The sequence below is a fragment of the Adiantum capillus-veneris genome, chromosome 22 (genome assembly GCF_014529385.1).
Source record: "Adiantum capillus-veneris isolate H3 chromosome 22, ASM1452938v2, whole genome shotgun sequence".
NCBI lineage: Eukaryota > Viridiplantae > Streptophyta > Polypodiopsida > Polypodiales > Pteridaceae > Adiantum > Adiantum capillus-veneris.
The window spans coordinates 110,782,667-111,071,024 of NC_140952.1; the positions used below are offsets into that span (position 1 = coordinate 110,782,667).

The window sequence follows — 288,358 nt, forward strand, 5'->3', positions numbered from 1 at the left end:
CTCACATTCCCGGTGGAAGACATACTTATTGGATGCCTGCAATACCAATAAACATAGCTCATATGCTATCTCTTCTTTCAAGTATTATTCAAACCAAACATTAGTGTTATAATAAATATCACACACAAGCGTAGTAGTGAAGCCTGAAGGGAATAAACCTCAATCTACTCAAACATGAGCAAGAAAATACAACGGTGAATCAAATATGTGATCAGTCCATCCCAAAAGTAGAGATATCGACCCAAAGATTCACCTTCCTACCGCTTTCATGAATCAGTCCAGTCCAAAAAAGAACTAATGACCCATGATTGGAGCTCTAATCGAAATAGCAAGCAAATACAGTGGTGAATCAAACATGTGATCAGTCCATCCCAAAAGTAGAGATATTGACCCAAAGATTCACCTTTCTACCTCCTTTCATGAATAAGTCCAGTCCAAAAAAGAACTAATGACCCATGATTGGAGCTCTAATCGAAATAGCAAGCAAATACAGCGGTGAATCAAACATGTGATCAGTCCATCCCAAAAGTAGAGATATTGACCCAAAGATTCACCTTCCTACCTCCTTTCATGAATCAGTCCAGTCCAAAAAAGAACTAATGACCCATGATTGGAGCTCTAATCGGAATAGCAAGCAAATACAACGGTGAATCAAACATGTGATCAGTCCATCCCAAAAGTAGAGATATCGACCCAAAGATTCACCTTTCTATCTCTTTTCAAGAATCAGTTCAGTCCAAAAAAGAACTAATGACCCATGATAGAAGTTCTAATCAATATAGCAATCAATTTAGCAAATATAACGGTGAACCAAACATGAGATTATTCCATCCCAAATGTAGAGATACCGACCCAAAGATTCACCTTTCTACCTCCTTTCAAGAATCAGTTCAGTCCAAAAAAAAAGTAATGATCCATGATCAGAGTTTCATTAAGTTTTAATTTTTTTTAAAGACAATTGATTTTTTTACCTTTAGTTTTTCTTCTAAATTTTAAAGGATGACCAAATTAGAGGAAGTGGTGATGTGATGTGATGTCTACTACAGGGTTATATAGAGCCGCCAAATATGGAGGGGGTACATGACGGGGCCGGCGGGATTCTTTCTTTGCTCGCCGGGCCCACCGAGTTTCATAATAAGCCCGTCGGGCCTACCGGGGTTTGTTGGTTGCCCCGCCGGTTCTATGTTTTCTACCGGTTTTCGTAGTTCATGACATTAGATATGTTATTAACATGAAAAAAATAGTGATAATAACAATAATAATTAACATTTAACAAAATGCGTCATCGTGTAATTAAAATCCCTGGTACTTGTAGGACCCCAAACATCAGAATGAACCAACTCAAGTTTTTTATTTTTTCTTTCATTTCCTGATTTTTGAAATTTTACCCTCTTTTGTTTACCATAAACACAATCTTCACAGAACTCTAAGTCCACTTCTTTCAAACCTGGTAGAAGCTTCTTTGTTTGAAGGATTTGCATTCCTTTGGCACTCATATGCCCAAGTCGGTAGTGCCACACCGCACTGTCAACTTCTGTAGTTGTTGCACAAGCTGAAGGTTGCGTGCTAACAGTACACAAGTAAAGTGTACCGACCTTTTCTCCCTTGGCAACCACCAAAGATCCCTTTGAGATCTTCCACCGTTTGTTTCCGAATGCAATGTTGTGACCTTCATCGTCCAATTGTCCTGTAGAGATCAAATTTTTGCGAAGAGAAGGAACATGCCTAACATCTTTAAGCTTCCATTCATTTCCGTTAGCAGTTTTGACAGAAACTATACCTTTGCCGACAATCTCACAAGCTTCATCATCTCCCAAGTATACATACCCAAAATTACCTTTGGTGTAGTCTTGGAAATGTTGCTTGTGTGGCGTCGCATGGAATGAAGCCCCGAAATCTACTATCCAAGAATTAGACACATTGTCAAATGAGAGAATTAGAGCATCTTGCTCTACTTTACCTGCCACATTGGCCTCCGATGTTGGCTTGTTGTCTTGAGACTCAGTCTCCTTCTTCTTCTTAGACCAGCAATCCTTCTTGACGTGTCCCTTCTTGCCGCAGTTCCAACATTCAAGAACTGACTTTATGCGTGACTTGCTCCACCTTGAGCGATCACGACCCTTTTGGTTTTTGAACCTCTCCTTAGGCATTCCTCTTGTTTCTACTGACAGTGCAGCACTTGATGATTCTCCTGTGCTTCTCCTTCGTATTTCCTCACTTAGGAGAATACCCACAACATCATCAAACTTAAGAGTATTTGTGCCAGAAATAGAATTACTTACAGCCATCACAAGGCTGTCCCAACTATCCGGTAGAGATGATAGTATAAGGAGAGCTTGCACTTCGTCATCGAAATTGATTTTCACCGATCAAAGTTGACTTATGTTTGTGTTAAAGTCAATTAGGTATTCTGCAACTGAACCATTCTCTGCCATCTTTAGATTGAACAAGCACTTCATAAGAAATACCTTATTGGATGCCGATGGTTTCTCGTAGAAGTCGTCAAGTGACTTCATCAAGTCCTCTGTGGTCTTCATCTCCAAAACATTGAAGGCCACCGTTGACGCCAAGCTTAACCAGATTGTTCCCACGACCTTTCGATCAAGGACAATCCATGCTTCATCTTCCATCATTGCGGGCTTCTTTGCAAGACCACCTAGTGGAAAATAGAGGTCCTTCTGGTAGAGATAGTCTTCGATCTGCATCTTCCAATGTTGGTAGTTTTTGCCGTTGAACTTCTCAATCTTGAGCTTCCCTTCCTCCGCCATAACTCCCACTCAATTCAAGGAATCCTTTCCTTGAGATAATTTAGCTATGAGTAAACCTTGCTCTGATACCAGTTGTTAGGAAATAAGACTTAGCTAAATAGATAATTGAGTAGATTACTTAATGGAGAGAGACAGATTTACATACACAAGATTATAGAGTAGAGAGAGAGAGAGAGTACACACGATATACGTGGTTCACCCAATGTGGGCTACGTCCACGGGAAAGCAGCCACTCAATGGCTTTAGTACTTCAAAACAAGAAGTAGTTTACACAGGGATTATACCCAAGTAATGGAGCTCCCACCTTGCTTCACTCTCACCACCTCAAACTCACCTTGTTGCATCAACTTCACACTATAAAATGTGTGTAGAAATGGCCTCCTTTTATAGGCCAAAAGGGCTGCCCTCTCTCATGAGTAGCAGCCATGTGTAGCCGCCCTTGTGTAGATAAGTCCAAATCGGACCCTCCAATCCGCCCATGTGTGGCCGCCCTTGAGAAGACAAGTCCGCTTTTGAATTCGGCCACCGGCCATTGACTACCGGCCACCGGCCAACCGACGGTTGTTTTCCGATCACTTTCCGGCTGCCGTCCGGCCATAATATTCCGGCAAAAAGGAATATTCCGGCGAGGGAAAAAAAAGTTGCCCCTGGTTTTTGACTATGAAAATTTTGGTTTCCGGTGAGTGATTTACCTTCACGCACGATGGCTTCTCCTCATAATGGGGGCCTTACAAATGTGCGCTTTTACCACAGAAAATTACAAGGGTAAATCAGGCTCCATACTTAACAATCTCCCACTTGGAGACTGGTCTCCAAACCAAACCTGTGAATGCTTTCCATTCTGGCTTCTTATCCTTGAATGCCGATTGAAGATGAGCAAAAGCTCAACTTCTCCTTGTTGACCACCTTTGTAAACATGTCTACAGGATTTTCACTTGTATGCACCTTTCCTAGCTTTTGCTGTCCCTCTTCCAAAAGAGTGCGTATGAAGTGATATCTCACCTCAATGTGCTTTGTCCTTGAATGAAAGGCTGAGTTCTTCGCAATATGGATATCCCTTTGGCTATCACTGTACAAGACACAATTGTCTTGTTTGAATCCAAGCTCTTCTAAGAATCTGTGAAGCCATAGAATTTCTTTGCTTGCCTCCATCATTGCTACGTACTCTGTTTTCGTGGTAGAAAGTGAAACCACTTTCTGCAGCTTTGAAGACCAGCTTACTGTTGTGCCTCCAACCGTGAACACATAGCCAGTAGTGCTCCTTCGAGTATCTTTGTCACGTGCCATATCTGCATCAGTATACCCTTCTAGAAAAATATAGTTCCTCCAAAATACAAAGCATTTGTTGTTGTCCCTTTTAGATACCTAAGTATCCACTTCACAGATTGCCAATGCTCTTTACCCGGGTTGTCCATGAACCTACTCACAACTCCCACTGCATGTGCAATGTCCGCCCCCGAGGCCCCTAAAGTTGCCCCTGGTTTTTGATTGTGAAAATTTTGGTTTCCGGTGAGTGATTTACCTTCATGCACGATGGCTTCTCCTCATAATGGGGGCCTTACAAATGTGCGCTTATACCACAGAAAATTACAAGGGTAAATCAGGCTCCATACTTAACACTAGGATTCTAGACACTCCTATCTAGAGATATGTACACAATTGTCTTTGAGAATCGATAAAGCATGTCCACTTGGCACACAAAGCCATGTCCACATGATAGGCACATAGAGAAAACAACAGTGTGTGGACAATGGGTCTCTAGCCTCTACTTATAGCAGAGGAGGGCTAGGTCGCGCAAAATCCAACATGAAAATCGATCAACCATAAATATGAAAATCCCATAACAATACATTAATTGGGTTCATGACTACAAATAAACTGACCAACCGAACCAAGGATGTCAGGCCAGGGATCACATGTAGCCTAGATGATATGCATGCAAATGGCCAACCCCAATAGCCACTACAATCATGTCATACCCTATTCTTATTGTGATCTTCTCTCTTTATTCTTAGTTTGGTTCAATTATTATTCTCTTCTTTCTTTATTCTCAATCTTATTCAATTATTTAAGCCTATTAACATCTATTAATATCCATGTGCATTCTCAAGAGTGATAGAGGGCATCCAAAGACAGTGTAGGGAATGGGTAGGGGATGCCCATTTCTCTTAGAGGAGCTTAGAGCCTTAGGTCTCTAAACAACTAAAAATGCTAGGGTTGCATCACAAAAGAAACGCAGCTAACTGAGGTAAAAACATACCCACCATATTTTATTATGGAGGAAGAGTAATGGTAGCCACGGAGATGTCCTCCTACACTCTGATATCGAGTCGAAGCAGAATAGCGGAAACAAAATGAGAGAGAGAGAGAGAGAGAACGCCATCAGAAATAACAATAAGAACTTGCATGCTCTACTTCTCTCTCTAGCCCTTATTCTTGTATATGCTCTCGTCACTGCCATTGTCACCAACTTTCCCTCGCCTAATAAGGTAAGAGTGCATTCGAACGGGGATTGGTTACCCCTGCCAAGCTAAAAAGCTTTGCTTTCTCACGATCTGCCAAGGTTGACAACGTAGAACCCTGCTTGGCTATCTCCACTCTGCTAATTTTGGCAAATTTGAGATTTCATTCTTCGTTCAAACGGCAACGCTTGGCAAAGCTGGCTGTTGCATGTAGACCAATGCAGGTTGGCGGGATAGTTTAAATATCAAGCATGGAATTTTTGGTGGTGTCACGCACACATGGAGGTGACCACACCCCACTCTGTTATCATGCAAACACTTATCCTCTAGAGTCGTCAGTGTTTGACAGTGTGAGGCAAGAGTGACAATGTAGGGGTAAAACTTAGCCGTGCGAAACATACCTAATGCATAAGTTACAGCCTACTATTCATTTTCTCTTAGCTATGATTTTGCCTTTATTGTTGAAAGGTGGGCCACTATATGTGGAGGCCCCTTTGGTAGGATGGATGCCCAAGTATTAGCTATGTTTTGGTAAATTGATAGCTAGGTTAGACCCCTGCTTGGTTTTGTATAGTATTCCACAAGTAAGCCCTAACTTTTGATTGCTCCCAAGAGGGCTACCACATGCATATAAGCCAATTTGTGAAACCCTTTCTATCCTACATAAGGCCTTGTTTGATGACTTGAATTTTCATAGAATATAATCTAACTAACCGAAATGATTTTCTCTTATTAAACTGATCATTTGATGTGGGAGAATAAATGGGAACAAGAGTTAGAATACAGACATGTGCTTATGGATCTATCTCAACACGGGGGCCAAAGTCAATGGGTCCAAATGAGAGATGGTCTATCAAAGAGCAATGCTAACTAATGGAGCTTGAAAGACCTTAGGGTAAGCTTCATTAAAAAACCCCAGAGGTTAGTGTTAAAAATTCCTTAGACCTAGGACCTTAGACAAGTTAGAGATATGCTTGAGGTGGAAACCCAACCCAAGCTTGAGGTGCTTGTCGTGCTTGCTGTGACTAAAGTGCTTGAGGTGCTTCATCACTAAGGCGATTAGGGTGCTTAAGGGCTTGCTGTGACTAAGGTTCTTGAGGGGCTTAAGGTGTTCCAAAAGTCAACAAGGATCCCTACATATGGGGGGGCGACCCAAGGGATTCACCATGGAAAACTTACCACACCACGTAAGTGCAGGGGAGGGGGGTTTTTTTACAAGTTACATAAGTGTATAAGTTAGGGGTAGGCCCCCAATAATTTAGAAGTGGCTCCTTAGTACGTTGCCAGTCACTATGCTACATGCTCTTTGACTAGTTTTACTCGTTTAGATCATGTAAGACCTAAATTTTGTATGTAAGATAGGGGTATGATAGTTTTTTGCATGGATTGTCGTATAAGCGTAGAAAGGGGGGTCATATTTCCTAATATGAGTCATATATAGGGGTTTTATCAAATTTTTCTGCTTGCAGGTGGCATCCCATTTTGTATATAGACTGAATCTCCCAGGGGGGGCGAGCCCTACAAGTAAGATTATGAGAGAGAGACACACACGCCCTCACACAAGGCAAGCCTAGTCTACAGAGGCAACAAGGACACATGTCAAATTCCTCTCCATGTTTCCCTCATAAGTTTCCTAGAGCCTATTGGTTGACCTTTAGAGAGGTCCAATGAGGATTTAGCTACTTAAATCAATTGTTTGGGTGTTGATTAAGCTCTCTCTCTCAAAGGGGAAAGGAGTACACTTGTCCAAAGGCTACCTCTATTACTTGAATTGACCTAGGCTTGTGATTGGCTAGGCTTGAGAGATCCAATGAGCACAAGGAATGAGCTAGAATGAGGGATCGACCCAAGAAACTAGGGGGCTTTCTTGCAAGATATACTCTCTCACACACATTCATACACATTCTCATTGTGTGAAGTACTAAGTGCAAGAACTCTATCTCCTTCTCCAAGCTTGTTGAGAAGTTGAGAGCCTACACCAATATCCTTGGCTATGGAATGCAAATCCAACCAAGAGCCATGATTCAATGCTAAAGCTTTCCATCTTCTCCATCTTCATTACTATGCTATTATGATGTGCTAAGCAACAAAAGTAATGATAAGTGAGGAACTATTTATTTCTCATAATAAGAATGTTTCTTCTTCCTCTTCCCTACCCTCATTCCCTGCTAGCTCTCTCCACCTTTGAAGGTGCTTGAGGTCTTGGGACTAAGGTCGGGGACAAGCTAATACTTTCATTTATCTAAGTGATGAGCATAATTGTGGTGCATGAAGCTTTCCATCTTCATTGCACCATCAAGGTCTCAAGGAACACAAAGCTTGCATTGTACCAAGTCTCTCTTAATGGGAGAAATTATAATACAAAAGACTTTTCGATGGGGGACCGTCTCCACATAAATCCGGTCATCAACTGTTGTCAAGTTCTCTAATTCTCTCTCTTACAAACTATTGTTCATGCCAAGTTAATTAAGTATAATTGTCATGTTGCTATCGCTAATTAAGTTCACCTTCTATCTTCTCCAAGTAGTCTCATAAAAATGCTCACTATAGTTCTCTTAATTCCGCTATTCTCAATGTTCCTAGACCATTTCCATTACATTGGTATCAAAGCTATTGGTTTCTCTTTCTTGCTTAAGTAGAAAGGTCCTTAAGTTGTCCATGAAAGGTTGGACATGTTCATTGAAATAGGGTAAGTGGGATAGGGATCTATTATCTTGGTTGAAAAGAACTTATTTCGAGGTACAGTGTTGGGAACTATAGACATAATAGTGGAATCTCTTGGGGTTGCCTTTGGCTTAACCATTATTGAGCTACTAGCAAGCTCAACAAGAACTATAATCAGTAGGGTAAGTGGGATAGGTATCTATTATCTTGGTTGAAATACAACTTTCAAGCATTGGTACTCATCTCACTACAGGGTGATTGTAGAAGAAAGCTTATTTTGGAAAAGAACAATATAATGGGCTGGGGAAGCTAGGTACACCAGTACAAAATTTGGTGCTTGTGATACTGACATTGGCAACTACCAAATTTGATATTGTAAAATACCAAATTGGGTGATGTTCATCTCACTACAAGGTGATTGTTTAAGATATCTTATTTTGGAGAAAAAATATATTATAGGATGTGGAAGTTAGGTATACCAATACAAAATTTGGTGCTTGTGATACTGGCATTGGCAACTACCACAGTTGGTAAATTGGGTAATGTTCATCTCACTATAGGGTGAGTGTTGAAAGCTTATTTTGGAAAAAAAAAAATATTATGGGCTGGGGAAGTTAGGTATACCAGTACAAAATTTGGTGCTTTTGATACTGGCATTGGCATCTACCAAATTTGGCTTGTAAAGTACCAAATTTGGTGGTGGTCATCTCACTATAGGGTGATTGTAGAAGAAAGCTTATTTTGGAGAAAAAAATATTATGGGTTGGGAAAGCTAGGTATATCAATACAAAATTCAGTGCTTTTGATACTGGCATTGGACACTTCTAAATTTGGTGGTGTAAAGTGCCAAATTTGGTGTTGAACATCTCACTATAGACTGATTGTAGAAGTAAGATTATTTTGGAGAAATCTTACTTTGGGAAAAAAATATTATGGGATTGGGAAGTTTTAATAACAATACCAAATTTGAATCTTTTGAGGCTTGAAGTACTGTTACTGTTAAGTACCAAATTTGGTACTAGTCTTGTCATTGTAGGGTGATTCTATGTCATGGAAGATCGATTATACAAAATTTATAGCAGTGTTAGGCTTGTTTTGGACAAAAAACAACATTGTGAGCTCGAGAAGTTCAATGACCAGTACTAGTAAGTTCCAAATTTAGCAGTGGTCTTCTCATTTTAAGACAATTGTAACTCATTGTTTTTAAAGTTCTTGTAAATTATATTATATTATAACCTCAACACTCTAGCATGTGATGTGCATACATAGTGGAGGTTGGGAGGGAAAGAACAATTACTCAAGTTTGAATGGCATACCTAGTACAAATTACTCAAATCTCCCGAATGGCAGAGGTGAGGATGGGTCAAATGTCCTCATCCTCTTTTGCATCATCATCATATGGCATACTATTGTATACATTTTCATAGACCTCACAAAGTAACATAAACATGTTTTGGTTTCCAGACATCGGCTCCATCGGAATTCGTATGGCTCTTACAAGGTAGCAGTAGATCATGACTGGTGGTGTATGATCAAGAAGGCTGTATGTATCACATTTCCCATCCACTTGGCCATAGTACAAGCCTTCAACCACAAGTCCACCTCTAAAAATCTACTTGTGCTACTTATCCCTTTGTGATTTCTGTGCCTGGTACATGGCTTTGGTGCATTTCAAAAGATAAAAGTCCTCATCACCTTCAACTACCTTCATTGCAAAGTTGTTTGCAACGGATAACTTCACACATTGTCTGTGGGTTTCTCTCATACATTGACAAGTTGATGCCCGATCTCATTGCTACAATTGTCATGTTGTTATCATCCTCTCTGGGTCCCTCCTCTTCCTCACTATCTTCATTTTCCACCTCTTGCACCGGTACAATGGAGACATATTTCCATTCTTCAATGTATTGCTTGCTCTTGCATCTCCTCCATTGCCCACTTAAACATGCATCACAAAAGCATGAGAGTGTATGAAGACGTAGAGTGCATGGGTCGTCAGGTGAATAACCATCTACACAATGGGTCACACGCGATCCTTGGATTTGTTGACATTCCCACTGGATATCCCATTGCACTTCATCCTTTGAAACTATCCATAACACTGTCTATGTGTTAGATCTATGTGACCCAGTCGTGTATCCAATTTTTTCCTTTAGAAAGTTAAAAACATCAGCCGCACCCTTCATCGGCACCTCGTCTAGTTTCAGCTCCTCATGCATTACTGTTCTCTTGATGACAACACCAACTCCATCGTGCTCCCTTTTCCGCTCCCCTTTTCCATTCCCCGATGCGGAGAAGTTCCACATCAAGTGTAAGCCTATCAATTGATGGTACCTGGCAACAAAGTAAAAAGGCCATCGTGCCTTGAATTGTGATGGTGAACCATCTAACCACACCCAATGATATCGCAAATGTTGACCTTGATCTCTCAGCCACCTATCATGAAGCATAAAACAATGCTACAAAAACAAAGTATCATGTTTTTTATCATAAGATATGTAGAAATGTAGTGTCTTCTATAAGGCACAACCTGCATTTCTAACATATAGTATGCACAAGGATTGTTACTTGTGTTGACCACCAATGCATCGATTGTACTTCATTCTGTAGTTTGAATGAATAATCCTCCACAAAGTCAATTATGGATACAACAACAATGTTAGGAAATCTAAGCATGATTTCTATAAACTGTTGTTCTTGCCACCAAAAGATGAAGTTGTGCTTGATGAAACATTTTAGATGCTTTGCAAAAAGGCCATGGAAAGAAGCACCTGACATTATTTTTGGAACCAAGTCCTTTCTTTTCTTTTTTCGTCAGCCACATGTCCCCACTACTGACGTCCATGAACACCTTGAAAGACACCTCCTTGCTATCTTTGGAAATCTCATCTGGGCAGAAGGGCAACATGGTCATTCCACATTGAGAACATTCCCCGACCAAGCATTTCTTTGTGTGGAGCTCATTGTCAACTGGATTTGAACAGAAAATGGATTTTCACAAACGTGGGTGTTGTCATACTACTTGGTTTGCAAAGCACTAATTTGCATCATTATTCCTGCAACCCACGGAACATCTGTAGGCATGAGATTTTCCATGATTCCCAAACTTATTTTTCAGCATGTGATTGAAATCCTCCTTCAATAATAAAAACTGCACATGATACACACATCAACAAGTAAATCATTCTTTCATATTTTGAACAACGAATGGCTTCAAGGCCTCAAAACACCTAAGAGAAAACTCAATCGTGGGATGCGTTTGTTTGAATCTCTTATATATTTCCACACGAGATACAAAAACAATTTAAATTAGAATCCTTGAAGATGACACCAAGAGATCAAAGCTTCAAAAGTTACAATAACCAGACCCAAAAGTTGATAGTAAAGTACCAAATTTGAAACTGAGAATTTAGCTAGCAAACAATTGAGCACAGTACGAGTCTCAGAGACTTAGTACTGTGAAAATAGTACCCAATCCATTGTAAAGTACCAAGTTGTCCTTTGGGTACTTATTAGCCTTAATTTTTGTAAGGTCATTGAATGAAGTACCAAAGTATTTGTTACCATATACATGTGGTAGTGATGTGTGTGAACACACTAGGACCTCCGGGCCATTTTTTCCCTCTCTAGGAGGTTTTTTCCCCCGTGCATTGTATATATGTATGCCCATCACTCTAGGGCTATCTATCTTTCCATTGCACACTAAGTAACACACTCTCTATTGTGCACCTTGAGCTTCCTTCGTCTTCTCCAAGCTGTGTGTGTTTCTCTGCAACCCTAATTCCAACAATTGGTATCAGAGTAGGTCACGTCCTCCCAGGCTTAGTCGCCAGCTGCTCCATCACACGCCTACTCACTTTCTCTGATTTCAGTGAGCTTTGGTGAGCGTTCGTAGGTCGATAAATATTTTGGGACAGCTCGAAGAGCTTGCTGCTTAGATTGGTGATTTGGGCTCATTTCGGCCTCCGTTTCCACTACAAACAGTACTGCACAGGCAATTTTGTCATTTTGTGCAGAATTTCTGTTAGTGCCATTTTCTGCATAACAAGTGCCTTATAGTCTTCTACGGTTTGTGCTATATAGCAGAGGTTGTTCCCGCTCTGTTTCTCCTATTTTCGGGCAGTTTTCACATCAAGTGCAGCATTTGCCATGGCTGACAACAACAACACAGATGTGTTCAAGATGTTTGCTATTGAGGACAGGTTGGATGGGGACAACTACCCTATGTTGGCTTATATGATGCAACATGTTCTTGTGTCAAAGGGTGTGTGGAACATTGTGCAGGGCATTGATGTACGTCCTGGTTCTGAGGATGTAGGCGATGTTGAGGATGTTGCAGGTCTTGCTGCAAGGATTGCAGCTGTTAGAGTTGTTTTTCCTATGGCAGAACAAGCTCGTTGGGATGTTAAGGATGCGCAGGCTCATGCATTGATTGCGTTGTCTGTGAAGCACACCATTTTTCCTCACATCCGTTTAGCAAAATCTACAAAACAGGCTTGGGATATTCTAGCAGGTCTTTATGCAAGCCGCAATGAGGCTAAAATTGCTTTGCTGCGTAAAGAGTTGGAGTCCAAGATTATGCATGAGGAAGATGATATGGACACTTTCCTTGCTAGTGTCAAGGATATCAATGAGCAACTTATTTCTGCAGGTGAAGTCATTTCAGACTGTTCTTGATGCCTTACCAGATTCCTACCAGAATTTTGCTAGTACTTGGAGACTGATGACCCAAGGAAATCCTGAAGTTGTCAAGTTTGATGCATTATACACATTGTTGTTGCAAGAGTCACTTTCCATAAAAAACAGAACTAGGCAACGTGCAATTGAACATGATTTTATTGCTTCTCAAAGAAAGGGTGGTAACAGTAATGCAGCCACTTCTTATGGTTCTACTGCGAGTGGCAAAAATTCTGTTCCTAATGCTTCTGCTAGCAGCACTTCGTCTGGAAATTCTGGTGATAAGGGCAAAAAGAAGATGCGTTGCCATTATTGTAAAGCCAATGATCACTTGATCAAGTCGTGTCCTAAGTTGAAGGCCAAAGAGGCTAAGAAGAAAGAGGGTGGTTCCACTGCAAATGCTGGTTCCACTACAAATGCAGCCATTCTTGAGTCTTCTGTGAAAGGAGACTGTAATGTTGATGTTGATGCAGAATGGGCGTTTAGCGCAGAGTGCACTTACAATCTTGTTGTCCATGATGCATGCTTGTCAGTTGCTGCAGATTCACATGTGTGGTATTTCGACAGTGGTGCTACAAAGCACATTACCTCACATCGTGAATTGTTTACCTCTCTCGAGTCTGTCCCTCATGGTAATTCAGTCACTTGTGCCAACAATGCCTCTTATCTAGTTCAGGGAGTTGGAAAGATTGTGCTTACCGCTGCTAATGGCAGTTCTTTCACACTTGTTGATGCACTTTACGTACCTGGGATCAAGAAGAATCTCTTGTCTGTATCCGCACTTGCTAGACTTGGACTTGTAGTCAAATTTGTGGATGACAGATGTACAGTTCATGATCTCAGCTTTGGTGATGAAATTGTGGCATCTGGGCATTTTTGCCATGGGCTGTATAAGCTCACTTTGTATGACAAGTGTGGAAAAAATTTTGCAAATGCTGTTGCAGATTCAAGGTCTATTTCAGATGCAAAACTTTGGCATGCACGTTTTGGTCATCTGAATTTTTCCAGTTTGTTGCGTTTGCAGAAATCTGATATGGTTGCTTCTTTGCCGCCTCTTGAAGCACCTATCAAACATGTTTGTGAAGGCTGTATTTTGGGTAAGATGCAGCGTTCTATGTTTCCAAAGGATGGTTCAGTTTGGGCCACATGCAGGTTGCAGCTTGTGCATAGTGATGTTTGTGGGCCCATGCAAACTCCGTCCTTGGGCAATTACCTGTACTTCGTGACTTTCATTGCTGATTACTCCAGGCATGCATGGGCAATTACCTGTACTTCGTGACTTTCATTGATGATTACTCCATGCATGCATGGGTATTTCCGCTTAAAGCGAAGTCCGAAGTTTTTATTTGCTTCAAACAATTTCTGGCTATGGCTGAAAATGTCTCGAAATGTACTATGGGCACCCTCCGTTCCGATCGAGGGGGGGAGTATATGTCTCATGAATTTAATGCATTTCTGGCTAGTCGTGGGATAAAACACCAATGTACAGTGCCTTATACACCTCTGCAAAATGGTGTTGCTGAGAGGAAAAACAGGTCACTGACAGAAATGGCACGATGTATGGTCAAAAGTCAAGCTTTGCCGCATTCTTTTTGGCTTGAGGCCATCATGTGTGCCACTTATATACTTAACAGGTGTCCTACGAAAGCTTTGCGGATGTATTCTGGTTTCTCGGGATGTAGTGTTTGTGGAAGATTCTGCTCAGCCCTTGCTGTCATGTACTAGAGACAGTAATGTAAGCTCACAGGACATTTATGACACTTTGTTGCCTCTTTTTAGTGGTGTAAATACGAATGTAAGCTCCAATGACCCAAATGTACAGCCTATGGGGGGTTTTGAAAATGTTTTAGATCAGCCTATTACTGATGCAGAAGTACATGATGTACTTGATGAGGAAAGGGCTGAAAATGAGCAGGCTAGAGGTATGCCAAAATGGCTGGTGCACACTTTGCGTGACAGTAAATTGGATGCACCTTTGTCTAGTCGTACTCGTTCAGGCTCTTGCCATGCATCTTATGCATCAGATTGTTATGCTTTGGCTGTGTCTAGCTTACATGATGTTGAGGAGCCTCTGACTTTTCATGAAGCACAAAATTCAAAAAATTGGATGGATGCCATGCAATCAGAATATGATGCACTTATAGAAAATGACACATGGACTTTATGTGATTTTGCCTCCTAGCAAAAAGGCCATTGGTACGAAGTGGGTTTACAAGTTGAAACGCAAGCCGGATGGTGAGATTGATCGCCATAAGGCTTGACTTGTTGCAAAAGTCTATGCACAGCAAAAAGGCATAGATTATGAAGAGACTTTTGCTCCCACCTGTCGTATAACTACTGTGCGTTTTCTATGTGCATTGGCAGCTCATTTTGGTTGGGATGTACATCAATCAGACATTGTTACTGCTTTCTTGAATGGTGACATATTTGAGGAAGTTTATGTAACGCAGCCGGTTTTGTCATAAAAGGACAAGAGGACAAAGTGTGCAAATGTAACAAGGCTTTGTATGGGTTGACGCAATCTCCTCGTGCTTGGTATGAGAAAGTTGACACTCATTTGGTCAAACAAGGCTTTCGTAACAGTCCAACAGAAAGCACATTGTATGTAAAGCGTGAGGTGATGTACTTCTCATTGTGGTTCTTTATGTTGATAATTTGATGATCACTGGACCAAATGAGAGACATATTGCTGAATTTAAGGCTGATTTGAATGCTACTTTCAAGATGAAAGATTTGGGGCTGTTGCATCATTACTTGGGTATACAGTTTAAGCAGTGTGATGGTGGTATTGCCTTGTGTTAGAAAAGTTACATAGAGACATTGCTATGTAAGTTTGGACTTGAGGATTGCAAACCTATTGCCACTCCCATGGAAACAGGTTTGAAGTTGAGTCTACATGATGCTCGCGATCCTGCTGATGTCACTCTTTACCGAACTGCTATTGGCTGCCTCATTTATGTATGCAACACGAGGCCAAATATTCAGTTTGCAGTCTCACAGGTCAGCAGATTTATGCATAGCCAACACGAGGCCAAATATTCAGTTTGCAGTCTCACAGGTCAGCAGATTTATGCATAGCCAACACGAGGCCAAATATTCAGTTTGCAGTCTCACAGGTCAGCAGATTTATGCATAGCCCAGGGTCTAAGCATTGGCAGGCTGTCAAGAGGATTTTCCACTACCTTAGTGGCACTTTACATCTTGGCTTGTTTTATCCCAAGGGGGGATCATTGCCGCCAGAATTTCATTCTTTTTCGGACTCAGATTGGGCTGGTTGTTTTGACACGCGAGTGTACACAAGTGGTTTTTGTTTCATGCTTGGCAGTTCATCTATATCATGGTTGAGAAAGAAGCAACCTACTGTGGCCACTTTGAGTTGTGAGGCTGAGTACAGGGCAGTCTTCACAGCTACGGTTGAGTGTGTATGGCTCATACGCCTTATGGCTGATTTGGGTGTTGGACATGACACTGCCAACACTATCTACACTAACAATCAGAGCGCATTGGCAGTTGCGAGGAACCCAAATTTTCATGCTCGCACAAAGCACATTGAGGTGCATTACCACTATGTCAGGGAGAGGCTCTCAGCAGGAGAGATCAGCTTGGCTTATGTGCCAACACAGGACAACCTTGTAGATCTTTTCACAAAGGCATTGTCTCGTGAGAAGCTTGAAGCTTTCCGCAAAGCTTTGGGCTTACTCCCCTTTGTGGACTGATCCTGTCCTCAGGGCATGGCCCTTCCCTTTACTCATGTGCCAGCTCTCGTTCACCGCATCACTCCAGGGGGGATTTGTTACCATATACATGTGGTAGTGATGTGTGTGAACACACTAGGACCGCCGGGGCATTTTTTCCGTCTTTAGGAGGTTTTTTCCCCCGTGCATTGTATATACGCCCATCACTCTAGGGCTATCTATCTTTCCATTGCACACTAAGTAACACACTCTCTATTGTGTGCCTTGAGCTTCCTTCGTCTTCTCCAAGCTGTGTGTGTTTCTTTGCAACCCTAATTCCAACAGTATTAATGACCTGCTAATGTCCAAATAATACCCACAATATTGTAAAGTGCTAGGTTTGGAACTCTGGGTACTAGTCCCAGGGACTTCGTACTACGCAGATAGCAAAGTACCAAGATTGGTGCTTTGGGTGTTGTATAGCCTTTGATGAACTACCAAAGTTCCAAAGCCTCAATGACTTGGTACTGTGCAAATACTACACACAGCATTGTGAAGTACCAGGTTGGGAACTTTGGGTACTCTAAATTTAAGATTACCAAACAAAGAATACTCTAAAGATACATGATAATATTAGTCCCATGGACTTGATACTGAGAGATAGTACCCAAGCCATCCTAAAGTACCAAGATTGGTGCTTTGGATGCCAGGTAGGTTTAAAGAATCATTTGATGAACTACCAAAGCAAGGAAGGATCCGGATATATGTAGGGATCCGTACCATATTGTATGAATCTGTACATCCGTATTGTACGGATCTGTAGTGTACGGAACTTCTTTTGGATTTCAAAAAAAACCCTGCGGGAGGAGCCTTATATTTTTGCCTGGCTGGGTTTAGTTTGGGGGCCTTATTTTTGTCACGTGACACATCCAACCCTATGTGTCGTTGGACAAGCTACAATGACTAGGGTTCAATTTAGTCAAGTTAGTCTAGAATAGGAAGTGATCTAGCACTTTTGTGAGTCTGTTCACAGGCTATCCATGACCAGACACTTAGAGTAGATGCATATCCTCTTGTTGCACACAACATGACCATCAGATTTCAGTCAAAACCCATCAGGAGTATTTTTACAGTTCATAAACTTATTTTCCCTATTTTTGACATTTTTCACTTGTTATTTTTAAGTGACTTTTGTTGGAAAGTAGATAGGGCAATTTTGCTAAGCTTGTATAAGTAGAAACCTAGCGCTAGCACTTTTAGGTAGAAGAGGCAGCAGGAGCACCTTGCTCAGCAGGCAACTTCTCAGCAAAACCCCACAGAGGCCTAGCGTTTTGCAAGAGACTACAACACCTAGACTTTTTGGACCAAATTAGCCAGCTTTTTTGATCTTACAGATTCTTGGCGACAGCAAGAAGCAGCAAACTCTCCAGCGTTAGCAGATTTCCACCGCAAGGACAAAGATTAGCCCTAGCATTTTTGCAGATCTTCGCGGTGAAAACCCCACAAGCATCAGTGTTTTCAGTTTTCAGCATTCAGTACCCACAATAGAACCCCCGAGCCTCATAGATCTCACCTTCCCACAGCAGATCCTCGCGGCACGATCAGATCCTCGTAGTTTGCAGATTCAGCCCAGAAAATGCAGATTTCAGCATCTATTTTTTCAGTGCATCGTCGTCACAGACATAGAGTCAAAATTCAGTAGATAAAGATTTTCATATTTCAGCCCGTAGCGGAATGGATACTTCGCTTGGAGGTGATGAGCATGAGAGATGTGAAGAAGAATTTTTCCCACCAAGAGGTTTTTGCAACCCTCCCCCTTCCCCATCTACGACAAGGATTGCACTAACTCCTATAGAGAAGTTGCCGCATTTGTTTTATGGACAGGAAGTTAGAACACGAAGAAAGAAGGGCAGCCATAGATCATGACTACGAAGAAAGAAAAGCAAAAATTGAGTGTAAATACGAAGACACAATGGCAGCCATAGTGCATGAGCGCGAAGAAAGAGAAGCCAAATTTGATCGCGAGAACAAAGAAAGACAAGCAGAAATGGATCGCAAGAACAAAGCAAGAAAAGCAATGAACGATCGACAAATGAAAGAGATGTTGCAACTCTTTTCTCAAGTGCAGGCACAGATGCAAGAGATTCGGATTCCTTGGGTTTGTTTTTCTTCATGCTTTTGTTGGTGGAGCCTTTCCCTCAATGCCTGAGCTTCTTCCATTGTCCTCCTTGCATGAGTAATGGGAATAGCTTCTGCCACGTGCACAGTTTTATTTCTTGATCGTGTATATCCTAGAGTGTATTGGTTGTCGGCCTCCTCCCATGAAGACTGGTACTCTGAAGGAGCGTCTCTCTGTTGGGACCCAGCTTCCTGGCTTCTCTGAGTATCTGACTCCATCTTTTCGTTGTCCGAATCTTTTAAAATTGAGCTTTGCCTCGTCTACTTTACTTCTGGTTTTGACCTGGTGGAAGGTCTTGCCACAGGTCTTACTGCTCATTTAGATCTGTGGATCAAATCTATCTGCGCTTCGGTTGGTGGTAGATCATCGATCATTCCAATGCCTGATAGGCAATACGCGTCAGCATTGGTCCCGCGTTCATGTAGGCTTTGCTTCTTTGGCTCCCCTTTAGGTTTGCTTCGACAATGTTGTCAAGAAGATAATTGTCGAAGTCGCAACTGACCACTCTTCCCTCTGCTAAGCCCATTTCCATTACCACTGCCATGTGCAACAATGGTTCTGTATATCTGAATGCTTTTTGCGCTTTGAAGTGTTGCAATATAAGGCGCAATGGCAATTCAATTTCTGAGTATATCAAATCCCGACACGTCAACTTGTGGCCTCGTTGCTTCACGAAGGCTTTATCATTATCTATTGTCTTTGTCTTTTGCAAGAGATTGTGTGTCCCTTGTTGTAGGTGGAGGACTTCATTGATAATTTCTGATGTGATCTTTACCTTACCTATTGTCCCATCCTTGTCGATTAGAGTTGCTTCCCCATTGTACTGAATTGAACTTATGAGCTCATGAGCTCCTCTGAAGTCCGTTCCCCAAGGAGGAAATCGTAAGAAGGTGTCTAACTGTAGGTACCTACCCCCTGCTTGCACTTCTAGTTTTTGGTGCAGTGTCCACATTTCCCATGGAAAGATAGTGGCCTTTACTATTTCTTCGTCTACGGATTGAAACCTTCCGATGAAGATGTTAACCGGAATTGCTTTAGTACCTATTCGGTGGTGTGAGATTTCTCATTTGAGAAGATATCTGATATCTGTTATCTCATAAGGTGCAGCATTCCACTCCCTTTTGCTTTCCTTTGAGGCATTGTGCGGTCAATTTTAACATTGAAAATAGGTTTTAGCCATTGATCAGAACTGTCAGAAAGTGTAAACTTGACCATAAAATGAAAAATGAGCATAACTTTGTCAAAACTACCCCAAATTTGACCAAATTTCACCAGAGCATCTAGGATTACTATAGGCACAAGCATGTAATGTAACAGATGAATTTTGGCAAAAAGGAACATGGATTGTGATTCATGTTGGGAAGAATTTTGAAATTCTAACTAGGGGAAGTTGTTCCTGGGCATATGGAGATGCTACTATGCAATTTTGGATGGATTTAGAGTTGAGGGTACATGGATCGCGATCCATCTTGGGCAACATTTTGGAAATCTGATGATACCATCTGGTAGAGTTCATCTAGATGATGCCTTGGTCCAAAAATTTTGGGATTTGGATCAATGGTTTGACACTTGGGCTAAATTTTGAAAATCTTTTGCAGACTTAGAGATTTTTGGCATTTTGAAGTGGATTTTGGGATTGAAATGGCTTGAAACTCCATGGCTTGGCTTTCTTGAACATAGTAGATCAGAAGGCATGGTTTTTTCTTTGATTGGGCAAAAAGGTACATGGATCGCGATCCATGTTGGGCAGAATGTGGATACAATTCCTTTGCACATATGTCCCCATAGGTCTTCCTTATACACTGGTGAAACATTTTCAAATTTGTACATGTTTTTCCTTAGTTTGCCCCATTTTCTAGTTGATGGCCATGTTTTTCCATTTTGACCATATCTGTTTCTTGCTATCATTATTGGGCACATGTTTTCCTTGATATCTATCATTGTTGTATTATTGTCCTTCTTTCAGTCTTTTAAACATCATCCTACTCTGACAAACAATCTGACAAACACTCTGACATTCACAAAATTCCGCCATTGCTACAAACTTCAGTACCGACTTACAAACAGACTCTGAGAAGACTCACTGCCTCCTTTATGCATTCAGAATAAGACATTTACGAGAATACAGAATGAGAGAAAAGACAACAGTGTCGACCAAACATTTGTCAATCCCTTAATCCCACAAGAATCCGCCATTACATCTTCTTCCACATCGTAACTGAAAAACTGCCTATTGACGAACACTTCTTGACATAAAATAAACCATCCCTACACTTAAGATCCCAAAAGACACACCCCATATTAAGGTTCATTACATAGTCACTTTCAAAGTCAAAATCCTACTCTACCGAGGTGTAGCCTTAACACTTGGCACAGCCCGGTGGCTTGAGCCATAGGCTGACCTCGGACCCATGATCCCTTGATCCATGTTCAGCCACTTTGATTTTATGCATCCAGTCCCTGCTTCTGCTCCACTGCAACAATTGCATCCTCTACTACAGGTAACTGTACTTCCATCGGTTTTGCATCCACACCACAAGAAGTGAACCTTCTGCTACTGTCTCCATGCTACCCTCAGGTTGTTCCTGCTCATTTGTAACTTGTGGTCCCTTTTGAACACTTATATGCTACTCCATCAGCTACTTGCAGATTGATTCCAATTGCAATTCCAACTCAACATTCCGCTCATGCAGCGCGACATTCTCCTCATGGACCTTATGCTCTCTAGCAGCTTCAAGCCATGACTTGTACCTATCAATCGGCTTCTCCATGTGCTCTTGAAAAAGCCCTGCTACTTGGTGCCACAATTCCTTGGTGTAATCAAACACCTCTTTCTTCAAAACATCCACATCTGCATCAGAGATCAAAACCCCTATGACACCCTGGCCATCCAAAGTGGCCCTCTCCAAATCCACCAATGGAGTTAACCTATTCATCAAGAAATTTTTATCTTCAATAAGATGTGCAATCTTATCCTCCACTTCATGAAACTTTGTGTAGTTTCTGCCATCTCAGAAATCCGATTACGCATACCCGCGCTGACCCGAGCTAACTCCTCCTGTAATAATGTCTTCTCCTTCAATACTTCATCCACCCGGCTCTACAATTGACCGACTTCACACTCCAAGCTATCAATGTGTTCCCCCTCTGCCTTTTGAATCTCGAGGGTGAGGATCATGCCCTCCTGATTGCAGATAAACCGATTCAAGTCCGACAGACTCTAAACAGCATCTTGAACTGAGAACACCCCATCTACTTTAACACTTGCAGGTTTAGCAAAAGGGGTTGTTTTAAAGGCCTGTGTCAGCGGGGTTTGTTCCCCTGAACCCTCGCGAGCTTTCCGCAAAAACAGAGCTATAGTACGGCTCTTGGTGTCAACCTTTTGCAATCCTATCCTAGAAGGGAAAAGAGTGACCTTCCCTAATGACTACACCTTCTCATCTGTGCCAACTGCTAACTTACTTCCTTGGGCCAATGCAGATTTAAGCCTGTCCCCACTAGGCATATCCCAATCCAACTTTCGACGCTTTGCTTCCCCCAAACTCTGCATATCTGGACTCTTAACGAAGCTCGGTGGTGTGGGTGTGAGAGGTACCTGCAGCACATAGGAGAAAATTGCCTGCTGCAAGTAAGGAGCTACCTTGGAAATAGACGGTGACCTCCTTTTATCCCTTGGCTCTGAAAGCTGCAGCCTGTCAAAAATGAAGGATGCCCAATCCACCTTCTACCCTCGCTCTGCATGATGAATTGGAGCAAACGCCTCTTTGGACATATATGTGACTTCTGCCAGCAAACAAACCCTATCCAAATACCAAAATAGGTGAGTATTGCGGAGTTTGCCACAATTCCGCACCATACAGTAAGCTCTACTGCCTTCGGGCTGCCCAAATTCAGACCTCATCACCGCATCCGTCACCTTCTATGCCTTGTAAAACGGGTTGTGAGCAACCTTGAAAACCTCGGTCACCAACTTTGGGGAAATATCCTTTCCCTCTATAATACAGCAAGCATTTTCCCTAAGATGGCAAAGCTACGACTCTGCAAATTCATTCTTCTTCCAAAGAGCCCATGGTAAGCATGCATACTCATAAAGACCAACCCGGCGCAGCCATACCTCAATATCACGATCATGAACATCAAACATCTCGTCGACCTCCATCTCCTCCACAGCATCATCTCCATCGGATTCTGCCCCCTCAATGTCCTCCACACTCTGAACACTTTCTTTGCGGGGACGTAACAACTCCTCCATGGCCATCTTCATTGATCGGATCTACGTCATCTCTTCCTCACCTAGCTCCTATTGTTTAGGCGCTGCTGATTTTCTGAAGCTTTCAAAATACATGGCGTCGCAGGCAATAGGAAACGCACGCACAGTGGTAAAGCTCCTTTTGACAATGAATGCGGGATACATGCATGCAAAAATGAGTGTGGCCTTTCACCTCAAATCGGGCGCTGACCACCCCATGATGGTCCTTATTCTGAAAGTGTGTGTTAATTCCCCGCACATGTGTGGTGATTGGACCACTCACTTCAAGGGAATCTCTCTTAAAAACTTTTCACGTTGCAAAGTGGTGACCTCCTCGATGACATAACCCCTGGACAATACCGTCCAAGGCAATTCCGTTGTGGATATTTTCCAATTCCGCACTTTTGCCAAAACAAAATCCAACAACCATCTGCAACCTGAACCCACTATTGGACACTGTATGGCGGTCTATACTCCCCAAAGAGTCTGCCTTTAACTCCAACACTCGTTGTACCCATTTCACTCCAATTTCCTCAGCCTTGTTTACCATCCATCTCGAAATCTCAAGGACCTTGCCATAAAATTTCTTCATCTGAAAACCATTAACCAGTTTCACAACAGGTGTACCAAAAACATCCCTCAATCTGAATGTTCCTTGGCCTAATTCTTCGACAATTTGATAAGGCCCAAAGTATCTTAACTTCAGTTTTCCTCGGTGTGGTCCCAACTTGGAATTGTACATCACCCAATCACCCTTCTCAAAAAAATTGAACTTAACCTGCCTTGTCATCCAAGCTTGTTGTCGCTTTTGTCCAATATCCGCTGCATATGCACTATGAATTTGATCCTCTTCCAACTTCAACAACTTCCTCTGTCTATGCAACACAGAATCCTCAGGACTCAGCCTATGTTGAACTACCAACCTCAGACTTGGAATCACATACTCTATGGGAACAACAGCCTCAATCCCATAAACCAATTTGAAAGGTGTCATCCCTGTGGCAATCTTATATGCTGTTCGAAACGACCATAAAGCTGAATCCAATTTGTCATCCCAATCCTTTCTATTTTCTAAGACAATATTTTTTAGAATTCTCACTAGCACCTTATTTGTACTCTCAGCTTGACCATTAGCCTGTGGATGATATGGGGTTGACTTCTTGTGCAAAATTATATGTGTAGCTGTCAACTCTACAATTACTGAATTCAAAAAATGCACACCCTGATTTGACACCAACTCAATGGGACATCCAAATCTCGTCATAATATTTGTATACAAAAATCTAGCAACACTTGCTGCTTTATTATCCCTCAAAGATACTGCTTCCACCCATTTGGTAGCATAGTCTGTTGCAACCAAAATGTATCTTGCTCTTGTTCTGCTAGCTTTTGGTGAGATTGGCCCAACAAAATCTAATCCCCACTTTTGAAATGGTTCAAGAGGTAAAACTGGGTGATCGTGCATCCTATCCATTGAAGTAGGTTGGACAATCTTTTGACATTGCAAACATCCCCTTGCAAACTGATGTGCATCCTTAACCAACAATGGCCACCACAAGCCAGCTTGCATGATCTTTCTCCCTGTTATTTCTCCAGAAAAATGCCCTCCTACTGTCCCATAATGGGCTTCCTATAAAAACGCTTTCTGCTCCTCATCAGGCACACATATCCTGATGATCTGATCTGCTCCCTTTTTATACAATGCTCCAGCAATAATAAGAAATGGCCTACTCCTCAATGCAAACTTCTTCCTTTGATCTAATGAAATATTAGAAGGCAACACTCCATCTGTCAAAAGCTACAACATCTGGTTATACCAATTGTCAAAATACTGCCCCTATCCAGAAAACAAATCCGCATCGGGCAACTGATCTGACACTCCTGGTGTCTCCTCAAATGCTCCAATCTGCTAAGATAATCCACCACTGCATGCTGATTTCTTGGTGTATGCAACACTGTATAATCAAACTCTTGCAACAACAGTATCCATCAGGCAAGTCTACCCTCCAACTTTGGCTTCTTAACCAAGAAGATAAGTGCTTGATGGTCCACATGGAAGACCACTTTATTCCCCAACAAGTAATGTCGAAATTTCTCCAAAGCAAACTGCATCCCTAAAGCCTCACGCTCTGTAACAGTATAGTTCTTCTCAGCCGGTTTCAACATCCGACTTGCATAATATACTGGTCTGAACCATCGGCTGATCTTCTCTTGCATCAGCACTGCTCCGACTGCAGTATCCAATGCATCAACAAACACATGGAAAGGCAACTGCCAATCTGGAGGTTGAATAATAGGTGATACCACCAACATCTTTTTCAAACACTGAAAAGCCTTTTCCTGAGCATCTCCCCAGATAAATCAACATCTTTCTTTGTCAAATGAGTCAAAGGTGCACTGACATCTGCCAAATACCTCAAATTCCGATTATGCCACTTAATCTGTCCCATCAACCTGGAAATCTCCTTCACATTAACAGGTGCTACTACCTTCTGAATTGCACTGAACTTGTCTGAATCTATGGAAATCCCTTCTAAAGAAATGATATTCCCTAACAATTTCCCTCTTTGGACTGCAATTGCACACTTATATGGATTCAAAGACATCCAAAACAAACGGCACCTTTCTAAACATTTCCTCAAATATTCCAAATGGTTAATCTTCTCACCAAATACCAAAAAATTATCCATAAAAATCCTCATGAAATTTGTCAAATAGGGTTCAAATGTTTTAAATGCTGCTTTGGAGTAAGAAGGGGGTCCATTCTTCAATCCAAAACTCATCACTTTGTATGCAAAAGCTCCCCACTCAGTAATAAATGTTGTCTTACCTACATCCTCATATGCCATCCGAATCTGGTTATACCCTGAAAATTCATCAAGAAAACTGTACATCTCATGTCCTGCTACATCATCTAAGATTGAATCCACAAATGGAAATGGGAATGGATCAGCAATGGTTGCTGCATTCAGCTTCCTGTAATCCACACAAACACGGATCTTCCCGGACTTCTTGGGAACCACCACTATAGGTGTCAACCATTCTGCTTGATCAATTGGAACTATAAATCCCACTTGGAGAAGCTTGTCCAACTCCTCTTTAACCTGCTTAGTATAATTTGGGTTCATTCTATATCTCTGCTGAACTGGAATTGCATCCTCCCTCAAATTGATTCTGTGCTTATACACGGCCGGATCCATGCCCTTCAAATCATAATAATCCCAAGCAAAAACATCAATAAACTCTATCAACAACTGCTTCAATTCTTCCTTAAATGCATCATCCAAATGAACACTTATTTTGACAATTTTTGGACTCCCTTGAGATCCCAAATCAAGATCCTGCAATTCATCCTCCTTGACTCTGGAAACCCTCTCCATCAATTTATCATAAATAAACTCTACTCTGAGGATTGCCTCCTTGGGTGCAATATCCCCTTCGGAATTATTATGGTCCTTTTTTGCACTATTGTGACCAATTTGTGACTCTTTCTCTGACTTCAGATCTGCATCTGCTGCTTCTAACTTATTAATTGACTTCTTCAACTCTCCATGCTTCACATACTTCTCTACAATCTTCACAACATCCACTTCAAACACTGGAACCACGATAGGATTAGCCTCTATAAAACATGCTTCCTCATCATCTTCAACTTCCTCAGCTAAATTTATAGTTTGAGCCAACATTGGTTTCACCGATGTCAACAACGGCTTCTTGGAACTCATCGGAATCCCCATTGACTTTTTGCCCTTTTTCAAAATGACCTCATTATTTTCCCAATCATGTTTAAGCTTTGCTGACTTAAACCATGGTCTACCCAACAACATAGAATAAGAATTACCAGCATCTTGCATCTTCAGCACCACAAAATTGGCAGTAAAAGACAATCCATGCACTTTAAGAGTTTGACGTCTCAACATTCCAATAGGTTGCACTCTACGTTGGTCCGCCATCCGCACTTGAAATGGTGCAGGCTCCAACTTCACATTTGTCATCTTCTGAAATTCAGTTTTCGACAGAATATTCACCCCGGATCCACCATCCAACATAACTTCTGGAAACACACCGCCATCAAACTCGAGCCGCACAGTTGGTAGAGTGAAATTCACATCATCTGGATTGATTTGATAACCCCCAATTAAATTCTCCAATGCTTTTGAAGTCATGGGGACTTTTGTCATCCTGGTTGCAGAATAAAACCGATCTTGGAAAATTCGTACCAACAAAAGCAATTGATCCAATGTAAAGTGCATAGGCATTAGGAAGGGAATGGGGTGTAGGAGGGCCTCTTTATTTTCCATGGGATTAAAAATGGGGTTAGGGGCTGGGCTAATGGGTGGATGCCATGTGGACAAAAATGGTGGGTGTGGCAGGTTTGGTCAAACTTGTACTCTTTCATAAAATATAAAGAGAGAAACTCTTATAAATGATAAAAATAGAGCCTTTTTCTAAAATATTGGGGTGAAAACCAATCTTTTCTCTCTCTAGAGGCTGTCAATTTGTTTTTCCCACTCTCTTAATATATGGTCTCTTCAAAAACGTGTTGAACATTCTCTCTCTCTCTCTCTCTCTCTCTCTCTCTCTCTCTCTCTCTCTCTCTCTCTACTGTACCATCTATCACTTCTCTCTATACTGTACTATCTCTCTCTACTGTACCATTTCTCACATCTCCTCTCTCTACTGTCCCATCTCTCACTTCTCCTCTCCATTCTTCTCTCTCTTCTCTATCAGTACCATCTCTCACTTCTCCTCTCACTTTTCCCTCCCAAAAACCTCTGCAGCAGAGTTTTGAACCTCTTTTCCCTCCTCAAGCTTGCAACATTCTTCTCAAGGTTGCTACATTCTTCTCAAGAGTGCAGCTTGCTCCTCAAGCTTGCAACTTACCCCTCAAGCTTGCACTTGCTCCTCAAGGTAAAGATTTCCATTGCTCTGTAAGTTTCTTACACATTGCTATCTATAACTGAGTTTGCAGCATATATTTTGTTTAAATCTACCATTTCTCTTTCTCTTTGAAGCTGGAGTATCCCACTCAAGCTTTTCCCAACTTGCAAGTTTTATATCATAGTAGTAAGTGATGTGTGTTAGTTGTGTCCATATTTTTCATTGGTGTTCATCGATTAACAATAAGTGTTGTGTGCAGGTTGTGCCATTATTTTCCATGTCATCATTAGGTTCTCGACAACCCAGGAGTGCTATTGACTCCATGTCATGCAACAATGTTCAAGATGACAGTGGGTGCTGGGTGACGGCAGAGTTCAAACGGTTGATGTGGGTGACAATGCAACCCAGCTCAAGAGGCGCACACAAGGTCTCCAGGAGACACATGGCTTCTCAGGCACACCATTGGAAGGGAAGAATAATGGAGTTTAAACAACTCCAAAGTGGTAAGCGGCTTGCAAAGGTTCAACATGTGTATGTGGCTTCACAACTGAAGTTAACGACAACGTTGACTCCACCAAGGTTTCCAGCAAATTGTAAGTTCACACCACTGTCAAAGTCTTAGATTTTCTTGATTATCGATTTTTGCTGCGTAATTTGCTTTGTTGTTTTAAGATTTCTTTGATTGTGTAATGTTTACAGATGTCTTTCCATCCGATTTGTAGAGTGGGAGCCAATAGAGTCCTTCACAGGAACTTTTGAGGCCATCCATGTTGAGCTTGGTAAGTTGCTCTATGCTGGTTGTTCCTCCTCTGAGTTTGCATCACAAAACATTTTTTTTTACGACCATACTTACATCACACCTACAAGAAATGGGTATGGCAATTTTTCTCCGGTTAACTTGCCAACTTTGCAGAGTTTCGAATGGCCTAAGCCAGATAATGCTTTAATAGCAACAACCAAAAGGAGAATCGAGATGGATGTGCATGCAGCAAGGAAGTGCACCTATGGTTCTCATAAAGAAACTTTGACATGGTTTATGTCACTTCATATGTTTGTACATATTTTCTGTTTGCAGAGTGTTCACAGGACACCAACAATGTGGACCTGCAAAGGGGGAGATGCAATATCTGCTTTTCTTGCAGCTGGATGGGAAATGAAAGTGTTCAACCATCAAGGAGATAGAATCAATTTGTCTATAATTGTGGAGAATGTGTTCTTCAGATACCATATCGCAAAGCAAAGCTTATCAATGGCTTTTCCATACAGAAGATGGAAGTTGACGAAGGGAGAATGGGAAGCACTAGACTCTGACGTTGCAGTTAGAGAATCCATTGACCTGCAAATATGTCTCCATGATGATACAGTGCATGACATCTTAGTGAATAACGATTGGCATCTCAGTCATCTTCGCGAGTATCTTAATCTTAGATATTCCTTGCTAGAGCCATATCTCTTTGTAATCAACCAGAAAGTTATACGTTCTAGAAAAGAGAAGAGCTTTTTATGTGAGAACATCACATTTCCACGATGTATTTCTGTAAAACCTTGTAATTGATAAAAGATTATGATTCTATTAATGATTTTGGCGTTTTGAATTTTATCTCTGTGTAAAATCTTATGTCCAACGTTATGAGTGAAATGCCATTTCAGTGATTTGGAATGCAAGTGCTTTCCAATCACGTTTATTAAGTAAAAGTATACTTTTAAGTTATTTTTATAATTTTTTTAAATTTTTAAAAAAGTGACTTTCAGTATATAAGTGACTTTATAAGTTTTTAAAAGCTTTTATAACATTCACAAAACTCAGACTCTTTGCTCTCAAGCTCTCTCTGTCTGCTCTCTATCTATTTTCTTCGCGAAAAAAACCATAGCCACAGCTAGTGACGCACTTCTCTCACAATTGGAAAAGATAGGACTTGCAGATCGAGCACACGATCTAATTAATGTCTTTGAAGGCTTCATCGACATACAAGCCACAACAAATCTTCATGGGGAAGCATTCCAGAGCTTCCTTGACTACATGGCACAACACATCGAAGAATATGCCATAGTCTTTGAGGGTGCTAGTGGAGTTCCTCAAGCACCTCTACGCCACCGACAAAAACTTTCGCTATCGATTGTTGCGATTCACTAAAGGGCTCACTGATCGGGATTACAGGATAGAGGATGAGGAAGACCTCATGGACCTGGGCATGGGAAACATCGGCACTCAATTCATCTCATGGGACATGGTTTTAGTTTTGCTTGTGCTTGAAGGTACTGACAAGGGAAAATCAAAAGAAAAAGCGAGTAAGAAACCAACGGTGACTCTTGTTGAGGAGTCAAATGAAGTTATCGAGGAGGTGGATGAGCAGGCGGAGGCATCAATGGCACTTGTCCTATTACAAGAGCCCAGTACAACTGAGAAGGATGATAGAATGATTGAGGGAGATGACGTGTTGGAAGAAGTGCCGGAGCTACAAATTCTTTCTCTCCATGCAGTGGTCGTCGATGGTCGTCACTTCCTATTTCTTGATGACATTGCCAAAACATTGGGACTTAGAGAAGACGAGTCCCTCTCTGTGCTAGCTATCTATGCAGAGATGAAGGATCCTAGTGGAAAGCAAGAGAAGACAGAATTTGAAATTGACTTTGAAGATCAAAGTATTTTAGACGGCCTCTCATTCTTTCCCACTGAGAATGAACAAACATTGGTGTAGACCGTCGCTTCAACACTTGTAGAGATCAAATCGTGTGCCTCTTTCTATGAAAGCGTTCCTGAGAGTGCTTTTCAACCGCACAAACCTTTGATCTCTACGGGAAAATATGATCGCTCTAGCATCGACCTTACCAAAAAATCACTTAAAGAGATGGATGAAGAGACAGAGGTAAACTTATTATAACTTGATTATTTGTGTACAATTCATTACAACAAGAGTTTAAATTTATAAATTGTTTTGCAAACTGCATATCATGTTGATAAATTTGCAATGCGAACTGGTGGTTCCCAGAGCAACCCTACAGGCAGAGATAGCTCTTTGTGGCACTACCTGAGCCACTTGGGCCCCTCAATTATTAGAGTTGTATACACGGGCTTCTCCAAGCATGGTACAGCGGAGCTCCTCAAGTGCAAAGCTTTGAGTGCCATCCTTGCTGAAGACTCTCTCACTTTAAACGCCCATAAATGTATATTGGTCGATAGAGAGGCTGCTTTGTATGCATTTACAGGCAAGCACTCTGGATCCATCCTTTCCCACTGTGCTTTAAGCTTAGGTCAAGGAATTACAAACCCAGACCAAATTGTAAAGACATTTGATGTCGATTCAGCCCCTCCTGCAATTCCTACCGATGTAATTTGTCAAGAAATGCATAAACCATGATGTAATATCTCTTGTAATAAAAAAAGTTTTGTTTTTTGAAGTGTTCTATCACGTCTGGTGTACTGGTATTATGCAGGCAATGTCTACATAGCATTTTCCATTTTTATTCATTTTTTAGTTTTTTTGAGCAGTAGGAGGGGTGTATACAGGTGTACTAGCATGAAAGTGAAAAAAAAAATTAAAAAAAAGCCATGTGCGCCACAGCGCGCACAGAACTGTTTTGACCTGGTCAAAACAGCTCTGTGCGCGCCGTGGCGCACAGGGCTTTTTTTTTTTTTTTAATCACTTTCATGCTAGTACACCTCCTTTCATGCCAAAACAGTGTTTTAGCACCATTCTGCATGGTTTGGAACACTGTTTTGGCAGCTTTCAAAAAAAAAATCCACTGTTGAGCATTTGTCGAAATGAACAGTTAACAAATAACAACTTAAAATTGTTGAAGTTCTCACGACATAGTTTAAAATTACTCAAGACACTGATACAAAATCTGATCATTGGTATTGATTCAAAAGATTACAAAATCTCAGTAGAGCCACAAATGTGATAAAAAGGTTACATGGGATAAACTAGTTCTTATATAAACAGGCCTCATCTCTCAATCTAATTGCTAATGCTAAGTCCGTCACTTTGAGGGTGACTCTCTTGGCATGCACCATACAGGACACGCCGTCATTGAAGAGTTGCACCAAAATGTCTTCCGCTTCGTCCTGTAGTGCCAAGAGTGCTCTGCCTTGGAGTCGAGTGACAGAGTCACTACACTCTTCCATAATTTCTCTAACAACACGCGAAAAAGCTGCTTTTGGTATGATTGGATCAGTAGATTTTTGATAATTTCTAATTTCCCTCAAGGCCACCGTTCCTGGCTTCCATCTTCTTTTCTTCTGTGCCACAGGTGGTGGAGGGGGAGCTGGTAGTCTGGCCCATTGAGGAGGGTCATTTCTAAACTTTTCTCTCCTCTTTGCTTGAGTTTGTTGCTCTTCAGCTATGAGATTGTCCTTCTTTCTCTTTGGACATTTCTTAGCTCTCTGAGGTCCTTTGAGTGGCCGAGAGCTGCCAGCCTATGCCTGCTGTGTTGTTGTGGCTCTCTCTTCAACTTCTCTTCTCTCTGATTCGGCCCGTGCTTGAAGGTTTGCCAAATGAGCTCTCTCAGCCTCGGCTCTCTCCCATTCTTCCACCTCTCGTCTTCTTGATTCGTCCTTTTCTTTGCTCTCAGCTTCTTTGGCAGCTCTTTCTTTTTCCTGGCGTGCCTCTTCCTTTCTTTTCTTGGCAGCCCGTATATCCTTCTCTGGTGTTTTTCTTTTTGCGCACTGTTTGAAACGCATCTTTATTGGTGGATTTCGCGAGGTTGCTTGAGCAACAGGTGTAGGAACAACAGGTGGAACCTGCTCATTTTGTAGTGGCTCACGGTTGATCTCACAGATTGGTGGAGGATCCGGCAAAGTTGTGCGGTGGGCTTGATGTAACGGTGGAAGATCCCCAAAAATTTGGCACATGGTAGTTTGATCATCTGGAATAGAAGGGTTTGGAGGTTGGATGGGCTCTGTGACTGGTTGTGGTGTTGGGTTATCGTCATGCGATTACGGCGCGGGATTCGATGTGGCAATGGTTTCCTCGTGTGAAGCAGATGGTTGGGGAGGTTGCATGTTATCTAGATGGGCTTCTGGCATTGGATTTGAAGATGTGGGCTGTGTATGCGATGCGGGTTGGGATTGGGATGTGGTAGTGGTTTCTTCTTGTGCATGAGATGGTTGAGGAGGTTGTGTGGCATTTGGAGATGGTTGTGATGTTGGATTTGAAGCTAGGGATTGTGTATCAAGTGAGGGCGCTGAATCTGTTGTGTTGTGAGTGGCGGTGGTGTCATCGACGTGCATACTGATTTTCTCTTGAGTAAGTTCCGTCGTGATCAAGATATGAGTGCGTGCTCGCTTTGGCTCGAGTGGATCTTCTAGAATGTGCGAATGAGAAATGAACTTTAAAAAGTGAGTTTTGACTTAAATAGGCCCAAAAATCTTTAAAAAATTAAAAACTTAAAAAATGATTAAAATTTTAAATAAACTCATAATTGAAAGAGAATTCACACACGGGTCAAAAACAAAGTGTCGACAATTGATTAACGTCAAAATCCGAGGTTACAACAAATGTTTTTGGTGATCAAAAATTTATTTATTTTGCACCCAACGTCTGCCATCTCTTCGCCTTGTTGCCAACCATCGACGGAAGCGATCTTTTGCTATTGAAGCATGGTATGAATTTGATCGCCTAATGTTAATAACTTTTTCTATTCTGCATTTCAAATTCCTTTGTACTCTTGGCTTTTTTCTCTGTCTCCCTACCAAAACTCTGTAAAACCAATTGAACATTTCATGTAACGCATTGCTTTTTTTTTCCACCTCCATGACGTGTATTCTTAAAATACACCGCTTTTGCCTGATAGTGTGAGTGCTCCATTCCTTGGCTACTCCAGATGCCCAAAGAACCAAAAGTGTCGAGAAAAAATGCACTATGTGCAAAAAGAATATGCTGAAAAATACAAGCTTTTTTTCAATGATATTGTAACGCTGATTGTAAAGACAAAATGAAACTTACCATGTAATGTGTTATGTGTGTTTCTCCCCAAGAATCAACCATTTGCGAAGTGAAGCTGTTGATCACAAACTTCAAAGTGGATATCTCATCAGAAGTCACCTTTGCTTTTTCAACTAGACGAAAAATATCATCGACAGATTGCCACACACGAGCACGCTTAATTCCAAGAGCAACATCGTTCCCTTTGTATGTGGTAATGTCACACACTTTTTTCCACAATTGAAACTCAGTTTGACTTTGATAAGCCGAATAATCTGATAGCAAATGCCGAGCTTTGCTACCACCCATACATATTTTATTGGGTCTATCTTGTGTACTACCAGATGTCTTTTTGTCTTTGGATAGCTCAACTGCACCACCATGTAGACCAACACTTGATAAAATAGACTCAAGTTCCTTTATGCACTCTTCTCTTCTTTCTGCAGGCTCCATGTTCCAAGCATAATTGATATGTAACATTAGTAACTTGTCAAGAATTCGCAGACGAGCATGAAGGGTGCAAACATGCACATTAATAAGTGTGCAAACATGCACATTAATGAGTGGAATTGGTAAAATAGGATCCCAATTGGGATCATCCATGTCTCGATTAGGGGGTACACTTTGATCACAACTAAGAATACCTTGGAACCACTGTTGTAGTGATTTACTTATTGTTTGTGTATTAGACACACCTTTCACAGAGTTGGCTGCAACTTTCCCACTCTTTCCCTTACTGCTCTTTGATTTGCTGACTTTGACAACCTTGCTCTCGGTTCCCATGGACACTTTACTATGGCAGCAATAAATGCATGGAAAGAGTGTCATTGCACCATGTTTGCAACCTAACATGCACTTAAGAGTTTTCAAATCTCCTGCCAAATGCCACTCAACTTGGAACGAACCCAAGTCTGAAACCTGCAATCTTTGTCCTTCTTGTTGTTGCCGAATGATGTCAACAATTGGCGTATGATTGAAATACCACTTCAAGGACTCATGTGTTTCTTTTGGGAGATGAAAAGCAGCCAACCACCAGATATTCTTCTCTGATTGAACACCTAAACACGTGTTTCCCTTCTCATTGTCATTTAACTCGACATCGACACCTACCAAGGCCATGTTCATCATTGTAACGCTTACCCTTTCGAGCCGCTGACCTTTAACAATCTGACACTCATCTAGTTTCATAACAAAAATTACTTTGCCACCATACTCTTCTTGTGTCAACCCGTAAAATCTGATCATTGACTCCTGGAGTTTCAACAAGTCGACATACACATTGTTGAATTCGTTGTAGTGAAAGGATTTCCCATCTTCTAATGTCATGACATCCTTGACACATTGAAATCCACCTAACAAACTTGCAACATCATTGTTGGCGCATCGTTTGGCAATGCTAACACTGTAAGGTGTTGGTAGCAATCTGAAAAGACCTTTTTCTCTGTGTCCTATTGTTACAATTTTATACAAAGCTTCATAAGCTTTGAAACTTATTCTTGCACTGTCACACACCTCCATCATTTCCTGAGGTGACACGATACTTTTTAACTCACTGAAATATTTTTGACGCAGAATTTTGGCAATGCTAACATTGGATGGATCGTCCAATAACTCCACCAACTCCTTTGGTTTGATGATATGTTGCAATAATGTACGTCTGGTTGTATCGATATCAGAATCGATTCCCATCATTTGTCGAGCCAAATTTCTGCATATGGAAACATAATTATAACAACCTGCAAAAAAAGTGTAAAAGCAAAAGATGGAGTTCAAATCCTTACCTAGTTTGTCGTATTCGTTTTTTTCGAGCTCCACCATTTGAAGATAGCGTAGACATTGCTTGTCTCTTTCGCTTACGAATGTAGTAGCCGAGGGGAATGTGTGTGAGATGATCTATTCTCCGACGCATATTACGTGCAGTGTGTTGAAGTTGAACGTAGTTATCCAATCGACGCTCTTGCTCTGTTTTTTGTTGCTGTAGCTTTTTATTAAGTTGGATTATCTCAGCGTTCAGCTGCTTCATTTTGTCATTGGGTTCTCCCCTGATTCGTTGAATGTCCATCATGTGCTTTTCTTGCACTGTTGATGAGGCAACAAAGAGCTGCTTTCTTGCTTCTCTTTCATTGAATAAAGCCGAATGTAACCTCCAGCAGTATCCCCACAGCCCATCTCTTCCATCTCCAATAAAATGCAAAACGTCAGTGACATTGCGAAAGGGTGGTGCTGCATTGGTTATAGGATCAAACGGGTAAATGTGACCATCAACCCATAAGTTGATTGCTTTGCATCCACTACTTCGTAGCTGATCTGCAGCAGTGGGGTTAGAAGTTCCAAGGCGTACAGTAGCATATTCCTGCTCTAAATCGGCGTTTAAGCGATATCGTTTTGGCTTATTGGTAATATCTTGCAGTGGAGGGAGATTACTTGCCATTGGTGCTAAATAAACAAGTAAGCAAGAGGGATAATGTGTAATGGTGAAGGTTACAAGCAGTACAAGCACAGAGAGCTGGCTATGGAGGGATAGGAGATAGGAAAAAGCTCTCAGAGTTGACATAAAGGGATTTTGTTTTGGAGGGAAGAGAGAGGGGGAGTACAACTCAATATTTTTCAAATTCAAATAGTTGAAGAATAAAATGCAGCTGCACACAAAGGTAATGGAGTTCTCCATTGCTCTCACAGAGAGTAGGAGGGTGAAAAGCATGAGGGGGAAAGAGAGAGAGAGAGAGAGAGAGAGAGAGAGAGAGAGAGAGTAGAGAGGTAGAGAAAGAAAAAGAAAGTGAGAGGAAGTGGGAGAGAGGGAAAGCAATAAATGAAGAGAGTGTGGAAGAGAGAGAAAATCTACAGCTTTGGAGAATCTGCACTTTTTGTCAGATGTACAGCAAAGAATGTTCTTTCATTGATTTGAAGAAGGAAGAGAGAAAGGAAAAGAGGAAGAGAGAGAGAGAGAGAGAGAGAGAGAGAGAGGGCTGCACGTTTTAGAGAGAGAATGTAGTGAGAGAATGTGTAAAATCTCTTTTTTTGACTATGAAAAGGTTGAAAAGTACTTCTCTTTATGATATCTAAGTGAGAGAGAGAGAGTGATTTATATGCTAGAGAGAGAGAGAGAAGTGTGGGAAAAGACATTTTAAAATTCAGTTACCCACCTCTTTTTTTAGTGAAAATATATAGAAATGTCATTTTTAAAAATCTCAGCACCCTTTATTTTAAGCTTGGTCAAACTTGGTTTAAGCTTTAAGCATTTTCTTAAACTGCCAAATAAAGAGGCCCTCCTATACCCCATTCACTTCCTAATGAGTATTTAGCAGTTCTTCAAACAATGCTACTGACGGTAATTCAAAATTGACCACTTTTTGCATCGGCTTTTGCACCTTTTTAGAAATTGTCTCATTAGGACCCAACTTCTGAACTTCCTCTTCTGCTTCATCTCTTACATCTCTTTGCTCCTCCCAATCCAAAGGTGGTTTAAGACATACTTTGGAATGTGTAATTGCCAAGCTATCTAAATCTTCCCACATATCATTTGAAGGACTACATTCAAAAGGAAAATCTACCGAAACTGTATTTGCTTCGTGATCCGGAAGAACCTCAACACCAACTAAATTGCTCTGAGCCTCTTCCTTTGTTGCTACCTGTTGTGCGGGTGGTGCAGGCAACTATGGTACCTGCACATTCCCTATTTGCGGATTCCACCCTAGTGGATTCCAATTTTGTAGTTGTTGCCACCCCTGTGGCTTCTGCCACTTTTGTTGCTGATTCCAATTTCCTCCCCATGGCCTAAATTTCTGATATCCTCCAAACCTTGGTCAAAATCCTTGATTGAAATTTCCCTGAAATGGTCGATTTTGATTAAAAGGTGGTCTCCATCCCGAGAATGGTTGCTAATTTCTCTGCCATCCCATATTATTAAATACCTCCTGTTTTCCACCTGTATCCGGAAAGACTCCACTGGCTTGTGCCAAATTTTGCTGAATCTACTGCTAAATCCTCTCTGGGATTGGACTTCCCTGTTTAATACCCTTCACTTTATTAAGCACATCGTTTGGTGTCTTCTCCTTTTGGAATCTGTTCAAAAATGTATTTCTCAATGCATCATAATCCACAAAATGTCCCACATCGAAATTACTCAACCACTGCATGGCTTTCCCCTCCAACGTCGGTTGGAATTGTCACATTTTGGCTACTGCATCATATACTCTGTCAAATCCTCTGGCCTGTCGCAAATTGAGCTACGTGGCAATCAGGGTCCTGTTTGGATTTCCCTGAGAAGGTCCCGAATTTGACGCGTAAATCTGCTATAGCCACTGCCGCCATATTCCTTTGCAGATTTGGACATAACTGCCCTGCTGAGGATGATGATGATGATCCCAGTATTAATGGTTGTCGTGGAATATTTCCGCCAATTCCCAGAGGGTCATATTCTAATCTTCTTCGTGTTAGAAACAATTGCTGCAACACTTCACCTCCAACATACCCTGGGTCTAATGGCCTATTCTCCCCAGCTTCATTGAAAACTCCCCCATACTGCTCAATGACCTCTAAATCCTCTGTACTCGGCTCTGATGCTTCCTCCCAATTGTCAACTTGGACACCTCTGTCTTCACGATTCTCCTGACCCGCTTCATGATGTTCCTCCTGTTGCTGCAACTCCCGCTGCCTAACAGCCAACCTTGTTAAATAAGAATGTGATGGCTGGGGTAAATTATTCAGAACTGATTACCCAATGGAACTTGACCTCCTCAAACCAAACTGTCACAATAACTGCCAATACCTTTTCAATTCCACTTCATCCTGGCACTCCACCTTCTCACAGAAGAGAGTAACTTCGTCCATGAACACACGTCACCAACACCGTGATCACCAGTGTATTATTGTCCTTCTCTCACTCTTTTAAACATCATCCTAATCTGAAAACAAACACTCTGACATTCACAAAATTCTTCCATTGCTACAAACTTCAGTACCGACTTACAAACAGACTCTAAGAAGACTCACTGCCTCCTTTATGCATTCTGAATAAGACATTTACAAGAATACAGAACAAGAGAAAAGACAACAGTGTCGACCAAACATTTGTCATTCCCTTAATCCCACATGAATCCGCCATTAGATCTTCGTCCACATCGTAACTGAAAAACTGCCTATTGCCGAACACTTCTTGACATAAAATAAAACATCCCTACACTTAAGATCCCAAAATACACACCCCATATTAAGGTTCATTACATAGTCACTTTTAAAGTCAAAATCCTACTCCGCCGAGGTGTAGCCTTAACAATTGTCTTGATTCTCGATGATTTAGGTTTGTAGTTCACAGCATTGCCTAGCTCCCTGTCAAATTCCACCAAAATTTGAATCCTTTTGAGGAGACACATTGATTCCGGAAATTTTCACCATTTTGCAAGTAATCCTTTGCTTGGTTTTGATCCTACAACCATCCTTAAGTTACATTTCCTTGTTGATAAGCTCCAAGGAGAGTGAAGTCTCCCATTTGGCTTAAGCAGCTATTTGAAAACTTGTCAAAAACTTTGTTTTTAGCCCTTCTTCATAAGTTCTGCTAGCATCCCATCACTTGTCCTCTCCCTGAGTTTTTATTGGAATCCTACCCTTTGCTCCTTGAAAAAATAGCCAAAAGACCATTTGCAGACTGAAGGAAGAAAACCAGGAGGATTTGATGATCTTAAGAGTAATTTTTTTGATTATTTTTACAGCACCAGTACTATTTTTGCATTCTCCAGCTAGTGAGCCACTCCTGCCCTGATTTTGGCAACAAGAAACATGGATCGCGATCCATGTTGGGATGCATTTTGAAAATCCAGTTATAGGAGTTTGTTCCTGGCCATCTATGGGAGCTCCTATACAATTTTCTCTGATTTTAGGATTTGAGGAACATGGATCGCAATCCATGTTCCACCACCTTTTGCTGCTGTTTTTGTCCTGCCTGATTTTGTGAGCTATTTGGGGTCTACTGGTGAAAGATTTTTGGTTTTTGATGAGTTTTGGGATTCCCCATTGGCCCTGTTAGTTTGCCGATTTTGTGACTTTGTACTGCTCTGATTTGTTGTTTTGGCAATGTTGATGCAATATGGGACATAGACACATGCTCTTGCAAGGTTAATGATCATACCTATCAAATTTGATGTAGTAAGATCCATCGAGGTGGTCGCAGCCGGCAAAAACAAATCCGGAAACTCTATGCTCCTGTGGCTCTCTCTCTCTTTGAATGCAAATGAGCTTATGTTGCCCCATTTGACTATATGTTCCTAGTCTACCCAAAATGCCCCGTTTATACTTACGTCCATTGGTCATATCTTGTTTTTTATATCACCTGTGGTTCAAACTGCTCATCATTATGACACTCGGTTGACAAATTGCATTCGATCTACAATTTTGATCCTTTAGAAATTGGCTCAAAGTCCATCTTCTGTCGAATCTTTCCATATTTTCCATGTTCAAAGTCCTTGCTTTGACATTTCGGTGTTTTCTTTCAAAAGTCAATTCCGACTTTCCTGGCTCGACTTATCAATTTTTATTGATTATCTGTCGTTTTTTTGCTTTTTTGTAAAAGAAATTTATTTACAATTATTATTAGTTGTCCAAACATTAGTGTAAACTCCCTTACATACATATTCTTATCCGAGTAATAGATGGTGACGGTATGGCTCATGAATATGCTGGCTAAGGGTTTATAAGGCTCTGAAAAACTTGTTTCAAAGAAAAAGAAAGGAAAGGAAAGGAAAAGAAAAGAAATAATATGATAACAATACTATATACAAATGATAATCTTGCCGCATTTCCCCCCCTTCCTAGAGCGGGTCTTCCCAGACGAACATGTGTTAGAGTGCATGGGAACAAAGCACGTGTCTATGCATAGCCGTATAGTGTGGCTCTATGATGCGGATGGAGGATATACATGGGAAACAAAATGCTGTGTAAGAGAGAGGTGATGAACAATATGTTCAGTGGCTGCTAGTAGTGAGGTCACATTGAAGCTGCGCAGTCCGAATAATTGCAAGCCATGATTTCTTAATTGCACCTATGGTAGTCATTCAAATCATAAAACAATGCAATAAAATCCACATTTATTAGGAAAAAGTGACCAATTTAGAAAACAACCTTGAAAAAAGCTTCAAATCCATCTGGCAATTTGAACTCTTCAACCTCCAACCTTCTTATTATCAACAAAGCTTCATCATGCATGTGAGCCCAATAAACTTCTTTTCTAATGTAAGCCCTAAAGTGCTTCACATCACCAAAGTGGGAAAGGACTGGATCTTTGGACTTTGTAAGACTCATCATCTCCAATATATATTTTTTCCTTCATTATAGACCAAAATATATCAAAACCTTAAACACCATCTTATATAAGTATATTCATATACCATTCATGTAGAAATTTTTTGCTCAAGTAGAAATTTAACTCTCTTTTAATGTCACTATTTTCATTAGAATTGAAAAACATAAACAAAAAACTAGTAAAAAAGTAATGAAAATTGTGATACCTTTCAGAAGGTAGTTTTGAGGAGCACAATGCATTTAACTTGTCTCGTGTGATTTTTACCATGGATGGATCATCCCACTTCACATCAAAGAGCAACTCAAAAAATTCCTCTCCATGAACTGGATTGGCAATTGTCAAAAACTTATAACCTCTATCCTTCAATCGAGCTTCTTCTTGTTTAGTTGCCTTTTGCAATCGCCTTTCAAACTCCACCTTATCTAATCCAAGAGCTTTCAATTTTTTAGTTTCCTTTGAAATAAATGCATTAAAATCATCCTACATAACCACAACTACATTCAATGAATGAATCATAAACAATCTTAAAAATATATATATAGTTAATACTCAATTCAACAATTCACCTTCCAAACTAGTTAAGAAATCAACACACGAGGAGAATTATACCAAGGAGAAACTCCTTGATATAATCTACTCTCAACTACCATCTCTATCTCAGCCCACTTTCTGTCCTCTTGAGTGAGACGTGCAAGAATGCTCTCTTTATTGGCGATACCAGATTTTTGGAACATGTATATCTCATGCCCAAGATTTGGTTTCACTATTGATTGTGAAATGCTACAATAAATATATAAACAAATGAAAAATAATATTTTAAAGCGAAATTAATTTAGAAATACAAAAAGACCACAAATTTACAACTTACACATTAGTGGTGTCAAGAGCAAGCAATAGTTCGGCCTCTTCTTTTTTTTCTACTTCCAAAAATTGGCATCTCACACTCACATGATATTCCTCATTATCATGCCATACTTGACAAAAGAACACCAAATTAGCCAAAAAGAAGGTACAACTAAATCTAGCAAACAATTAGTGCATCGATGTTAATTCTTACCTTCTTTTATGCGTCGCATCCATGTTTTCAGCCGATGGTTTCCATCCCATACCAAAAACAGACGCCCTCGAAGCTCTTGCCACTCCTTATTGAGCTGATTATCAAATGAAACACTCTTAGCTTGCCAAATAGGATCCCAACTACCTTCCACAAGAGGAGTGACAGGCATGTAAGAGCCGAAGGAATCTTTCACCGACACCAAAAAAGATCCCATTGTATCCAAGTAAGCAACATTGTCAAAACTAGGAATCAACCAAGATGCAGAATCTGTAGCCACTCGTACAGCTTCATGACCAACCCAACGACATAAAGGTATAAGTGGAGGGTTGCTTCTTCGTTTTAAGTAAAATTGACTTAACACATCCTTCATAATCCCCAACGGGATTTTTTTCCCCAAGTGTCGAGAATGTTGGGCCACATCATCCTCACCTATCCCATTAGACTCTGTTAAATCTTCATCTTCAACATCCTCACCTGTTTCAACCTCCACTGTCAGCTCTCGAGACTCATCTCCTTTTACATCATCCCCACTCTCCAAATGGTTAGAACCTTCCTCCACGGCAGCTTCATCATCAACAAAGATGCATTTCCTATGTCTCTTTCCCCCTCGTTTAAAATGAGGACTACGAGTAGCAATTGCATGAGAAGATGCCTCTTCATCGATTGGATGCCTTCTCTTGGAAGGACCAGATCTCAAGGTCATGCATGGAGAATCAAACGTTCTCTTGATTGACTTGCTGCCTCGTCTTTTGGGAGCCATAAATGTCTACATCAATAAAGATTTGAAAAAGCATTATACATCATCATCATCATTCAAACAATAGCTTTAATCTGCACCACTTGTTAATAACACATTTAAGTGAACTTCCATTGCATCTGAAAAGCTACGGCCTAAAGTTGTTTGAACTTGATAGAGTGTACCAAATTTGCTCCAGATGCCGATCTCCAAATTTGTTGCCCGCTCTTCAGATTTGTCCGCTGCAGTGCTAAAATAAAACCTAAGTTTAGTGTAATCCCACATACAAATTTTGAAATTTACCTCTAAAGTTTATATCTGAAGATGAGAAAACCTACAAAATGCTGAAAAAATTAGTGTAATTTGATGTAAAAACCTTCAAATTTTTGTCAATGTACCTCTATTGTTTCTAGTTTGCCAAGTTTTTGAAAAAAAAAATCGAGCACTAGTCCGCTGTCCAAATATGTATGTTGTCTCTCTCTCTCTCTCTCTCTCTCTCTCTCTCACACACACACACACACACGTAATCTAGCTCTTGTAGGCAAGTAGATTGCGTCATTTGTGCTACTCTGCTGGGATGATAGACTGGATGAGACCGCAAACAGCGTGGCACGTATTTAAGCTAATGCTGGAACATGGCATTGCTCCATGTGATTGGACCTTTTAGATCATGATCCAAGCTTGCTACACCCTTATGGAGCAGGAAGAGCCTAGTTTCAATTATGGAATTCCTCAAGAACGTTGTCCACACAAGTGTCCACACAAGTTTTAATCATGGAATATCCACACAAGTGTCTATGTGAGTAGTGCCCTCGTGACCGTGTATGCTATGTTCGGGGATCTTGCTGAAGCGGCGTCTTTTGTAAGATGTACCATCGGGATGTTGTCTCATGGAATGCCATGCTTTCTGCAAATGTTGAGCAGGAAGAAGCAGAGAAGGCCCTGTTGTTATATAGCAAGATGCACGAGGAAGCAACAGTGAGGCCCAATAACATAACATTTGTTTATGCATGTCAAGTATGTTCCATACTTGCAGAGAAGCAATAGGCCACATTTGTTGACGGCTTTGTAGTCAAAGAGACTCCTCTCAAAGTTGGGAGAGCATTACATGTTGATGAAAACTCCATGGTGTGCACTGTGATCCCTTTGTGGGTAGTGTCCTTGTGGATATGTACAGTAAATGTGGGAGCATCTTGGAGGCGGAGACTATATTTGATGGGTTGTTCTATAAGAATACAGCACAGAACTTGTCATGTGTGTGCAGGTGAAAAATGCTGATTTTGAGCATGACCTTGACCTCTTTGTCAAGGTTACTCACAAGATGCTAATCTCTGTTTATGGCACTTAGAAGAGCAAATAAAACTGAGCAGTATACTTTCATTGCATTAAATGTCTACCAATATGCTCTTAACATGAATCCCAAGCCCTTCTATAACTCAAAATTCAGTCAAATAATTGCCAAAATACCTCCACTTTGCAGGTATGTTGTCCGTTTGCAGGTCTGTCCGCGCAGTTGAACTTCGAAGGTCTGTTGTTCGCCGGTGGCTAAATACTGCGCACTGGTCCGCTTGTGTTGAATACTGCCTATGTTGAATACTGCGCACTGGTCCGCCTGTCAAATGTTAAATGCTTGTTAAATGCTGTTAAATGCTGGTTAAATGCTGGTGCGCTTGTTAAATGTTGTCGCTGCAGGGATTAAGCATCAACCAAGTGAAGCTCCTCAACCGTCAGCGCGCGCGCTTACGATTGGGGAGCTCACGCATGAGTAGCTCACAATAAATTAATTTTCCCCTCCTCCTCCCCCGCACCCATGATCCCATAGCTCGGTAACCGTTAGCGCGCACGTTGACGGTTACCGAGTTGTGGGAGCATGGGTGCGGGGGAGGAGGAGGGGATTGTACCTTGTTTCACGGCTTCACTTCACGCAGGAGATGCAACAAGTCCACCAAGCAGGAGCTCCAAGCAAAGCACAACACACAAAAGTTGCCCTAGTATTAAAAATTACTTCAATTATGTGAGCTAAAAAAATACATTACACCTAATCAGTGTTCGGAAAAAATCATTTTCACAAACATACAAAAATCTCTCCAAGACAAATCTGCCAATGAAATTTTACATCACGAGCGAAATTTTCTCCTTCTTGCACTCCCCTCAACCGGCTACTTTGATAAGGCTAATCGGTGAAAAATAAGGGCAAACTTGATATTCTCACAGCTTTCAGGTCAAAATTTGAAGCTTCTGTCGGTGATCACACTAAAATATTGTGTAAACTTTTCGATGATTAAAGACATTTTAAAATCTAAAATTTTCGGTTTTCACAAACATACAAAAATCCCTCCAAGACAAATCTGAACCGGTGATCACACTAAAATATTGTGTAAATTTTTCGATGATTAACGACATTTTAAAATATAAAATTTGAAGCTTTTGTCGGGTGATCACACTAAAATATTGTGTAAATTTTTCGATGATTAACGACATTTTAAAATCTAAAATTTTCATGTTCACAAACATATAAAAATCCCTCCAAGACAAATATGAACCAGAAATTTTACATTACTAGCAAGTGTTTTTGCAAAATTACACTATTTTCCATGTATTTTAAGCGGCTACTTTCCCCTCAACCGGCTACTTTGATAAGGCACACTTTTTCCGAACACTGCACCTAATCTTGATATTCTCCCGACTTTCAGGTCAAAATTTGAAGCTTTTGTCGGTGATCACACTAAAATATTGTGTAAATTTTTCGATGATTAACGACATTTTAAAATCTAAAATTTTTGGTGTTCAAAATCCAAGGGGTATTTTTACAATTTCATACGCTTAAAATACACTGTCTTTTCACCTACTCATAAGAAGATGAACTCATTAACTAAAAAACTTGAGATTTGTGCCAAATATTATCGAAAATTGTGGTTTCTTTATACACCACTCATAAGGAGGTGAGCTCTGTAACCACTCTGTGAGCCCACTTTTTTTTTTTACACATAAAAAAACATAATAATGAACAATTATGCCACTTGCATAAAAACTTACTTAAAAACCATTTGTCCACGTCCGTCCCCAGATATTGACCTCTTTACTAACTGCTTATTTCTCTCTGTCTTCTCCACCTTGTTAGCATGGATGAAAGAGCATCCATCATCACCTGGACAATAGGTGATCAAGAACTTGAACGAGAGGTTCAACTTAGAGATGGAAAGCTCCTCCTTAGTGCATATTTCTTGCAAAGTCTACTACCACCTCACAGACAATTTCAAACATTGAATGCACTAATACAGTTTGGATCTGAAGTCAACCTTGTTGAAACACCATCTCACTTTGATATGGAGGGCCATCAGCATTTCATTCTTGATGCCTCTTTATCAAAAAGATATGCTATGGTGCATACAGAGAAAGAAACCAATGATGTGGAAGACTCAGAGGATACAAACTTACTGAATGCAAGCGCTTTCTATGCTGAAGCTATCAAGATACCAACCCAAGGAGACTTTCACACAAATTTGCAAAAACAGCAGGAGAATTATATTGTCCTCGATAGCAGCAGCGGTGATGAGAAACTGTCAAAAAAGGTTAAGAGTGTGGTGGACTGGATATTATCCTTTTCAACATCTCACAGATTGAAAGACCTAATGAAACAATCTCATGGGCCTGTGAAAGTGGAAGAACTACCTAGAGAATACAACGGGAAACTTGTGTTTGAACTTCCATCAACTTTTGGCAAATGTAAGTCAATGAGTGGCATGGAGCAGAAATTTGATGGACATACATGGACGCGCTCCCAAACAACCAACATGTCAATTGGGTGTCCAGTTCGGATGAGTTATTGTTTGGGCTCCTTGGAATGTCATAGAAATGTTTGTCAGTACCATTTAAACAATAAAGAATTCAATAATGCATATTTTCATGGATATTTAGATAAACCAATAGGAAAAGGTTACCTTGCTCAGGAAGACAGTACAAAGATTACATGTCATTATTGCGGCAAGGTTGTCACTTGTCAAGCTATATGTCCATGCATAATTTACTACGTTCTGCCAGGGGATTGCAACATGTCAAGATTGGTAATGCATGTAGGCCACCATGAGCATGATGTGCAGAAAGGTACATCTCGTGCTGCCATAGAAAAAATACGAGGATTAGTCCAAACAGTGTTGAAGATTGATAGGTCTAGTAGTTCTCAAAAAATTCAAATGCTTGTGGCTCGTCAAGTTCTGATGGATTCACTCATTCTTGACAAGGGACATTCTATGGGAGATGCAGAACTTCAAAACTTTCTAGAAGAGATGATGCCACTTGTGCAAAACCAAAGGTAAGGATACATTATTTTTGTTAAAATTTATCAGTATAGTACTTAAAATTCTTTTTTCTAATGCATAACAGATTAAAGAGTATCATTGCTTCAAAAAAACAACAAAGGTCAGTTGTAGTGGGAGATGGATTTGACAATATTCTGTTACTGAAGAAAAAATGCTTGTTTCCATTTTTTCATGGGAGTCGTTTTCCTGGCCAAGGAGGACTTCATGATAAATGTTTTGTTTTTAAGATGTCCACCAAAGGTCCTAGTTCAGGAGTTGATTTAATAAGACGCATGGATCGTTCTGGTCAAGGAGATCTACATAATGCTTGGGTCCATTTTGACTATACGCATCGTGTTGAAGGATGGTCAACCATGTCATGCTCACTTTATGACCCAAGGTGATAAATTTCTAGATGTATATAAAAGTGATAATTTAATCATTGACTAATACGTCTTACCATGCATACTTTTTGCCTCAGCATGAAGAGCTTGATGGTTATTGCAATATGTGAGATCAAGGAGGAAGATACAGAGTCACAAATATTATTTTGGAAAAGTCTCAATTCTGTTATGGTTGAGAATGGATATTCAATTGCAAATTTCACTGGGTTTATGGCAGATGAGGCAGGTGCCAACTGGATTGCTATTCGAGCAGTCTACAATGGAGGAGCAGACAATGTAATGGAAGGTCGTGAAAGATCATGCTTGTTCCATTGGGAGCAAAGTCTCCAAAAGAAAACAAGAGCACTCATTCTAAATGAAAAACAAATGGAGCATATTTCTTTGTGTGAAAAATGGCGAACAAGTAACACTTTGTTGGAAGCACAAATGCAAGCTAGGTCAATAAAGAGATGGTGGTATAAGAATGGTGTTTCAATAGAGAATCTGGTGCCTTTGAAAAATTGGTTCTCCTGGTGGGAAGATAGAATCTCACATTGGGGGGGCATTGCCATAAATGTGAGTTTTTTTTTTGTATAAATCTCGCAATTATGTAGTAAATATTGTGACCTAATGTTGTGAACTAATGTTTCTAATCTTTCAGGATGACATGAGCCCATGGGATCGTGCTGCTATCCCTACTACAAACTTATCAGAGAGTATACATGCAAGTTGGCTTTCTGGAGAGGGAGGAAAAAAAAAGATCACATTGTATGATGCTTGTGTTACAGATGTCATCAACTCCTATCTTCAATGTGCAAAGCAGTTGGGATACTTGACTGGACGATACATAGGTACTGGACCAGACATACACTCTCTCTTGAATAGAGCACAATCAAGGTTGACTCCAACCCCGGCTACGGTGACTCGTGTGCTGCATGGGATGAATGATAATGAAACTAACTTCCAAGATCCAATTTTACATGGTGACAAAGAATCGGTGCAAAGAAAGAAGAGGTCAAACCTTGGCAATAGCTCACACCGACCAGTGTATATCATGGAGTCACGAGATCGCTGCCAACGCGGACGACCACAAAAAATTAACTTCACAAATATGAACATGTGACTGTGGATAACTCAGCTAGATTGCAAGAAACTTTTGTCGAAGAAGAAGGACCAACTTACAATGAAAGTACAAAATATCATAGCATTGGTAATAAAGATGGTCATGGTGGCGGTGTGGACAGTGCAGCTCAAATTTTGGAAGAGGATATACACAGGTCAATGTGGCCCTTAGGCTCATGCCAATTCATTGTCGTAGAAAATGCTTTGGAAGAGAAAAAGGAAAAAAATGTATGAATGTAATTGAGAGTCGAAGTCCTGGGTTGGTCGCACCATCATTTTGGTCAGAGCGCACATACGATGGAAAAACATTTGCTCAATGGATATGGTTTTGTAACCACAATGTTGAACACACTTGGAATGTTGACAAACAAGTCAATCACAAGCCAGATACACCTACAACATGGCCAATTCAACTTGGTACCATGATTTCAAAGGAGGAGTATGTAGGCCTTTCAAAGGCAGGTTTTCAACTACGGTGTGTAATAGTGCCAAGAGAGGGTGAATGTATAACCACTCCTCCATCATGTAAGAGGAGTAAAAAATGGAGGCATGGAATCTCAAAAGAAGCTGAAAAGCGGTTGGCTGCAGCTGATAGTCTAAGCGCAACATTGATAGAGGAAAAAGAAATGGTGGCACACAATCATGTGGTTTTTCGTCTTCTTACTAGTGAATGCTATGATGTCCATATACGAGAAGATCCTACATGCACTTGTTTAGATTTTCAAAAGAGGGAGAAAGATAAGAAGGCATTTCTAGCATGTAAGCATATTTACTATGTTTATATATACGTCCTAGGTTTAGAGCGCAATCAACACATGGCAATGCATCAACCACTGCTCTCTAAGCAAGATTTAGCCTTCATACTTGCTCAACCTCGTCTTCTAACTCCAGTTTCAAGATAGTGAATAGCTATGCGATCTCAAACAGATGCTCAAAGTTATCCCATCGAAAAGTATTTTGGCAACTTGGATTCCCCTACTAATTACCAAACTGCATTGTAAATTCTATTTTGTTGTAACTTTTTTGTGAAACCCATTATGGCATCCGGTGAAATTTTAACAAGAAAGATTATTTTGAGCTCTATCTTTCTAGGAGAAATGAAGTATTAAATTAAGGTACCGTGTCCACATTGGCAGGTCCATGTGTTGGGCACATGGTTTAGTGGTGTTTTATTTCACTACAAGTTTTGGCATTTTAGTTGTCTCTACTAATTTTCGGATCACATTTTCTAAGGTTCTTGAATTTCTGATGAAGTCACACGTGCTATTTTAGCCTATGTATATAAGAAAATCTCTCTCCTACATACATGGTGGACAATGGCACATAGTGCACTTGAACATCAGAACCTAGGTTACAATACTTATTCCATAGATATCTAGTTTACCTAGATATCCTTGGATGGGGAGATGCCACACAACCATTATGACTCTATTTAGGTTGGTTTAAGGATGAGTTCCCATCCAAAATTACTTACCCTGTTAAGTTTTTGGGTTCTAAAATTAACCTTGAATGTACGTGCTCTGAACTCATGAAATTTTGTAAAGATTTTGATAATCTTGGATGGCATGTATGCACTAAAAATTTGAATATTGTCTCTGACTGGGAGGTGAAAGAATTGCTCAGCTGCGGGTTGAAACATATCCCCACCCAACCACTGAATCAACACTTGGCTTTTGCCACACTACTTGATTGCTTGGCTGAGATAGCAATTGTGCTAACATTAGACAGTCTAATCCCTAACAAATTGAGCTATGGCAAACATTAACATGTCATTCATATGTTGCACCTCTAACAACTTGGTGTAGGGATGGTCACCACTTGGTGGTGGCTCCCCCTCACCAGGTGGTTAACCCTCCTTTGAACATGATGGGTCTCTCTCTCTCTCTCTCTCTCTCTCTCTCTCTCTCCACAAAGTAATACTTTCATCAGTTCTTTTTCCCAACTTCTCGATGTGGTTGTATGGCGTGATGGTGTAACTATGTATGCCTCTAAGACCTTTCCATGTGCCATTCAAAGAATTGGTAATTATTCACAATGTATTTAGGAAGTTGTTGCATGGCACGATGGCGTATTTGTGCTTTTATGGAAAACCGTCCCGCGCACCATTAGACAAACTAGCCATTATGTACTTTACCTCCCTCTCTCTCTCTCTCTCTCTCTCTCTACACTTTCACTAAGATAGACACCACAACCTAGTAATACTTGATCTGATGACACGTAGGGAAATATGGAATGAACACATGACCCCAAAATTGGAGTGGGAACTAAATATGAGCTTAATCAGTTCTGCCAGTTGGACTGACTTAGGTGTTTGAATATATAAGTGGACTAACTACCTAGGTATGACCTTATAGACTAACTAGATTACAAAAGAAATCTAACTAGGGTTTGTTAAGGCTGTACCCTAAACTAAGCCTTAACATCTCTCTTGACTTAGGGACTTGGGATACAATAAACCCAAGGGCCTATACCCTGGGCCTTTTTAAAGATAGGATCCCTTGTGCAGGGGCGAATACCTAGGCTGCTAAATGCAGAGTGTAACGATGAAACTACAACGCCTTTTCTGCAACTGAACTCAAGGGCAAACGCCTCGAATTTATGAGGCAGTCGACCTTTATAGCTTGATGCGTAGACCTGAGCAATAGCACCTTTGATGGAAAGGAATAGTATTTAAAGGGGAACGCTTTACCTTGAGCTCACTTAGGTTCCTTCTTAGAACATCTAATGCTTATTATGTGAATTGCTAAGTAAATAAATTAGTAGATTTATATATCCTTCTTCTCTTAGTTAGAGGGTGAATGAAATTTACCAACACTAAATGCCCAACTAAATGACTTCAAACAAAACTTACATTCCTTTGGATCATTTGAGGTACCATAACATTTAACTTAAATTTAACTTCTTTACTAATGTATGGAGGAATGACTAAATTGGCATGGATGGTCTTTACATGTTAAAAGATACCATGCTGAGTGCATGGTTTAGCTAGATCGATATAAACTCATGAGACTAACCTATTTTCAGGAATACCAATAGGCTCATCCGTGATCGATATGTTTTATTTTTACAGCATTTTTCTCTCTTAGTTTAAGTTAGGGTGACATGGATAACAGCTAGAGTCACCCCAGTTACTTGTTATACTGTTTGAAAATTAATCCATTGATTGTTTTCTTATTGTGGATGAAGGTAAGGGTGCTCTCTCCATGGCTTTGCTAAAGGAAGGACATGCTATCATTTTTCCCTTTTCTCTAGCAAGACCCTAGAGGAACTAAGATCTGGCGTGCACATTAGAAAGATGTATTCTTTAGTGTTAATGACTAAATTAATATGTCTAATGAAATAAATGGATCTTGAATTTTTTATGAAGTCTCATGTGCTACTCTAGCCTTTATAAGTAACTTTTAGGATGTGGTTATATGGTGCAATGGTGCATCTTTGAGTTTTCTCTCTCTTCCCCACGCGCCATTCAGACAATTGGCAATGATACAACTAATGTGGTTGTATGGCGGTGGTGTATTTATGAGTTGCTTTAAGGCTTCCCCGTGCACCGTTCGGACAATTGGAAATGATGTAAATATACTTCTCTCTCTCTCTCTCTCTCTCTCTCTCTCTCTCTCTCTCTCTCTCTCTCTCTCTCTCTCTCTCACACACACACACACACACATTTTTTCCTTTTTTCTAGCAGCAAGACCCCAGAGAAACTAAGGTATGGCCTGCACATGTTTTATTCCTTGTGGTTCTCAACCGGCTAAAAAGTGTTTTGGCATTTAAGTTGTCTCTACTAATTTTCGGATCACATTTATAAAGCATGTTTTATTCTTATTACTAATTAAAATAATTTTAATAAATGTATTGAAGGATTCTTTGTATTTGTGGGCTTACTAGCAACAACGGTTCTATCTTGAACCATTAATGTTGGGTATTATATCCATATTTTGTGGTTAGTGTTTTTTTAATACCTTACACTAAGTGGTGAAAAGCTCATTATATATGATGAAATATGCAAAAGCTCTAACTAGGAATTGTAAGGCTCGAAATCACAAGCTCGCAAGTTTATAACTCCCCCAAAATAACTGCTTCATTAAGATCTTGATCATCGATGACATGAAACTGATGCGCATAATCCGTTTCATCAATAGTGATTGGTAAATTTATGTGGCCCAGACTGTCCATAGTGCTTTTGTTTTCTACTTTGAACCCCATCGTGTTTGGCATTAGAGGTTGCCACGTGATTTTTTTGAAAGTGGAATAGTTAACAACATTAGCTTTGGCCCAGTGTCCACTAATGCTTGCTCGGTGGCGCCATCGTCAAGTTGTAAATTAATGTGTAGATCTATTCCTCCTAACCATGTAGCTGTCGTTTGTATGGATGCTATTGGAGCTGTATCGATAGCATCGTTCTATTGTGCTTTTCTCTGAAAGTTTTCTTGCTCCTTGCGCTTTAATATTCTAATTTTGGCTTCCTATTGTGCCTGTTTCCGAATGTCATGTGCTTGACTTGCATCGAGTTGCTGCATGTATTGTTGCAAGTTCTTCTTGTGTCAGCGGAAGAAGATATTTCTTTAATCTGTAGCCACTCGTCCAATTAGGCATCTCTTCACATGCTAATGTTGTAAGCTTGATGGCGCCACTTTGTGATATATCACGTATTACAAAAGACCCCATCCCTTGCTTTTTGAGTTTTTTGGAGTGTTGTTTGAGGGTATACATTAAAACATAATCCCCTTTTTGGAACTCGTTACCGATGATGTATTGATCATGGAAAGCCTTCATTTGTTTTTTCTGAGCATATATCCCAGCTGTCGCTCTAAGTCGGGTTTCATCTAATTGTTCTAGGGTGTCTAGTCTCTCCGATAGCTCATGGCCCATCCATCCCGAATGTGTTGCTACTCTTAGGGTTTTGATTAGGAGTTCCAATGGTAGGATTGCATTAATCCCAAATACCAGGTTAAAGGGAGTGGTGCCGATGGAAGTTTTAAAATCTACTCTGTAATCCCATAAGGCTATGTGTAGCTTTTCATCCCAATCATTTCTTGAGTCGTTTGTAGACTGAGATGACAACTTTCGTGAGTACCGTGCATAAGGGGTGGTTTTGTGCCCTGACATTTATCACATCGTTTGATATATGCCTTTGGATCCATAAATAGGGTTGGCCACCATATGTCTGAGTGTAGCACGAGTTTTGCAGTTTTATCAGCAAAGAAATGTCTCCCGGGATGTCCTGAGTGTGCTTGATCTAAGATAACGTAATATTCTGTTACTGTAGCACACATCCGTAGTTGGTTGTCCTTTCTCCACCTATACAGCTGGTTGGCAGTGACCATATAGTATTTGGCCTCTTCTTGTATAGTTTTCATTCTTGCTTTGCCCCATTCCTCTAGGAAGGTCTTGTTTTTTAAGTATTCAACTATGTGAGTACTCCATTTGGGTGCTTGTACTACTCGAAATAGGATGGCATGTTCCACTAGAGGTTGTTTTGTATAGCTATCACAGGATTTCACATATGTATGGACATTGTGTTCCATGTTTGGCCAGTAGACTCCCAGTCTATTTACCCTTTGGCCTGTCTGTGTTTCTCCATTGTGAAATCCTGTATTTTGTATATGAGTCTGTTTGAGGTAGTAGATGGATTCTTTGGGCTGTACACATAGTCTCAATATCCCATCCTTATTGTGCTTGTACAGTCGTCCTGCTAAAAGCTGGAGATTTTGTGTTTAATGTATAATTGATGGTTGTCTTTCTATCTGTAATGACCCGATTGTGAGTAGAGGAATGACCTCTTCACTTCATCTCGATACCATTTTGATGTTAAACAAATACGAATCGGGAAGATCATCATCGACATCCTCAGGTGCTTCTCCATGAAATAGTCATGAAAGATGATCTTCTCGTGTGTGTGTGTGTGGTCCCCTTTTTTACGACAACTATCGTGAAGTCAAACTCAAGCAATAGTATAAACTAGCCACCAATTCTTCCAGTGTTGCAAGGTTTGTTTACTAGATATAGCAGTGCCTCATGATCCACGAAGATAACAAACTTGTTTGCAAGGTAGTGTCTTGTTAGCGGGTCACCGCAACGGACGTCTGCAGCATAGCTTTATGGCACTAACATAATGTCAATACTCAGGGAAAGTGACTCGGATGGGGCACGAAGACTCTATGAGATCGTCAATCTCACGAAGTGAACCTTAACAAGCAAACACACACAATCAAACCAACACTCAATGATCAGGGAAATCTGCCTATGTCCTTTCTCACAGCTCTAGGTCATCACGCCATTTCGGCACTCAAACGGACTCGAAATGCAACGAAACTTTAGGAGGAGGTTTAGGACACCTAGTATCCTAGCAAGTCTGGTCGCAATCCAACAAGGTACCAAAAAAACACGATCCATCATAAAAAAGGTCCTAAAAACTACAATATAACTATCCAAAACTATCGTCCTATGGTCTAAGAACACTCTCCTATGGTCAAAATGACTAAAAATAGTGATTTAAGCACTCAAATCTGCAATTATAGCTCATAGACACGTAGTCGTGAACCACAACAAAATTGACAATGCTTACACTTAATTTAAAGAGCAAAGAGAGAGAAATACAATGCAAGTTTCTGAATCAAAAACGGATTACCAAATCATTAGCTGCGATGATTGCAAGTTTGAAGCAGCTCGTAGCTTGAGCGTACATTTTTTGAGCTCCCTTCTTCTTCTCAAGATAAGCCTCCCTTTTCACATTACAATTATTGACCTTTATACCTAGGGCATTCTAAATGGCCAGTGCCAGGTTCACATGGACCTTTACAATTGGCATGACAGTATAACAACTCAAGGAATTGACTACTACTCTGGAATCAGGATTTACACAGAGTATTACTACACTAGCTCGGTAAAATAATAGACTACAAATGTGGTGTTCGGCTACGTGTCCGACCAGTTGGGCGACCGTTTGATTTATCCTCAAACATTCCCCCTTCCTAATTCGTGTCGTCCCTTGACACGACCTTGTGCAGCCTTGTCATAGGGTTGTCTTCAGCTTTGTTTTCAAGGTTGGTCTTCAGCTTGGAAAGTGCTTTGTCGTTGATGATCGACACTCCCCCCTTCCTTGAGTGCTTCATATCTTTCGTGTTGTTGATACGTGATTTGAGCGTGATTGTTGAGGCAACTTTTGTTCTTGTTGCACATTCTCCTCTTTGTTGCCAGTCTTGGCCGCTGGGAAGATGGATGTTGATGTGTCTGAGCTTACAGAACTGAACCTCTTTGGGGCGTGGACTTTATGATGGATTCTCTTCAAAGTCCATTGTAATTGAGTTGTCTGCAATAGGTTTCCAATGTTGAAGCACTGTGCGAGCTACTTTTGATTGTTGTGGATAGCTTGCTTGCTAAATTTCTCATTGCTTGTCGTTGTAGGCCATTCTTTGACTTGCCATATTTTGATGGATCTTTGTTGTCACCCTTTTAGATAAAATATGCTCTTGATAAGCATTTGGAGACCTGCAGTGTTCGCTCCAAGTCGTTGTCGATTGATTTGGATAGACATTTCCTTATTGTTGATGTAGAAGAAATGTATACAAGAAGTCGATGATGAGGGTTTCTAAATTAGGGTCTTAAAACCTGGATGACCAAAGGAAAAAAACCCAGTGGGAAAAAAGTTCCTTTGGTATATGCTCTTATTGGAGTTGAGCATTTGGACTTGAAGTACGTGTCATGCAAGGTGAGTGCCTGGGAGAAACAAAGGAAGAGTGCCTAATGCAAGTGCCAATTATGGGACACTCTATATGCTTGTGAGAAATTTTCAAACAAAAGCGTGCAGTGTAAGAGATGGAGTTGATGGGTGCTTCAAGGAACAAATGTAGCACATGTGACATCAAACAGACGTCTCAATAGCTTCCATGTTTCCAAGAAGGGTTTTCGATGTAGAAGCTTCTCCACTCATTCCTCGCTGTGTTGAGTGCGTGAGTGTCTTTTGGACTTCCTCCTTCACTTACCACTATACTACAACGACTTCGACTCTTTGCTCACCTATACCAGCATGAGCGACACAACGTAATTATACTCAACTCTTCCAGCTTGAGCAGTACCTAAAATAACTAAGACGCTTAGACCACAGAGAATATTACATGAAGGTTTGGGACTAACACCTCACTCATTTAGTGGCTTAGCTGTCCGTCTATGGCTTTTTTGCCATGTATTTTTAATGGCGACTTAGGCTTACATGTTCAAGGCCAGAAACCCAATTACATAAGTTCTTGAAATTTAGGCCTCTTCCATTGTGTTGGTCTTTGGATGCCACCATTTTGTCGAGTAGGTTAGCATATTTTGGCTCCTCTTGACTTACTTGTTGTATGTTCACACTGCTTTGTAAAACCAGTTCTTCAGCTGTTGTAGAGACTGATGTAGTTTTTGCTTTATCTTGCATGAGAAGCGGTTGTCGAGATTTGTGGGTTCTTTGTAATTGCGTTTCCACGAGCAATTTTGGAACCCACCTTGTCTTTGGTCCTTGTGTGATCATCTTTTGTATTCGCTCTTTTTGCGCGATGACTTGATGGACGCTAGGCTTCGGTAGCCAGATTTGATGATTTCCTTTGTAGAAGCCTTGCTTTTGTAATTGATGACAAGGTATCCATCTGTAGATTGCAGTAGCCTTGGTTGTAATTGTCTTCTGTTGGCTTTTGGTTATCATTGCTTGCTTTGGGGTAGAAGCTTGTGCTGCTTAATTTCTCTTCGATGTTCCAGATTGAGCTACAATTTGTGGTAACCATATTTGTGTGTTACCTTCATAAAATCCTTGTGCTTCGAGTAGCTTAACTGGAATCATCCACTGCTGCATCTGTTTGTGTTGGGTAGCTTTGTTGAAGTTTGACTTTGGTATCCATACTTGTTGTGTTGCTTTCTTGGAAGGCCTTTTCTTCTTTCCTTTTTTGTTGTTCTTCTTTCTTCTATTTGAGTTGTTTGTCTTGTGTTTATAGTGCATCCTGTTCTTTGTAGAACACGTTGGTTGAGGTGGGTAGGTCCAGGCTGTTACTTTAGGCTTTTTGGCCCAAACATTAGTGTTTCCTTGGAAGTAGCGTTGAGCAATGATTGACTCACTTGATGCTACCCACCCTATCACTTTTTGTTGTTGAGGCTGAACTTGTGCTTCATGTATCAAAACTGGGTCCTTGACTTTGATGTGCTCTTTGGATACTAGCACTTGGTTGACATTCTTCGGTTTCTTCTGTATTCTTTTTGTGATGGAAACTTTGGCTGATAGACTTTTTGTTTTGGTTTCCATTGCATTGTTGATGGTTTGGCTCTTGATGTAGAGGCTTCGCGGAAAGTTTGATGGAAGCTCGTTGAAGGTAAAGTCGTCTTGTGAGGTTGATATACTTTAGTGTTTACCTTTGCTTTACCTTTTTTTGTGATGGTTGGTTGCTCCTTTTTTGAATTGAACTGAGGTGCTTTTGGGGCTTTTGATGGTGTTGTTGTTGCGGCTTTTGATTTTTGTCAAAAGAAAACATTCCTCCAGCTTTCTGTCAGGACCAAAGTCCCTTTGATGTGATGGGAGTCGATTATGTGGAACGTATCCTTATACTCCCTGGTACTCAATTTGAGTACAGCTTCTGCCACTCCGAAGCTAGGAATTGGCATTTTTGAACTTATGTAAATTGTTTCTTCTAGCTCATTGATTGGTGTCTTTTCCATCATGATCCATGTTCCATAAGTCATTAGATTCTTTATCGCTTTTGGATCCATCACAGCTGAACATATGATTTTGAGTCCTGTTTCTCCGCATATGCTAAATTCGATCATTGTAGGAGACAGTCGATCTTCTTCCTTGTCCTTGTTCTTCGTTTGATACTACGTTTGTTGAAGATTTGCTGTTGAACTTGGAAGTTTTTCTCCTTCATCTACTTTCATTTGCACTTTTTTTGGAGTGGACTTCTTTGAAACAGCTTTTGTTGATTCTTCAGGTATGTCAATGATGACATATTCTCGTGGTTGCTCTACTTCCTTCGTTTGCACTTTGGCATCATGCTCCATGACGTAGCTCTTTGTTTCACCTTTTCTGCTTTCACACTCACAAACTTCGTTAGCTTCCTTCAACACCTTTATCGTAAACTAGGGAGTTACATCATACCCATCTTCATCGCAAAACTTAGTAAGGGTCACCTCATTCACGCAGACATCAAGAGTGGCCAGTATTTGTCCCATCCAAAGGGTTCAAATAACTCCTTTGGAAATGGCTCTGGTACATATGCCTCATCTTCTACTGAACGCTCTAGGATGCAATCCTGCTTTCTAAGACTTCCACTCTCAAGAGCTTCGTACATCCAAATATGCACTTCATACATCCTATGAAAGATGGCAAAGACTTTAGAGAGCGTGGTTTACTCTCTTCAGATGCGACAAACCCAAAATCCCCGTATAGAGATCGTATATCCCCTGGGAAGAATTCGTGATCCGTGTTTATCTCAGGGATAGTGTTGTCTATAAGGTAGCAATACCATCCTTTCGGTTTCTGATTGATTCCCACAAGGATTGTGGCCACGGTTCTTCCACTTCAGGAATTGGCATCACTGCTTGTGAGCCCACCCCATCTGTGGTATTGGCTACCTCCCTTGTATCTAAAGGTGCCTCAACTCCCAGCTCTTCCTGGTCTCTGTTTACAATACCCTGGCTCTCCAATTCTTAGACTTTATCACGGATTAGCACCTCTATTTTTCGAGCATCTGGAACATGTGGTTCCATAAGATCTTGGGCCTTCTGGATGAGCTCCTTGCACATTTGCAACCTCTCTTTTTCATACCTTGGATGAGGATACGTTAGCCATCTATCCTCTTGGGTTTGGTTGGTTTTAGCCTAAAGCTTCATAAGCTTTCAAGATCACATCCAAAGGTTCAACCACTTTGTCGACCAAAACTGAACCTCCCGAGTTAGTCTTTGACTCTTTAGGTCCCTTTGTGCTTTTGTTCCTTTCTTACTCTTGTCTAAGTTGCTCTTGTTGGAATTAGGGTTGCAAAGAAACACACACAGCTTGGAGAAGATGAAGGAAGCTCAAGGCACACAATAGAGAGTGTATAACTTAGTGTGCAATGGAAAGATAGGTAGCCCTAGAGTGATGGGCGTATATACAATGCTCAGGGGAAAAAACCTCCTAAAGAGGGGAAAAATGCCCCGGAGGTCCTAGTGTGTTCACACATATCAATACCACATGTATATAGTAACAAATCCCCCCTGGAGTGATGCGGTGAACGAGAGCTGCCACATGAGTAAAGGGAAGTGCCATGCCCTAAGGACATGATCGGTCCACAAAGGGGAGTAAGCCCAAAGCTTTGCGGAAAGCTTCAAGCTTCTCACGAGACAATGCCTTTGTGAAAATATCTGCAAGGTTGTCCTGTGTTCGCACATAAGCCAAGCTGATCTCTCCTGCTGAAAGCCTCTCCCTGACATAGTGGTAATGCACCTCAATGTGCTTTGTGCGAGCATGAAAAATTGGGTTTCTCGCAACTGCCAATGCGCTCTGACTGTCAGTGTAGATAGTGTTGGCAGTATCCTGTCCAACACCCAAATCATCCATAAGGTGTTTGAGCCATACACACTCAACCGTAGCTGTGAAGACTGCCATGTACTCAGCCTCACAACTCGAAGTGGCCACAGTAGGTTGCTTCTTGCTTAACCATGATATACATGAACAGCCAAGCATGAAACAAAAACCACTTGTGGACACACTCGTGTCAAAACAACCAGCCCAATCTGAGTCCAAAAAAGCATGTAAGTCTGGCAGCATCCCCCCTTGGGATAAAACAAGCCAAGATGTAAAGTGCCACTAAGGTAGCAGAAAATCCTCTTGACAGCCTGCCAATGCTTAGACCCTGGGCTATGCATAAATCTGCTGACCTGTGAGACTGCAAACTGAATATCCGGCCTCGTGTTGCATACATAAATGAGACAACCACCAACAGCAGTTTGGTAAAGAGTGACATCAGTAGGATCGCCAGCATCATGTAGACTCAACTTCAAACCTGTTTCCATGGGAGTGGCAATAGGTTTGCAATCCTCAAGTCCAAACTTACATAGCAATGTCTCTATGTAACTTTTCTGACACAAGGCAATACCACCATCACTTTGCTTAAACTCTATACCCAAGTAATGATGCAATAGCCCCAAATCTTTCATCTTGAAAGTAGCATTCAAATCAGCCTTAAATTCAGCAATATGTCTCTCATTTGGTCCATTGATCATCAAATCATCAACATAAAGAACCACAATGAGAAGTACGTCAGCTCACGCTTTACATACAATGTGCTTTCTGTTGGACTGTTACGAAAGCCTTGTTTGACCAAATGAGTGTCAACTTTCTCATACCAAGCACGAGGAGATTGCTTCAACCCATACAAAGCCTTGTTACATTTGCACACTTTGTCCTCTTGTCCTTTTATGACAAAACCGGCTGCGTTACATAAACTTCCTCAAATATGTCACCATTCAAGAAAGCAGTAACAATGTCTGATTGATGTACATCCCAACCAAAATGAGCTGCCAATGCACATACAAAACGCACAGTAGTTATACGACAGGTGGGAGCAAAAGTCTCTTCATAATCTATGCCTTTTTGCTGTGCATAACCTTTTGCAACAAGTCAAGCCTTATGGCGATCAATCTCACCATCCGGCTTGCGTTTCAACTTGTAAACCCACTTCGTACCAATGGCCTTTTTGCCAGGAGGCAAATCACATAATGTCCATGTGTCATTTTCTATGAGTGCATCATATGCTAATTGCATGGCAGCCATCCAATTTTCTGAATTCTGTGCTTCATCAAAAGACAGAGGCTCCTCAACATCGTGTAAGCTAGACACAGCCAAAGCATAACAATCTGATGCATAAGATGCATGGCGAGAGCCTGAACGAGTACGACTAGACAAAGGTGCATCCAATTTATTGTCACGCAAAGTGTGCACCATCCATTTTGGCATACCTCTAGCCTGCTCATTTTTAGTCCTTTCCTCATCAAGTACATCATGTACATCTGCATCAGTAATAGGCTGATCTAGAACATTTTTAGAAACCCCCATAGGCTGTACATTTGCCTCATTGGAACTTACATTCGTATTTCCACCACTGAAAAGAGGCAACAAAGTGTCATAAATGTCCTGTGAGCTTACATTACTGTCTCTAGTACATGACAGCAAGGGTTGAACAGAATCTTCTACAAACACTACATCCCGAGAAACTAGAATACGTTTTGTTTGCGGATGATACAACCTGTAACCTTTTCTTTCAGCACTATAACCAACAAAACTACATTTGACAGCCTTATCATCCAATTTTTTGCGCTACACTTGTGGAACCAAAGCATATGCCAAACAGCCAAAAACACGCATGTGCTCAATAGAAGGCTTTCTATTATGCCATACTTCATATGCAGTAATAGACTGCAAAGCTTTCGTAGGAAACATGTTAAGTACATAAGTGGCACACATGATGGCCTCAAGCCAAAAAGAATGCGGCAAAGCTTGACTTTTGACCATACATCGTGCCATTTCTGTCAGTGACCTATTTTTCCTCTCAGCATCACCATTTTGCTGAGGTATATAAGGCACTGTACATTGGTGTTTTATCCCACGACTAGCCAAAAATGCATTAAATTTATGAGACATATACTCCCCCCCTCGATCGGAACGAAGGGTGTGCATCGTACATTTTGAGACATTTTCAGCCATAGCCAGAAATTGTTTGAAGCACATAAAAACTTTAGACTTCGCTTTAAGAGGAAATACCCATGCACGCTTGGAGTAATCATCAATGAAACTCACGAAGTATAGGTAATTGCCTAAGGACCGAGTTTGCATGGGCCCACAAACATCACTATGCACAAGCTGTAACCTGCATGTGGCCTGAACTGAACCATCCTTTGGAAACTTAGAATGCTGCATCTTACCCAAAATACGGCCTTCACAAACATGTTTGATAGGTGCTTCAAGAGGCGGCAAAGAAGCAACCATATCAGATTTCTTCAAACGCAACAAACTGGCAAAATTCAGATGACCAAAACTTGCATGCCAAAGTTTTGCATCTGAAATAGCCCTTGAATCTTCAACATTTACAAAATTTTGTCCACACTTGTCATACAAAGTGAGCTTATACAGCCCATGGCACAAAAGGCCAGATGCAACAATTTCATCACACCAAAACTGAGATCATGAACTGTACATCTGTCATCCACAAATTTGACTACAAATCCAAGTCTAGCAAGTGCAGATACAGACAAGAGATTCTTCTTGATCCCAAGTACATAAAGTGCATCAACAAGTGTGAAAGAACTGCCATTAGTAGCACCAAGCACAATCTTTCCAACTCCTTGAACTGGATAAGAGGCATTGTTGGCACAAGTGACTGAATTCCCATAAGGGATAGACTCGAGAGGTAAACAATTCATGATGTGAGGTAATGTGCTTTGTAGCACCACTGTCGAAATACCACACATGTGAATCTGCAGCAACTGACAAGCATGCATTATGGACAGCAGGATTGTAAGTGCACTCTGCACTAAAAGCCCATTCTACATCAACATCAGCATTGCAATCTCCTTTTACAGAAGACTCAACAATGGCTGCATTTGTAGTGGAACCAACATTTGCAATGGAACCACCTTCTTTCTTCGTAGCCTCTTTTGCCTTCAACTTAGGACACTACTTGATCAAGTGATCATTAGCTTTACAATAATGGCAACGCATCTTCTTTTTGCCCTTATCACCACAATTGCCAGACGAAGTGCTGCCAGTAGAAGCAGCAGAACCATAAAAAGTGGCTGCATTGTTGTTACCACCATTTCTTTGAGAAGCAATAAAAGCTTGTTCAACTGCACGCTGCCCAGTCTTGTTTTTTTTGGAAAGTGACTCTTGCAACAGCAATGTGCATAATGCATCAAACTTGACAACTTCAGGATTTCCTTGAGTCATAAGTCTCCAAGTACTAACAAAAGTTTGGTAAGAATCTGGTAAGGCATCAAGAACAGTCTGCACAAGGGAACTGTCTGAAATGACTTCACTTGCAGAAATAAGTTGCTTATTGATATCCTTGACACTAGCAAGGAAAGTGTCCATATCATCTTCCTCATGCATAATCTTCGACTCCAGCTCTTTACGCAACAAAGCAATTTTAGCCTCATTGCGACTTGCATAAAGACCAGCCAAAATATCCCAAGCCTATTTTGCAGATTTTGCTGAATGTATGTGAGGAACAATGGTGCGCTTCACACATAACGCAATCAATGCATGAGCCTACGCATCCTTAACATCCCAACGAGCTTGTTCTGTCATAGGCAAAACAACTCTAACAGCAGCAAGACCTGCAACATCCTCTACATCGCCTACATCCTCAGAACCAGGACGTACATCAATGCCTTGCACAATATTCCAGATGCCCTTTGACACAAGAACGTGTTGCATCATATAAGCCCACATAGGGTAATTGTCCCCATCCAACCTGTTCTCAACAGCAAACATCTTGAACACATCTGTGTTGTTGTTGTCAGCCATGATAAATGTTGCACCTGATGTGAAAACTACCCGAAAATAGGAGAAACGGAGCGAGAACAACACGTGCTATAGAGCACAAACCGCAGAAGACTATAAGGCACCTATTATGCAGAAAACGGCACTGACAAAAATTCTGCACAAAATGACAAAATTGCCTGTGCAGACTTGCTTGTAGTGAAAACGGAGGCCAAAATGAGCCCAAATCGAAAATCTACGAGCTCTCTCGAAGTATTTGTCGACCTGCAAACGCTCGCCAAAGCTCATGGAAATCGGAGAAAGTGAGCAGGCGTGTACGAGAGCAGCCGGCGAGACTAAGCCCGGGAGGATGCAACCTGCTCTGATACCAATTGTTGGAATTAGGGTTGCAGAGAAACACACAAAGCTTGGAGAAGACGAAGGAAGCTTAAGGCACACAATAGAGAGTATATAACTTAGTGTGCAATGGAAAGATAGATAGCCCTAGAGTGATGGGCGTATATACAATGCTCGGGGGGAAAAACCTTCTAAAGAGGGAAAAAATTCCCTGGCGGTCCTAGTGTGTTCACACACATCACTACCACATGTATATGGTAACAGCTCTCTTGTTTGATTCAGTTCAGTTTCCAAAGCCGCTTTCTCCTTCAGCCTCTTCAATATCATTTTGTCCCGTCTGCCTTTCCATGATCTTATTCCGAAGCTTTTCACCAGTTTGTTCTCAAATTCTGTTTGAACACGCAATGTGGCTTTTTCAACTGGTTTGTTTTTGGCAACTTCTTGATCTTGAGGTCGAGTCATCACCTTTAAAGGAATGGCGGGTTCTACCTCGGATCCGCTTGAAGAAGGCATCACGCCTACAACATTCATTGTTGCTTTCCCTTTGTAGTCTGGATTTTTAGCACAGTGTTGGCATAGATGGTCTATCCCACAACGTTCACAAAATATGAATAGTTCGATTTGTGGACCCTTGTTTGGACAACTTCGTGCCCAATGATCACCTCCACACTCATAGCATGGACCTTCTTGTTTCACAGCTGGTGATCCAGCTAATGGTTGTTCTTGCCTTGTGAGAATGTTCTTTGAACCATACTCCTGATGATTGGCTATGAACATGAGCGTATTCACATCGGAGTACTGGTTTCTCACGAGTTGCGGCATATACATTGGCTGAGTGTAGTTGACTACTACTCTACCATTGTTCAAAACAGGTGGTTGTTGCCCTAGTACACGTTGTGGCTTTGGTTGAGTGTTACACCATGGAGTGGGATGATCCCCTCCACAAGTACTACATATCCTCAATTGAGGCTGTCGTACATCTAGGTTTTGTTGGTAGTAAACCACTTCTAATCACCCCCTTGACCACTTGGTCCATGATTGGTTCCCAAGGAGTTTGAACATCTGTCTTTGTTGTTGATTTGCTCTTCGGAGATGAGGCACTACTAGTCGTGTTGTCTGTATCTTCAGTCACCTCTCCGTAGGCCTTGCAATTGTCAACTAGATATAGAGCTTCTCTAGTGACTTGCTCAAACATTGTGCATCTTTTTAGATGTAGGTCCTTTTTGCGAGTTTCATTTCTCAATCCCTCTATGAAAATAACTAATAATCTCTCATCTTGCGGGAGCTCTCTCATAGGACATCTGTCTATGTACTGCTTGAAGCGAAGCAAAGCCTCCTTCACTCTCTCGTTCACTTTTTGTTTGAAAGCGTAGATTTGGGACACTGTGTTATGTTTGATCCCCCTTTTCGAGAACTCCTCTAAAAACTCTTGTAAGAGTTGTGCTATGTTTACAAAATCATCTCTATTTAGTGGTTGGAACCAAGTCAAGGCTGTTCCTTCCAATGTTAACCCAAATCCCTCATACTGAGTATGAAATCCGCAATTTGTTCAACTCTCAAAACTTGTTTGAAGAGTGAGACATGAGCATATGGGTCCTTAGACCCATCGTATTTTGTCTTGACACGTTGAGCCACTTGATATGGTCTTAATCGTTGGGGTTTAGTCACTCGTGGTCGCTTGGAAAGATGTTTCTCACCCTCTCATCTCGTCTTGGAGAGAATCCCGGTGGAATCCTCTCTGAAGTGTACTTTGGCATCGTTTCTCGTTGAAAGTAAGTAGAGATCAGAGTACCCTTGTATGTGTATCGCTCTAAGTCAATTGGATCGACAAGTTTGTACTCACGTCCATACTTATCTACCATTAAAACTTGCACTCCATTGGCATATATATACGTGAATGCATAGAGGTTCTTATGGGTGGTCAACTCCCTGGCATTGGGCTCTACACACCTCTAGAAGATGTATGAATCCCCATTTGTAAATCTATACAAGCCCTCATAAGTGTAATCTGTAAGCACTCTCATGGATTCATTGGCTTTGATAAATCTCACGTTTGGTTTGTCAATCAAAGGATGCCTCTTCTCTAGGTATTCTCCCAATCCCCCTATTGAAGGCATTGCAGCGTTTTTAATGTCTTTGAGTGGAGTAGAAAACCCTGGTAGTGAATGATTTATCATGATTAAGGATCACTCATATCTCTCAAGATAGTCCTTGACAATCCCACTTTCTCTTAGTGCAACTTATCCCTTTTTGCCCTTGATCAGGTCTCTCAAAAGTCAAGAATTTCTGACTTTTTGGTCTCTAGAAACTGGTCTTGGGGAAACCTAGGAAACCTAGTAAGCTATTGCCCGCAAGCTTTCTTCCTAACTATACTTGACTCAATTTGAAGTTGTCTATCAAAAGTTAGAGCAATTTTGGTGAACTGCACTTGAAAACAGCACTCAAAACAGTCTTAGGAGCAAAAAACAAGAACTTTGGCTTGTATCTTGGTCTCCCGAAGGTATTTTTAGCTCAAACTTGAGATTTGAGATGTACTCAAGTATATCTACAAGATCACCAAGTCAGATACCCCCACTATGCTGAGAGGTACATGGATCGCGATCCATGTTTCCTGTCAGATTTTTTCTCCAAATTTTTATTGTGTGTAGACAAGGTCATGAGCAGGCTCTGTGCCAATTTTTAGTAAATTTTGAGGTTGAGGTACATGGATCGCGATCCATGTTCAACCACATCTGGACGTGTCATCTCAGGAGTTTGTTCCTGACTATGTCCACAAGCTAAATCTCAAATATTTTTGGATTTGGACTTGGTTTGCTAGGTCAAATGGCCAATACTAGGTCTACACAGCGGTTTTCAGTTTGTCACCTACTTTGCTCCCTTTTGACCCAAATTTGCTCAATTTTTTTCAAAATTGAACTTGGGGACATGTTTTCTTGTGTATGCACTACTGATCTAGAAAGTTTCAGGTCAAGCTGTCACTATGGGTACATGGATCGCGATCCATGTTTGGTGCCCAAATTGACTTCTCTTGGTACCATTAGAATCAACATGACTAGTAGGTCCTATGGTATCATTTTTTTTTGAAAATGAACATCTGGATTGAGAATTAGGTCAACTCTGGCACTTGCTTAGAGTACCTTGTAGTTCTGGGCTTTTGGACAGGTTTTTGATATCCAAATTCACTTTTGAAAAGACCACTAGACTCCTGGTGATGTCCTCTAGCAATGGTGCAAGTTTGGTATCAATCTGTGACAAAGGAACATGGATCGCGATCCATGTACCTATGTGTCAGATGGTAGTAAAACTTAGCACACAGCTTCCCTTTGGTCTCCTAATCCTTGCTATATGGTTTTTGTATGATTTGGATCACTTTCGGTCAGGCAAAAGTCAATTCACAGGTTTGTTTTAGGGTTTTCCTCTTTGCACTGTTTTTGGCACTTTTGACCCAATTTTTGAACTTTTTTGACAAAATTTCTTTGGGGACTTTTGTTCACAATGTTCTTTGCTACAGGCTTGAAACGTTTCTGTCCAAAAATTTCTCGGAGGTACATGGATCGTGATGCATGTTCCACCACTTTTGGATCTGAATTTTTGGTGTACTGATAGCTTATGATGTTTGTAGACTGCCCCACAAGAATTTCTGAATTTGGATTAGTTTTTCCCTACCAAATCTGACTTCTACAGTCTGCTGTGGTAGTTTTGAGAATGTTCTGTTTTTAGCTCTTTTGACCACTTTTTACAACTTTTTTACAAATGGTTCTTTTGGGAAAGTTGTTCCAAATGGTACCAGCTACCTACTGCTCGAATCTCAGCCAAAAAATTTTCAAAACTTTTTCATGAGGTACATGGATCGCGATCCATGTTTGACTACATTTTGACATGAAACATGGTCAGCTTGTAGTCCATGTTATGATGATACTCTTCCCCAAATCTTTTTGAGTTTGGACAAATTTTGCCTAGTCAAAAGTGAGTTTTTATGTCTGCCCTGCGGTTTTTGACTAGTTTCTGTATCTGGCTATTTTGATCAACTTTTTTCAATTTTTTGACATGGTCCCTTGTGGCAAAGTTGTTTCACTAGTTATCAGGGATGTACTTGTCAAATATCAGCCCCAAATGCCAGAAAGGTACATGGATCGCGATCCATGTTTGGCAGCATTTTTTCATGAATTTTGTTCTGTAGGTTCTTTATGCCCTGTAGAAGCCAAATCTCACCTTTTTGGATTTGGATCCCAAAATCTCAAGCTTTACCCAATTTTGTGTCTCAAATGCTTGTTTTGCTATTTTTGTCCTAACAGCAAATTTTGATGTGATTTTTGAGTTTTTCTTTCAAGCAAACTTAATCAAAGAAGTTTCCCAATGATGTACATTGTAAATGGTCACTTTTCACAAAAATGGTTTTTAGGGTACATGGATCGCGATCCATGTTCTTTCACAAATTTTGATCAAACTTCTCAGATTGCTTCTGGAGAGTCTACTGCCCTTGATCCACAAATTTTTGAATTTGGATCACGTTTGAGATCTCTACCATCAAAATTTTCATAATTTCAGAGTTATGGTCATTTCGGCCAAAGTATGGTTTTCACCCTTTTTTCCCTCAATCTTTTAGCCCAAATTTGATGGTAGTAGTTTCTACTTACCCTACTCCTAAGTACTAAAATGACACATGAAACAAAAACAAACACAACGGTACAAAATAAAGTCGAAACCGAAAATGGTACAGCACTCTGAAAGCATAGAGAAAATTGAAGAATGAAATGCTTTTGGCTATCTCACTCACAACCCTCTTTACTTCTCAAGAATAGATCTAGCACGTCCTTGACTTTTAGACTCTATCAAGCACTAAACCCAAGTGTAAATGGAATGGAGAGACAAATCTTAGAAAAAGAACGCTCTAAAAATACACTAGGTCACTCACCATCTAAGGATCATATCCCCGACAACGACGCCAATGTTAGCGGATCGCCGCGACGGACGTCTGCAACATAGCTTTCTGGCACTAACATAATGTCAATACTCAGGGAGAGTGACTCGGATGGGACACGGAGACTCTATGAGATCGTCAATCTCACGAAGTGAACCTTAATAAGCAAACACACTAGCTCAATAAGCAAACCAACACTCAATGATCAGGGACATCTGTATATGTCCTTTCTCACATCTCTAGGTCATCACGCCATTTCGGCACTCGAACGGACTCAAAATGCAACGAAACGTTAAGAGGAGGTCTAGGACACCTAGGGACACTATCTTAGCCAGTCTAGTCGCAATCCAACAAGGTACCAAAATCACGATCCATCATGAAAAAGGTCCTGAAAACTACAATAGAACTATCCAAAACTGTCGTCCTATGGTCTAAGAGCACTCTCCTATAGTCAAAACCACTAAAAACAGTGACTTAAGCACTAAACTCTGCAATTACAGCTCACAGACATGTAGTCGAGAACCACAGCAAAACTGACAATGCTTACACTTAATTTAAAGAAAAAAGAGAGAGGAACACAATGCAAGTTTCTAAATCAAAAACTGATTACCAAATCAGTAGCTGCGATGATTGCAAGTTTGGAGCAGCTCGTAGCTTGAGCATACGTTTTTTGAGCTCCCTTCTTCTTCTCAAGATAAGCCTCCCTTTTCACATTACAATTATTGATCTTTATACCTAGGGAATTCTAAATAGCCAGTGCCCGGTTCACATGGACCTTTACAATTGTCATGACAGTATTACAACTCAGGGAATTGACTACTACTCTGGAATCAGGATTTACACAGAGTATTACTACACTAGCTCGGGAAAATAATAGACTACAAATGTGGTGTCTGGCTACGTGTCCGACCAATTGGGCGCCCATTTGATTTATCCTCAAACATGTCTGAATTTTTTGATAGCATATATCATCCCAAGACCTTCTCTTTCCATAGTGGTATAATTTTTCTCTACGTTGTTTAGCTGCTGACTAGATAGAAAATGGGAAAATCCATTTTCTTCTCTCCTGGCTAGGCTAATATGCATCCGATGGCATAGGCTGATGCATCAACATGAACATGAAAGATTTTGCTCTAGTCAAGGGCTTGCAAAATTGAAGCAAAATTAATTGTTGCTTCAATTTTTGGAGAGCCTGATCACATTCTTCCGTCCATTCGAACTTAGCAATGAGGGCGTACAACGGCTTAGCTATTACAGCATACATGCATATGAAACACCTGTATTATCCGCAATGCCCATAAATGCTTGCACTTCTTTCATCTTCGTTGGTCTCGGTAGTGCAATAATTATTTGTATCTTCTCTTGATCAGTTGAAATTCCGTTTTTGGACACAATGTGGCCCAAAATTCTACCTTGTCTTACCATGAAGATGCATTTTTTCGGGTTTAAGCAAATACGATACGTTTTGCACCTTTCAAAGACTTTTCCTAGATAAGTGATGTGGTCACTTATTCGATGAGAGTGAACACAAAGATCATCTATGTAAATCTCCAAAAATTGTCTGAGATATTCTTTGAATGTGTGGCTCATTATTCTTTGAAATGTAGCAGGGGCATTGGTCAGGCCGAAAGGCATTACCCTGTAAGAAAATACACCCCACTCCATCGCAAAAGTTGTCTTATGCTAATCTTCCACTTTAATCTGTCAACTGGTTGTAGCCTGAGAACCCATCTAGAAAACTATAGGCATCTTTCCCTGCTACCCTCTCAATAACATGATCCGTTATTGGTAGTGGATAGTTATCCCTGATGGTGGCTGCATTTACCTATTTGAGGTTTACACAGACACACGGTTTTCCATTCTTTTTGGGTACTACCATAATAGGGGACACCCAATCTGTGTGTTTAATCTCGTAGATAAACTCGGCATCCTTCAGTTTGTCTATCTCATCCTTAATTTTCTTGGCAAAAGTCTCATTGTACATGTAAGGACATTGTCTGCGTGGTCTGGCATCACTCTTAAGGGGTATCATGTGCTTACAGATCTCAAGATCTATCCCCTTTAGATCTTTGTATTGTCTAAGCGTATTGACTAGAATTTTGTCTTCTTTGTCAGTAAGATTCATTGCGATGTATGTTGGTTTAGGCTCCTCACGCGGTTCTGCTAAGTTGATGCATTTGGCTTTTTCAGCCCCATCGTATGAAGTTCCTGGTTCTTTGGGATCTCGTTTGGGTTTCTGTACCACAAATTTCCTATCCTGAATGGTATACTTCTTATAGTGGGAGGGTGCATCGAATTTATCATCATTCGATTCCTTGTCAGTTTCCATTTCTGTTGCTCTCTTTTTTTGGTTTTTGTGTATTCGCCTTTTTTTATTTTGTTTTGGTTGAGTCAGGTTTCATGTATCTCTTTGATATCCCGTCTTTGAGGTAGTCCATTGCTTCTACAAGCCTGAAGTTCCTGGTTCTTTGGGATCTCGTTTGAGTTTCTGCACCACGAATTTCCTATCCTGAATGGTATACTTCTTATAGTGGGAAGGTGCATCGAATTTATCATCATTCGATTCCTTGTCAGTTTTCATTTCTGTTGCTCTCTTTTTTTGGTTTTTGTGTATTCGCCTTTTTTTATTTTGTTTTGGTTGAGTCAGGTTTCATGTATCTCTTTGATATCCCGTCTTTGAGGTAGTCCATTGCTTCTACAAACCTTAAGTACTGCGTTTTGTCAGTTAGCAGAGGTACTGAGTCCTCGTTGTGCTTGTTTCAGTTGTTTCTGCGTTTATCTCAATATCTGGGTTGTCTTTGAGGATTTTGGTTCGAGAAATCATAGTAGATCACCCATCAATCCTTCCATTTGATGATGTTCTGACTTGAGCTACTAGACAGCTCGTCATCTGCGTTATCCTCTAACATCTTATCAGTCAAGTCTTGGAAATCTTCTTCATCCTTTTGGTCAAGGTCTCTTAGTGACATTTCATCCACTATGCGTCGGCACTCGGCAACCCCCTCGTTGTCAGGAACTTCCCACTCTAACTTCGGATTTAGGCTGACACCCTACATCTAGAATGGAATGATATCATATCCTTCCTCATCACAAAATTTGGTGAGGGTCACCTCGTTTACACAAACATCAACAGTGGCTAGTATCTGTTGCCATCCAAAAGGTTCGAATATCTCTTCTAGAAAAGGCTCTAGTATATATGCCTCGTCTTGTGCAGTCCTATCAAGAAAAGGCTCTAGTATATATACTAGAAAAGGCTCTAGTATATATGCCTCGTCTTGTGCAGTCCTATCAAGAATTCAATTTTCTCTTTTTAAACTTCCACCTTCGTAAGCTTCTCCTGTCCACCACTGGTGAGCTTTGTTCTGCAGCCAAGCTAGTATTCCCCCCTCTTGGTCAGTTGTGGAGTTCAAATCTTCTCCTGGGGTTTGTTGTACATCTCTATAGCTATGATCTGTGACACTAATTTTCGTAGTGACATCCTTGTTTCTTAGATATATATAGTCCTAACCCCAATCTTGCAGCATTTGGAGCTGATGCATGAATGGTTTGCCAATATGATATCAAAATTACTGCTCTCATCGACATTCATAATAGCAAAAGTGTGTTCATATGCAATTCCACAAGAAGTTACCACAATCTGCTCCAAAATGCCAATGGGTCTTTCCAGATATCCATCTCCTAATTGAAGTTTCATTCTAGTCTTTTGGAGAGTAGGTTTTTCCCATTTTTCCCACATTGTTTTGGTAGCTATGGCTATTCTAGCCCCACTATCCAATATTGCTATTGACTTAATCTCTTTGTACTCCACCGACAGGGTAGTATTTTTTTCTTCTCCTTCACAATAATCCCCTACCTTGTTCACTAGTACTGGCCCATGTTTAGTTTGTTTCGAGTGTTGTGTCTTCAGTGTTCTTGGAGAAGAATTGGGTGGTTGAATTATCAGCCCTATTTTTTTCAAATTTTCCTCGACCTCCTTCCAAAGTACACTAACTCTGTCAGTAACTCTGACAGAGTTAGTGTACAATGGATAGGGGATGACATCAGCTCGTGAAGAGTTTTAGTATCCATCATCTTAGGATTGGCTTTCCATTGAGATGGTACTTTCTTCACCTCCGATCGAGTTTCATGGTTACCAAAATAAATGAAGGTAAAGTCTTCAACGACCGCGGTTAACTGTCTTCCAATATAGCTGTACATGCATCACCATACAGTGATCTGATGTCATTTGGGCAGAGCTCATGCTCCAAGTGGATCTCTGTGATGGGAGCTAACAGAAGTGTAGCACTTTTATCTTTTGTATTCCTGATATGTTCCCATAGCTCCTGAGGCCATTGTTCTTCTACTTCCGGAATTGGCAGTGGTGCTTGAGAATACGTTCCATCGGTCATATTGGTTGCCACCCCCGTATCCAATGGTGTTCCGTCTATAGAATATGGTCGGTATTCCTTTTCAATTCCCTGCCCCTCTAGCTCTTGAATCTTTTCTCGGATTGATACCTTAGTTTTTGGAGTAGTAGGAACTTATGGTTCCATAAGAGCTTGAGCGGCTTGGATGAGCTCCTTGCACATCTTTAGCCTTTCTTTCTCATAGCCCGGATGAGGGTACATTAACCACCTATCCTCTTGGGTTTGGTTAGACTTTAGCCTTGCCTCGTTAGCTTTTAAAATTGCATCCAAAGGTTCGAACACCTTGTCTACCAAGACATATCCTATCGATAGTATAACCGACGGAAATTTTTATCTCGTTGTTTCCCTTAAGGTCTCTTTCCCTTTGCAGTTGTTCCTCCATTTTCAGTAATTTGGTTTCCAATGTCTCTTTTTCTTTTTCTCTTTTAGCTTTCATCTTGTCTCGTTTTGAATTCCAGGATTTTCTAGGGGTTCGGACATACAAATTTTTTATCTCTGTTTGGTCGGCTGGGACGTTCCTTGCTGCCTCATGTGCTTGTGCTCTAGTTATCACATTTATCAAAATGTTCAATTCTATTTTTGTTCCACTTGAGCTTGGCACAATCCCCATCATGTTCATGATTGCTTTTCCTTTGTTGTCAGGGTTTTTTGGACAGTGTGAAATGAGATGATCAGTGGTACATCCATCACAAAAACCAAAAAAATTTACCCGTTCTCCTTTGTTTGGACAAACTCTTGCCTAATGATCACCGCCACATTCATAGCATGGTCCTACAAATACCCCCTAGGTTTAATGCCCTGGCTTGCATAAGCATAAGCATATTTTCATCGACAAGTAATGGTTTTCTGTTGGCCATGCTATGTATGAGGACTTAGGTATCTCTTCAGGAGTTATCCATAGATTGTGTCCCTCTGGAGCATTTGCATTCCCATAAAATCCCCTCTTGTAGGTATTGTCTGAATCTTCCCGATATGAGACTACTTGGACCATACCTTGATCAGAAGGTGGTTCTATGGGTTGAGAAATCCTTACCATCCCCCTTTCCTTAATAGAAGAATGGAAAAATCCTCTAATGACTGAGAAAAGGACAACTTTTTCCTTGGCATGTCAACTACCTGCTATAGAGCTAGGCATAGCAATCCATGAAGTAGGCTTGCTTATCCATAAATTTTAGAGCTCCTAATTAGAACTTTTGTTGGGGCATTTAATATCCTACCCTCTGATGGGGACCAAGGGCTATAGGGTGGAGCGATGGCAAAGCTCGCTCGCTCTCGCTCTCTCTCTCTCTCTCTCTCTCTCACTCTCACATCAGCTTGACTTCATACATTTCCCTGCGTTCAGCAAGCTCTCAACATACTTTAACCCAACATCCAATGGTCAGAGGATCATCTCTCTCTCTCTCTCTCTCTCTCTCTCTCTCTCTCTCTCAGCAAGCGTTCAAGATCTGAAAACGTGGGTGAGGGGGAGAGAGAAAGAGAGACCTCTTGAGTCTTCCGGACAGCAACCTCGCAGAAGACCAACGGGCTCTTCATGGCAGTTTTTGGTGGAAACTTGAAAGCTCATAGGACTCGTATCATGAAACCAGAGTGTCCTGCCAGAGAAAATTACCATCCCAAGCGATTGCCAGCTTTTGAAGCAAAACTGGCGTCTTGACTCACGTGGGAAATTCAAGGATTTTTGTTTTTTTTTCAAGCAAAAGAGGTAAGATCACCCAAAGGCTTGGCAGCGGGTTGCTGCTAGAGGCTTTCGCGGCAGCACAATGGGGCAAAGCCAGTGGCACTTTGAGCTATGTAGGAGGATACCAACAGGAGTTTATGGCTAGCATCGCTAATGGAATCTCAAAACAAACTAATGGTTTTTAATTTTTTAGAGCCATTTATTATGTGATACATATATGTAGGGCTTACCAATTCAATTTAAATCAAAAAATCGAGCATGAGGAGAGTATATGCGCTCTGATTTCACTACAAGAGGTTCTTCACACTTGTGACGGTTGTAGAGACGAAAATATTTTTTCCTCCAGCGTAGATATATGAGATGCAAAGAAAACATTGCTATATAGGCTTGGCAACGGGCTAGTCACTATGAGGCTTTCACTGCAGCACAATGGCGACAAACGCTAGGCAGGGAGACAAAGCCAGTGGCACTTTGAGCTATTTAGGAGGATGGAGAGTAGGATACTAACAAGAGTTTATGGCTCACAACTCCTTGTTGTCGTCAAGGCATCGCTAATGGAATCTCAAAACAAACTAATGGTTTTTGATGTTTTAGAGCCATTATGAGATATATATATGCATGGCGTACCAGCTCAATTAAAATAAAAAATCGAGCATGAGGAGAGTATATTTTGTAGGAGTGGAGAGAAGCCGTACGATCGAGGTCGTGCAAGCAGGAGGCGGAGGGGGGAAGCAGAGGTCGCAAGCAGAAGATGGAAGATGGGAGACAGAGGCGCGGGGTGGGGCGGACGTCATGCAAGCAAGAAGTGAAGGAGGAGATAGAGGCACACATGACGTGCAAGACCAGGTGAGCTAAAAGGATTATTTTTCAAAATTTGATGTGCGGGACAGTCGTTAGATCAATGCACCTTCTCTTGTGGTGTAGGGCAATGCACGTAAGGTGGATCTTTGTTGCACACGGGTTCGAATCTGGCAAGTAATTTTGTCGAAAGCAAGGGAGCTATAGATTGGAGACATTGTTGAGGAGGAATCTTGAGATGATCTTCCCAATAAGTAGGGGTACCAATTAAAATTAATTCAAAAAATAGCGAAATAATTGAGAGATGCTCTCAAATATTATAGAGTGCAAGGTTCACAAGGCGTAAATGCATTGGAGGGAAGGTGATGCTCTATTAGTCTGTTTCATTATTCCTCCCAATGTGACATGTATTCCGATTCCAAAATGGGGGAGTTGATTTGAGAGGGCATGAATAACTTTCTTGTCTAAAGGATACTGCTAAAAGGAGGTGCGAGAAGGCGACATGGAGAGGAGGCAAGCTATGCAAGAAACGGTCATGGACTGACTACCCATAGAAAGTCGTCAGAATGAAATGTGGCAAGGGAGAAGAAGCACCACAACGGTAGGAGGAAACGCACAGATTTGTACATACGCAAGGGGAAATACATTAAATTTACCCTTCAAAGGGATGATAAGGGACTCCCTTCAAAAATGAACCTTGCCTGTCAAATTCCCTAAACAGAGGTAGAAAAAGAACTCGATGTTGAGAGTCGAGAAGACTATTCGGGAGCGTAAAAGGGCGTGAAGATCCTCATAACATCTCTCAAGAACTTAATTACGATACTCAAAATGGAAGAATACGGATAATGATGGGTAGGAATTGGAGTCAAAATGGGTAGAAGGGCATGTGGATGGGTAGAAGGGCTACAAAAATTCATAAGACTCCTCAACTTTTCCCAAAAGAGTCTAAACCTCAATGTGTCATACTCACATGCGTTGGAGTCTTCCACCCCCTTCTAAAAACTCAAGGTTTTCAAAAGTGTTTGTGTTATACTTCTATGCTTCGGACTTTCCCATCTCTTCCTCAAAACTCAAAAGTTTTCAAAAGCGTAAACCTCCACCATGTTTCATCTTCCCAACTCCTAAATGCAAAACTTTTTTAATCAAAAGTAACCAAGAGCTTATTCTAAGATAACACAGGTCATCTTCCGATGGATCTTCGAGGACTGTCTGAAATTTCAAGAGCCTCTACTATTATTCTATATACTACTATGTAATGGAGCTTCTTCTTTTGAAGCTCATGATCCTTTGAAAGCCCTATGAATCCACTTGTTTTCTGTGCTATATACTTGTATTGAGTATGCATTGATTCATTGAAGAGAAGGAAAACAACAACTGATGAGATTAGGAAAGCCACTAAGTTGCTTAAGGAAATCTTAGCCTCCACGATCCTATGTATACTCAGTTTGTCTTTGTTGTAAAGAGATCCAAGAGCATAATGAAAAGCCTTTTGAAGCCCTAGTCTTATGTCATCTCATGTAAATAATCTTCTCCTTAATTTTGGTTATGTCGACACATATTTTTGAATATGTATGTGGAAATGGTTCTTGGTTATGCTCTTAAAAATGTAAACTATACTAAGGTGAGTTTATGCATCAAACAAGTTCAAGCTAATCAAAGTCTCATCAATATCAGAGCCTAAGGTTTTTCTCTCTTGCACAAGGTAGAGAACTCTCATAGAATATTCTCTTTGGGAGTAGTATTCTTTTCTTTAGCTTCTAAGCTACTTGGTTTTTAAAAAGAGGAGAGAGAAATGAAAAAACATAAGGTGCTTAAAGATCCCATGGAGAATAATCCATCTCATGAGATTAATTGACATGAAATCAGTTTTAAGGAAGATGAAGCATCAACATAGGAGCTCATGCAATAAGGTATTTAGTACAAAGGCTACATAAAGCACAACATAATCCCAATTTAAGATCCATGGTACAAGGGTTGATGTTTTCACAGACATGGTTCTTACCACAATGAATCCTCTCTACTATTAAGAATAAAGGTGTAGCTAAATAGAGGTTAGAGTGGTTTACTTAATGGAGAGAAATGATAGAGAGAGAAAGAGAGCACATACGATATACATGGTTCACCCAATGTGGGTTACATCCACGTAAAAGAATCCACTTAATGGCTTTTGCACTTCAAACTAAAAGTAAGTTACAAAGGGATTTGCAACGCTTTATGAAACTCCCGCTTTTCTTCACTCTCGCCACCTCACACACCTTCACCTTCCCTTACAGTCTTCACCACTTCAATCCCTTTTGTGTGTAGAAGAGGCCTCTTTTTATAGGCCAAAAGTGTTGCCCTCTCTCACGAGAGACACTTGTGTGTATCTGCCCTTGTGTAGATGAGTTCGAGTATAACTCTCCCATGCACCCACGGGTGGCCGTCCTTAGGTAGACAAGTCTGACTGAAATTTGTCCACGCACACATGTATAGAAGTAGACAAGTCCGCCTGAAACTCATCCACTGACCATTGAATTCGGCCATCGGTGAAAGACTACCAACCACCGCCTAGCTGACCATTTTTCTATCACTTTTTGGCCATCGTTTGACCATAATATTTTGACAAAAAGGAATATGCTGATGATCAGGCTTGAAATTTTTGCTTTTTGGCGAGTGGTTTTTCTCATGCACGATGGCTTCTCCTCATATGGAGGCCTCACAAATGTGGATTTTTGAGTTTAAAAAATCTACAAGGGGTGACTTACACAAGATGATGAGCAAGTATTTCCAAGCAACAAAATAAACGAGCAAGTCTCTTTTGGGATTGTCACTACTAGTTTAACAAATTTGGAATTGCAATAGTTATTTAGACACAGTATATCGGGTGCCCCAAAAAAAAAATGCTCAAGAAGGGAACTTCTCTTGTAGTAGAAACTACCTTGTACACGAGGGAGACATAAAGGTAGACCTTTGTACTCTCTTTTTATATCTTTCCATAGATTAGGGTTCCATGTATCAATGTTGTCATCTATGCTCAATAATAAACGACACCAAAGAAATAGTTCACAGAGGGAGTTTAAAATGATAATGATTGTTGATCACTTATGTTAGCTGCTTTTGACAAGTTTGCATAGAGACTTTAAAGGCCCCTTTTCCCTTTATGTAACCCTCTATAGCAAATGCAACCTCCTGACTTGAATCATTTGATTTAAGACTATGAACTCGTGCATATGGAATGAGTCTTCACAAAGGCACTAACGGGCACTCAAAACAACTAAACACCCTTTTGATCTCCCCTAGATCCATATGAAAGTGATTGTCATCCATGTCGTCTAAAATAGACTCCACCTGAGATGGAACTAGCTCCATGGAAGCTTTCTACCTAGCTAAGTGAGGAGCTACATCATTCACTGACTCTAAACCAAGACCTATACTCTAGCTCCATGGAAGATTTCTACCTAGCTAAGTAAGGAGCTACATCATTCATTGACCCTAAACCAAGACCTATACTCAAGCTCCATGGGAGCTTTCTACCTAGCTAAGTGAGAAGATAGTTAAATCATTCATTGACCCTAACCCAAGAGCTATACTCAAGCTCTCATTACCTGTCATTTGAAATAGCCCCCACCTCAGATGCAATATGAAAGGGAATTAACTCCATGCCGGCTGTTTACCTACTAAGTCAGGAGTTACATCATTCACTGACCCTAACGCAAGACATGTACTCTTGCTCTCATCATCAGTTATCTGAAATAGACCCCACCTGTATGAAATGGAACTAACTCCATGGTGGATTACTTCCTACTAAGTGAGGAGCTACATCATTCACATCAATCCCTGACCCTAACCCAAGACCTGTACTCTATCTCTTATTACCATGAAGATCATTGGCATCATAGTCCTCTTTGATTGGAGCATTGAACTCATTTAATCGCTACAAAGTGGATCATGAGAAACAATAGATGATCTCCATCTTCTTTGAGTGCCTTTTCCCATTGCAAGACTACAATTAATTTTCAACAAACTGAAAACATTTTATTAAACATAGTTCAATTATTGGTTCTTTTTGAATTTTCACAATCTAAAATTAATTTTAAGAAATGAATCGAATGACTTTATAATACGTGGATGACAAAGACAAAATCTCTTTATAATCAAATTAATAATACCATACACTCTAATCATGTAATTGTGCATCTGCAAAATGAAGTGATAGAGATGAAAAAAAAGCAACAATCTAATCATGTAATTGTTGTTTTGGCTGTCGGTGCCAAAACAACAATCAAAACTGTTCTACGATGCCATGGAATGGTTATGGCCACCTAACACGTCGGGAGGGTTTTTTCACCCTTTTTAACTAGTACTATGCAAAAAAAAATGACCACTTAATAATGAAAAAATATATATATAATTTATTAAAAAATTGTGCTTCTTGTCGTTGCCGGTGCCAACACCACGGTAGCCTATTGGTATGTTGTTATCGGCACAGACTAGTTGCAGGAGCATACCAGTAGCGTCTTATGGTGCGTCGCACACTTGGAGGGCATTTGATGTCGGGGTTCCATGCTTGTGTGTAGGCAAAGGTATTGTGGCTTTCAATGCACCTGGAGGGTGTTCATGGTGGAGTGTATCTGGAGGGCGTTCATGGTGGGGTGCCATGCCTACCTGTAGGCAACAGTGATAGCATGATATCAGAGAGCAAGGCTTTAGATTGAAGCGAGGACTACCAAAGACAAATGTGGTGAGAACTTATGGACATATCTGGTGACAACTTGTGGATGATATTATTATTTTTTAAGATCACTAGTTTGCAGGGATGATTTGCCAAGGACGATTATGGCGAGAGCTTATGGATCATCACTTGTTTTCCATTTTGCTGTCAGCATTGGCTCCATAGTAGCCTACTGGTCTGCTCAACCAGTCCTCACCAGTGCGAACTGCTTGCGACAGCACACTAGTAGGGTGCTTTGGCTGGTGACATACCTAGAGGAGGGTGTTTGATGGCAAGGCATCATGGTTGTGTGTAGGAAATGGTGATAGCAGAGTTTACCTAGAGGATGGCATTCAACATCAAGGCGCCATGCCTATGTGTACAAACGGGGACAACAGAGTGCATGGCTATCGATGGGGATGATGACTATTAAGATACAATATGGTGTCATCAAAGGTAGTGTTAGGGCGGCAAATATATGATCGAGGGAGTAGGGCTGATGATACCCAAGCATGCTTATGGAAGCAATTGATTGAGGTAGTTAGGGTACGTAGGATGCTGATGAGTACAACACATGCGAGCCACTCCAAGGACTATAGGGGGATGTAGAAGAAGGAGCACATGCACACACGAGAGAGAGAGAGAGAGAGAGAGAGAGAGAGAGAGAGAGAGAGAGACTCTACAACAATATGTAGCTTGTCCATAAGCAATGCATGCGAGACAGAGAGATCACCAAAGATAGCTAGATTCAAGTGCAGCTTGCGAGCCTTGCAACTATTGTGTGTGTGTGTGTGTGTGTGTGTGTGTGTGTGTGTGTGTGAGAGAGAGAGAGAGAGAGAGAGAGAGAGAGGGGGGGGAAAGGGGGGGGGGGGGGGGGGGGGGGGGGGGGGGGGGGGGGGTATAAGGAACTCAGACTCCTTAGACAACATTTTTGCTTATAATTATAGGTCAAGCCCGTGGGATGCCCTCAAGTGTAAGATTATAGAGGATGTAGCTGCTATTGGCACGACAAACAATCCTGTGTATGCCAAGATCTTAGACCAATGAGAGACCAATTGTAAGCCCTAGAGAGACGTAGTTATGGGCTCCACAACAGCTGAATTGTGAAATAAAATCATTCAATGCCTCTGGTGTTATGCTTTGATTGATTAACTCTTTTTGGATTTCTTAGAGTGCGGTTTATACCTTATAAACTAGTTTTTGTTTCAATGAGGTTATAGTTTCCACAACAAATACATTTTCACATCATTTTTCAACCCTCTGCTCGCTTGGTCTTTTTTTTCTTGTGATGAAATCCCACATTACTATCTAAAGTCCTCATTGTGGTCCACATTACTATCTAAAAAAGAATGCTTGAAAAAAACCAAAAGAGAATGAGACATAATGCCTAAAACGGCAAGGAAAAAGGAGACATAAAAAATAAAAGGAGTCCTCAAAATAGAGATATGTAAACAACATGGCATTTAAAGAGTCCTCAAAATGGAGATATGTGAAACTCAAGATTTGTGGCCGCACTATGCACTATATAACACTATTTTTTTTAAATAAAAAGTGATGCTTAAAATAAAAAGTGACGATGGACACTTCACAAAGATGAAACCTGCACCAAAATCAATTGCATTAAACATTGCATAACTTACAGCTACAAACTCCGGTTTTCTGCAACCCAAAACTCTAAACAAAGAGTGTGAGCAGATGAGCAAGTTTTGGCTAGAAGACCCTTAAAAATTGATCTAAGTTGAGGGTGTAACAGACTTGGACACTCCAAGTCAAAAATCAATCGCGACAGCACCAAATAACCACTTCAAGACAATTCACAGATCACAATAGATTTGCACTGGCCCGGCGGAGTTCCGTGCCTAGAGATATTGGCCCCAAAGACTGGCGCCCCTTTCGGTATTTCTTTTTGTATTAATCTATCATCAAAGTACAGGAGAGTGGCTAGGGTTTCACTCTCAGACTCTGCATCCAGATGCTCTGAGAAGTGAGGCCCTCACCACTAATTTAAAGGTTACAAGGGATGCCCAAAAGTAGAGCCCCAAAAGCTTTTAAAATAAAAAGCATCAGTTCTCTCTCTCTCTCTTAGAGAGTCTTTTCTCTTTTCTTTTTAATAAAAAAAAACAAAATTCATGTTGCTCATCATTTTTTTTTCCTTCGCGATTTTTGGAAATTAGGGTTTCTGGTAAAAATTAGGGTTTGCAAGAATTTTAGGGTTTCTTGCAGAAATTAGGGTTTTTGTTGTCCGCCACATCATCACTTTGTGACATACCCCCCTCTTGAAAGCATTGTAATCGACCGCGATTATGCCTGCAAAACCGACAAAATCCATAAACTGTCTTAGTAGACACTGACTGTTAGTACCTACGTACTAGGAACACACATCTAGCACATGTACAAAAATTGACAGTCACATCACACGACATCACAGGACATCACCAGACATCACAGGACATCACATGACATTCAACATTCATTCGGATCTTAGACCATGATTTATCGGCAATGTAGCTAGCAATCACATCTAGGTCCAATCGGGACCTCATCGATGTCCGATTGACTAACCCCTATTGCAACCATGTCTATTCGAGATCAATCAGACCAAAATGCTGCAGTCATTTCGTCTATCAGTTCCTGCACTCAAAAGAAGCCAAGAACAAATCAGTATCATTATCAGGAATTCCATTTCATAAAGTCATCCAGCAGAATACTATCAGCTCTCAGTATCCCTAAAGCTCAAAGAGACATCAGTGACTTTAGTATCAAAATCAAGGCATCTGTTGACAAGGGAACGGAGTGACTCCCCTCTTGTGCATCCCACTACACCAGATCTCCGGCCAAGCTGAATTCTGGGTTCCGTTTGGAGTAGACTATGCTAAACCAAAACATCGAGGTAAAGTTTCACAATCTGAGGAGTATCTACTAGGTCCTCCTCCTCCATCCACTTCGCATCAAATGCAGGAAAGTTCTTGAACTTAACCAAGAACCGCCTTCGGACTTTACCTTTCTTCGTATCGTTATGTGCCAAAATCTGTTCAGGAACAAGGATCTCCTCGTTATCTTCCACTTCGGGTTGCTCATCAGGCACATCACCCTTAACAGGTTTCAAGAGACTCACATGCAATGTATTGTGAATCCTCTAAGTATCTGGCAGTTTCAATCGGAAGGAGACATCATTTATCTTGTCAGTGATCTGGAAAGGTCCGTAGTATCGCATACTAAGCTTTGGAAAAAGCCTCTCCTTTCCCTTTTTCTTTCATAGGCGTGCCTTCTCAAAAGTAAGTGCACACCCAATCATCCTCCTTCAATTTCAAGTCGCGACGATGGCGATCCGCTGCCTTTTTCTGTCGTTCTTGAGACTCCTGATAAGTCTCGGGAACCTTGGCAAAAGCCGTATCCAAATCTCGCGAATATTCATCCGCTTCAAATATCTAATCTTTCGTGCTCAGGAAGGATGGAACCTTCGCAGCACTTTCAACAATCTCACATGGTGTCTTCCCGTCAAAGAGTGTATCGTGTTATTGTAGGCAAATTCCACCAAAGGTAAGTTCTTTTCCCATTGAGTCTTCTGATTCGAGATACAAGATGCAAGTGGAACGATGACGAGAACTGCAACTCCGTGCCAATGTTCTCCCAAATTGCCTTCCAAAACAAACTCATAAATCTGGGGTCTCTGTCGGAGACAATCGTCTCAGACGTGCCATGTAATCGGAAAATCATCGTGATCATTCTCTGTTCTTGGGAGATCAAAAATGAAATCCATTGCAATACTTTCCCAGGGGTGGGTGGCTATCGGTAAAGGCTGTAACAATCCCTATGCCTTATGCCTGTCAAACTTGACCTTCAGGCATACCAAGCAACTGTGCACAAACTCTTCCACATCCTTTTTGAGTCTCGGCCCAAAGAAGTATCTCTCTACCCCTTTCATGGTGGTAGCAATGCCGCGGTGATCCGTAAAAGGTGGACAGTGGCATTCAGTCGTAACCTTATCCCTCAACGGCTGTGTAACGCACAATATAGTCTTTTTCATCAAGTAGCCTTCCCAAAGGGAGTATCCAGCTACTGTCTCCCCATCCCGTATCCGAGTGAAATTATCTGCAAAATCTGTATCTGTGGCATACTGATCGACCATATCCTCGAAGCTCCTATGATGTATCGCGGAAATAGCCAGAACCAACGGTTTCCGAGACAAAGCATCTGCCACCACATTCGTCTATCCCTGCACATGGACAATATGGAAGTGCAACTGTGACAAGATGTTCGCCCACCGCATGTGCTTTTTCCGAAAGCTTCTTTTGTGACAAGAAGTAGCACAAACTCTGATGGTCTGTAAACACAGTAAAATCCGCTCCGAGTAGGTAATTCCGCCACTGAGTAAGAGCATGGATAACCACCAAAATCTCTTTCCCATAGATCTGTGTTGTCATCTCCGGCCTAGAGAACAAACGGCTCTCCTAAGCTATGACATGGCCTTCTTGCATCAAGACCGCACCCAGACTACGACCACAAGCATCACAATATACTTCAAATGACTTCTGCAAGTCTGGCAAAGTCAAAATAGGTCCCGTAGTCAATTTCTCTTTCAATGTCCGAAAGGCAGTCACCTCTGTGGGTCCCCACGAAAAAGGTACTCTTTATGTGTCAAGGTATGCAAAGGGGAATCAACCTCTGCAAACTTTCGTATGAACCGCCTGTAGTACGAACACAGTCCCAAGAAGCTTCTAACTTCATGGACATTCCTCAAATCGGGCCAATCACGGATAGTCTTTATCTTGGCCGGGTCCATTTGCACTCCTGCTGCTGACACAATGTGTCCCAAAATGTGTATCTCTGGTAGGAAAAATTCACTTTTCTTTGCATTAATCACTAACGTGTGATCTTGTAATGCCTGAAAGACTTGAAGCAGATGATCTCTGTGTTCTGCCTCATTCTTGGAGAAAAACAATGACGTCGTCAAAGAAAGTGCCAACAAATAGCATGTACTCTCGAAAAATCCTGTCCATCATCCGGTTAAATGTCGCAGGAGCATTGGTTAAGCCAAAAGGCATCACCAAAAACTCAAATAACCCAAAAGTCGTCCGAAAAGCTGTCTTGTAGACATCTCCTGGCGCTATCCTGATCTGATGATATCCACTCTTGAAGTCAATCCTGCTAAAGCACGAGGATCCCTGTAACCTGTCAAGTATATCATCGACCCTAGGAATCGGAAATCTGTTCTTGATGGTGATTTTGTTGAGAGCGCTATAATCGATGCACATTCTCCAAGATCCGTCTTTCTTCAAAACCAACAACACTGGAGAGAAATACGGTGACGTACTAGGCTGGACAAGACCCTTTTCCAAGAGGTCTTTCATTGGGTTCATAATCTTTTCATTATGTACTCGTCTCACACGATAAGGTGGCCAATTCGGTGGCGTGCTTCCAGGTATCAGATCAATGGTTTGATCTTTAGGCCCTCTGAAAAGAAATCGGCATGAGTGTCGAGAAAAATCTTGGTGTTCTTTTGATCAGGTCAAAACATATTCAACCTTTATCGAGCGTTCAATTCTCTTCCAAAAGAATGAGTAAGAAACTGAAGTTCATCAAGTACAATCTCTAAGCCCTTCATTTATCAAAGTCGCTTTCTCAACCCAGTAGTCAACCACGGCGTAGTTCTTGTGGTACCAAGGGATCCTGAGTAGAACATCACTCGCGTGCCCTGAACACCCCTGTCATTGCAAACAAAGTTTGCCAATGCTCGGTGTAATGGAAACATCCCATCCGGGTGCCAGTCAAACTACCTCTGTGGCGTCAGTCTGTCAGGCGTAATTCCAAATCGAGCCACCAATTCCAAGTGAAAGAAGTTGGCCTTGACTCCTTCAAAAGAGCTTCCTGATCCTTCACTTTGCCCCAAAAGCGGTTTGTACTTTCATTCATTAGATTCGGTGCAGGTCCCACGCCATGTGGTACCAGTTTTGCTTTTCTATCTGCCTTTTCTGCCACATTCCTCAGCTGCTCTCGAACTCTCAAACCTGTCGTCATCTTTATCATTCTGTTCTTTCTGTGCCTTATTAGGGCACTTCGCAGAGATATGTCCCTGTTCCCCGCATCCAAAGCACTTCCACTTTCTGATGAAGCGATCTCTCTCCTCAGGAGTAAGCTTGGGTCGTGCATCATTTTTCTCTGGGTTGCTCTTTTTCTTTCTACTTTCATTCCCAGAAGACTGTTCGGCTCATTGTGTCATGGCCTCATCTGTGGGGTAGGTCAAACTGCAAGAGTGAATGGCAAAGCCCCGCTTCGCATGACTCATCAAGTCCTAAATAAAAGCTGACTCCTATTCCAAGCAATGATCTCGGTCTCTGTAGGTAGACCCAAGGTAAACCGCTCAATTTGTTCTCTGAACGAGATCTTCTTGAATGAAGAGGCGGGTAGAAAAGAGCTCCAGAATCTTTCACAATAAGCATTGATTGTATCTTTCTTGGTCATCTGAAGATGGTTCCAAGCAGCTCGTATATCTCGTTCATATTCTTGCGTCAACCAAGAAGAAATAAAAAGCTTCTTAAAGTTCAGCCATTTAACTGGCGCAGTCTTGTTTAAAACAAGCGTGGACCACCAAGTACAAGCATTCCCCTTAAGGTAAGAGGTAGCTCTCCGAATCTTGGAGTGCTCTGAATAGCATCCTCCCGCAAAAGCGATGTCAAACTGCTGTATAAAAGACAAAGCCTTTGAAGCATCTGAGTATCCTTAAAAAGTATCAAACTTGATCGAGTTGCCACCTTTCTTAACTCTCCCACTTTCTTGCTTTTATCTTCGAGAAAGTCATACTGGTTGGCTTTGTAAAAATTCTTCTTGTTCGCATAAAACTTTCCATCATCGGAATCTGAGCTGTCTGTAGACGAGTCCTCAATAGAACTCTCAGTCTCTGGGTGAGATGTAGCCTTCTTTGCCTTTTTCTTGCCCTTTTCGAAGCGTTGTTTCTTGCTTCGCTTTTTGCTTTTTGTGTCTTCTTCGCTCGAGTCTGAACAGCTAGAAGAACTGTCAGAAGAAGAAGAAGAACTGGGTAGGTCTTCAAACTTGACGCGCTTCTTCAATTTCTTTGCCTTGTCAAATGTCGACCGAAGACCCAAATATCTCGGGAAGTCAGTGCCTTCCTTCTGCTGTTTGCCGTGATTTTTGCCTTTCTTTTGCACGTCGAAAAGCTGAGCAATCCGTGCATCAACCACATTCTCCAGTTCCTTCTCCGTATATTTCTTGGAGGCAGAAGGTTTCTTGAGAGCGGTTTTCGGGAGTGGTGTTGTGGTTCTCTGCCACTCCATCTGTACCTCTTCCAAAGAGGTTTGGTTCATATATTTTTCCATCTTCGGGTCCTTGGCAAAATTGAGCATTATCTTTGTTGCATCGTCGATCAACTGGCGACGCTCCATCTCTCGCCGCTCCACCTAAGTAGGCCAAGGCAGACCATACTCTCTGTCGGAATCTTCGTTGTGATCCCTGCCCGCATCTCCAGATGCAGGGGGAGTTGACTGATCATTGCCTGAAGCCATAGGTGCCGCGGAAAAAAAAATCGGGGATCGGATTTCCCGTAGAAGAGAAATCAGCCGTGCTCTGATACCACTGTAATAGACTTGGACACTCCAAGTCAAAAATCAATCGCGATAGCACCAAATAACCACTTCAAAACAATTCATAGATCACAATAGATTTGCACTGGCCCGGCGGAGTTCCGTGCCTAGAGATATTGGCCCCAACGACTGGCGCCCCTTTCAGTATTTCTTTTTGTATTAATCAATCATCAAAGTACAGGAGAGTGGCTAGGGTTTCACTCTCAGACTCTGCGTCCAGATGCTCTGAGAAGTGAGGCCCTCACCACTAATTTAAAGGTTACAAGGGATGCCCAAAAGCAGAGCCCCAAAAGCTTTTAAAATAAAAGCATCAGTTCTCTCTCTCTCTTAGAGAGTCTTTTCTCTTTTTTTTAAATTTAAAAAAAAACAAAACAAAATTCACGTCGCTCATCATTTTCAAAAAAATAAAAGTTAAAAAAAAATAGCCTCCGCGATTTTTAGAAATTAGGGTTTCTGGAAAAAATTAGGGTTTTTGTTGTCCGCCATGTCATCACTTTGTGACAGAGCGTGTCAAAACACAAATTTAAAAAGTAAGCAAAATTCAATTACATTGATTAGCAACACACACCACTCAAAACACTAACTACATTCCCCTCAATACAAAATAGTCACTATTAACAAGAATCTCTCCTCAAAATAAAATTTACAAAAATTGAAAATCTTGCAAACAAACCATGCACACATACTTTGTTCCTGCACCACGGGTTGCATCGCTACGTGATCGTTACTGCTTTGATACCATGTTGATATGTGGAGAGAGAGAGAGAGAGAGAGAGAGAGAGAGAGAGAGAGGAGACAAGAGGCACACCATGTATGCTCCCAAAGACTAATTCATATTGAGGACAAGTTACATATATATAGATGAGACCAAGTTAGGTAGAGAGCCATATATAGCTCCAACACTTTGAGCTTTGTCCAACGGCGATAACCTTGGTTTTCAAGGATTTTGAGTAAGAAATGAAAGATCTTGGGATTAGGGTTTTTGCCTTGAGAATACAAAGTCGATTCTTCCTAGTACCATCGAGTCTAATTTAGAATGTATGTGGTAATACGTTTGGTTCAAGTGCTTGTATAAAGACTTCTCCCCAATAATGAAGATACTCGAGGGGGGAGGGGGGGGGGGGGGGGGGGGGGGGGGGGGGGGGTCTACCCATCTTCTGATCCCTAGCATTGTATCGATCTTCTTCCTTTTTTTTCTCTTTCTCCTTATATCAATTTGCTTGAGTATTAAGTGATAAATTCTTTTTGTCCAAGTATATTTGATATTGTTATGCACTCCCCTTTTAGACAACTCTTGTTGAATAGTTTTGATTGATTGAGTTGCATACATAGCCTCTTTATATAGGAGATAAAAAGACACATACGAAGAGGCATGTCTGTTGATGAAGAGACATGACTCTAGACTAAGATTTGTTGTGACTAGTCATTGTAGAGACATGACCGCTAAGAGATGCACCCTCTCAAGGATAGGGGTCTCCAATCTATTCTATATTTGTACATGTAACATGATCAAGTGCAAGAAGGTAACATATGGATAAAGTATACATCATAGTCGTGATATTTCCTTCCATTTAGAGTGAGAGTTTTGGTTAAAGAAATGACTTTTGGTCCTGATAGATTTCTGAGAAAGAATTGAATCTAGAAAATCCTTCAGTCTTTGAATTATCTAGAAGCTTTGTCTTTGACTTTTGTTTCTTGAAAGACCTTTTGTTTTGATTGCTAATCCCATTACATTACATCATTCAAAGGCTTTTTAAAGGATTGTGGCCTAATCAGGTTGACTACAACAAGAGAGTAATCTTCAAAATCTTTAATGTGATGTGAGACTTTTGATTGAAAATATTTCAATAATTGCAAAACATTCGGCGAAGAGGAAATCTTTTGAAGGCATTCTTTGATAAGATGGATTTGGTCTCTTGGGACAGCAATACCTCTATGGTTACCACCACAAATTGTACATAATCCATCCTTGTTTGAAGTCAAAGAAGTAGTTAAAGAAGAGCCTTGTTGGGTATTGAAACGTCAATCTCGAGGAAAATCACATCCTTTATGACGATCAAGTGGAACATTTGAGGGAAATCTTCTTTAAGGTTGTCAATCTTGAGAGTAGAACCTTGAAGTTAAAGAAGGCATTGTTTCTTATTGCCTCAACTGAGACTAATGCTGTTGACTTTTTCTCTAACATTCTTTGCAATTGTGATGTGAAAAAATGAGTGTTGTTTGAAGACCGATCGTTGGGAAGAAAATTCCTTGTAGGACACTGATTATCACCAAGACCTTCCACATACGTGATTGAAGCATCCACGGTGGTAGGATTATACTTGTGAACATTGTTGTTCTATGTTGGCTAAAGCCCATCAATGAAACTATGTAGATTGTAAGAGGGGCTGAGAGTTTCTATTTCTAGGGTTAATTTTTGAAACTTTGTGATATGCAACGAAGGAACTAGCTTGGCTCAGAGGATGGAGAGAGCTTTGGGCATGGAAACCCACATTAGCAGATTTAAATGCCTTACTAATAGCATGTCATAATTTTTTCCAAGGAGGTTTATGTTGCCATCAGTGACCCGTCATTGCCACAAATGAAATATTGTGAACTAGCACGTGCAATCTTTTTGTTCTCCACTAAATCTGTGTTGGACAAGTAGACCTCTAACCATTGGTCTTGTCGCGATGACCATTGTAAGGTACAGGTAGTTTAACATCCAAACCCTTCTTTTGTGTAGCATTTAATATTTTTAAGCTCACAGTTGTCTAATTCAATAGTTGGGTCCAGTTCCTTGTGCTCTTCCACAAAAGCTTCGGAAGAAGATCATGGAGAAGCACCATGAGGAGTCCGAGAAGTAGTATAGTAAGTATGTGAAGAGGTTTGTGTCTGCAACTACTCTAGGTGAGTATTAATTGATGTTGAAAGTGCTACAATTTCCTCCTTGAGAACAACAAGAGCATCCTCCTAGTGGCCATTGCCATCTTGAACGGGTAACTATGGCATAAAATTTACCTCAAGAACGGATTCCAACTTTGGACCTTGTGTGCAAGAGTATTTTTTTGGCAAAACTTCTTCTAGAACTACATCTATGTACAAGAGATACGGGATGGGCACTCACACATGGTCGTCTTCCAGTTCTTGGGTTGTACCGCGTGCAAGAGAAGGGCGGGAGGCGAACGATGGAGATGAAGAGGGGGTGGGCAACATGAGAATTTACACTAAGTTGGCTGAGTGGCATGTTTTTTCTAAATGATGTTGGTGTCTTTTTTTTTGTCAAATGAAAGGTGTCCACACTTGAGTTAATTTTGGGTTAGGCTAGCCAATTTCGGCAGGACACTTAATGTGGATTAAATTGGGCCTTTTTATAAATAGCTCGTGTTGTTGCCTGGTCATGTAAAAAAATAGCGGCATATTACATGGAATATCAGTCAATGTGAAGGTTTTCAACAATGTACGATTGTGAAGACGCACACCCTTTTGACACTAGCAAGGAGGATAGGAAGCATTAACCGCGAAGAAAGACTTTAAAGAGCAAGAAGAACAAGAACAAAAAGAAAGCTAAGAATAGAACATCACAAAAGGAATCTTGAAAGCATCAAAAGCATTTTGATAGTTTCAATGAGGACATATGATCATTTGATTCTTCTTACTTAGATTCAAGTCAAATTGTCAATATATGGGAAGAAGAGAAGACACTCATACCATTTAAGCTAGTATGACCATGTCAAGAAAAGGGGCAAGAAGACCAAGGATTTCAAGGAGGTTGCTTCGAACAACAATGCAACATCATCTTTTTGTGAGGTTGTTTCTTAGAACGCTCCAAAGTACAAAGAGTGTTGTCGTATTTGAAAGGGAACATGCCTAGACATGGTGGTCTACCATACTGTTGCACAAGGAAGCACCTACAAAATGGTTCAAATTCAAACACCTCTTCACCTCCTCATCATGGCTTACATAATAATACAAAGAGTATGTCATCGTGTCTTGGAATCATGTGAAGGTGACCAAAGCAGACACGTTGGACAACTATTGCTAGACATTTAAGGATGCTTTTCTACCAGCCTCTTCTTTCAAGAAAATCCCAAAGTTGAGCGGTTTTGTTGCAGTCTACCCAAAGAGATACAACCAATTTCCCTACATAGGAAATTTGTCTCTATTCATATATTTATCAGTCATGCAAAATCGGGGTTTGGTATGCATTCCAACACACTGACGTACACTTTGGACAAGCTAGTGTCTAAGAAAACAGGGCAAGATTTGTTCAACGGTAACAAGAAGAAGGGTAGGCAGCAAAATAAGGAATCATATAGCATGTCAAAAGAGCAGTGTGTTGAGTATTATAAAGAGGACAAGTATTATGGTTGTGGGGAACAAGGGCACATTCTTCGGAAGCACCAAAGGAGTAGGTTGAGGACAAACTAGAGACATTCATAGCGGTAGGATTGTGAGGGCCCTAGACCAAATAGACAAGAGTGCAAAACTCTACAGAGAATGGGGAAAAGTACATGATCAAGAAGTCCTTATAATCTTTGATGGAGGAGCCAAGGCCAACTTCATCTTGATTGAATTGGTGGCTCGATCTAGAATCATGCCTAAAGAAATGGGAACCGATAAAGACAGTTCTAGCAGCATTAGGAAAAGATGGTGCCATTATACCTATCATAGGAAAATTTTGGGTGCATTGTCACAGGTATTTAGGGCACAAGGCCCTTTACATCATCCCTTGAGATGGGTGTGAAGTATTTTTTGGGATCCCTTGACACCACAAGAATGATGTTGTGGTCAATTGTTGGGCGAGAAAGGCCACTTTGAAGAACGCGAAAGGCAAAGAAAATACTCTTAATGTAAAATTAAATGGCGAGTGTGTCCCACTTGTATTGGCTTTGGCCATTTCAAAATCAATGAAATCCAGTCTCTTTGTTTACTCAATCTACTTGAACAAACTTAATGAAAATAAGAACTCAAATCTGTCCGACTTGGGAAAAGAACGAAAGAAATTTTTGCAAGCTGAAGCTGACCATTTCTCTGAGGATTTTCTTGGAGAGCTTCTTGAAGATCATACGATTTATTTGATACCTAGAAATTTCCCACAAAACGAGCCACCTTCTAAAGTATGTAGAACCCAGAATGAGGAAATCATGAACCAAGTGAAAGAACTTCTAGAAAAGAATCCTAATCTAGCCTAGTATATCACCTTATTCTTCACCAATGCTACTAGTGTTAAAGAAAAATGGATCTTGGAGAATGTGAATTGAGTACAAAGATCTCAAAAAAATCACCATCAAGAACAAGATCAAGAGCAAAATATTGTCAGCTTGTTGGTATCTCTAAAATCTCAACAAGAAATTAGTTACTTTATTCAATCTAGGCAATCTATAAAAAGGAGTGGCTCTCCACTTGTGTACGCCACACCGCACCAGATTCAAAAATCTGGTTCCTTTTTTAACATTTGGCAAAAATAGTGGTAATAACTCAAAAGAATCAAGGTACAACTACAAACTAAAAAGAATTTGTAAAATTCTCTTCCCTCCAACCACTTCGCATAGAGAACCAAAAAGGGCCATTGACAAAATCATCCAGTGGACCTAGCTTACCTTTCTGTTCTTTACTTGTGTCATGTGACTTGTGGGTACTAGGTAGCCCCGTTGGTCTCTTATGTCCACTTGCACCTCAATTTGAATTGTGTGAATTCTTTGATGAACCATTAGCTGATTCCCTTACTTCTCTCGAATCCTCACATACACTATTAGTTGATTCCCTTACTTCTTTAGAATCCTCCCATAAACTATCATTGGGTTCCTTTGGTTCTTTCTTTTCCTTGGAAGACTCTCCCTCCATTGAGCCACATTGGCTTGTGTGTAGGATAGGTTCGTTAACCGGAATTCATATCAAAACCTTGCTTGGAATGTCCCATAAGCCTCTAAATAGAGTGAGACTTTTGTTATAGACTATACCGTCATATCCCTTTTGGAAATCCATAGCAAAAACTCTCTATTTGGTCCTTTAGAGTGATCCTTTGAAATGAGGACACTAGCAAATAGGTACCCCCAAAAAATTTGACAATAATTATCCAAAGTGTCTTTATTATTCATTCTCACATGATGCCAAGACACGATGATATCTTCTTCATATTCTTAATTATCAAGGAAAAAGTGGAAATTCTCTTGAATTTTACCCACTTCTTAGGTGCTTCTTTGTGCAACAACAAAGTAGACCACCATGTTTGTGAGTTTCCGTAAGATACCACCCTTTGTACCTTGGAGTGTTCCAAGAGTGGTGGAACATGGATCGTGATCCATGTCCCCTCACCTCTAAACCGAGATACTTTTGGTGCAAAAGAGCCCCCTTAAAAACGCTATAATGATTGCCCTAATTATAGTTTCAAAAATTTTCTAGACATGGATCGCGATCCATGTACCCCAACTTGCCAAACATTGGAAAAAAGTGTATACACAATTGGATCTAGCCTTGGAAAATGTGCCCTGCAAAATTTGGAAAAATGGACCTATGAACACCCAAAAACCATAGGGAAACAAAAAATTAGTCTTTGCAAATGGTCATTTTGACCCATGGAGTCTAAACTTGATCTGAACACAAGAATTTGTTGACCTATAGCCTTGGGGAACATGCATAGGTCCATCCCTTAAAGTTTGGCCAAAATTGGTCACCAAACATGGATTGCGATCCATGTACCCTCAGATAGAATTGCTAGAAAATGAGTGCAAAGTGATGGTACAAGTCAACTATAAAGGAACATCTAAATTTTTCAGTGTTTGGATGTATAAAGTGGTATATGTGGCAAAGTTAAGCAATTTTAGAGTGCAAGTGCCAAAGTCTGTGAATTTGGTCAAGGCAATGTATTAAAGAAGTTGGTATTCTTAGTGTATAAAAAATAGTGCAAAAAATGCTTGGCAAATGGGCCAAACTTTCCAAAAGGCCTGAGATGGTCAAACAAGCCCCAAAGATTGTGAAAATGGACAGATAGATGTAATTGGGACTGGACTTCAACTCTCAATCATCAGATTTGTGAAATATCAAATAGTACAATCAAAGAGACATATCAAGTATGGGATCAAAAATCCAATATGACAGAGTCGGACCAAACTGGGCCATAAACTAGGAAATTGGTAAACTTAGGAAAAACTTGTCCAAATCTCAAAAGATTTCACCAGTGTACTAGGATAGGCTATAGTATGTGTACAAAGTTTCACCCCAAAAGGCTTCCAAATATGGATTATGATCCATGTATCTTTTCCATTTTCTAGACCAAAATCTCATCATCAAGTCCTAATTGCCAAATAAAGCCTAACCATATAGTATCAAGTCATTTGGATTCCAAAACCATAACCAAAGTTCCAAAATCCTCTAACTCTACATTTTTTTTTCAAGAATTGGCATAAATATGAAACTAGAGATCCAAATCCGAAAAGTTCTGGACCATAGTATCTGCATATCATTCTCTATCATATGGTTTAAAATGTGTTCACAACATGGATCACGATCCATGTACCTCTGTCACAAATTTGACCTGAAACCATATGACCTGGGAGCCTATAGCTATCATAGATGCACTCGTTAAGTTTGGTAAAATTTGGACTTGTTTAGATCAAGTTATACTCATTTTTTATTTTATGGTCAAGTTTGTGTTTTTTCGACTTTCTCCACAACTTTTTGACAAATTTCAGGAGCTAATCAATTGGTTTTGATACTATGATGCCTCAAAGAAGAGCTTAGAAATAGTGGGAAGAAGCTCCCCATGAAGTCATTGACATATCCTCAAACGAGAAAGCACACGTATCTAAATAGGATCTAGCAAATATACCAATAAATGTAGTTTTAGGCAAGTCCCAAGCTGTAGATGGCACAAAAGTGAAAACTACCATCTTTACAAGGGATTTGTGGACCTTACACTAACAAAGAGAGGTGCTTAAAGGCTCTAGATGTCTGCAACTCGATACATTTTTTTGACTTTGCCATTGGGTACCGACTTCTAGAGAACCCATGAGCTCATGAGCACCATATAATACAATGGTGAAGCAACATTGATTGACAAAGATGATTCGATAGTCAAAGTTCAAATCACTGATGATTTGATCAATCAAGCACTATACATACCAGCTAGAAACCATCATCTTCTAAGGTGAGGGCCATGTCGGGGACCACCGACTATACCATCTCCAAATGAATACACCGTGATTTCCAACATCCCTCCCGCTTGAGACTGACATCAAGACATGATTCCTCCTACTCTTCGATGCCAACTCAAGGGATTGATAACATTCACTTTCTCTCATATGGATCCTTTAACCCGAAGCACCTTTGCTTACTGGTCCCACTTTCCAATCAAATTCATCGGACTAATTTTGAACTCAACCTTCCAAGGTCAATCGGTGGGAGTTCTCTTATTCACCCTTGGTTCAAGGTCATTGATGCTTTTTTCCCGGTTATGACAGAGCACATCCATCAATGCGTTCACCTAAGGTGAGTGTATTATAATCTATGCAAATCCCTCAATCGCAAGTTTCTCTCATGCACCGTAGATTGGAAACCCTTTTCCCCGCTCAAGACTTAATTGCTAAGATAACATAAAATTGGGTTCAACTTTCCAGCCAACAAATTAACCCTCTGAAATCCGCCCACCCACCGAACCGTTTGATAAATACACCTTCCCAAGGTAATACTATGATACTAGAAAACAACATTCCAATCATGTCAAACTGGGAATATATTTCAAGCATTTGAAAGGAGCATGCAAACTGTTGCATACCCTTGCAAATGTGCATTTATCAAGTCATTCCCACCTTTCTCCTTTATGGAATATTTTTACTTCTTTTTTTATGTAATATTAGTAAAATTATCTAGTTATCTTTCAAGCAATCACATATACTCCTCTAGGCATATCCCTATCCTCATCCAAGGACTCGGGTATCCTGTCTCCTGTGCCACGTGTGGAGATGGCGCCTTTACACAGATTCTAATTCTTATCTTTCTTTATCTTGTGTGGAAAAGGCTTCAAGATAATCTATTTTAGGTTTCTTTTCAATCAATAAAGCAAAGGTCCGGCTGATGAGAACAATTGCGGAATAGCCCCTTTGGGTTCCTAGCCCTTTCAAGGTTCTTTTTTATCAAATAATTTGAAGAGTTCCTTAATTAAATCACATCCTCCTCCCTTATCACAATCCCTCCATGGATCCTTTTTCCTTCCTTCTTTTTTTGTTGGCATCAGGCCTACACGGACTAGGCCGATTTCTAGACGCATTTGTGGGTCCATTTCTAGGGCAATGAATGAACCCGAGCTTAAAACATAGACCAACGGTTATCAGTCCTAACCAAAAATGACCATCCCCCGTTGTATCCCATAGGTAAACACCTGCATTGGTCTTTTTACAAACACAAAGACAAATTCACATATAAATCTCTATATTATGCTAGAGCTATCCACGTCAATCTTCTTGGTAAATTTTTTAATCCTAGTTTAAATTTAGATTAAGCTCCTTGAGTTAATCCCTTGATTCCTATTTCCTTTTAATTTTTCTACTCAAACAAGACTTTAGAAATCAACGAATCTCTTGGAAATTTAAGGTTTTGTCTCGACGTAAGTTTCGAGTTAACCCCCACTTTAATGATGAATCCCCTTTTGGTCCCTTTTCATCATTTGCCATCCATGGGACATCTCCATGGAAGCAAACGCAGTTTTATGTTCCAGCAACATGGTCATGATATCCGTGAAGCTATCCCCTTACTCCCCCCTTCAAATTTGCAAAACAAACTTGAAAGTAAACACACTTGAAATGAACAATGCAATGCTTTCTGTATTGAGTTTTCTTTGGTGTGTCTATGCGTGGTACACACACAACTTTGGAATGCACCAACTTGCAATCTTGAGACAATTAATCAGAACTTCCTTTGAGTGCTTATGCAAGAGTGAAACCCTTCTATGCATGGTAGTGTAAAAGAAGTTGCAAAGTTCGTAAGATTGGGCATGCGGATGTAATACTGTATGAATGATTAAAAAATTATCCTTTAAGAAGAGATTTTTCTACTATGGAGAGGATTAATTATATGTTACCAGAAGAGACTTATGGTTTCGAAACTTTCCATTTGGTAAAAGAAAAAGGAGGTAATGACTTTACAGAAAAAATCCTCTTTTTCAATTAACCTCTTTTAGTTATGCTAAATTAACCTTCAAAACCTCAACTTCTCCTTGAAAAAATTAAGTATTAACTGAATTTGCATCACTAAACAAAACCTTGTACATATACAACCAACCAAGAAGTTATGTTTTCCTCCTAAGCAAAAAGGATTGCTTAAGAAAATTAGAGAGCTTAAGCGTGAATTTAAGTAAGCATGAAAGTAAATCTCTTTCAAGAATGAAAAATAACAAGATAACCTTACCTTAGTGTGTATATGGTAGGGTCTTCTCCTTGCTTTGGAAGAGCAACGACGAAGTGTATTGACATAACCGGTTCTTTTCCGCTTCTCTTTGCTTAAAAACCACCAATTTGGCTACGGGAATAAAGAGAGGTTAAGAAAATTCAAGCTATGGAAAGCTTGTAGGTTAGGAGAGAGAAACTGAAGAGTGTAATGGTAAATTGGATTATGGTTATGGCTTCTCTTGAGGAGAGAGAGGTGTGTAGGGGTGTGTGTGAAGGAGGATTATCTTTGGCTTTCATAGCTCACCTATCAAGCTTGCATTGTCAAAATGTGTAGAAAAGTGTTTAATGAGTCGGAAAGGCCTCCTTTTAAGCTTAATTTGATAAACCCTTAACTTGTCTTGATAAGTTACTTTTTCATATCTTGATATCCTTTCTTTCTTTTCAAAGCTTTTCCAACAAGCCACTTATGCAACAAGCTACTTTTCAACAAGTGGCTTATGCAAGAAGCTACTTTTCCAACAAGTGGCTTATGCAATAAGTTACTTTTTCACCTTACCCTTATTCTTTCTTTGTTTTCTTATGCAAATTTTTTTTGAGGTAAAACTAATATCCATTGCATTGGTTATATCCACGTTCCCATGGTGAAAATCAAAAGGGTCTCGTGGGTAGCTAGGGTACTTGACTATAGAACAAATTTACTCGATCGTATTCGAAAAGTCGACGGCGTAGATATTTCATCAAGAGTAAGGGCTAAGAGGAGGACCTTAGAAACTCCCCAACTTCATTCTCAAGTTACACTTTCAACTTCTGGTTAATGCTAATTTAGCCTTCGTTGGTTGGCTCGCCTATATAGAGTGCAATATATTTTCATTTCTTACAGCATTATTCCCTTTGTCTTTCACTTTTATTTCCACCCCTTGTCAAAATTTCTTAGGTTTGTCTCTTTGCTCCTTATCTTACTTTATGGATCGGTGGCAAGAGCTAGTTTTATCTGTGGCCATTTCTCATTTGCAGCAAACAAGTAAATCCGTGAGGAGATATTTTGTGGAGCAATATGGGAGCATGCTATTTCCTCACTTGGGAACTTCTGTAGCTCAAACCCAATGGTGGACATTTCAAAGTATAACAAGGGTGACCTTTAGGGTTGGGATCACTTTTGTAATAATGTCGGTTTGGCTATGGTTACTGAAGCTATGGATTTGGGTCCTCGATATTACTGCATGATGAGGTCGATGCATTGAGGTTTTTTAGAAAGATTCTTTTTCCTTGCTCAATTCCTTTCTCATCAAAAGATATATCTTTACCCTCACTTTGGTTTACCACTTAGAGGGCCCTTTAACTTCACATCTCATACTACAGAGGTCAATGAAACAATTTCACAATGAATCCTTCCTATTAATGAGAAGCCTAATATGTGCCCTACTTGTCATAGTTGCTTTTGTCATCATGTAATGGATGGACTTATTAACCTCTAGAAAATGTATCTTCGTTGTATCCCTTAACATGTTCATCATGTTCTAAGATATTGGTGTCTGTCTTAAGTCCTTCTTTCTTTGATTTTTCTTGATGGATATAATGGAATTGGTTCTGAGTTCTTATATCTTGTATTTGATAGAAGTCCTTGAGCAAACAAAGCTAAATCCATTTATTGATTTTGTAATTCCATACAGAGATCCAAGTCACAAGATGATAAAGGACAATGCTAATCTTGTTATTATTTAGCAAAAGGCTATATTACAAAATTTGAGTAAGATAGAACTTGGATTGGTAGTTACATGGGCTAACACGGTTTAGTTTGAGTACAAAAAAGAGGAGAATCCTAATAAAAAAAGATGAGGAAACTGAGAAGTAAGGCATTCCCAATCTTCCCAAGAGGCATCTTCAATGGGATAGCCCTTCCATTGGACCAAAACCTCCCGAATTGTTTGGTGTCGTAGCTTTCGCTCCTTCATGTCTAAAATTTTCTCTGGCTCCATCTGGAATTCTTCTTGTGTGTTAAGAACCATTTAGGATGTGAAGGGGATCCGCAAAATATCTTTTTAGCAATCTAACATGAAAAACATTGTGCACATGCAAGTGAGGGGGTAAAGCGAGTTTGTAAGATTGGTCCCCTATCCTGCTCGAAATCTCACAAAGGGTCCACAATATCTATATGCTGACTTCCTGTATTTTTCCAATTTGAGTGAGCTTCTCTTTGATTTGATTCTAAGGAAAACTCTATCTCGTGCCTTAAAAATCAAAGGAGATCTATGTAAATTAGCATAACTCTTTTGCCTGTCACTTGCTCTCTTAAGGTTCTCCCTTATTACTTTGATTTGGCAATCTATCTCTTCAAGTGTATTCTTTGCTGCAGGCACTGGGAGACTTGGGTCGGCCATTCTGAGAGGAATGATACAGTCTTGTCCATAAAGAGATTTGAATGGGGACATTCCTAGGCTTCCATGGTAGGAATAATTATAAGAAATTCCCACTAAGGGTAAATATTTGATCCAAAGATGAGGTTGTTGATTGCAATATAATCTCATCATATCTTCTATGACTTGATTAACTCTTTTGGTTTGTCCATCTGTCTATGGATAATAGACTGAACTCAGATTTAATCGAGTGCCTAAAGATTGGAACATGGCCTTCCAAAACTTAGAGGTAAACTTGGCATCACGATCACTGATTATATCATTATCCTAGCAGGTATTCCATGTAATCTGATAATTTCTTTTACAAAAATTTGAGTAATATCTATTGCAGAGGCAGTGGTTTTGATTGGGACAAGGTGAGCTACTTTGGTGAGTTTATCCACCACCACAAAAATTGAATCAAAATTTCCAACAGTCTTGGGTAACCCTGTTACAAAATCCATACTGATGCACTCCCACTTCATTGCAGGTATATCCAATGGTTGTAGCTTACCAGGAATCTTAACTCTTTCAGCCTTCACCTTTTGGCATACCAAACACTTCTTAACATACTCTAAGGTATCCTTTTTTATCTTAGGCCAATAGAGATTTTGTTTAAGAGAAGCAAACATTTTGTGATAACCTGGGTAAGCGGCAAGGGGAGTTTCATGAGCTTCCTTTAGAATTTGCATCCTTAAGCATGTAGGTATGCACAATCGATTCCTGAAGAATAAGAGTCCATCTTGAATAGAGTAGTCTTCTAAATATCTTTTCTGGATTTGAGCTTGGATTTCTTGGATCAATGGAGCAAATTGCTTATCAATTTGGAGGGCGTTTTGAACTTCCTCGGGTAGAGTTGAGTGGACTAGCGTAATGGCAAAGGCGACTACTTGTCGGCTCAGAGCATCCGCAGCTTGACTTTCCTTGCTTGGTCTGAATTTGATCTCAAAAGTGAACTCTTGTAGAAATTCAACCCATCGCCTTTGTCGCATATTGAGATCTGGCTAGGTGAAAATCCACTTGAGACTTTTGTGGTTAGTAACAAGCTCAAACATCTGACCTAAAAGATAGTGTCTCCACTTTTTGAGGGCATGAACCACAGCTAGTAGTTTGAGGTCATGGGTGGGATAATTCTTCTCATGAATTCTAAGCTGTCGTGATTCATAGGCTATGGGATGGCCTTCTTGCTGTAGGATTACAATATATATTGTATGGAAGCATCCACTATCACCTCAAAGGTATTTTGAAAATCTGGAAGTTTGAGAACAGGTTCACTGGCCAACATCTCTTTTAGTTTGTTGAAGGCTCTATCTCTCCTATCGGACCAGATAAAGGGTTTCTCTTTCTTAGTGAGTTCAGTGAGAGGACTTCCGATGAGTGCATAGTTTTTTATAAATACTCTACACCATCCTGTGAGGCCAAGGAATCCCCGTACTTCTAAAACAGTCTTGGGAATGGGCCACTTAACTACAGCTTCCACCTTAGCAGGGTCAGGAGAAAGAACATCCTTTGAAACTATGTATCCCAAATAGGCAACCTTCGCTAAAAAGAAAGAGCATTTGTGCCTCTTGGCGTAAAGTTGGGCTTTTCTGAGAATCTCCAAGACATGGCGTACATGCCGTTCGTGATCTTCTCTAGTCTTTGAATATATAACAATGTCATCAAAGAAGACTATAACAAAATCATCTAACTCTGCCCTGAAGAGGTCAGTCATGAGATGGTTAAATGTGGCAGGGGGATTAACTAGGCCAAAAGGCATGACAGTGAACTCATAATGCCCAAACCTTTTGTTGAAAGATGTTTTTGGAATATCCTCCCTTTTTATCCCAACTTGGTAATAACCTGACCTGAGATCAATCTTGGTGAAAAATTTGGAACCATAGAGTCGATCATGCATCTCATCTATGCGAGGCAAGGGATACTTGTTCTTGACAATGCACTGATTTACGCCTTAAAAATCTACGCAAAGTCTGAACGTATTTACCCTAGGGAGAGACACTGGGTTTGATGAAACCTTGTTCCAAAAGCTGAGTCAATTGATTCTTCAGCTCTATGGATTCAGAAGGTGACATCTTATAGGGAGTCCTTTCTATTGGTTGGGCACCATGAATGAGCTCGATCTCGTGCACTAATTCCCTAGGTGGTGGAAGATTTGTCAACTCCCCTGGAAAAATATTTTGATATTCATTTAGCCATTCAAGATCCTATTCTTTGGATTCGGTCACTGGTTTATTGAGTCTTATAACATAAATTAATAGTTCTTTCTCGACTGGCTTTGACCACTTTCAGGGGAGCTTTCCCTGTTCTGCCTTGCACTAAGACTTGTTCACCCTTTGAGTTTGAAAAAGAGATGCTTCCTTCACTGCAATGGATGCTGGCTTTAGTTTTGCTCAACCAATCCATTCCTAGGATTCCTTCATCTTTAGGATTCTAAATCTTTGTTGGGTTGAATTACCTTCTAGTTGAAAGCATAGATCTACCATCTGTTCGTGTGTCAAAATGGTGGATCCAGTTTCTAGAGAAACCCGTAACTTACAGCTTGTGGGTTGGGAGGTGACTTGAAATCCTTTTACAGTCTTAAGTGAAAAAAATGAATGTGAGCTACTAGAATCAATAAGAAATGAAATAGGTTTACCCTCATACTCTCCCTTCCTCTCAAGAATGGAGAATTGTCGATTTCAGCCACTGGGACCCAAGGCAGCATAGATGTGGGCTTGGTCCTCCATCTCATCTTTTACTGAAATGAAGTTCACAATTGATGTTCTAGGTGGGTTTTTGGTTGGATTTTGTCCAGGAAGATGAGGCATAGGAGTAGGTCTTGCCTGTGCTCGATTTCTCCCTCTGGTTTGAAGGTTTATGAATTGTCCCCCTTGATTGGGTGGATTCAAACGGTTAACATGGGGGGCCAAATTACTGGAGTCATTTCCTTTAGGTAATTTGGCCTTCTTATGACCAAACTCTAGGCACTTGTAGCATTGAATTTGTCTTCCACTTTGAGTGACTGGAATGGTGTTTACACGAACAAAGTGTGGTGGCGGTTGGGGTTGGGCAGCTAGCTTTGGTATAAATGGTACTTTATTTGCTTGACAAGGTTGGCCGTGGTAAGAAGGATATTCTAGCTTCCTATTAGTTGTGGTGCCTCCCTTGAAAAGGCTATTATGCCTTGACTTGGCCCAAATTAAAGCATCTATGAGTGAGACAGGTCGGAAGGACTCTAATTCAGGAGCCAAATCTCCTCCAAGTCCAAGGATGAAGCGACTTAGATTTTGTTCCTCTGTCATGAGAGGAGCATATCATGGAAGCCAGACAAACTTCTCACAAGAAACTTTGATAGACCTATTCCCCAGCTTGCATGAAAGAAATTCATCTTAGTGATGGAGTAGTCTAGGGGAAGATAGCGTTCCTTGAGATGATGCTTTAACTCATCCCAATTTTGAGTCACCTCTGCTACTTGGCGAGATTGACAATTGAGCTTCCACCATGTTTTTGCAAGTCCTTCTAGCTTGGCTCTCCCCATTATCCCTTGAGCTCCTGAATTGTAACCAACAAGAGCAAAGTAGTCATCCTTATTAATTATCCATTCTTCTAGTAGGGTAGGCACATCATCACCCGTGCCTAAAAATGGATGCGGTTGCACAGATTTGAGAAGGGCCTTGAGATCCTTGTCATGCCCAAATTCCTATACAAGAGCTGCAACAAGCGCCGTTTGGTTTGGAACGTGGCACAAGGGTAACTTAGGGTGCTGGTGGTGCTTATGAATCGAGTGGCGTATGATCTGAAGCACTAGCTATTGGTAAATCCTGAGCAGCCTGACTTCTTGTGAGTCTACATGGCATATTTTTATGGTTGTGACAAAAAATATCCTTTCTCTTAGCAATCGAGTTGAAAAACCTTTCAGATATACAAGACTAGTTAAACTCTTTTAAAGATAGACTTTTCAAAAAGGTAGATTCTTTGTTATTTCTCAAAAAAAAAAATCTTCTTCTATTATGCCAACTATTACATCTCGGGGAAATAATTACTGATATAGGCTTGGACTTCTTTAGTAACTTCTAGACATCAAGTTCTTCCATCTCTTGCTTTGACAGTATGGACTTTAAAGCCCTAAGGTTACCAATCACAAAAAATACAAGTCTGTGGACTCGGGAAGAAAGTGACTTGCGAGCACATATAGTTTCACCAACTTGTTTCCAAGGGTTATGTGTAAATGGTCCACTAGGTGTTGTTCTCTGTTGTGGGTAGATAAACATCTTATTTTTGGAAAGGTTGGTTATTAATAGAAGATGTTTGCTTTCATATTCTATGGCATGAGAACTAATAATATAATAGCGGATGGGACCTAGTCCCAATTTCGCCCTCATCGTGGCCAGTCAAAGATTATTTAGAAGGTGATCATGGCCCCAAAGAGTTATTTCAGTTATGTTGCATTGGGTCTTCCATATTTGTTGAGCTCCGGTTGTCCCTTTGGCAAGAAAGAGGAGGTGAACAAAGTGTTCCAACATGGCCTCCTTTTGTTCCATAGTTGCTTCTTCCAATTTCTTTTGGATGATTTAGAATACTTCCTGTTCTTGATACTCACGCCATCTGAAATATTTCATGCAACTTGAGAAGTTATTTTTCATTATCTCACTCATTTCTACAAGAGTTAGCTAAAATCTTTATCTATCCAAGGACAGAAACTGCACTCTGATACCACTTGTGAGGGCCATGCCGAGGACCACAGACTGTACCATCTCCAAACGAATATATTGTGATCTTCGACATCCTTCTTGCTTAAGACTGACACCAAGATAGGACTCCTCCTGCTCTTCGATGCCAACTCAAGGAAGTGATAACATTCACTTTCTCTCATATGGATTTTTTAACCCAAATCACCTTTGCTTATCGATCCCACTTTCCAATCAAAGTCATCAACCTAACTTTGAACTCAACCTTCCAGGGTCACCCGGTGGGAGTTCTCTAATTCACCCTTGGTTCAAGGTCACTAATGCTTTTTTCCTGGTTATGAGCAAGCACAGCCATCAATGTGTTGCCCTAAGGTGAGTGTATTATAGTCTGCATGAACCCCTCGATCCCAAGTTTCTCTCACGCTCTGTAGATCAGAAACCCATTTCTGCTCAAGACATAATTGTTAAGACAACATAAAATTGGGTTTAACTTTTCGACCAACAAATTAACCCTTCGAAATCCACCTCTCATCAAACCATTTGATATAAAAAAAATTCCAAGGTAATACTATGATACTAGAAAACAACATTCGAATCATGTCAAACCAAGAATACATTTCAAGCATTGGCAAGCAGTATGCAAACTGTTGCATACCCTTGCAAATGTGCATTTATCGCGTCGTTCCCACCTTTCTCCTTTATGGAATATTTTTACTTCTTTTTTTCTATAATATTAGTAAAATTATCTAGTTATCTTTTAAGCAGTCACATATACTCCTCCAGGCATATCCTATCCTCCTCCCAGGACTCAGGTATCTTGTTTCCTCCGCCACATGTAGAGGCGGCATCTTTACACAAATTCCAATTCTTATTTTTCTTTATCTTGTGGGGGAAATACTTCAAGATAATCTAATTTAGGTTTCTTTTATATCAATAATCCCGAGAAGAAGAGCAAAGGTCCGGCTGATGAGGACAATTACGGAATAGCCCCTTTAGGTTCCTAGACTTTCCAAGTTCCTTTTTACCAAAGAATTTGAAGAGTTTCTTAATTAAATCACATCCTCCTCCCTTATCATGATCCCTCCATGGATACTTTTTCCTTCCTCTTTTTCTTATCGGCATCAGGCCTAGCCGGACTAGGTTGATTTCTAGACGCATCCGTGGGTCCATTTCACCCGGTCGAGACACACTCCCATTCAATCCCCATTTCTAGGGCAATGAATGAACCCGAGCTCAAAACATAGACCAACGATTATCAGTTCTAACCGAAAAGGATCATCTCCTGTTATATCCCACAGGTAAACACCTACGTCGGCCTTTTTACAAACACAAGGACAAGTTCACACATAAATCTCTATATTATGCTAGAGCTATCCACGTCAATCTTCTCGATAAAGTTTTTAATCCTAGTTTAAATTTAAATTAAGCTCCTTGAGTTAAAATCCCTTAATTCTTATTTTCTTTTATTTTTCTACTCAAACAAGACCTTAGAAATCAATGAATCTCTTGAAAATTTAAGGTTTTGTCTCGATGTATGTTTCAACTTAACCTCGACTTTGATGATGAATCTCCTTTCGGTTCCTTTTCATCATTTTCCATCCATGAGACATCTCCATGGAAGCGAAGGGAGTTTTATATTCAAGCAACTTAATCACGACATCCATGAAGCTATCCCCTTACTCCCCCCTTCGAATTTGCAAAACAAACTTGAAATGAACAATGTATATGCTTTTTTTATGGAGTTTTTTTGGTGTGTCAATGCGTGGTACAGACAAAACTTTGGAAGGCACCAACTTGCAACCTTGAGACAATTAATTAGAACTTTCTTTAAGTGCTTATGCAAGAGTGAAACCCTTCTATGCATGGTAGTGTAAAAGAAGTTGCAAAGTTCCTAAGAGTGGGCATACACATGTAATACTGTGGAGAGGATTAATTATGTTGTTAGAAGAGGCTTATAGTTTTGAAACTTTGGTAAGAAGAAAAAGAAAGAATGACCGTATGGAAAATCCTCTTTTTCAATTAACTTTCTTTGGTTATGCTAAATTAACCTTCAAAACCTCAACTTCTCCTTGAGAAAGTTAAGTATTAACTTAATTTGCATTACTAAACAAAACCTTGCACATATACAACAAACCAAGAAGTTATGTTTTTCTCCTAACCAAAAAGAATTGCTTAAGAAAATTAGAGAGCTTAATCGTGAATTTCAGTAAACATAAAAGTAAATCTCTTTCAAGAATGGAAAATAACAAGATAACCTTACCTTAGTGTATATATGGTAGGGTCTTCTCCTTGCTTTAAAAGACCAACAACGAAGTGTGTTGACGTAACCGGTTCTTTTCCACTTCACTTTGCTTGAAAACCACCGATTTGGCTATGGGAATAAAGAGAGGTTAAGAAAATTCAAGCTGTGGAAAGCTTGTAGGTTATGAGAGAAAAGGTGAAAAGTGTAATGACAATTTGGATTATGGTTATGTCTTCTCTTGAGGAGAGAGGGGTATGTAGGGGTGTGTGTGAAGGAGGATTAGCTTTGGCTTTCATAGCTCACTTTTCAGCTTGCACTTTCAAAATGTGTAGAGAAGTGTTTAATGAGTAGGGAGGGCCTCCTTTTAAGCATAATTTGATAAGAACCTTAATTTATCTTTATAAGTTACTTTTGCATATCTTGATATTCTTTCTTCCTTTTCAAAGCTTCTCCAACAACCTACTTATACAACAAGCTACTTTTCAATAAGTGGCTTATGCAACAAGCTACTTTTTTAACAAGTGGCTTATGCAACAAACTGCTTTTCCAACAAGCTACTTTTTTACCTTACCCTTATTCTTTTTTTGTTTTCTTATATGCAATTTTTTCTTGAGGTAAAACTAATATCCACTGCATTGGTTATATCCGCCCTCCCATGGTGAAAATCGAAAGTGTCTCGTGGGTAGCTAGGGTGCTTGAATATAGACCAAATTTACTCGATCGTATTCGAAAACTCGACGGCTTACATATTTCACCAAGAGTAAGGGCTAAGAGGAGCACCTTACATCTATAAAACCAAAGCCATCAACAATCACAAAGCCTTCATCAAGCAACAAGGACACAACTTTACATACAAGTATTGGATCTACACTAAAATTGAGCTGCCACTAAGATTGATCTCACAGGGTCTCAAGGTCCAGAAGCCACCCCGCTACACCAAGTCCGACTTACACATAGTAGTGGTTATGGTCATGGGACTGGTAGAACAAAGGGCCATCCAATGCAACCTCAAAAATTACATCTTAGAACATCTGGTCGAAGAAATATTAAAAGATTGTGAGAAGAACAAGATGTACATGAATGCAGGACCTGTACTCAAAAGGATTTCATATCAGGACCTTGGTATGATTTTAATCACCCGCCACCAACAGAGTCCTAGTTGGAGCGTATAAACTAATTCAAGAGTTTGACCTAGAAAAACATCTAGAAAGCCTCCAATTCAAATGCCAACAAGCAGTGTCCTAGCTCATAGAGTTGGATGCTCAAGATGCCAAAAGAGAACACACAAGCATCAAAAATAGAAAATGCAAGGTTGCAAAGGAAAATAGAGATCCTACAAGAGAACCAAAGAAATCTATGAGCTGAACTTGAATAGGGAAAAGAGAAGCAAAGGGTTTCTTCCACATTCTACAAGATCAAATTGCAGCCCACCATGAGATGCAAGTTAACCAACAACGCTTGGAAGAAGAGTTGGCAAGAGAGCGACAAAGAAATGCCAAGCTAGGAGACTCATATGATGTCGTGAAGCACACACTTTCAAAGCTCCTCACAATGCAAGATGTGCCTTCTCCAACCCTCACTTCTCAAACACCACTAGCCAATGTAGAAGAGATCAAAGCATTAAAGGCGGAGCTGGCACGTGAAAGGTATGATCAACAAGTGATGACAAATGGCCATATGGCCATTTAGAATAAAAAATATCAAGAGATCAAAGAGCTAAAGGACCACTAACAAAGGCACAAATAGATTTAACCATTCAAGCTAAACATCATGCACAAAAATTAAAAATTAAAGAGCTAGAAATTAGTAGCCTCAAGGATAAATTAGTGATATTTGCTCATCAAGAAACAACACAAGCCATAGAGGCTAACAAAGTAGACATCCCTCCAATGGACCTACCAAGTACATCTACTAAGGGTCAGCTACCAGGATTTGAGAAGGTTGCAAAGCTTACAGATGTAAGAGAAGAACTAAAGAAATGGATTGCCGAGTTTCTAGACCCCTCTCACAAATAATTCATGCTATATGAGCTCAAGGTATTCGCATCTATAGCCTTACTAATGATAAAGCCAAATGAGGTGGTCAAACGTTTTGGCCACAAGATGATATCACTTGCATTGATGAAACAAAAGGTTATTCAATGGAAGAAAAAGCTTCTGTCAGCCCTCTCAGGGGGTGCACCTTTCATACTTATGTATATAGCGTGCATTCATAGAGCATTAAAAAAACCCCTTTTTAAAAATGTTTCAATATTTGATACACCCCTCTTGTGAACATTTTGGCAATTTTATATATAGTTGTAGTTAATCTAAAATTTTGACTAAACTCATTTTTATAATCCCTCTTGTATTTCTTTACATCAATTGAACAAATTGTCAATCACAAAGAATCTTGCCACATACCTTGACAAGTGGTAATTAAAAGCTTAGAACAAAGTGATTGTGCATATTAAACTCTTTTTAGACCTTTGATTAGTATCCAAATCAGTATAAAACAAAGTACTTACTATTTGGTGCATGATAGTTTGAAGCAACCTCCCCAAACTCTATTGCATATAGGCGCACACTTCCACACGTTAACAAGAAGAAGCCAAAGAGAGACATCTCTATAGCTAGATTCCCCTACAATTTAGACACGCACAACCCTATCTCTTAAAAGACATATACACAACACTCATAATTGCTTGTGGAACTCAACTCAAGTCCTCAACCCTCAAGAATGACAACATATGCTCACCCAACCACCCACCAAGCCATGTGGGAGATAACCACATATGTACACACAACTCTTATCCACACCAAAATTTCCATCTTTGCCACTCAAAAACACATACTCATCATGCCTATAATTCCACCTCCGCCTACTGTCGTCATAGGCCGCCGGACACCACCGCCCGCCACAGCTTCCAACCTCCATAATACCGCCGCAATGCGCCATTGGCACCGCCAAAGCAGCGCCCCAAGGGGCTGCCATCGCTATGCACAAGGATAGCTCACTCTCTCGCATGCTCTTCAAAGAGGTCACACCCTAGGTCATATAGAGTACACGCCCGAGCCTACTTTGCGCATATGGAACTAGCCCACGCCACGTGGCTGCCTGTGGGGGTTTGCCCTTTGGAGCCTTCCAAGTTTCTCAAAAAATTCCCCCACTTAGCTTTAAAAAAGGCCTTTTTTGCTTGCTTTGGAGGCCCGCCATTTGTTGCTCCCTTACCCGATGGCCGCGCCGCAAAGCCGTGCGCCATATCCCCACAGTGTCGATCCCGGGCTGTGCAAATCTCAATGCCTTCAGACCCTTTTGAGCTTGCTATCCAAGGCCGCCAAAAACAAAGAAAATTACCTGCATTGTACTCTCTAGCACCTGCCGCCAATTTCGACTCGCCATATCTTATTGACCAAGCATCCAATTGACAAACAGTCGATTTGTGCTAACTCCACATGATGCATACTATCACTGAGAACCTTAGCGAGGCCAAAAAGATGCCAGATGGCGCATCCTCCAATGCGGGCAAGTGGGCATAGGCTCGGCCCCTGAAAAATCCTTAAATAGCCATAACTTGTTGTCAAGAGCTCTAATTTGCAATCCAAGAAGACAAGCATGCTCCATAATTCAAGTTGTACGCATCTATCTGCACCACCTATCCCGAGCACGCTTGCCCGTCGAGGATGCAACACCTTCTAGCTTTGAACTGCGATATCTTGAGCACCGGGGCTCCGTTTGACGAGCGGTTTGGGCCGACTTCTAGAGTACATTAAACACTACATTACACAGTACTGACTTGGCACTTTGGGCACCTTGATCTCTCATCCTATCCGGACCATCCTTTAGCTCTTTTGGCCTAAAAAACCGCCTAAGACATACATTCCCGCTACCCTTTTTCTGCCCAGGACCTTGGTCCCTGCCCCAGCCTTCTGCACTGTACTTGCCTGTAGCCTTTGCTTGGCATAGACTACTTTCCAACTCCGACCAGCTTTGACTACGCCAACGTACTGAATACGTACCGTACCTTACGTACCTTTCCACATTGTACCAAAGCTCCAAAGTCTCAATGACTTATTACTATGCAAATACTACACACAGCATTGTGAAGTACCAAGTTGGGAACTATGGGTACTCTAAGGTTAAGATTACCAAACAAAAAACACTACAAAGGGACATGATAATAGCAGTCCCATGGACTTGGTACTGAGAGATAGTACCCAAGCCGTCTTTAAGTACCAAGATTGGTGCTTTGGGATGTTGGTCAGCTCTAAAAAACCATTTGATGAACTACCAAAGTTCCAACATCTCAATGACTTGGTACTATGCAAATACTACACACAACATTGTGAAGTACTAGGTTTGGATATTTGGGTACTCTAAAGTTAAGATTACCAAACAAAAAACACTACAAAGAGACCTGATAATACCAGTCCCATGGACTTGGTAGTGGGAGATAGTACCCAAGACAAACTAAAGTACCAAGAGTGGTGCTTTGGGTGCTAGTCAGCTCTAAGTTTCAAAGAATTATTTGAAAGTTCCAAAGTCACGGCCGCTGCCGCTAGCACGCCACCTCCACCTACTGTCCATAGGCCGTCGGACACCGCCACGCGCAACTTCCAACCTCCACAAAACCGTTGTAGTGCACCATCGGCACCGCCAACGCTATGCACAAAGAGAGCTCACTCTCTCGCATTCAGCCCTTCAAAGAGGTCATGCCCCAGGTCATATACAGTACATGCCCAAGCCTACTTTGCGCATATAAGACTAGCCCGCGCCACGTGGCTGCCTGTGGGGGTTCGGCCTTTGGAGCCTTCTAAGTTTCTCAAAAAAATTCCCAACTTAACTAAAAAAAAAGGCCTTTTTTGCTTGCAAGACCATATTAGGTAAAGTGGAAAAATCCCAATTCCCAGGCTGGACAACTTTCAATATATCATGTACAAAATATAGAGATTTTGTCAAAAATTTGAGTTTTCTTAAGGTCTCATTCCACTTTATGCACATACAATACACAATGAAAACAACTAAAATACCATGGTTTCAATCAATTGGATTATTAGGAGACGAGTATATTGCATCCATTATCGTTGTCTATGTTCTACTGTCCTACCTACAACTTATCTCAACATGGAGAGCTTGGTTTCTAGGTCCACCACTTATCCAAGTTAATGTAAAAGTGACTCAAGGTTCACAACTTGTGAAAGCAAGGATCCATTGAGGAATACAATCCACTTGGCTATTTTTCTTTAATTTATTGCATGTGACATTCAAGCAAGGTCCACTTCTAATCTATAACTTCTTAATTTGAAGCATGGGGCATACATAAAATATGTAGCATATGCTCTATTGCCTCATAGGAAGGTTGGTTTCAAGGTGCACTTATCCAGGCTAGCCTATCTTAGAGAAATGATGGAGCTTGCTTCTCTCCTTGTTCCAATGGAGACTAGCTTGGACAAGTGGTGGACCTTTGCTTCTCTCTATGTTTCAATAGAGTTAGCTTGGACAAGTGGTGACCTTGGAACAAAACCCACATGTAAAACATATCATAGGTATTCCAAGTGATTAGAAAGATTACCATTTAAGATATAACCTTATAGGTTGGACAACTGGAGCCTGGCTTGGAGAAATGGTGGACCTTAAATTCTCTTCATGTTTCAATGGAGCTTATCTTGGAGAAATGGTGGAGCTTGCTTCTGTCCATGTTTCAATGAAGCCTAGCTTGGACAATTGGTGGACCTTTTCTTCTCTCTATGTTTCAATGGAGTTAGCTTAGACACGTGGTGGATCTTCAAACTAAACCAACTACTATCAATGTTTCCTAGCTTGGACAAGTGGTGGAGTGTTTCTCCTCTCCATGTTTCAATGGAGCTTAGCTTGGACAAGTGTTTGACCTTAAAACAAAAACCCCATGTACAACATAGCATGGATTTTCTAGATTTCAATGGAGTCTAACTTTAACAAATGGTGGAGCTTGCCTTCATCCATGTTTCAATGAAACCAGCTTGGACAAGTGGTGGACCTTGTAACAAACCCCCCCATGTACAACATATCATTGGTTTTCTAAGTGATGGGAAGGAATACCATTCAAGATATAAACTTATAGCTTGGATAAGTAGTTGATTTTAAAACCAAATTGATCATCATACAATGAAATACAGGTCAGTCAATTGCTAAATCTTGAGACCAAACCTCCCATGCTATTGGAGATAATATATTGGATAAGTGGTGGACCTTCCATAATTTTCCCATGCCTAGTTTAGACAACCGGTACACTTTGCAGCTATAAAGGTTGGACAAGTGGTGGAGCCTTGTTTCTATCCATGTTTTAATGGATCCTAGCTTGGACAAGTGGTGGACCTTGGAAAAAAGCTTCCATGTACAACATATATGAGGTTTTCCATGTTTTAATGGAACCTATCTTGGACAAATGGTGAAGCTTGCTTCTCTCCATGTTGATTTTGGAACTACCTTAGACAAGTGGTGGAACTTTGCTTTTTTACTCTTCATAATACAATGAAGTATAGGTTGGTTACATGATGAATCTTAAGGCCAAACCTCCCATTTTACTAGAGATGATAGGTTGAACAAGTGGATCAACCTTCTATCATTTCTCCATGACTATATTGGACAATTAGTAGACCTAACATATCTCTATGTTGTCTAGGGATGAGCTTGGACAAGTGATAGACCCTGCTTCTCTCTTCCCTTGGTTTACTAGTTTGAAGACTCAGTATATATACTTTCTTAGATTCAGCTTGAACAAGTGGTGGACCTTGTATCCACAATCTTAATTCATTACAAAAAAGTATATGAAAAAATAACATAGGAATCTTGGTTTGAAGATCAAGCAATTACGTTCCAAATGCACATAATAATATATTTTCCACCCATAAGAAAAGAAAGTTAAATATGTTATTACCAAATTGACAAAGGTAACGTCCAAGAATTCTAGCTTTGCATCTTGTCAGATCTAAATCTTCATCAAGGCGACATGCATGTATACATCAACTTTCAAGCCATTCAAGAATACATGCACTTAGATTCCACAGTTTTCTTTTCAAAGTCTTTTAGGTTCTAAAACTCTTTCACATAAAGTATGTAATGACAAATTCTTGAAGCAAACATTTGTGCCCAAGAAAAAGATCCCTCTCACATATTTAAACTCCATGAATTCTTTGATCCACACTTACAAGTTTTGTTTTGACATTAAACATCAATTCTCTCATAGTTACAAATAAATGCAACCTCGATATGAATTGACAAAAAATGAATTTCTTTTACTATATGACCCAACATAGGCCCCAATCAAATAAAAAATGAGTCCCCAAAAATTTGGGTGCACTCTAGCAATGCATCAGAGTCCCCTTACAATAGGATGCACTCCAATAGTACATTGAAGTTCCCTTAGAGTAGGGTGCACTCCATTGAAGTGTTCATAAAATTGACACACCTTTGTTTTTTTTTTTTTTTAAGACTATCAAATTATACAAATGTTGAAAGATACACACTAGAATAAAAAAAGCATCTTATGGCCATATTTATTCAATGCTTTCGTATTGACAAGTCCACACCAAGGACATAATTTGTCTCAGAATCACTATACTGATTTACAATTGTGTTGTATGTGTAGACTCTCTTATCTCTTGCATACAACCATCCTACCAACCATGGAATTATGGTTCTCTGCAAGAAGTTTTGAAGTTGCTCGGAAGTTTGCCTCCACATCTTTGGAAATATAAGATATGTCCCTGGCATGTTCCACATCACCCTATATGGAGTGTCATCAAAAATTAAGGTATTGTTTGCATCCAAATCCTCAAATATCTTCCAAATATCACTCAAATTTTTGTGATTAACCCTTGTGAATCCTAACATGATATTTGGATTTTGGCAATTTTTGTTACTCATAAACACCTTGAACTTTGTATACTGCTCAGAAAAACATTTTTGTGTGATGCGTTGCACCCTTGTTAAGTTATAGCAACTCCATATCCATAGTTCAAAGTATTCAGCACAAAAATCCAAAAAACTTTGTGCGTCTGGTCGCACCACATGATAAACTTCATCTTTATCCTTCACAAGTCGCATGTGTTGAGCCCAAGCTGGCATACAATCTCCATGTTTCATTTCAATTGTCTTGAGAAGAAACCCCTCTAGATCCAAGATAAGTACTCTTTTGATGTCCTTGAAAGCAAGTGGTAGGTGATAAGGAGGTGATTCATTCCTTGGATAAGGTCTTGGAGGAGGTTGAATGGGTAATTCAATAGTTTTCTTCAATTTATGCCAGCATATAGCCAATCCATTTTTCTGTAATGATTCTGAAATTAAAGAACAAGAACACTTAATGCAAACACAACAATAGACATGAGTTTTACATTGTCTACCCTAAGGTTTTATTAGATACCAAAATCCATATATGATCTACTCATAAATAGAAAGAAAGTCAAATTAAAATCCTGACTCTTTTTTATACTACACTCTCTCTTAGTCTCAATACCATGGAGTTCAACTAGACTTAAGTTAACTAATAACTACTACTTGTTGTTAAAGGTATGCTTGAAGTGCATAAGGCTTAACCAATGCTCTAGTGTAGAATGGGTATTTAGGTCTCAAGGTCTACCACTTATCCAAGCAAAGATCCATTTAGATATGGAAACCCAGTTTTTCTTAATATAATGATATAGAGTGGACAAGTGGTGAATCCCGAGACTAAACCACTCATGCTACTAGGGATAATAGGTTGGACAAGTGATGGACCTTGAATGTAAACCCCAATGTACAAAGTATCATGGGTTTTGGGTATTTCAATGGACTCTAGCATCTTGGAGACATCGTGGAGCTTACTTCTCTCCATGTTTCAATGGAGTCTATCTTGGATAAATGGCGGAGCATCATTCTCTCCATGTTTCAATGGAGCCTAGCTTGGACAAGTGGTGGACGTTTGTTTCTCTCTATGTTTGAACAGATTTAGCTTGGACAAGTGGTGGACCTTGGAACAAAACCCCCATGTAAAACATATCATGGACATTACAAGTGGTGAGAAAAAATATCATTCAATATATAACCTTATAGGTTGGACAAGTGGTGGACCTTAACACCCAATTATTATTAATATAATGACATAAAGTGGACAAGTGGTGAATCTTGCGACCAAACCTACTAGGAAAAGTAGGTTGGACAAGTAGTGGACCTTGAATGCAAACCCCCCATGTACAAAATATCACTCATGCTACTAGGAATAATTTGGTATTAAGGTCCATGTTTCAATGTAGCCTAGCTTGGAAAAGTGGTGGACCTTTGTTTCTCTCTATGTTTCAATAGAGTTAGCTTGGACAAGTGGTGGACCTTTGAACAAAACCCCCATGTAAATCATGTCATGGGCATTACAAGTGGTGAGAAAAAATACCATTCAAGGTATAACCTTATAGGGTGGACAAGTGGTGGACCTTAGCACCCAATTCCTCTTAATATAATGACATAGAGTAGAAAAGTGGTGAATCGTGAGACCAAACCTACTAGGGATATTAGGTTGGACAAGTGGTTGACCTTGAATGTAAATCCCCCATGTACAAAATATCATGGGTTTTGTGTATTTCAATGGAGCCTAGCATCTTGGAGACATGGTGGAACTTACTTCTCTCCATGTTTTAATGGAGCCTATCTAGGAGAAATGGTGGAGGTTCCTTCTCTCCATTTTTCAATGGATCCTAACTTGGATAAGTCGTGGACCTTTGTTTCTCTATATGTTTGAATATGGTTAGCTTGAACAAGTGGTGGATCTTGGAATGAAACTCCCATGTAAAACATATCATGGGCATTTCAAGTGGCGAGAAATGATACCATTTAAGATATAACCTTATAGGTTGGACAAGTGGTGGACCTTAACACATTGCTCTTCTTAATATAATGACATAGAGTGTACAAGTGGTGAAGCTTGAAACCAAACCACTCATGCTACTAGGCATAATAGGTTAAACAACTGGTGGGCCTTCAAATAAAACCTCCTAGAGTGTTTCAATGAAACCTAGCTTGAAAACATGGTAAAGCTTGCTTCTCTCCATGTTTCAATGCAGCCTATCTTGGATAAATGGTGGAGTATCATTCTCTCCATGTTTCAATGGACCTAGCTTGGACAAGTGGTGGACCTTTGTAAATAGAGTTATCTTGGAAAAGTGGTGGACCTTGAAACAAAACCCCCATGTAAAACATATCATGGGCATTACAAGTGGTGAGAAAAAATACCATTCAATACCTTATAGGTTGGACAAGTGGTAGATCTTAACACCCAATTATTCTTAATATAATGACATAGAGTGGATAAGTGGTGAACTTGGGACCAAACCTACTAGGGAAAATAGGTTGGACAAGTGGTGGACCTTGAATGTAAACCCCCCATGTACAAAATATCACTCATGCTGCTAGAAATAATTTGCTATTAAGGTCCGTGTTTCAATGCAGCCTAGCTTGGAAAAGTGGTGGACCTTTGTTTCTCTCTATGTTTCAATAGAGTTAGCTTGGACAAGTGGTGGACCTTGGAACAAAACCCCCATGTAAATCATGTCATGGACATTACAAGTGGTGAGAAAAAATACCATTCAAGCTATAACATTATAGGTTGGACAAGTGGTGGACCTTAACACCCAATTCCTCTTAATATAATGACATAGAGTGGACAACTGGTGAATCATGAGACCAAACCTACTAGGGATAATAGGTTGGACAAGTGGTGGACCTTGAATGTAAACCCCCCATGTACAAAATATCATGGGTATTGGGTATTTCAATGGAGCCTAGCAACTTAGAGACATAGTGGAGCTTACTTCTCTCCATGTTTCAATGGAGCCTATCTAGGACAAACAGTGGAGGTTTCTTCTCTCCATGTTTGAATGAGCCTAGCTTGGATAAGTGGTGGACCTTTCCTTCTCTATATGTTTTAATAGAGTTAGCTTGGGCAAGTGGTGGACCTTGGAATAAAACCCCCATGTAAAGCATATCATGGGCAATTCAAGTGGTGAGAAAGGATACCATTTAAAATATAACCTTATAGGTTGGACAAGTGGTGGACCTTAACACATAGTTCTTCTTAATATAATGACATAGAGTGTACAAGTGGTGAATCTTGAGACCAAACAACTCGTGCTACTAGGGATAATAGGTTGGACAAGCAGTGGACCTTGAATGTAAACCCCTCATGTACAAAATTATGGATTTAGGGTATTTTAATGGAGCCTAGCTTGAAGACATGGTGGAGATTGCGTCTCTCAATGTTTCAATGGAACCTATCTTGGAGAAATGGTGGAGCATCCTTCTCTCCATGTTTCAATGGAGCCTATCTTGGACAAGTGGTGGACCTTTGCTTCTCTCTATGTTTCAATAGAGTTAGCCTGGACAGTGGTGGATCTTGGAACAAAACCCCTTTGTAAAACATAGCATGCGCATTACAAGTGATAAGAAAAAATATCATTCAAGATATAACCTTATAGGTTGGAAAAGTGGTGATGGACCTTGACAAGTGGTGAAGGATACCATTTAAGATATACCCTTATAAGTTGGACAAGTGGTAGACCTTAACACCCAGTTCTTCTTAATATAATAACATAGAGTGGATAAGTGGTGAATCTTAAGACCAAACCACTCATGCTACTAGGTATAGTACGATAGAGAAGTGATAGACCTTGAATGTAAACACCCCATGTACAAAATATCATGGTTTTAGGGTGTTTCAATGGAGCCTAGCATCTTGGAGACATGGTAGATCTTGATTCTTTCCATGTTTGAATGGCACTTATCTTGGAAAAATGATGCAGGTTACTTCTCTCCATGTTTCAACGGAGCCTAGCTTTGACAAGTGGTGAACCTTTACTTCTCTCTATGTTTGAATAGAGTTAGCTTGGACAATTGGTCGACCTTTGCTTCTCTCTATCTTTGAATAGAGTTAGCTTGGACAAGTCGTGGACCTTGGAATGAAACCCCCATGTAAAACATATCATGGGCATTTCAAGTGGTGAGAAAAGATACCATTTAAGATATAACCTTATAAGTTGGACAAGTGGTGGACCTTAAGACATAGTTCTTCTTAATATAATGACATAGAGTGTACAAGTGGTGTATCTTGAGACCAAACCACTCGTGCTACTAAGGATAATAGGTTAGACAAGTGGTGGGCCTTGAAATAAAACCCCCCATGTACAAAATAAAATGGGTTTAGGGTATTTAAATGGATCCTAGCTTGGAGACATGGTAAAGCTTGCTTCTCTCCATGTTTCAATGAAGCCTATCTGGGAGAAATGGTGGATCATCATTCTCTCCATGTTTCAATATAGCCCAGCTTGGACAAGTGGTGGACCTTTGGTTCTCTCTATGTTTCAATAGAGTTAGCTTGGACAAGTGGCGAACATTGAAACAAAACTCCCATGTAAAACATATCATGGGTAGTTCAAGTTGTGAGAAAAAACACCATTTAAAATATAACCTTATAGGTTGGAGAAGTGGTGGACCTTAACACCCAATCCTTTTTAAAACAATTGCATAGAGTGGACAAGTAGTGAATCTTGAGACCAAACCTATCAAGCTACTAGGGATACTAGGTTGGACAAGTGGTGGACCTTGAATGTAAATCCCCTATGTACAAAATATCATGGGTTTAGGGTGTTTCAATGGAGTTTAGCATATTGGACACATGGTGGAGCTTGCTTCGCTCTATGTTTCAAGTGGTGCACCTTCAATTATTTTCCCATACCTAGTTTAGACAACCCATACACTTCGTAACTCTAAAGGTTGGACGAGTGGTAGAGCTTTGTTTATTTCCATGTTTTAATAGATCTTAGCTTGGACAAGTGGTGGACCTTGGAAAAAAGTCCCCTGTCCAACATAGCTGAGTTTTTTCATGTTTTAATGGAAGAGAGATTCGAAAATGATGGAGCTTGCTTATCTCCATGTGGATTTTAGAACTAGCTTGGACAAGTGGTGGAGCTTTGCTTTTCTACTCTTCATAATACAATGATGTATAGGTTGGTTACATGGTGAATCTTAAGGCCAAACCTCCCATCTTACTAGAGATGATAGGTTGGACAAGTGGTCAACCTTCTATCATTTCTTCATGCCTATAATTAGACAATTAGTAGAACTAGCATCTTTCTATGTTGTCTAGAGCTGAGCTTGGACAAGTAGTGGACCTTGCTACTCTCTTCCCTTGGTTTATTAGTTTGAAGACTCATTACTTAGGTTACAAGTAGGTATGTAATTTGTTAATCTCAAGGGACTTTGAATATTGAATAGTAAGAAAGTCAAGTGCTGGTTTGAAGATCTTTTGCTTATCTAAACTAAACTCTAACTCAATAATAAGTTTCTAAAGTTCCACGAATTGTCCTATCTAAGCTCCAAAAGAGTCTTAATTGGTTTGTGCTAGATTCTAACTTCCTTGATGGGATAGAATCCTAGAAAAATGAGACGCTATAAGTTTTACCTTAGCTCAAATGGATTTTCACTTAAACAATACTGCACTTTGGCACTCTAGTATCTTTGTCGCGATGGAGTTTAACACTAGATACATAGTAGTGATATTTAAGCTTCATGTCTCTTCACTTGATCGAGATATGAGACCATACTTTCAAGGTCACCACTTGTCTTACCTAAAGACCAATGTGAGACATGGGAGCAAGAAAGCCATCCAATATTGTTTTAAGAACTATTACATAGACAATCAATAACTTAAGTAAAGCAAAAAGACTTGGATCTTTCACAATTAATAACTTAAGTAAAGCCAAAAAGACTTGGATCTTTGACATTTTTTTTCAAACTAAAAAAGCACAATCTCATGCTAACAAAACTATAAATCACAATTGAAAGTTTTGAACAAGAAAAAGATCAGGAATCTTAATAAGAAGGATACTTTTCATTTCATTTGATGATTACAAATTAAAATAAAGTCTCTCAAGAAATTGATAAACAAAAAATGTAGGTGACTGCTTCATTATTTTGAGCAAAAATATCAAAATCTCTAATAAATGAGCTCCATCTAGTAGTATACTTTGTAAGATCCTGCAAGAAGGAATAAAAAGAAAGATTTGTTAGATACCATGCACATGAGTGTTCAAGCATGTGTATCAAGAATATATGACATGTCACTAGTACCTTAGGGTTGGTTTCTATCTAGCCTTAGAAGATGTTCTTAGCTTTCACCTTATTTATATAAGCCTTTGTTGTGGTTGCCTTCAAAACTCCTTTTGTGTTACAACCCAATTGCCTAGCTAAAGTGGTCAATTGTGATGTCTTCATGCTTTCAATGGGTGTACGCTCCTTTGCCAAGATCTCTTGTATTTGGGCTCTTCTCATTTCATTGCGGTGGCTTGTGTCACTTGCGTCTTCAATGGTAGTTTCATCTCTGTCACCTTTTACAAGTGGTATTCTTCTTGTAAAGAACACGTTAGCTTACCAAACATCATTTTTCTGCTTCCAATACTCCATGATTTGTTTGTATTCACTATCATTTGTCACTATAGGTTGCCATAACGATTAGAAGCAATTAAATCACGCACATCCCTTCTCTCATCAAGCTGAATCAAGTATGGCAGTAGCTCCTCCAAGAGCATATTGTCAACCATCTTCTCAGCATCAAATTGTGGTGGAAAAATGCAATTGTTTGCTGGTGAAATACATCCCTTGTAAGGAGAGTCATCAACAAGCACTGTTCTTTGTGGATCACATTCAAACCCCATGGCAATTTTGGCTAGAGGCTTGAACATTGCCTCAACGTTTAGATTGTCGGGTCTAAACAATTTTTGAGTTTGAGCGGTGTAGCAAACATCTTGCGACCAAATTGCAAAGAAAGGCAATGTATCCTCAGCTAAGTTGTTTAGTGCTGCAAGGATTTGATACACATTATTCCTAATAGCTGTCGACCAAATTGCAACATTAAACCTCTGTAAAATAGTCTTCAAGAATTGGATGCAACCTGGCTTGAGTATAATATATCTTTTTGAATCCATTTGCACCGAGTTGTGATGTGAGGATGGTTGAGGGGAACGTTTCAACAATAGACCATTTAAATCCAATATAATTGTAAGCATGGATTTCTCAACATCTACACTACATGACGTAGTAGCAATTGGCAATAGCTCCTGAGTGGACTTTTCAGTCTCTTTTGATGTACGTTGCATTTTTGAAGCATCGATTTCTTGGTTCTCATTATTGGAAGCTTGCTCAAGTTGCACAACACTAAACTCTAGTACAGAAATTTCATCCATCTTGAGCACTTTAGAAACCATAGAATCTATGGATTCTATAGTTGTTGATTGAACCATAGGAGCATTATCCATCCCAGTTTGTGAATCTAAGAAAACAGACACACAAATGGTATCTCAAAACCACTAGAATTTTATTCACCATATTTATATGTAGAAGTCCTAGTAAGAAATTTATTTAAGATAAAGTCGTCGTTAGAATCCTTGCAACCATTTTCAGCATTCGTACACAAAACACCACTTGTCTAAAATACAATCTACTAACTCAACATTTTCCATCCTACACTTTATTAAAGATGAGTAGTTAAAGAGAAAACTAAAAGCCACAACTTGTTGAGGAAACATGGATACAAGGTCCACCAAATGTCCAACCTAAACTACAAGCAAACAATTAGAGATTTGGCTTAGATTTGGATTCAAAGGCCACCACTTATTCAAGTAAGATAACTCCACTTGTTTAAGACAGTAATGTTTGAAACCTAAACATTGATTAAATTTTGGTAAGATTTATCACAAATCTACAGTAGAATCAAGATTCTATGGCCAAGGTAGTCAAATAAGTTAGACAACACACAAAGCATAAGAGCACTCTAGATTCTCGTTGAGCATAAACTAAACAATAATCAAATGTTATATTCACTGGAGATTTCATCCATGAAAAATGAAAATGATGCATGTACTTGAGATTTCCATCCATGTACAATACTTTACAATGTCAAGTAAAGTTATAGTCAGCAAACAACTCTTCTCCTGCTTCAACTTGACAAATAGTCTCAATGCATACATGGCCATATTCTTCTGACTTGATGTGTGAAGAGGTGCATTTATGCCAAGGTGGCAAATTTGGATCAAATGTATAGCGTACGTTGGGACAGACATTTGTACTGTGAGAACTATTTATATAACCCGACACGTTTCCTTCTTCTACACAACCAATAATGTATGATTGATCTTCCTCTTCTTCTATGTTTGGATCCTCTAAAAGATAATATTTATAAGCTCTTGGAAACATTTTGCATATCTTTTTCCAATCTTGAAATCTATACTTATGCCCTCCATAGTTTAGAATAGTCAAACCACTTTCCAGGGTAGTATGCACAAATAGCCCATAACCAGCTCCTTGAATACATGAACGTCGCACTTCAAAATCCACACCGTTAATATGAAAAATTACATCTTTGAGAATAAGAAAAGTTGGTGTCCCAAAAGGATCTTCATGCCAATCATAGTGTGAAATACATTTAGTTTTTATATCACTTAACTCCTTTGTGTGTGCAAAAAGAAAAAAATATTATGCATAAAATAATGACAAGATCAAAGAAAGATATCATTATTTTATAGTCCAATAGGTCCATTGTATGGAAGACTTAGAGTGCCTCTTACATGGTGCCTCCAAGGTTTTCAAAAAATAAAATCATTGAAAAAAAAAAGCCACTGTGTCTCCAATCTATTGCCCATTTGAAGCATAGAGAGAACCAAGGTCCACCACTTGTCCAAGCTAGACATGGAGCATTGACACAAGATCCAACACTTATCCAAGAACCCTATAGTATATGTGGTAACATGGGATGCATTGATGCAACAAAAGTAGTCTAGCCTCCTCATTCATCTCTTTTTTCTTGTAGCCTAGAGGGATTAGTTTCAAGATCTATCACTAGTCAAAAACTACACACATAGAACATTGATACAAGGTTCCACCACATGTGAAACCTATCATCTCTAGTAGCATGGATGGTTTGATATCAAGGTTCACCACGTGTCCTACCTATACTCTATTGTAGCATAGAGATTTTGGTTTGGTGGTACTACACTTGTCCAAACTTGGCTTGTTGTTGATATCTGGAGGTAATCAAGGGTCCTCCACTTGTCCAAGTTAGGCATATAAAACAATTGCAAGGTCCACCATGTGTACAACATATGATTGATTATAGCATGCATGGTCTTATTTCATGGGCAACCATCTTCTCTCCAACATGTGTCCAACCTCGGCTCCATTGAAGCATGGAGAGAAGCAAGGTCCACCACTTATCAAAGCTATTATTTTCTCCCAGTGCTTTCAAAACCCAGAATACATTGTACATGGGGGGGGGGGTTCTTATTTCAAGGTCCACCACTTGGCTAAGATTGGATCCATTGAAACATAAAGAGAAGCAAGCTCTACCATTTGTCCAAGCTAGATGCCATTGAAACATGAAAACCCCATAATATGTTGTATACGGAGGGTGTTTTTCAAGGTCTACCACTTGTCTAAGCTATGGTCCATTGGAACATGGAGAGAAGCAAAGCTCCACCACTTTTCTAAGCTAGGATCCATTAAAACATGGAGAGAAGCAAGCTTCGTTGTTTGTCTAAGCTAGGCTCCATTGGAACATGGAGAAAACAAGCTCCACCACTTGTCTATTATTGCATAGAGATTCTAGTTTGAAGGTCCACCACTTGTCCAACCTTGCCTTCATGTATGGAGATAATCAAGAGTGCAATGCTTCTCTAAGCTAAGGACATAAAAGAGTTTCAAGGTCCACTACATATACGATCTATGATGGGTTGTAGCATGGGAGGTTTCATTTTAAGATTGACCACTTCTCCAGCTCCGCTTGTCCAACCTCAGATCCATTGAAGCATGGAAAAGAAAGGTCTGCCAACTCTCCAAAATAGGCAAGAAAATCTCTATAAAACCCATGAATTGTTAATATATGCTATGCTGTGGAGTTTTGTTTGAAGGTCCACTCCTTATCCAAGCTACAATCCATTGAAGCATGGAAATAAGTAAGATATATCTCTAGTCCAAGATAGGATCTATTGAAACATAGAGAGTATCAAGGTCCACCACTTGTCCAAGCTATGCATGGGTAATTGATATAAGGACCACTATGTTTTCACCTATACTATGCTCTATCATGGATGGTTTCATATCCCACCAATTTTCCAACCTATTTAATAGGTTATATTATGGGGGTTTGGTTTCAAGGTACTTCACTTGTCTAAGGTGGGCTCCATTGAACCATGGAGAGAAACAATCTCTACCACTTGTCCAAAATATGCTCCTTTAAAACATAAAAGCAAGGTCCACCACTTGTCCAAGCTAATGTTTCTCTCCATTGAAGCATGGAGAGAAACAAGGTCTACCACATGTCCAAAATATGCTCCATTGAAACATAAAAGCAAGGTCCACCACCTGTCCAAGCTAATATAACAAATGGGTGTTGGTTACAAGGTGTACTACACTTGTCTAAACTAGTCTCCATGCAAGGTCCACCACATGTCCAAGCTATATGAGCTTGGTTTGAAGGTCTACCACACCTCTTGAAATTAGGATCCATGTAAGATCCACCTTTTGTCAAGCTATGCCTTTAGTGAGTACTAAAACTAAGTAAATTGCAGTACTTAAATACCTTTCCAAGCTCATTAAGATTTTGGTCTCTAAGGCCACCACCACATGTCTAATCTATGCTCTAATTGATTACTTATGCTAGTTCTCAAAGTCCAAATATAAGCTCCCTTCTAGCAAGGTTAGTTTAAATTTAGGCTCCAACACCTGTCTAAGTTAGGTTCAATTTATGAAGCATCACCATTTAACCATGCTACAATCTAATGTATCATATCAAGGGGGTATTGATAAAAGGTCCAAAACTTATTGAGTTCAAGCTCTTAAGTAATTAAGTCTTTGTGAGTATTAAATGTTATAGTTTTAGTCTAAAGATCCACCATTCAAAAACTCAAGTAATTTACTATTTACATTCAAACCTTGAATGCTTGAGATAAAAAATACAAACTCAATCAATACTATATAAAGCAAAATCTAACATTAAGAGTATCAAATCAATAACAAGAAACACTAACATGCACAAGAAACTCAAAACATACGTGTCTCCATTTCCAAAAAGTCCTCCATTGAGAGAGGATGTTGTTGTTCTTCTTCTTCTCTTCGTGGAGAGGACTCCTCTGTAACAGGCACAGTGTCGTCTAGCCCATTTTTCTATATCTTCATGAGACTTGACAAAGTCTAGCAGCATGGTCTCCATGTTTTTTGCCTCCTCCACACTATCAACTAAGCATATAACTTCTTTTTTCTGTTGTATTCCTTCTTGTGCAACCAAGGAACCATCACCAAAAACATTGACAAGCTTGCGGTCTTCAAAACAATATGTATGAATGTAGTGCTTGACCAAAGCTCTTTTTTTTGCCTCCAAATATTACAAATCTGACATATGGTTATCTGCTACTTGAAGAAGAGAACAATCAATTTGCATGGGATGTTCCTCTAATCTTCTTCTCAGGTCTTCAAATGCATTGCCTTGTCCCAAGAAGGCAATAACTGTTAGGAATTGAATTGCTCCTTTGCAAGGAGCTGATGGAAAGTGATGCAATACACCACAACAATGGTAGCTCAGATTATCTCCCATGGCGTGAAAGACACATTGCAATTTTGTGAAGTTAGTGAAATCCACAAATGCAAGAAAGACAAATCCAGGACCTGTTGACCCTCCAACAATAGCCAAGATCCCATGCAAAGCATTGTTAAATGTCTCCTCACTCCACTTCAAATTGCCTCCAACAATTTTTGTCATATCTAAAACACATAAGCCAATAGGAACTTTATTATTGAAGTAGCGCATCAAGTAGAGATTGCCTTACATTTGTAGACTCACCACATAGATTGACCATGGCAAATCTCTAGGCTCAATTTTCTCCTTTTGAAGGTGAACTGCCCATTGCATGTATTTTATTGCTCCATTTGGAAAAGCCATTTTCTTTGTTCCACGCGTCAAACTAGATCTGATCCGTTCCTCGCATAGCATTAAAAGTGTTTTATAAACAACATCATTGATGTTATACATTTTGACCACCTCCTCCCAATCTCTACATGGTGAGGACTCATTCAAATTGTTGAAGCCTTCAAGAAGTGCATCTTGAATCAATTTGTCTTGCTTCAACTGCTTGATTCGATCATACATGTCAGTTGCATCACCATCCTTTGCACTCTTTGACAGTAAAATCTTCTCATCTCTAATCTCTTCTTGAATAGTCTTTACCTCTGATTCCTCAAGGCCACAAAGGTATCTAAATACAGTTGTTGGGGGTTTCTTATTCTTCTCTTCTAGCCTTTCAATGATTTCTATCCAGCAATCATAAATTAAATCAGAGTACGTGACCATGTGTGTCTGTTTAGCAATCCAACTTGCTATTCCACTCATTCTTGCTAATCGAAGAAAAGCCTAAATAGAAATAGAAAAATAATTAAACTATTGAGCAAGATTTGTTAATTAAACACTATAAAAAAGACAAAGAAAATAACTTACATCCTATCTGGCACGAGATGCATGTCCCTTTGCCATTCCACTTGCTGCCATTGGTGGTCGTCCTGAGAAGATCTATTGACTCCGTAAATGTCTCAATATTTGGATGTAAGATTGCTTGACATACAATGTCTGAGCCTCCTCATTTGCAATGGCAGATATAGCAGTTGCAACAAATGGAGGAGCATTCACGACAATGCGAGCCTTTCTAAATTTATACACGCTAATCAGTCTTTCAAATATCTCTTTGTTGTTTTGTTCATTGTGAAGCAAAACTTTTGCAGCATAGATTGAATGTTGCCCATCAAGAATCCAATAATGATAATCTTTAATTTTTTGCTCTTCTACTACCAAAGGAGTCCCCTTCTTTGACTTTGCATTTCGAACAAGCATCAAATATGCACATGCTGCAGGCTTGGTCGTACTCCGTGAAAATCCAAATAACACACTTTCAACGTCTTTTTTATGAGGAGCAAGCCAACAATTTTGAATAGGGATATCAAATTCCCTATATTGGAAAGAAAAATAGTTTATGTACTTATTCATTCCACCTGTATATTTTTCTTGTCTTTTTATGGCCTTAGCTTCTAAAACATCTGGATCCACAATTCTCATCTTTGACATTGAACCCTCTGTTAATGAGGATGCCAAAGATGCCTTGTCTACATCCAAAATGGAACTAGTTTGCTTAGCTGTAACTTTCTGCACTTTTGCTTGCTTCTTTGTGGATGGTGGTCGTGAAGCTTTCACCTTTTTTCGTTGTAGTGTGGCAATGACGGAGCTTTGAAGTTGATCTGCTGTGATATTTGGATTTGATTCTACAAACTTCCATCCTCGAGAAAACATTGTCTCTTCTTTGTTTCTAGACATGTGCTCCAATGCATATGCTCCTAGAGATAGTTGAAATTCTAGATTCATTGGAACTAGAATGTCAATGCATTCCACCTCCGGATGACTATCAACTACAGAGACAGATGCTTCCACAACTTGTCCAACATCTTCAAACAAGCTGTCATTCTTCTTTTTGGCAATAAATAGATGCACCTTATGAAATTGTGCACCCTCTATACCATGTATGTCCAAATACCATTTCCTAAGATCATTGCAAGTATAGTCAATTGAGACCGCAACCCTTGCAACCTGTTTTTTTGGAGCCATCTTTCCTGAAACAAAAAAAAAATGTTATTTTAACATATACTTTTTTGTAGTGAATTAAGTTTGTGTGAATACAAGGTCCACCACTTGTTCAAGCTAGATCTAAGCAAGTATACATAGTGATCTTTTAAGCTAGTAAACTAAGAGAAGGGAGAAGTAAGGTCCACCACTTGTCCCTAAGCTCAGCTCTAGACAACATGGAGAGATTCGAGGTCTACTAATTGTCTAATATAGGCTAACTCTATTGAAACATAGAGAGAAGAAAAGGTCCACCACTTGTCCAATCTAGGGTCCATTGAAACATGGAGAGAAGAATGCTCCACTATTTGTCCAAAATAGGCTCCATTGAAACATGAAGAGAAGCAAGCTGCACCATGTCTCCGAGATGCTACGCTCCATTGAAATACCTTAAACCCACGATATTTTGTATATGTCGGGTTTAAATTCAAGGTCCACCACTTGTCCAACCTATTATCCCTAGTAGCATGAGTGGTTTGGTCTCAAGATTCACCCCTTTTTCACTCTATGTCATTATATTAACAAGATCTGAGTGTTAAGGTCCAACATTGGCCCAACCTATAAGGCTATATCTTAAATGGTATTACTTACCACCACTTGGAATGCACATGATAGGTTTTACATAGGGGTCCGTTTCCAAGGTCCACCACTTGTCCAAGCTAACTCTATTGAAACATAGAGAGAAGCAAAGGTCCACCACTTATCCAAGATAGACTCCATTGAAACATGGAGAGAAGGATGCTCCACCATTTGTCCAAGCCAGGTTCGATTGGCACATGAAGAGAAGCAAGCTGCACCATGTCTCCAAAATGCTATGCTCCATTGAAATATCTTAAACCCATGATATTTCGTACATAGGGGGTTTACATTCAAGGTCCACCACTTGTCCAACCTATAATCACTAGTAGCATGAGTGGTTTGGTCTCAAGATTCACCACTTTTCCACTCTATGTCATTATATTAAGAAGATCTGGGTGTTAAAGTCCACCACTTGTCCAACCTATAAGGCTATATCTTAAAGGGTATTCTTTCTCACCACTTGGAATGACCATGATAGGTTTTACATGGGGGTTTGGTTCCAAGGTCCACCACTTGTCCAAGCTAACTCTATTGAAACATAGAGAGAAGCAAAGGTCCACCACTTGTCCAAGCTAAGGTCCATTGAAACATGGAGCGAAGGATGCTCCGCCATTTATCCAAGATAGGCTCCATTGAAACATGAAGAGAAGCAAGCTGCACCATGTCTCCAAGATGCTAAACTTCATTGAAATACCTTAAACCCACGATATTTTATACATGGGGGGTTACATTCAAGGTCCACCACTTGTCTAACCTATTATCGCTAGTAGCATGAGTGGTTTGGTCTCAAGGTTCACCACTTTTCCACTCTATGGCATTATATTAAGAAGATCTAGGTGTTAAGGTCCACCACTTGTCCAACCTATAAGGCTATATCTTAAAGAATATTCTTTCTCGCCACTTGGAGTGACCATGATAGGTTTTACACGGGGGTTTGATTCCAAGGTCCACCACTTGTCCAAACTCATACTCTATTGAAACTTAGAGAGAAGCAAAGGTCCACCACTTGTACAAGCTAGTCTCCATTGAAACATGGAGAGAAGGATGCTTCTCCATTTGTCAAAGATAGGCTTCATTGAAACATGAAGAGAAGCAAGCTGCACCATGTCTCCAAGATGCTAGGATCCATTGAAATACCTTAAACCCACGATATTTTTTACAGATGGGGTTTAAATTCAAGGTCAACCACTTGTCCAAGCTATTATCCCTAGTAGCATGAGTGGTTTGGTCTCAAGATTCACCACTTTTTCACTCTATGGCATTATATTAAGAAGATCTGGATTTTAAGGTCGACCACTTTTCTAACCTATAAGGCTATATCTTAATGGGTATTATTTCTCACCACTTGGAATGACCATGATATGTTTTACATGGGGGTTTGGTTCCAAGGTCCACCACTTGTCTAAGCTAACTCTATGGAAACATAGAGAGAAGCAAAGGTCCACTACTTATACAAGCTAGTCTCCATTGAAACATGGAGAGAAGGATGATTCACCATTTGTCGAAGATAGGTTTCATTGAAACATGAAGAGAAGCAAGCTGCACCATGTCTCCAAGATGCTAAGATCCATTGAAATACCTTAAACCCACGATATTTTTTACAGGTGGGGTTTAAATTCAAGGTCAACCACTTGTCCAAGCTATTATCCCTAGTAGCATGAGTGGTTTGGTCTCAAGATTCACCACTTTTCCACTCTATGTCATTATATTAAGAAGATCAGGGTGGTAAAGTCGACCACTTGCCAACCTATAAAGGTATATCTTAAAGGGTACTCTTTTTCACCACTTGGTATGACCATGACATGTTTTACATGGGGGTTTGGTTCCAAAGTCCACCACTTATCCAAGTTAACTCTATTCTTCTCATAGAGAGAAGCAAAGGTCCACCACTTGTCCAAGCTAAACTCCATTGAAACATGGAGAGAAGCATACTCCACCATTTGTCGAAGCTAACTTTATTGAAACATGGGGGGTTTACGTTCAAGGTCCACCACTTGCCCAAGCTATTATCACTAGTAGCATGAGTGGTTTTGTCTCAAGATTCACCACTTTTTCACTCTGTCATTATATTACGAATATTTGGGTGTTAAGGTCCACCACTTGTCCAACCTATAAGGCTACATCTTAAAGGTTGTTCTTTCTCACCACTTGGAGTGACCATGATAGGTTTTACATTGGGGTTTGGTTCCAAGGTCCACCACTTGTCCAAGCTAGGGTCTATTGAAACATGGAGAGAAGGATGCTCCAGCATTTGTCCAAGATAGGCTCCATTGAAACATGAAGAGAAGCGAGCTGCACCATGTCTCCAAGATGCTAGGCTTCATCGAAATACCTTAAACCCACGATATTTCATACATGGGGGGTTTACATTCAAGGTCCACCACTTGTCCAACCTATTATCACTAGTAGCATGAGTAGTTTGCTCTCAACATTCAGAAATTTTCCACTCTATGTCATTATATTAGGAATACCTGGGTATTAAGGTCCACCACTTGTCCAGCCTATAAGGCTATATCTTAAAGGTTATTCTTTCTCACCACTTGGAGTGACCTCTATAGGTTTTACATGGGGGTTTGGTTCCAAGGTCCACCACTTGTCCAAGCTAACTCTATTGAAACATAGAGAGAAAGATGCTCCACTATTTGTCCAAGATAGGCTCCATTGAAACATGACGAGAAGCAAGCTGCACCATGTCTCCAAGATGCTATGCTCCATCGAAATACCTTAAACCCACGATATGTCGTAGATAAGGGGTTTACATTCAAGGTCTACCACTTGTCCATGCTATTATTGCTAGTAGCATGAGTGGTTTGGTCTCAAGGTTTATCACTTTTTCACTCTTTGTCATTATATTAAGAATATCTGGGTGTTAAGGTCCACCACTTGTCCAACCTATAAGGCTACATCTTGAAGGTTATTCTTTCTTACCACTTGGAGTGACCATGATAGGTTTTACATGGGGGTTTGGTCCGAAGGTCCACCACTTGCCCAAGCTAACACTATTGAAATATAGAGAGAAACAAAGGTCCACCACTTATCCAAGCGAAGCTCCATTGAAACATGGAGAGAAGGATGCTCCACCATTTGTCGAAGCTAACTCTATTGAAACATGGGGGGTTTACGTTCAAGGTCCACCACTTGTCCAAGCTATTATCACTAGTAGCATGAGTGGTTTTGTCTCAAGATTCACTACTTTTTCACTCTATGTCATTATATTAAGAATATTTGGGTGTTAAGGTCCACCACTTGTCAAACCTATAAGGCTATATCTTAAAGGTTATTTCTTCTCACCACTTGGAGTGACAATGATAGGTTTTACATAAGGGTTTTGGTTCCAAGGTCCACCACTTGTCCAAGCTAACTCTATTGAATCATAGAGAGAAGCAAATGTCGACCACTTGTCCAAGCTAGGGTCCATTAAAACATGGAGAGAAGGATGCTCCACCATTTGTCGAAGCTAACTCTATTGAAACATGGGGGGTTTACGTTCAAGGTCCACCACTTGTCCAAGCTAACTCTATTGAATCATAGAGAGAAGCAAAGGTCCACCACTTGTCCAAGCTAGGCTCCATTGAAACATGGAGAGAAGAATGCTCCACTATTTGTCAAAGCCAACTCTATTGAAACATGGGGGGTTTGCGTTCAAGGTCCACCACTTGTCCAAGCTATTATCACTAGTAGCATGAGTGGTTTTGTCTCAGGATTCACCACTTTTTCACTCTTTGTCATTATATTAAGAATATATATCTGTTAAGGTCCACCTCTTGTTCAACCTATAAGGCTATATCTTAAAGGTTATTCTTTCTCGCCACTTGGAGTGACCATTATAGGTTTTACATGGGGGTTTGGTTCCAAGGTCCACCACTTGTCCAAGCTAACTCTATTGAAACATAGAGAAAAGCAAAGGTCCACCACTTGTCCAAGCTAGGGTCCATTGAAACATGGAGAGAAAGATGCTCCACCATTTGTCCAAGATAGGCTCTATTGAAACATGAAGAGAAGCAAGCTGCACCATGTCTCCAAGATGCTATGCTCTATTGAAATACCTGAAACCCACGATATTTCGTACATGGGGGGTTTGCATTCAAGGTCCGCCACTTGTCCAAGCATTTATCCTTAGTAGCATGACTGGTTTGGTTTAAAGACTCACCACTTTTCTACTCTATGTCATTATATTAAGAAGATCTGGGTTTTAAGGACGACCACTTTTTCAACCTATAAGGCTATATCTTAAAGGATATTCTTTCTCACCACTTGGAATGATCATGATAAGTTTTACATGTGGGTTTGGTTCCAAGGTCCACCACTTGTCCAAGCTAACTCTATGGAAACATAGAAAGAAGCAAAGGTCCACCACTTGTACAAGCTAAGCTCCATTGAAACATGGAGAGAAGGATGATTCACCATTTGTCGAAGATAGGCTTCATTGAAACATGAAGAGAAGCAAGCTGCACCAAGTCTCCAAGATGCTAGGATACATTGAAATACCTTAAACCCACGATATTTTTTACATGTGGGGTTTAAATTCAAGGTCAACCACTTGTCGAAGCTATTATCCCTAGTAGCATGAGTGGTTTGGTCTCAAGATTCACCACCTTTCCACTCTATGTCATTATATTAAGAAGATCAGAGTGTTAAGGTCGACCACTTGTCCAACCTATAAGAGTATATCTTAAACGGTATTCTTTCTCACCACTTGGAATGACCATGATATGTTTTACATGGGGGTTTGGTTCCAAGGTCCACCACTTATCGAAGTTAACTCTATTCTTCTCATAGAGAGAAGCAAAGGTCCACCACTTGTCCAAGCTAGGCTCCATTGAAACATGGAGAGAAGTATGCTCCACCATTTGTCGAAGCTAACTGTATTGAAACATGGGGGGTTTACGTTCAAGGTCCACCACTTGTCCAAGCTATTATCGCTAGTAGCATGAGTGGTTTTCTCTCAAGATTCACCACTTTTCCACTCTGTCATTATATTACGAATATCTGGGTGTTAAGGTCTACCACTTGTCCAACCTATAAAGCTATATCTTAAAGGTTGTTCTTTCTCACCACTTGGAGTGACCATGATAGGTTTTACATTGGGGTTTGGTTCCAAGGTCCACCATTTGTCAAAGCTAGGGTCCATTGAAACATGGAGAGAAGGATGCTCCACCATTTGTCCAAGATACGCTCCATTGAAACATGAACAGAAGTGAGTTGCACCATGTCTCCAAGATGCTAGGCTTCATCGAAATACCTTAAACCCACGATATTTTATACATGGGGGGTTTACATTCAAGGTCCACAACTTGTCCAACCTATTATCGCTAGTAGCATGAGTGGTTTTCTCTCAAGATTCACAACTTTTCCACTCTATGTCATTATATTAGGAATACCTGGGTGTTAAGGTCCACCACTTGTCCAACCTATAAGGCTATATCTTAAAGGTTATTCTTTCTTACCACTTGGAGTGACCATGATAGGTTTTACATGGGGGTTTGGTCCAAAGGTCCACCACTTGTCCAAGCTAGGCGCCATTGACACATGGAGAGAAGGATGCTCCACCATTTGTCAAAGCCAACTCTATTGAAACATGGGGGGTTTACGTTCAAGGTCCGCCACTTGTCCAAGCTATTATCCCTAGTAGCATGAGTGGTTTTGTTTCAAGATTCATCAAATTTTCACTCTATGTCATTATATTAAGAATATTTGGGTGTTAAGGTCAACCACTTGTCCAACCTATAAGGCTATATCTTAAAGGTTATTCTTTCTCACCACTTGGAGTGACCATGATAGGTTTTACATGGGGGTTTGGTTCCATCGTCCACCACTTGTCCAAGCTAACTCTATTGAATCATAGAGACAAGCAAAGGTCCACCACTTGTCCAAGATAGGGTCCATTGAAACATGGAGCGAAGGATGCTCCACCATTTGTCCAAGATAGGCTCCATTGAAACATGAAGAGAAGCATGCTGCACCATGTCTCCAAGATGCTAGGTTCCATCGAAATACCTGAAACCCATGATATTTTGTAGATGAGGGGTTTACTTTCAAGGTCGACCACTTGTCCAAGCTCTTATCGCTAGTAGCATGAGTGGTTTGGTCTCAAGATTCACCAGTTTTCCACTCTGTCATTATATTAAGAATATCTGGGTGTTAAGGTCCACCACTTGTGCAACCTATAAGGCTATATCTTAAAGGTTATTCTTTCTCACCACTTGGAGTGACCATTATAGGTTTTACATGGGGGTTTGGTTCCAAGGTCCACCACTTGTCCAAGCTAACTCTATTGAACATAGAGAGAAGCAAAGGTCCACCACTTGTCTAAGCAAAGCTCCATTGAAACATGGAGAGAAAAATGCTCCAGTATTTGTCCAAGATAGGCTCCATTGAAACATAAAGAGAAGCAAGCTGCACCATGTCTCCAAGATCCTAAGCTCCATTGAAATACCTTAAACCCACGGTATTTCGTACATGGGGGGTTTACATTCAAGGTCCACCACTTGTCCAAGCTATTATCTTCAGTAGCATGAGTAGTTGGGTCTCAAGATTCACCACTTTTCCACTCTATGTCGTTATATTAATAAGGTTTGGGTGTTAAGGTCCACCACTTGTCCAACCTATCAGACTATATCTTAAATGATATTTTTTCTCACCACTTGGAATGTGCATGATATGTTTACATTGTGTTTTGTTCCAAGGTCCACCACTTGTCCAAGCTAGATCTATTACATATATATTATACATACAATATTCAACTAGATTCCCTACCTATCATGTCATGTAGCATGGATGCTCTAGCTTTAAGGTCCACCATTGTCCAACCTATACTCTTATGTAAAGGAAAATCTCTCTATAAATTCAAAACCTTTTCGTCTAAATTTAAAATATCTGTCCCAAATTTTAAATATCCAACCTAAATTTTAAAATATCCCGCCGAAATTTTAAAATTCAAACTTTTTTATAAAATTTAAATTTTATCACTTAAATTTAAAATATTCCACGCGAAATTGATTTTAAATTCAAGTTCACCACTTAAATTCAAATATGCAAACCTCAAATCATTATATTGTACATAAATTCAAACAAATTCAAATTAACAAGCCTAAACCGATATTAGTATGCATAGATATGAATTTATCACACCTAAATTATATCACCATGTTAGAGAGAGTGGTTAGAGAATTTAAACAAGGTCCACCACTTGTCCAACCTAGATACCAAGAAAGATTGAGTGTACAAGGTATTGTTTGGAGGTCCTTATAGTCCACTGGTCTCAAGGTCCACCACTTGTGGTAAGGGTCACCAAAAAGTGTATATATTCATCCAAAGAAATACACGTATTTTTGGTCTACATGTCCTAGTTTCAACCATTTATGTCCATTAGGTGTATCACTAAACAACACTACTTTTGTTGAGAAACAGAAGTTACAATCATATCTACAAATGGATTAGAGGAAAATCATCTCAGCATACATCCAAAACTCGCTACAAGAATCGGCTTTAACAGATCACGCAAGTCTGTCTTTTAGTCAAGTTTAGTAGTATTACAATGTGTTATTTATTTGTGATATTTATGTATGTATATATACTATGTGTGCATATCGTAATTAAGTGTAATTGTGTATCTGCATTATATATGAGTATTACAATGAAATAACACAAATATACATACATACACATAGATAACACAGACGCACACACACATGAACATGTATTTTCAAGAGAGAGATAGCAAGATACAGAGATAGATAGAGAGAGAGAGAGAGAGAGAAATACCTGTTTTCTAGAGAGAGGAGAGAGGAGAGAGAAAGAACAGATTTCACTGTGTTTATGTATGTGGAAGAGAGGAAGACGATATATGGGAATATGTGCACGTTTTTTCAAGAGAGAGACAACAAGATAACAGATTTCACTGTGGTTATGTATGTGGAAGAGAGGAAGTTGTGTGGGAATATGTGCATGTATTTTCAAGAGAGAGACAACAAGATAACAGATTTCAATGTGGTTATGTATGTGGAAGAGAGGAAGACGATGTGTGGGAATATGTGTATGTGTGCGGGAATCCGTTTAAACTATGTATCTCTGTCTTTTGACGATAGAGTGTGTGTGCAAGAAAGAGTTAAAGAGAACCATCTTCTGTATATGGAGAAAGACAGAGAGTGAGAGAGAGAGAAATACTTGTTTTTTCTCTATTCGTGAGGTGTGCAATGTCTCTTGAGAAGAAGCTATGCCCGATCCTGCCCTTCTGGAAAGCGTTGCGTACAATGCTGTTTCTTTATCTTGTGCGGGAACTGTCAATCCTGTGCGCTCCACCTGTGCGTTGTGTACGATGCCTGGTTTGCTCCTCTACACGCGCGTATACTTCAACTGTGTGCAATCCGTGTGCGCTTTCTATGTGTTTGCTACTCGCTTGCTTTCTCAGTGTGCGTTGCTCGTGCGCTCTCTCTGTGCCTAATCTTGATAGGGTTTATTAGAATGCCACGTATGCTACAAGTCCATGTTTTATCATAGGATTAAAAAAAACAAAAACAGTATAGAACATTAACCAATTCACACGGCCAAAATTAAAGAAATCATGGTTGAAAATATGCAAAACATGCGTAACTCTATACTAGGAATTCACTTTAAAAAAAAGAAATCTATGGGCACTGCCCCTAGCCCCACGGGGGCGCTGCCCCTCGACCCCGCCCGGAACAATATCCCAAAATCAGCCTCCCAAGCCCCACCATCGAGAGCACTATATTCCACATCCCCATCAAGAGCGCTATCCCCAAACCTCACGTGGAAGCGTTGCCTCGTCAGATGCACCCCATTGTGGCATTGCCCTAAGACCCCGCATCTGGAGTGCCAAATGGGAACATTCTTCATTAGTGAATTTATTACATAAATTATATTTAGCATATACTTAAATATAATACAAATATTAACATATTAACTATACTACTAATTAACTATAGCAGTTCTAGATTATGTCCCATACTATATTTAAGGTGCCAAAGGTTTGGCCTTACGATCCTAGATTTAGCCAAGTGGTCAACACATATAGGACCAAGTGCACACTGTGCCACAAAACTTGGCCACCACTTCACTTGCCAAAGTTTAGGCCACATGGTCAATCCTAAGTTTCCAATTTTCTTATTATGTCATAAGAGACAACACTTCTTTTTTGTCACCTTTTGTCTCGTGGAAAACCTAGGCTTGTTTTCACATACTCATGCACTTCAAGCCATAATAAATTTTCATTACTCTTCGGCAACCCTTTTGTTCAAGTCTTTGAAAAAACGTTGTTTAAGGCCACCCTAAACTATTTTCATTTAGGGGTGTTTAAAACTAGCTTTTTGGCAATTCGAGAAGAAAATGGTCAAAGTTTTATACTTAGTTTTAACCACTTGTCCAATTCAAATATTGGAAAGCAAGGTCTTGTAATACTTTTCTTTGGACATCACACATTAAAACTAAGTCCCTCACTTGTCCAAGCTATGCTCTAATACAATAAAGGGATTTTGGTTTCAAGATGCACCACTTTCTCAACCTTGACTCCATTAAAGAAGCTAGCTCTACTTAGACATTTAATAGCAAGGTCCTGTAGCAGTTCACATTGAACATTTTCCATGACAGCTAGGTCCACCACTTATCTAAGCTATGCTCTAATAGAGTAAGAGGGTTTTGGTTTCAAGATCCACCACTTGTCCAAACTTGATTTGGGAAGCAAGGTCCTATAATAGTTTGCTTTGGACATTCACCATTACAACTAAGTCCACCACTTCTCCAAGCTATGTTCTAATACACTAAGGAGGTTTTGGTTTCAAGGAGAACCACTTGTACGACTTTGTTTTTGGAAGTAAGGTCTTTACATAGTTCACCTTGGACCTTGGACATTGGATACTACAACTAAGCCCACCACTTGTCCAAGCTATCCTCTATATATAGCCAAAGGGTTTGGGTTTCAAGATTCACCACTTTTCCAACCTTTCTTCCGTTAAAGAAAGGAGGGGCATTATAACTAGGTCCACCACTTGTCCAAGCTATGCTCTGATATAGAAAGGGGATTTTCGTTTCAAGATCCACCACGTGTTCAACCTTGCAAGACTCAAGGGATACTTGGACATTGGAAAGCATAGTCTTATAGTAGTTGATAGGTGGCAGTGGGTATTACAACTAGGTCCAACCTATGCTCTCATATAGCAAAGAGGCTTTGGTTTCAAGGTCCACCACTTGTCCAACCTTGCTTCCATTAAAGAAATGAGGGGCTACGTAAACATTGGCAAGCAAGGTAACAAGGTCCTAAGGTATTTCACCTTGGATATTGGGCATTATAACTAGGTCCACCACTTGTCCAAGCTATGCTCTGATATAGAAAGGGGATTTTCGTTTCAAGGTCCACCACGTGTTCAACCTTGAAAGACTCAAGGGATACTTGGACATTGGAAAGCATAGTCCTATAGTAGTTGATAGGTGGCAGTGGATATTACAACTAGGTCCAACCTATGGTCTAATATAGCAAAGAGGCTTTGGTTTCAAGGTCCACCACTTATCCAACCTTGCTTCCATTAATGAAATGAGGGGCTACGTAAACATTGGCAAGCAAGGTAGCAAGGTCCTAAGGTATTTCACCTTAGATATTGGGCATTATAACTAGGTCCACCACTTGTCCAAGGTATGCTCTGATATAGAAAGGGGATTTTTGTTTCAAGGTCCACCACGTGTTCAACCTTGCAAAAATCAAAGGATACTTGGACATTGGAAAGCATAGTCCTATAGTAGTTGATAGGTGGCAGTGGGTATTACAACTAGGTCCACCACTTGTCCAACCTATGCTCTAATATAGCAAGGATGCTTTGGTTTCAAGATCCACCATAATTTCCAACCTTGCTTCCATTAATATAGCAAGGAGGATTTGGTCTCAAGGTTCACCACTTGTCCAACCTATGCAAACCTTTTTCATGTTGTAGCATGATTTTTTGTTTGAAGAGTATTTTTCTATAACTATGGATGTAACAATGTAATCTTGTTCACTTACAGGATAGACTTCGAATCTGGGGAGAAAGTACATATGATACTTGACAATGAAATTGTTGGTATTGGTTGTGTGTAGAACAGATCCAGATTCCACTTGTGGTGGTACAAAGATAGGCCAAGGAAATCTCTCCATACTAGTGGAGGAATGCTTGAAGGATGTGGTCCTACCTTTTCCTACAATGGATACTTCATCTCTCCAAGGCTCATTATGGAGTGTTGTTCGATGGTCAAAGCTTCTTTTACAATCTTTTGTATTAAATGGGAACTTAATTGATCCACAAGAAAGCTACAATGGTGATGAAGAACATGATCATTCTGATCCTCTAGTTACAGATGCAATACCTATGACAAGCCCAGAATTTGAAGCAGTGATTTGAGAGTCTTGGAGAAATCAGAGGGTCCTTTTAAAAGATGACACAATGATGCAAACCATGAATGAAGGGACCATCTTATATGTATTTCCACATGATTATGTCAACTTTCACGAACTTGGTCATGATTGTGTGGGTGTGGGTATTGAAAGAGAAAATGCAAGCATTGATGATGTGGTTGAAGTGGGTAGCATCACTTTGCTAAAGTGGCCCATCAAGCAGACAACAATGTTGAATGGGATCCAATTACAACGCTTTGTTCCTGTTGATGGCATGCATGCTACATATAAGGATGTATCCAACGATGACAATGTTGGAAAAAAACTTGATAGGAGTAATGTTGTACAGTTGTCAAGGAAGAGACGATACACTTTCATGAACAGAACTCAAAAATCAAAAGCAGCACCAGCTTTGACTTTTTACCTTTCAAACAAATCAATTCAAAGGGTATGATGCATTGATTGTTGTGCACAAAAATGTTGTCAGTTTGCAGATCGTGATATGGTGACAAGGTTACGACAACAATTTTGGGGAGAGTCTCAAAAATCACACACTAATTATGTTTATGATGTTCTTTCTATATGTTATCAGAGATGAGAAGTCACGATACCAATTCAGGCTAAATGGATCTATTGTTTGTTGTAGAGCATGGTATGAGCTACATGGAATACCAAAGACATCAGTTTATCGATACAAGGAGAACTTTGAAAATGGTGTGCGCCAATATGTACATGGGAACACATGTACATTGAGAAGGGGACTTCAACATACTAGTTTAGCAAGAGCACTACTAAATGAGTTTGTGGAAAACAACTCTGAGAAGATGCCACATAGAAGTAGAACACTGCTAGATGGCTCAAGAGAGACTCAATTGGTGATTCTATCAACATACAAACAAGTGGATATTTTATGTGAAATCAACACGACACTTGACCAAATGGGCTATGAGAAGAAGCTATCCCAATCTTCTTTTGGTAGAATTTGGAACAAAGAGTACCCACATGTCACTTTAACAAAGACGAGTGAGTTCTCTAAGTGCAATATTTGTAACTCAATCAAGGCAAGGTTAGAAGCTAAACCTTCTCTTGAAGAGAGAGCTCTTCTCTTGAGGGAGAGAGAAGTTCACATGGCACAACAAAAGAGTTGCAGAAGCCTATATTATGCATGGCGCACGTATTCAGAAACTCAACCACAAAAATATGTATGCATAATCCATGATAAGATGGATCAAAAGAAGACTGTCATTCCTAGATTACGCATTGTTCCTAAGGGTGTGGATTCAGGATATAATCTGCAGGTGGCATTGATTGGCATGATCACTCATGGACATGGAGAAGGTCATTATGGACACTTTGTCTTGAATGGTTTGTGGCCAGTTGATCCAAATCTTACAATTGGCTCAATTGCTAATTGTTTACATAACCTAGAGAGGATAGATAAGCATCCTCTTGGTGATCTAGTAACAAATGGACTTCCAAGGAGCAATATTTCACTATTACATGCTTTAAACTCAAGGGATGCTTTGGACTACCATAACTTGAGTGATGGAAAAGACCCCATTGTGCAGTCAGAAATTGCAGAAGAGGAATTGGGGTCAACATTTCGCAGGTTGCCAGAGAACTTGTTGCTACAATTGGATAATTGTGCAGGGGATAATTGTGCAGGGGAAAACAAAAATCGATACTTATTTGCCTATTTGTCAATGCTTGTTGCAAGGGGTGTTTTCAAAACCATCCAGCTGGGATTTTTAATGGTTGGGCATACACATGCGGACATAGACGCTATGTTTAGTAGGTTTTCAGAGAAGTTGAGAGTTACACAAACCTATACTTTGCCACATTTGATGGGATACATTACGAAACAGCTCATCTTCATCTCCAACTCCATTTTTTCTCACAAAGATCCCCGATTTCAAGCAATATTGTGATGGCTATCTTTGTGATAGACAAGACATACTTGTTGGACATTCCAAACCACTTCAGTTCAGGTTCTTTATGCAGGATGAGACACCAATGATGCAATATAAGGCACATGTAGGTGTATTAAGTTGGAGTGGAAGTATTCACCTTTGGAAAACAGACACAGAAGGCAAGCCAATGTTACCACATGGAGATCCACCTCTAGTACAAATGGCCGAGTATGTCAAGGCCCACGAAGAAGTCATTTTGGGACTAAAGAACTATATAAAATTTTGGGAATGGTTCAAGTATTCCGCGATATTATAGACCCGTGATAGATAATTGGAGTAAGGTAATTGAAGAGATTGGAAAAGAAATCATATCAGAGGGAGTCTTGTATGAAATGTTTTGGCCAAAAACTCAAGAATATTCTCACCTACAAATCACTACAATGAATTTGCAACAAGGAGCAGAAAGATTCCTAGGCCTTGAAGAGTTGAACGATCATTTTGGTGGGCCTCAACGAGATAGGCCAAGGGAAGAGTTTGACCCTATGTCTAATGTGCACCAAGGTGACTTTCTTATGCTTGTTCCGAGTCACAGAAATCTATCCAATGTGGCTTACAATGGCTTTATCTTGACATAGATAATGAGCCTACATCACCAAACTACAGAAAACTCTTGATTCAATATCGGGCACCTTGCGCGAGAAAAAGTGGGATGACAGATACTCAAGCTTACAGTAATTGTTGGAAGGGTTATTGGGCTGTCAACTATAAGGACCCACAAGTGTGGGAAACTGTAGATGCAATTGTTTGGTCCTGGAGACCCAACAAAGAAGGACCATTTTCTAGAATAAAGATTCAAGAAAGGCATGCTCTAAAAGCCAAAGAAGGCCTCACTCGTGCACATCAACCACACTTGGAGCAAAGTTCAGATATGGTATCAAATGTGGAGTAGAATTATGTGGAGCTTCTATTGTGACTATACTAGTCAATTTGTAAACAAACTCTTTTTTGTATCTTCCTTTGTTTTATGTAATTCGTAGTTATTTTTCAAATCCATGTGTTGTACATCCTCTTGACTTTTGGTGTTTATCAACACCACAATCCTATGAGATTTTCACTTTATTTACTAACCACACACCTCAGTTTTTCCCACTTTAAGTGAAAAATTCCCAAATTACATGAACTCAGTCGATTTGGAGATTCCCATAATGTGAGATTTTTACCAAAATACCTAATATGGTCTTTTGCATTGGATGCCCTGCCATTTGTTGCTCTCTTACCCAATGGCCACGCCACAAAGCCATGTCAGGTTCCCACCGTGTCGGTCTCGGGCCTTGAAAATCTCACCACCTTCTGACCCTTTTGAGCTTGCTATCCGAGGCGCCAAAACCAAGAAAATTACTTGCATTGTCCTCTCTAGCACCTGCCGCCAATTTCAACTTGCCATATCTTACTGACCAAGCATCCATTTGACAAACTGTCGATTTGTGCTAACTCCACATGATGCATACTATCACCAAGAACCTTGGCAAGGCTAAAAAGATGCCAGATGGCACATTCTCTGATGCGGGCAAGTGGGCATAGACACGGCCCCAGAAAAATCTTCAAATAGCCATAACTTGATATGCAGCTCTGATTCACAATCCAAGAAAACAGGCATGCTCATAATTTGAGCTCTACGCATCTATCCACTGACATCTGTCTGGGCCACCAGTCCCCAGTTGCCCTGCCCGTCAGGGGTCTGCAACACCTTCTAACTTTGAACTGCAATATCTTCAGCATCAGGGCTCCGTTTGACGAGCCATCTGGACTTGGCTTCTAGAGCACATTGAACACTACATTCTAGAACACTGACTCGGCACTTTGGGCACCTTGATATCTCATCCCATTTGGACCATCCTTTAGCTCTTTTGGCCGAAGAAAACCGCTTAAGACATACATTCCCGCTACCCTTTGGCTGCCCAGGACCTTGGTACCTGCCGTAGCTTTCTGCATTGCACCTGCCAGCAGCCTTTGCTTGGCATAGACCACTTTCCAGCTCGGACTAACTTTGGTTGCACCATCATTTCCCAGCAACCTCATCGAACATTTATATTCGACCAAAAGCATATGTACAAAACTATAGAACTGGCACACCAAACTGACAATTGAAAGCACTTACAAAACCACAACTCTATGTACAAAAGCTCCGTTTTTTCTCTCGCACACTGCATGCTCTAGGTGGGTTGCCCACCCCCCTTGACTACAATCTCATGCACGTTCGGCACTAGATCCCTCTCAAAATACAACTTGAGCCATACACCGTTCACCTTGTTCCTAACAAGCTTGCCATTTGCTCTCACCAGCTGATAGGTCCCATTTGGAAAGGTCTTCTACACTTTATACGGACCTGTCCACTTCTTCTTGAACTTCTTTTGGAATGTGAAATCCAGGTAGCTTTTGTACTTAATGACCAGATGTCCTTTCTCTATTCTCTTGTCTGGAAAGTTCTGAGTGAACTTGGCAACCCGTTTCTCTCTCTACTTCACACACTAGTCTGCTATTGCCTCTCTATCCATCTGCAAAGCCTCCAAACTGGTCATCCGATCCTGTAGAACTCCTTTTTGAGTGGCATTGACCCGCCACATAGACTTCAAAGCACCTAATTGTGCATGCACCGTCAATACAACCTCCTTACCATAGACTAGCTCAAAGGCAGTGAAATTTGTAGCTACTTTATAGGGCGTCCTATACGCCCACAGACACTTCTCTAGATTTGTTTCCCACTCAGTCTCCTGCTTATACACGTACTTTGTTAACATTTTGACGATTTTCCCATTAGCACTCTCGACTAGACCATTGCATTGGGGGTGATAGGGTGAGAAAAACCGATGCTGAATCTTTAGCTTTTCTACTAATGCATGCATGAGCTTGCTTCTGAACCCCTAAACCCTATCAGAAACTAGCACACATGGAACACCAAAACGGCAACAGCAAATGTTGTCAAACACAAATTGAGCCACCACATTAGCATTTACTTCCTTTACAACCTTGGCTTAGACCCACCTTGTAAGGTAGTCAACGTCTACCACCACGTACTTCTTACCGCTCATAGATTTTGGGAGAGGACCTATGGCATCCAGACTCCACTTCTTGAAAGCACTTTGTGTGATGGTGGCACCTTGTGACTCCACTACCAGTCGTCTTTCACCTATGGTCTGACAATCATCGCATGTCTTGCACCAGTAATGCACGTCCTTCACTATGGAAGGCCACCAAAAGCCTGCTCTAAGCACTTGAAACAAAACCTAGTCTTTGCCTTGATGTCCACTTTCTTCGTGGCATTTCTCTAGCACCATATCTATCTCTTCTTTATACAACACCCTTCTAAGCGCTCCGTCACATCCATAGTTCATGAGATATTCACATATGAGTGTAAATTTGTGGGCCTTCTACACCACTCTTATCCTTTGCAACTTGGACAAACCCTCTGGACACTGCCCTGTACCCAAAAACCCTTCAATCTCTTTGAGAGTCTCCCTGCTTGCATAAGTGGATGGGGCCACATATAGACCTACAACATGCACTTGTACCTTGCTACTTGCTAACTGGTCCGCCTATTGGTTTTGCTCTCTTATCACGTGCTTGAATTGAACCTCTTCAAAAGACTTTAGCATTTTCTTGATGGAAAAGAACCAATGCTTCAAAGAATCCCTCTTTACCTGCCATTGGCCTAGCAGTTGCTTGATGACAAGCAACGCATTTCCCTTCACCACCAATCTCAAAATGGCGAACTCTATACACTGCTTCAAACCCAAATGCAGAGTGAGATACTCTGCCTCATTATTGGTGTGGACATCCTCCAGATCATACACCTTCAAAAATATAGTTGTGTCGTGTGGGTCATGTATCACCACACCTCCTCCTGCCTTCTGTACTACCCTTTGATACGCTCCGTCGAACCACATTCTAAAAGAATTCTCTAAATCATGCCCCTCCTTAGCTTCATCTTGCACCACCCTTGGATAGGCTGGCAAATCGAAGGCCTTGCTGACAAGAATGTCCGCCAAGTGAGACCGACTCGTGTGATCTACCTTGAACTCAAACTCGAATTCTTGCAGTTCCAACACCCACTTCATAATCCTCCTTCCTGGCTTCAAATGTAGCACTACCTCTGGCAATAGATTGTTAGCTGTCAACACGAAAAACTTGCGCACAATTAAATGCACCTTAAACTTCTTGCAAGCGAAGACTAAATCCATCACCCATTGCTCTGCCTCGGTGTAGGTAGCCTCTCCTAGGCTAATCACGCTGCTTTCAAAGTATATCGGGTTGTAGCTCCTCCCCACCTTTTGCAGTAGAACCGCTCCAATAGCAATCGTCCCCATTGTCATAGAAACATAGAAGTTGTCCTCTCGATTGGGAGGACACACCGCTGGCAACTGACACAAAATTTCCATAACCCTATCAAAAGCTCTCCGAGCTTCTTCATCCCACTCATAACCATGCACCTGCTTAGGCCTCTTTTGAAGAGGATGTACATATTGCAATAACATCCAAAAGAAACATGATAGATACTTTAGCGTATGAGAAAACGAAGCCAGACCTTGAGCATCTGATGGCAGCTCCATCAACACCAACGCCTTCACCTTCTCGGGATCAACCTCTATACCATTCTGCGACACCACATGACCCAACAGCTATGCTCGAGGCTGTGCTAGCTTGCACTTCTTGGGGTTTAATTGACCTCCTTCTTCATCAAGCCTTTGAAAGCATAACTGTAGCTTCAATAGGTGCTCTAAGCTTGAACTATAGAAGTCTATATCATCCATGAAGACCCTGATAAAGCGGCCCAAGTATGGACCAAATACCCAGTTTATCCAATCTTGGAAGGTGGCATATGCATTCACCAATCCAAACGGCATCATGCAGTAAGCAAAACAACCCCATGGAGATATGAATGTGGTCTTCAGCTGGTCTTCGACTGCAATCCCTATCTGAAAATACCCCCAAAAATCCATCCATAATCGAGTATCTTTTGTGCCCAGCCTCGTCTTGAAACAGCAACGGATAGTGATTTCTCTTTGTCACTGCATTTAGTGGCTTGTAGTCGACACACACCCTCCATCTCCCATTCTTCTTAGGGGTTATAACCACTGGTGAGATCCACTCTGACTCTTTCATAGAGTATATGATGCCTGCATCCAACAACTTATTGATCTCCAACCAAAGCGCCTCCTTTTGGATTTCCCCTAGTCTTCTCAACTTCTGTGCTTTAGGCCTATGTCCCTCCTTGAGAACAATCTTGTGCTCTACCCCTCTTGCACCACGCAAATGCTTGTATTCCATCACAAATAGATTTGGGTAGGACTCACACAGTTGAACATAACTCTCTTTCTCACCCTTGGTCAAATCTTCACTTTACATGCTTGAAACCTCCTCTATGCTTAAACCATGACCTTGAGGTTGCATACCATTTTCTTTAGGAGGGAAGTCGTCTATGGTGACTCCAAACAAGTCTGCGTCTATCTTCAGCATGTCGTCCTCGCTCTCCTCTTCCTCTGTGCTAGTGTAGTCTTCATCATAGGCCGTCATAGGCCGTCTGTTTTATCCTCGTAGCTCATCGTGTCGCCCTCATCTTTAGCTGCCATAGGATGGGAACTGCTCTCCTTGATCTCCAAATCTAGCACAATCTGTCTCCCCTTCTCCCTGTCAGGCAAGGTGAACACTTTGCTCTTCCAATCCTGCTTGGCACCTATCGCCAAAAGCCATGGCCTACCCAAAATGATCGGATAAGCATTATCTCTTGCTTTCATCACAGAAAAGTCTATCAGGCACTCTATGCCCATCACTTTGACCTTCACATCCTGTGCCACTCGCAGACACCTGGCTTTAGTATGGTTGGCCATTCTCATGTGCACATTTGACTTGGCTATCGCCTTAACCCCGGTCTCTTTCATGGCCGCTTCCGTCGTGACACAAACCTCTCTTGATGCAACGATATCTTATTTGGGATATTGTTAAACCAATCCAAAAGCATCTTTCTTTGAATTCCTTAAAATTCCTTTTTATCATACATGGTTGAAAAGCCTACTTTCTTTGTTGTGGACCTATCAATCGTCTTTGAAATCACATCGTATAGTACATCCAATTCCATCTTTCCTACCTCATAGATAGTATCTTACAAGTAGGAACAATATAATTAGATACTACAAGTAATAAACAATCTATCTTGTGTTCTTTTGATATACCATCCTATATAATTTGATACACAAAGAGAGCATGTAAGCTCACTAGAGAAGCACGTGGATTATTATGAAGGTATCTTTGAAGATTACACTCCTTCAAAAAAACCTTGTCCTCAAGAGCTTTTGAACCTCTCCCACTCATACATCTAGCTTTCCCTCAGGTGGTGTCATATGCAAATTGATTGAATTGTAGGGCCGCCTTACTAATCTCAAGTGGCTTATAATGAGAATGCTCCTCTAAGAAACTTCGAGGCTCCTCCTTTAAAGCACGATCCTTCTCTTCACATTTTTGTCGTATTTTTGAAGTAGACATCACTGAATTACAAAACGACCTTGAAAAGAGGATTACAATGGAGAGAGAGATAAGAGTATTTTAAGAAGAAGAAAGAGGGAGCTCTTGGATAAGACTTTTAGGATCCAAAGCTACTGACAATAGTAGTAGAGAGGCTACTGTTACGCTACTATCCACTGTTGTTTTGAGGCTCTTGATGTTATGTTGACAGCCACGCAATTGCAAAACGACCCAAAATTCCAAAGCCAATATACGCAAAATGTTGCAAATGGTGCCCACTGCTGTTCCCAGACTCTTTGTCAAATGTAGCTAGTAAGCACAAAATACCTCACATACTTTGCAATGTTTATTGAGTTCTCATTTTGGTGCAATGTTTCCGTTGAAACTTAAAAAGGTGGCCCTAAAATTCAATCGATCTACATGGGACATTGCCTTAGGGAAACCTATAGGTATAAGTGGGAAGCTCTCCCAGACAGTTTTTTTGAAGGAATGTAATATTCAAAGCTACCTTCATAATAATCCATGTGCTTATCCGATGAGCTTACATCCTCTCTTTGTGTATCAAAATATGTAGGATGCTATATCAAAAGAATGAAACATAGATCATTTATTACTCGTAGTATCCAATTACATTGTTTCTACTTGTAAGATACTAGGAAAGATTGAATTAAATATACTACACGATGTGATTTCAAAGACGATTGATAGGTCTACTGCAAAGGAAGTAAGCCTTTCACCCATGTATGATAAAGAGGAATATTGAAGAATTCAAAGAAAGATGCTTTTAAATTGGTTTAATGATATCCCAAATAAAACATCGTTGCATCAAGAGAGCCTTTTATACACTCGCCAGGAATTTAATGTATCTTTTTATTTTTACCTAAAAGTCGAATCGTTGTACTCTATGTTGAAATTTAGCCACCATGTCATTTTCGCCCAGGTGGGGCGTAATGTTTCATGTTTACCAAAAAGTTAACTCTATATTTTGTTGTGCATTTCAATCACCATGCCGTTTTTGCATAGGTGGCCACACGCATGTTTGAGCCTTTTCATGTTTTCCATTCCTCTAAGATGGAAATGTATAAATAAGCCTTGGGACACTTACAAGACAGAGTCACAAACCATCCCAAACCACAAACCTCGTGAATTGTCTTGCTTTGGATTGTAATTTGTGTCCTCATTGAGAATTCAATTCTTACTTACTCCTTCACAAGTAATGATCCATTTATTGTTCTAGTGGTCCTATGCATATTCTAAGAATTTTGAAGAATTCAAAGAAAGATGCTTTTAGATTGGTTTAACGATATCCCAAATAAAACATATTTGCATCAACAGAGCCTTCCATACACTCGTTGGGGACTTAATGTATCTTCTCATCTTTAGTAAAAATACGACTCTTTGTACTCTTTTGAAATTTTTTCACCACGCCGTTTTTTCCAATGTGGGGCCTAATGTTTTATCTTATGCATTTTTACCTTAGTTGGAAAGCATTCTCTAAAAACCCTCGCAGCTCCATGCAATCCTAGAATTTTTGGTTGTAGGGAGGACCTAAGACTCTAAGCTCCCTCCGGAGCCATGGGCATCCCCTCTCCATTTCCTACACCGTTTGTGGATGTCGTGCTACATACGAGAGCGCACACAAATATCTATAGTCTTAAATAATTAATCATTGAGGCATGGTCATAAGATGGATGCATGCCTTTGTTGCATATCCTCTACATCATTTTCTTTAAAGGCTCTCTCTCTCTCTCTCTCTCTCTCTCTCTCTCTCTCTCTCTCTGCCTTTTGTTTCGCTTCCACCATGCCGCACTACCATGGTATTAGAGTCTTGGAGGACATCTTTGTCACAATGTGATGATGTGTGAATAAACCTATAAAGAAAAAGAAATGGTATTTGCAACCAAAAAGTGATGACCTAGTGTATGAAATCTTGGAAATCATTGCAAATATTTAGGGACTTGGAAATTGTGGCAAATTTTTAGGAGTATTGATGTGGAACATTTTGTGTCATGTGCCTTGGGAGAGGCTTCTCATAGACTTGCAGTTGCATATTCCAAAGACCTCTCCTCCTGGAAGTTTTACCTTTTGAACGTCAATGGAAAAGAAATACTAAAAGGGGCGCCAAGGGTTTAGAGCTCTTGTATCTGGGAGTGGAGCTCCGCTACTATGTGTCTACTCATTAGATTCTTTCTTTATCCCTTGTTGCAAGTTGCATTGAAGTGCTAAGTTTTGTTCCAATTTTGTTCTTTCAATTGGCATGTGGTGCCCCTCGTTGGTCACATATCCCTTACTACTGATACTCTTCCTCCATAGATCATATCTAGCTCCATGCAACCCTAGGGATTTTGATTGTGGGAGCAACCTAAGGCCCTAAGTTGCCTTAGGAGCCATTGACATCCCCTCCCCATTCCCAACATTGTCTTAGGATGCTCTCTACCACGCACAGGAGCACTCATGTATATCAATAGACTTAAATAATTAATAATTGAACCTGACTGAGGTCTCATAAAGAGAGAGAGAGAAGAAGAATATCAAACCAAGCCGAGAATAAAGGGAGACAAGAAGAACAAGAATAGGTCTGGCAAACACTAAAAATCCCAAAGCTTGAAGTCTGAGGCAAATTTTCATAAGACGCAATGACATGTTGATGTCATAGTCCATATGGACAATGATGTGGTAGGATTGTACAAATTTTTTGTGTTTTACATGAAAGTTTCCACATGGCAAGTTGTACAAATTTCCACCAGTCACACTGGTTGTTTTTGGTAGTTTCCGCGCTAGCTTTTGATGATCAAATGATTTTGGAATATAATGTTTTTTAGAGAAACACTTTTGGGGCTCTACTTTTGGGCATCCCTTGTAAGTTTAAAAGGACCCTTGGGCCTCATTCTCTATAGGGGCATCTAGACGCATAGATTGAAAGCAGAGGACCCTCGGGAGTTGTACTTCGCGACTCGAAATAATAAATAAATATCAATAGGGACACCAGTCTTTGGGATCAGTGCGTCTGGGTGAAAAGTTCAATAAATTTTGTAATTTCTATTCTATGTTGCTATTGATTCCCACTTGGAGTGTCCAAGCTTGCAACAGTGGTATCAGAGCTCAGAAATATTCTTCTTCTATGGAGGATCGCATCCGTTTTGCATCACACATGGGTTCTCGCAGAGAATCCAACACAAACCACATCCCTGTGTGTAGGGAAGTGAAGAAAATATGAAAACCGGCGAGGGAAATGAAGAAAACAATAGAGACTTTGGCAAAATTTTTGCGAGGAATTTTACCAGAGCGGAGTACAAATGTCAATTGTGCGTTGACGATTGCATAAGAAGATTGCTCAAATACTCCCAGGATCCAGAATATGTAAAGCATTTGAAGGTTTACACAATTGATGAGATTCACTTGAGATGGCGAGAGTCCTGGATTTTGCTCTCAAGAAGGTACGGCAGCTGAGAGACAAGCCGAGTGCAGAAAAGCGGACATTGTATTCGTAAAAATAGCTCGACAGAGCCCTTGGACAAGAAGATGAACCAAATAATGAAAGGCTGAAGCACTCTCAAAAGAAGAGGACGAAATTCTACTTTCAAGGTGGCAGGCAAACCCAACAAGTGTGTTTGCTTCTAAGATGACACAAATTTTTCTTCGTCTTCAGAGAGTTTCGACAATTCATCGTCCTCTAGTTCCAACGAGGATGAGAAAGGACATAATAAATGGGCAAAAACCAAGAAAAGAAGATAATTGAAAAAGTCTAGAAGGCATGGAAGGCCATCTAGCAGTTCAAAGGAGGAGAGCTCGTCCTCTTTTGACAGTGAATGAACGAGCAAGAAGACCAAGGAGTTCAAGGAAGGGGGTCAAGCCGTTAGGTTTGACACGTTTTTAGGCTACCAGGACACCCATCAAGCCCTTGAGTTTATACAACAGTTGGACGTCGTCTCTCATGAAGTCGGTTCTTGAAACGCTCCAAGGTGCAAATGGAGGCATCTTACTTGAAAGGAGATGCATAGAAATGGTGGTCTACTCTATTGTTACGCAGACAAGCACCCTCAATGTGGATGAAATTCAAGAAAATTTTCATGCCAACATGGATATTAAACAAATATGAAGAAGATGTCATCATGGCTTGGCATCATTTGAGAATGACTAAGAAAGACACATTGATTGACTTCTGCCAAGGTTTTGGGATACTTATTTGCATGCGTCCTCGTTTTGAAATATTGCTTTGAATGACTAGATCGAGCGGTTTTGCCATGGTTTGCCAAAAGAGATTTGATAGTATTGTTTGGAACAAAAAATTGACTCTATTTAAGGACTTATGGAAGATGCTAAGTAAAGATTTAGAATGCATGCCAGCTCATTGACTTATACTACGAACAAGAGAGTATCCACCTCGACAGGGCAAGAGTCTTTCAATGCAGAGAATGAATGAGGGGAACCTGATGACAACTCATCACAATACTCTAAAAGAGTAAGGGAAATCAAATGGTAGCGCATCCGAGGGTTCTGACGTACTAAGGGAACCAAATGTAAGTTCATCAGTGGATTCTGAAAAAGAAAGGGGATCATATGATAGTGCATCTCAAGGTTTCGATGATTGAGACTGATGTGCCATTGGAAAAGGGAGGCCAACGAGGCTACCCACATGTCTTAGGGCAGAAGGAGAGAAATTAGAGGGAATCAACTAGTAGATCAAAGAATTACACAAATCCACATTGAGGTGCCAAGTACAAGGAGGCTAGCAAGACACGAATAGGTCACATGGCACATGAAAATAATAGAAAAGTAATCTAGGTTCACCTAATAATTTGGTCAATGGTACCTTTTTGTCTTGATGGATGGAGGAAAAGAACATTGCAAATTCTCTTTAGAGAGAGCTATACCTTGAAGCTTTTGGGTGATTATCAACGTCTATGCCAAAGGTTACCGATGAATCAGTAGGTGGAATCTCGTACGATGCGGACTGCAGAAGAGGCGAGCCAGTCTATTCCTTCGTCATGGGATGGTCATGGGCATGGTTTGCTTGAAATGTGAAATAAAAGCACATGAACCTAGAAGCAACAAGATTTAGTAGATCAAGACATCCATGAAAAGATTAGCACAATCTGGATGTGATTGCTAAATGGCTACAATGATCAAGATTTGTAGTCAAGACCCTTGACAGAAATGTGATTGATCAGTGAGATGTCTTTGTAGAAGTGATGGATTGGTGGAGTCTCGTGGATGAGTGCATAGAGTCAGTGTCTGCTGAAGAAAGTTTATGTCCTGTGGCTGTTTTTGCAGGCGTAATCGAGGGTGATTACAATTCTTTCAATAGGGGAGAATGTCACTCAACAAAGTGATAGATGTGGCATGCCCAACACAAAAAGCATCGGTCAAGTGGACAAGAGAAACTAAACCGACCAATTAAAAATAAATTATGAGCATGAACCGAGGGGCCAAACTTTAAGATCCCAAAGCTTGAAGGCTGAGGCTGATTTTCATAAGACGTGTTGGTACCAACGATGATGTGTCATGCTTGTACAAATTTCCTACGTTTATGTTGAAGTTGCCACGTGGTAGATTGTTCAGATTTCTGCAAATTACGATGGTTGTTTTTGGCAATTTCTTTGCTAGCTTTTGGTGAGTAGATGCTTTCAGGGTTTAATGATTTTGAGATTAGTGCTTTTGCAACTCTACTTTTGGGCATCCCTTGTAAGATTAAAAGGACCCTTGGGCCTCATTCTCTACGTGGGCAAGACTGAGAGCAAAGAACCCTCGGGAGTTGTATTTAGCAACTTCTAATAATAAAGAATTACCGAAAGGGGCGCCAATCTTTGGGGCGAATGCGTCTCAACATGGAACTCCGTCATAAAGTTCAGTGATTTTGTAGTTTCTATTTGTGTGTTGCTAGTGATTCTCACTTGTAGTGTCCAACCCTATAACACTCGACCACCCTCGTCTGCTATATAAGCAGGGTCTATGGCACCTTGTCCACACGCTATTGTTTTCACTCTACACCTTCTCAGGGGGGGAGACTCCATGGTCATGAGACTGATGCGTGTCTTTATTTCATAACCTCTATTGCATTATTTTCTCTCTCTCTCTCTCTCTCTCTCTCTCTCTCTCTCTCTCTCTCTCTCTCTCTCTCTCTCTCTCTCTCTCTCTCTCTCGTGTTAGGAGCATATTCCTTCTCCAAGGGATTTTTCCTTGTGCTCTTATCACAACTCGTAGGGAGACTACATCATCACCTAATGATGTGGGTGGCAATGGGACCATCTCAATTCAATTCAAGTGAGATTTCGATAGTTGATTGGAAGATGGATTTCTTTGACAGTGTTTTAAGTCCTTTGGCAATAGAGAATAACTCTAGGCCACCCAAATCTTGATCTATCACAAGGATAGTCATTAGCCCAATGGTTGCCATGGCATTTAAAACATGGTTCTTGCCCTTGAGCCCCTTGCCATAGCTCCAGAACCTGGTTGACAACCTCTCTCATTTGGCCAACTATCATCATTGATTGTGTACTCTCAACAAATTTGTTGGAGTATTGTCTAGGTAAATCATACTCTTGTTCATAGTATGTACCTATTGGCATTAACTATTGTGAGCTAGAGGGTACGACATCAACAACACTTGGGAAGGAAGGTTAAGTGCATAATATTGGTGTTGGCCTCTCAACACCCTCTCCCCATGATGTAGGCTTGGTCCTAATCTAGTAATCTCTTTGATCTCCCCTTAGATGCTAGCATGCAAGCTCAAGCTCTATCGTGGTTGTCATTTTTATCGTGGGTGTCAAATCTTCGATTGCATCCCACTATATTTTGCTTAGGATGTACTTACTTGGCATGAACCACTAGGCTGGTTTCTTGAGCAAATTTTGCATACATAGGTTCTTGAATAACCTCCTTAATAATGGAGTTCACTCACGCATCTTGGTGCATCCTTTAGAAGATCATTTTTGTGATGGCCTCTGAGTTTATGTCTTCACTCGTATGGCTAGAAGTATTAGAACCACCTTCGCCCAGTTCACCTAGGTCACATTTGTCTTCAGAAAGGAGTGTATCCTTGCAACACACAACATAAACCCGCATAATAGGAGGGCCATGAATGATAGATCTTATTCAAGTTCTCGGTCTTGTAGGCTTTGTATGTGTCCTTGGTGGTGCCATCGTCGTTGGATGTGGTGGTGTTGTTGTGGTAGGTAGCACAAGGTCTAGAAAAGCATTAGGGAAAATATGGACTTTGCATGTGTCTTGTAAGAAAGCTTAATTTTTAAGGATTAAGGCTAATGTTGTGTAAGGTTAAGGGGTCAAGGACATTCAAGAAGCTAGGTTTTAATAGGCTTTTCGATCCTTTTTTTAAGGCCCATGTACGATGTAGATCTAAGAGGCCCATTTCTCTCTCTAACCTTTTGAAAGTGAAGGGAGAAAAGGGAGTGTGGCCATATCATAAAAAACGAGCATAACTAAGGGTCAAAAATTGACTTTTTTTCAAAAATTTCATTTTCACCTATTTTTGACATAAAACTCTCCCAACATATATGTATATCAAATGAACCTTTTTTTGACCTTTTTTTTTACTTACACTCATTGTAAGTCCACTTTTTCAAAATTCTTTTCCCAAGAAAAAAATAGTTGTTCTCTCCTCCTCTCCCCCCCTCCGTGCCCCCTTCTCTCCTCCTCCTCATTTCCCTCTCCCTCTCTCCCTCTATTCATCTTTTTCTTTCTCACACATCAATGGCCATGGAGCTCAATCACATCACAATATTGGTTCCTCCACCACCACGTACTCCGTACACCACAAGCGTACATAATCACTTGCCCATAGAGTTTGCATTAAACGCCACCCGTATGGGTGAGCAAAGATCGTCACAGGAATATCGCGCCGCTGATGAGACTAATGTCGATGTTTGGGTATATAGCCATTTGTACTCATACGATCTTGTAAGCCGTTTCCATCCAACATTCAATAGCCTTTTGGTGTTTCTTCAATATCTTGGGAGGGGAGAGGTGGGTTTGTTAGGTTATTATAAGCGATTGTCTATGGATGCAAAGTAGCATTTGGTGGATGCACCAATGTCAAGCACTTCAACTCAACACATTGGCATTACAAGAAAGAATTGTCTCTTCAAAGAGGGAGGTTGCAACTCTCCAACAACAAATGCAACAGAAGGATACCGATACTTCAAAGCTTGGCAACACCATTTTGTACTTGAAAGAAACACCCTTGGTACAAGAGACTGCAAGCGTGCATTTTTATCCATTGAAACACTTGTACATATACGTGGAGCATGTAAACAACGAGTGACAACCACAAGGGTAATTTGTTCTTCACTTGCACGAGACGTTTCTACTTCACACTAATTACTAATATTTATCTTGTTGGTTGCTAGAAATTTTATTCAAGAGGCATGCGGTGGATCTGGCCAAGATAATCGAGTCAAACTTTTCACTAGTTGTCTCAATACCCATGATATAATTTCTATCTTACATTCATCTAGGAGAAGCACGTTAGTGATGCAGTCATTAAGGAGCTTATGTATAAATTGGTAAATGTGGTTAGTGAAGGTTACTCAAATCAACATTAAAGTCTACCAAAGCTATTTTCTAGTTTCTAAAGGATGCCCTGTGGGAGAGAACCCGTTTCTCGTTTTACACAAGGTCAACCTTGCAAAGAAGGCCAAAAACAAAGATGTGTTATGTCACATTGGGATATACCTACACATTGAGGACACAATGTATGCTTCATGTACGCCAAAAACAAGAGGAAAAACTAGGCAATACTCCATAAGATCTTTGGAGAAGGGTTTCCCTTACACATTGTGTAACAACATATTTGTGGACCTCCAAAGGCTTCAACAATCTATACTTAGATTCTATGAGTTGTAACCCTCAACAAGGTGACACAATATAATTCTTACTTTTGGTTGTATTCTTGTTATCATAGATTGTAATATCTAAGGTGTTGCCTCTACTTGTTTTGTAGTGTTTGACATAAAGGTCGCTTTTGTACTGAAACTCGATGAGTGCCAAATAGTGAAATGTATAAGGCTAGATAAGTGTCATTCTAATGAATGAAGCCATATTGCAAGCAAAGTGAAGGGATTTAATCGAGCCATCTCCCATCTCGTCTTTCAATTAGAGAAAGACATTTGGTGACTTGGTGTTGTTGAGACACCCAAAGAGACCAATGGAGTACTTTTATGGATTTTTGAGACAACTCCATGGATTATAAAAGTAATACATTCCAAACTGGCCAAGATGACGCTCAAAACAGCTTTAGAAGGAATCATGCAAATCCACTACTGACAATTACTCGAATGGAAAGCTTGCAAACAAGCACAAGCAAGTTTGGGCAACTTTTGATAAAGTGGTCAAGCTTATGGATCTTAGCACAACAGAGGAGCAATGCCAATCATTTTAAGTGAAGTGGGTGGATTTCACCAAGGTTTATACCCTTGCTTAGGGTGACAATAATATCATTTATTACATGGTAAGCCATATCACATAGTGAGTATTATAAAAGGTTCTTTTCAATTCCTATGAGCAACATATCTTATTTTTATATGGAATATTTTTTATGCACAAATATGGTACTCTTACAATTTTCAACACTCATGGCATGGAGAAGTCCCAATATCGAGCTAGGGGGATGTACTTCAAAAATACTCAACATGGTGGCAGTGTCGTATAGCTATTTGAGAAAGATGTTCAAATGGTTCTTTTGCATGACATTTGCTCATAAGCTCATCATGGAGCATGTACGACAATCAAAGATTATAAGGAAAGTACCCAATTGAGTCGTCAAGAGTACAACAACAAGTAGCAAATGTCACAAGGCCTCGCCAATCATATAGCATGATACCAACGCAGGGTTTGGCAATGTCCAAGGTGGATTGAGCAACACCAATAACTACTCCATGTCTGTAAATTTACTTTTACTGAAGTTTGGAAGCACCCATTTAAAAAATAATAGCTTTTTTGTAAAAAAAATATTGAGAGAGAACCCTTCTAAAATGGGCCCTTGTAAATAGAAGATTCACTCACTTGTCACTTGGTTCTTCTCTCATTCTCACAAATGAGCTTACACCACACCCCATAGCGTGAACCAAAAAAAAATTCAAAGAGCGTCCGCTTGCTAACAAAAATACTCTCCAAGGTTGCGAGAAGCTGGCTTGGTTTAAAAACACAAGAAAATGTTCACGCACACTCGTTCTTAGCACTCCTCAAGCTCTAGACAAGGTAGTCGGAGAGAGGCCCCATCACGGGATTACAAGCGATAGGCACAGAGCAGCAAGCCTAGCTGCCACCACACCAAGAATGAAGGCTTGCATTGAATGATGGAGAGACGATGAAGAGAAATCATCATCTTTGAGTGACAAGGAAGAGCCGCCACGCCAACAAGCGCAAGCAGGAGGGTCTCAAGCAAAAGAATGAAGGCATGTGCCGAATGATGGAGAGAAGAAGAAGAGGAATCATCATCTTCAAGTGACAGGGAAGAGTCACCATGCCAACAAGCGCAAGCAAGAAGGTCTCAATCTCGAGTAGTGAACATAGATAGTGACCGGTTGGGAGGAGTTTAATGAGAATCTTAAGGCTTGTTTCCTGTCTCCAGAGTATTGGGAGCAATTGAAGGAGTATTTTTTAGCTTTGTCTCAACAAGATAAATGTGTGATATGTATGCTAACCATGTGTCCCACTTAGGTGGACAATTGAGGAAATCGGAGGACGAAAGGTTGGAGGCCTTTTTCTTTGGATTGGACCACTCGATCAAGTTTGACATGGAAGTCGACGATCCAAAGATATTACAAGAGGCGATACACTTGGCTCAACTTCAAGACATGAATCACAACAAGGGTAAGCTCAAGAAAGCCTACATTAATGGTAACTCTTCCTTTACTGACTCCTCTAAAGACAAGGACAAAAATTCTAATGAGAATAGTCACAATAAAAAGAACTCTTGAGAATCTTTTTCTCAATCTAATTCTCCAACTACATTTCAATCTATGAATGACAAAGATAAAAATAAGGGTAAAGGAAAATCTGAGAAACCTAAACTCACACCTGATGAGAAATTTTCTCAAGGAATAGTACGTGGTCAATTAAGTAAAGAAAAATAGGCATTGTATGCAAAGAAACGTTGGTGTTTTTGTTGCCCCATAGTAGATCACATGTAAAAAGATTGTCCTAAGAAAGAATCTAAAAATGAATCCGCTATTGCTTTAACTCCTAGCCCTACCCCTCAAGTGAATGCTATGAGCGTGGTAGAGCAATAAGCTAAGTCGGAGGGGAATTCTGATGATGAGAACTCATTATCAATGCTTTGTTTGATTCTATAACTTCTCAAGATGTCGTTAGTAAGTCTCTTGTGAAATGTGCATGTCTTAAGACTTCTCTTATTCCCACTGTTTTGATGTAGGAGTTCTCTGGAGGCATAGATGCTTTGATCTCTCAAGAATGTAATGATGTCAAACTGCTCATTCAACAAACACAATTCTCTCATCCTTGTGTAGCCTCTAATCTCGCAAGGTGTGATATTATCTTGGGCATAAAGTGGTTTTGCACGTTTAAGCCAATTATCGATTGGTATAAGCTCATACTTTTCATCGATGATAATGTGTTGCAGTCCGTTCTCATTCAAGGCAGAAGTGGTATTCTCTCTCTCCCTCTCATCTCTCATGTCCAAGCAAAAAGAGAGCTAAGTCGAAAAGCCAAAGCAACCGCCATCTTCCCATACCAAGGAACTTCGATATTACTGGAAGGTATGGTGAGTTGTTTGCCAAGTTAGAGCATTTGATTATCTTGGAGCATTTGTTTTTCCAAGAATCTTCCTCTTACACTCCCTCCCAAGTGACCGAAGCATTATATCATGGACCTAGTGGGTTGAGCACATGTTGGAAGTAAATTTACATATTGTTTGAACAAGGCTAATGAAGAGGAGTTAAAGAGCCAGCTAGGTGAGTTATTGGATAGGGATTTTATACGTCCCAAAATAAGTCCTTTTGCTGCTCTAACTCTGTTTGTTTGTAAGAAAGATAGCTCATCGTGGATATGTTTGGATTACAAGGCCCTCAATGAGATGACGAGATTAAGAACAAATTCTCTATGCCTCGCATTGAGTATATTTTAGAGCATCTCAATGAGACTATCATGTTTTTGAACGTTGACTTGAAGAGTGGTTACCACCACGTAAGAATCGCAAAGTGAGACATCTATAAGTCCACCTTTGGGACTGATAGAGGGCATTACGAGTTTATGCTTATGATGTTTGATCTGGCGGGTGCACCTGGTACGTTTAACCATATGATGATGTGTATTGTCATTGACTTGGTCAGTTAGTGCCTATTTATTTTTCTCGATGATATTCTATATTCTCAACTTTCATGGGAGCAGCATGCTATAGATGTAGAGAAAGTTTTAGCCTCATTGGATGCTAATCGTCTTAAAACCATCTATTTGGACTACATCATCTCTCCCAACAGCATTCAACTTGATCCCACCAAAATCAGGGAGCTAAGAGAGTGGCTTATGCTTGAGACCGCATAAGATATTTGCTCATTTTTTTCTGTATCAAACATACAGTTCTTAGATTAGAAACTTTGTACACATTGCCACACTACTGTTTGATTTGTTAATTGATGACAAGACTTGTCCTTAGCGCATAATCATGATCGATACTGCTAAGAGTACTTTTAAAGGGCTCAAAATAGAAATTACACAAGAACCATGCCTCGTCCTTGCCTGTTGAAAGAATCCTTTTGAGGTTTGGATTGATGCTAGCAATATTGTTATATGTGCGCTTTTCTAGCAAAATGATCATTCAGTGGCATTTCTCTCTCGTAAACTAAATAGTGTTGAGAAGAATTATTATAATTACTAGTACGGACGGGGGGCTTTTCCTGCCTCTCTCCCTCTCTCTTTCTCTCTCTATTTGCTATGTGCCTCGAGGCTGTAGGAGACCCTCCCAGAGAGAGCATCTTTCGACGCGTGGTAAGGGAGGGGGACTGGAATCACGTTGGAGTGGTAGACAAGCACGATGGTCTCAATTTTTTGAGCAATTTGACTATATGATTAAGTATATGCTGGCAAACCTAACCCTATTGCTAATGCATTGCGTAGGAAAGAACAAATTCTCTTATTAGAAACACATTCTTTTCTCTCTATTCAAGGTGTTCGTTTTGATAAGCTCAAGAAAAATTACATATGTTCAAAAGTTTGAAGAGCATTGGTTACAAGCACTTAATGCACAAGGTCCATACAATTATATCATTCGTGATGGTTGGCTTTTCTTTGGGAATTGTTTGTGTGTGTCGTCTTCTCTAGGATTCAAGCCCTAGACTAAAGGGTTGTCTACCCATGGGAGCATATCCATGTAGCATGCAACTCGATCTCCACTTGTTTTAGAAGTTTGCATGGCAAATTCCAATCTATATATACGTAAGTCTTTAATAAACTAGTACAATAGTGTGTCGTTTTGTGCTCTGGGTCGAAGCTTTGTGTGTGTGTGTGTGTGTGTGTGTGTGTGTGTGTGTGTGTGTGTGTGTGTGTGTGTGTGTGTGTGTGTGTGTGGCTTTCACTGCGTGGCCTCCGCCATAGCCTCGCCATCTCCAACGATTGGTATCAGAGCGCCAAGCTCCTAGTTGCAAGGACAACATATTGAAACGCCACCTTGTACATGACACATCCAACCCTTTGTGTCTGTGGACAAGCTATAGCATGACCAGGATTCAGTTCAGGTAAGTCAGTCTAGAATAGGAAGTGTTCTGGAACTTTCGTGAGTCTGTTCGCAGACCGTGCATACCCAAGCACTTAGAGTAGATGCATATCGTCTGGTTGCACACGGCGTGATCATCAACATTACCATCAAAAATCAGGAGCATTTTCCAGTGCAATGAACCTATTTTTCCCTATTTTTGACATTTTTCACTTATTATTTTTAAGTGACTTTTGTTGGGAACTAGGTAGGAAAATTGGCTAGTATATAAGAAAACCTAGAGCTAGCACTTTCTAGCAGAAGAGGCAACAGGAACCAAGCGTTCAGCAGGCACCTTCTCAGCAAGACTCCTAGCCGCGGAAGGAAGACTGCATTTTTCAACCATCAACAAGATCGGCCAGCTTTTGCACTGCAGATTCCCGGTGACAGTAGAACAGTAGATCATCCCTAGCGTTAGCACATTTTCCACAACAAGACCAAATCAACCCTAGCGTTTTTGGAGCGTTTTGTAGTTTCTCCACGACGAAATCAACAAGAAGACCAACATTTTCAATTTTCAGCATAGACACTCCACAGAACAAGTCTCGAACCTCGCAGATCTCACCTTCCCACAGCAGAATTTTTGGCTTCAAAGGCTTCAAAGGCATTCAAAGCCTTCAAAGACTTGTTCAATTATAGAATTTTTGGCTTCAAAGCCTTCAAAGGCTTTCGAAATCATTAAACAAGTCTCTGACCTAGATCTTCTCAATTACAACTACTGATCTTGCACATATCAAAACTAGTTTTCCAGTTCAGTATCATACTTTTTTTCAAAGTTTATCTTTTGTCAACAAAATCAGTCAAAGCCTTTTTTTGGCTTATAAATTGTTCATAATTGCCATGACATACATTGTACGGGTTAGACATGGCCACAAGTAAGTGGTAAGACCTCCCAAAATTTATATGTTCTCAGTCTATTGTCCCACTTCTTGTGAGGTTATAGGATACACCTTAAACCCAATGTTTGGAAGTAAACCAAAAACTCTCTTCGTCGATAGCTTAACAATAGCACCATGTTACTGTTTTTGAAGTTTGCATGGCAAATTCTAAATCTATATATATGTAAGGCTTCAATAAACGAATACAATAGCGTCTCTCTCTCTCTCTCTCTCTCTCTCTCTCTCTCTCTCTCTCTCTCAATCTTTGCACCTCCATGCCCCTAAGCATCCATGGCTTTCACTTAGTAGCATCCGCCATAGCCTCACCATCTCCAACGTTCTCACAAAGCACTAATTTTTCATGCAAGATGCATTAACGGGTGGTCACAGAGGTATAAATGCTACACTAGAAAAGATTGAATGATATTTTTATTGTCCAAAGGTGCGTAAAGATAAGTACCACTATGTTACTAAATGTGTTGTATGTCCAAAAGGTCCCTCATGATAAGTAACAAGGTCTAATCATATCGTTGCCTATTCCTGACGCACGGAGGATAAAAGTATGCATTTTGTCAAACAAGGAGCGACAAAAGATAGTTGACTAAGCCAAAGTGAAGGAGCCGAAACAAATCCTTTTGCATCAATTCAAGAACGAAACAAAGAAGCAAGCAAGGCAATACTTTCTGAAGTTGAAGGATCGACGGACAAATGAAGCTACTTGGGTGGACGAGGAATTTTTCATCGACTATCTAGATTTTCTAGCCTCATACAAGGAGGCCGTGCAGCTTGGTACCTGTACCTCACTTTAAGAAGGAGGAGATGTCACATGCGCATGGCTATACGTGCCATGTGGACAAGCTTCATCAACTTCCAAAGACAATATGTACATATCTCTAGACATGAGTGTCTAGAATCCTAGGAGGATTTGTACCAACAATTTTGTGAGCCTCCTTGCAGGACCTGCATGTCCAAACTAGCCTATTAGATTAGGTTTTTTGGTTTTGGAATCTTCTTGCAAAAATGGTTTGTAAACGATTTTTTAACATATATTATTACTCTTCCGTGGACATCTGACATGACATGCACGTAGGTCTAGGCTAGAGGATTGTGTCGGTCCAATACTTTTGCCAAATGATTCACTAATTGTCACGTGACACATCCAACCCTATGTGTCCGTGGACAAGCTACAGCATGACCAGGGTTCAGTTCAGTCAAGTCAGTCTAGAATAGGAAGTTTTCTGGAACTTTTAGGAGTGTGTTCGCAAACCGTGCATGCCCAGACACTTAGGGTAGATGCATATCCTCTGGTTGCACACAACATGATCATCAACATTACCATCAGAATCCATCAGGAGCAGTTTCCGGTGCATAAAACCTATTTTCCCTATTTTTGACATTTTTCACTTATTTATTAAGTGACCTTTGTTGGGAACTAGGTAGGGCAATTTCGCTAAAGTAATATATAAGCAAACCTAGGGCTAGTACTAACTGGCAGAAGAGGAGAAAGTGCATCGGGCAATTAATTTGAAGCAGGCTTCTCTCTCCCCCTCTCTACAAGAACAACCCCCCATCAGCCTGGCGTTTTTCAACACTTGAACTCCAACGACTTCAGCCCAACCTTTGGCGATTTCAGTAGCGTTTTGCATCAGTGATTCAGCCTCAAGCCAACGTTTTCAGTAGGGAAATTCAACAAGAAAAGGACGAGCAGGACAATGTTTTTGCAGCAGCACTTCAGTACCATCAGGATAGCGTTTTTGCAGCAGCGTTTCAGCAATACCAGACCAATGTTTTCAACACTAATTCAAAGAACAAAACAACATCAAGATCAATGTTTTTCTACGCAATTATAGTCAGCCAATCAGCGTTTTCTGTCAACAGCCAATTAGCGTTTTTAGGAAGAGCAAGCAGTCAAGCGTTACCAACCTTCAATGTTAGGTGCAACAGAATGATTTTTTGCACTTTGCTCAAGATGAGTGCTCCGAACTATGCTCAAGGGTTCCTTTTAGTGCTTATGGAAGGTAGAGCCTTCCGTTCTTAATGAAAAGTGCTTTCATCACAAACAAAGTGAATGGACACTGTGCGTGCAAGTGTATGAGACTGAGAGATAGAGAGAGAAGAGAGATACGACACCAAAGACGTAAAATCATCCTCCGAAGGTCCCACTCTCGTTGGCGAGAATGGTCTACTATTGATTGCACAAAGTGGTACAATGTGGATGTAATGTGCAACTTGGAACTATGCCGATGACGACGATGGTGATGACGAAGTCGACCTAAGGGCTGAAATCTGCAATCTTTCTATCTACTGTCCAAAAACGCTATGGGTTGAAATCTGCAAATCTTCTATCTGCTAAATTCTAACTCTATGTCGGTGACGATGTCGATGGCGATGATGCGACGACGACGCACTGAAAATGCAAATGCTGAAATCTGTGTTTTTCGAGTTGAAACTGTAAACCTTGCAAAAACTGACCGTGCGGCGAGGAACTGCTCTGCGGGAGGGTGATATCTGTGAGGTTCGGGACTTGATCTGCGATTTCTAACTGCTGAAAACTGAAAACGCTGGTCCTAGGGCTGATTCTGTTGCGACAGATCTGCAAAACGCTGAAGTTGCTGGAAGATGCAAAAACGCTAGGGCTGAAAATGGAGTTTCTGTCGCCGAGGTTTTGCAAATGCAAAAACGCTAGGCTGATCTATTGTGGTCTTGTCGCCAGGGATCTGCAAGGGCAAAACGCTAGCTGATCTGCTGTGTCTTGTCCAAAAACGCTAGCCAAACTGCTGAGGAGCAAAAACGCTAGAAGCCTTTGGGGTCCTGTTGAGAAGGTGCTTGTTGAGCGGTGCTCTTGCTGCCTCTTCTGCCATTGAGTGCTAACTTGGGTTTGCTTATATACAAACTTAGCAAAATTGCCCTACCTACTTTTCTTGGAAAGTCACTTAAAAATAATAAGTGAAAAATGTCAAAAATAGAAAAAATAAGTTAAATGCACTGGAAATTCCCCTAACTGATTTGATGGATCCTGATGGGAATGCTAATGATCATGCTGTGTGCAACAAGAGGATATGCATCTATGCTAAGTGACTAGACATGCACGGTCTACGAATAGACTCACAAAAGTGCCAGATCACTTCTAATCTAGACTGAGTGGACTGATTGAACCCTGATCATATTGTAGCTTGTCCACGGACACATAGGGTTCGATGTGTCACGTGACATCCCCTCCTTTTCAAAGTGAGGTACTCGTACCAAACTGTATGGCGTCGAGAGAGATCACCAATAGCATCTGGAATCCTGGAAGAGACTCTTCGCCGACCCACTCGGATGTGTGGGTCGTGCGGTACTTGAACTTCATAAAGGTCTGCTACGCTTGCTTCTTTGGGCCGCGCCGAAAGCTACACAAAGTCTTTTGTGGCTCCTTCGATGCTTCAATTTCGTCGAGAGTCATGCTTCTTGGTTCTTCAAGAATCTCCATGGCTGAAAATTCCTGAAACAACCTCCAACACAAAAACATGAACATACCTATTCCATGTAAAGTGACTATAAAAAATCGTGTCTTCCTCAAAGACTGTGCAGGCAATGTAGATGAACAAAGAGACGGAGTGTCAAACCATTCACCACACACATGCAAACAATGAAATCGAATCTTTCTCTTTTGATCTAGAGCAATCAACTATGGCAATTCACTACGGAAATGCCAATGCTTGGTGCTCATACTGTCATGTGCTCGTTCTACGAATGTGTCATGCCAAGGAAGAGACATGGAATGTGACTTCCTTACATACATACTTTTCAACTTTTTATGAAAAATCCGCATACATACGTGCTCATTCATGAGTGAAACGTGCTCAACGTACAATATGCCATGCCTAGGAAAATGGATCACATAAAGACGTTGAATAAAATACACGAAACGATCATGAATGAAACATTCGAACAATGCGTGCGTATCAATCATGCGAACACATAATACTTCCGGTGTGGGTTCTTTGGACCTAGGCTCGAGAGTAAAGATCGATCCTTCCTGAATGATCGAATCGTCCTGTGAGGGTTCTTTGCACCTCGACTCGAAAGCCAAAATCGGATCTTCGTGATTGATCAAATTTACAACGAGGTTAGCTTCGCTAGAAAAAGCATCCACTAACACGCCATCCTTGTGAACAATCACATCTTCTTCATGCAACTCATCATGCTTGTGAGAAATCATATCTTGATCATGCAAATCATCATGCTTGTGAGAAATCACATCTTGATCATGCAAATCATCATGCTTAACTTTATCATTCAATTCATCATACTTATCATCATGTAAATTATTGTCAACCAAATCATCATGCAAATCATTGTCATTCAAATCATCATGCAAATCATGGGTGTCTTGCTTAGGAGAAGAAGAGACTGAGAGAGTCTCCTTTTCCTGATTCTCTTGCATCTGTGCCTGAACTTGAGAAAAGAGTCGCAAGAACTCTTGCATTCTTGCATTGTTCTCGCGATCAAATCTTGCTTCTCTTTCTTTGTTCCCGCGTGCTTCTCTTGCTTTGGCTGCCAAGCGTGCTTGCTCGCTCTCACGTGCTATGGCTTCCATTCTTTCTTGGTATTTGCGCTCTATGGCTGCTATTCTTTCTTCGCTTTCTAACGTCCTTTCCATCATCCTCTTGTCGAAAGCCTCCATAAGAGTTAGTGCAATCCTTGTCGTAGATGGAAAAGGGGGAGGGTCGGAAAAACCTCCTGGTGGGGAGAGATCTTCTACGCCTCTCTCATGCTCATCACCTCAAAGCGAAGCATTTCGCTTCGAGTGATGACCATTCTAAAGTCGTGGGTTCTTGTTGGTTCTTGTGGAATCTTGTGGTCTTGGGTTCTTAAGTTCACGAGGAACTTGGATTCTTGAGGGTCTTGAGGTTCTTGAGGTTCTTGGGATTCTTGAGGTTTTCTTGCGCTTGCAAACCGTGTTTGAGAAGGATCTTCTCTTCACCCGAGTTCTACTCCTTTCCACGGGCGCACCCCTTGGCAGCCTTGCGCTCACACCAAGGTTGCTTTTTTCCACCTCATGTCGATTGGCCGGCCCCTAAGTGCACGATCCGCTCTCAATGAGTGAAAAGAGACACAAGGGGAGGCTGGACAAGCACTTCTTTCTTGAGTTTCCTGTCACTCTTCAAAACCACGATTAGGACTCGACACGCCCAAGCGAACTTGGGTTCGTGCGACCGCAACAAGCAAAAAGAAATTCTTGTGATTCTTGTGGTTGTTTCCTTGAGTGATACAGAACACTGTCAAAGCTCTGATACCAATGTTAGGTGCAACGGAATGATTGTTTGCGCTTTGCTCAAGATGAGTGCTCCAAACTGTGCTCAAGGGTTCCTTTTAGTTCTTATGGAAGGTAGAGCCTTCCGTTCTTAATGGAAAGTGCTTTGATCACAAACAAGTGAATGGACATTGTGCGTGCAAGTGTATGAGACTGAGAGATAGAGAGAGAAGAGAGATACGACACCAGAGACGTTATAAAATCCTCCTCCAAAGGCCCCACTCTCGTTGGCGAGAATGGTCTACTATTGATTGCACAAAGTGGTACAATGTGGATGCAATGGAGTGATGCAACTTGGGACTATGCCGATGACAACGACAGTGATGACGAAGTCGACCTAAGGACTGAAGTCTGCAATCTTTCTATCTGCTGTCCAAAAATGCTATGGACTGAAATCTGCAAATCTTCTATCTGCTAAATTTTGACTCTATGTCGATGGCGATGATGCAACCACGACGCGCTGAAAACGCAGATGCTGAAATCTGCATTTTCCGAGCTGAAACTGTAAGCCTTGCAAAAACTGACCGTGCGGCGATAAACTGCTGCGGAAAGGTGAGATCTGCGAGGTTCGGGACTTGATCTACGATTTCTAACTGCTAAAAACTGAAAATGCTAGTCCTAGAGCTGATTCCGTTGCGATAGATCTGCAAAAACGCTGAGGTTGCTAGCAGATGCAAAAACGCTAGGGCTGAAAATGGTGTTTCTGTCACCGAGGTTCTGCAAATGCAAAAACACTAGGCTGATCTGTTGTGGTCTTGTCGCCAGGGATCTGCAAGGACAAAACGCTGGCTTATCTGTTATGTCTTGTCCAAAAACACTAGCCAAGCTGCTGAGGAGCAAAAATGCTAGAAGCCTTTGGGGTCCTACTGAGAAGGTGCCTGTTGAGCAGTGCTCCTGCTGCCTCTTCTGCCATTGAGTGCTAACTTAGGTTTGCTTATATACAAACTTAGCAAAATTGCCCTAGTTCTCTGGACCTCGAATCGAAAGCCAAGATCGGTTCTTCGTGATTGATCGAATCTACAACGAGGTTAGCTTCGCTAGAAAAATCATCCACTAACACACCATCCTTGTGAACAATCACATCTTCTTCATGCAACTCATCATGCTTGTGAGAAATCACATCTTGATCATGCAAATCATCATGCTTGTGAGAAATCACATCTTGATCATGCAAATCATCATGCTTGTCTTTATCATTCAATTCATCATGCTTATCATCATGCAAATCATTGTCAACCAAATCATCATGCAAATCATGTGTGTCTTGCTTAGGAGAAGAAGAGACTGAGAGAGTCTCCTTTTCCTGATTCTCTTGCATCTGTGCCTGAACTTGAGAAAAGAGTCGCAAGAACTCTTGCATTCTTGCTTTGTTCTCGCGATCAAATCTTGCTTCTCTTTCTTTGTTCTCGCGATCATAATTTGCTTCTCTTGCTTTGGCTTCCAAGCGTGCTTGCTCGCTCTCACGCACTATGGCTGCCATTCTTTCTTGGTATTTGCGGTCTATGGTTGCTATTCTTTCTTCGCTTTCTAACGTCCTATCCATCATCCTCTTGTCGAAAGCCTTCATAGGAGTTAGTGTAATCCTTGTCCTAGATGGAAAAGAGGGAGGGTCGGAAAAACCTCCTAATGGGGAAAATTCTTCTTCGCCTCTCTCATGCTCATCACCTCCAAGCGAAGTATCTATTCCGCTTCGAGTGATGAACATTCTGAAGTTGTGGGTTCTTGTGGGTTCTTGTGGAATCTTGTGGTCTTGGGTTCTTAAATTCATGAGGAACTTGGGTTCTTGAGGGTCTTGAGGTTCTTGGGGTTCTTGAGGTTTTCTTTCGCTTGCAAACCCTGTTTGAGAAGGATCTTCTCTTCACTCGAGTTCTACTCCTTTCCGCGGGCGCACCCCTTGGCAACCTTGCGCTCACACCAAGGCTGCTTTTTCCCACCTCACGTCGATTGGCCGGCCGCTAAGTGCACGGTCCGCTCTTAATGAGTGAAAAGAGACACAAGGGGAGGCTCAACAAGCCCTTCTTTCTTGGGTTTCCTATCACTCTTCAAAACCACGATTAGGACTCGACACGCCCAAGTAAACTTGGGTTCGTGCGACCGCAACAAGCAAAAATAAATTCTTGTGGTTCTTTCCTTGAGTGATACACTACCAAAGCTCTGATACCAATGTTAGGTGCAGCGGAATGATTATTTGCGCTTTGCTCAAGATGAGTGCTCCGTACTGTGCTCAAGGGTTTCTTTTAGTTCTTATGGAAGGTAGAGCCTTCCGTTCTTAATGGAAAGTGCTTTGATCGCAAACAAAGTGAATGGACATTGTGCGTGCAAGTGTATGAGACTGAGAGGTAGAGAGAGAAGAGAGATACGACACCATAGACGTTGTAAGATCGTCCTCTGAAGGTCCCACTCTCGTTGGCGAGAATGGTCTACTATTGATTGCACAGAGTGGTACAATGCGGATACAATGGACTGATGAAACTTGGGACTATGCCGATGACGACGATGGTGATGACGAAGTCGACCTAAGGGCTGAAATCTGCAATCTTTCTATTTACTGTCCAAAAACGCTATGGGCTGAAATTTGCAAATCTTCTATCTGCTGAATTCTAACTCTATGTCGGTGACGATGTCGATGGCGACGATGCGGCGACGACGCGCTGAAAACGAAGATGCTGAAATCTGCGTTTTTCGGGCTGAAACTGTAAACCTTGCAAAAACTGACCGTGCGGCAAGGAACTGCTGTGGGAAGGTGAGATCTGCGAGGTTCGGGACTTGATCTGCGATTTCTAACTGCTCAAAACTGAAAACGCTGGTCCTAGGGCTGATTCTGTTGCAATAGATCTGCAAAACGCTGAAGTTGCTGGCAGATGGAAAAAAGCTAGGGCTGAAAATGGTGTTTCTGTCGCCGAGGTTCTACAAATGCAAAAACGCTAGGCTGATCTGCTGTGGTCTTGTCACCAGGGATCTGCAAGGGCAAAATGCTGGCTGATCTGCTGTGTCTTGTCCAAAAACGCTAGCCACGCTGCTGAGGAGCAAAAATGTTAGAAGTTTGGGGTCCTGCTGAGAAGGTGTCTGTTGAGCGGTGCTCCTGCTGCCTCTTCTGCCATTGAGTGCTAACCTGGGTTTGCTTATATACAAACTTAGCAAAATTGCCCTACCTACTTTTATTGGAAAGTCACTTAAAAATAATAAGTGAAAAATGTCAAAAATAGGAAAAATAGGCTAAATGCACTGAAAATTCCCCTAATTGATTGTGATGGATTCTTATGGGAATGCTGATGATCATGCTGTGTGCAACCAAAGGATATGCATCTATGCTAAGTGACTGGGCATGCACCGTCTACGAATAGACTCACAAAAGTCCCAGATCACTTCTAATCTAGACTGACTCGACTGACTGAACCCTAATCATGTTGTAGCTTGTCCACGGACACATAGGGTTGGATGTGTCACGTGACATCCCTCCTTTTCAAAGTGAGGTACTGGTACCGAACTGTATGGCGGCGAGGGAGATCGCCAATATCATTCGAAATGTTGGAAGGGACTCTTCGCCGGCCCACTAGGATGTGTGGGTTGTGCGGTACTTGAACTTCATAAAGGTCTACAACGCTTGCTTCTTTGGGGCGGGCAGAAAGCGAGACAGTCTTTTATGGCTCCTTCGATGCTTCAATTTCGTCCAGAGTCATGCTTCTTGCTTCTTCAAGAATCTCCATGGCTGAAAATTCCTGAAACAACTTCCAACACAAAAACATGAACATACATATTCCATGTAAAGTGGCTTAAAAAATTGTGTCTTCCTCAAAGACTGTGCGGGCAATGTAGATGAACAAAGAGACGGAGTGCCAAACCGTTCACCACACACATGCAAACAATGAGATCGAATCTTTCTCTTCTGATCTAGAGAAATCAACTGTGGCAATTCACTACGGAAATGCCCATGCTTGGTGCTCACACTGTCATGTGCTCGTTCTACAAATGTGTCATGCCAAGGAACAGACATGGAATGTGACTTCCTTACATACATACTTTTCAGCTTTTCATGAAAAATCCGCATACATACGTGATCATTCATGAGTGAAACATGCTCAGCGTACAATATGTCATGCCTAGGAAAAGGGATCACATAGAGACGTTGACTAAAATACAGGTAACGATCACGAATAAAATATTCGAACAATGCGTGCGTATCAATCATGCGAACACATAATACTTCCTATGAGGGTTCTTGGACCTAAGCTCGAGAGCCAAGATCGATCCTTCCTGAATGATCGAATCGTCCTGTGGGGGTGCTTTGGACCTCGACTCGAAAGCCAAGATCAGTTCTTCGTGATTGATCGAATCTACAACGAGGTTAGCTTTGCTAGAAAAAGCATCTAACACATCATCCTTGTGAACAATCACATCTTCTTCATGCAACTCATCATTGTGAGAAATCACAACTTGATCATGCAAATCATAATGCTTGTGAGAAATCACATCTTGATCATGCAAATCATTATGCTTGTCTTTATCATTTAATTCATCATGCAAATCATTGTCAACGAAATCATCATGCAAATAATTGTCATTCAAATCATGTGTGTCTTGCTTAGGAGAAGAAGAGACTGAGAAAGTCTCCTTTTGCTGATTCTCTTGCATCTGTGCCTGAACTTGAGAAAAGAATCGCAAGAACTCTTGCATTCTTGCTTTGTTCTCGCGATCAAATCTTGCTTCTCTTTCTTTGTTCCGCGATCAAATTTTGCTTCTCTTGCTTTGGCTTCCAAGCGTGCTTGCTCACTCTCACGCGCTATGGCTGCCATTCTTTCTTGGTATTTGCGCTCTATGGCTGCTATTCTTTCTTCGCTTTGTAACTTCTTGTCCATCATCCTCTTGTCGAAAGTCTCCATAGGAGTTAGTGCAATCCTTGTCGTAGATGGAAAAGGGGGAGAGTCGGAAAAACCTCCTAATGGGGAAAATTCTTCTTCGCCTCTCTCATGCTCATCACCTCCAAGCGACGTATCTATTCCGCTTCGAGTGATGACCATTCTGAAGTTGTGGGTTCTTGTGGGTTCTTGTGGAATCTTGTGGGCTTGGGTTCTTAAGTTCACGAGGAACTTGGGTTCTTAGGGTTCTTGAGGTTTTCTTTCGCTTGCAAACCCTGTTTGAGAAGGATCTTCTCTTCACCCGAGTTCTACTCCTTTCTGTGGGCGCACCCCTTGGCAGCCTTGCGCTCACACCAAGGTTGCTTTTTCCCACCTCACGTCGATTGGCCGGCCGCTAAGTGCACGGTCCGCTCTCAATGAGTGAAAAGAGACACAAGGGGAGGCTCGACAAGCCCTTCTTTCTTGGGTTTCCTGTCACTCTTCAAAACCACGATTAGGACTCGACACGCCCAAGCGAACTTGGGTTCGTGCGACCGCAACAAGCAAAAATAAATTCTTGTGGTTCTTTCCTTGAGTGATACACTACCAAAGCTCTGACACCAATGTTAGGTGCAGCGGAATGATTGTTTGCGCTTTGCTCAAGATGAGTGCTCAAAACTGTGCTCCAGGGTTTCTTTTAGTTCTTATGGAAGGTAGAGCCTTCCGTTCTTAATGGAAAGTGCTTTGATCACAAACAAAGTGAATGGACACTGTGCGTGCAAGTGTATGAGACTGAGAGATAGAGAGAGAAGAGAGATACGACACCATAGACGTTGTAAGATCGTCCTCCGAAGGTCCCACTCTCGTTGGCGAGAATGGTCTACTATTGATTGCACAAAGTGGTACAATGCGGATACAATGGACTGATGAAACTTGGGACTATGCCGATGACGACGATGGTGATGACGAAGTCGACCTAAGGGCTGAAATCTGCAATCTTTCTATCTGCTGTCCAAAAACGCTATGGGCTGAAATTTGCAAATCTTCTATCTGCTGAATTCTAACTCTATGTCGGTGACGATGTCGATGGCGACGATGCGGCGACGACGCGCTGAAAACGCAGATGTTGAAATCTGCGTTTTCCGGGCTGAAACTGTAAACCTTGCAGAAATTGACCGTGCGGCGAGGAACTGTTGCGAAAAGGTGAGATCTGCGAGGTTCGGGACTTGATCTCCGATTTCTAATTGTTGAAAACTGAAAACACTGGTCCTAGGGCTGATTCTGTTACGATAGATCTGCAAAACGCTGAGGTTGCTGGCAGATGCAAAAATGCTAGGGCTGAAAATGGTGTTTCTGTCGCCGAGGTTCTGCAAATGCAAAAACGCTAGGCTGATCTGCTGTTGTCTTGTCGCCAGGAATTTGCAAGGGCAAAACGCTGGCTGATCTGCTGTGTCTTGTCCAAAAACGCTAGCCAAGCTGCTGAGGAGGAAAAACGCTAGAAGCCTTTGGGGTCCTGCTGAGAACATGCCTGTTGAGCGGTGCTCCTGCTGCCTCTTCTGCCATTGAGTGCTAACTTGGGTTTTCTTATATACAAACTTAGCAAAATTGCCCTACGTACTTTTATTGGAAAGTCGCTTAAAAATAATAAGTGAAAAATGTCAAAAATAGGAAAAATAGACTAAATGCACTGGAAAATTCCGCTAACTGATTCTGATGGATTCTAATGGTAATGCTGATGATCATGCTGTGTGAAACCAGAGGATATGCATCTAAGCTAAGTGATTGGGCATGCACGGTCTACGAATAGACTGACAAAAGTGCCAGATCACCTCTAATCTAGATTGACTGGACTGACTGAACCCTGATCATGTTGTAGCTTGTCCACGGACACATAGGGTAGGATGTGTCACGTGACATTCAAGGCCACAGCAGCAGATAGAGGTCGTCATCATGGTCACCATTGAACATTCAGTGTCCCGCATTAGCATCACTTAGCTTCGCATCTACACTTATACCAGATTTGTGCAATCAATAGCGTAGACCTCTCTCGCCATCGAGAGAGGAGCCCTTGGAGGAGGTTTTAGCAACTTCCCGGTGTCGTATTCTTCTCTCTCTATCTCTCAGTCTCAGCACCTTCACTCACAGTGTTCATCCACTTTGTTTGTGATCACTTGCACTCTCTCGTTAAAGAACGGAAGGCTCTCGCTTTTCTAAGTAAAAGTAACCTTGAGCACAATTCGAAGCACACATCTTGAGCAAAGTTCAACATTCACTTCCGCTGCACCTTACACTAATCAGTGAGTTATGGCCATTCTACAACTTGAAACTCATAATTGTGCACATTTGCACATTTTTTCCACCTTGGCACATTTTCCAATTCTATCACCCAAGAAGTTTGTATAAAAGAAGCACGAAGTGTGAGTGCACAAATGCAGTGCATGTGCGGAGATTGAGAAGGGAGGAGAGAGAGAGAGTACACAGGATGTGGGTGGAGCTCCCAAATCTCACTGTATGAGCACTATGTGAGAATGAGTGAAAGCTCCTTATTATTTGTATGTATAGAGAATAAGGAGATAAATGTGGGTGGTCGGACACTGGCCGGCAGACAACACGAGCAAAGCACGGTGAGGCACACCGCCTTTACCTAACATTCTTCCACTAAAGGCTGTGTGACAATAAGTGGCGAGAAGACTAGCCTACAACTAGTATATACAAGAGGTGAGAGAAGACGGCTCTCAACCTATGTCCACTCGCTCACTCTGTAACTGCTCTAGTATAGATGCAACGTGCATACCACTAGGGCTAGAGCTACGGACACTGCTGATGCAAGTATCAAGTGACGACCTGCATGGCTCCACAATGCACAATGCCAGTGTCAATCATCACACGAATGACAACTCCCACTGCAAATGCACCAACCGCATAAGCAAACCAAGTCTCGAAACCAAAAGGTCAGACATGAGAGACCCGAAAGCCGACAAAACATGCACTATGTGTGCCAACCTATCCCTATCAGCAACCTCAATGCCATATGCATCCTCGTCAGGAACCACTTGACTATGCATCACCATGTCAGTATCGTCTGGCAAAGGCATATCTGTTGAGAATGATTGCAAAACCGAAAAATCAGTACCACTGCAATTACACGCAGCTGTCTGAAGGACACTGTCGCCCTTAAATGTATCAAACTTATCATAGAACAATGCATCGGTCTTTGGCTCAACTGATATCACCTCAAATGATGACTGGCCAAGCTGTGCATCCCCATAGATGCCACTACTGTCTGCATGAACGTCACCATAAGACAAATGCACAACCTGCTCTCCATGCAACACATCCGCAAAAGAGACACGCCTCGTCTCTCGCTCCAAACATGGCTGCAAATACACAGAGACTACACTACCTCGTGTGTCAAAAATATGCAAAGGGTATACTAGACCACTCCTAGCACCTCTGGCTATCACCAGTGATCCCCTATGCATCTCAAATGATCGCTCTCCAAGCAGTACACAATATTCACTACTCTGCAAATGACGCACTGAAATGAGACTCTGGCTGAGTCTTGGTACATAACTTACATCTCGTAGTGTAAGCAATGCACCGCTAGGCAAGGACATGCATGCATCTCCAGCACCCTCTATGTCATATGCTGAACCATCAACAAACTGCACACAACCAAGTCTCCCACTAGAGAAAGAGCAAAACAAATCACGACGTGGCGTCACGTGAAAAACTACATGCTCATCTAGTAGAAAACGCGTAGACAATGTGCTATCCCAAAACACAAAGTAGTCTGAAGACAAGGTAGACTCAAAAGTGACATGCTCGTCACATGCATACTCTCTAGCATCTTCCCTCATAGTAGCACCATGCATCTGCCTCTTCCGCTGTCTCATATGCCTGAAGCGACGACGCCTAATATGTCCATTGTGGCCGCAGTGCCAACATGTTAGTCGCGATCGTGAGCGAGAGCCGCCTCTAACCTGAATCGTCTCCATATTCATGCCAAAACTATGGCAAACAAAGTGGGAGGTAATTCGACCACTACACAACGCTCAAAAGCATGATCAGTCGCATCAAAGTCGATTCTCACATATGCATAAAAGAACTCCACAATCTGCAAACTCTACAAGCATAAACTTCGAGAGACTACTCAACCGAGCGTAAAGCACATAACTATATATGCAAGTAGAGAGCAAACTAGCTCAAAACGCGTTTCACACGAGAAACTGACTGCAAATGTCTGCAAAAACCTGTGAAAAATGTGACTAGCATGTATTGTAGCCACACAAGCATACGTAGATTCTCACTTCTGTGAGAGTGGGTACATGAATACCAAGCCGTGTCCAAATTGACAAAACCTGTCAAAGTGAGAGTAAACACTCGATCACTGTCTAGGTGGGAATATATCGACCACTATATCATCAGAGAGCAGAGTGCAAATACACATATCATGGCGAGAAATCTTGAAAACAATCCAACAAAGTTTCCCATGGAAACTGAGCAAAAACTCAAAAAATCTCACCAAATACGCATGACAATAGACACTGTCTCAGTAGCAAAATCCACAAATGGTCTATATGCAATGCCAAGAGCCTGGCAAATTGGCTTACTCTTGACTGAGTAGCTCTATGGAAGTGTACCTGTAAACTTGCGAGCTGCGAGCTATGGCTAACTCAAACTGTATCTGCATAATGTATACATAGCATGAAACTGCACAAATCCGTACTAAAAAAGTTCTCTGAAATACCCCACACAGTCAAACAATGCGCATAAAACCGCATCCGAATATGTACAATCCGAAAGTCGCATCCCAACTTGCATACGCAAAAACAAGATGAATTCTCTCTCAATAGCATCACAGTGTGTCATACATAGCCAAAGATGCAAACCGCATCACTCTCTCTCTACACTATAGGAATCAAACTGCAAAATCTCGATATGTCGTGATTGTTGACAGGCTGTTGCAGAAAATTCAACGCTCAAAATTTCAAAAATATGATCTGACCAACACGTCTGGAACATGCCAAAACCTCAGGGTAGACTCCTGGATTACATGTATCTGAATCCAACTGTAAGAGATATGCCAAAAACCTCTGTTTTCGACCAAAAAACGCAACATAGATTTGTTGCTATTGCATCTGCTGTAATTCAAAGCGAATTTCAAAAAATGGACATCACCTCGCGTCGGGAATGTGTCAAAACCCCAATCTAGACTCCTGGACCATATCCATCCGACTTCACGCGACGGAGATATGCAAAAAACATTGTTTCGAGAGCCAAAAACAGCAAAAACAAGCTGCAACACTTCTTATTCCTGCTCTTTTTCTGCAAAATTCAGCAATGGCTTGCTACACAATCTCTATACAAGCTGAATATACATGCCTAAGCTGAGATCTAACATCGTCAAGTCGTATCCACCGCCGCGGAGCTCAAGCTGCCACAACTGAGCTCCGTCGCTTCCATCCTGTCGGGAAGCCGTCGCACGCGCGTCGCCAAAGCTCTGATACCAATTGTGAGTGCGCGAATGCAATGCGCGTGCGGAGAGAGAGAGAGAGAGAGAGAGAGAGAGAGAGAGAGAGAGAGAGAAGGATGTGGGTGGAGCTCCCAAATCTCACTCTATGAGCACTATGTGAGAATGAGTGAGAGCTCCTTATTCTTTGTATGTATAAAGAATAGAGAGATAAATGTGGGCGGCCAGACACTGGCCGACAGACACGGTGAGACACACCGCCTTTTCCGAACACGAAGACCAACAAATTTCTATAAGCTTAAAGTGTCAATTCTAGACGAGTCTAGCATTTCTATCTCTTGCAATCCCTTGGCGTTTTGCTCCACACCACAGTCATCTGCTAAATCAGCCAACGTTTTGGAGTTTGAGCCCATTTTCTTGTCAAAAGAGCCTCGCATCCAATAACACTAGATCCTTGATGCAGCCCGAATCTTTCGACAGCCCATCGAGCCTCTTCTAGCCATTTCTTGATCGCATCAAAGGCTCCCATCATTGTCTATCATCTACTCCATCATCAGATGTGGATTCAACCTCGTTGAGCGTGTCAAATCTGCTGCATTTTTGTAACCCGATCTGCATTTTTGCAACCAACCATTAGTCCTTCATTTCTCTCACATTAAGAGCACAAATCACCCCCTTGGTGGCTATCTGCAATCCCACATCGAGACGGATCCAAAAGATGCATCAAATCAATCCGAAGGTGCTTCATTTTGAAAAGTTACTGCGATGATATTCCCCATTCGAGTCAATAGAATCTACATTTGAGGTATCGACTGTGTGTACAGTCCCTTTATCCGATCAAAAAAATAATGCAATGACAATGGTGTGGGGGGCCATTCATAGTGTTGGTTAGGACTCAATCGAGTGTCATTCTCTTTCTCTCTCTACCTCTACACATCTCTACCTCTCTCTCATTCTCTACAAGAAACCATCATTCGTGTTAAGTAGCAGCATTCAAGCAAGAAAAGAATTCAAGATTTGTGAAAGTGTAAAGTCTAGCTCTTGTCAACCATTTCAATTCTGCTACACCTGACAGGCAACCAAGGGCTACACGATAAGTACAACCTATCATCTTTGCTCTCTCCGTATCAGCTCTCTCACTCTGTAAATGCAATCCACCCATTCCAAAACCTTCTTGAACACTTCAGAGCTCACATTTGACATGCATACAACTCATGACCATAGCCGCCTGCTTCATGCAACAAGCATCTTAAAGAGACATCCACTGTCATTGTCCACCCACAGCCACATCAAACAGCCACAAGCATATACTCCTCTGCTAATCCAATGTCAGACAAGTGATTCATTGGTCGATATACACTTTCCAACCAAAGATACTCATTCTAAAGTTCACAAGCCATCATTTCCTAGCTTCTCTAGATTCCAACCATTCATACAAATGAAATCATAATCCAAAGCTTCTGCGTGAGGATAAGCAACCTTCAACACAAGATGTATCAAGATTTTAAGGTAGTAATGGTTTCCATTTCCTTTGGCCTCCATAGCACATCACAAGTGCAAAGCATGTTTGGTTGAAAGGCATTCTTGGCTTGATGCATAGTCACTAGAGACACGTCCCAAGGAGTGGGGACGAGAGATGGGGCTCAAATGGATTTTTAATGTAAAAAAGAGGGCAGGACGGCAAGTGGGGACAAGATGCCCAAAAATGGACATTTCCTGTGACTATGGCTTGATAACGTCCTATGTACTTCGACAATGACATGGAGCATGGGTTTGTTGTTGCGTGCCAGTCCATGTCATGCCATCATTTCTATGTAAAGTCCCCAAAAATAAGGCTCTCTTTATTATCCCCAAAGCTCCATCAAGTGATACACTACCAAAGAAAAAGCCTAAAATGCACAGGAGGAGGAGGAGATTACCAAAGCCAGAGTTGATAGAAAGCTCAAAAGGGAGAGTAAAAGAAAAGAAGTCCTAGCTAAAAAGGAGGCTCGAGAAAAGCGTAAAGAAGAAGCTATGCAAGCAAAGATTGCCAGGAAGAAGTGGGAGACCTAGCAACCACAATATGAGAGCCGTTCTTTTAGAGAAATCTCCTCTTCATGGTGTGTTTTTAACGCCTCTACATGTTGATATGCCACATCATGCACTTGCAAGGAAGCTACCATTAGAAAAATTGTGAAGTTTGCAAAGATAAACCATATGTACCTCTCCGTTTTTGACCCAAAAACGCAGCATAAACTTGTTGCTATTGCATCTGCTATAATTCAGAGCAGAATTTCAAGACAAGGACATCACCATCGCGTTCGGAATGTATCAAAATTCCAACCTAGACTCCTGGACCATATCCATCTGACTCTCTGTGAGACGAAGATATGTAAAAAACATTGTTTCGAGAGCCAAAAACAACAAAAACAAGTTGCAACACTTCTTGTTCGTGCTCTTTTTCTGCAAAGTTCGGCAATGGCTTGCTACACAGGCTCTATACAAGTTGAATATACTTGCCTAAGCTGAGATCTGACACCGTCGAGCAGTATCCACCGCCGCCGAGCTCAAGCTACCATAACCGAGCTCCGTCGCTTCCGTATTGTCAGGAAGTCGTCGCACGTGCGTCGCCAAAGCTCTGATACCAATTGTGAGTACGTGAATGCGGTGCGTGTGTGGAGAGTGAGAAGGGGACAAAGAGAGAGAGAGAGAGAGAGAGAGAGAGAGAGAGGTGGGTGGAGCTCCCAAATCTCATTGTATGAGCACTATGTGAGAATGAATGAGAGCTCCTTATTCTTTGTATGTATAAAGAATGAAGAGATAAATGTGGGCGGTCGGACACTGGCCGGCAGACACGGGCAAAGCACGGTGAGGCACACCGCCTTTACCGAACACGAAGACCAACAAATTTCTATAAGCTTGGAGTGTCAATTCTAGACCAATCTAGCATTTCTATCTCTTGCAATCCCTTGGCGTTTTGCTTCACACCGCTATCATCAGCCAAATAAGCCAACGTTTAGGAGTTTGAGCCCATTTTCTTGTCGAAAAAGCCTCACATCCACTAACATAGATCCTTGATGCAGCCCGGATCTTTCGACAGCCCACCAAGCCTCTTCTGGCCATTACTTGATCGCATCGAAGGCTCCCATCATTGTCTATCATCTGCTCCATCATCCGTTGTGGTTTCAACCTCGTTGAGCGTGTCAAATCTGTTGCATTTCTGCAACCCGATCTACATTTTTGCAACCAACCATTAGTCCTTCATTTCTCTCACATTAAGAGCACAAATCAACCCTAGATCAACCCCTTGGTGGCTATCTACAATTCCACATCGAGACGGATCCAAAGGTGCATCAAATCATTCCGAAGGTGCTTCATTTTGAAAAGTTACTACGATGACATTCCCCATTCGAGTCAGCAGAGTCTACATTTGAGGTATCGACTGTGTGTACAGTCCGTTTATCCAATTAAAAAACATACTGCAATGACAATGGTGTGGGGGGCCATTCATAGACTTGGTTAGGACTCAATCGAGTGTCGTTCTCTTTCTTTCTCTCTACCTGTATGCATCTCTACCTCTCTCTCATTCTCTAAAAGAAACCATCATTCGTGTTAAGTAGCAGCATTCAAGCAAGGAAAGAATTAAAGATTTGTGAAGTGTAAAGTCTAGATCTTGTCAACCATTTCAATTCTGCTACACCTGACAGGCAGCCAAGGCATAGTAACAGGGAACGGGCGGAACGGACCCTAAATGTTCCGAAACGGCGTTCCGAACGGGTCTGGCTCTCGAAACGGATTCGGGAACGGAACACTATTCCGGAACGGGGTGTAACCGGAACGGAGCGGAACGGCGGAACGGGGAACCGGAACGGTCAAACCAAAAAGTCAACTTTTTTCACTAGCTATTTGGGGGCATGTTTGGGGCTGTTTGGGGGCTGTTTGGGGGCTATTTAGAGGGCTGATTTGGGGCTATTTGGAGGGATGATTTGGGGCTGTTTGGGGGCTATTTAGAGGGCTGATTTGGGGCTGTTTGGACTCTGGAGCCTCGTCTCACCTCCTCCTCAAGCTCTCAACATCTCTACTGAGCTACTCTCCTTGCTAAAGCTTTAAGCTTGGACATGGAGCTCTGACCTCTTCCTGTTCCTTTTTGGCGGAAAGCACAACACCCTCAAAGAACAAATGTGGCTTCTACCTCTCTTTCTCAAGCTCCATCCCTCCCTCTCGTGTCTCAAGCTCCATTCCTCTCTCTCTCTCTCTCTCTCTCTCTCTCTCTCTCTCTCTCTCTCTCTCTCTCTCTCTCTCTCTCAAGAGTCAAACTCCATCCTTGTCTCAAGCTACGTCATCGTAAAACATGTGTAAATATGGCTCTAATTAGGATGGTCGAATTCAAAATCTTAGCTTATAGTTTTTCACTAACATATGAGCCTATAATACATATAATATATATAGTTTCTTTGGTCTACCGTTCCGGCCCCGTTCCCGTTCCGGGTAACTATGAGCCAAGGGCTACATGATAAGTACAACCTATCATCTCTGCTCTCTCTGTATCAGCTCTCTCACTCTGTAAATGCAATCCACCCTTCCAAAACCTTCTTGCACACTTCAGAGCTCACATTTGACCTGCATACTCAGGACCATAGCCGCCTGCTTCATGCAACAAGCATCTTAGGAGACGTCCATTGTCACTGTCCACCCACAACCACATCAAACTGCCACAAGCATATACTCCTCTGCTAATCGAATGTCAGACAAGTGATTCATTGGTCGATATACACTTTCCAACTAAAGACACTCATCCTAAAGTTCACAAGCCATCATTTCTTAGCTTCTCTAGATTCCAACCATTCATACACATCAAATCATAATCCAAAGCTTCTACATGAAGATAAGCAACTTTCAACACAAGATGTACCAAGATTTTGAGGTAGTAATGGATTCCATTTCCTTTGGCCTCCATAGCACATCATGAGTGCAAAGCATGTTTGGTTGAAAGGCATCCTTGGCTTGATGCATAGTCACTAGAGACGTGTCCCAAGGAGTGGGGACGGGAGACAGGGCTCAAATGGATTTTTAATGTAAAAAAGAGAGCAGGACGGCAAGTGGGGACGGGAAGCCCAAAAATGGGCATCCCCTGTGATTATGGCTTAATGCCTCCTATGTACTTCGGCAATGACATGGGGCATGGGTTTGTTGTTGCGTGCCAGTCCATGTCATGCCATCATTTCTATGCAAAGTCCCCAAAAAGGAGGCTCTCTTTATAATCCCCAAAGCTCCATCAAGTGATACACTACCAAAGAAAAGAGAGATTTAACTCTAGAAAAAGTTTCCCTACCCTTTTTAGTGAAAGACTATTCCCCTCTTTTGCTGATTGACTTTTTCATCGTCGATTGAGAGCATGAAAGCCTAAAATGCACAAGAGGAGGAGGAGATAACCAAAGCAAGAGTTGATAGAAAGCTCAAAAGGGAGAGTAAAAGAAAAGAAGTCCTGGCTAAAAAGGAGGGTCGACAAAATCGTAAAGAAGAAGCTATGCAAGCAAAGATTGCCAGGAAGAAGTGGGAGACCTAGCAACCACAACATGAGAGCTGTTGTTTTAGAGAAATCTCCTCTTCATGCCTCTACATGTTGATATCATAGTCACAAGGGGAAGCATTCCGGGCCGGGGAACGGGGAACGGGTCTCAAATGGATTTTTAGTGTAAAAAAGAGGGCGGGACGGCAAACGGGGACGGAAAAGTGGGGACGGGAAGCCCGGAAAAGGGAGTCCCCTGTGATGTCGCCTCTACATGTTGATATGCCACATCATGCACTTGCAAGGAAGCTACCATTAGACAAATTGTGAAGTTTGCAAAGATAAACCATATGTACCTCTTCATTTTGCACTAGCTAAGTCCCCTCTACAGTTTTGATATCTATGTTCACCATATGTTGCTACTGTAAAGAGCACCTTTGACTACACCACCAAAGAGATACCTTGGTGAAATGCTGATTACTCCACCAACTCTCTTGGGCAAAAACATTACATTAAACTAAACTTGCTCTTCTTAGAATGTTTCTTTTGTTCCAATATGCATGCACATGCATATTAAAGAAGCAACATCAATTTTGAAACAATATTTTTGCACTCAACAAAGGTCTCTTTTCTCTATTCTTGCTCACTTGCAAGCACATAGTTTTATGCAGATAATAAACAAAAGATTCTGTTGTTCTCTATGCTTGAGTTAACAAAAATAATGAAGAATATCACCTGTCGGCAATGCCGCTGCAATCTTTTTGTAAAATGATACATCCCGCAAAGTCTACGGCAGCCTTTTTGTGCAATGGCACATCTCCCACACAATCTTTCCCAGCGTATGAACCCTTCACCTCATGTAAACTGCAAATTTTATGAAGTCAGGAAAAAATCATTTTCATAAACATACATAACTCCCTTTTAGGAAATTTCTAGTAGAAAATTTTGAAAGATAAATAGAATTTTCTGCATGTTTACACCTATTTTTGTGAATTTCCAAGCAGATTTTTTCCTTTTCCATGGCTATTTTCAACCGGCTCAAGGCGACACACTTGTCCAGAATGCTGTTCAGTCCCCCTTTCCTTAATAGAGGAATGGAAAACTCCTCTAATAACTGAGAAAAGGACAACTTTCTCCTTGGCATGTCAACTAGGCATAGCAATCCATGAACTAGGCTTTAAGATTTGCTTATCCAGAAATTTTAGAGCTCCTAATTAGAACTTTTGTTGGGGCATTTAATATCCTACCCTCTGATGGGGACCAAGGGCTATAGGGTGGAGCGATGGCAAAGCTCTCTCTCTCTCTCTCTCTCTCTCTCTCTCTCTCTCTCTCTCTCTCACATCAGGATGCCTTCATACATTTCCCTGCGTTCAGCAAGCTCTCAACATACTTTCGCCCAACATCCAATGGTCAGAGGATCAACATCCAATGGTCAGAGGATCATATCTCTCTCTCTCTCTCTCTCTCTCTCTCTCTCTCTCACACACACACACACACACACAGCAAGCGTTCAAGATCTGAAAACGTGGGTGAGGGGGAGAGAGAAAGAGAGACCTCTTGAGTCTTCCTGCACTCATCAATGGACAGCAACCTCGCAGAAGACCAACGGGCTCTTCAGGGCAGTTGGTGGAAACTTGAAAGCTCACAGGACTCGTATTGTGGTGTGTGGGTCTTGTAGGTGTGTCCGACCACCTAGTGTGGGAGGACACTAGTAGGTTCTTGGCATATGTAACCAACCTCTCTTGCTATAAGAGAGATGACGGATTAATGAATAGGAGGTCTAGTTTTGGTCTGGTCTCTCTCTCCTGTAACAGTACGTTACATTGGTGGAGGAGACAGGCAGTTAGAAGGGTTTCTTGGGTTTCTTTTCCACTTTCTTGCTTTCGTGCCATGGCGAACTTCACGTTTGATCCTGGGTAGGCTTCGCCTTGTTCGTGTTAAATCTTCCAGCCCACAACATCATCCACCTGTTTTGTCTTGTCTTTCGAGGACGCAGAACCACAACCCCAGCCTATCGTCCTCAGTTACATAATCACACCGGCTACAATTTCACTCCCCTACAAAGGCGTTCTCATCTGTGTCCCTATCTATCAACAGCTAGCAACAGCCCAGCTCTAAAGTCATCACATCCTTCCTTGCTACTTTCCTCTGTACTGCGCTCCCTCCTGGCGTGTGGTGTCTTCCCTCTTGCTAGCCCATGGCCAAAGAAGGTCCTGCTTTCTTGCAACGCAAGCACATGGCGAACATCTCTATGAACGAGGAGGAGCCCCCTGTAGAAGCAACAGATGCAAGTAAGCAACCTCGACTGGACGAGTCCCCTGCTATTCTCAAAGGCCCTCATGATGAGAAACCCGGGTCTTTCAGACTTTCACCTCTGTTAAGGGGAAGGCTTGCTCAACTGCATAGGAAAACAAGAAGACCAAGAAAGTGCAACCCAGATCAGTTAAAGAGGAAGAGGATGATGGAAAAGGGCTGAAGCCAAATGCTGGGAATGGTGCTGATCTTCAGAAGTATTCATGGATGTAGACACTTTCGGAAGTCCTACACGACATACGAGTCAAACACAACAAAGCAGTTTGGCGAGTTTTTTAATGCATCTGGATTTTTGCGAGTGTCTTTTTTCAACAATTCAAAAGCCCAACAGAGGTTTTCAAAGCCACATCTAAATGGGTTGTTTCAGTTTCCGCATATAGGTCGACAAGGCCACTTCACATTTCTATTAGTTGTTCTGCGTTTTAGTCTGGCATGTAGTTCTTTTTCAATAAGCCATCGCATCCACACCAAACTCTGATAGGGAATGAAGTTGTGAATCGAGTCGTGTCTTGGTCGTTATGACGCAGTTGAGCCGTTCCTCATGTAGCCATTTGCATTGGGATAGCGACCTAGTGCATTGCCTATGTCGAGATGTTTTCTTATCAAGTCCAATCGAGTCGAGTCAAGTCCTCTCAGAACCTAACCCTAACAAGTTGTAAGCTCACTCCCCCCGGATGAGGCGTTGGAGTAAATGCAGTACCTTCAGTCATGTCAAGTCCCTTCTCAGTTGAATCTTGTAAAAAGATGTCCATCTTTTTCTCCCCAAGGGGGGAGGTGTGGTGTGTGGGTCTTGTAGGTGTGTCCGACCACCTAGTGTGGGAGGACACTAGTAGGTTCTTGGCATATGTAACCAACCTCTCTTGCTATAAGAGAGATGACGGATTAATGAATAGGAGGTCTAGTTTTGGTCTGGTCTCTCTCTCCTGTAACAGTACGTTACAGTATCATGAAACCAGAGTATACTGGGAGAGAAAATTATCATCCCAAGCGATTGCCAGCTTTTGAAGCAAAAGTGGCGTCTTGACTCGTGTGAGAAAGTGAAGGATTTTTGTTTCATTTGTCAAGCAAAAGTGGCAAGACACCCAAAGGATGCAAATTTGCAGCTAAGTTTTGTTGCTTTCATGAGACGCGTCCAGTTAGAGGCCTGCGTGAGGGAAAGCTTGCATGAGAAGGGAATCATGGCCTGCTGCGTCAGGAAAAGCTTGCTAGAGAGGGAGGAGAGTGAGGAGAGTCGAGGCATGGGAGACTTGAGACCAGAGAAATTGGGGCTGCGACTCCAGTTGTGACAGTCGGGGTGGATATGAAAGATGGAGAAATTTGTTTCACGCACGGGGGGGATATTCTTAGTTATTGTATCTATATCTATATTCTATATCTATATCTATATCTATATTAAGGATAAAGGGGGAGGGAATTCCGGCTCCCCCTGGCCATGTGTCAGCAGGAAAATGATTCGGCTGGTGTGGGCTGAGCAAAACTAGCACAGGAGACAACGTCCACCAGAGAGAGAGAGAGAGAGAGAGAGAGAGAGAGAGAGAGAGAGAGAGAGAGAGAGAGAGAGACTCCTCAGACAGTCGAGAGAGAGAGATCTCAGTCGCCAGCGCTACATTGAGCAGTGATCTGACTGGTGTGGGCTGAGCAAAATAGAGAGAGAGAGAGAGAGAGAGAGAGAGAGAGAGAGTTCCCAGATGGCCGTTCGCCAAAGAGAGAGAGAGAGAGAGTCCTCAAAGTCCAAACGGCCATCCTCCACGGAGAGAGAGAGAGAGAGAGAGAGAGAGAGAGCTCAGGGAGAGAGAGAGCCGCCAGCGCTACAATAGAGAGCACCCCTCTATTGTAGCACTGGCGGCTCTCTATTCTCAACATATCCCTCGAATTTCAAAAATTTCCAAAATACCCCAATTATTTTGTATAAATTCCCAAACTGCCCCTCAAATTTGCCAAAATTCCCAAGATCGTGAGATTAAATTTCTCTAAAGCTAAAAAAATTTGTAGCTCTTCATAAGAAGAGTGATTGCCTATCAACACAAGATATCAAAACTAGAATCTGAGTTGGTTATGTAGGCTTTGTATATTAATCCCTCCATTATTTTTAGACATAACCGCCTGTTTTTCCGAGGGAATTTGTGAACAACTACATGCTAAGCACTCAAAAACGGATCTCAGTTGTAAAAAAGGAATAAAGATTAGAAAATCTTGAACAATCCGACCAAAATAGATAAAAGGGTATTTTAGGAATCTATACTAATACTAAGGATAATGGGGGAGGGAATTTCGCCCCCCCCCCCCCCCCCCCCCGACATATGGCAGCACGACGTTCATCCGGCGGACTCAGAGGCGGGCTGAGCACGGGGGGGAGAGAGAGAGAGAGAGAGAGAGAGAGAGAGAGAGAGAGAGAGAGAGAGAGAGAGAGAGAGAGAGAGAGAGCAAGCAGACTCAGTGTAGCCTGCACCTGCGCGCTCGGAAAGAGAGAGAGAAAGAGAGAGAGTGAGAGAGAGAGGCGGTCGGCTGTTGATAGCTGAGCTTCTGGGCAGTGCTCTCTGATCGCATAGAGAGAGAGAGAGAGAGAGAGAGAGAGAGAGATGACTCAGAGGTCGGATCTCAACGGTGTTCTCTACACAACAAGAAAGAAAGCGAGAGAGAGAGAGCGAGAGAGAGAGAGAGAGAGAGAGAGAGAGAGAGAGAGAGAGAGAGAGAGAGAGAGAGAGACTCGGCAGTGCTCGAAAAAAACCTATGTTTAGTGTAGTCCCACCTACAAATTTTGAAAATTATCTCTAAATTTTTTATTTGAAGGTAAGAAAACCTTCAAATTTTGTCAATTTACCTATGTTGTTTCACATGTGTAGGCTTGCCATGTTTTTGGAAAAAGTTTTGAGCACTGGCGAGGAGGTCCGGGGGGGGGGGTTTGCCATTGCTAGAGATGGCCTTTTGCCTTTATGTTGCACAACAACCAAGGTGCACGGCGGCTAGTGCACAAAATCGCGGATGCAAGTGCAGCCTGCCTCGAACGACCTAGAGAGAGAGAGAGGACTCGCAGTGCTCGGAAAAAACCTAGGTTTAGTGTATTCCCACCTACGAATTTTGAACTCTAAATTTTTTATTTGAAGGTAAGAAAACCTTCAAATTTTGTCAATTTACATCTGTTGTTTCACGTGTGTAGGTCTGCCAAGTTTTTGGGAAAAAGTTTTTTTCGAGCATTGGCGAGGAGGTCCGGGGGGGGGGTTGCTGTTACTGGAGATGGCCTTCTGCCTTTATGTCGCACAACAACGAAGTGCACAAAATTGCGGATGCAGGTGCAGCCTGCCTTGAACGACCTGGAGAAAGAGAGAGCGAGGACTCGCAGTGCTCGAAAAAAACCTAGGTTTAGTGTAGTCCCACCTACAAATTTTGAAATTTCCCTCTAAATTTTTTATTTGAAGGTATGAAAACCTTCAAATTTTGTCAATTTAGCTCTGTTGTTTCACATGTGTAGGTTTGCCAAGTTTTTGGAAAAAAGTTTTTTTCGATCACTGGCGAGGAGGTCCGGGGGGGGGGGGGTTTGCCGTTGCTGGAGATGGCCTTCTGCCTTTAGGTCGCACAACAACCAAGTGCACAAAATCGCGGATGCAAGTGCAGCCTACCTGATCGAACGACCTGGAGAAAAAGAGAGAGAGCGAGAGAGAGAAAGAGAGAGAGCCTGAAGGAGTACGAGCGGAAGTGCGACGCGAGAGAGAGTGCGAGAAGAAGAGCACGACGATATGGTGAACTCGCTCTACTGTAATGTGTAGAGCATAGTGAGTTCTTATTAGGTTTTTACAAAAGAATATGTGTACATACCTGGCGGTGTACATACCTGGCGGCCCGCCCACTTACCTGGGCGACCACATTGGGCTTTATACCCCAACAACCTCCCACTTAAAGTCCAATGTGGTACTTTAAGTGTGAGAGAAGCTACTATACAAGCTAATATACAAGAGATGTAGAGAAGTGATGTACTACCCTACACCTAACTGCTTGCGAAAATGCGCAAAGCTCTCTGAGGGAAGTCCTTTTGTAAGTAGATCAGCAGGATTTTCTGTGGTGTGAACTTTGACAAGCTGAAGTTGCTTATCCTCGAGCATTTCCCTGATGAAATGATACTTCACATCCACATGCTTTGTCTTTGAGTGATAAACTGGATTGCGAGCCAATTGTATAGCACTTTGACTATCACAATATAACACAGGCATCTCTTCTTTGATTCCCAAATCTGTTACTAGTCGATTAAGCCAAATTGATTCTTTGCATGCCTCTGATGCTGCAACATATTCAGCCTCTGTAGTAGACTGAGTAACACAATCTTGTAATCTAGAACGCCATGATACTGCTCCACCAGCCAATGTAAAGACATACCCTGACGTAGACCTTCGGTTGTCTAAGTCACCTGCATAATCTGAGTCTGTAAAACCCTTTACACTTAGCTCCTGACTCCCATAGCATATACGCATACTCTTTGTAGCTTTCAGGTATCTCAATATTCCTTTCACTGCCTCCCAATGTTTCTTGCCTGGGTTTGACATGTATCGACTTACTACTCCCACTGCAAATGCAATGTCTGGGCGAGTAGCAATCATTGCATACATCAAACTACCCACTGCAGACGCATATGGAATCTTATCCATTTCAGCCTGTTCTTCCTCAGACACAGGACAATCTTGTTTGCTAAGTTTCACATATGGTGGCAATGGAACACTCAGTGCCTTTCCCTTCTCCATATTGAAACGTTGCAAAACCTTGTCAATATACTCTGTTTGAGATAACCAAATCAACTTCTTTGATCTGTCTCTCTCAATGCGCATACCAAGTATATGACTTGCCTCACCCATGTCTTTCATGTCAAACGATTTTGCCATCTTTGACTTCAAAGCTGAAATTTCTTCCAAGTGCTTGCCAGCAATCAACATGTCATCCACATACAAAATAAGGATCAGCCAACTGCCATCCTTAGCCTTCTTTGTATATAGACAGTGATCGAACTCACTACGTTTGTAGCCTTGAGAAAGCATAAACTTGTGGAATTTATGGTACCATGCCCTCGGTGATTGTTTTAAGCCATAAAGACTCTTTAACAACTGGCATACCCAATCTTCCTTGCCTTTCTCAACAAACCCTTCTGGCTGCTGCATGTAAATTTCCACATCTAAATCACCATGCAAGAACGCTGTCTTGACATCCATTTGGTGCAACACCAAATCTAATATGGCAACCAATGCAAGAAAGCATCTCAATGTAGTCATCTTGACCACCGGAGAGAAGACTTCATCAAAGTCAATGCCTTGTTCTTGCTTAAAGCCCTTGGCAACAAGCCTTGCTTTGTACTTTGGCTGACTATCATGAGCGGTGATCTTATACCTGTAAACCCATTTACAGGGTAGAGCCTTTTTGCCCAGTGGTAATTTAACTAGCTTCCATGTCTGGTTTTTATGCAGAGCTGTCATCTCTGACTGCATGACCAATTGCCAATTCCCGGAGTCCTTCATTTGCACTGCTTCCTTGTAACATGAAGGCTCATTGCAATCAGTCAACATGACATAATTCATAGATGGAACAAACCTATCAGGAGGTCGCGTGACACGTCCAAATCTACGCACAATAGGTGGCTCAGGCTCAGCCACAACCTGTGGTTCCACTCTATCCTGTCCTTGCTCCTCTTGAGCCCTGACATTTTGTCTTGCACGTGCAGGTCCATCTTCTTGGAAGACAACTCTTCTAATCTCCTCAACCCTCTCTGGTTTAGAATGATATTTGGATTCATTAAAGTGAACATCATTGCTACGGACAACCTTTCTGGATTCGGGATCCCAAAGTCTGTACCCCATCTCACCAGAATTATCATAGCCTAGAAAGATGCACTTTCTACTCTTTGGCTCAAGTTTGTTCCTAAATTCCTTTGGAACGTGAGTATATGCCTCATAGCCAAAGACTCTGAGATGCTTGTATGAGGGCATTTTGCCTGACCATACCATCTCTGGCACTGAATCCTTTTGCAAAACCTTGCTAGGAGATCTATTTACAAGATGAACAGCTGTTGATACAGCTTCAGCCCAAAACCCATTTGGCAGCTGTGCATTAGACAACATACTTCTAACCTTCTCTTGTATGGTCCTATTCATCCTCTCAGCAACACCATTTTGAGGAGGATTGTAAGGAGCAATAAGTTCACGTTTTATACCTTTTGACTCACAAAAGTCCTGAAAGGCCTTTGAAACATACTCTCCACCATTGTCAGTGCGTAAGCATTTAAGCTTCTTGCCACTCTGATTCTCCACAAGTGTCACAAACGTTTTGAAAACACTAAACGCTTCATCCTTGTGCTTGAGAAAGTAAACCCATACTTTCCTCGAGTAATCATCTATAAATGTCATAAAGTAAGAAGCTCCTCCTAGAGATAGGTTAGGCATAGGTCCACACAAATCACTATGAACAAGTGCCAACTGTGTATCTCTTCTACTGCTTCTATGCTTATGTGGCTGCTGTGTTTGCTTACCATACAGACAATGTTCACAGAATTCAAAATCATTAAATGAAAAGCCAGGAAAATAACCAGAACGAGACAAGATTTCCATTCCCTTCTTGGACATATGTCCTAGCCGGCTATGCCACAAAGAAACGTTCGGCTGCTCGGTTACATTGATTACATTTTTAGAGACATTTGATACATAAATCATGTAAAGTCCTCCAGACTTTACTCCATGTGCTACTGTCATAGAACCCTTGGATATCTTCCACATGTTCTGTCCAAAAGTGGTGACGTAGCCAACATCATCAAGTAAACCTGTGCTGATTAAGCTCTTTGTAATTGCGGGAACATGTCTCACATTCTTCAGTGTGAAAGAAGAGCCATTCTGAAACTTCAATTGAACATCTCCAACACCTAATATCTCACATGTCTGCCCATTGCCTAGCCGAACATGATCTTTAGTGGTCACATAAGAGGTAAACCACTCCTTGTTTGAAGACACATGAAGTGATGCCCCTGAGTCTATAACCCAGTCACTCAGTGCATTTCCATCAGATGCTGTAAGAAGAGCTGAGTCCATTGTATTCTTCAAGAAGTAGATGTCTCCTGACACTAGATTGTCATCCTCTGCAACAGTGTTTGTCACATTTATTTCTTGAATCTTCATTGAGGACTTGTTCTTCTCACCATGGTCTTCAGCTTTCTCTTTGCCTTTTTCTGCTTTCCATTCTCTGCAGTCTCTTTTCATGTGACCCTTCTTGCCACAATGGTAGCATTCTATGTCACTCTTGCCTTTAGCACTGTGGGACTTGCTACGAGACTGATTCCTCTTTCCACCTTTGTACTTTTCTTTGGTCCTTCCCCTGACAACTAAGGCTGTTCCTTTGCCTTTGTCCATTGTCTTTCTATTGGTTTCTTCAGTAAGCAGACTTCCTTCTACACCTGCTATGTTCAAACCATCTGGAGGTGCAGAATTACTCAAAGCTGTGCGAAAAGTGTCCCAACTTTCCGGCAATGTGATCAACAGGAACATAGCTCTAACAGGTTCATCAAACTTGACACCTTGAGCTGACAACTGACTATAGATTGTGTTGAATTCATTCAAATGATTGGACATAGGTGTCCCTTCTTTCATCTTCAAGTCAACAAGCTTCTTAAGCCAGTATACCTGTGAAGCTGCACTCTGCTTCTCATAAAGATCACTCAGCTTTAACCATGCTTGATAAGCCGACATCTCGTCTGCTACATTGAAGTAAACGATTTCTGCCAAAGTCAACATAATGGTAGAAAGTGCCAATTCATCCATTTCGCTCCATTCATCTTTGTCCATATCTTCTGGTTTTATCCCCTTGAGCTTTATAGGTTTTATATGCTTCTTTTGTACCAACACGTGCCAAATCTGCTTCTTCCACAATGGGAAATTGGTTCCATCCAGCTTCTTGATATTGTAAAGAGCAGTGTCCTGTGATCCAGCCATAGCTACGCTTCACAGTGGTTTACTTTCCTGGGAAAAATTCGGCAGCGTTTTCCCTGTAAACTGACCTCTGAACCAATATCAACCTGTCAAATGAACCAAGAAAGCTTCAGATTCTGCATAAATTTTGGCAGAGTCTCCTTTGTAAAATGGCTCTGGTGTACTAAAAAAACAGACCAAAAAACAGCTCAAAAAAAAACTGTCTCTCTGACACTGTAAGCTGCAGGTAAACCTGTCCTGCACCTATACTGTCTCTCACTGTCCTGTCACTGTCCTGTAAGCATAGACTGAGACAATGCCTCAACGGCAGTAAAGCAAAGATGTAATCCCAACTGTCTAACTCACACTCAATACATCCTAGCTGCCTATCTAAGGGTGCTCGAGGGATCGCTCCAAGACCTGTATCACCGAAAGGATCTCAACATTCGAGAATCCCCCAGCTCAATAAAACCTCACTTGACCCTCAACAAAGGCTGTAGTAAATCTGACAGTACATAGACTTCCCACAAAGTCATACATCCACAAATTTCCCACTGTATGTTGTAACCGCTGCAGCGGTTGTTTGCTGCGTGACTCACAGCCAGCAAACCCTCAACAAACATACATCATCTCTGACAATACATCCCATGTGGAAGTACCTGCAATGTCAGGATGAAATTTGGAATATCAAGCAGCAAACACAAGCTACTTGATGAACTAGTGGATGTCGCCTACAGTCTGTGTGTAGATGCGCCCGTGTCGTATGTGACACGCCTCCAAGAACTGTGAGCCGTCCTTCGATGTGTAGACAACCACAAATCAACACTCTGGGAGTGTCGATATCCTCAGCACCTGCAGTCGTAGGCCGAAAAACCCCAAATTTGTAGAGTCGGATCTGCACCCGTCAAGACCACGTAGTCGAAAATGGCATGTGCAGACCTTTGTCGAAGCCGAACGGTGGCCGAGATGACCTCAAAATGAAATTCTGACAACACCAAGCCCATCGGACTTTCCCACGAGATTTGGGGCCGTGTCTTCGCCTGTCGAATTTCACTCCAATCTGAGCTGGTGACTCTAGCCTCCTGCAGTGCTGCCCCGAGCCTCGATATGAGCTATGATACCAGTTGAAGGAGTACGAGCGGAAGTGCGACGCGAGAGAGAGTGCGAGAAGAAGAGCACGACGATATGGTGAACTCGCTCTACTGTAATGTGTAGAGCATAGTGAGTTCTTATTAGGTTTTTACAAAAGAATATGTGTACATACCTGGCGGCCCGCCCACTTACCTGGGCGACCACATTGGGCTTTATACCCCAATAGAGCCAGCCAGCCATTGAATCCGATGACCTGCTCGCCTCGCCTTCGTCTTCGATAATCGTGGATGCAAGTGCAACCTACCTCGACGACCTAGAGAGAGAGAGAGAGAGAGAGAGAGAGAGAGAGAGAGAGAGAGAGAGAGAGAGAGAGAGCGAGGAGTAGTGCTCAAAAAAAACATAGGTTTAGTGTAGTCCCACCTACAAATTTTGAAATTTATCTCTACATTTTTTATTTGAAGGTAAGAAAGCCTTCAAATTTTGTCAATTTACCTCTGTTGTTTCACATGTGTAGGTTTGCTAAGTTTTTGGAAAAAAGTTTTTTTCGAGCACTAGCAAGGAGGTCTTGGGGGAGGGGGGGGGATTGCCGGTGGTGGAGATGGCCTTTTTCCTTTATGTCGCACAACAACCAAGTTCACAAAATCACGGATGAAAGTGCAGCCTGCCTCGAACGACCTGGAGAGAGAGAGAGAGAGAGAGAGAGAGAGAGAGAGAGAGAGAGAGAGAGAGAGAGAGAGAGAGAGAGAGAGAGAGAGAGAGAGAGAGAGAGAGAGAGAGAGAGAGAGAGAGAGAGAGAGAGAATTGAATTGAAGTGAAACAGCCTGCATTTAAGTTAGGGATGACTCTGAATGAGTTCAAGATCATGGCTAGATGGGGTAGTACAGTCACCTGTTTGAGAGTTATATTAACCTCTTCTAAATGCCACATTGATCTGGAAAGAGAGAGAGAGAGAGAGAGAGAGAGAGAAAGATGCCATATTGACTTGGAAAGAGAGAGAGAGAGAGAGAGAGAGAGAGAGAGAGAGAGCCCCAACCTTGCTCGCTCGCTATGTCCTACCAGTATTCTCTCCCGCCTCGCCTTTGGTACATGTTGTCCACTCGCAATCGTTAGCGCAAACGCAGCTATAGAGAGAGTACCACTAAACCCGATGACCTGCTCACCTCGCCTTCGTCCTCGTTACCTCGCCACGGGGAGAGAGAGAGAGAGAGAGAGAGAGAGAGAGAGAGAGAGAGAGAGAGAGAGAGAGGAGAGAGAGAGAGAGAGAGAGAGAGAGAGAGAGAGAGAGAGAGAGAGAGAACTCTTGTAGGAGGGTAGAGAGAGAAAGAATTGAATTGAAATGAAATGTTCTGTCAACCTCTTCTTAATGCCATATTGACCTAAAGAGAGAGAGAGAGAGATGGAGAGAGAGAGAGAGAGACCCTGTCGTGCTCGCTCGCTATGCCCTACTAGCATTCTCTCCCGCCTCGCCTTCGCTCTCTGCTGGCCGCTCGCAAGCGTTAGCGCAAACGTAGCTCGAGACACAAAGAGAGAGAGAGAGAGAGAGAGAGAGAGAGAGAGAGAGAGAGAGAGAGAGAGAGAGAGAGAGAGAGAGAGAGAGAGAGAGAGAGAGAGAGAGAGAGAGAGAGAGAGAGAGAGAGAGATAGATAGATAGATAGATAGATAGAATTTATTATCGTCCTCGGAGGTCAAATATGACCTATGGGACCAAAGTTACATGTGATGTAGTATGTGTATGGCTGATGAGTGACTCTCGATGCTCCAAAATTGTAGTGATGAGAGTCGCAATGGAGAGCCCACACTTTGGTTGGGAGAGGAAAGTGTGTAGGTCTAAGTTATGGCTGAAAATGTGAGAGAAGCAAGTTCGAATGTGATCAAAAGCTGAGCACTCTAGTAGTGTGTGGTACTCAGACTCTCGAACTTGCAGTGAGCATAATGTGCACAATCGATTTTTGACTCTTCTCCATTGCCCCAACGCCCTATCTCGCATTGAAGGAAATGGGAGCTAAGCCGAATTGCTGCAATAGTGCGTATCGCGGACAAGGGAATAGGCTCAAAGCATGTAAGTGTGAGTACGGTTTCCTCTCTCAGCGAAGAACATGGTTTTGTAGTTGGGGGCAATATAGGTGGTGTAATGTATGAAGCGTGACCCACCGGATTTCTCCCAAGCCGTAATACATTGGCGTTGTAGAAAAGCTTCATTCACTTGAGAGTCAATTGAAGCATCATGTAGCAAGCGTAATGCATCCCATCTCCCAAACCACTTCTTTATGTCTTGCATCCATCCCGTGCTCAAGATCTTGCTTTTATGCGTCTTTTGAACTTTTTTGCTTGCTTCCCATGCAATTGTAGGAAGTCGATGTGAGGGGCTTTGACGCATCTTTATCATGTACTCCACAACCCTTTCCATGCCCATAACCTCAATTGGAAGAGATCCCGACTCAAGAAGTAGGAGCATATATGGTGTTTGTGTCTTAACTTGGAGAAAGTTTGTAAGAAAACGCTTTTGGACATTCTCAAACTCTTTCCAAGTAGACTTTGAGATGCTCCCGCCCCACACTTCAACTCCATAAAGAAGAACCGGTGTCACCAATGCATCAAAAAGATACTTCTTGAGAACCCAACACTTGATGTTTCCCGCATTACACATGTTCTCAAATGCATAATATGCTCTCTTTCCCGCTTCCAAACGACGCATAGCACATTCATGCCACTTGTGATTGGATGGAACCTCAAGGCCAAGGTACTTAAAGCTCTCAACAACTTCAAGTGTCTCGTTGTTGTACACAATGCATGGCTTCTCCTTATGGTTGGTTTTCACAAGCATAACCTTTGTTTTGGATTCATTTACAATCAGCCCACTATGCAAGCAAAAGTTCTCAAGGACAACCATAAGCTTTTGTGCATCTTCTAAAGTGTGTGCTAGAAGCACTACATCATCCGCATACAACAAAAGCATGATTACCGCATTGCAAATAGTGACCTCTTCAATGCCTTCTTCTTGCATAAAGTCAAGTACCATTTGTTCCAATTGATCGATGCATAGACCAAAGAGAGTTGGTGACAATGGACATCCTTGTTTAACCCCAATAGTGCTTACAAAAATTTCTGAAATTTCTCTTCCCATGCGCAATTGACAAATCACCTTCTCATAGATTCGAGAAACCGCAAGCAGAAACTCACTTGGCACTTGGAGTTCTTCCATCCTTCTCCACAAATTGTTACGTGGAATCATATCAAAGGCTTTCTTAAAGTCCACAAAACAACAATACAATCGCTTGCCTTTCAACCGACTTTCCTCCATGAGAACACGAAGAGTGACAAGATGATCAATGGTGCTATGGCATCGACGAAAACCCGCTTGTCCCTTTGCACGCTTGTCATTCTCTTCAGCCCAATCACTCAATTTCATTTCCATTATGCACCCAAACAACTTTGCCATAAGAGACCCAATCATTATAGTCCGGTAGTTGCTTACATTCTTTACATCCCCTCCTTTATGCAAAGGCTTAACCCAATTAGTACTCCAATCATAAGGCATACCATGTTGAAGTGCAAGGTTGAACATATCACACATCCACTCATGGGTAAAATCTCCCGTCCATTTGATCATCTCCGGCTTGATACCTTGAAGATCTCTCGCTTTGCGAGTGGCCAACTTTTCAAGCCCACCGCATACATCCTCAATAGTAAAAAAAGAGGGCATACATGGGAGTGAACCATAAAATGGTATTTTTTCAGTATTTTCTTGCTCATATAATTGCCTACAATGTGTGTACATATCCACTAGACTCAAGTTACCAAAATTCTCAATCCGCTTGCCTCTCAAGTTTCTCCAAAATCTTCCACATGCATGTGCCTTTTCTTGGACTTGAAATTCTTGTTGCTTTACTTCCCATCTTCTTCTCTTCTTTTGAATCAATGCCTTGTATGTATGCAAATGACTTTGATAGTTGTCTTTGTCCATAGTTGCATCAAGCTTTATCAAGGACTTTCGAGCATCTTGACATTCTTTATCAAACCACCTTTTGCGTGATCTATCTTTGTTGATACCATGGAGATGCTTTATGGCAAAGCATTCTTCCGCACAAGAACAAATAGCTTTTTGAAAGCTTCCCATTTATTTTCCAATGGTGCATCACATTGAAGCTTTGTCATCCATAATTTTTGCTCAACCATTTCAATGTACATTGGTGCCCGTTTGAAATCCATACATAGTGATAACTTCTCTTTCCTTTGGCTGAGATTATCATGCTTAGTTGCTTCTCCACATGAAAGGTCAATACATAAGGTGCGATGGTCGGATTCCGGGGTCCATTGACCAAACATAAAACTCTTTATGCGATACATGATGGCTTCAGAGAGTAGCATATAGTCAATCACACTATCCCCATTATGTCTTCTACATGTAAATCCATTGGTTCCACTCCACAAAGATACACCATTGGCAATGAGCATACCCGTGCTATTACACATGTGTAAAAGTAACTTTCCATAGTGATCCGGCTCTTTCTCATCCATTGAAGTACGATCATACAAGTGATTTTCCTCCAACTCCCTTGAAATGTATGGCATATCAAATTGTTGAGTATCATGTTGCAATGTTTTCATGCGAGCATTCATATCCCCAAATACAATAACATCACCTTCACCTTTGAAATAAGCAATGTCCTCTTCCAAATCAGAAAATGGTTGATCTCTATCCATGCAAGCATAAAAGGGAGAATCATGATGAGGAATGTAGCAACCGGCTACAAAAATGGGTGCTCTTTTTGGTGTCATAATTTTCAGCCATACATAACGTTTGTACTTGTCATCTTTCACAATTGATACAAAATCTTCCAATCCTTTCTTAACCATACATGCTAACCCTCCTTGTCCTCTTTGTTGCTTGAGATTCTTTGACCACATCAATGAATGTACATTGTAATCCTCCAAGCCGTCAATCCTTTGTGTATCATGCTCCCAAGTTTCAACAAGAAGTACAACATCGGCTTTGTTTGTTAGTTCATCAATGCCAACCCCCGCATTCCATGGGTATCCATTACAATTCCAAAAGCATATTTTCAATTGTAACTCGGTCTCATAGGTCACGCATCCCTATTTGCTTGAGAGACTTGCCTCCTCCTTGGGCACATTTTCTTCATGAGAGATCTCCTTGTTTTTATTATTCTTTTCCTCATATGCCTTGCGACGCATATTTTGTTGCTTAATAGTGCGATTTTCACATACAAAACATTTTGTATCCCTCAAATAGATCCAACTATTATCAAGGATAATCTTTCGCTTGGTCTCATCCGGCATGGTGCATACAATTGGCCGTTCTCCCGAGCGAGGAGCTCCTTGCTTCCCCACTCTATGTGCTCCATAGACCATAACTCCGGACATGCCAAAGTGGGTTTTGAAGAAATCTTCAATAACAATGGCAAGAGAAGGAGGTGTCTTTAACTTCTCTTCGGGAATTCCACGAATAACAATGTTCTTGGAACGTCGCTCCCGTTCCTTCAACTCCTCCACATCCACATTCTCAACATTCTTTGTTTGAGCCATAGCTTGCATGAGTGAGGAATTAGAAACCACATTGCTACCACATACATCAGCCCAAGACTTGTTTGTGCATACATTTTTCATGTCGGATACATCCCGGCTCATAGTGTCAAATTTCTCCTCTTTCAATACATGGTCATGCTCTACTTTGCTCATCCGCTCCTTCAAAGCATTCAAGTCCACAAGAGAGCGTTTACATTCCTTGACTTCCTCTTCAAGTTGCATCAAACGTGTTGTTTGCATCTCAAGTGTCCTCTTGAGATTTTCATTCTCAACCACAAGTACCCTTAGTGTGCCATTCTCCATTGCAAGTGCTCGTAAGTCTTCGCCTTGTTTGTTTACGGTCTCTTGCAATGATACCAAGTACGCCATGATCATGGTTTCCGATGTCGTTGGTTGGGTGGTTGTGTTGCTATCTCCACACTTAGGAGATTTTGGATCACTTTCCACAATGGTTGTGGATCTTGTTGAAGAAGAAGAACCCTTGCGAGTGCCGGAAGACATTGTATGTAAAATAGGAGATGAGAATCAATTTTGTTGAACCTGTTCACTTCGGAAATGCTGCTACAGAAACGCCTTCCATAACTCTGAAAATTTCTGTCTTTACATCAATGCGTAGAGGACTTCGTGCTCTTCGATTGAAGCTATAGATCACCCAAATCGGAGTTCGGATGAAGAAGTTATGATCAAAAGAGTGGACTGCTGTCTACTAGGTCAGAGAGAGAGAGAGAGAGAGAGAGAGAGAGAGAGAGAGAGAGAGAGAGAGAGAGCACTATCTTGCTTATTGCAGAGGTGAGACTACTAGAGTTTTAAAAGGTGGGTATCAAGAGCCGGAGAGGTATATATGGAGAGAGAAGCCCACTTTGGAGGCCTGTAAAGGACCTGCTTTGAGCTAAGTAACGTGATTGTGCATGCGACAAGCTGGAAAGGGGGGAACCAGCTTCTGGAGGACATCTGGTATGCTCGTGTGGGGGAGCTCAAGGTGCTAGAAGTAGGACAAGCTTGCGGCCTTGGCTACACACAGGAGAGCCACCATCTTAGGTGCCAAGACAAAGTGGGCGGCTAGGAGGCAATGTAGAACGTTGAGCTTACGAAGGGTAGCCATGGCACTAACAAGCCGCAAAGCAAGCTTGCTGAGAGCTTGCTGGTGGCAGTGCATATACCTGAGTCTGTGTGTGTGTGTGTGTGTGTGTGTGTGTGTGTGGGGAGATTAATTATAGGTGTAGCTTTCTGGTAGCTGTAAATCCCTACAGAGTAGCAAAATCCAATTTGGGAGGCTTTTAGGAGTAAGTTGGTGGCGAGTGCGACGCGTCGACAAGGGGGTAAAGAGGGGCCATGCCACTGCCGAAGGTGGCGCCGTTTTACTAGTTTTATAAAAGTTGAGCGAGTAGAGGTTGCATGTGAAAGAGTATGTCCCTACGATTTTAGAGCCATTATTATGTGATACATATATGTAGGGCGTACCAGTTCAATTTAAATCAAAGAATCGAGCATGAGGAGAGAGAGGTTCTTCACACTTGTGACGGTTGTAGAGATGAAAATACACGGAGATATTTTTTCCTCCAGTGTCGATATATGCGAGCAAAGAAAACATCGCTATCTAGGCTTGGCAGCGGGATGCTGCTAGTCACTATGAGGCTTTCACAGTAGCACAATGGCGACGGGCGCTAGGCAAGGAGACAAAGCCAATGGCACTTTGAGCTATTTAGGAGGATGCATAGTAGGATAGTAACAAGAGTTTATGGCTGACAACTCCTTGTTGTCGTCAAGGCATCACTAATGGAATCTCAAAACAAACTAATGGTTTTTAATGTTTTAGAGCCATTATGAGATACATATATGCAGGGCGTACCAGCTAAATTTAAATAAAAAAACAAGCATGAGGAGAGTATATGTTTTAGAGCCATTATGAGATACATATATGCACGGCGTACCAGCTCAATTTAAATAAAAAAACAAGCATGAGGAGAGTATATGCGCTCTTATTTTGTCAGAGTGGAGAGAAGCCGTGTGATCGAGGTCGTGCAAGCAGGAGGCGGAGGGGGGAAGCAGAGGTCGCAAGCAGGAGATGGAAGATGGGAGACAAAGGCGCGGGGTGGGACAGACGTCATGCAAGCAAGAGATGGAGGAGGAGACACAGGCACACATGACGTGCAGGACCAGGTGAGCTAAAAGGACTATTTTTTAAAATTTGATGTGCGGAAGAGTCGTTAGATCAATGCAGTTTCTCTTGTGGTGTAGGGCAATGCACATAAGGTGGATCTTTGTTGCACCCGGGCTCGAATCTGGCAAGCAATTTTTTTGAAAGCAAGGGAGCTATAGATTGAGACATTGTTGAGGAGGAATCTTGAGATGATCTTCCCAATAAGTAGGGGTACCAATTAAAATCAATTAAAAAAAATAGCGAAATAATTGAGAGATTCTCTTAAATATTTTGCGCGAATGCATTGGAGGGAAGGTAATGCTCTACTAGTCTGTTTCATTATTCCTCCCTGTGTGACATGTATTCCGATTCCAAAATGAGGGAATTGATTTGAGAGGCCATGAATAACTTTCTTCTAAAGGATACTCCTAAAAGGAGCTGCAAGAAGGGGACATGGGGAGGAGGCAAGCTATGCAAGAAATGGTCATGGACTGACTACCCATAGAAAGTCGTCAGGATGAAATGTGGCAAGGGAGAGGAAGAGCCACAACGGTAGGAGGAAACGCACAGATTTGTACATAGGCAAAGGGAAATACATAAAATTTACCCTTCAAAGGGATGATAAGGGTCACCCTTCAAAAATGAACCTTGCCTGTCAAATTCTCTAAAACAGAGGTAGAAAAAGAACTCAATGTTGAGAGTCGAGAGGACTATTCAGGAGTGTAAAAGGAGAATGAAAATTCTCATAAGATCTCTCAAGAACTTAAGTACGATACTCTAGAATGAAGAACACGAATAATGATGGGTGGGAATTGGAGGCAAAATGGGTAGAAGGGCATGTGGATGGGCATGAGGGCTACAAAACTTCATAGACTCCTCAAATTTTCCCAAAAGAGTCTAAACCTCAATGTGTCATACTCACATGCGTTGGTGTCTTCCACCCCCTTCTAAAAACTCAAGGTTTCGAAAGTGTTTGTGTTATACTTCTATGCTTTGGACTCTTCCATCTCTTCCTCAAAACTCAAAAGTTTCCAAAAGCGTAAACCTCCACCATGTTTCATCTTCCCAACTCCTATTTGCAAAACTTTTTTAATCAAAAGTAACCAAGAGCTTATTCTAAGATAACACGAGTCATCTGATGGATCTTTAAGGACTGTCTGAAATTTCAAGAGCCTCTACTATTATTCTATATACTACTATGTAATGGAGCTTCTTCTTTTGAAGCTCATGATCCTTTGAAAGCCCTATGAATCCACTTGTTTTCTCTGCTATATACTTGTATTGAGTATGCATTGATTCATTGAAGAGAAGGAAAACAACAAATGATGAGATTAGGAAATCCACTAAGTTGCTTAAGTTAAGGAGATCTTAGCCTCCATGATCCTATGTATACTCAGTTTCTCTTTGTTGTAAAGAGATCCAAGAGCATAATGAAAAGCGTTTTGAAGCCCTCAGTCTTATGTCATCTCATGTAAATAATCTTCTCCATATTTTTGTTTATGTGGACACACTGTTTTGAATATGTATGTGGAAATGGTTCTTGGTTATTCGCTTAAAAATGTAATCTATGCTAAGGTGAGTTTATGCATCAAACAAGTTCAAGCTAATTAAAGTCTCATCAATATCAGAGCCTAAGGTTTTTCTCTCTTGCATAAGGTAGAGAACTCTCATAGCATATTCTTTTTGGGAGTAGTATTCTTTTCTTTAGCTTCTAAGCTACTTGGTTTTTAAAAAGAGGAGAGAGAAATGAAAAAACATAAGGTGTTTAAAGATCACCATGGAGAATAATCCATCTCATGAGATTAATTGACATAAAATCAGTTTTAAGGAAGATGAAGCATCAACATAGGAACTCATGCAATAAGGTATTTAGTACAAAGGCTGCATGAAGCACAACATAATCCCAATTTAAAATCCATGGTACAAGGATTGATGTTTTCACAGACATGGTTCTTACCACAATGAATCCTCCTCTACTGTTAGGAATAAAGGTGTAGCTAAATAGAGGTTAGAGTCGTTTATTTAATGGAGAGAGATGATAGAGAGAGAGAGAGCACATACGATATATGTGGTTCACCCAATGTGGGTTACATCCACGGAAAAGCAGCCACTTAATGGCTTTTGCACTTCAAACTAGAAGTAAGTTACAAAGGGATTCGCAACGCTTTATGAAACTCCTGCTTTTGTTCACTCTCACCACCGCACACACCTTCACCTCCCCTTACAATCTTCACCACTTCAATCCCTTTTGTGTGTAGAAGAGGCCTCTTTTAATAGACCAAAAGTGTTACCCTCTCTCATGAGAGACACTTGTGTGTATCCGCCTTGTGTAGATGAGTTCGATTAGAACTCTCCCATGCACCCATGTGTGGTCATCCTTAGGTAGAGAAGTTTGCCTGAATTCGTCCATGCACACATGTGTAGAAGTAGACAAGTCCGCCTGAAACTCATCCACTGATCATTGAATTTAGCTATCGGCCAAAGACTTCCAACCATCGGCCAGCTGACCATTTTTCTATCACTTTTTGACCACCGTTGACCATAATGTTCCAACAAAAAGGAATATACTGACGACCAGGCTTGAAATTTTTGTTTTTTGGCGAGTGGTTTTTCTCACGCACGATGGCTTCTCCTCATAAGGAGGCCTTATAAATGTGCATTTTTGAGTTTAAAAGATCTACGAGGGGTGACTTATACAAGATGGTGAGCAAGTATTTCCAAGCAACAAAATAAACAAATGAGTTTCTTTTGGGATTGTCACTACTAGTTTAACAAATTTGGAATTGCAATGGTTATTTAGACACAGTATATCGAGTGCCCAAAAAAAATGCTCAAGAAGGGAACTTCTCTTGTAGTAGAAACTACCTTGTACAAGAGGGAGACATAAAGGTCTAATCGCGTGCCCAAAAAAAATGCTCAAGAAGGGAACTTCTCTTGTAGTAGAAACTACCTTGTACAAGAGGGAGACATAAAGGTAGACCTTTGTACTCTCTTTTTATATCTTTCCATAGATTAGGGTTCCATGTATCAATGTTGTCATCTATGCTCAATAATAAACCACACAAAAGAGATAGTTCAAAGAGGGAGTTTAAAATGATAATGATTGTTGATCACTTATGTTAGCTAATTTTGACAAGTCTTCTTAGAGACTATAAAGGCCCCTTTTTTCTTTATGTAACCCTCTCTAGAAAATGCAGCCTCCAAACTTGAATCATTTGATTTAAGACCATGAACTTGTGCATATGGAATGAGTCTTCACAAAGGCACTGATGGGCACTCAAAACAAATAAACACCCTTGTTGTTTTAAGAATTTATTGATCTCCCCTAGATCCATATGAAAGTGATTGTCATCCACGTCATCTAAAATAGCCTCCACCCAAGATGGAACTAGCTCCATGGAAGCTTTCTACCTAGCTAAGTGAGGAGCTACATCATTCCATGACTCTAAACCAAGGCCTATACTCTATCTCCATGGAAGATTTCTACCTAGCTAAGTAAGGAGCTACATCATTCATTGACCCTAAACCAAGACCTATACTCTAGCTCCATGGTAGCTTTCTACCTAGCTAAGTGAGAAGCTAATAAAATCATTCACTGACCCTAACCCAAGAGCTATACTCAAACTCTCATTACCTGTCATTTGAAATAGCCCCCACCTTAGATGCAATGCAAAAGGGAATTAACTCCATGGCAGCTTTTTACCTACTAAGTGAGGAGCTACATCATTCACTGACCCCAACGCAAGACATGTACTCTTGCTCTCATCACTGGTTATCTGAAATAGACCCCACCTGTATGGAATGGAACTAAATCCATGGTGGCTTCCTACCTACTAAGTGAGGAGCTACATCATTCACATCAATCCCTGACCCTAACCCAAGACCTGTACTCTATCTCTCATTACCATGAAGATCATTGGCATTGTAGTCCTCTTTCATTGGCGCATTGAACTCATTTAATCACTACAAAGTGGATCGTGAGAAACAATAGATGATCTCCATCTTCTTTGAGTGCCTCTTTCCATTGCAAGACTACAATTAATTTTCAAACAAAGTGAAAACATTTTATTAAACATAGTACAATTATCGGTTCTTTTTTAATTTTCACAATCTAAAATTAATTTTAAGAAAATGAATCGAATGACTTTATAATACGTGGATGACAAAGACAAAATCTCTTTATAATCAAATTAATAATACCATACACTCTAATCATGTAATTGTGCATCTGCAAAATGAAGTGACAGAGATTAAAAAAGGCCCTCCTGACATGCCGTCGGTGCCCAAACAACCATCAAAACTATTCAACGATGCCGTGGAATGGTTATGGCCACCATCCAAGCATCAACAACATGTCGGGAGGATTTTTTTCACCCTTTTAACTAGTACTATGCAAAAAAAGATGACCACTTAATAATGAAAAAATAAATAAATATATATAGTTTATAAACAAATTGTGCTTCATGTCGTTGCCAATGCCAACACCACGGTAGCCTAATGGTATGGTGTTGTCGACACGGACTGGTTGCAGGAGCATACCAGTAGCGTCTTGTGGTGCGTCGGACACTTGGAGGGCATTTGATGTTGGGGTTCCATGCTTGTGTGTAGGCAAAGGTATTGTGGCTTGCAACGCACCTGGAGGGTGTTCATGGTGGAGCGTATCTGGAGGGCATTCATGGTGGGGTGGCATGCCTACCTGTAGGCAATTGTGATAGCATGATATCAGAGAGCAAGGCTTTAGATTGAAGCGAGGACTACCAAAGACAAATGTGGCAACAACTTATGGACATATCTGGTGACAGCTTATGGATGATATTATTATTTTTTAAGATCACTAGTTTGCAGGGATGATTTACCAAGGACGATTATGGTGAGAGCTTATGGATACTCACTTGTTTTTCCTACTGCTGTTAGCATTGGCTCCATAGTAGCCTGCTAGTCTGCTCCTGCAACCAGTCTGCACTAGTGCGAACTGGTTGCGACAGCACACTAGTAGGGTGCTTTGGCTGGAGACATACCTAGAGGAGGGTGGTTGATGGCAAGGCATCATGGTTGTGTGTAGGCAATGGTGATAGCAGAGTTTACCTAGAAGATGGCATTCAACATTAGGGCGCCATGCCTATGTGTAAAAACGGGGACAACAGAGTGCATGGCTATCGATGGCGATGATGACTATTAAGATACAATATGGTGCCATCACAGGTAGTGTTAGGGTGGCAAATAGATGATCGAGGGAGTAGGGCTGATGATACCCAAGCATGCTTATGGAAGCAATTGATCGAGGTAGTTAGGGTACGGAGGATGCTTTTGAGTACAGCACATGCAAGCCACTCCAAGGACTATAGGTGGATGTACAAGAAGGAGAACATGCACACGCGCGCGCGAGAGAGAGAGAGAGAGAGAGAGAGAGAGAGAGAGAGAGAGAGAGAGAGAGAGAGAGAGAGAGAGAGAGAGAGAGAGAGAGAGAGAGAGAGAGAGAGAGAGAGAGAGAGAGAGAGAGAGAGAGAGAGAGAGAGAGAGAGGGGGGGGGGGGGTATAAGGAACTCAGACTCCTTAGACAACATTTTTGCTTATAATTAGAGGTCAATCCCGTGGGATGCCCTCAGGTGTAAGATTATAGAGGGTGTAGCTGCTATTAGCAAGACATACAATCCTATGTATGCGAGAATCTTAGACCAATGAGAGACCAATTGTAAGCCCCAAAGAGACATAGTTACGGGCTACACAGCAAGTGAATTGTGAAATAAAATCATTCAACACCTCTGGTGTTATGATTTGGTTGATAAACTCTTTCTGGATTTCTTAGAGTGTGGTTGACACCTTATAAACTAGTTTCTGTTTCAATGAGGTTATAGTTTCCACAACAAATACATTTTCACATCATTTTTCAACCCTATGCTTGCTTGGTCTTTTTTTTCTTGTGATGAGAACCCACATTACTATCTGAAGTCCTCATTGTGGTCCACATTACTGTCTAAGGTCCTTGCTGTGGTCATGGAGTTATCTTAGACCTTAGGAGGTGCCCAAGTAATATCATAGACTTGCAAGGTTCTATGGTTGGACTGCTACGCCTTTTTTAAATACTCCAAGGGACAAATTTTTGGTATACCATTTTTTTTCCTTAGCATAGCTTGAACGTCTTTTTTTAAGGGGGATGATGATATCGCCCATATCTCAAGAATTTGGTTCACGTGATGGTTCTAAAATTTGAGTTTCTAACAATGAACCACTAATTTGTGGTGGTTATAACATGCATCATAACTATTTTTTCCAACATTCCTGCAGTTGTTCTAATCTGTCCTCATATTCGCTCAAAATTTGTCTATGCTTGGTTTTTTTTGGCTCAGTGATTAGATTCCCCCAAGGGGTGAATTAGGCTCCATACTTAACGTATACAACAAGGTTCTCAACAAAGGATTTTGAGAGGGTTGTTGAACAAGAGAAATTATCTTCTCAAGAATGAGATGTTAATCGCTCTCCTAGCCCCACCATGAAGAGACAAAGGTCTCTCTCGAGCAAAATTATTCTTCCAGAACTAGGAGAAGTGAAAGAGGTCACTTCCATCAAAGGAGGAGAAGATCTTCCTTCCTTAAATATAGACTAAGGTTTAGATATACAAAATGTTCAATGATTTAATGCAATGTTTCTTATCTCTCAATGTGCATTAAAATGTTCTCAAAATGTTCGTTGTGTACACTAATGTTTTCAAGGAATAAGTTTTGCAATGATTCACTAAAACTCCTTCTTAACTTTCCATCTAGCATGAGGAAAGTATTTTTGCTTGAATGTAGATTCCAAGCAAACATGAGCTATCTTCCACTTGATCCATGCATAATCGAGGATAACTATGATTTCAAGGGAGGTGTATGTGTCATCAAAATTTAATTTTGATAAATCTCAAGCTTTATCATGACCTTTCTCTTGTAGACGTTAGGATGGATAGACATATAACATAAGATCGCAAATCTGCACACCATATAGGATAAAGGCCACAAGAGACGGGAGACATCAACTGAAAAGTATTTTTGTCATACTTTGCCATATGAGCAAAAAAGAATGCTTGAAAAAAACCGAAAGAGAATGAGACACAATGCCTAAAACGGCAGGAAAAAAGAGACATAAAAAATAAAAGGTGTCCTCAAAATGGAGATATGAAACTCAAGATTTGTGGCCGCACTATGTACTATATAGCACTATTTTTATAAATAAAATATTGATGCTTAAAATAGAAAAGTGATGATGGACGCTTCACAAAGATAAAACCTATACCAAGTTCAATTGTATAAAACATTGCAAAACTTGCAGCTACAAACTCCGTTTTTTGCAACCCAAAACTCTAAACAAAGAGTGTAAGCAGACGAGAAAGTTTTGGCCAAAAGACCCTTAAAAATTGATCTAAAGTTGAGGGTGTCAAAAGACAAATTTAAAAGTAAGAAAAAGTCAATCACATTGATTAGCAACACACACCACTCAAAACACTAATTACATTCCCCTCTCAATACAAAACAGTCACTATTAACAAGAATCTCTCCTCAAAATTGAAAATCTTGCAAACAAACCATGCACACATACTTTGTTCCTGCACCACTGGTTGCATCGCTACGTGATCGTTATCGCTTTGATTCCATGGGGGGGGGGGGGGGGAGGAGAGAGAGAGAGAGAGAGAGAGAGAGAGAGAGAGAGAGAGAGAGAGAGAGAGAGAGAGAGAGAGAGAGAGAGAGAGAGAGAGAGAGGCACACCATGTATGCTCCCAAAGACTAATTCATATTGAGGACAAGTTACATATATATAGGTGAGACCAAGTTAGGTAGAGAGCCATATATATCTCCAACACTTCGAGCTCTGTCCAGCGGCGAGAACGTTGGTTTTCAAGGATTCTGAGTAAGGAATGAAAGATCTTGGGAATAGGGTTTTTTCTTTGAGAATACAAAGTCGATGCTTCCTAGTACCATCGAGTCTAATTTAGAATGTATGTGGTAATATGTCTGGTTAAGTGCTTGTATAAAGACTTCACCCCAATAATGAAGATACTCGCGGGGGGGGGGGGTCAGCCCATCTTCTGATCCCTAGCATTGTATCGATCTTCTCACTCTTTCTTTCTCTTTCTCCTTATATCAATTGGCTTGAGTATTAAGTGATAAATTCTTTTTGTCCAAGTATATTTGATATTGTTATGCGCTCCCGTTTCAGACAACTCTTTTTGAATTGTTTTGATTGATTGAGCTGCATACATAGCCTCTTTATATAGGAGATGAAAAGACACATACGAAGAGACATGTCTGTTGATGAAGAGACATGACTCTAGACTAAGATTTGTTGTGACTAGTCGTTGTAGAGACATGACCACTAAGAGATGCACCCTTTCAAGGATAGGGTTCTCCAATCTGTTCTGTCTTTGTACATGCAACATGATCAAGTGCAAGAAGGTAACATATCGATAAAGTATACGTCATAGTTGTGATATTTCCTTCCATTTAAAGTGAGAGCTTTGATTAAAGAAATGACTTTTGGTGCTGATAGATTTCTAAGAAAGAATTGAATCTAGAAAATTCTTTAGTCTTTGAATTATCTAGAAGCTTTGTCTTGAACTTTTGTTTCTTGAAAAACCTTTTTGTTTTGATTGCTAATCCCATTCTATTACATCATTCAAAGACTTTTTAAAGGATTGTGGCCTAAGTAGGTTGACTACAACAAGAGATGTGATGTGAGACTTTTGATTGAATATCTTTCAATAATTGCAAAACATTCGGCGAAGAGGAAATCTTTTGAAGGCATTCTTTGATAAGATGTATTTGGTCTCTTGGGACAGCCATACCTCTATGGTTACCACCACAAATTGTACATAATCCATCCTTCTTTGAACTCAAAGAAGTAGTTAAAGAAGAGCCTTTTGGGTATTGAAACGTCAATCTTGAGGAAAATCACATACTTTATGACGATCAAGTGGAACATTTGAAGGAAGTCTGCTTTAAGATTGTCAATCTTGAGAGTAGAACCTTGAAGTTAAAGAAGGCATTGTTTCTTATTGCCTCAACTGAGACTATTGTTGTTGACTTTTTCTATAACATTCTTTGTAATTGTGATGTGAAAAAACGAGTGTTGTTTGAAGACCGATCGTTGGGAAGAAAATTCCTTGTAGGGCACTGATTATCACCAAGACCTTCCACATAGGTGATTGAAGCATCCATGGTGGTAGGATTATACTTGTAAACATCGTCCTTTTAGGTTGGCTAAAGCCCATCGATGAAAATGTAGATTGTAAGAGGGGCTGAGAGTTTCTATTTCTAGAGTTAATTTTTGAAACTTTGTGATATGCAGCCAAGGAAATAGCTTGGCTCAGAGGATTGAGAGAGCTTTGGGCATGGAAACTCACATTAGCAGATTCAAATTCCTTACTAATAGCATGTCATAATTTTTTCCAAGGAGGTCTATGTTTGCCATCAATAACCCGTCATTGCCACAAATGAAATACTGTGAACTAGCACGTGCAACCTTTTTGTTCTCTACTAAATCTGTGTTGGACAAGTAGACATCCATTTTGAACAACCATTGGTCTGGTCGCGATGACCATTGTAAGGTTCATGTAGTTTAACATCCAAATACTTCTTTTGTGTAGCATTTAATATTTGTAAGCTCACAATTGTCTAATTCAATAGTTGGGTCTAGTTCTTTGTGCTCTTCCATAAAAGCTTTGGAAGAAGATCACGGAGAAGCACCATGAGGAGTCCGAGAAGCAGTATAGTAAGTATGTGAAGAGGTTTGTGTCTGTAACTACTCTAGGTGAGTATTGATTGATGCAAGGCTTGTTGAAAGTGCTACAATTCCCTCCTTGAGAACAACAAGAGCATCCTCCTACTGGCCATTGCCATCTTGAACGAGTAACTATGGCACAAAAACTACCTCTGGAACAGGTTCTAACTTCGGACCTTCTGTGCAAGAGTATTTTTTTGGCAAAAATTCTTCTAGAACCTCATCTTTGTACAAGAGATACGGGATGGGCACTCACACATGGTCGTCTTCTAGTTCTTGGGCTGTACCGCGTGCAAGAGAAGAGCGGGAGGCCAACGCTGGAGGTGAAGAGGGGGTGGGCAACATGAGAATTTACACTAAGCTGGCTGAGTGGCATGTTTTTTTAAAAATGACGTTGGTGTCCTTTTTTTGTCAAATGAAAGGTGTCCACACTTGAGTTAATTTTGGGTTAGGCTAGCCAATTTTGGCAGGCCACTTAATGTGAATTAAATTGGGCCTTTTTATAAATAACTCGTGTTGTTGCCCTGTCATGTAAAAAATAGTAGCATACTACATGGAAGAGCAGCCAACGTGGAGGTTTTCAACAACGTACGATTGTGAAGAGGCACACCCCTCTGCCACTAGCGAGGAGGATAGGAAGCATTGAACACGAAGAAAGACTCAAAGAGCAAGAAGAACAAGAACAAAAAGAAAGCTAAGAACAGAAGATCACAAAAGGAATCTTGAAAGCATCAAAAGAATCTGATAGTTTCAATGAGGACAGCTCATCATTTGATTGTTCTTACTTAGATTCAAGTCAAAGAAGAGAAGACACTCATACCATTTAAACTAGTATGACCATGTCAAGAAAAGGGGCTAGAAGACCAAGGATTTCAAGGAGGTTGGGCAAGCTTTGAAGTTCGAGAGGTTTTCAGGCTATCCATTGAACCCTTGCATTCAAACAACAATGCAACATCATCTTTTTGTGAGGTTGTTTCTTAGAACGCTCCAAAGGACAAAGAGTGTTGTTGTATTTGAAAGGGAACTTGCCTAGACATGGTGGTCTACCATACTGTTGCACAAGGAAGCACCTTCAAAATGGTTCAAATTCAAACACCTCTTCACCTCCTCCTCATGGCTTACATAATAACACAAAGAGGATGTCATCTTGTCTTGGAATCATGTGAAGGTGACCAAAGAAGACACGTTGGACAACTATTGCTAGATGTTTAAGGATAGTTTTCTACCACACTCTTCTTTCAAGAAAATCACCTTCAAGCAAAAAGTTGAGCGGTTTTGTTGCGGTCTACCCAAAGAGATACAACCAATTTCCCTACATAAGAAGTTTGGCTCTATTCAAATATTTATTGGTCATGCAAAGAGGGGTTTCATATGTATGTCGGCACACTGACGTACACTTTGGACAAGCCAGTGTCTAAGAAAATAGGACAAGATTTGTTCAACGGTAACAAGAAGAAGGGTAGGCAGCAAAAGAAGGAATTAAATAGCATTTCAATAGAGCAGTGTGTTGAGTATTATAGAGAGGACAAGTGTTATGGTTGTGGGGAACAAGGGCACATTCTTCGGAAGCACCCTAGAGAAGCACCAAAGGAGTAGGTTGAGGACAAACTACAGACCTTCATAGCAGCAGGATTGTGAGAGCCCTAGACCAAATAGACAAGAGTGCAAAACTCTACAGAGAATGGGGCAAAGGACATGATCAAGAAGTACTTATAATATTTGATGGAGGAGCCAAGGCCAACTTCATCTTGATTGAACTGGTGGTTCGATTTAGAATCATGCCTAAAGAAATGGGACCACTGATAAAGACAGTTCTTGGAGCATTAAATATGTTTCCATTATACCTATCATAGGAAAATTTTGGGTGCATTGTCACGGGTATTTAGGGCACAAGGCCTTTTACATCATCCCTTGAGATGGGTGTGAAGTATTTTTTGGGATCCCTTGACACCACAAGAATGACGTTGTGGTTGATTGTTGGGCGAGAAAGGCCACTTTGAAGAACGAGAAAGGCAAAGAAATTACTCTTGATGCAAAATTAAATGGCGAGTGTGTCCCACTTGTATTGGCTTTGGCCATTTCAAAATCAATGAAATCCAGTCTCTTTGTTTACTCATTCTACTTGAACAAACTTAATGAAAAGAAGATCTCAAATCTGTTCGACTTGGGAAAAGAACGAAAGAAATTTTTGCAAGCTCAAGCTGACCGTTTCTCTAAGGATTTTCTTGGAGAGCTTCTTGAAGATCATACGATTTATTTGATACCTAGAAATTTCCCACAAAACCAGCCACCTTATACAGTATGTAGAACCCAGAATGAGGAAATCATGAACCAAGTGAAAGAACTTCTAGAAAAGAATCCTAATCTAGCCTACTATATCACTTTATTGTTCACCAATGCTACTAGTGTTAAAGAAAAATGGACCTTGGAGAATGTGAATTGAGTACAAAGATCTCAACAAAATCACCATCAAGAACAAGTTTCCAATACCCAAGATTGATGATATAATTGATATTTTACAGGGTTCTACGTGTTTCAGACTTTTTTCAAAGCTTAGTATGTGATAATATGGACCTTTCCAGGTAAAGGAAAAGATAAATGATGTGTTATAGGCTTGGAAACTCCAAGTGAGAAATCAATAGCAACACAGGAATAACATATGAAAATAAATGAACTGAACTTGAATAGAGAGAGAGAGAGAGAGAGAGAGAGAGAGAGAGAGAGAGAGAGAGAGAGAGAGAGAGAGAGAGAGAGAGAGAGAGGAGAGTCGTCACAACATGGCATACTTTCGAGTCAAGACGCATTGACTCCAAAGACTAACGCCCCTTTTCTTTATTACTGCTTTGCAAAGTTACGACTCCTTGAGGATCCTCTTCTCTAAGAGTCTGCATCCATATACCCTCCGGAGTGAGGTCTAAAGTGTCCTTATAAACAATATAAGGGATGCCCAACATCATAAATTCTAAGAGCATTAATCCCCAAAAGCAATTGCACCAAAATCTCACGTAAAAATTTGATACAAATAGCCAGTGCAAAATGCCAAAATCTGTATAGCCTACCACGTTAGCATGTCATCACAATTTATGTGAATCAGCTAGACCTCAAGCTTTTGAAATTTATAGGGTTTTAGGCCCCTTAGTTGGTGCTCCATAAGTTCTTAAAGTTTTGCTTTAGGTTTTTAAAATCTCAACCCCTTTTTAGGCCCCTTGACAACAACTTCTTTAGTCCTCTCAACCATTTCCTTAGTTGGGCATGCCACGTCCCCAACTTGTGACATTCCTTGCTCCTAAAAGAATTATAGCTTCCCTCAATTACACCTGAAAAACAGCCAAGGGATAGAGGCTTTCTTTAGTAGATATGGAATTTACGTACCCATGCACCAGACTTAAGAAATCCAACACTTCTACAATGGCATGAGTCACTGATCAATCACATTTTTGTGAAGGGTCTTAGATACGAATCATGATCATTGTAATATATTTAGCAATCACATTTGGATCGTGCCGATCTTTTGAAGGATGTCTTGATCTCTCAAATCTTGTTGTTATCATCAAATCTATATCCTTTCTTTTCACATTTCAAGCAAACTATGCCCATGACCATCCCCGCAAGACTATACATTCATAGAGAATGCAGCTCACAAATCACACACTTAGTTCACATCGAGCACTATGTTTCAATCATTCAATCTAGCCATCTGATCCTGTCTAGAACTCTTGATGCACCTAGATCCCTATGTAGCCATCTTATCATTTCGGAACTCTTGATGCACTCATCTAGATCCCTATGTAGACATCTTATCTTTTCAAAACACTTGATGCACTCATCTAGATCCCTATATAGCCATTTTATCATTCTCGAACTTTTGGTGCATCAAGATTTCAGTCTCATCTAGATTGAAATCTTGATGCACTAGAATCTCATTCAGTTCTCATTCCCTTAGCCATCACGTCTAGATATCGTTGATCTCTAGTAGATGTCTAGATGCACGAAGTTCAATGGGAGTTCAATACATTCATGAAATAAAATGATGTAGACATTTCATTTTTCTCTATATGTCTCTGAGAATACACACATGAAAGAGTGCATATTTTCATAACGTCATTTTGCAAAATATTGTCAGCTTGTCGGTATCTCTAAAATCTCAACGAGAAATTAGTTACTTTATTCAATCTAGGAAATCTATAAAAAGGAGTGGCTCTCCACTTGTGTACGCGACACCGCACCAGATTCAACAATCTAATCATTTTTTAACATTTGGCATAAATAATGGTAATAATTCAAAAGAATCAATGTACAACTACAAACTAAAAAGAATTTGCAAACTTCTCTTCCCTCCAACCACTTCGCATAGAGAACCAAAAAGGGCCCTTGACAAAATCATCCGGTGGACCTAGCTTACCTTTTTGTTCTTTACTTGTGTCATGTGACCTGTGGGTACTAGGTAGCCCCGTTGGTCTCTTATGTCCACTTGCACCTCAATTTGAATTGTGTGAATTCTTTGATGAACCATTAGCTGATTCCCTTACTTGTTTGTAATACTCGCATGCACTATTAGCTGATTTCCTTACTTCTTTAGAATCCTCCCATGAACTATCATTCGGTTCCTTTGGTTCTTTCTTTTCCTTGGAAGACTCTCCCTCCATTGAGGTGGACATTGGCTTGTGTGTAGGATAGGTTAATTAATCGGCATGCACATCAAAACCTTTCTTGGAATGTCCCATAAGCCTCTAAATGGAGTGAGACTTTTGTTATAGACAATACCGCCATATCCCTTTTTGAAATCCATAGCAAAAACTCTTTATTTGGTCCTTTAGAGTGATCCTTTGAAATGAGGACACTAGCAAATAGGTACCCCCAAAAACTTTGACAGTAATTATCCAAAGTGTCTTTCTTATTCATTCTCAGATGATGCCAAGACACGATGATATCTTCTTCATATTCTTCATTATCAAGGAAAAAGTGAAAATTGTCTTGAATTTTACCCACTTCTTAGGTGCTTCTTTGTGCAACAACAAAGTAGACCACCATGTTTGTGAGTTTCCTTTCAAGTACCTTGGAGTGTTCCAAGAGTGGTGGAACATGGATCGTGATCCATGTCCCCTCAACTCTAAACCTAGATACTTTTGGTGCAAAAGAGCCCCCTTAAAAGCGCTATAATGATTGCCCTAATTATAGTTTCAAATTTTTTCTAAACATGGATCGCAATCCATGTACCCCAACTTGCCAAACAGTGGAAAAAAGCATATACACAGTTGGATCTAGCCTCGGAAAATGTGCCTTGCAAAATTTGGAAAAATGGACCTATGAACACCCAAAAACCATAGGGAAACAAAAAATCAGTCTGCAAATGGTCATTTTAACCCATGAAGTGTAAACTTGATCTGAATACAAGAATTTGTTGACCTATAGCTTGGGGAACATGCATAGGTCCAGTAACATTTCAATTTTTCAGTGTTTGGATGTATAAAGTGGTATATGTGGCACAATTAAGCAATTTTAGAGTGCAAGTGCCAAAGTCTGTGAATTTGGTCAAGGTAATGTACTTAAGAAGTTGGTATTCTCAGTGTATCAAAAATAGTTCAAAAAATGCTTGGCAAATGGGCCAAACTTGCCAAAAGGCCCGAGATGGTCAAACAAGCCCCAAAAATTGTGAAAATGGACAGATAGATGGAATTGGGACTGGACTTCAACTCTCAATCATCATATTTGCAAAATATCAAATAATACAACCATAGAGACATATCAAGTATGGGATCAAAAATCCAATATGACAGAGTCGAACCAAATTGGGCCATAAACTAGGAAATTGGATAAACTTAGGAAAAATTTGTCCAAATCTAAAAAGATTTCACCAGTGTATTAGGATAGGCTATAGTAACATGTGTACCAAGTTTCACCCCAAAAGGCTTCCAAACATGGATTATGATCCATGTATTTTTTCCACTTTTCTAGACCAAAATCTCATCATCAGGTCCTAATTACCAAATAAAGCCTAACCCTATAGTATCAAGTCATTTGGATTCCAAAACCTTAACCAAAGTTCCAAAATTCTCTAACTCTACATTTTTTTTTTCAAGAATTGGCATAAATATGAAACTAGAGATCCAAATCCAAAAAGTTCTAGAACATAGTATCTCCATATCATTCTCTATTAGATGGTATCATTAAAAGTCCAAAATGTGTTCCAACATGGATCACGATCCATGTACCTCTGTCACAAACCTGACGTGTAACCATATGACCTAGTGTCTATAGCTATTCTAGATGCACTGATTAAGTCTGGTAAAATTTGGACTTATTTTGATCAGGTTATACTCATTTTTTAGTTTATGGTCAAGTTTGTGTTTTTTCAACTTTCTCAATAACTTTTTGGCAAATTTCAGGAGCTAATCAATTGGTTTTGATACTATAATGCCTCAAAGAAGAGCTTAGAAATAGTGGGAAGAAGCTCCCCATGAAGTCATTGGCATATCCTCAAATGAGAAAGCACACGTATCTGGCACAAAAGTGAAAACTACCATCTTTACAAGGGATTTTTGGACCTTACACTAACAAAGAGAGGTGCTCAAAGGCTCTAGATGTCTGCAACTCGATACATTTTTTTGACCTTGCCATCGGGTACCTACTTCTAGAGAACCCATGAGCTCATGAGCACCATACAATACAATGGTGAAGCAACATTGATCGACAAACATGATGTGATAGTCAAAGTGTAAATCACTGATGATTTGATCAATTAAGCACTCTAATACCACCTAGAAACCATAATCTTCTATTGTGAGGGCCATGCCGGGGACCACCAACTATACCATCTCCAAATGAATACACCGTGATCTCCAACACCCCTCCCGCTTGAGACCGACACCAAGACAGGAATCCTCCTGCTCTTTGATGCCAACTCAACGGGGTGATAACATTCACTTTCTCTCAAATGGATTCTTTAACCCGAAGCACCTTTGCTTACCGGTCCCACTTTCCAATCAAAGTCATCAGACTAACTTTGAACTCAACCTTCCAGGGTCAATCGATGGGAGTTCTCTAATTCACCCTTGGTTCAAGGTCACTGACACTTTTTTCCCGGTTATGACCGAGCACAACTGTCAATGCGTTCCCCTAAGGTGAGTGTATTATAATCTACACGAATCCCTCAATCCCAAGTTTCTCTCATGCTTCGTAGATCGGAAACCTTTTTCCCCGCTCAAGACTTAATTGCTAAGACAACATAAAATTGGGTTCAACTTTCCAGCCAACAAATTAACCCTCCAGGATTTGCCCGCCCACCGAACCGTTTGACAAATGTACCTTCCCAAGGTAATACTATGATACTAGAAAATAACATTCCAATTATGTCAAACCAAGAATACATTTCAAGCATTTGAAAGCAGCATGCAAATTGTTGCATACCCTTGAAAATGTGCATTTATCAGGTCATTCCCACCTTTCTCCATTATGGAATATTTTTCTTCCTTTTTCCTGTAATATTAGTAAAATTATCTAGTTATCTGTCAAGCAATCACATATACTCCTCTAGGAATATTGTGCGCGTATGTCGCACGTGTCAATGCAAGGAACTTGCCGATACACCGTGTGCGAGCCACAAATGGCTCCAAGCATACAACAAGACTAAACTAGTAAACTCAAAGAAGGCAATGGTGTGTCACTCACCGCTCTACACTTGCTTCGTGGAGGATTCCTCGCCGCGAAGAAGAAGGAGCCGCCGCTTTGCCGCGCTCAACCGCTTCGCCGCCGTCGTGCCTTCGTAATGCTCGATCGCCCACACACACACTCTCTCTCTCTCTCACACACATACACACACACACACACAAGGAGGTGAAGAAGAAGAAGATGGAGATGGAGCAAGAGCACTCTTCTATTGCACAAATGAGAGAATGAGTGGATTTTAGGTTTAGTTGACTTTTATATGAGCTCGCTCCATTCACACTTGGGCGCCCATGCTTAGCCAACTAATCCCTTGAATGTTCCAGTTAGAGTGTGCCTCTCATCGGCGATCACTCTTACCCTTTTCCTATTGGACCGACAAGCCCGGTACCTGACTCTACCAAATAAATAATATAATGTCCGCCGTAGGTTAGAACGTCCGTCGTAGCTGATAGGGTGTCCGTGAGCCGTGAGGGTTAACATGCCCCCCTTCCTGATGTAGATTCCGTCCTCGGAAGCTATTGAGTTGAAGCTCGTTCGTCGAGGTGGAAGAGCATTTGAGATGAATGTCCTTAGCCTTCTTCAGTCACTGCAAAATCAAACAACATTGGCACAGTAATTGCATTCTCACAAGCGATTAAAAAGCATATGTAGTTTTAGGCAGACAAATTGATTGGTAACAGAATTTTAAACAATTTGTCAGCAATAAACATTAAATTGCAATGTAATCAAATGCATAAATAGATGTAAAGGTAAAAAATTAAACAAGTCTGGGGTCGCTAATTTAATGGTCGAAAGGCACTAGAGATCGACTATTAATACCATGGGTAAGCTTCTTAATTTTCTCTGGTCAATTAAGTTGTTTAATCGTGAGAGCCAAGTATTTCATGTTGGAGGGCTGACTAGAGGCTATACCTAAAAGACCTTGTAGTTAAGCTACGATAAAAGGAATTTCTCATGAAATCATCGCCTGACTGATTACTTTTTCTTTGACCCCCCAAAGTCTTTTCACAGTGATTCAATTTTGATGTGTGCTTATTTTGTATGCCTTGGGTTTTTTGCTTTTCAAGGAAAAGCGTCCACATTGGGAACCTCTTGGGCTCTAGTACCATAGGCGATACATGTGAGTGAAGTACCCAATCAAGCTGAGATTTCTCTTCCAGCTTAAGATTTTACAATGTGGCACTTTGATTTTTTGTTTGTTTATTTTCAGCATTTTAATTTTGTAACTTTGGGGGGTCATATAACACTGATACACCTCCCCAGGCTCATCACACTAGTAAACTCCCTTTATAATACTTAAGCTAAAGGTCAATAGGGTCAAGCCCTAGTACATTTCACACAATGCTGCCTAAATCGAATTAAGAACCTAAGTAACCATTGATTATTAGGAAGGCATTCCCCATGGTATTAAGAGAAGATCTCTAACACCTAACTTGGTCAAACTAGCTTAGTCGGACTGCTTGATTTTTAAACCTAGACAAGTGATTATGACAAAAAATTACATTGAATTAAATGTTTGTTACTAAGCAAATGTGTTGGATATTATGCTACCAATCACAATCAAAGCAGACAATCATAGATGCAAAAAAGATAAGGGGCAATGCTAATGGACAAGAAACACTTGTTTGTGTTGATGGTCGCGCTTGATTTGAAGAGTGAGTCGAGATAAAGATTCCATGAAGGTCCAAATCCTAACAACAGCAACACGCTCCTGTACACACTAGGAAACACAAGGAATACCTCTAGGAGGCACATCAGTGGGAAAAAAGAACTTTGCTAATCACTCAACTCTAAAACAGAAACACTCCTATTGTATTAATCCTACCTACCCTCCATCACTCGAGTGATGGGGATCAAAGGTATTTTATGACATAGGTTTCTGTTTCAGTGTACCGGATGTGAAAGTGTAGGTCTGGGTCAATGTTTTGACTTTTATTGTGCACTCGTTTGCTAATTCCTCTTGCTCTTTATTATTTTTGTTTTTTGTGAGTATAAGGCTTTATATGTACATTCCCTAAGATTGGGAGATTGAGAGGTCAGGGAGGAAGGTTGAGAGGAGAGTGAGTGAATGATGACTGTCAGCAAACACTCCCCCCTTCCTTGGGTAGATCATGTCGTTTGAAATGAGCTTGTCACCCTTTGAAACCAATTGTTCCAGTTGGTAATAGGTGGAGATTTTTTCCAGTAGTTTTCTCTTACCTTAGGTGCCTCATCGAGTTGCATGGTAAGGTACTCTCCCAGGATCGGACTTGAAGTGGTTCATCAGGTGATTCTTGAACACTGGGAAGTGTGGATTCCTTTGTAGCTTTATGGAGGTCCACTATTGTACGTGGAGGCTGTGGAGAAGATTTTACCTCTATGGATGCATTATATGAGGAGCTAGAAGCTTCATGGGACTCCCCCCTTCCTGAGCTAGGTGGAACAAATTGTTCTTTCTTCGGTACCCAAACTAGCTCTGGAGCGGGTGTGTAGCATTCTATGATTTTTTTCTTTCCACGGTTGTTAATTTGTTTTGGAGCTACAGGATTGAGCTCACATGGGCCCGGTGACAAGTAAGAGCACAATTTACGTTTTGGCACCCAAATTTGATCATTTCCTTGATAGTAGCCTTGGGCTTCCAATAGTCGTTTAGGAATCCAGCGCCACGTTTTCTTATATTTCTTGGAGCGAGTGGAACGTTTCTTACAAGGCTTCTATTTTTCAGCACTAGCCATGGTCGCTAAAGAAGCTTTAGGGACCCACTTGAATGTTTTCTTCGTTACATTAGGATGAGTCTTGTCAGAAGCTATATGCATTGCTTGTAGCATATTTAAGGGTACGGGCATTTCATCCCCCTCAGGTGTTACCCAGGTTGTCCCCCTATTTCCCCAAGTGTCTATGGTTGCTGCTAGGTGGACCCAATCCACATTGTCCGACTCAGTCATCCCAGGTAGTACATCCATATAAGGAGAATCTTCCCCAACATTAGTGTCCTCTTTACACGTGTAACAATACTGCAATGGGGCTGAGTGAACTGTGGTGTCAGATCTATGATCAATTATAAACCTGTTTCCTAGAGGATGTGCTCGACCCGTCACAAGATCTCCTTGAATAACAGAATCTTGGAACTGCAAGTAGACATGGTTTTTAGACCAGTCATGCACCATTTTTGCTTCCCTCATGAAAGGACGTCCTAAGATCATCTCCGATGCCATAGTGTGTTTGGAGAAATCCATAACAATAAAGGTAATCCTTATTTTATGTCCAAAGACCTTGATCTTGAGGTTTTCTAACATCCCAATAGGTTTAACAATAGACCCATTGGCCATCTTCACTACTATGGTTGTGGTCGCAAGGTGAGGTCTTCCCATAGTTTCCCAGCAATTTTTAGTCACAATGCTAACCCCAGCGCCACCATCAAGGATTCCCTTCACAGTTAATCCCTTACTAGTGATTGGTATGGTCGCATTGGATTCATCACCCTCAAAGTATTGTCCCAACTTGTTAACAAGTATTTCTATAACAAGGTTCTCATATAGGTTGGGTTGTGGATCTATGTATTCCTCCTCTATTGGCATCCCCCCAGCTCCATCCATCTGTGCAAATTGTGGTAGCCCAAACTTCAGTTCTCCATTGAGGAAGGCTCGAAGAGCTGAGATTAGCTCGGGGTCTTTATATAGTTTGGACATGATGGTGGTTCTAACTTCTGAAGACATGAAATCCATCAATTTGGCAATGTTTAACGGCACCTTTTGGCCTTGAGTCCCTTGACGTGGGGAAGATGGGATCTCCATTTCTTCGATAGGATTGGGTAGTCCCTCTGTAAACATTCTTTCCATCAAGAAGTGAGTACGCCCACTTTCCCATGAATTTAAGTCACTTTCTTCTTGGATGACACTAGGTGTGTCCAAGGGTCTATGGACTTGGTGAGGTTGTTGTTGCGTAGGGAACACGGTGTTTGTCATCTGGATCTTCCTAGGTGCTGGTTCTAGATCCCTTTAGGCATCTTCTACCAAACTCCTTAATTGCTTGACTCGCTCAATCTCCTCTGTAGGGTTTGGGTAAGTTCCTATCTTCTTTTTGGATCCTGGCCATTGTGGCTCATGAAGATCTTCCTTGTTGATTTCTATGTTAGTGGTCGTTTTGGTCTCCATGGTTTCACCTGAATCAGAATCTTCTTCAGCGTCATTCATATATATACAGGGTCATCACCAGTCCCTATGTTGGTCTTTGAACTGCGGTCTGACTTCGCTGCTTTTTGCGATCTCTTTCTTCGTGTTTTCTTCTTTTTCTGAGATTGGGCAATTGATGTCGTGTCTCTTTCCTCAAGAATATAATTTTGTTTTTGGAGCATCGATCGTATGAGTACATTTACTGGTACCACGGGTGTACTTGGTGATGGCTCCTCGGTAACTTCAATCAAGTTTAATGGCATGATCTTCGGTGCATTTGGATTATTTAGACATTGGGCAATCAAATGATCTATGCCACATCGATTACACATGAGTATCGGCATTGTAGACGTGCTTGCTTGATTGGTTTGCATTAGTGTGGCGTTCTTTTGTAGCCTAATAGAACACTCGGCTACACGATGTGGACCTCCACACTCATAGCATTGAAGAGGTGGTCTCTTAGAAGTGTAATTGATATTTTGGCCTCTTGCCGCAAGAGCAGCTACTTGATATACAGGTTTGCCTTGTCTCCAATAGTCCTCCATGTAGTATTGTGGACTTTCTTCAAGCACATCCATCCCATAGGCGATATTAGGATCTATATCTTCCTCATAGCCTTCCAAACAAGAAATAGATGACTCACAACCCACTTGATTCACAAAAGTGATTCTCGGATGTGGTGGTTGCGGTCCTATCACTGGAGGTGGTAAGGGTGTTGTTTGAACAACATTTTGGGCCCTAGGGACCATATGTTGTGATGTTTGTTCAAGAGGTGGGGCCGGCATCAATGCAAGCACTCGAGGTGTGTCTGTCCATGCTAAGGTTGGTCTATTGGCCATCGTGCGCTTAAATACTATGCAATCTTTAGCTTGATGACCATACCTTCCACATGCATTGCAGTTCCCATTGAATTTTACTCTAAAAGTAGGGCATTCACCGGTACTATGCGGTCCATAGTATACTGAGCACCATTGTTGCTCCCTTCTTGGATACATATGATTGTTCTGCGGAGCACGATTGTCTCTAAGACTCTCTTGAATAGCCTTGGTGAGATCTGCTAAAGTCATCTCAGATATCTTTGGCTCCTTAGCAATAGGCTTTAGGGTCATTGGCTGATGCCCCGATGCTTGTGAGCTAATAGATTTAGACTCAACAGACACTCTTTCTCCTTGAATCATTAAATTATCCTCCAATTGGATCGCATTGGTGGTGACTGCTTCCCAAGTGGTGATACCTCTAATGACTAGGCCATTGTAGATATCCTCATGTCGTAATCCCCTAATTAATATATCAAGCAATTGGTTATTGTTGAAGCGCTCATTTGGATTACAACGAGAATTCAAATGCTTCAAGCGACTTATAAAGTCTCTCACCGACTCTCCTTCCTCTCGTTGGGCTTTCTGGAGCTGAGAGGCTACACCCCAAAGTACTCCCTCTCGTATGTATTCTTTTAAGAACAGTCTCCTAAGAGTAGGGTAAATCGTTTTTTCTTCCACCCTTAGGGTTCTATACCAATCCCCAGCCTTTCCACTTAAGGTTAGGCTTAAAGCATTGCTCTTATGTAGGTCATTGTGTTCTCCTAGAGAATCGCATATTTGTTCAAACACTTCGATATGCTTCCTCACATCCCCGACTCCGCTAAATTTTTGTGTGAGCTTGGCTATTTGTACTGCCTTACTTCTAGGCTCTCTATCAGGCGTGTAACGAATATTCTTAGCAATAGATTGACCAATAGCTTGAGCAAATGTTGCCAAGTCACCTAAGTGAGCAGGCATCGTGGGTGAAGGTGCTCCAGAGACTACATGTGGAGTAGGTATTGGCATTGGGCTTGGCACATAGGAAGCCCTTGGGTTCCACGTTGGGTACGATGTTGTGCCATGTGGTGGTCCATAGTTCATATGAGTGGCCCTAGGCATAGCAGACGTCGGATGTGACATGCTAATGCTAGCCGGTATAGTCCCATGGAAATAAGAACTTGTGTATTGTGGTTGTGGAGCATAGGTAGTTGAAACAATGGGAGGGGTAGGGACTACATGAGTACGTGGACCAATAGGTGCATACGATTGGTTCGCACTTGTAGGTACTATTGCAGGCATTGAGCTACCATGTAGCGGTGCTTTACTAACAAACGAGGTCCATGGCGTGTTTCTTGGCATGCCCATCATTGGGGTAGGCATGGTAGCCGTGGTGTCATCAAGGGAAAGATGAGCTAGACTTGGAAAAGTAAATCTATCACTTGTGGGCTCAGATTGCATTGAGACCCCTGGCGAAACAACATATGGGGGATCGATGGGACTCACTGGGGGAGTCTCCATTTGTGATAGAGTGGGTTGTTTCCCTTTGCCCGTATCTAAAAATCACATAGGACCCGTCGAAGGTATGTTTATTCCTCGATTTTGCCTCTCGGACTGGATAATCCTATGGATGACATTGCAGATCATGTGTTGTTGTTCCTCTAGACTAGTGGCACTGGATGTGGATTGTACAACTTGTAACCAACCCACATGGTATGTGTAGCCCATGTATAGGTCGGTCAAAGTCTCCGTGTGTAGGTCATATTCCCAATTTTCATTGAGAAATACCCCGTCCAAACTTGGTGTACTAGAGGGTTGCCGTGAGGTGGATGCAATGTTGCTTCCCGTGTTTTGACTTTTAGTCACCGCTACCTTAGAGGCGACTTTGGAAGGTGGTAGCTCGGTAAGGCCCTCATGAAATGAGGTAGGTAGAATGTCCACGTGGACACTCTGAGGGAGTGTGGGGTCTACAGGAGATGTGAATGGTAATTCTACTTCCCCACCCCCTTCGTTTACTTCACTACCCGTAGGTTCAGAGCGCGTAGCTCTACTAAAAGTTTCCATCAAACGGCTAAAAACACTAGTTCCAGGTTGTTGGGCCCAGCTAGGTACGGTTTCATTTGTTCCCCCGGGGCTTTGTGTAAGATGCTCTTCCATAATATCGTAGTCAGAGGAAGAGTCACTAGCCGCTATATTTGGGTCTTGGGTTGCACTACCTTGGGTCCCCGCCGAGGGCGTAGACCCTAGCGTGGAAGGATAGTGAGTACCCCCGTAAATCGAAGCACTAGCTAGTTGTTCGAACTCTAGCACACGACCAGAGCGTAGATACATGTGCTTTCGGTTGTCGGCAAGTACCCTCAAAGGTTACTTGCTTTGTTTTGTGGGTGTTTTGCACCCCGTTTTCTACTTGATTTTTTCTTGTTTTTGATGTTTTTTGAATGTTTGACTTTTTTGATTGAAGTGTGTGATAGCTTGAAACGAGCGTATCACTTAAAGGGTCGCTGTGTGCTTTACAGCATAATTTTCGAGCATCTGACGTTCCGTTGGTCCTCAAAAATCAATTTTTAGCTACGTGTGAAGCTAAAATTCGTTTTTTTTAAAAAGGTGACTGAGGCCTTGGCCTGAGCGTGAGCTTGGGTTTGGGTCTGGGAGATATTCCCGATCCCGGTCCTATCTTTAAAATTATTTTATTTTATTTTTTTTTAATTTTAAAATTTTTATTTTTTATTTTTTAATAAAAAGGATAAGGTCATCGCGGCCTGCGCGAGAGCACACACACACTCTATCTACCTACTTCTAACTAATATACCTACTCTTACACACTAACACACTCTATTAACTCTCACTAATCTACTTCTTACTTACTGTACACAGAAAACTAACTACCTTGATACACAAAGAATAAACATAGAACCTTTGAAATCTGTATTAACAAAGAAAACTAACTACCTTAATACACAGAGAATAAACACAGAACCTTTGAAAACTCCATTAACAAAAAAAAACACACAGTATAACACCAAATCCCTCTTCTCAACACACACACACTCCTTCCTTACCTTTCCTACAATAGAAATTGCACCACGGAGAAGCACAGAGTGCTACTCGAGCTTCATGTATGGCATTCCCCGGCAACGGTGCCAAAAATGTGCGCGTATGTCACACGTATCAATGCAAGGAACTTACCGATACACCGTGTGCGAGCCACAAATGGCTCCAAGCACACAACAAGCCTAAACTAGTAAGCTCAAAGAAGGCGATGGTGTGTCACTTACCGCTCTACGCTTGCTTCGTGGAGGATTCCTCGCCGCAAAGAAGAAGGAGCCGCCGCTTCGACGCGGTCAACCGCTTCGCCGCCGCCGTTATGCCTTCGTAATGCTCTATCGCCCACACTCTCTCTCTCTCTCTCTCTCTCTCACATACACACACACACACACAAGGAGGTGAAGAAGAAGAAGATGGAGATGGAGCAAGAGCACTCTTCTATTGCACAAATGAGAGAATGAGTGGATTTTAGGTTTAGTTGCCTTTTATATGAGCTCGCCCCATTCACACTTGGGCGCCCATGCTTAGCCAAATAATCCCTTGAATGTTCCAATTAGAGTGCGCCTCTCATCGGCGATCACTCTTACCCTTTTCCTATTGGACCGACAAGCCCAATACCTGACTCTACCAAATAAATAATACAATGTCCGCCATAGGTTAGAACGTCCGTCGTAGGTGATAGGGTGTCTGTGAGCCGTGAGGGTTAACACATATCCCTATCCTTGTCCCAGGACTCGGGTATCATGTCTCCTCTGCCATGTGTGGAGGTGGCGCCTTTACACAGATTCCAATTCTTATTTTTCTTTATCTTGTGTGGAAAGGCTTCAAGATAATCTATTTTAGGTTTCTTTTAAATCAATAATCCCAAGAAGAAGAGCAAAGGTCCGGCTGATGAGGATAATTGCGGAATAGCCCCTTTGGGTTCCAAGCCTTTCGAAGGTTCCTTTTTACTAAACAATTTGAAGAGTTCCTTAATTAAATCATGTCCTCCTCCCTTATCATGATCCCTCCATGGATCCTTTGTTCTTTCTCCTTTTCCCGTCGGCATTAGGCCTATCCGGACTACACCGATTTCTAGACGCATCCACGGGTATATTTCACCCCGCCGAGACACATTCCCATTCAATCCCCATTTCTAGGGCAATGAATGAACCCGAGCTCAAAACATAGACCAACGGTTATTAGTCCTAGTAAAAAATGACCATCCCCCATTGTATCCCACAGGTAAACACATGCGTCGGCCTTTTTACAAACACAAAGATAAGTTCACACATAAATCTCTATATTATGCTAGGGCTATCCACATCAATCTTCTCGGTAAAGTTTTTAATCCTAGTTTAAATTTAGATTAAGCTCCTTGAGTTATAATCCCTTAATTCATATTTCCTTTTAAATTTTCTACTTAAACAAGACCTTAGAAATCACCGAATCTCTTGGAAATTTAAGGTTTTGTCTCGACGTAAGTTTCGAGTTAACCGTTTCTTTTCTGCTTCACTTTGCTTGAAAACCACCAATTTGGCTATGGGAATAAAGATAGGTTAAAAAATTCAAGCTATGGAAAGCTTGTAGGTTAGGAGAGAGAAGGTGAAGAGTGTAATGGTAATTTGGATTATGGTTATGGCTTCTCTTGAGGAGAGAGGGGTATGTAGGGGTGTGTGTGAAGGAGGATTAGCTTTGGCTTTCATAGCTCACCTATCAAGCTTGCACTTTCAAAATGTGTAGAGAAGTGTTTAATGAGTCGGAAAGGCCTCCTTTTAAGCTTAATTTGATAAGACCCTTAACTTATTTTGATAAGTTACTTTTGCTTATCTTGATATCCTTTCTTCCTTTTCAAAGCTTCTCCAACAAGCTACTTATGTAACAAGTGGCTTATGCAAGAAGCTACTTTTACAACAAGTGGGTTATGCAACAAGCTACTTTTTCAACAAGTGGCTTATGCAACAGGCTACTTTTTCAACAAGTTACTTTTTCACCTTACCCTTATTCTTTCTTTGTTTTCTTATGCAATTTTTTCTTGAGGTAAAACTAATCCGTTGCATTGGTTATATCCACGTTCCCATGGTGAAAAGCGAAACTGTAAATTTGACTATAGACCAAATTTACTCGATCGTATTTGTAAAGCCAAAGTCTTAGATATTTCATCAAGAGTAAGGGCTTAGAGGAGGACCTTACAAAATCCTCAACAAAAAGAAAGTGTTGTCCTCAGTTCAAAACAAATAAGGAAGGTGGTAAATTTTCATCGGCAAGTTACACTTTCAACTTCTGGGTAATGCTAATTTAGCCTTCGTTGGCTGGCTTCGCCTATATAAAGTGTAATATATTTTCATTTCTTACAACATTATTCCCTTTGTCTTTCACTTTTCTTTCCATTCATTGTCAAAATTTCTTAGGTTTGTCTCTTTGCTCCTTATCTTACTTTATGGATCGGTGGCAAGAGCTAGTTTTATCTCTGGCCGTTATCTCTGGCCGTTCTTCATTTGCAGCAAACAAGTAAATTCGTGAGGAGAGATTTTATGGAGCAATATGGGAGCGTGCTATTTCCTCACTTGGGAACTTGTGTAGCTCAAACCCAATGGTGGACATTTCAAAGTATAACAAGGGTGACCCTTTGGGGTTGGGATCACTTTCATAATAATGTCCATTTGGCTATGGTTACTGAAGCTATGGGTTTGGGTCCTCGATATTACTGAGAGATGAGGTCAATGCATTGAGGTTTTTCAGAAAGAGTCTTTTTGCTTGCTCAATTCCTTCCTCATCAAAAGATATATCTTTACCCTCACTTTGGTTTACCACTTAGAGGGCCCTTTAACTTCACACCTCATACTACAGAGGTCAATGAAATAATTTTACAATGAATCCTTCCTATTAATGAGAGGCCTAATATGTGCCCTGCTTGTGATAGTTGCTTTTGTGATCATGTAATGGATGGGCTTATTAACCTCTAGAACATGTATCTTCGTTGTATCCCTTAACATGCTCATCATGTTCTAAGATCTTGGTGCCTGTCTTAAGTCCTTCTTTCTTTGATTTTTCTTGATAAATATAATGAAATTGGTCTTGAATTCTTATATCTTGTATTCAATAGAAGTCCTCGAGAAAACAAAGATAAATCCATTTATTAATTTTGTAATTCCATACAGAGATCCAAGTCACAAGATGGTAAAGGACAACGCTAATATTATTGTTATTTAGGTTAGATGGGCTAAGACAATTTAGTTTGAGTACAAAAAAGAGAAGAATCCTAATAAAAAAAGATGAGGAAACTGAGAAGTAAGGCGTCCCCAATCTTCCCAAGAGGCATCTTCAATGGAATAGCTCTTCCATTGGACCAAAACCTCCCGAATTGTTTGGTGTCATAGATTTTTCTCCTTCATGTCTAAAATTTTCTCTGGCTCCATCTGGAATTCTTCATGTATGTTAAGAATAGTATCTTCATCATTTAGGATGTGAAGGGGATCCACAATATATCTTTTTAGCAAGTCAACATGAAAAACATTGTGCACATGCAAGTGAGGGGGTAAGCGCGTTTGTAAGATTGGTCCCCTATCCTTCTCAGAATCTCAAAGGGTCCACAATACTATATGCTAACTTCCTGTATTTTCCCAAATTGAGTGAACTTCTCTTTGGTTTGACCCTAAGGAAAACTCTATCTCCTGCCTTAAAAATCCGAGGAGATCTATGTAAATCAACATAACTCTTTTGCCTGTCACTTGCTCTCTTAAGGTTCTCCCTTATTATTTTGATTTGGCGATCCATCTCTTCAAGTGTATTCTTTGCTGCAAGCACATGGAGACTTGGGTCGCCCATTCTGAGAGGAATGATACAGTCTTGTCCATAAAGAGCTTTGAATGGGGACATTCCTAGGCTTCTATGGTAGGAAGAATTATAAACAAATTCCACTAAGGGTAAATAATTGATCCAAAGATGAGGTTACTGACTGCAATATGATCATCATATCTTCTATGACTTGATTAATTCTTTTGGTTTGTCCATGTGTCTCTGGATGATAGGCTGAACTTAGGTTTAATTGAGTGCCTAAGGATTGGAACATGGCCTTCCAAAACTTAGAGGTAAGCTTGGTATCATGATCACTGATTATCCTAGGAGGTATTCCATGTAATCTGATAATTTCTTTTACAAAAATTTGAGCAATATCTATTGTAGAGGCAATGGTTTTGATTGGGACAAGGTGAGCTACTTTTGTGAGTTTATCCACCACCACAAAAATTGAATCAAAATTTCTAGCAGTCTTGGGTAACCCTGTTACAAAATCCATACTGATGCACTCCCACTTCATTGCAGCTATATCCAATGGTTGTATCTTCCCAGGAATCTTGAATCTTTCAGCCTTCACCTTTTGGCATACCAAACACTTCTTAACATACTCTAAGGTATCCTTTTTCATCTTAGGCCAGTAGAGATTTTGTTTAAGAGAAGCAAACATTTTGTGATAACCTGGGTGAGCTGCAAGGGGAGTTTCATGAGCTTCCTTTAGAATTTGCATCCTTAAGCATGTAGGTATGCACAAATTGATTCCTGAAGAATAAGAGTCCATCTTGAATACAATAGTGTTCTAAATATCTTTTCTGGATTTGAGCTTGGATTTCTTAAATCAACGGACCAAATTACTCATCAATTTCGAGGGTGTTTTGAACTTCCTCGAGTAGAATTGAGTGGACTAGCGTAATGGCAAAGGCCACTACTTGTCGGCTCAGAGCATTCACAAGTTGATTTTCCTTGTCTGGTCTGAAATTGATCTCAAAAGTGAACTCTCGTAGGAATTCAACCCATCGCCTTTGTCGCATATTGAGATCTGGCTGGGTGAAAATCCGCTTGAGACTTTTGTGGTTAGTAACAACCTCAAACAACTGACCTAAAAGATAGTGTCTCCGCTTTTTGAGGGCATGAACCATAGCTAGTAGTTTGAGGTCATGGGTGGGATAATTCTTCTCATGAATCCTGAGCTGTTGTGATTCATAGGCTATGGGACGGCCTTCTTGCTGTAGAATTGCACCTATACCTTGTATGCAAGCATCCACTATCACCGCAAAGGTTTTTTGAAAATCTGGAAGTCTGAGAATAGGTTCACTAGCCAAGATCTCCTTTAGTTTGTTGAAGGCTCTATCTCTCCTGTCGGACCAGATAAAGGGTTCCTCTTTCTTAGTGAGTATAGTGAGAGGACTTGCGATGAGTGCATAGTTTTTGATAAATACTCTACACCATCCTGTGAGGCCAAGGAATCCCTGTACTTCTGAAACAGTCTTGGGAATGGGCCATTGAACTACAACTTCCACCTTAGCAGGGTTGGTCATCCTTTGAAACTATGTATCCCAAATAGGCAACCTTCTCTACAAAGAAAGAGCATTTGCTCCGCTTGGCATAAAGTTGGGCTTTTCTGAGAATCTCCAAGACATGGCATACATGCCGTTCGTGATCTTCTCTAGTCTTTGAATATATAGGATGTCATCAAAGAAGACTAGAACAAAATCATTTAAGTCTGTCCTGAAGAGGTCAGTCATACACTGTTAAATGTGGCAGGGGCATTAGTTAGGCCAAAAGGCATGACGATGAACTCATAATGCCCAAACCTTGTGTGTCATAAAATCTAATATCTAATATCTAACCAACCCAAATGATTCTCTCATATTAAATTGATCACTTAATGTGGGAGAATAAACAGGAACAAGGGTTAAGATATAGACAAGTGCTTATAGATCTATCTCAACATGGGGCAAATGGTAAAGGGGCCCAAATGAGAGATGGTCTATCAAAGAGCAAGGCTAACAAATGGAGCATAAGACCTTAGGGTTAGCTTCATTGAAGACCTCCAATAATGTGTGTAAAACTCCTTTGACCTTAGGTAAGCTAGGGCTGACCTTGAGGCGCGGGAACCCGACCCAACTCGAGGTGCTTGTCCTGCTTGTCATGCTTGATGACTAAGGTGCTTGAGGTGCTTGATGATTGAGGTGCTTGAGATGCTTGAGGTGCTTCATTATTGAGATGCTTGACATGCTTGAGATGCTAGGGCTGCACTTAAGGTGAGAACCTAGCCCAAGCTTAAAGTGCTTAACAGCCAAGCTTGTGGTGGGAACTGGGCCTATGTATGAGGGGCTTGAGGTGTCAAAAAGTCAAATATTCAATCCCTACAAGGAGGGGGCGAGCCCTACATGAGGGGGGATGAGAGAGAACACCCACACACTCACACAAGGCATGCATGGTACAAAGAAAGCAAGAGGGACACTTGTCAAGCTCCTCCTCAAGTTGCCCTCATGGTGTGCCCGAAGCCTATTGGTTGGCCACGCAAGGGGTCCAATAATAATTTAGGAGATTTAATTAATTGATTTAGCATTTATCTAGCCCTCTCTCTCAAAGGGGAAAGGGGGGACACTTGTCTCAAGGCTACCCTTGCTGCTTGTAATGCCTCCTGCTTGTGATTGGCTAGGCCTTGAGGGGTCCAATGAGCTTCAAGCATGAGCTACAAGGGGGGGTCGACCCAAGCAAGCTAGGGGGTTGCTTAGGGGGTATACTCACCCACACACACTCACAAACACTCTCATTGTGTGCTATGCAAAGTGCAAGAGCTCCCTCTCCTTCTCCAAGCAAGTAGAGGTTGAGAGCCTACACCAACACTCTTGGATATGGAGTGCAAATCCAACCAAGAGCCATGCTTCAATGCTTAAGCTTGCCATCTCCTTCTTCTTCATTACTATGCTATTATATATGCTAGCAACAAAGTTAAGATAAGTGAGGAACTAATTCTTTCTCCTACGAAATGTTTCTTCTTCCTCTTCCCTACCCTCATTCCCTGCTAGCTCTCTCCACCTTCGAAGGTGTTTGAGGTCTTGGGACTGAGGCTTGGGATAGTTAAAGCTTTCTTCAAGTTTATGTTATGTTTGTGATGCATGAAGCTTTCCATCTTCATTGCATCACCTAGGTCACAAGGAACACAAAGATTGTATTGTAACAAGTCTCTCTTAATGGGAGAAATCATACAATGCCTATTAGAGGGGGGACTGGCTCCACATAAATCCGGTCCTCAACTGTTGTCATGTTCTCTAAATTCTCTCACTTGCAAAAGTATTGTTTATGCCAAGTTAACTAATTTCTATGATTATGTTGCTATCTTCAATTATGTTCACCCGCTATGCTCACAAAGTCATTTCTCAAAAGTACTCTCATTAATTTCCGCTACTCTCAAATTAAATAGGCCAATTCCATTACATTGTGTTGAAAGTTGTTTTTGGAATATCCTCCCTTTTTATCCCAACTTGGTGATAGCCTGACCTGAGATCAATCTTGTTAAAAATTTGGAACCACAGAGTCGATCAAGTAGCTCATCTATGCGAGGCAAGGGATACTTGTTCTTGATAGTGCACTGATTTAGGCCTCGAAAATCTATGCAAAGTCTGAACGTTCCATCTTTCTTCTTTTGGAAGAGCACAGGAGCACCCCAGGGAGAGACACTGGGTTTGATGAAACCTTGTTCCAAAAGTTGAGTCAACTGATTCTTTAGCTCTATGGATTCAGAAGGTGACATCTTATAGGGAGTCCTTGATATTGGTTGGGCACCAGGAATGAGTTCGATCTTGTGCACTAATTCCCTAGGTGGTGGAAGATTTGTCAACTCCTCTGGAAAAATATCTTGATATTCATTTAGCCATTCAGGCTCTGATTCTTTGGATTCGGTCTTTGGTTTATTGAGTCTTATAACATAAATTGATAGTCCTTTTTTTAACCCCTTAACCAAATGACTGGTTTTGACCACTTTCAGGGGAGCTTTCCCTGCTCTGCCTTGCACTAAGACTTGTTCACCCTTTGAGTTTGAAAAAGAGATGCTTCCTTCATTGCAATGGATACTGGCTTTATTTTTGCTCATCCAATCCATCCCTAGGATTCCTTCAAATTGGCCCATCTTTAGGATTCTAAATCTTTGTTGGATTGAATGACCTTCTAGTTGAAAGGATAGATCTACCATCTATTCATCTGTCAAAATGATGGATCCAGTTGCTAGAGAAACCCGTAGCTTATGGCCTGTGGGTTGGGAGGTGACTTGCAATCTTTTTACAGTGTTAGGTGACAAAAGTGAATGTGAGCTACCAGAATCAATAAGAAACGAAAGAGGTTTACCCTCATACTCTCCCTTAGTCTGAAGAATGGAGAATTGTTGATTTTGGCCATTGGGATCCAAGGCAGCATAGATGTGGGCTTTCTCCTCCATCTCATCCTTTACTGAAATGAAGTTCATAGTTGATGTTCTAGGTGGGTTGTTGGTTGGATTTTGCCCACGAAGATGAGGCATAGGAGTAGGTCTTGGATGTGCTCGATTTCTCCCTCTGGTTTGAAGGTTTCTGAATTGTCCCCCTTGATTGGGTGGGTTCAGACAATTAACATGGGGGGCAAAATTACTGGACTCATTTCCTTTAGGGAATTCGGCCTTGTTATGACCAAACTCTAGGCACTTGTAACATTGAATTTGTCTTCCACTTTGAGTGACTGGAAGGGTGTTTACACGAACAAAGTGTGGTGGCGACGGCTGGGGTTGGGCAACTGGCTTTGGTATAAATGGAACTTTATTTGCTTGACAGGGCTGGCCATGGTAAGAAGGAAATTGCTTCCTATTAGTTGTGGTGGCTCCCTTAAAAATGCTCTTATGCTTTGACTTGGCCCGGATTAAAGCGTCTGCGAGTGAGACAGGTGGGAGGGAATGTACTTCAGGAGCCAAATCTCCTCCAAGTCCAAGGATGAAGCAACTTAGATTCTATTCTTGTGTCATGAGAGGAGCGTATCGTGGAAGCTGGACAAACTCCTCATAGTAAACATTGACAGAGCTATTCCCCAGCTTACATGAAAGAAATTCATCTTAGTGGTGGAGTACTCTAGGGGAAGATAGCGTTCCTTGAGATGACGCTTTAACTCATCCCAACTTTGAGTCACCTGTGCTACTTGGCGAGATTGACAATTGAGCTTCTACCATGTTTTTGCAGGTCCTTCTAGCTTGGCTCTCCCCATTATCCCTTGAGCTACTGAATTGTAACCAACAAGAGCAAAGTAGTCATCCTTATTAATTATCCATTCTTCTAGTAGGGTAGGCACATCATCACCCGTGCCTAAAAATGGATGCGGTTGCACAGATTTGAGAAGGGCCTTGAGATCCTTGTCACGCCCAAAGTCCTGTACAAGGGCTGCAACAAGCGCCGTTTGGTTTGGAACGTGGCACAAGGGTAACTTGGGCTGCTGGTGGTGCTTGTGAATCGAGTGGCGTATGATCTGAAGCACTAGCTATTGGTAAATCTTGAGCAGTCTGACTTCTTGTGAGTCTACGTGGCATATTTTTATCGTTGTGACAAAAAATACCTTTCTCTTAGAAATCGAGTTGAAAAACTTTTCAGATATACAAGACTAGTTAAACTCTTTTAAAGATAGACCTTTCAAAAAGGTAGATTCTTTGTTATTTTTCAAAGCTTTTTTTTTTCTTCTTCTACTATGCCAAAAACTGTTAGATCTTGGGGATTAATTACTGAGATAGTCTTGCACTTCTTTAGTAGCTTCTAGACATCAAGTTCTCCCATCTCTTGCTTTGATAGTATGAACTTTAAAGCCCTAAGGTTACCAGTCATAGAAAATACAAGTCTGTAGACTAAAAAATAAAGTGACTTGCGAGCACATATAACCTCTCCAACTTGTTTCCAAGGGTTATGTGTAAATGGTCCACTAAGTGCTATTGTTTGTTGTGGGTAGATAAACATCTTATCATGGTGAAGGTTGGTTATTAATAGAAGAAGCTTTCTTTCATATTCTAAGGCATGAGAACTAATAATATAATAGTGGTTGGGACCTAGTCCCAAATTTTCCCTCATCATGGCCATTCAAATATTATTTAGAAGGTGATCATGGCCCCAAAGAGTTACTTTAGTTATGTTGCATTGGGGTTTTCCACATTTGTTGAGCTCCAGTTGTCCCTTTGGCAGGAAAGAGGAGGTGAACAAAGTGTTCCAACATGGCCTCCTTTTGTTCCATAGTTGCTTCTTCCAATTGCTTTTGGACAACTTACAATACTTCCTCTTCTTGAGAGGTCCACGTCATCCAAAAGACTTCATGCAACTTGGGAAGCTATTTTTCATTATCTCACTCTTTTCTACAAGAGTTAGTTAAAACCTTTATCTTTCCAAGGATAGAAACTGCGCTCTGATACCACTTGTGAGGGCCATGCCGGGGACCACTGATTGTACCATCTCCAAATGAATACACGATCTCCGGTATCCCTCCCTCTTGAGACCGACACCAAGACATGACTCCTCCTGCTCTTCGATGCCAACTCAAGGGGGTGATAACATCCACTTTCTCTCATACGGATCCATTAACCCGAAGCACCTTTACTTACCGGTCTCATTATCCAATCAAATTCATCAGACTAACTTTGAACTCAACCTTCTAGGGTCACCCAGTGGGAGTTCTCTAATTCACCCTTGGTTCAAGGTCACTGACACTTTTTTCCCGGTTATGACCAGCACAGCCGTCAATGCGTTACCCTAAGGTGAGTGTATTATAATCTACATGAATCCCTTGATCCCAAGTTTCTATCACGCTCCGTAGATCGAAAACCCTTTTCTGCGCTCAAGACTTAATTGCAAAGACAACATAAAATTGGGTTCAACTTTTCGGCCAACAAATTAACCCTTCGAAATTCACCACCCACAGAGCCGTTTGATAAATGCACTTTCCCAAGCTAATGCTATGATACTAGAAAATAGCATTCCCATCATGTAAAACCAAGAATACATTTCAAGCATTTGAAAGCAGTATGCAAACTGTTTCATACCTTTGCAAATGTGCATTTATTAGGTTGTTTCCACCTTTCTCCTTTATGGAATATTTTTACTTCCTGTTTTCTATAATATTAGTAAAATTATCTAGTTATCTTTTAAGCAATCACATATACTCCTCCAGGCATATCCCTATCCTTGTCCGAGGACTCGGGTATCCTATCTCCTCCGCCACGTGTAGAGGCTGCGTCTTTACACAGATTCCAATTCTTATTTTTCTTTATCTTGTGTGGGAAAGGCCTCAAGATAATTTATTTTAGTTTTCTTTTATATTAATAATCCCGAGAAGAAGAGCAAAGGTCCGGTTGATGAGGACAATTGTGGAATAGCCTCTTTAGGTTCCTAGCCTTTCCAAGGTTCCTTTTTACCAAACAATTTGAAGATTTTTAAAATTAAATCACATCCTCCTCCCTTATCATGATCCCTCCATGGGTCCTTTTTCCTTCCTCCTTTTCCCGTCGGCATCAGGCCTACCAGGACTAGGCCTATTTCCAGACGCATCCGCGGGTCCATTTCACCCGGCCGAGACACACTCAAATTCAATCCCCATTTCTAAGGCAACGAATGACCCCGAGGTCAAAACATAGCCCAACGGTTATCAGTCCTAGCCGAAAAGAACCATCTCCCATTGTATCCAACAGGTAAACACCTGCGTCGGCCTTTTTACAAACACAAAGACAAGTTCACACATAAGTCTCTAAATTATGCTAGGGCTATCCACATCAATCTTCTCGGTAAATTTTTTAATCCTAGTTAAAATTTAGATTAAGCTCCTTGAGTTATAATTCCTTAATTCCTATTTTATTTTTTTTTCTACTTAAACAAGACCTTAGAAATCAACGAATCTCTTGGAAATTTAAGATTTTATCTCGACGTAAGTTTCGAGTTAACCCCGACTTTGATGACACCCCTTTTGTTCCCTTTTCATCATTTGCCATCCATGGGGCATCTCCATGGAAGCGAAGGGAGTTTTATGTTCAAGCAACTCGGTGACGACATCCGTGAAGCTATCCCCTTACTCCTCCCTTTGAATTTGCAAAACAAACTTGAAAGTAGACAAACTTGAAATGAACAATGTGTATGATTTCTGTATTGAGTTTTCTTTGGTGTGTCTATGCGTGGTACACACAAAACTTTGGAAAGCACCAACTTGCAATCTGAGACAATTAATCGGAAATTTCTTTAAGTGCTTATGCAAGAGTGAAACCCTTCTATGCATGGTAGTGTAAAAGAATCTGCAAAGTTCCTAAGAGTGGGCATACGCATGTAATACTGTATGAATGATTAGAAAATTCTCCTTTAAGAAGAGAGTTTTAGACATACCTTTGCTACTGTGGAGAGGATTAATTATGTTGCTAGAAGAGGCTTCTGGTTTCAAAACTTTCCATTTGGTAAGATAGAAAGGAGGGAATGACTTTATGGAAAATCCTCTTTTTCAATTAACTTCCTTTGGTTATGCTAAATTAGCCTTCAAAACCTCAACTTTTCCTTGAGAAAATTAAGTATTAACCTACTTTGCATTACTAAACAAAACCTTGCACATATACAACTAACCAAGAAGTTATGTTTTTCTCTTAAGCAAAAAAGATCGCTTAAAAAAATTGAAGAGCTTAAGCGTGAATTTAAGTAAGCATGAAAGTAAATCTCTTTCAAGAATGGTAAATAACCTTATCTTAGTGTGTATATGGTAGGGTCTTAGCCGTGCTTTAAAAGAGCAACGACGAAGTGTATTGACATAACTGGTTCTTTTCCGCTTCACTTTGCTTGAAAACCACCGATTTGGCTATGTGAATAAAGAGAGGTTAAGAAAATTCAAGCTATGGAAAGCTTGTAGGTTAGGAAAGAGAAGGTGAAGAGTGTAATGGTAATTTGGATTATGGTTATGGTTTGTCTTGAGGAGAGAGGGGTATGTAGGGGTGTGTGTGAAGGAGTATTAGCTTTGGCTTTCATAGCTCACTATCAAGCTTGCACTTTCAGAATGTGTAGAGAAGTGTTTAATGAGTAGGGGGGCCTCCTTTTAAGCTTAATTTGATAAGACCCTTAACTTATCTTGATAAGTTACTTTTGTATATCTTGATATCCTTTCTTCCTTTTCAAAGCTTCTCCAACAAGCTACTTATGCAACAAGATACTTTTTAACAAGTGGCTTATGTAAGAAGCTACTTTTCCAACAAGTGGCTTATGTAACAAGTTACTTTTCCAACAAGTTACTTTTTCACCTTACCCTTATTCTTTCTATGTTTTCTTATGCAATTTTCTATTGATGTAAAACTAATATCTGTTGCATTGGTTATATCCATGTTCCCATGGTGAAAACCAAAAGTGTCTCGTGGGTAGCTAGGGTGCTTGACTATAGACCAAATTTACTCGATCATATTCAAAAAGTCGACGTCTTAGATATGTCATCGAGAGTAAGGGCTAAGAGGAGGACCTTACATCTATAAAACCAAAGCCATCAACAATAACAAAGCCTTCATCAAGCAACAAGGACACAACTTTACATACAAGTATTGGATCTACACTAAAATTGAGCTGCCACTAAGATTGATCTCACAGGGTCTCAAGGTCCAGAAGCCACATTTCTACACCAAGTCCAACTTACACATAGCAGTGGTTATGGCCATGGGACTAGTAGAACAAAGGGTCATCTGATGCGACCTCAAAAACTACATCTTAGAAAATCTGGTCGAAGAAATATTGAAAGATTGTGAGAAGAATAAGATGTACATGAATGCACGACCTGTACTCAAAAGGATTTCATATCAGGACCTTGATATAATTTTGATCACCTGCTACAAACAGAGTCCTAGCTGGAGCGCATAAACTGATTCAAGAGTTTGACCTAGAACAAGATCTAGAAAGCCTCCAATTCAAATGCCAACAAGCAGTGTCCCAGCTCATAGAGTTGGATGCTCAAGATGCCAAAGAGGAAACACAAGAAGAAAAAATAGAAAATGCGAGGTTGCAAAGGAAAATAGAGAGCCTACAAGAGGACCAAAGAAATCTATGAGCTGAACTTGAATATGGAAAAGAGAAGCGAAGGGTTTCTTCCGCACTCTACAAGATCAAATTGCAGCCCACAATGAGATGCAAGTTAACCAAAAAACGCTTGGAAGAAGAGTTGGCAAGAGAGGGACAAAGAAATGCCAATCTAAGAGACTCATATGATGTCGTGAAGCACACACTTTCAAAGCTCCTCACAATGCAAGATGTGCCTGCTCCAACCCTCACTTCTCAAACACCACTAACCAATGTAGAAGAGATCAAAGCATTAAAGGCGGAGCTGGCACGTGAAAGGTATGATCAACAAGTGATGGAAAATGGCCATACGGCCATTTAGAATAAAAAAGATCAAGAGATCAAAGAGCTAAAGGACCTACTAACAAAGGCACAAATATACTTAACCATTCAAGCTAAACATCATGCACAAGAATTAAAAAGTAAAGAGCTAGAAATTAGTAGCCTCAAGGCTAAATTAGTGATACTTTCTCATGAAGGAACAACACAAGCCATAGAGGCTGACAGAGTAGACGTCCCTCCAATGGACCTACCAAGTACACATATTAAGGGTCAGCTACCAGGATTTGAGGAAGCTACAAAGCTAATAGATGCAAGAGAAGAACTAAAGAAATGGATTGCCAAGTTTCTAAACCCCTCTCACAAAGAATTCATGCTATATGAGCTCAAGGTAATGGAATCTATAGCCTTACTGATGATAAAGCCAAATGAGGTGGTCAAATGTTTTGGCCACAAGATGATATCACTTTCATTGATGAAACAAAAGGTTATTCAATGGAAGAAAAATCTCCTGTCAGCCCTCTCGGAGGGTGCACCTTTCATAGTTATGTATATAGCATGCGTTCATAGAGCATTAAAAAAACCCCTTTTTAAAAATGTTTCAATATTTGATACACCCCTCCTGTGAACATTTTGGAAAATTTTATATATAGCTGTAGTTAATGTAAATTTTTGACTAAACTCATTTTTATAACCCCTCCTGTATTTCTTAACGTCAATTGAACAAATTGTCAATCACAAAGAATCTTGCCACATACCTTGACAAGTGGTAATTAAATGCTTACAACAAAGTGATTGTGCATATTAAACTCTTTCTAGACCTTTGATTAGTATCCAAATCAGTATAAAACAAAGTACTTACTATTTGGTGCATGATAGTTTGAAGCAACATCCCCAAACTCTATTGCATATAGGATCACACTTCCACACATTAACAAGAAGAAGCCAAAGAGAGACATCTCTATAGCTAGATTCCCCTACAATTTAGACACACACAATCCTATCTCTTAGAAGATCTATACACTCATAGTTGCTTGTGGAACTCAACTCAAGTCCTCGACCCTCGAGGATTACAACATATGCTCACCCAACCACCCACCAAGCCATGGGGGAGACAACCACATATGTACACACAACTCTTATCCACATAACCACCAAAATTTCCATCTTTTCCACTCAAAAACACATACTCATCATGCCTATAATACCCCAATCCAATGTCTCTTTGGCTCTCCCACAAGAGCACAATAGTTGTTTAAACTAGTCATGCATGGTTGGATGAGTGCTCAAGAAAAGATAGGCTTGATTTAATCTAACAAATTGTGCTCTCAAGTTTGAGTGAAAAAAAACTAAGAATGCTTTTCTAATTGCAATGCTTTGGGAATGTTTGGTGGATTTTGTGTCTATTATTAGGGGCTCCAAGCATCTCCCCAACTTTAATATCATTGTTCCAATCCAAAATTTGTATGCAAGCTTTGCCCAAAGCTTCCTCACGAGAGCCATGTTGGGCATATCTAGCATTGAACGCGCTCCAAGTCACATCCCGAACAAAAATCCCATGTGCTTTCATGAGGTTGCCTTTGACGTACATATTGAACAAGGCACCATCAAGCAAGACATGTTTATACAGAAACCCCTAATTAGCAAAGTCATCTTGAATTCTTTCACCCATGTACAGGTCTTGTGCAAATGCCACAAACCTTCCAAGGTGCATGCAAACATTATTACATATGGAGAAATGTCTTTCTTCACTTTAGATATGCTAAAAACTGTCCATATCTTTCTTGCCACAACCATGTTGGCCATATCCTACAATCAATGCACACCAAGAGATGACATCCCGGGCAAGAAGCCCTTACAGAACTTTTTGTGCTTTCGCGATCACGCCGCAATGGGCGTACATCTCCATCAAAGCACCACCAAGCAAGGCACATTTTTGCAATAGCCCTTGACTAGCAATCTCATTGTTGGAATTCTCTCACCCACGTCCATGTCTTTTGCACATTGCCACACACCTTCAAGGTGCACACAGAGGTGATTGCATTTGGAGAAATGCATTTACTTTGCATCTGCTGACAAAAAGCTCAAAGCTTCCTTGCCACAACCATACTGGGCATAGCAAGCAATCAATGCGCTTCAAGAGATAGGTGAAGCCTAGGTGATTGAATGTGGAGAAAGGAATTCACTTTGCATGTATTGAAAAGAGCACCAAGCTTTCTCACCACAGCCATGTTGGCCATATCCTGCAATCACCATGCTCCAAGAGAGGACATCGTGGAAAGGAAGCTCTTTGAGAACTTTTTCTTGCTTTTGTGAGGATGCCACAAGGGCATACATGTCAATCAAAGCATTGCCAAGAAAAATATGTTTTGACAATAGCCCTTGACAAGCAATCTCATCAACAACAATCCCATGTCCATGTCTTGCAGGCCACAGGGCCTTCAAGGTGCACATATAGGAGAAAGGTCTTTGCTTTGCATGTACTGAAAATAGCCCTGAGCTTCCATGCCACAGCCATGTTGGATATGTCCTGCAATCATCGAGCTCCAAGAGCGGACATCCCAGAGAAGAATCTCTTCACAATTACTATTGGTGCTTTCTTGAGGTTGCTGCAATGGACATACATGTCGATCAAATCACCTCCAATCACAACATGTTTCTCCAACAACCCCTAAATTCACTCGCCCATGTACACATCGTGTGCAATGCCATAGGGCCTTCAAGGTGCATGCATGCAATCAATGCACTTCAAGAGACAATGCACTCATAGGTGATTGTCTTTGAAGATATGCGTTCAATTTACATCTGTTAAAATCAGCCCTGAGCTTTCTTGCCATAGCCATGATAGGCACATTTTGCAATCATTGCGCTCCAAGAGATGACATCCCGAATAAGAAGCTTTCCATGATTTCGTGAGGATGCCACCTTTCGGCATACGTGTCAATTAAAGCACAAACAAATCAAGAAGTGTTTTGGAAACAGACCAGCAATCTCATTGCTAGAATTCTCTAACACATGTCCATGTCTTGCGCAATGTCATAGGGCCTTCAAGGTGCATGCATAGGTGATTGCATATGGACAAATGCCTTCACTTTGCACCCGTTGAAATCCGACATGAGTTTCACAGCCATGTTGGCTATTCAATTTGCATCTGCTGAAAAATAACTCTGAGCTAGCCATGTTCAACATCCTCTGATATGATTGTGCTCCAAGAAACGGCATCGTGGACACGGTTTTCATGAGGTACCTTGCAATCACTGCGCTCCAAGAGAGAACATCTTGGTGAGGAAGCTCTTTGAGAACTTTATGTGTTTTAGTGAGGATAATTCAATGGGAATACATGTCGATCAAAGCATTGTAAAGAAAAACATGGTTCTGCAAAAGTCCTTGACAAGAAATCTCATCTCCAAAAATCTCTCACCCGGGAAGACATCTTGCACAAGGCTTGAAGGTACAAGCGTAGGAGAAAGTCCTTTGCCTCGCATTTTCTAAAAACATACCTAAGCTTCCATGCCACAACCATGATGGGTATATTCGAGTCATAGTCCGGCAATCACCGTGCTCCAAGAGAGGGCATCCTAGAGAAGAACCGCTTCAAGAACTTCTAGTGCTTTCGTGAGGTTGCACATGGGCATACATATCCCTCAAAGCACCATCAATCAAGACATGTTTCTACACCAACCCCAGACTAGCAATCTCATCATCAAAATTCATCACCCATCATGTCCACATTGTGTGCAACGCCACAAGACCTTCAAAGAGATTGCATCTAGAAACAGGCCTTTGCTTGGCATCTGCTAAAAATAGACATGAGCTTCAAAGCCACATTAGGTATATCATGCAATCAATGTGCTTCCAAAGACAAGTGTGCTCATAGGTAATTGCATCCGGGGGAAGGTGTTCAGCACTGCTTTGGCGTTTTGCACCAAATCAGCTAGCATTTTGAAAATTCAACCCATCGTACCACATTGACCAGCAGATTCAAATTTTCGCATCAGATCTACTAGCATTTTTAGATTTCACCAGAAGTACCAGATCAGCCCAGCGTTTTCAGATTTCAGCCTCAGATTAGCTAGCGTTTTTCAGTTTCAGCCATCGTCGACATCGGCATTAGCGAATCAGTCATAGCCTCGAGATTGGTTGCAGATCCCATAAGTCGTCCTAGCGTTTTTGCATTTCAGGCGGAAAATCAAAACACAAAATAGGGAGCGGAAGAGGGTATGCATTGCCATTCTCTATTACAGATACTCACCTCTAAAACATGAAATGAGGATTCAGAACGGGAAGTTGGAAGTGCAAAAACGTGAAAATTGACCATTCCTTGTAACTATGTCTTGCATTCATGCAATCAACACACTTCCATAGAGAGATGCACTCATTAGGTGATTTCATCCAGGGAAAGGTGTTTACTTTGCGTTTCCTGAAATTATCCATCAATGCACTTCAATTGACAGGTGAACTCATAGGTGATGATTGCATCCCAGGAAAGGCACTCACTTTGCATCAGCTGAAAACAACACTGAGCTTTCTTGCTTTTGTGAGGATACCACCTTTGGCATACATATCAACTAAAGCACCAACAAGCAAGATATTTTTCTCAAATAGCCCCTAACTAGCAATCTCATCACCGGAATTCTCTACCCCATGCCCATGTCTTGTGGAAGGTGATTACACCTGGAGGAATGCCTCCATTTTGCATCTCCTAAAAATAGCCATGATCTTCAGAGCCATGTCAGGCATCATGGTTACTGACAACCAAAAATCAAAAGGTAGAACATGCAATGGAACGGGCATGAGTTGGTAGTCCCTGCTACATATACTCACGTCTGAAACATGAATGGAGATTTGGAACAGGAAGTAGGAAGGTGGAATGGGTACGAGGAACGGAAGCTTGAAAATTGGCCATTTCCTTTAACTATGTCGGGAAGAGCATGCAATCAACCCGCTTTCACAGATAGGTGCACTCATTAGGTGATTTCATCCGAGGAAGGGCATTTACTTTGCATCAGCCATGAGCTTCCCAAGCATGGGGGGCCGGGCATATCTTGCAATCAATGTGCTTCATGAGATAGGTGAACTCATAAGTGATTGCATCTGGGGAGAGACGCGCAGTTTGCATTTGCCGAAAATAGTCATGAGACTTCTTGCCCACCCCATGTGGGGTATACTTTGAAATCATTGTGCTCCAAGAGACGACATCTTGCACGAGAAGATTTTCAAGAACTTCTTGTGCTTTCGTGAGGATGCCTGTCACGTGCACATCTAACCTTCTGTGCATGTGGACAAGCTACTTCAGGTATAGGGTTCAGGTCAGCTTAGGAAGTGTTTGGTACCTTTGTGAGCCTGTGAACAAGCCGTGCATGTCCAGGCACTTAGAGTAGGTGCATATCCTCTAGTTGCACACAACATGATCATCAACATGAAAGTCAGTAACCATCATGAGCATTTTACAGTGCACAAAACCCATTTTTCCTATTTATCCATTTTTCACTTTATATTTAATAAGTGACTTTTTTGGGAAACTGGGTAGGGCAATTCTGCTAAGTCATTATATAAAAAACCTAGCGTTGGCACTTTCTGACAGAAGAGGCAACGAAAGTTCTAGCAACTTACAGTGCACCTTTTCAACAAGACCGATAGGAGGCCTAGTGTTTCCAGTCAACAGCAGAGCAGCTAGCATTTTTGGCTACAGATTAGCCTAGCGTTTTTAGCAGATACTAGATCAGCCTTGGCATTTTTGGTTACATATCTCTTGGTGATTTTAGTTGCAGAATCTACCTAGAATTTTGTAGTTTCCAGCGTAAGATCAACCCCAGATCATAAGCGTTTTCAGTTTTCAGCACTTAGCCTCGCAGATCAGTCCCTAGCCTCATAGATCTCACCTACCCACAGTAGCAGATCCTCATCGTACCGTCAAATTGGCTAGGGTTTTCAAATTCAGTCCGCTGTACATATATTTCAGCATTTGTGTTTCCAGTGCATCGGTGTCGCGTCGTCGCCATCACCGTCCTCACCGACACACTGTCAGAATTCAGCAAAAGTCAGTGTTTTGCAGATTTCGGCCCCATCCTCATCGTCGTCATCATTGTCCTCGACATAGTTGGCAAGTCCAATGCATCTAGACCATTGCATCTTGAGAGAAGTTCAACATTCACTTCCGCTGCACCTTACAATGTCAAATTTTGCATATATGTCAACCAAAGCACCACCAAGCAAGACATGTTTTTGAAAGAAACCCTAACCACAATCTCATCACCGAAATTTTGTCACCCATGCCCATGTCTTGCACAATGCCACATGGCCTTCAAGGTGCATGCATAGGTGATTACACCTAGAGAAATTCCTTCACTTCGCATCTTCTAAAAATAGCCATGAGCTTTACAGCCATGTCAGGCATCATGGTTACCGAGAATGGAAAATCAGACAGCAGAATGGGGAACGGAAACTATTACACATACTCATGTCTAAAACACGGAATGGGGATTCGGAAGGGGAACTTGGATTGGGAACAAGAAACAAAATCCTAAAAATTGGCCATTCTCTATAACTATGTCGTGCATATCATGCAACCAGCACACTTCCAACGATCATTAGGTGAATTCATCCGAAAGAGAGCCATGAGCTTCATAGGCATGGTGGGCATATCATGCAATCAATGCGCTTTAGAGACAAGTGAACTCATAGGTGATTGCATCCAGGGAAAGGCGCTTGCTACTTTGCATCTATTGAAAATAGCCTTGAGCACAGCCATGTTGGGCATACTCTGCAATCATTGTACTCCAAGAGACAACATTTTGCACAAGAAGCTCTTCAAGAACTTTTTGTGCTTTCGCGAGGACGCCACCTTTGGCATACATGTCACGGATGCACCACCAAGCAAGATACATTTTTGAAACAGTCAAGAGTCTCTAACTAGTAATCTCATCACCGAAATTCTCTACCCATGCAATGCCATGGGCTTCAAGGTGCATGCATAGGTGATTGCATCAAGAGAAAATGCCTTGCATTCACATCTCTTGGAAATAACCACCATAAGCTTTATAGCCTTGTCGAGCATCATGGTTACCAAGAATGGAAGATTGGAAGGCGGAATGGGGAATGGAAAACAGACATGAATTGCCATTCCTTTTCACAGATAATCACGTTTGAAACATGGAACGGGGATTTGGAATGAAAAGTTAGAATGGGAATGGGGAACGAAAACCTGAAAATGAACATTCCCTGTAGCTATGTTGGGTATATCATGCAATCAACGCGCTTCGAGGGACAGATGCACTCATTAGGGGATCTACTAAAAACAACCCTAAGCTTTCTTATGGACACAAGAACATTAAAACTGAACATGTACTTTCATGCTAAGAAAAGATCAAGTTGTCTTCAATAAAATTAGTTGTGAAACAAAACAAAAAAGAAAAGACTAGTCATCAAGGTACACTAAAACAATCAAAATTCACTAGTTTATTAGTACCCTGTTGATACATGCTTAGGCAACTATGAGATATATTTGACAACTACACGTGTCTAATAACCAATCTGAACAAACAATTTCTTTTGCAAAAACTCTGTTGTTCCCACCAAGATTTGTTTTTGAGAACTCCAAAATCCATAAAAAACCCGCCTGAAATTCAACAAAAACAAACCCACATTGCATCTTGTTAGATTATCACTCACAAAAATTACGTGAAGAAGCTTATACTTTACAAATGTGATGAAAGGATGGTGGAGAAAGGGCCAAAACTTACTTGAGGCATGTATAGTAAAGCGAGACTAAGCAGGGTTAGGCATAACTTGTCGATGAAGCCTCCTTTTGAAGATATCAAAACACTCCAGCAAATTCCAAAAAGGAACCCAGCTTCTTGCTTAAGCTAATACATGCTGGTCTCTCACCATAAGTATCTAAAACTTTACAAAATGCTACCTTTCACTTGAACCTTGCTGCTCCGATACTTTTTGGCTTGGGCAACTCCAACTCCAAAAATAATTAAGCTAGATAGCCCAACAAGTTGGCTTTGAGAACTCAAAAATCCACAAAAAAAAGGTATGAATTCCAACAAAAACAAATCCACAATGCATATTGTTAAATTGTCATCAAAAACCATATGAAGTAGCATATTCTCTAGAAGTATGACTAAAGTATGGTGGAGAAAGGGTGAAACTTACTTGAGACATGTATAATAAAGCAAGACTAAGCAGCATTAGGCATAACTTGTCGATGTAGCCTCCCTTTGAAGATGACAAACCACTCCAGCCAAAACCGAATAGCAATCTAGCTAATTGTGCCTCTGGCTGTGGGAGATGTGAAAGAGAGAGAACAAGAACAACAGATGCAACTGAATATGGAAATCACCATAACCATCAATTAATTGATTAACGCTTGAGTACAACTTAATCCTTAGCTAAGACGGACTATTAATAGCACAGTCACTTGGATCATCTGCTAACTAGGAGTTTAAGCTCCCATTTACAGGATTAACCGGGCTGTTAACAACACCGAACTTAACAAAATGCTAATTCAATCTCTAACAGATGACGGTGATGGAAATTTTTCTATGTAGCTTTATCTGCTTCAAATACCTTGCGGATTCTGCAAGCTTCAATTCAGTTCACTGCCTCAATCATCAAGCTTCAGTTATTACCAAAGTGCATGCCTTCTCTTGCTCTGGTTCAAGACCCAACTCACCATCTCAAGCCTGCGTGCTTACTTCAAGCTTCCCGTTTGCTTGTAAATCTCCTTCTCGCCTTTGCCTGCTCAAGCCTCGAACTCGATCTGCCTTCTCCTCTTTGGCTTGCTCTAGCCTCGCTTGGAATCCCCTCTTGCTCTTGCTTCTCAAGCACGAGAGAGCGAGAACATCTTCCTTCTTTCCATGATTTCCAATCCTCAATGCCTTTCCTTGCTTGCCGGGAACAAGAGGAAGCTTGAGAGAGAGAGAGAGCGAGAGAGAGAGAGAGAGAGAGAGAGAGAGAGAGAGAGAGAGAGAGAGAGATTTTCCCTCCTTGACCTCGACTCGAGCTTCTCACCTTGCTTACTCAAGCCTCGACTTTGCTTGTAATCCTCTTCTCGCCTTAGCTTGCTCAAGCCTCGACGAGCTTACCCTCAAGCTTCTCCGGTGAATCCCCTACTCGCCTTGTATTGCTCAAGCTTTGGCAAGATTCTTGCTCAAGCTCCTCACAGAAGCTCTCTTGCTTCAAACTCCCTTGCTTAAGCTCCTTGGTTCCCAAGCTCCCCCGGGCCTCTTGCTCTCTCAAGCTTGAACCATGGCTCGCCTTCGACCAAGCTCTCCGCCTCGCTCCTTCTTCCGCTCTCTTCCCAAGCTCTTCAACCTCTCTCGCATGTGAATAATACTCTCCTCATGCAAAAAGCCGAAACTATTAAGAGCTCCCCTTCCTCCCTTAGCAACGACGGCGCCGTCGTTGCTAGGGAGGCAAAAAAATCCCCCTCTATGACGTGGCAGCCCCGTTTCTGGACCAGCGCAAAACCCACCAGAATCAAGACCAAAACAAAGCGCCACGGACTTGTGAAGCTTTTTCCCTCACGGACGAGCTCACCTGAGGTTCGCAGCGCTCTGTGCGTCTCTTTCTTTCCCTCCACGCTACTTGCTGCATCTGCTCACGCCATGCTTCTCTTTTCTTCCTTCGCTTCACACTAAAACCCCTTATTGGGTGTCCAATTGAATGATTTTGGGCGGACATTGGACTTTATGGGCGGGTGACTTTTCTTCTCAATGTGGGCGGCCACACCTTGGCCGACCCTTTTTGATTTAATTTCGGGCGGCCCTTGGCCCTTGTTGGGCATCACTTGAAGGGCATAACTTTTGGCATACATATCGGCCATAGCCCTTGCAAGGGTGTTACATTTGGCATACATGCCGGTTGAGGCAATGCCTCGCATCCTTCACTGGGCAGCCACATTAGGCGGGCACTGACGTACATGCCGACTAAAGCAATGCCAAGCATATCATTTTTCTCCAGCAAGCTATAGCCATGTTGGATTTTTCTCGCCATCGTTGCATTCCAAAACCTGGAGGAAAGCTCAAAAATTCCCAGATAGCACTCCGACCGAGCTGACCGGTGCAAAACCGGCCCCTGATGCATCTTTAATGGCCAATAACTTGGCAACCAGAACTCTGATCGCCTCGCTGATCTGAAAGGACCGGCGCGCTCCACAAAGTGAGCACTCCATGCCCATGCATTCATTTCATTTCTATCACCTCAGCTGTAGTTGCCCAATCCGGTACGGATCTGTAATCGACTTGAACTTCAAACTGCCATAACTTCCTCACCGTAGCTCCAATCGACGAGCCGTAAAGACAGACAAGTAGAGCACTTCAAGCACTGCAATTCTAGATCATAAACTCCCATCTGTGCTCACTTCAAGCATAGTCCTTTTTAGCATCATTAAGACATCAATTCGCCCTTTAAAGCCGCATCTGGCATACACTAATCATTAAACTTGACTTGTTATTAAGCCCTGATCACTGCTCACTAAATGTGTAGGCTTCAAAAAAGCTTAGCTTGCATTTCTCTGCTCTTTTTCTCTTCATGGAAGTGGAGCTGCACGACAACATGAACCTTGCTGCTCATATATTGTTTTGCTTATATAACTCCAAAAGTAAAGACCACAATACTCTAATTATATCTCGCCTATAAGCAAGACAAAAACGCATTAGTTATACCATGTTTGGAACCACAAAAAAGTGTATAAAATATACAATGAGGTTTCATGCTTACTTACATGGAATCCATACACGTTAATCAACTCCCTTAATAAAATCATTAAAGAGCTTATAGTCATTTGCATAGAGTTCACATCTATCAGTTCTTACATTGTATGTTAGATTTGCCGACGCCATAATTGATTCGATAGGAACTAAATTCAAGTCTATCAAGTCATATGTGAACATTCGAGTCCCTTTCACCTTTTGATACCACCCAAGCTGAACTTCAACACCTTGAGGTCGAGCCGTCAAGTACAATCCTCGCTTGTAGTCTTCATATATAGTGCCTATCTTCTTTTACATCTTCTGTACACTCCCAAGATACCATGTGCTGTGAGTATTGTTGGTCTTCTTCATGCTTGTTGCTTTTCCGGTTCTCTTTGAATTTTGACCTTCTACGGTATTTGTATCATTAAGAAAATAAATAGCACAATCGGAACCTATTCCAAACAAGTTCACATTGCTTGCTGGTGGTGATCTTGACTCATTGCTGAAATAAATTCCCTGCTTCACCCTTGTCAACCTGTCCTTCGACAAACTCGAATTTCTATTAAGTTGGCTTATTAGTGTAGACTTGAAGATGCACTTCCCATCAACTTCCACTACTGTAGACTTGAAGATGCACTTCCCATCAACTTCCACTACTGGGCTGATATTTTTCTTTTCAAATTGACCACTTTGTTCCTGTGAGGGCCATGTCCGGGGACGATCGACTGTACCATCTCCACATGGATACACCGTTATCTCCGACATCCCTCCCGCTTGAGACCGACACCAAGATAGGACTCCTCCTGCTCTTTGATGCCAACTCAAGGGGGTGATAAGATTCAATTTATCTCATATGGATCCCTTAGCCCCGAAGAACCTTGATTACTGATCAAACTTACCAACCGAAGTCATGAGACTAACTTGGAACTCAACCTTCCAGGGTCAACTGGTGGGAGTTCTCTAATTCACCCTTGGTTTGAAGTCATTGACGCTTTTTTTCCGGTTAGGACCGAGCACAACTGTCCATGCGTTCCCCTAAGGTGAGTGTATTAAATTCTACACGAATCCCTCGATCCCAAGTTGTTCCCCGCTCCGTAGATCGGAATCCCTTTTCCCCCGCTCTGGACTTAATTGCTAAGACAACATAAAATTAGGTTCAACTTTTCGGCCAACAATTAACCCTCCGGAATCTGCCCACCCACCGAACCGTTTGATGAATGCACCTTCACAAGGTAGTACTATGACACTAGAAAATAGTATTCCAATCATGGCGAACCAAGAATACATTTCAAGCATTTGAAAGCAGCATGCAAACTGTTGCATACCCTTGTAAATGTGCATTTATCAGGTCGCTCCCACCTTTTCGTTTATAGAGTATTTTTATCTACTTTTTCCTTTGATATTAGTAAGATTATCTAGTTATCTTTCAAGCAATCACATATACTTCTCCAGGCATATCACGATCCTCGTCCCAAAACTCGGGTATCGTGTCTCCTCCGCCACGTGAGAAGGCGGCACCTTTACACAGATTCCAATTCTTATTTTTCTTTATCTTGTGTGGGAAAGTCTTCAAAAATAATCTACTTTAGGTTCCTTTTAAATCAATAATCCCGAGAAGAAGAGCAAAGGTCCGATTGATGAGGACAATTGCAGAATAGCCCATTTAGGTTCCTAGCCTTTCCAAGGTTCCTTTTTCCCAAACAATTTGAAGAGTTCCTTAATTAAATCACATCCTCCTCCCTTATCATGATCCCTCCATGGATCCTTTTTCCTTCCTCCTTTTCTTATCGGCATCAGGCCTACCCGGATTAGGCCGATTTCTAGATGCATCCGGGGGTCACATCCACCAGGTCGGGACACACTCCCATTCAATCCAATTTGTAGGGCAATGAATGAACCCTGAGCTCAAACATAGACCAACGGTTATTAGTCCTAGCCGAAAAGGACCATCCCTCGTTGTATCCCACAGGTAAACACCTACGCCGGCCTTTTTCCAAATATGAAGACAAGTTCACACTTAAATCGCTATGTTATGCTAGGGCTATCCACATCAATCTTCTCGATAAAGTTTTTAATCTTAGTTTAAATTTTAAACTAAGCTCCTTGAGTTATAATCCCTTAATTCCTACTTCCTTTTAATTTTCTACTCAAACAAGACCTTAGAAATCAACGAATCTCTTGGAATTTGTAAGGTTTTGTTTCGACAAAAGTTTCGAGTTGACCCCGTTTTCGATGAATCCCATTTTGGTCCCTTTTCATCATTGCCATCCATGGGGAAACTCCATGGAAGCGTTGGGAGTTTTATGTTCAAGCAACACGGTCATGACATCCGTGAAGGTATCCCCTTACTCCACCCCTTCGAATTTGTAAAACAAACTTGAAAGCAGACAAACTTGAAATGAACAATACATATGATTTCTGTAATGAGTTTTTTTTGCTTTGGTGTGATCTATGAGTGGCACACACAAATAATTCAAAATACACCAACTTGCAACCTTGTGTAACTAATCAAAACTTTCTTTGAGTTCTTATCAAAGAGTAAAACTCTTCTATGCATGGTAGTGTAAAATGGAAAAGTTCCTAAGAGTGGACTTGATAGTGTATCGTAAAATATGCATGTAATAGTGTATGAATGATTAACAAAGTCTTCTTTAGGAAGGGATTCAGGCGTACTTTTATTACCGTGGAGAGGATTAAACAAGTGGCTTAAAGAGGCTTAAGGTTTCAGAACCTTAATGTGTCGATAGTAGGGTCTTCTCCTTGCTTTGGAAGAGTAATGGCAAGTGTATTGACGTGACCGGATCTTTTCCGCTTCCCTTTGCTTGGAAACCACCAATTTGGTTATGGGAATAGAAAGAGATTAAGAAAATTCAAGCTATGGAAAGCTTGTAGGTTAAGAGAGAGAAGGTGAAGAGGGTAATGGTAATTTGGATTATGGTTATGGCTTCTCTTGATGAGAAAAGTGTGTGTAAGGTTTGTATGAAGAAGGAGAATTAGCTATGGTTTTCGTAGCTCACTATCGAGCTTGAAATTTCAAAATGTGTAGAGAAATGAAGTGAAGTGAAGCGTAGCAAAGTGTAGCGAAGTGAAACGAAGTGTTTAATGAGTAGGGAAGGCCTCCTTTTAAGCTTAATTTTGATAAGTTACTTTTTCTTGATTTTCAAAGCTTCTCGAACAAGCTACTTATGCAAGAAGCTAATTTCCCGACAAGTGGCTTATGCAAGAAGCTACTTTTCCTACATGTGACTTATGCAAGAAGCTACTTTCCAACAAGTGGCTTATGCATGAAGCTACTTTCCAATAAGTGGCTTATGCATGAAGCTACTTTCCTACATGTGGCTACTTTTAAATTCAACAAGTGGCTACTTTTCAAGAAGCTACTTTTCAACAAGTTATTTTTTCACCTTACCCTATTCTTTATTTGTTTTCTTATGCATTTTTTTTCTTTTCTTGAGATAAAACTAATATCCCATGCATTGCTTTCTATCGACATTACCATGGTGAAAATCGAAAGTGTCTCGTCGATAGCTTTGCATTGGTTATATCCACGTTCCCATGGTTAAAACCGAAAGCATCTTGCGGGTAGCTAGGATGCTTTACTCGATCGTATTCGGAAAGTCGACGGCTTAGATATTTCAGCAAGTGTAAGGGCGAAGAGGAGGACCTTACAAACTCCCCAACAAAAAGAAAGAGCTGTCCTCAGCTCGAAATAAATAAGGAGCTGGAAAATCTTCATTCGCATGTTACACTTTCAACTTTTGGGTAACACTAATTTACCCTTCCTTGGCTGGCTAGCGTATATAAGGTGCACTATTTTTTCATTTCTTCCAGTATTATTCCCTTTTTCTTTCACTTTTCTTTCCATCGCTTGTCAAAATTCCTTAGGTTTGGCTCTTTACTCATTATCTTACGTTATGGATCGGTGGCAAGAGCTAGTTTTATCTGTAGCCATTCCTCATTTACGTTATGGATCGGTGGCAAGAGCTAGCTTTTTCTGTAGCCATTCCTCATTTACGTTATGGATCGGTGGCAAGAGCTAGTTTTATCTGTAGCCATTTCTCATTTACGTTATGGATCGATGGCAAGAGCTAGTTTTATCTGTAGCCATTCCTCATTTACAACAAAAAAGTGAATCCGTGAGGAGAGATTTTGTGGAGCGATATGGGTGCCTGCTATTTCCTCACTTGGGAACTTCAGTAGCTCAAACCAAATGGCGGACATTTCAAAGTATAACAAGGGTGACCCTTTGGGATTGGGATCACTTTTGTAATAATGTCCGTTTGGCTATGCTTACTGAAGCTATGGGTTTGGGTCCTCGGTATTACTGCGTGATGAGGTCAATGCATCGAGGTTTTCTTAGAACGAGTCTTTTTGCTTGCTCAATTTCTTCCTCATCAAAAGATATATCTTTACCCTCACTTTGGTTTACCACTTAGAGGGCCCTTTAACTTCACACCTCATACTAGAAAGATTAGTGCAATAATTTCACAGCGAATCTTTCCTATTGATGAGAGGCCTAATATGTGCCCTGCTTGTGATAGTTGCTTTTGTGATCATGTGATAGATGGGCTTATTGACCTCTAGAAAATGTATCTTTGTTGTATCCCTTAAAAAGTTCATCATGTTCTAAGATCTTGGTGCTTGTCTTCAGTCCTTCTTTCTTTGATTTTTCTGGATGGATATAATGAATTTGGTTCTGAGTTCTTCTATCTTGTATTTGATAGAAGTCCTTGAGAGAATTTCAAACTTAGCTAAATCTATTTATTGATTTTGTAATTCCATACACAGATCGAAGTCACAAGATGTAAAGGAAAACGCTAATCTTGGTATTATTTAGCAAAAGGTCAGGTTACAAAAGTTTAGTAAGATAGAACTTGGATTTTGTAGCTACATGGGATAACATGGTTTAGTTTGAGGACAAAAAGAGGAGAATCCTAATCAAAAAGATGAGGAAATTGAGAAGTAAGGCGTTCCCAATCTTCTCAAGAGGCATCTTCAATGGAACAGCCCTTCCACTGGACTAAAACCTCTCGAATTGTTTGGTGTCGTAACTTCCGCTCCTTCATGTCTAAAATTTTCTCTGGCTCCATTTGGAATTCTTCCTGTGTGTTAAGAATAGTATCTTCATCATTTAGGATGTGAAGGGGATCTGCAACATATCTTTTTAGCAAGCTAACATGAAAAACATTGTGCACATGCAAGTGAGGGGGTAAAGCGAGCTCGTAAGATTGGTCCTCTATCCTTCTCAAAATCTCAAAGGGTTCACAATATCTATATATGCTAACTTCTTGTATTTTCCCAATTTAAGTGATCTTCTCTTTGGCTTGACCCTAAGGAAAACTCTATCTCTTGCCTTAAAAATCCAGGGGGACCCATGTAAATCAGCATAAGTCTTTTGCTTGTCACTTGCTCTCTTAAGGTTCTCCCTTATTATTTTGATTTGATGATCCATTTCTTCAAGTGTATTCTTTGCTGCAGGTACTAGGAGACTTGGGTCGGCCAGTCTGAGAGGAATGATACAATCTTGTCCATAAAGAGCTTTGAATGGTGACATTCCTAGGCTTCTATGGTAGGAAGAATTATAAGCATTCCACTAAGGGTAAAAATTTGATCCAAAGATGAGGTTTTTGACTGCAATATGATCTCAACATATCTTCTATAACTTGATTAACTCTCTCAGTTTGTCCATCTGTCTCTGGATGATAGGCTAAACTTATGCTTAATTGAGTGCCTAAGGACTAGAACATGGCCTTCCAAAACTTAGAGGTAAACTTGGCATGACGATCACTGATTATCCTAGCAGGTATTCCATGTAATCTGATAATTTCTTTTACAAAAATTTGAGTAGTATTTGCTGCAGAGGCAGTGGTTTTGACTGGTACAAGGTGAGCTACTTTGGTGAGTTTATCCACCACCACAAAATTGAATCAAAATTTCCAGCAGTCTTGGGTAACCCTGTTACAAAATCCATACTGATGCACTCCCACTTCATTGTAGGTATATCCAATGGTTGTAGCTTCCCAGGAATCTTAACTCTTTTAGCCTTCACCTTTTGCCATACCAAACATATCTTAACATACTCTAAGGTATCCTTTTTCATCTTAGGCTAGTAGAAATTTTTGTTTAAGAGAAGCAACGAGCTTCCTTTAGAATTTGCACCCTTAAGCATGTAGGTATGCACAATCGATTCCTGAAGAATAAGAGTCCATCTTGAATAGAGTAGCCTTCCATACATCTTTTCTGAACTTGAGCTTCGATTTCTTGGATCAACGGACCAAATTGCTCATCAGTTTGGAGGGTGTTTTGAACTTCTTCGGATAGAGTTGAATGGACTATTGTAATGGCAAGGGCCACTACTCATCGGCTTAGAGCATTGGCAGCTTGATTTTTCCTTGCCTGGTCTAAATTTGATCTCAAAAGTGAACTATTGTAGGAACTTAACCCATCACCTTTGTCGCATATTGAGACCTGGCTGGATGAAAATCCACTTGAGACTTTTGTGGTTAGTAACAAGCTCAAACATCTGACCTAGAAGATAGTGTCTCCACTTTTTGAGGGCATGAACCACAGCTAGTAGTTCGAGGTCATGGGTGGGATAATCCTTCTCATGAACCCTAAGCTGTCGTGATTTATAAGCTATGGGATGGCCTTCTTGCTGTAGGATTCCACCTATACCTTGTATGCAAGCATCCACTATCACTTCAAAGGTTTTTTGAAAATCTGGAAGTTTGAGAACAGGTTCACTGGCCAAAATCTCCTTTAGTTTGTTGCAGGCTTTATCCTTCTTGTCTGGCCAGATAAAGAGTTCCTCCTTCTTAGTGAGTTCAGTGAGAGGGACTGCGATGAGTGCATGGTTTTTAATAAATACTCTACACCATCCTGTGAGGCCAAGAAATCCCCGTACTTCTGAAATAGTCTTGGGAATGGGCCACTGAACTACAGCTTCCACCTTAATTGGGTCGGGAGAAAGACCATCCTTTGAAAATATGTATCCCAAATAGGCAACCTTCTCTACAAAGAAAGAGCATTTGCTACGCTTGGCGTAGAGTTGGGCTTTTCTGAGAATCTCCAAGACATGGCGTACATGCCGTTCATGATCTTCTCTAGTCTTTGAATATATAAGGATGTCATCAAAGAAGATTAGATAATAATCATCTAACTCTATCCTGAAGAGGTCGTTCATGAGACGATTAACTGTGGCAGGGGCATTAGTTAGGCCAAAAGGCATGATAGTGAACTCATAATGCCCAAACCTTGTGTTAAAAGATTTTTTTGGAATATCCTCCCTTTTTATCCCAACTTGGTAATAGCCTGACCTGAGATCAATCTTGGTGAAAAATTTGGAACCACCGAGTCGATCAAGCAGCTCAGCTATGCGAGGCAAGGGATACTTGTTCTTGACAGTGCACTGATTTAGGCCTCAAAAATCTATGCAAAGTCTGAACGTTCCATCTTTTGGAAGAGTACAAGAGCACCCTAGGGAGAGACACTCGGTTTGATGAAGCCTTGTTCCAAAAGCTAAGTCAACCGATTCTTCAGTTCTATGGATTCGTAAGGTGACATCTTGTAGGGAGTCCTTTCTATAGGTTGTGCACGAGGAATGAGCTCTATCTTGTGTACTAATTCCCTAGGTGGTGGAAGAGTTGTCAATTCCTCTGGAAAAATATCTTGATATTCATTTAGCCATTCAGGCTCTGATTCTTCTGATTTGGTCTCTGGTTTATTGAGCCTTATAGCAAAAATTGACAGTCCTTTCTTTAACACCTTAATCAAACGACTAGCTTTGACCACCTTCAGGGGAGCTTTCCCAGTTCTGCCTTGCACTAAGACTTGTTCACCCTTTGAGTTTGAAAAAGAGATGCTTCCTTCACTGCAATGAATGTTGCCTTTTTTTTCTCAACCAATCCATCCCTAGGATTCCTTCAAATCGGCGCGTCTTTAGGATTCTTTCAGATATACAAGACTAGTTAAATTCTTTTAAAGATAGACCTTTCAAAAAGGTAAACTCTTTGTCATTTTCTCTCTTTCAAAACTTTTTTTTTTCTTCTTTCATTTATGCCAAAAACTTTTTACATCTTGGGGGGATACTTACTGATATAGGCTTGCACTTCTTTAATAACTTCTAGACATCAAGTTCTTCCATATCTTGCTTTGTCAGTACGGACTTTAAAGCCCTAAGGTTACTAGTCACAGAGTATACAAGTTTGTGGACTCGAGAAGAAAGTGACTTGCAAGCACATATAGCCTCACCGTCCAAGGGTTATGTGTAAATGGTCTAGTAAGTGCTATTCTTTGTCGTGGATAGATAAACATCTTATCATGAGGGAGATTGGTTATTAATAAAAGAAGCTTGATTTCATATTCTATGGCATGAGAACTAATAATACAATAGCGATTGGGACCTAGTTCCAATTTTTCCCTCATCATGGCCAGGCGAAGATTATTTAGAAGGTGTTCATGGCCCCAAAGAGTTACTTAAGTTATGTTGCATTGGGTCTTCCACATTTTTTGAGCTCTGGTTGTCCCTTTGGCAGGAAAAAGGAGGTGAACAAAGTGTTCTAACATGGCCTCCTTTTGTTCCATAGTTGCTCCTTTCATTTGCTTTTGGACAATTTCGAGTACTTCCTCTTCTTGAGAGGTCCACGTCATCGGAAGATTTCATGTAATTTGAGAAGTTATTTTCCATTATCTCACTCTTTTCTACAAGAGTCTATGAAGACCTTTATCTATCCAAGGATAGAAACCACGCTCTGATACCACTTGTGAGGGCCATGCCCGGGGACCACCTGTGGTACCATCTCGACATGGATACATCGTGATCTCTGACATCCCTCCCGCTTGAGACCGACACCAAGACATGACTCCTCCTGCTCTTTGATGCCAACTCAAGGGGGTGATAACATTCAATTTATCTCATATGGATCCCTTAGCCCCGAAGAAGCTTGCTTACCGATCAAACTTACCAATCGAAGTCATCATACTAACTTGGAACTCAACCTTCCAGGGTCAACTGGTGGGAGTTTTCTATTTCACCCTTGGTTCAACGTCATTGACACTTTTTTCCTGGTTAGGACAGAGCACAACCGTCAATGCGTTCCCCTAAGGTGAGTGTATTGAATTCTACACGAATCGCTCAATTCCAAGTTGCTCCCGCTCCGTAGATCGGAATCCCTTTTCCCCGCTCTGGACTTAATTGCTAAGACAACATAAAATTAGGTTCAACTTTTCGGCCAACAATTAACCCTCCGGAATCTGCCCACCCACCGAACCGTTTGATGAATGCACCTTCACAAGGTAGTACTATGACACTAGAAATAGTATTCCAATCATGGCGAACCAAGAATACATTTCAAGCATTTGAAAGCAGCATGCAAACTGTTGCATACCCTTGTAAATGTGTATTTATCAGGTCGCTCCCACCTTTTCGTTTATAGAGTATTTTTATCTACTTTTTCCTTTGATATTAGTAAGATTATCTAGTTATCTTTCAAGCAATCACATATACTTCTCCAGGCATATCCCGATCCTCGTCCCAAAACTCGGGTATCGTGTCTCCTCCGCCACGTGAGAAGGCGGCACCTTTACACAGATTCCAATTCTTATTGTTCTTTATCTTGTGTGGGAAAGTCTTCAAAAATAATCTACTTTAGGTTCCTTTTAAATCAATAATCCCGAGAAGAAGAGCAAAGGTCCGATTGATGAGGACAATTGCAGAATAGCCCATTTAGGTTCCTAGCCTTTCCAAGGTTCCTTTTTCCCAAAAAATTTGAAGAGTTCCATATTTTAAATCACATCCTCCTCCCTTATCATGATCCCTCCATGGATCCTTTTTCCTTCCTCCTTTTCCCGTCGGCATCAGGCCTACCCGGACTAGGCCGATTTCTAGATGCATCCGCGGGTGACATCCAGCCGACCGGGACACACTCCCATTCAATCCCATTTCTAGCACAATGAATGAACCCTGAGCTCAAACATAGACCAATGGTTATCAGTCCTAGCCGAAAAGGACCATCCCCCATTGTATCCCACAGGTAAACACCTGCGCCGACCTTTTTCCAAACATGAAGACAATTTCACACTTAAATCGCTATGTTATGCTAGGGCTATCCACATCAATCTTCTCGATAAAGTTTTTAATCTTAGTTTAAATTTTAGATTAAGCTCCTTGAGTTATAATCCCTTAATTCCTACTTCCTTTTAATTTTCTACTCAAACAAGACCTTAGAAATCAACGAATCTCTTGGAATTCTTAAGGTTTTGTTTCAACAAAAGTTTCGAGTTGACCCCGTCTTCGATGAATCCCATTTTGGTCCCTTTTCATCATTGCCATCCATGGGGAAACTCCATGGAAGCGTTGGGAGTTTTATGCTCAAGCAACACAGTCATGACATTCATGAAGGTATCCCCTTACTCCACCCCTTCGAATTTGCAAAACAAACTTGAAAGCAGACAAACTTGAAATGAACAATACATATGCTTTCTGTAATTAGTTTTTTTTGCTTTGGTGTGATCTATGCGTGGCACACACAAAACATTCGAAATGCACCAACTTGCAACCTTGTGTAACTAATCAAAACTTCCTTTGAGTGCTTATCCAAGAGTAAAACTCTTCTATGCATGGTAGTGTAAACTGGAAAAGTTCCTAAGAGTGGACTTGATAGTGTATTGTAAAATATGCATGTAATAGTGTATGAATGATTAACAAACTCTTCTTTAGGAAGGGATTTAGGCGTACTTTTACTACCGTGGAGAGGATTAATCAAGTGGCTTAAAGAGGCTTAAGGTTTCAGAATCTTAATGTGTCGATAGTAGGGTCTTCTCCTTGCTTTGGAAGAGTGATGGCAAGTCTATTGACGTGACCGGATCTTTTCTGCTTCCCTTTGCTTGAAAACCACCAATTTGGTTATGGGAATAGAAAGAGATTAAGAAAATTCAAGCTATGGAAAGCTTGTAGGTTAAGAGAGAGAAGGTGAAGAGGGTAATGGTAATTTGGATTATGGTTATGGCGTTTCTTGATGAGAAAAGTGTGTGTAGGGTGTGTATGAAGAAGGAGAATTAGCTATGGTTTTCATAGCTCACTATCAAGCTTGCAATTTCAAAATGTATAGAGAAATGAAGTGAAGTGAAGCGTAACAAAGTGTAGCGAAGTGAAACGAAGTGTTTAATGAGTAGGGAAGGCCTCCTTTTAAGCTTAGTTTTGATAATTCCCTGAACTTATAGTAAGAAGCTACTTTTACCTATCTCAATATCTTACTTTTACATATCCCGATATCCTTTCTTGCTTTTCAAAGCTTCTCCAACAAGCTACTTATGCAAGAAGCTAATTTCCCGACAAGTGGCTTATGGAAGAAGCTACTTTTCCTACATGTGGCTTATGCAAGAAGCTACTTTCCAACAAGTGGCTTATGCATGAAGCTACTTTCCAACAAGTGGCTTATGGATGAAGCTACTTTCCTACAAGTGGCTACTGTTCAATTCAACAAGTGGCTACTTTTTCAAGAAGCTACTTTTGAACAAGCTACTTTTTCACCTTACCCTATTCTTTCTTTGTTTTCTTATGCATTTTTTTTTTCTTTTCTTGAGTAAAACTAATATCCCATGCATTGGTTATATCCACATTCCCATGGTGAAAACCAAAAATGTCTTGTGGATAGCTTTACATTGGTTATATCCACGTTCCCATGGTTAAAACCGAAATCGTCTCGGGGGTAGCTAGGATGCTTTACTTGATCGTATTCGGAAAGTCAACGGCTTAGATATTTCAGCAAGTAGAAGGGCTAAGAGGAGTACCTTACACTTCCCACTTTCTTCATCTAAAAGCCCATAGATCTCATGTGCCGAATCTTACTTAGAGCTATGGTGTCATCATCTCCATCACTATCAAATAGAGGCTGGTCATCCCCAATATGCAGGTGCTTCAAAATCACCATACTCATCAGCATCACCAATTTCGACCTCTAGTTTTGACCATATTGAGTCTGAATCTTCCCAAGGCTTGAGCCACCACGTCATCTCGGCAACCTTGTTGGGCTTTAGACCCAATGACTCACATAATCTCCTTGCTTGTTGCAAGCCCTCTCTTAATGCGTCTATTATCTTTGCATCAGAAGATACAACATAGTTTCCAAGATCCACCTGAGGACGATCTTCACACTTATTTATATCTCTCCAAATGTGTTCTTGTTTTAATGAGCTCTTGCAAAAGTAACTCCATTAGAGCTTTATTCATGCATGGAAATGTTGTTTAGGCTACCAACACTATGCAAAAGATCTCCAAAATCAAAAGCTCTCTCTTGCCCGACCATACCTCCAATTTTGCTAAAATAAATTTCAGCTGCATCTGATCCTGTAAGATGTAACGGACACTTGAGATTTGGATAGAAGTCACGAAACATCTTTATGAGTAGCACTACAAAATGACAATAAAGTTCAACATCAATATAAGCCTCTTTGCTTATAAATTTCCTTTTCAAGGTGTATGTGGGATGTTGATGAAGCCATAATTTCCAAAGCTTGAAGAAGAATACCACTTTATATGCAAGTACATTCCACTCTCTTAAGTCCAAATATAGTGACAAGGAAATGTCAACATAATCACCAACAATCTGCAAGTATGTCTCTGTCCCTTGCATACTTTGCTCTTTCTTTTGTAATTGACTCATACATTTTTGAGCTTGTCTACTTGCAATCCTTTGTGTTGCCCCCCAATTTTGACGGTCATTTTGTTGTATATCTCCATCTCTTAGACTATGATCATTCAATAGAGAAAGAGTTGTACACCATAGCAACATGATTGAGCGTAATCCAAACTAATCCAAACTCGCCCTATTGCAAGTTGTCGAGTATGACTATCAAGTGGACTTATAAGCTTCTTTCCATTATGAACAAAATCTTGATCATGTAAACCACATACATGTCCATCTATCACTCTACTTTGGAGCCTTCCATCCACACCAATTGATGTAGAATTGCTGGTCACTCCTCAACCATGAGCTTACGTCGTCTACTGTCACCATCTGAAGCATGTCCAATTATCAGTCCTATGGTATCTTTTAGCTTCAAATTCCAAATCCTCTCGGTGTGATTCCATTGAGCTCTGATGAAATTATTGTCAAATCGATTAGAAGTGCAATGAGCAACTAGTGCAAGACGTGGAAGGCCCTCATGAAGAGGGTTAACAATTAGAAGTCGAGCATAATTTCCCATCACACGGTTTTGAAAGGCATCCACTATTGTCTCATATCCTTGTGACCCATTTCCAACCACGATCACATCATTTGAGAAACATTGGTGATTCTCTCCCTTTCTTCCATAAAATCCTATGAGAGTGTCATCCTTTGCATTCCACCTATACAACCATAGGTATAGATTAATGTTTTTATTTCAACCAATCACTTAAAAAAAAACATAATTTTATTTGAAAAATCTAGAAAGTAAACCATTTAAATGTCTTACCTTACTCTACGCTTTATACTTGTCTCATCCTCTACGATGATAATTGGGACCCTTGATGCTATTCTATGTTTGTTCTTTGAATCTAGTAGTATCTTCCCAACTGCATCAAAGATGTACTCATGCTCCCCTGATTGAAATTGAGTTGCTCTTTTTGCTTGGCGTTTAGTGGTTGACATGGATGGCCCTTCAAGATTTCCGCTCAAAAAATTGTGCAAGTGAGGTCCACCCCATAGCCCACCCCATAGCTTTACAACTTCAAAGATAGTTTTTGTGGACTCCGCAAATCGTTGTCCCCTTTTTGGTCTTAATGCATTCTTTGCAATAGTTGATTTTCCTCCAAAAGCGTCGAACATATTTCCTTATCAAAGACTCATTATTTGCTTCTTTCAAGGTTCAAACTCTCATTGAAAGCATGATAATTCTTACCTTTAACCACCATATGTTTCTCTTTGCTTCTTTTAATCTCCTCTTTGCCTCGAGTCCTACCTGTCTCAACTCCTTGACGGAAAGATAATCCAATCTCCTTCCTTTCCCAGTTTTCCTATCTCCTCTCTTTTCAATGGCCATACTTTCTTTATAAAGCCTCATGTGAAAATCATCATAACTTGGAATTCTTTTGGAATGCTCACATGTAGAATCTTCAAAAGGGATCCCTGTTGTTGAAATTCCTAAACAATGGATGTGTCTAATCATTAGTTGATCATGTAGAAAGGTCTTTATATCAATGTCATGACCATTAACTTTCAATTTGTGTTTCCATAGTACCCAACATAACAACATCAAATTGGATGAAAGCAAGCTTGAATAACCTGACTCGTGTGAAGGATTTGTCTGCAGATCTTTGTGTTCCTTAAGAAATGAAGATAAATATTGTTGACGTGCATCTTTATCATGAATCTTTTTAGGTCGGCCACACATCCCAATCAAGATTGGAGATGAGTGATCAACAGGCTTCTTTGATCATTCTATGATATGAGATTTTGCTTGGATATGCTGTGTAAAGAGGGTTTGCAAATCACTACCTCGAGGAAACTAGTGTAACCACTTTCCATCATATTTACATTCCACTTTGAGATTTGTCTTTATATGCATTCAAGGTGGCCTCAACCAGCTGAAAATCAGCCCCTACAAGAAAACACAAGAAAAGAGTAAAGAATCCATTGAAAAGAGCTCCAAATTTACATACTTGTTAGACATTATTTAGATTCATCGACAAAACAAAGACATTGTTTGACCTCAAAAATGAAATTAAATTGTACCTTCATGAGTACTGTTAAACTTATTCATCTCCTTGATAGCCGCCAAAATTATGAGTGCATCTCCACAATCATCTTCTTCATTCTTGGTGCTTTTTGTAGAAGTCAACAAATCTTCCATCTTCAGCCCTCTATTGAGTGAGTATCTTCTTTGATGCACTTTACTTTCTAAAATGTGATACCTCAAGAAATTGGACAAGCATGAGTATGCCGATTGCTTTTCTCCAACTATTCTACTTCCATAAGCACTCCCATATTCATGACACCACACTCGAATCATAGGCCTATCATGGATATCTTCTGTAGCAAGCTCAAACTTATCATCTCTAGGTGGATTTCACTCCCTCAACTTCTTATAGGTTTTCTCACAGTGCACCTCCCAAACCTCAAGGGCTGATTTTGATACCAAAATACTTTTGAGCATGTTGTTTCCATGAACTTCTTTGCCATCAGCATTTTTTTCCTGTTGACAAAATTTCTTCGTTGCATCCATAGCACTAGTCTCCATGATGTCATTCGAACTTCTACAAACATGCTTAGATGGTTCACTCTCATTAACCATGCTTAATGACCGCTTGATACCAACAATTTCTTGTTTTCTACTTGCCAACGCTCCTCTTGTGTTGAATTGAATGTGCAATATCATGGTCATCTTCATCTTCGATGACAAAGTCAAATTCTTCACTTAAAATGCCATCTTGCACAATTTCCTGACGATTGATGCTATAAGTACAATCAGCTTCTTCTCTAACATAAAGCTTTTTTTCACTGATTCCATATTCAAAAATCTTGATACGAGCTTTTGATGCCATATTTCTCTTTCTTGTGACCATGTCAAAACATAAAAGAGGTGATAATTATTTGACAAACACACATATACTTTAGAATCCTCCAAAAGTTTTGATGCATTCTAAGTTTGCTTGAGTGACAAAAGAGCATGACAATTAAGAGCAATGAGACAACATAAAGGCTTATTGCCCTAGGTTTAGAGTGATATATTTGCTATAGTTCTAATGATAGCTCAATTTCATAGGCTCACTTCTTGAAATTGACACCTTCAGAGAGTCTCCATGCCCCATTTGAGTTGCTTTCGTGATTATTGACATTATGTTAGTGTCAGGTAGCTATGCTACAAATGTCTATCACAGTGACCCACTAACACAAGGGTTTAGGATTTGCATGCACATCATGTAATGGGTCATATTCCTAGGTACTTGCAATACTACGTAGACAAGCTTAGATGCAATTTTTGATATTGTAGTTAGTCTAGGCTTACGATAGAGGTCACATTCTAGAAATAAACTAGACGACATAGGGGTTTTGTCTACTACATGCATTATCATGTAGATGTGGGTGTGCAAGTAAGTCGCATCCAAAAATATAGGCATTGATTAATAAAGATGAAATTATACCAAGTGGTCTTGATCTCCGTGCACCTCTAGATCGAGGTGCACAAGGATCATGCATGGCTAGATAATGTGAGGTAGTTTACACTATGCCAATGTGAAAGCTCTAAAGGGACACTAATGTCACTCAAGGGCACTTGCATGGGAACCATGTACATAGGAGCTCTCACTAGATTAGACCACACCCTGTGGCTCTGAGGCCATAGGGTGCCAATGTAGAATCTCTAAAGGGAATTTAAGCCACTCAAGGGCACCTAAATGGGCACCATGGACATAAGAACTCTCATTTCATTAGAGGGCACCCTATGGACCTAGGGCCATAGATCTCCTATAAGATTATATGACAATCGTTTGTTATATATGACCCTAGGGCCATCGAATGTATTAATAGCTATCTTGTCTAAATATATGCTTTTTTTTTTTCAAAAAGGCTCATGAGAGAATGTCAAAGTTAGTTGATGCAACATACTCAACACCAAGCTCATGGTATCTAGAATTTTAGTTACCAAATTGTGCAAGTGATAAGAGAGTCCACTTGTTCTTTCAAGATAAAGAGAAATTGCCCTTCAAAGACTGTGGAATAGTTAAGGAGTTAAAAAAAGATTGTCCAAATCTTGACATGTCTCCATGTCTCGGAGTAAAGCTACTCAATGGTGATTCTTACTTGTTGGAGCCTATGGCCTTTACTCATGACTTGGTGAAGTTTGATTGTGATGGAGTGATAATGTCAAAATTAGGGTGGATAGAGCTTAAAGAGGGTACTCAAAGTGAGAACTTCATGGACATACATACTGAGGGCTTTAACAAAGTCACTCAACATTTAGGTAAATTGAGTAGCACAAAGAATAATAAGAAGTGAAAGAATGAAGATATAGGTAAAACAAGTCAAACTAAGACTCTCAAGGAGAGAAAAACTCCCTCACTTGAAAAAAATTAATAAAAATGTCGCACAAGAAAACCTTTCACTTATACCATTATAGACTCAAGAAGTAAGAGATGCTAGTGTACTTGCAACCCTATAGCTGAAACCACCTTAGTGGTAACGGTTTTGAAGTCAGACTTCTTAGCTATGCTAGACTCTATTGTACAACAAAAAAAAAACATCTTGATAAAATAGTTGCCAAAAATTCTACGAGTGGGCTATATGGATACGTTGGAATTGCACACTTTTTTAAAGTTGGGGTACAATTTACCAAATTGATCCTAGTTGACCAATGCATCCTTGCACCAGAAAACTATAAAAGTAGGGAATTATCTGATATGCATATAAGAGATACCTTTTGAAGCAATATATAGGGCACTCTAAGCCAGTCTCTAATATAGCAGACCTGATGTCATATAATCCAATCATAGAAATGTCTCTACAAAAGTGCTAGCAACATACATATCACTATTGGATTCTCTTGAGCTAGCACTTTTGTAGAGACATTTTTGTGAGTGGATTATATGACATCAGGTCTGCTATATTAGATAATGGCTTGGAGTTCCCTGTAAATTTCTTCAAAAGGTATCTCTCATATACATATCTAATAATGGCCTACATGTATATTTGTATGGTGCAAGGATGCATTGGTCAACTAGTATCAATTGGGTAAATTTACCCCAAATTTAAAATAGTGTGCAATTTCAAAACCTATCCATATAGACAACTCTTAGAAGTTTTGGCAACTTCTTTATCAAGATATTTTTCTTTGGGTTATACAATAGAGTCTAGCATAGCTAAGGAGGTTGAGTTCACAACCATTGCCACTTAGGTGATTTCAGTTATGGGGGTTGCAAGTACACTAGCATCTCTTACTTATTGAGTCTATAATGGTAGAGGTGAAAGGTTTTCTTGGGTGATATTTTTACTATTTTTTCAAGTGAGTGAGTCTTGCTCTTCTTGAGAGTTTTAGTTTGGCTTGTTGTCTTCATGTTCCTCATTTTGGTTATTTAAACAACAACCTCTTTGGGAGCATCTACAACTATCCTTGCAATTCTAAACTTGTAGAACTCTTTCCTAGAAGTGTAATTAGTGCTCTTGTTACACAAAAAATCTATAGCTGCTATGATCAAATGTTGAACAAAGAGAATCCAATAGTGATATGTATGTTGCTATCTTATCTCCATGCATTTTTGGAAGGCATCACTCTCTGCAATAAGAATAGATCTACAATTTTCCTTGGTGTTTGTATCATATATCCAACACACAAAACTCTTATAATATGTAGTGGTTGGAGTGCTATTTAGTTTGTTAATGTAATTGGTGGAGTATGTGGAGTAGCGCATAAACCATCAAAGTTTTAATTGCTAGCTTAGTCAAGCATTAGCATGTTGCTTCCCTAGAGAAGGATTTTTTTGGAAAAGTTGGATGATAATGTGTGGTCATCATAATATATAGTATGTAATACTTTGAAGCTAAATGATCATATGATGTTTATTGTAACTCATTTATAGTGATCCAAATAAAGCTAGGGGTTTTCTCATAACACCCTATGACTTGCAGATCATAGGTCTCTTTGTAGACATGTCACCCTATGTCCCTAGGTTTATAGGATCCCCCAGAAGAATTTGGGCTTCCCTATAGCTTTAGGGACATACAATTCCAACATATAATATCTAGAAGCTCTAGAAGAAAACATAAGAATTTGGGCTACCCTACAACCTTAGGGGGCCATAGGGTGTTGACATAGAATCTCTAGAAGGTCATACATAAACCACCTAAGAGCATTTGGGCTACCCTACAGTCTTAAGTCCATAGGGTGCTAACATAAAATCTCCAAAGAGGCACTTAAACCACCAAAGGAACCTACATGGGCATTAAGAATAAGAATCTACTCATGATCTCATGGTCATAGGGTGGTGTTCCACCAAACACTTGGTTCCTTATGGAAGCATTAAGGCTAGGGGTTTACCTAGGGCACCTTATGACCTTAGAGTTATATATGCTTTGGACTTTACAATACATTTTAGATGTATCACATGGTAATCTATTAAGATATCACAAGATAGCCCTACAAACATAAAAGACTATAGAGTAGTCATAGCTCGGGGGGTTCACTATGTGTAAAACTACATATCATGTTTGTTCAAGACATGTTTGTAAAACCCCTTATCTGAGAATTTTGTTAAGAATATAACGTACCCTTTTTTAAAAAAAATATGTAAGTTTTTTTGAAATTTGAAAAAATAATACCCTTCTGTATATATATTTTTGTAAGTTTCAAGAACTTTAAGTACCCTTCTATTGAACTCACGTGATAGGTTACATTTTTATTAGGTGACCTCCCCGGGAGTCATAGTAAGTGTATTAAGAGGAATCAACACCTTATGACCCTACTGTCATCACTTGGCTTGCTATGGACACACCTTGTAAAATATCACATGACACCCTGTGGCCTTAAGGCCATACGCTAGTTATTCTAGGTCACCTAAAGACTCTTTAAGAGTCTGAAAAGACTTTTCCTTTGGCCTAGCTATATTTATAACGATCTTAGGACCATAGTATGCTAATTCTAGACCAAAATGATGGAAGTACATATGGGAGAAGATATGCCAGCTTATCACCTTGGAATCATAGGGGTCATATACAATAGGGACATAGATTCCCTAGCTTGTGATTAAGATTTAACATTCTTTTGAGAATAAAATTCAGCTAAGAAAAACACAAAAGGTTTTTCTCTACAAAATTGCAAAATGAGAGTGAATAGTTGACTTATAATCCTCTTATATCATATTTTAGGTTGAGTGTAAGTTCTTTTATTGTGAATTGATGGTGTAAGCATTTGAAATAGTTGTCTTTGTATTTCAAATAACTTGACCAATTGTATATTTAATGTTTGTCACAAATGTGAAGTACTTGCCTAGAAAATGGACATCAAGTATCAAAGCGCAAATGGTTTATAAGGCATTTGTCCTTTGGTTTATGTGTAGATCTAGCTCTTCAATTGCAACAAGATCTTATTTAAAGATAGAAAGTGTGAGTATCTTGGTTTGAATTGTGATAGAGTTTTTCTTCTGGATGATTTAGAAAATTAGAATGGATATCTTGAATTTGTTTTAGTAGAGGACTACCGCAATTTTTAACCTTGTCATGTAGCAATGGAAATATATTACAAGATCTTTTATCTCAAAGAAAAAGACATTGTATCAAGGTTTAGTGGAAAGAAATGATTGTATAATGTGTAGCAATTGTTAAGTTTGTAAATTGGAATGTAGATTTAGTGGTGAAATCAAAGACGATCAAAATGCATTGAGGTGTAAATCTTAAACCTATTAATAAACTTTGTGGATATATTTGCACTTTTAAAAAGGTTCATTTTGAATTTTGTGACTTGATTAATTTCTTGAGTATGTTTTTCTAAAATATTAACAATATGCCACCCTTTTAATTCTTTTAAAACTTCCAATGTGTTTTATTTTTGAAGACTCTATGAGACAACCAAATTTGCATACATGGTTATGAAGAACGTTGAGAAAAATAAATGTGTTATTGAATTTAATAATACACAAAAGAATGCTATGTGATCATGTGACTTCAAAATCAAGAAAACCATGAAATTGAAGACGTGCCAATCTATCGTTTAAATTGAGCACCTACAAAGCTATTGTTGATTTTATTTTTTATGCTCCCAATTGCACTTTTAAAGCTATTGTTAGTTTTGTATTTACTTGGCCCTTTTTATAAGGCCATATGTTATTGTCCAATGCAAAATTCCTTTATAGTCTACACTTGCAAAGAACCCTATGGTCCTGACACGGGTCCTAAGGCCATTAGGGTGCCATAGTTTAGGCTTTATGTAGTCTTCAAGATGATCTAAGTGACACTTAAGAATCTAAGAAAAATAGGATCTATGCAATGCTATAGTCTCTTATGTTCAAAGCATACCATGTTATGGTCATAAAACCATACAAGGGTACTGTATTATCCTTGGGCTATAGGGTCTCAATATAGAGTCTATATAGATGCAGTTGGATCATCAATGATCTTGGGGCCATTGAGAACTCCTTGTTTGTAGTATATTCAAATGTTAAAGAGAACCTTGGCCACCCTATGCACATAAGTCCATAGGGTTGTCTAACTAACATAAAGGGAACCCTTTGGCCTTATGATCTATATAATCTTGAGTAAAAAGATCAAGGGTTGGTGAGGAGATCACCAAAATGTATCCTATGAACAAAAGGCTATAAATTGCTTCTAGTTTCTCTATATGATATTCCATATAGGCCTTATAGCCATAGGGACATAGGGTGGTACATATACAAAGAATTATACAGTCTTATGACTATCAAATTCCCTCTCTTTTGATACCTACAAGAAATAATTTTATTATGACCTTTATTCCTTAAAGAGGAAAATTTTAGGCTTTCACAAAGTCTTAAAGATACCTATAAAGAGCACCCTATGGTCCTTAGGCCATAGGTTACAATGTGTTTTTCTTCTAGAAACCTATTATCAACACCCTTGTATGAAAAATATAGAGGAAACCTTATGGAGGCTTGGTCCTTAGGGTGCCAATATATAGATACTATGTAAACAAGGCTACAATCACTTAAGCTCAAAACAAAGCATGTTATGGTCACATAAAAATTATATAGAGGATATCCTATGGTTCCACCGTGAAAGGGTGTCAATATGGATGCTCTAGAAAGACACCTAGTCCACCCATTACCCTTGGGGCCATTGGATACTCTTCATATGTATTATTTTATTCTCTTAATGGACACCTTGGCGAACCTATGGCCTTAGGGAAATAAGGCTATTAAAAACATATTAGGCATGCTTTTTTTTAAAAATCTACATAATGCTAAGCAAGTAGGAAAAAGAGTTGTGTGAGATCACTAAAATATAACACATTACTCAAAACCTACATATTTTTTCTTTTTATGTATAAAGTACTCCATAAATGCCCTATGGCCTTAGGGCCATAGAGTGGTACATGCAAAAAGTACCAAAGAACCTTGAGGGTATAGGTTTCTCTCTATTTTATACCTATAAAAAGTACTCTACAATCCTGAGGTTGTAGAGTACTCCATACATGTTCTATGACCTTAGAGCCATAGGGTGGCACATACAAGTTCTCTCTGTATTATACCTTAAAAAAAACCCTATCCCTATGGACCAATCGCCAAATATAGACATATTTAGGCTCTCTTAGATCTTAAAGATACCAACAAAGAGCCATAGGATGAAATATTATTTTTTTGAATAAACTTAATATCAACACCCTGTGCTCTAGGGAAAACACTTTGACCCTTAAACCACACATATAATCCTAAAGCTACAAAGTTATCTCCATTTTTATGCCTATTAAACATCATATCCCTATAGCCCTAAGGCCATGGAAAGGTGTATTCTAGGCTTTGGTAAAGTCTTAAAGATGCCTACATAGAGTACTCTATGGCCCTTTGGCCATAGGATAAAATGTGGTTTTCTTCAAGAAACCTATGATCAATATCATGTGTCCTAAAAACAATAGTGAGGATCCCTATGGCCCTAGGTCCATAGGGTGCCAATATAGAGGTGCAAAAAAATGATCTTGTATCCCTTAGGTTTAGAAAAAATCACATTATGGTCATAGGATCATATAGAAAACACCCTATAATTCTAAGACCAAATTGTGCCAATGTAGAGGGTCTAGACCGGGCACCTTGACTACCCCTATGACCTTAGAGCCTTAGAGTTTGTAACTAACATAAAGGGCACCATTTTGACCCAAGCTTTGGACCCAAGCTCTATGTAATGTAAATGAGATAGGTTTTTATAACATACTCCATACAGGACCTATGGCCTTAATGCCATAGGGTGGCCCAAGCATACATTATCCTATGGTCCTAAGACTATAGATTTCTTTCTATTTAGTTACCTATAAAGAAAACTTCTTATGTACCTAAGGCAATAGAAGGCATATTCTAAGCTCCCACAAAGTCTTCAAGAAACCTAAAAAATTTACCCTATGACCCTTAGGCCACACCGAATATCAACACCTTGTAGTCAAAGATGACCATGCAACCATAAGGTCTTTAAGGGTAGTCCTACATTTTTTACAAGCTATATCAAAATGGCATCCTTGGTCTTATTAAATGTATTCTTAGATATCTATTAAATGTATTCCTAGATATCAAATTTGTCATTTGAATACTCTCTAGCTTTGTTTTAAGAGTGTGACAAACAAATCCATCCAAATTGTAGGATCTTCCATAGCTAACTATAGGTGTTTTTCAAAATTTGCAGTCATTCAACACAATATTGTGGTTGACAAAGTTCTCATGGGGGCCACTATATGTAAAACCTATATATGGCGTGCGTTTAATGACTATTTATAAAACCCCTAATTGTGAGATTTTCACCAATAAAAGGGACCAATTTTCTATTCAATCTGTACTTTTTTTTCAAGATTATTTTTTCAATACCCTTCTGTACGTGAAAATGTAAAAACATATAGAAAAAAATAATGCCTATTTTTGAACTCACATGATATAGATTTTGATTGTAGTGACCCCTCAAGATGAAGTTTCACCTGAGATTATTGGTACAAAGGATTTTCAAGCTATTGAACCTTTTGAGAAAGAGACTATGGATCTCCATAGCAATGAAAGAGTGCTTGAAGAAGTTGAAAAAATCTACAAGTTCCTAAAGGTCAACCATTGCAGCCATCGGAGATGAATTTGAAGAGTGATGCTATGGAAGAAGAAGTTGATGTAAGTTCCAAAGTATGTACAAGGTCACAATAAGAATCCATCTAGGACATTTTAGTAACTCAAGATCTGGGAACTGGGGTGCATGGTGATTTGGACCTTTTTATCCATTGACATACAAATCTAACTATAATAGTGAGCTTGTGTGGATTGCTGTTGAGACAATACTCGCAAAAGTCCAAAAAATAGAAGAGCTTAAATTCTGAACATGAGTATATGGTTCTATGGTTAGGATGCATTGATCTTTTAAAGACTCTACTTAGGAATTTGAATGTAGGGATATGATGACTGCTAATGATACGCATGGTATGGACATAATCAAAATTTTGGAAAAGGAGGTTGGTGAAAATTTTCAATTCTTTGTGATTTGGGGGTAAAATCAATGTCAATCATGTGAAGAATCAAGAATCACTCACCCATATAATCCAGGAGTAGAAGCAGTTTTCAAAACGCTGGCTATAGCATCTACAACAAAACTTGGAATTGATGCAAAAAGATTACTTCTAGTAGATGATGTACCATTAAAGGGATGCATTAATACTCTATTGAGTTATACTTTTCACCCATCATTCAATGTTGATGAGGAGGATAATATCCTCTTTGGGGATTTTCTACCATATATTCAAACTCTTCATCATGCCAAAAACATTTGAACAATTACAAGGTCTTATTTGTATGGACAAGCATCCGTAGTGCAAGGCCATGAGATTTATAATTATGTTCACATGGTTTTTGCAGATTGGGAGAAGAGAAATTTGATTTTTAAGAAAAAAACCTACTCCACATGAAAACTACCAGAAGCTTCTTGTCCTCATGACAATGAAAAATGTGAAACATCTAGCGATAGTGGAATGTCCACTCAAAGTCATGGTAAGAAAAAAATTAAGTGATGGGGTGATTAAAGAAGCTTCTCAACAACCTATGCTCAGGAATCCAAAGAACACTGGGTACAAATTTACCAAGGAGACATTACAGCAGGTGAGGTTGGAGAAGATGATTTCTTCAACGAAGAGGAAATCAAGTGCTTTCAAGGTATGCTCAAAAAACATGGTAAAGCTTTTGCTTTTGAGCCAAGTGAGATTGGGTGTGTGGATCCAAGTGTTGTTTCATCTATGGCTATATTCACTGTTCCTCACATGCCATGGAGCTTATGTCCCATTCCAGTTCCTAAAGCTCACTTGACAAAGCTTATCAATTTGCTTAATGAGACAATACAAATGGGGAATTTTGGAGCCATCATGTGTGCCATACTCCAATTGATGGTTCATTGCTCCAAAGAAAAATGGTACTTTAAGGCTCATACAGGACACGCAGCCGGTTAATAAGTAACAATCCACAATGTGGGTACTGGCCCAATCGTGGATAAATTTGCTGAGGCCTTTGCAGGTAGATCAATTTACTCTATGGGTGATATTTACTCTGGATATGATCAATTTGAGTTAGCTTTGGAAAGTAGGGATCTTACTATGATGCCTACACCTCTTGGGTTGGTAAGGATGTGCACTCTGCCACATGGTGCTACTAATTCTGTAGCTCATATAATGAACATCAAGAATAAGGTATTAAGGGACATTATCCCTCATGTTACTATGCCTTTCATTGATGACCTACCAATTAAAGGATGCGAGGAAGGATCAAAAGATGAGGTAAAGGATCAGAGGGGATGCCAACAGTTTGTTGCTCAACATATTGCTGACTATGATGCAATTTTGTCCAGGCTTGAAGAAGTTAACTTAACACTTTCGGGAAAAAATCAATTTTTGGTGCTAAAGAGGTTCTAATTGTGGGGCACATGTGTAGTCCAGAATGTAGAAGGCCAAGTCCGACTAAAGTTGAAGATATTCAAAAGATGAAGGAAACATGATCTTCGATTACTGAAGTTCAACGGTTTCTGGGTGTATGTGTATTCTATCTTATTTGGCTGCCACATTTTGCTCATGTTGCAGAAGTGCTTTATCAACTGTTGAGAAAAGGTAAAAGATTTTTTTGGAAAGAAGTTCACACGTGATCCATCAAGAAGTTAAAGAAGATGCTTCTCGAGGCTCCTACTTTGAGGAAAGCTGACTACAAATGTGGAAAGCCAGTACTTTAAAGGTTGACACTAGCCTGACATGTATTGGATGGGCTATAGGTTAGGATGAAGAAGAATGTTCTAATTAGGGTTGCAGAGAAACGCACACAGCTTGGAGAAGACAAAGGAAGCTCAAGGCACACAATAGAGAGTGTGTTTCTTAGTGTGCAATGGAAAGATAGATAGCCCTAGAGTGATGGGCATATATACAATGCATGGGGAAAAAACCTCCTAAAGAGGGAAAAAATGCCCCGGCAGTCCTAATGTGTTCACACACATCACTACCACATGTATATGGTAAAAAATAGGAATACCCACTCAACCGTAGCTGTGAAGACTGCCCTGTACTCAGCCTCACAACTCTAAGTGGCCAAAATAGGTTGCTTCCTGATCAACCATGATATACACGGAATGCCAAGCATGAAACAAAAACCACTTGTGGACACTCGCATGTCAAAATAACTAGCCCAATACGAGTCCAAAAAACAATGTAATTCTGGCGGAAATGATCCCGCCTTGGGATAAAACAAGCCAAGATGTAAAGTGTCACTAAGGTAACAAAAAATCCTCTTGACAGCCTACAATGCTTAGACCTTGGGCTATGCATAAATTTGTTGGCCTGTGAGACTGCAAACTGAATATTTGGCCTCGTGTGGCATACATAAATGAGGCATCCAACAACAACTTGGTAAAGAGTGACATTAGCAGGATCGCTAGCATCATGTAGAATGAACTTCAAACCTGTTTTCATAGGAGTGGCAATAGGTTTGCAATCCTCAAGTCCAAACTTACATAGCAATGTCTCTATGTAAATTTTTTGACACAAGGCAATACCACCATCACACTGCTTAAACTGTATGCCCAAGTAATGATGCAACAATCCCAAATCTTTCATCTTGAAAGTAGCATTCAAATCAGCCTTGAATTGAGCAATATGTCTCTCATTTGGTCTAGTGATCAACAAGTTATCTACATAAAGAACCACAATGAGAAGTACATCACCCTCATGCTTTACATACAATGTGCTTTCTGTTGGACGGTTACAAAAGCCTTGTTTGACCAAATGAGTGTTAGATTTCTCATACCAAGCACGAGGAGATTGATTCAACCCATACAAAGCCTTCTTACATCTGCACACTTTGTCCTCTTGTTCTTTCTTGACAAAACCGCGAGGCTGCATTACATAAACTTCCTCAAATATGTCACCATTCAAGAAAGCAGTAACAATGTCTGATTGATGTATATCCCAACCAAAATGAGCTGCCAATGCACATAGAAAAAGCACAGTAGTCATACGACAAGTGGGAGAAAAAGTCTCTTCATAATCTATGGCTTTTTGCTGTGCATAACCCTTTGCAACAAGGCGAGCCTTATGGCGATCAATCTCACCATCTGGCTTGCGTTTCAACTTGTAAACCCACTTCATACCAATGGCCTTTTCCCTAGGAGTCAAATCACATAAAGTCCATGTGTCATTTTCTATAAGTGCATCATATTTTGATTGCATGGTAGCCATCCAATTTTTTGAATTCTGTGCTTTATCAAAAGACAGAGGTTCCTCAACATCATGTAAGCTAGACACAGCCAAAGCATAACAATTTGATGCATAAGATGCATGTTGAGAGCCTGAACGAGTACAACTAGACAAAGGTGCATCCAATTTACTGTCACACAATGTATGCACCAGCCATTTTGGCATACCTCTAGCCTGCCCATTTTCAGCCCTTTCCTCATCAAGTACATCATGTACATCTGCAACAGTAATAGGCTGATCTATAACATTTTTTGAAACCCCCATAGGCTGTACATTTTCCTCATTGGAATTTACACTCGTATTTCCACCACTAAAAAGAGGCAACAAAGTGTCATAAATGTCCTGTGAGCTTACATTACTGTCTCTAGTACATGACAACAAGGGCTGAACAAAATCTTTCACAAACACTACATCTCGTGAAACCAGAATACACTTTTTTTTGCGGATGATACAACGTGTAACCTTTGCTTTCAGCACTATAACCAACAAAAATACATTCGATAGCCTTATCATGCAATTTTCAACGCTGTGTTTGTGGCACCAAAGCATATGCCAAACAACCAAAAACACGCATGTGCTCAATAGAAGGCTTTCTATCATGCCATGCTTCATATGGAGTAATAGACTGCAAAGCTTTTGTAGGACACTTGTTTAGTACATAAGTGGCACACATGATGGCCTCAAGCCAAAAAGAATGTGGCAAAGCTTGACTTTTGACCATACATCATGCCTTTTCGTAAGTGACCTATTTTTCCTCTCAGCAACACCATTTTGCTGAGGTGTATAAAGCATTTTACATTGGTGTTTTATCCCACGACTAGCCAGAAATGAATTAAATTCATCAGACATATACTCCCCCCCTCGATCGGAACGGAGGGTTCCCATAGTACATTTCGAGACATTTTCAACCATAGCCAGAAATTGTTTGAAGCACATAAAAACTTTGGACTTCTCTTTAAGCGGAAATACCCATGCATGCCTGTAGTAATCATCAATGAAAGTCACGAAGTAAAGGTAATTGCCCAAGGACAGATTTTGCATGGGCCCACAAACATCACTATGTACAAGCTGCAACCTGCATGTGGCCCTAATTGAACCATCCTTTGGAAACTTCGAACGTTGCATCTTACCCAAAATACAGCCTTAACAAACATATTTGACAGGTGCTTCAAGAGGTGGCAAAGAAGCAACCATATAAAATTTCTGCAAACACAACAAACTGGCAAAATTTAGATGACCAAAACGTGCATGCCAAAGTTTTGCATCTGATATAGCCCTTGAATCAGCAACTGCATTTGCAAAATTTTGTCCACACTTGTCATACAAAGTGAGTATATACAGCCCACGACACAAAATCCCAGATGCAACAATTTCATCACCAAAGCTGAGATCATGAACTGTACATCTATCATCCACAAATTTGACTACAAGTCCAAGTCTAGCAAGTGCAGATACATACAAAAGATTCTTCTTGATCCCAGGTACATAAAGTGCATCAACAAGTGTGAAAGAACTGCCATTTGCAGCAGTAAGCACAATATTTCCAACTCCTTGAACCGGATAAGAGGCATTGTTGGCAGAAGACTCAACAATGGTTGTATTGGTAATGGAACCAGCATTTGCAGTGGAACCACCCTCTTTCTTCTTAGCCTCTTTGGTCTTCAACTTAGGACACTGCTTGATCGAGTGATCATTATCTTTACAATAATGGCAACCCATCTTCTTTTTGCCCTTATCACCAGAATTACCAGACGAAGTGCTGCCAGCAGAAGCATTGGGAATAGAAGTTCTTCCACTCGCAGCAGAACCATAAGAAGTGGCTGCATTGCTGTTACCACCCTTTCTTTGAGAAGCAATAAAAGCCTGTTCAACTTCACGCTGTCTAGTCTTGTTTTTTTTTGGAAAGTGACTCTTGCAACAGAAATGTGCATAATGCATCAAACTTGACGACTTCAGGATTTCCTTGGGTCATAAGTCTCCAAGTACCAGCAAAAGTCTGGTAAGAATTTGGTAAGGCATCAAGAACAGTCTACACAAGGGAACTGTCTGAAATGACTTTACCTGCAGAAATAAGTTGCTCATTGATATCCTTGACACCAGCAAGGAAAGTGTCCATATCATCTTCCTCCTGCATAATCTTCAACTCAAGCTCTTTACGCAGCAAAGCAATTTTAGCCTCATTGCGACTTGCATAAAGACTAGCCAAAATATCCCAAGCTTGTTTTGAAGATTTTGCTGAATGAATGTGAGGAACAATGGTGCGCTTCACAGACAACACAATCAATGCATGAGCCTATGCATCCTTTACATCCCAACGAGATTGTTCTACCGTAGGCAAAACAACTCTAATAGGAGCAATCCTTGCAGCAAGACCTGCCACATCCTCAATATTTCCTGCATCGTTAGAACCAAGACGTACATCAATGCCTTGTACAATATTCCAGACGTCCTTTGACATAAGAACATGTTGCATCATGTAAGCCCACATAGGGTAATTGTCCCCATCCAATCTGTCCTCAACAGCAAACATCTTGAACACATCTGTGTTGTTGTGCCATGGTAAATGCTGCACCTGATATGAAAACTTCCCGAAAAGAGGAGAAACAAAGTGTGAACAACACGTGCTATATAGGACAAATCGTAGAAGACTGTAAGGCACCTATTATGCAAAAAACGGCACTGAAAAAAATTCTGCACGAAATGATGAAATAGCCTGTGCAGTACTATCTGTAATGGAATCAGAGGCCGAAATGAGCCCGATTTTGTGGCGACCTGCGAACGCTCGCCAAAGATCACAAAAATCAAAGAAAGTGAGCAGGCGTGTCCTGAAGCTTCTGGTGACTGAGTTCGGGAGGACACAACCTGCTCTGATACCAATTGTTCGAATTAGGATTGCAAAGAAATGCACACAGCTTGGAGAAGATGAAGGAAGCTCAAGGCACACAATAGAGAGTGTGTTTCTTAGTGTGCAATGGAAAGATAGATAGCCCTAGAGTGATGGGCTTATATACAATGCACAGGGGGAAAAGCCTCCTAAAGAGGGAAAAAATGCCCCGGTGGTCCTAGTGTGTACACACACATGACGACCACATGTATATGTTAACAAAGAAAGGCAGAAGTATGCAGTCCAAGGTGCTCAATGCTCGCCAAAGAGGCTACCCACATGTTAAGAGAGAACTTTGGGGCGTTGCGACTGCTCTAAGGTCAGATAAAGAATACTTTATTGGAGCTTTAGTCGTGGTAGAGACAGATTGCTTGCCACTGATAGGGATGATTGCAAACTGCTCTACTCCGGATATTGCTATGTTGCAATGGATAGCCTATATTATGGCTCTTAACCCTGAATTTTATCATATTGATGGAAGAGATAATCCTATTGCAGATATGTTATTGTAAGGTGCAGGGGATGTGAATGTTGATCTTTGCTCAAGATGAGTGATCTGAACTATGCTCAAGGGTTCCTTTTACTTATGGAAGGGAGAGCCTTTTATTCTTTTAGTGAGAGAGTGCAAATGATCACAAACAAAGTGGTAAACATCGTGAATGAAGGTGCTGAGACTAAGAGATAGAGAGAGAAGAATACGACACCAGAATGTTGTCAAACCCTCCTCTGAACGCCCCACTCTCTATGGCGAGAGCGGTCTATTATTGATTGCACAAATCTCTACAATGCATTGGACTTGCTGACAATGTCGACGACAATGAGGACAACAACGAGACGAACTGAAATTTGAAAACGATAAGGGGTAAAATTTGCAACTCTTGATCTGTTAATTCTAACTCTATTCAGTGATGAAGATGATGCGACGATGACACGCTAAAAATATAGATCCTGAAATTTGCAAATAGCGAGCTGAATCTGCAAATGCTGGCTGATTTGATCATGCGGCAAGGATCTGTTGTCTGCAGGAAGGTGAGATATGCAAGCTTTGGGACTTGTTCTGCCGTGTCTTTTTTGGGACTTTTTCTGCGGTGTCTATACGCTTAAAATGCAAAACGTTGATGCTATGGCTGAATCTGTGAATCTGCAAAACGTTGAGTGTTCTGTTGATCTAAAAACGCTAGGACTCATCTGTTGTTTCTGATGCAAAAATGCTATGGATGTCTGCTATGAATCTACTACCACCGACGACTGATCTGCAACTGCAAAATTCTGGGGTTGATCTTGATGAAAAGGCTAGATGTGCTACTCCAGAAAATGATAGGGATGTCTGCTACAAAAATGCTAGGTGGCCTTGTTGGGGTCTTGCTGAGAAGATGCATGTCAAACGCTGGGTCTCTGCTGCCTCTTCTGCTAAAAAGTGCTAGTGTTGGGTTTTCTTATATACTTGCTTGTCAAATTGCCCTACCCAATTTCCCAACAAAAGTCACTTATTAATAATAAGTGAAAAATGGATAAAATAGGGAAATTAGGTTTGTGCTTTGTAAAAATTCTCATGATGGGTTCTGACTATAATTTGATGATCATGTTGTGTGCAACCAAAAGATATGCATCTACTCTAAGTGCCTGGACATGCATGATCTGCGAACAGACTCACAAAAGTGCCATAACACTCCTAAGCTAGGCCAACTGAACTGAACTGAACCCATGTCATGAAGTAGCTTGTCCACGTATACATAGGGTTAGATGTGCATGTGACATCCCCTCCTTTTCAAAGTGAGGTACTGATACCGAGCTGTATGACATCGAGAGAGATTGCCAACAGCATCTGGAATCCTGGAAAGGACTCTTCATCGGCCCACTCTGATGCGTGTGTCATGCGATACTTGAACTTCATAAAGGTCTGCAACGCTTGCATCTTTGGGCCACGTCAAAAGCAACACAATGTCATATGTGGCTCCTTTAATGCTTCCACTTCATATATAGTCATGCGTCTACCTTCTTCAAAAATCTTCGAGGATAAAAATTCTTGAAACCACTTCCAACACAAAAACATGGACATACCCATTCCATGTAAAGTGGCTGGAAAAAATGTAGTCTTCTGTAAAGATTGTGCATGCAATGTAGATGAACATATAGATGAAGTGCCAAACCGCTCATCAAACACACGCAAACATTGGAATCAAAACTTGTCTTTCTGATCTAAATCTATCAACTATGGCAAATCACAATGGAAATGCCGATGCTTGATGCTCCATCCTTCTTCTGCTCTTTCGGATATTGTGTCATGCCAAGGAAGAGACATGGAATGTGAATTCCTTGGGTGCAAACATTTTATCTTTTCATGAGTAATCCGCATTCATCTGTGCTCATTCATGAGTGAATCGTGTTCATCGTGCAATATGTCATGCCTATGAAAAGGGATCACATAAGGACGGTGACTAAAATACAGGAAAGCATCATGAATGAAATGCTCAAACAATGCGTGCTAACTAATCATTCAAACACAGAATACTTCCTATGGGGGTTCTTGGGACCTCGAATCAAGAGCCAAGATCAGTTCTTTGTGATCTATTGAATCTACAAAGAAGTTAGCTTCAGTAGACAAAGTATCAACTAAACCATCATCCTTGTGAACAATCACATCATTATCATGCAAATAATCATGCTTGTGAATAATCACATCTTTATCATGCAAATCATCATGCTTGTGAATAATCACATCTTGGTCATGCAAATCATGTGTGTCGTGCTTTGGAGAAGCAAAGATTGATAGAGTCTCCTTCTCCTGATTCTTTTCAATCTGCACGTGCATATTAGAAAAAAGTAGTACCAAGTCTTGCATGTGGTGGGCTCTCTATGCTTCATGCTCTAACCGTCTTTCTTCGCACTTGCAATTGAATTTGACTATTCTTTCTTTGCACCCGCGATTGAATTCGGCTATTCTTTCTTTGCGTTCATAATCCTGTTCTGCTTTTCTTTCTTTGCATTCTAACTTTTTGTCCATCATCATCTTCACCAAAGCCTCCAAAGGATTTGGTACAATCCTTGGCGTAGATGGGGAACAGGGAGGGTCGAAAAAACCTCCTGGTGGGCAAAATTCTTCTTCG

The 288,358-nt window shown here is 40.7% G+C and overlaps 2 protein-coding genes and 1 pseudogene across 9 annotated transcripts; all 3 read right to left on the minus strand.

The window, feature by feature from the left end:
- Positions 1–22,717: 22,717 nt before the first annotated feature.
- LOC147430013 (uncharacterized) lies at positions 22,718–23,265 on the minus strand (annotated as a pseudogene).
- Positions 23,266–82,859: 59,594 nt separating this feature from the next.
- LOC147430014 (uncharacterized) lies at positions 82,860–187,431 on the minus strand. 8 transcript variants are annotated; one of them, XM_086496208.1, is made up of 3 exons: positions 187,275–187,428; positions 186,456–186,584; positions 82,860–82,997 (listed from the first exon to the last, which is right to left on the minus strand). In XM_086496208.1, the coding sequence occupies exons 1-3, from the start codon at positions 187,295–187,297 to the stop codon at positions 82,898–82,900; spliced, it is 252 nt and encodes an 83-aa protein (XP_086352334.1). In that variant the 5' UTR covers positions 187,298–187,428; the 3' UTR covers positions 82,860–82,897. The 8 variants fall into 8 exon arrangements, with proteins under 8 accessions (XP_086352334.1, XP_086352340.1, XP_086352341.1 ...); XM_086496214.1 differs by lacking the exon at positions 82,860–82,997 and adding an exon at positions 115,404–116,248; XM_086496215.1 differs by lacking the exon at positions 82,860–82,997 and adding an exon at positions 121,978–123,261.
- An 830-nt stretch (positions 187,432–188,261) lies between these two features.
- LOC147430015 (uncharacterized) lies at positions 188,262–203,756 on the minus strand. Its single transcript, XM_086495084.1, has 10 exons — positions 203,712–203,756; positions 203,480–203,611; positions 203,321–203,373; positions 198,575–198,697; positions 198,242–198,352; positions 197,985–198,086; positions 197,729–197,864; positions 190,651–190,739; positions 190,332–190,465; positions 188,262–188,335 (listed from the first exon to the last, which is right to left on the minus strand). Exons 1-10 carry the CDS (start codon positions 203,754–203,756, stop codon positions 188,262–188,264), a joined length of 999 nt encoding a protein of 332 aa, XP_086351210.1.
- Between the last annotated feature and the right edge of the window lie 84,602 nt (positions 203,757–288,358).

What these genes read in the sequence shown, in the direction of transcription:
- LOC147430014 (XM_086496207.1), bottom strand. Translation starts at nt 187,297, where the DNA reads ATGAGTGCAGGAAGACTCAAGAG. An exon ending in AGTGCAGGAAGACTCAAGAG is followed by an intron (nt 186,585 to 187,274) that starts GTCTCTCTTTCT and finishes TAAAATTTGCAG; the next exon opens with TTTACATGAGGTGAAGGGTT. An exon ending in TGCAGCGGCATTGCCGACAG is followed by an intron (nt 139,049 to 186,455) that starts GTGATATTCTTC and finishes TTGGCACTCCAG; the next exon opens with ATGCGGGGTCTTAGGGCAAT.
- LOC147430015 (XM_086495084.1), bottom strand. Translation starts at nt 203,756, where the DNA reads ATGCACTGCCACCAGCAAGCTCTCAGCAAGCTTGCTTTGCGGCTT. An exon ending in CTCTCTCTCTCTCTCTCTTT is followed by an intron (nt 198,353 to 198,574) that starts GTGTCTCGAGCT and finishes CCCTCCTACAAG; the next exon opens with AGTTCTCTCTCTCTCTCTCT. An exon ending in CTCTCGCTTTCTTTCTTGTT is followed by an intron (nt 190,466 to 190,650) that starts GTGTAGAGAACA and finishes GGCTACACTGAG; the next exon opens with TCTGCTTGCTCTCTCTCTCT.